This window comes from Sinohyriopsis cumingii, chromosome 15 (genome assembly GCF_028554795.1).
Source record: "Sinohyriopsis cumingii isolate HCF-2022 chromosome 15, ASM2855479v2, whole genome shotgun sequence".
Lineage (NCBI taxonomy): Eukaryota > Metazoa > Mollusca > Bivalvia > Unionida > Unionidae > Sinohyriopsis > Sinohyriopsis cumingii.
Window position 1 is genome coordinate 5,114,802 of NC_142975.1, and position 231,996 is coordinate 5,346,797.

Consider the following 231,996-nt stretch of genomic DNA (forward strand, 5'->3'; position numbering starts at 1 on the left):
AAGGAATATGTTTCTCTAGTACTGTTACACGATAATCTCTTATCGTAATAATGTAAAAAAAGTAATAAATTCAGTGACTATAATTGGAAAACATGAAACCATTGGTTACAACATCAAATATTTATATAAAAAATACCACATAGTCCAATTTGTGAGATGGGATATTACTTTTATAGGATATGTTTTTATACGAACTTGTTAATTTCAATTACAAATCATATCTGCAATTAAACTACGTGATTTTCAAGTTAGGTCACCATGGAAACATTAATAATAAAAACCTCAAATAATATATAACAAAAGAACATGCTAGTATTTATTGTACTCTGTTTGAGAAGAATATTGTTTGTTTTAGATTTACAATTATATATATATATCCATCCAGCATCATTTGCTATCAAGAATTATGCACATTTATGAATCTGTGTGTATTAGTAAAAGAAAGTGGAAAACCTAGATGAAGGATAAATGTTTTAAGTTTACAAACCTAGATGAAGGCTAGATGTGTTAAATTGAAAAACCTAGACGAAGGCTAAATGTGTTAAACTGAAAAACATTGACGAAGGCTAAACATGTTCAATTTGAAAACCTTGATGAAGGCCAAATGTATTAAATTTAAAAACCTAGATAAAGTCTAAATGAGTCCAATTTGGAAATCTTGATGAAGGCTAAATGTATTAAATTTGAAAACCCAGATGAAAGATAAATGTTTTAAATTTCAAAATCTTGATGAAGGCTAAATGTATTAAATATAAAGACCTTGATGAAGGCTAAATGAGTCCAATTTAAAAATCTTGATGAAGGCAAAATGTCTTAAATTTGAAAACCTAGATGAAGGCTAAATGAGTCCAATTTAAACACCTTGATGAGGGCTAAATGTTTTACTGAAAACCTAGACGAAGGCTAAATGTGTTAAATTGAAAAACATTGATGAAGGCTAAACATGTTCAATTTGAAAACCTCGATGAAGGCCAAATGTATTAAATTTAAAAACCTAGATGAAGGCTAAATGAGTCCAATTTGAAAACCTTGATGAAGGCTAAATGAGTCCAATTTGGAAATCCTGATGAAGGCTAAATGTATTAAATTTTAAAACCTAGATGAAGGCTAAATGTTTTAAATTTTAAAACCTTGATGAAGGTTAAATGTATTAAATATAAAAACCTTGATGAAGGCTAAATGAGTCCAATTTAAAAATCTTGATGAAGGCAAAATGTATTAAATTTGAAAACCTAGATGAAGGCTAAATGAGTTAAACTGAAAAACCTTGATGAAGGCTAAATGAGTCCAATTTCAAAATCTTGATGAAGGCTAAATATTGTAAATTTGAAAACCTAGATGAAGGCTAAATTTGTTAAATTTGAAAACCTAGATGAAGGCTAAATGTGTTAAATTGAAAAACCTTGATGAAGGCTAAATGTGTTAAATTTGAAAACCTAGATGAAGGCTAAATGAGTTAAATTTGAAAACCTAGATGAAGGCTAAATGAGTCCAATTTGAAAACCAAGATGAAAGATAAATGTTGTAAATTTGAAAACCTTGACGAAGGCTAAATGTATTAAATTTGAAAACCTAAATGAAGGCTAGATGTGTTAAATTTGAAAACCTAGATGAAGGCTAAATGTATTAAATATGAAAACCTAGATGAAGGTTAGATGTGTTAAATTGAAAAACCTTGATGAAGGCTAAATGTATTAAATTTGAAAACCTAGATGAAGGCTAAATGTGTTAAATTGAAAACCTAGATGAAGGATAAATGTATTAAATTTGAAAACCTAGATGAAGGCTAAATGCATTAAATTTAGAGACCTTGATGAAGGCTAAATGAGTCCAATTTAAAAACCTTGATGAAGGCTAAATGTATTAAATTTGAAAACCTAGATGAAGGCTAGATGTGTTAAATTTGAAAACCTAGATGAAGGCTAAATGTGTTAAATTGAAAAACCTTGATGAAGGCTAGATGTGTTAAATTTGAAAACCTAGATCAAGGCTAAATGTATTAAATATGAAAACCTAGATGAAGGCTAAATGTATTCAATTTCAAAACCTAGACGAAGGCTAAATGTGTTAAATTGAAAAACCTTGATGAAGGCTAAATGCATTACATTTGAAGACCTAGATGAAGGCTAAATGTGTGAAGTTGAAAAACCTAGATGAAGGCTAAATGTATTAAATTTGAAAACCTAGACGAGAGCTAAATATTGTAAATTTGAAAACCTAGATGAAGGCTAAATCTGTTAAATTTTAAAACCTTGATGAAGGCCAAATGTATTAAATTTAAAAACCTAGATAAAGTCTAAATGAGTCCAATTTGGAAATCTTGATGAAGGCTAATTGTATTAAATTTGAAAACCCAGATGAAAGCTAAATGTTTTAAATTTCAAAACCTTGATGAAGGCTAAATGTATTAAATATAAAGACCTTGATGAAGGCTAAATGAGTCCAATTTAAAAATCTTGATGAAGGCAAAATGTATTAAATTTGAAAACCTAGATGAAGGCTAAATGAGTTAAACTGAAAAACCTTGATGAAGGCTAAATGAGTCCAATTTCAAAACCTTGATGAAGTCTAAATATTGTAAATTTGAAAACCTAGATGAAGGCTAAATCTGTTAAATTTGAAAACCTAGATGACGGCTAAATGTGTTAAATTGAAAAACCTTGATGAAGGCTAAATGTGTTAAATTTGAAAACCTAGATGAAGGCTAAATGAGTTAAATTTGAAAACCTAGATGAAGGCTAAATGAGTCCAATTTGAAAACCAAGATGAAAGATAAATGTTGTAAATTTGAAAACCTTGACGAATGCTAAATGTATTAAATTTGAAAACCTAAATGAAGGCTAGATGTGTTAAATTTGAAATCCTAGATGAAGGCTAAATGAGTTAAATTTGAAAACCTAGATGAAGGCTAAATGAGTCCAATTTGAAAACCAAGATGAAAGATAAATGTTGTAAATTTGAAAATCTTGACGAAGGCTAAATGTATTAAATTTGAAAACCTAAATGAAGGCTAGATGTGTTAAATTTGAAAACCTAGATGAAGGCTAAATGTATTAAATATGAAAACCTAGATGAAGGCTAGATGTGTTAAATTGAAAAACCTTGATGAAGGCTAAATGTATTAAATTTGAAAACCTAGATGAAGGCTAAATGTGTTAAATTTGAAAACCTAGATGAAGGCTAAATGCATTAAATTTAGAGACCTTGATGAAGGCTAAATGAGTCCAATTTAAAAACCTTGATGAAGGCTAAATGTATTAAATTTGAAAACCTAGATGAAGGCTAGATGTGTTAAATTTGAAAACCTAGATGAAGGCTAAATGTGTTAAATTGAAAAACCTTGATGAAGGCTAGATGTGTTAAATTTGAAAACCTAGATCAAGGCTAAATGTATTAAATATGAAAACCTAGATGAAGGCTAAATGTATTCAATTTCAAAACCTAGATGAAGGCTAAATGTGTTAAATTGAAAAACCTTGATGAAGGCTAAATGCATTACATTTGAAGACCTAGATGAAGGCTAAATGTATGAAGTTGAAAAACCTAGATGAAGGCTAAATGTATTAAATTTGAAAACCTAGATGAGAGCTAAATATTGTAAATTTGAAAACCTAGATGAAGGCTAAATCTGTTAAATTTGAAAACCTAGATGAAGGCTAAATGTGTTAAATTGAAAAACCTTGATGAAGGCTAAATGTGTTAAATTTGAAAACCTAGATGAAGGCTAAATGAGTTAAATTTGAAAACCTAGATGAAGGCTAGATGTGTTAAATTCGAAAACCTTGATGAAGGCTAAATGTATTAAATTTGTAAACCTAAATGAAGGCTAGATGTGTTAATTTGAAATCCTAGATGAAGGCTAAATGAGTTAAATTTGAAAACCTAGATGAAGGCTAAATGAGTCCAATTTGAAAACCAAGATGAAAGATAAATGTTGTAAATTTGAAAACCTTGACGAAGGCTAAATGTATTAAATTTGAAAACCTAAATGAAGGCTAGACGTGTTAAATTTGAAAACCTAGATCAAGGCCGAATGTATTAAATATGAAAACCTAGATGAAGGCTAGATGTGTTAAATTGAAAAACCTTGATGAAGGCTAAATGTATTAAATTTGAAAACCTAGATGAAGGCTAAATGTGTTAAATTGAAAACCTAGATGAAGGATAAATGTATTAAATTTGAAAACCTAGATGAAGGCTAAATGTGTTAAATTGAAAACCTAGATGAAGGATAAATGTATTAAATTTGAGAACCTAGATGAAGGCTAAATGTATTAAATTTAGAGACCTTGATGAAGGTTAAATGAGTCCAATTTAAAAACCTTGATGAAGGCTAAATGTATTAAATTTGAAAACCTAGATGAAGGCTAGATGTGTTAAATTTGAAAACCTAGATGAAGGCTAAATGTATTAAATTTGAAAACCTAGATGAAGGCTAAATGTGTTAAATTGAAAAACCTTGATGAAGGCTAAATGTGTTAAATTGAAAAACCTTGATGAAGGCTAAATGTATTAAATTTGAAAACCTAAATGAAGGCTAGATGTGTTAAATTTGAAAACCTAGATCAAGGCTAAATGTATTAAATATGAAAACCTAGATCAAGGCTAAATGTTTAAAATTTGAAAACCTAGATGAAGGCTAGATGTGTTAAATTGAAAAACCTTGATGAAGGCTAAATGTGTCAAATTTGAAAACCTAGATGAAGGTTAAATGTGTGAAATTGAAAAACCTAGATGAAGGCTATATGTATTAAATTTGAAAACCTAGATGAAGGCTAAGTGTGTCAAATTTGAAAACCTAGATGAAGGCTAAATGTGTCAAATTTAAAAACCTTGATGAAGGCTAAATGTATTAAATTTAGAAACCTTGATGAAGGCTAAATGTGTCCAATTTAAAAACCTAGATGAAGGCTAAATGTGCTAAATTTGAAAACCTAGATGATGGCTAAATGTGTTAAATTGAAAAACCTTGATGAAGGCTAAATGAGTCCAATTTGAAAACGATGAAGGCTAAATGAGTCCAATTAAAAAACCTAGATGAACTCTAAATGTGTTAAATTTGGAAACCTAGATGAAGGCTAAATGTGTCAAATTTGAAAACCTAGATGAAGGCTAAATGTGTGAAATTGTAAAACCTAGATGAAGGCTAAATGTATTAAATTTGAAAACCTAGATGAAGGCTAAATGTGTCAAATTTGAAAACCTAGATGAAGGCTAAATGTGTCAAATTTAAAAACCTTGATGAAGGCTAAATGTATTAAATTTGAAAACCTAGATGAAGGCTAAATGTGTTAAATTGAGAAACCTTGATGAAGGCTAAATGAGTCCAATTTAAAAACCTAGATGAAGGCTAAATGTATTAGATTTGAAAACCTAGATAAAGGCTAAATGTGTCAAATTTGAAAACCTAGATGAAATCTAAATGTGTTAAATTGAGAAACCTTGATGAAAGCTTAATTTGTTAAATTTGGGAAAAAAGTGAATTAAGAGACTAAAATAAATACATTTGTAATAAATTTGTTCTCCCATGCAATGGCTTGAAGAAAAAAAATGAGTATTTATTATAATCGACAATTGGAATCTTGGCATATGAAAGAGGGTGCATTTATCTGGTGATTTTTTTGGTTGTGTGGGACACATTTTCCAATTCTTTTATTATCTTCTAATTGGTAGTATATTGTCTTCGTATAGAAATATTACTTAAATAAAATGAAAAATTAAACAACAGAAGAAATTCATAAAAATGATAAATAATAAGGTTCTAGAGTAATTTTAACTATTAATAATATTTAAGTAGCATTGATAAGATGTTTTAACATCACCCATTTCTCCTCACCAGTGCAATTTTCATTGGTTATATTCGTTTCTTGCTTGCTTTTTTTTGTATTTTTTTTTTTTTTTTTTGAGGGGTGTCATTTTTATTTTTGTTGGGGGGTGTTGTTTTATTATTTTCCTTTTCATTCGTTTTTGTTTCGTTTACGGTTCATGTTTTCTTATGTTTTGTTCTTCATAAGAAATTAGGCATCACCTTCACAAACCAGTCTGTATCCAAAATGGACATGGCCGACTACAAACGTCTGTTGACAGAATGTTTCCCTCAAATTGACGAAGAAATAGTACAGTATGTCAATGGTTGGTACTAGTTTTTGTTACATTTCTAAACACATAAAATCCTACAAAGGAAAAACAGTTTGAGCAATATCCAAAGAATGAATACATGAAAACCTGTAGAGCACCGGCAGGTTCTAGTTTTATTAGGCAAATGTGTCATGACGTTACTCGGTTATTGTCAGCATTATCAAAGTTTTGATATGATAGGTTTGGTCATGAACTTTATATAATCAACTATTAACATAACTACGATGTCATTAACATAGCTACGATGTCGTAGCCTCAACTTGATTTGGTGTGGTGGAGGCTACGAAATGATCCCATTTCGTGTAATGGAGCAAAAATAAAAATCGTCACCAAAGTCAGAAAAACAAATAGTGTAGAAACCTACTAGGTATAATCATTTTGTGAAAGAAGTTTGGCTTATTTTGAATTTATTAAGCCTTTACACGATAATGACAGATAACGCGATACTTTCACCGTGAACCCTTTTCTGTATAAGTCTTGCCAGACCATATTTGGATATTCTACCGTATGTTATTATCAATCAAGTGGCGAATAATGGCTTCTTGTTGGAATTGAAAAGTTGCAGATAAACTGTACTTGCTTTCAATGTGCAGAATTTCTCAGAGATCTCGGAAATGCTTAATTACGTGTATTTGGATGCCAATTTTTTTTTCTGGGACACAGAAAATCACAGAGGCGGGAGTCTTCCATATGCAGGTAATAGGTGTGCGCAAAATTCAAAGACTTGCCAGTCCTGCTTCAGCCGCTTGCTTTGTGGGAAAATGACCAATTAGTTGTGCTGAATGACAGAATTCAGTGACTGAAAGACCCCTTGATGTACACTGCTGTCAGGCATTTCTGCACACCTAAGGTTTTCGTTTCCAATATTGAAGAAAAACGCATACTGAATTTGAGCGATTGACAAAAATAAACTACAGCAGTGCTTTCCATCTGAAAAGATGCAATTGTCACCAGAATATTCTGTTCATAATAATATCAATTTTGGACACAGAGGATACCACCACCCTGTTTTCCTGACTCGCGATATGTCAGCCTATTCTGCGCATAGCTTTGAAAAGATGTAACGTTTATCCATCAGGCTACAGAAATGAAATACATTACTCTGGACGGTTTCTGTCAGCAGTTCAGTCGAGTAATTAAGTCAGGTTTATAGCTAGTTTTACAAAATTCAATGTAAACATGCCAATAAATGGCACGAGATATTAAGCAAACTAAACCGATCTTGTAAAAAAGTTAGTAAAGTTCAACATTTTATGAAAAATAAGCTATTATGTGGAAGAGAAACAACAATGAATAGGATATGTGTTTACAGTGTCTTGTTGTTGGGGGAAAAATTAGTAAAGAATTTAGAAACCTATTATATGCGGGTTAATTTGTTGAGAATTTATGTTTTGGCGGCAAGTAGACACGTTGGGTAGCAGACGATTTTGTATGTGTGGAACAACTTCTTGCAAAATTGGAAGCTTGGATTAAAATACAGTATTGTTTTAAGTACACATTTCCATCTTTTTTATAATGTATTTATTTGTATGATTCTAAAAGATGCGTAGTCAATAGATATTTCTGGGTTACAGTTTCAAGAAGGTGATGGAGTGGGTCTTCATGTTGCTATTTAGAAATCACATTTTTATTTTGCATTTCGAGTCTGAATGTGGGATATTTTTATACACTTTATGAATATCACTTTTCTTAATTAATGTACAATTGTTCTTTCTGGATACAAAATGGATTTTTGACCCAAAATAGCACGTGATCCAATGTTTACAGAAATGACGTATTGTTGAGCAGAATTACCTGATGCACAGAATTGGCCAATATGGCGGTACATACATGTTGCCATTATAAGAGACATCAAAAAGAACATGATGCAATAGCTGGGTGGCAACTTCAAAGGCTTTGACTGGCTGCCGGATGCGAAAATGTACTGATATTTACGGTGATTGAATTCAGAGTCAGACCGACCCAGAGATGTACATGTGGTCATTTATAAAAGTACATCAAATAAAAATCTTTAGCTTTCGTTATTTTGTTCATTTCTGAATGTATCGGAATAAGTAGTGCATTAGAATAAAGACATGTTGAGACTTAAACAAAATGCCATTTGTAAATTTGGATAAGTATTTTGGGATTAAACGGCAGACTTATGAAGATTGTAACAAGATTGAGAAGAGTGCTAAAGCTGCTAGAATTGATAGTTCGGATAGGACAGTAGCTAAGTGTATGAAAGTGAGTGATGCCTAGCTTAGTGTTTGGAAAAAGTACTTACTTGGATTGACAAAATTCACTATCACTCTGATGGATGAACAAGAGCTATTTAAGAGGTACACTGACTGACCATACTTCTTTAAAATGCCCCTCGCCTGTGCCCGGTTAGTTTTAATGTTGTAGCAAAATTTATTCATCAAGACATCAGTAGCTAGGCCTAGTTTTGATATCAATTACGTTGTCAAACAAACTCTTGCCCATTCACAAGCATATGTTTTGATAGCTGATTGACCATTAACCCTTTTCCGAGTAAGGTAGCAACTATTAATTTCCTGCATAATATCATTTGATGATAAAACATACAAACATGTGTTTTAAGATCAGAATCAGTGATCTGGATATATATTAACTGCCTCTTGTACACTATTTCATCATTAAATTATTTTGAAACTGTAAGTGAATTGACCTATCGCCAGTTGTCAATCATTCTGCTTGATTGACCAATCAGCGAGCGCTATTATACACACCTCCAGACACTGTTTACGTCTGCCATTTTCCTCCGACAAGCTGCTTCTGTCGATATCGACTCGGCTATTGTATATATTTACAAATTTCGCAATGGTTCGGAGAAGTCGCCCCACTTTGACTGGAGAAGTCACCCCAAGGATCATATATAGTAATTCTGAGATATAGCCACATGGTTAAGGCATTATTTGTTGTTGTTTTTCTTCAACTTAATAACTTATTAAATTTATAAAATTTGCAATTTTTCAACTTTTCCATTTGATCAACTCCGCTTCTGTACTTAACGAAAAATAAGTGTCCCTTTTGCTCTGCTCTTCAAATCATTAGATGCATTTTAATAATATTTGTAGCGATAGTGTTATAAATATTTTTTTATTACATTTACATCTAAAAATAAAACATGCGTATGAGATGCAGTATAAGTAAATTTAATCGTCGGGTGAAAATGATTTAAGCGATCAATCATTTTTTTCAGTTCTTCAGTTGAATGCTTCCAGATTAAAAATATGTCATCTAAAAATCATAATTCATATTATTAAATTGAAAATAATTATTTTCCAAGATAAGCTTTTATTATTTTACAAATATCTTCGCTAGATAGTGTGCTATTATTAGGATTGTTATCAAGAAAATATTTGCATGCTTCAATACCATCTGCATGCGGAATGTTGGTATATAGTAATGCTACATCTAATGATACCAGGATCTAAATTATCAGATATATGTGGAATAGACTTTGACCTTTTAATGAAAGTAGTAGTATCTTTAATGTATGAAGGAAGTGATTTCATTAAAGGTTGTAAAACACTATCAATAAATTTGGATAGGTTTTCAGAGTATGAATTACAACCTGATATAATGGGTCATCCTGGAAAATTTAAAGGTAAATTATGGTCAGGATTTTTAGGAGTTTTGGGTAATATTGTAGAATTGAGGTGTACGTATGTTAAAAGGGAAAGTATCAATTCCTCATATACAGAATTATTATTTTTGAGGTGTACGTATGTTAAGAGAGAAAGTATCAAATTCCACACATACGGAATTATTATTTTTAGCGATCTCATTAATGCATGTTGACATTTTTTATTTAATTTCTAATTGACGTTCAACTTCTTTAACATAATCATCTTGATTCACAATAATAATAGTGTTTGACTTATCATCCTTTTTAATCACTTTTCTTTTGTCATTCATTAGATTATATACAGACTTAATTTCATCCTTATAAATATTACTGTGATATTGCTTTAATTTAGTTAATATCTCTTTTGTGATCGCACACATATATATATATATATATATATATATATATATATATATATATATATATATATATATATATATATATATATATATATATATTGTATGTTATAAAAAGTTTGGGTGACAAGTTTAGGGATGACTTTTCCAACCAATTGGGGCGACTTCTCCAACCACTCTGGGGCGACTTCTCCAGATATGTGGGGGCGAGTTCTTCGCATACCGACGTAACATTGACAAGTGCAAGTGATGGATAAATGCTCTCGCTTTTTGTCTCTGTTTCAATGTTTCACGGTCTAAGCTGTTTTCCGACTTGACACGTATTTGTGAAAATACGGGGAAAAAACAGCAAATCAGATACTATTTAACCATTGCCTAAAATTACTACAAGGACGTAGACAAATAAATAAACCATAAATTTGCAATCCTGTCAATGGACTGTTGTAATGAAGCTATATTAAAGTGAGCGATTACATTACGGAAACCTCTTCATTTAAAAATAGATGCACTCACGTCTGTGTTGATTCTGTAGGAAAGAAGGGACTGCAACTTTTGATGGTGGGACTCCTATTTTTATCAAAATGGGAGTCCTGGAATCCTAGTTTTAAAATCCTAGCGATACCTCTGCAGATTGTATATTTTTGGCAAGGCACTTGACTATACTTGCATCAGTATATAACTTTCTTGTGTCACTGTAGTATAAAAATACAAAACTTACATTGCAGATGTATCATACAGATCAGCCATCAAATATAGCAACTATGTCAACAATAAAAAGACATTTAAACAATTGTATCTATTAAAGAGCCAATTCGGCTAATGTGGGGATGTGAGAAAGCTTGCCAATACTTAGCATCTCATGGGTCGGTGGTTCTTTCTGGGGTTTTCCCGGGTTCTTCCTCCACCATTAATACTTGCCGCCATGTATAGCCTATCATGTGCTGAAATATGGCATTAAACCCTACAGCAGCAGCAACAACAACAACTTTCCCAAGATGGTAAGCATGTAGCCTGTTTATATGATCATCTTATTTGTTGTTTGGATCTATTAGACTTTTTGTGTCGAGTGGCCTAGTGGTTTCAGTGTCTGCCTCGGTTGCGGGAAGTCGTGGATTTGATCCCTGGCTGAGTCATACCAAGGACTTACAAAAATGGTACTAACAGCTGCGTCACAGTGAGAGCACATGCTTTACATTTGATTTGTATAATCCTGGAGTAAAAATTTGAGTGAGGTATGCCATGCTTTCCATTTGAAAAGTTGTTTTTACATTATGATAAATATGCGTGATGATATTAACTAGTCATCGCAACAGTGGGGGCCCTCAATAGACTCCGCCTTTTTTCTTCACCATGGTGCACAAATTTGAATGTCATTTTTTTATCATTCTTTATTGCCATAACCACCAAATCATGTTATCCCATCTCACTGATGGAATGCAGCTTTAATATCACCATAATTCTATTTCAGGTGTTTTGGAAGATGACGGAGGTGACTTTGAGACCCCAGAGGATTTGTTTGAGGCTGTTGGGGCCTTATTAATCCAAGCAGATGAGTCTAAGACAGAAGAAGATGTGAAGGAGATCTGTGACCGACTTTTCTACCTCCATTTTAATGGGTCAGTCCTCATCATCATCTTGCCAATTATCCAGATTCTTTTGCTTTAAAATCTAGTTATCTTCCTTTCATTATGTTTTTAAAAGGGATTACATGATACAGTCTGTGTATGTTCATTATGTTCTGCAACTTGTTGAGTTCCATTCTTGAGACCACTCTCATAGCCTAAGTGGATAGAGCATCCGCCTCAGATGTGGGAGGTTGCAGGTTCGAAACCCGGCCAAGTCATGCCAGAGACTTATGATAATGGTACTAGCAGCTGCCTTGCTTGACAATCAGATTTAAGAGGTTAGTGTTAGGACTGGTTGGCCTGGTGTCAGGATAATGTGACTGGGTGGGATATGATGCTACATGTCTGTGGCATTATGCCTCAGTGCTATACATCATTATAAACTGCCACACTGAAGACATCTTAACGATATGACTTAAAAATTGTTAATTCTTTGTATTAAAAAAAAATCCAAATCACACACCATTCTTGAGATTTCACACTATAATTGGGCCAGGGATTCGGAAACTTTTCTAAGTTCAACTGGGCATTTTAACAAATTTAATATAGTTTTAGAAAATTCTGTTTGTATTATATATTCATTGAACAAAGAAAACTGTTTGAACACAACCGTATATCTTGTCAGGCAGTAATGTGAAACCATAAATTTATTCCTTTGATTTGCTGCAGGTATCCCTACAACAGTTTTGTACAGCAGCTAGTGACGTCTTTGAACTTGTCGCCATGCTATTGGGTCATGTTCTTCTAATATACTCTTAAAATGACAACATGTACATCTGGGGGTCTTTCATTTTTCCACTCATCAGGTGGTTGAAGCAGGACTAAATTTGTCCAGCAGTTGCGTGCATACAGAGGATTCCTGCATAAGTGATTTTCTGTGTTCCAGATTTTTAAAAGGTTGTGTCCAGATATGTGTGATTAAGCATTTCGGAAGCCTCTGCAAACTGGCATGACATAAACCTTGTCAGGAAAAGTTTCAGTATCAAATTCAATGAACACCAGTGTTCTCACAAAATATTGTGATTGCTACACTTCAGATACGAAAAGATAAAACAAAATCATATGAAATTGACTTGAGTCTTTATTTAGATGTAAATAAAAAGCTCACATAATGTAAGGTCCTGGGCTCAGTCGTTGTCTAATTGCTCTAATCATGTCCTTCTTACTCAGTGAGTCAACAGTGTTGATGTTTATGCTGATATTCTTCATAGGTATCACTTTATATGTTTTGCTGAAATCATTTTTAGTCAGGCTTTTCTTTTTATTTTAACTCTGCCAAGAGACGGTTGATTTTTAATCAATGACTCAGAAGCCAACACAACCACATTCGATCCCTTTATTACTTGAAATACTTCTAAAAACATTCCGCATTTCACATAAACTCTTCAGATTACAACAATAAAGTAAGTAATTATATATACACGCTAACTTCAGTCACATTACATGGCCACGCATCATTGCAACATTTGTTGGAACAGTTTTGGTATCCGCTAGACTGGTTCTGACTGATTTCTTGCACATAAATATCCAAACCTGTATTTTAGAATCATATGTATGTTAAAGCTTTGTGAGCATTAGTTATAGTAACCTAGGCAGTTTGTTCCCCATTGATAAATCACATGCTTTGCTTTAACACAAAATTTGCAGCTTTCAGTAGAAGAATGGTAAGTAGATGATCTTCATAAGGTAAGGGGCATACATTCATCAAGAACCATCTAGAAATTATATTTCAGCATTTCATCAGTTCATCAAAGTTAGATTTATTTTCAACAAACCTGACGGGCATGTCAAATAGAATTCAGGAGGGGCCCAATCTGAAATTAGAGGGGCCCCAGATGTTGGATTGTTGGATGTTTTGAGCACTGAATGCATAAGAAAGATCTGACAATCTGTCATATGTTTCCATGAATAATTTGTATACTCTGTACTGCTTTGGTAGGTATGGCATTATTATGTAAGGAACATTTCATTTCAGTCTCTTTGAAGTGACCACTGTTGTACATGGTTGCAAAAGAGCTCATGTTAGAGAGGCCCAAAATGGGATATAACTCTGATATACTTAGCTTCCAGTAATGTCAAAAATCAGTCAGCATGTTGCTTCATGATAAATGTACAGCAAATCTGTTTTCTACAGACTCTGGCTAAAGTGGTTTATTTTTTGAAAGGCAACAAAGATGTGCAGCAAAAACATGGATTTGTATGATCTAATGTTATGTTTTGATAAATTTACCTTATGTTTGTTTGTCTGGTCATTCAGTGTGTCATGTCAAGTTTGTTTTATTTTTAGCACATTATTGGCCATATTATGACAAGGAAAAGGTAACTAATGGACACACATGCAAGTACTTGGTAAACCTCTGGTGTTTCAAAATAGGGTTATCAGTGATTGTTTTCCAGAATCACATTGTGGAAAGTTTTGCTGGGTACCTAGCATAGTAAAGTTAAGGATGCTCTCCGTGTAGCCTATATCTGATACTGTCTTAGCAGCATCTACACATGCAAATGGGAGTCTATGAGTCACACAATACATTTCAACCAAATGGGGAAAAGAAATGTGACACACCAACCTTTGTCCCAAGCATCAGGGTGCATCATCAGATCATTGTTACTTCTAATCCAATAGATTTCAAAGGGTGCATCATCGGATCATTGTTATATCTAATCCAATAGATTTCAGAGGGTGCATCGTCGGATCATTGTTATATCTAATCCAGTAGATTTCAAAAATGCATGGAGTCTTGTTGTATCTAATCCAGTAGATTTCAAATATGCATGGAGTCTTGTTGTATCTAATCCAATAGAATTTGACATATGCATGGAGTCTATTGTATCTAATCCAATAGATTTCAAATATGCATGGAGTCTTGTTGAATCTAATCTAATAGATTTTAATATATGCATGGAATCTTGTTGTATCTAATCCACTAGATTTCAAATATGCATGGAGTCTTGTTGTATCTAATCCAATAGATTTCAAATATGCATGGAGTCTTGTTGTATCTAATCCAATAGATTTCAAATATGCATGGAGTCTTGTTGTATCTAATCCAGTAGATTTTAACATGCATGGAGTCTTCTTGTATCTAATCCACTAGATTTCAAATATGCATGGAGTCTTGTTGTATCTAATCTAATAGATTTTGACATATGCATGGAGTCTTGTTGTATGTAATCCACTAGATTTCAAATATGCATGGAGTCTTGTTGTATCTAATCCAGTAGATTTTAACATATGCATGGAGTCTTGTTGTATCTAATCCAATAGATTTCAAATATGCATGGAGTCTTGTATCTAATCCAATAAATTTCAAATATGCATGGAGTCTTGTTGTATCTAATCCAGTAGATTTCAAATATGCATGGAGTCTTGTTGTATCTAATCCAGTGATTTCAAATATGCATGGAGTCTTGTTGTATCTAATCCAATGATTTCAAATACGCATGGAGTCTTGTTGCAATGGCAAGAGCATTTACAGTTGGTAAGTGTTCAGGCTTGGATTTCAAATGACAGATGGACAACCAGGGCATCTTGAGCATGATTGCGAAAAATTTTAATTTGAGAATGCATTCCAAGTCGAGATCAATACACTTTAAGTTTGAAAGAGTGTTAATCTAGTAACCAGTAAAAGAGAGAGAAAAGTAAGTGACTTCTACACAAATCTATTTATTTCTGAACTAGACTTTTCACTATTTCAGCCAACATGCACTCTTAATTATTACCAACAATAAATTAAAATCTGAAAAATACATCTAACTTCATGTACTGGTGGTTACATTAGTTAGAAAATGGCATAGTAAATATTGGCAAATACTAGGAGCACTGGTTAATAGAAATTAAACAAGAATTCTAATCTCTAGGAGCACTGGTTAGAGAAATTTTAAAAAAATCCGATCTCAACTGTTGGTGCACAGTTTCAATCACTGTAAATTTGATGAGTACTAATATTGTGTAATGGACAGAAAAACAATACCAGAAGAACACTTATTTTCCAAGGCACTTTATTCAGTTTGTTGCAGTCAGCAGGATCAAATGATCACACAGACAAAAAGTAGTTAATAGCTTTCATATATGCATGCTTTTAGTATATAAAACAGTCATTTATAAAGAAAATAACTATAACAGTTGGCCCATATTCTCAAGTCATCAGCTCAGTATTGTCATTTGGCTGAAGCAGCATCAGGCTCTGATATTCAGCATCCATATCAACTGCACTAATTACCTCAACATCTAAGCAAAACAGCTTATTGCTGCAGAAGCTGGACAGAACAGCCTGTTGCTACAGAAGCTAGACAGAACAGCCTGTTGCTACAGAAGCTGGCCAGAACAGCCTGTTGCTACAGAAGCTAGACAGAATAGCCTGTTGCTACAGAAGCTAGACAGAATAGCCTGTCGCTACAGAAGCTGGCCAGAACAGCCTGTTGCTACAGAAGCTGGGCAGAACAGCCTGGTAGTTGAGGAATTAATAATATTATGCTGCTTGACCACAGATTTTTATTTTTGTTGACAGTCAGACATAGAAATGTGTTGATTTTTTTTTCTTCTTCACTTTTCAGAAATGTTGCATCCGATGCCCCTCACAAGATTCTGAATGCTCCAGTTCATCTTCGTACCATGGCTGAAAACAACTTGGAAAAAGTCAGTGACAACACAAGCATTTGGATAACCAAGAGAGAAAATACGTCAGTAGGTGATATTTGAATGAAGCAAACTTTAAAAAGGACAGTGTTAAATATTTTTAATAACTCGTTTTTGTCTTTAAAACAGACCACTCTGGTGACCTAGTGGTTAGAGCGTCCGCCTCGGATGCGGGAGGTCGTGGGTTTGATCCCCGGCCAAGTCATACCAGAGACATAAAAAATGGTATTAACAGCTGCCTCGCTTGGCGTTCAGCATTAAGAGGTTAGTGTTAGGACTGGTCGGCCTGGTGTCAGGATAATGTGACTGGGTGGGACATCATGCTACATGTCTGCGGCATGATGCCCCAGTGCTAGACATCACTATAAACTACCACATTGCAGACATCGTAGCGATATGACTGAAAAATTGTTAAAGCTACGTTAAAAATCAATATCACACATCACATCACATCTTTAAAACAGAGCAATTAGCATATTTTAAACAGAAGCCAAAGTAGTTGGCTAATTACAAGACTATCTGTCAAAACTAAAAAGCAAATTGTCCAGAAAACAAGATGCAATCAGACATAACCATATGGCAGTGGTCAGAATCAGAGTAGATCAGAACAACACCTGTTATATAAAATATAACCATACCGCAGTGGTCAGAATCAGAGTAGATCAGAACAACACCTATTATTTAAAATATAACCATATGGCAGTGGTCAGAATCAGAGTAGATCAGAACAACACCTATTATATAAAATATAACCATATCGCAGTGGTCAGAATCAGAGTAGATCAGAACAACACCTATTATTTAAAATATAACCATATGGCAGTGGTCAGAATAAGAGTAGATCAGAACAACACCTATTATTTAAAATATAACCATATCGCAGTGGTCAGAATCAGAGTAGATCAGAACAACACCTATTATATAAAATATAACCATATCGCAGTGGTCAGGATCATAGTACATCAGAACAACACCTATTATATAAAATGTAACCATATGGCAGTGGTCAGAATAGATCAGAACAACACCTGTTATATAAAATATAACCATATGGCAGTGGTCAGAATCAGAGTAGATCAGAACAACACCTATTATATAAAATATAACCATATCGCAGTGGTCAGAATCATAGTACATCAGAACAACACCTGTTATATAAAATGTAACCATATGGCAGTGGTCAGAATAGATCAGAACAACACCTATTATATAAAATATAACCATATGGCAGTGGTCAGAATCAGAGTAGATCAGAACAACACCTATTATATAAAATATAACCATATCGCAGTGGTCAGAATCATAGTACATCAGAACAACACCTGTTATATAAAATGTAACCATATGGCAGTGGTCAGAATAGATCAGAACAACACCTATTATATAAAATGTAACCATATGGCAGTGGTCAGAATCAGAGTAGATCAGAACAACACCTATTATATAAAAACTAGAAGTATATGGTTCCTGAAGCATTGTCCCAGATTTTAAAAAAATATGATCTGGTGATGCAAAGCAAAAGTTTGATTTGTTGTGCTGATTATATATATATATATATATATATATATATATATATATATATATATATATATATATATATATATATATACTAATGCACCCAGTTCACTGGTATTTTTAATATTAAAGCATCAATGCCAAAGGGTTGATGTCAGCAGATTTGTTGTAGGATTTTAATACCATTTTTCAGCACAAGATAGTCTATTACATAGTGGCTAGTTTAAGTAGTGAGGAAGAACCAAAAAAAATCCCAGAATGAACCACCGACCCATGAGAAGCAAAAAGGAAGCTTTCCCATATACTCCGTTGGCCAAGCCTGAGACTCAAACCCATTCCAACAGAGGTGGCAGATACAGTAAAAACTTATGAGCGACCACTGCAATTAGTGACCACTTGTCATTTCTGACCACAATCATAATGCATGGATAAATTGTTTTATATAAACGCTCTGTTGTGAGCGAGCACCTACTGAACACAACCAGCAACCATGATGGCAAAATATGCATTTTGACACTCACTGCTATGAATGACTACATGGTGATAACAGGGATAAACTCTACCAACCTTTCTTTAATCACTTATACATTCTCAAAATAAGAAATGAAACAGAGGCAGGCATCCGGTATCTAAAACTTTGTATGTGTTTCATATTTCCTGTTGTAAACCAGACTAAAGTTCCTGTAGAATATTCCAGCACTTTGCCTGGTTCTCAGCCTTATTGTAGCAGGACCATCGTAGCTACCTCCAGTATGTATGACCCAGTACCAAGCTCTTTGAATGACCATATCACGAGAAAAGAGACAGACATTATTGATCTTTGTGTACTCATTTGTAACAGTAATGTTTTTATGATTTTCATTCCATTTTATCATCAAACATGCATGAGTTTCTTTTGTTGGGCAGTATACTGTGTTGAGTAATTAATGCATCTCACTTGTCCCAGGGAAGAGTACTTGGTAGAACAAAATTCCTGAGCCCTGATATGCAGTAAATATTGTATATTACATTCAAGGATGACACATTTCCTCATTTAGACTGTGAATTTAATTTCCCTGGCAGAATTCCTAATTATTATATATTCCTGAGGTTACCTTGTTACTGTGTTTAATTGATTATAGTGTTTTATTTACGTAGTCTCTCAGAGAAAGTTAGCTCTATTATAACATTTTTATCACCTAACACACGAGTCGGGTAAAGAGCCACTGCTACAGTCATAATAATAATAATAATAAGGACTTTGTATAACGCCTAATCTTTAGAAGCTCTTAGCGCTTTACAACATTAGACAACACCTATAAGATATATAAAAAGACATATAATGATATTAAAAAACATTTAAAAAAAAACGTGCTGAGAATATTTAAGGTAGGAAACATTATTAGGTCTTTAAGTTTGTTCTTGCAGTTGAAATAAGTGAATTTTGAGAGTCCTCTTGAATGTGGTCACTGTTTCTTTGTGTCTAAGTTCAGTGGGCAATTCATTCCATGTTGCTGGGCCCTGGTATGCAAAAGAATGCTGTCCATATGACTTTGTTTTCATAGTGGGAATAATGAGTATATGATTGTCAGAAGAGGAGCGTAAGTATCTTGCTGGTGTTTACACATGGGTGAGGTCGGATAGGTATGTCGAACTAGATACCGACAGTGAAACGTAGCACAGAGAACAAATTTTGTGTTTGATTCTGGATCGAATGGATAGCCAGTATAGAGTACAGAGCAGCGGGGAGGTGTGCTCTGATCGTGGTACTCTACGTATGATCCAAGAAGCTGTGTTTTGAACTTTTTGAAGTTTCTGGAGCAGATATTGAGATGAATCATTGAGATGACATTCTTAAGAGAAGTTGCAATTTATTGAAAAAGATGTGAACTTTGTTATCTTGGATTAATAAAAAGCATACTACTATTGAAATTTTCTTTCTATACAGAGCAATAAAGGACTAGTATACATTTTCACATAAAAGTGACTTACTGGCTGGTACATGTACATGTATGTTGACACTTCTTGCAATACAGTGGTTGAGTTTATTAAGTTGTTCTTGCTGTACTACATCTCAGTACATAATGTGATCGGTACATGGTGTGGTCAGTACATGATGTGGTCGGTGGTTATGGACCCCACCCACCTTGCTATAATGATGGACAGCTATATTGTGATTTATCTGTACGTGTTCTCATTACTAACATATATTATTTAATGGTATGCACTGTCAATCATGGAAGAGTAAAATGTAGAAGACACTGACCTGCTTTGTGCATGTGGATTTTGTACTCACCAAGTTACATACATTGCATGTGGATTTTGTACTCACCAAGTTACATACATTGCAAGTGGATTTTGTACTCACCAAGTTACATACATTGCATGTGGATTTTGTACTCACCAAGTTACATACATTGCAAGTGGATTTTGTACTCACCAAGTTACATACATTGCATGTGGATTTTGTACTCACCAAGTTGCATATATTGCATGTGGATTTTGTACTCACCAAGTTACATACATTGCATGTGGATTTTGTACTCACCAAGTTACATACATTGCATGTGGATTTTGTACTCACCAGGTTACATACATTGCATGTGGATTTTGTACTCACCGAGTTACATACATTGCATGTGGATTTTGTACTCACCAGGTTACATACATTGCATGTGGATTTTGTACTCACCAAGTTACATACATTGCATGTGAATTTTGCACTCAGTAAGTTACATACATTGCATGTGGATTTTGTACTCACCAAGTTACATACATTGCATGTGGATTTTGCACTCACCAAGTTACATACAGTGCATGTGGATTTTGCACTCAGTAAGTTACATACAGTGCATGTGAATTTTGCACTCAGTAAGTTACATACATTGCATGTGGATTTTGTACTCAGTAAGTTACATACAGTGCATGTGAATTTTGCACTCACCAAGTTACATACATTGCATGTGGATTTTGCACTCAGTAAGTTACATACATTGCATGTGGATTTTGCACTCACCAAATTACATACAGTGCATGTGGATTTTGCACTCAGTAAGTTACATACAGTGCATGTGGATTTTGTACTAGCCGAGTTACATTGCATGTGGATTTGAACATTCAAACAAATCTTGACAGTTGCAGATGTACTGACAAGAGTGACACCATGCATGCATAAACATGTAACACACATTTTGACTTTCTCCACCATTTTCTCAGTAAAATTGTTGTGGTCAAATACCCTAGTATCTTTGTAAAAGAAATTGTTTCAAGAAGTCTGACTGATTGATTGTCAGACTGGTCAAAAGTAAATAATTTGTCTGAAAAAGAATTATGAAAATAAAGAAAGGCGATGTTAACAAAGGAATATTTGTATTTCTTATTCCAGCAAGTGAACCAAAAGAAGTTACAGAAAGCTGAAGCAAAGATTCAGAAGAAATTAGAAAAGAGGGCTGTCCAGGATTCTCAACCAAAGAAAATTGAAAATGGAAATGCGTAAGCTTTACTTTGAAAGTATTTCCCAAAGATATAGGATCGTATGTGAATTGTTCATTTTAAATAAAGTTTGTAAAATGAGTCTAGGATCTTACATGAGTTACTCAGTTCAAATGAAGTTTGCAAAACAAGTCAGATAATTTCTATTTTCTATCCTTTGCAAGTTGTGGTAATAAAATGACCAGACTAGAATAATTTATTCCAAAGAAATATATTAAAAAGTTTCAAAATAAATATTTGCCTCAGTTGTTTGCTACATAAGTGAACTTTGAATGCAGCTGTAATGTGAATTTTAAAAAATTAACAGTATTAATAAATTCATTCATTGTTGAAAATTGTGCCATCAATTAATATAGTGAGACTCTCTTTTATAACCTTGCATGTGTTCTCTTATAGATCTGTTTCTTTCTAAACCCCTATCAGAGTTAGATGGGGGTATCTTGATCACATTGAATGTCTGTTCATCCATTTGTCTGTAGACAAAATGTTTTCAGCATCATAGCAACAATTTATTTGGTCTTTTTTTCAACCCTCAATTGGTTTGCCTCTTGGTAGAGGCAGAAGCCTGTTGAATTGGTACTTATAGGTCAAATGTCAAGGTCACTGAATCTACAATCTAGATTGCATTAGGTCATTGGTTCATCCAGAGGCTGAGGTGAAAGTTAAAGTTTTCTGGATCTAATTTTCATTACACTTTATGGTTAGTCTTGACTTAGGTAGATGCTTTTGATTATTGAGCCCAGAGGGATAAGGTCAGGGTCACCAGAGCTAACATTTTCATTTTGGGTTCCAAATGATGAATCTACTTTCATACTTTCATAACATTTTCTGCAATATTTTTATTATCTGTACTTGTGAATGACCAGAAGAGATCATAGGATTGTCTATCAGCCATCCATCTCTTAGCACAAGTTTGTTATCACCACTTTGCCTGGACTACTTGGAGGATTGCCATGAAACTTTACGTGTACTTTTATTCCATTGTCTAGTTTGTCCTGAATGAAAATTGTGCTGATCTGATTTCTAATATGGCTGCCGCAAAGGTCACGTTAAAAATCTTATATGAATGTGTGGGTACTCACTTAATTTAAAGTTGCGGATATTTCCACATTTTTCAACAAGATTGATGAGTATACAGAAGTAATGTCAAGTAGTGATTAGGCCAGCACTTGAAGCAATTACCTTCTGTTAAGTACGGAAAACATTTTACATATTTCATTCTCAGTTGACAGAAAGAATTAGTTTTTTTATGGTATTGATATATTTTGAGTTCTTGGGCCAGACATTCACTTGCATTGTCCATTGTGTGATTCCTCTGCCTCATAACAAAACATTTATTTTGTTTTGTATTTATTACATTTCTATGATAGACTTTTCAGTTATTTTTACTTATACAGTGTCAATGCAGTTCAAATCAGACTGGAATTAATGCAATTTCAGTTCAATTCATCAAAGAATATTGGCGGTGCAGACATTGTATAATACAACTAAATATTTCCAGTCTGAGTGTTTGCTCTGGAAATATGGATCTATAATCTATATCAAACACCAAATCAACCATGTACAAGGAGAGTCTATAATCTATATCAAACACCAAATCAACCATGTACAGATTAAATGGGTATGTACACGGAGAGTCTATAATCTATATCAAACACCAAATCAACCATGTACAGATTAAATGGGTATGTACAAAGAGAGTCTATAATCTATATCAAACACCAAATCAAACATGTACAGATTAAATGGGTATGTATGAGGAGAGTCTATATTCTATATCAAACACCAAATCAACCATGTACAGATTAAATGGGTATGTATGAAGAGAGTCTATAATCTATATCAAACACCAAATCAACCATGTACAGATTAAATGGGTATGTACGAGGAGAGTCTATATTCTATATCAAACACCAAATCAACCATGTACAGATTAAATGGGTATGTATGAAGAGAGTCTATAATCTATATCAAACACCAAATCAACCATGTACAGATTAAATGGGTATGTACGAGGAGAGTCTATATTCTATATCAAACACCAAATCAACCATGTACAGATTAAATGGGTATGTATGAAGAGAGTCTATAATCTATATCAAACACCAAATCAACCATGTACAGATTAAATGGGTATGTACGAGGAGAGTCTATATTCTATATCAAACACCAAATCAACCATGTACAGATAGATTAAATAGGTATGTTCAAGGAGAGTCCATAATCTATATCAAACACCAAATCAACCATGTACAGATTAAATAGGTATGTACAAGGAGAGTCCATAATCTATATCAAACACCAAATCAGCCATGTACAGATTAAATGGGTATGTATGAAGAGAGTCTATAATCTATATCAAACACCAAATCAACCATGTACAGATTAAATAGGTATGTACAAGGAGAGTCTATAATCTATATCAAACACCAACTTAACCGTGTACAGATTAAATGGGTAAGTACAAGGAATCCATAGTGCATACCATATGCCCAATTTGCCTGTGTTATATTGGTACAAGCTTGAATCCTTGTAAAAGTATTAATAATGACTTTGACGATTACTTTGTATATTTTGCCAGGAACTTTGAACTGGCCACAGCCAGTCAGCAGATCAACAGGAGGGATGAGAAGTTGGATGCCTCGGGAACAAATAGGTCCTGTGATATCCATATTGAAGACTTTGACGTGGCTTTTGGGGAAAGGTAAGTTGGAGTCATATTCATTGAGATATTGTTTATAGGGACTGTTTATCTGAACCAAAAAGTGTGGGCACAGATATGCCCTACTAATCCAAAGTAATTTGTTCATTTTGGGGAGCATTCATTAAGGACATCCGCAACTGTTGGCACAATTTAATTACAACTGAATGGTCCGTCCTCATGCAGGAATTGTCAACTACATTGTTATAAACTTTCTGTTGAATTGGCATAGAAATGAATATTCCAAATTTTCAAGTAAGGAAGTCGGTTGGGAGTTATATATTTTTTCCATTTTTTTTATGACATTTTTGTATCTATGGTTTACATAGTTTTAACATGTTTACCTTTTTTGTGCTTAATGTTCATATTTATTTGGAGGGTTCATCTTCAATTTCATTAGAATTTCTTCATTTATGCATTTAATCATCACTCTATAGCAGTCATTGTGCTGATGTGCCATTAAGCTTTATCGCCTACATACACACACATCAGGTGTATCTGCATAATATAATATGCATGCTGTTTTGTGTGTGAAACAGAATTTGGATCCTTACATCCAGCTTTCTAATGCCACCAAATGCTGGCCATTTTGAATGCAAGCCTGAGTTACTGCTTGTCTTTGTAAAAATACATTAAGATTGTTAATCTGGCACTAACCTAATGCCACCTAATGCTGGCCATTTTGAATGCAGGCCCGATTTACTGCTGTCTTTACAAAAGTAGCAGGTACAAAAGTGTTCAGATTGAGAGGATTTACTGTATTCGGTTGCTGATATATATTGTTGGGTGTTTGCCCAAAATATTTTTATGCAGTCAAAATGATAAGGCAGAATGGCAGCCATGGTTCAGGAATTATTTTTTTCCTAATGACTTGTCCCTGGGATGAGTAAGTTGCAAAAGAAACCATCCGTCTTAATCATATAGCAAAGCCATATTGCAGGAACTGGGGGTTGGGTGGGGGTGGATGGTTATGGCATGTTACTCTTTCCTTGGGTGGTGGCATGAAAAATCACCTCCCACACTTCACCGATACCATATAAATAAAAGCATAAAAGAAACTTTTTACTGAAAGTGATTAGGTATTCTTTGGACATTTGGAAGTTTAACATATAATTTTACTTTAACTGCCTATATTACAGAGCCTACCTTTTATTTATAGATTGAAACAATTCAGAATTTCACAATAGATGGTGCTAACCTCCATTATTTTAAATAACATATCACAGTACACCTCTCCCTCAATAACTCGCGCACAACGGGGTCCACAAACATAGACCGCACTATAAGTGAGGCGCGAGTTACAGAGGGACCTCAAAAAATTGGGGGAAAAAATGCTTTGACATTGAGAAAAACGTGGGGGTGGCGTTAGGACACTGGGCTGTTTAATGACTGAATCCTCATTTTACAATCACATTGATAATAATTTTTAATAATGCACTTTTTCTAATGAAGTTGTTCGTTATTCTGTTTAAATAACATTTTTTTCCCTCAAAATATCCAACACCAACATACGAAAGATCGTCACAACTGGTTTGAACAACCATCACATGTACGTGAAAAATCTGTGTATTACGTCACTGCTTTTTGTTGTCTTGATGAGTCTGGTTCCCGTAGTGGTATTTAATAGTATCTTGCCAAATCGGTAGTCCACAATTTGGGAACTAGACTAACTGTTGATACACCACCAAACAAGATTCCTTTTTTGTAAAAAAAACCACGCAACATTTATTTCGTGACACGTCTGTGTCGAAACTCAATTTTTTATTGTTTAATTAGTACAATGTTAATGTTGTGATTTATTGGAAGTAATAATGAAATTTCTTATCATCCCTGAGGATATCTCTAAATGCCAGTTAAAGAATTCTCTGAAACTCGCTTTCCCACAATGGCCCATATCTGTGAAATCAAGCTCTTTATTTTATGAAGTATTCTTTTTGCTTTGCTGCCTTGTTATCTTTGATCAGTTATGAAAGGGTTGGTTAATTTAAGGTAGTTTCTGTTACATACACATTAACATTTATTACAGTGTTTGATTGATCAAATGAAGTGAGTTCACCCGATATACGAAGCTGCTAGATTTTAAGTTAGTCCGATTTTTGTGCCTTTTAACTTTTCTTTTATTCCACCTCTTTTTTTATTCAAAAGACGTAATTAATGTGATAATATAAAGGAAGCCGTCTTTTAATTCAGTGCAACAATACAAAAATACTCCTGCAAGTCAGCTATCAAAACACGGTCGGCACTTAATTAGGTTCTCAGAGAAACACTCGCTGACATAGCTGTTACGGTAGATTGATGCATTTTACGTTTAATTACAAGAGGACAAATTGCACTTATGACGATTGCACTTAAAAATATCTAAAAGATGGAACTAGAACACAAATTTCAATTGAATTTTTTAATATTTAATTTGTATTTATTTATTAAAGTACTGCCACCACTCACCGTAAGTGACATTTTCATTGATCAAAATTTCCTTACATATTGTTAATTGCAGTGTACTAGGAATGTCGTTCGGAAAGAAAATGTAAAAAATTGTATCAGTTATTTTTAAATTTGATATTTCATAGTGTTGATTAAAATTTCCAGGTCCTATCTACCATTTTCAACGATAAAACAAGCGATACATCAAAGTTTCCATTACCAATTTTGATCACAATTTTCTTTAAGTTCAACAAATAGGGATACATTTTCGGGGTATTTTCGGGTTTAAAAAATGGGATCCATGCCTGACACCGCGTTATAAGCGGGTTTGCGAGTTATCGAGGGAGTGGTGTATAAGGTTGTCTTTTTGCATCAGTGACATCACACATGTTTGGTGTGACAGAAATAAATCCACATTCAGCCATGGAATGAGGTTCTGTTAAGACCCAAAAAATGTCCTGTTGGCTCATTTGTTCAATGAATCGTACTATTCATGAGAAAATACAATATTTAGTCTATGGAGCCTATATAATATAGGTTATATATACATGGAATTTCATCTCTAATCTTTATTTCAGTGGCACAAATACTGATATTCACCCATAAATAAACCTAATAGCCCTAGCCCAGTTACAACGAAATACTGGAGCTGAGAATCTCCCATTCATGTAATGACTCAGTATTCAGATGAAGGGAAATAAAGTCAGTTTTGATAGTTTTGTTTTGTTTTACTAAATTGTCCACTTTACGTTTTCAGCAGCAGTTTTCTTTCTTTCTGACTTATTCTTGATGTGATCTATAACTGATCACTTTTATTAACTTGACTTTTTTATATCAATTCATTAAAAGGAATTTCTATTTTAGTATTGTGATCTGGATGATAAGGCATTATATTTTGATTTTCAATGATTTTAGAGTTCTTATTACTGGTGCTACTATTCACTTGGCATACGGCCGACGGTATGGACTTGTGGGAAGAAATGGAATGGGAAAGACAACTCTTCTCAAGATGATATCTAGGTAAATGCATACTTACGTAATTTTTGTACAGGGGAAAGGGTATAGAGTGAGTAGGTAGATGGGAGATAGCAAATATTTTGCATTTTTTTATATTGGATTTATGCATTTGTCTAAAGTTATTTCAGAGGAAGAGTACGAGTCTGTCTGTTACAAACAGGTACACATTTAATCTGTCTCAGCTACAATTTGTTTTTAGGTCAGTTTCTTGGATGCTATTACTCTGAAAGTCATATAAGTTGGTATATGGTTGTGTCATATGGAGTACTGCACATTACAGTGAAATTTATGTTTCACAGTCCAATGATTTATGTTGCATTCATCTCATCTGTTCGGTAAAGTTGTTGATATATGTATTGTGGCGAGGTCACAGGGCATAAAACCTACAGAAAATAAAGTATTAAGAACTGAACATGACTCGTTGTCTGTAAATTAGCAACTAGTCTCTTGCAAGTTTGAGTTTGTCCCAGGATTTGGGCAAGTGAATTTGTAAATCGCTGTCAATGGAGTAACATAACCTAGTATATAATTGCATTATGAGCCATCAATACAGACTTAGTCACATTGATCTATATTTCATGGTTCCATGATTTGTGCTTCTGTTGAGCTCAGTTTCTCTAAGTTAGGGTTTGCATTTAAGCCATTTTCTCTGACACTAGTCACATGAATTAGTAAATAGATGTGTAAAGTTGATTAGTGCACCTTTGAAAGAAAAATAGGTCACTGTCACATATAGATTATATGATCCATTGATTTTATTTATCTTTTGCTTTTAACTTGTTTTGTTTTATCACAAGCTGGTATGTGATGGTTCATTAGTAGTAAATGTGTTATCACTGAAAATTATGTCACTGTGACCTATATTTATATTTCACCGACTTGTTCCTACCTTTGCATTGAACTCAGTTTGTCTCAGGATTTTGATTTATTTTCCCAGACACTAGAGTCACATAAGTTGGTATTTAGATCTGTTGATCCATGGTTCAGAAATCTACAGAAATTTCAAACCTTATCAAGGAGTCACAATATCTTAGTGGATACAGCATGAGATTCTTAATCCAAGGATTGCAGATTCATTAACCCACCCAGGCCAGACAGGGTCGTCTACCTCAGTGTGTCTTTGTGAAGAGCATTTAGCTTCCATTTCCATGGCAATATATATTCAGTAATGTTTTGAAGGTGACTTGTACAGCAAACCAACGAAACCAAACCATGCCTGTAATACAAGAATGTGCAACTTCCTCCAGTGCTAATTAGACCATAGTGGTTGGATAAAACACCCTTACCATCTTTACATGTTGTAATTGGTGCATTTCCTCAAGGTTATAAAGTGCAGTCTGGAATCGTGGGAATGCTATACAAAGTAGGCTAAATCCTGAACTTGAAGTAATATGACCTGTTGGTTGGCACTTTGTACTCAGGAAACATTTGGTTGGCACTTTATACTCACTAACATGGCCTATTGGTTGCCACTTTATAATCTGTAACATGGCCTATTGGTTGGCACTTTATACACTGTAACATGACCTGTCGGTTGGCATTTCATACACTATAACATGGCCTGTTGGTTGGCATTTCATACACAGTAACATGGCCTATTGGTTGGTACTTTGTACTCAGTAATGGCCTATTGATTGGCGTTTTATACTCTGTAACATGGCCTATTGGTTGGCACTTTATATACTCAGTAACATGGTCTGTTGGTTGGCACTTCATACTCAGGATTACAGGATTAAAAGTTGCAGTCCAGTGTTGTTGTACAAATGAGTAAGGCTGTTGTACATCGTTCTTTTGCATACCAGGGCCCAGTAACGTGGAATGAATTGCCCACTGAACTTGGACTCAAAGACACAGTGATCACATTCAAGAGGGCTCTCAAAACTCACTTATTTCGACTGCAAGAACAAACTTAAAGACATAATAATGTTTCCTACCTTAAATATTCTCAGCATGTTTTTTTAATGTTTTCTAATTTCATGGTGTTTGTTTTTGTAATCATATCATTATATGTTTTTTTATCTTATATGTGTTGTCTAATGTTGTAAAACACTTAGAGCTTCTAAAGATTAGGCGCTATACAAAGTCCTCATTATTATTATTATTATTGTACCTTTTAGAAAACTGTTTACCCTTGCTTGCTTCAGTGGCACCAGTTATTGATGGGATCTGCCACCATGTGTTGGACTTGAGCCATACACATCTTCCATGCAAGTAGTGATAACCTTTCGCCACATCAACTAGCCTAGGCTCAGGAGGACATAAATTTGCACACAAGTCCATGAAAACTAATATTCATGCTTGATTTCTTGCTTTTTAGTTTTCAGCTAAAGATTCCATCCCACATCACCATCCTTCACGTGGAGCAGGAAGTAGCAGGAGATGATACAATAGCTTTGCAAAGTGTCCTGTCCTGTGATGAGAAACGGGAAAGTCTAATCCAGGAAGAAAAACTGCTAACACAGCAGTGTCAAATGTCAAGGTGAATCAAGATTTTGAAATGTTATTACTTTACATGACCATAGGCCGATTGAGTCTTTTATCTCTAACTCATCATTCATTTAGAATTGCTATTTACAATTTATTTTCAGAAATTGTTGAACAGTATATGACAAAAGTTTAAAGAAAGCATAGATAAAGCTTCTTCAGTTTTATTTAAATGGTGCCAATCTGTTTTCAGAATAGAATTAAAAAAATAGAACCAAGTTTGACAGACAGCATCCTGGCTTGAAGGTCTTTCAAACGGTGTAGATGAACCATTAAATATGGCTACCATCATTTTTTTAAAAAGAAAATATTTTAAAGATTTTTAAAAACTGCTTAACAGAAGTTAAATAAATTTGACAATTAGCTTATTGTCATGAAGATCTTGAAGTTTTGTTCTAATGTTGTAGCTCCTTCGTATAGTTTGACCACCATTTCTAAAAATCAAACATCCTTTAAACAACAGCTCACGGAAGTTGAGCAGATTTGATAGAAAGTATCCTGGCATTGATGGCTTCCAAATTTGAACACTGATACTGTCTGATTGATTACCTGCTAATAAAATAAAGTATGATCTCAATGTAGTGGAAATTATAACTGTTCTGTAATAATGGTGTACCAATTTATAATGCAGGGATCAGCAAAACCAATTGTTGACTCACCCTGACCAGTTAAATATTGACTTGGCAGAGTTAAACGATTTTGCCTGGGCCACATAGATCCCGAATTGCACCATGAGAATAAACATGAAGGAATGTGCTTTTTTTAACAAACACTTCATCATTGCTTAACATTTGGCATAATCTGCCTACTTGTCAGGCTGGAACACACTGCAAAGGAAATTTCATTATTTTACACAGGTAGCTGGTGTAAGCTTGATACTAATTTTTGGTAAAAATAATAGGAACGTTCAGTGTTGCTTTTAATGTGTAGCTCTTTGATTTGTTAATGGTGTTTGCTTTTACAGCAAAATGTTTCAATAATTTAGTCATCAGTTTGGAGAAAGATTCACTTTCATACGTCTTTATGAATCAGACCTCTGAGAAGTTAAGCGACATAGATTTTTCATCTTGTCAGACGGTGTTGCAGTTTGCATATCAACTTGAGTATACCATATTCTGACAGATAAATACCACAGTATCAGACATTTTGCAATTCCCAACAAGAGTGGTCTGAGGTGCTTGCTGTTACAAATCACTGACATCTTATTTGTATTTGTTAGGATTTGGGTCTTGTCTTGGCCAACATTGGTAAGCAGGTATGCTTGCTAGTAGCTTCCCATGGGTTGGTGTTTCTTGCCAGGTTTTTCCTGGTTCATCCTCCACCAAAGTGGCCACCATGTTTAGTCTATCATGAGCTGAAAAATGGTATTAAAACCACAAAACCAAACCTAACTCTAGTGGCAGTTACTTAAGGGTTATTTTTAAAAAAAATGTTACTTCCAGGCAAGTCTGGTTAATGAAAATGGAAAAGTAAGATCCAGAAATGTGTTTTCTAACTAATACTCTAGAAATATTGTAAACCCGTGTTCAAGTTTGTGAATAAGCTTTTCTTTTACAGTTCTTTTTGTTTTTGTTATATGCCCACCATAAGGCATATTGTTTTTATGTTATGTGTTATAAATTTGATTTTCTCCACAATATCATTAGTTGTTCACCATCTACAGTTCACAAATTTTGAGGATGTCTTGCACATAGGGTAAAAAAGAAGCCTATTCATTTTAGGACCATTGTCACTCAGACTGATGGAAGAAAAATGGTTTCTTTAAATGAATTTGTTATCTGTATTGATGACTGTTTAATGTGTCTTAAGACTGGTGTTTGTCTATTTGTACAGCCCTTTCCTTCTACCACCCCAGTCCCAAAATTAGATGTAATTTGTCAAAAGCTGCATGCAGCATATCAAGTATCAAGGTGTAAGAAATTTTTCAGTCATTTTGCATGGTTGAAATATTTTGGAGTTACCTTCCATGTCACTTTTTCTTCCTTAATTCCAGTGTTTCTCTAGGGGTGCAAAAATCCTGTCAGTATCAAAACTGGGGGTCAAATTAAAAATGTTGAGGTCTTGGATACACAAATGAGGGTAAAGGGAAACAGTTTTTTTTTTGAAAATGAGTCCCTGTGAATAATATAACTATTGAAAGTATCTCAAACTTTTCTTCTACAAAAAGATAAAGCTAATGAAAATTGCTCTTGATTATCAGTTTGGTGTATGTATTATTTATGAAGGTATTTCTTTGTCACCACTAATATTGGTGTGAAATGCTTGGATTGTATAAAGAGTTTCACTTCCATCACCACACCCATGTTGTTTTACCAAATATTTAATAAGGTATTTTTAACATTCCAGTCTTGGCAAGGGAGATAACCAGTTGTCTGCTCGGCTGTCTGAGATCTACCATGAGTTGGAAGCCATGGAAGCAGACAAGGCCCCTGCCAGAGCAGCTGTCATTCTAAATGGTCTTGGATTCACACAGGCAATGCAATGTCAACGTACCAAGTGAGTAGTCTTCATTTTGTCTGTTTATCTGGATGTGTGTCTCTTTCTCTCTCTCATCTTAAGTCAGGATGATTATGTTTCTGCTAGTATGTCATTTTCTTCACTCACATTTGTTAGCTGTCTATCACTCATTTTAACAGATCACACCAGAGATGCTTGGCTTTGAACAGTAACTTGGCAGTCTGTTTTCTTGTTTTGGGTATCCATGATAGCCCAGATTTTAGCATGTCAGACTTGTAATGCAAGGGTCAAGGGCTCAGTGCCACATCCAGGTCAGGCTAGGTCACTTGACTCAGTGAAGCCTACAGTACTAAGCTCTCATTTGCTTGTTTTGTCTCTCACTGAATTTCATATTGTATATACTTTGGTTGCCATCTTTATTATTCCCTTGTTTTCCAGTTCTCTGTCTTATTATGTGTCTCTGAATGTTGGTATGTCTTGATGTTATGATCTTAATCTCTTGTAAAGTCTCTCCACTCCTTATTGGTATCAAAAACTTTTTTTGGGTGAGCCATGCACAGCTACAGGTATCTGTCCCCTCACAATAAGACAATGCTTCAGGTATCTGTCCTCTGAATCAGTGTTGTAGGTATAATATAGGTTATGCAAACAGCTATATACGAGGTCAACCAATGTGTTTTCGTGAAGTGTGTCTGAGAGAGAAGGTGGGCTTCGGCATCTGCATAAACTCCAATCACTACAAAATATTCAGGAGGCTGCATTCATACATTCCAAAGGATAAATAAGTGTGCATTGCATTGAGAATACAGAAGATTTATCTGGATAATTTTCTGCGAGAGCTTACCCATTTCACTTGGAGTAAATTGCCTGGAAAGTGTGTGTTCAACCCCAATTGGTGTCAAAATAATAATACAAGACCTAGTATTTAATTTTCCATATACTTGAAAGTGAAATAATGGTGGTTTTTACCTCCAGTATAAAACATTCTTCAAATGTGCCTTTATCAAATAACAGGGCTGTACTCTGAATCTCAATCAAAATTCCATCCTGTTGATTTTTGTTTGTTTGTAAGTGTTGTGTCTGGCAAATGTTCAAATTGCAGAGGAACTTCTGATGTCCTGCAAGTTAGCTAGGTAAAGATACATACAGAATCTTGAGGATGAGCATTTGAAGGCCAAATCAGGTACACAGACAGCTAGAAGAAAACAGACCCTTGAAGCTCTGGAGGAGTTGAAGAAAAAGAAGCAAAGGATTGAGGACAGCATCCAGCAGCTCGAGAAGACATCAGACAAATTATATGAGAAGGCACAAGCTACCAGAAAATCTTCTTTGTTACACAAGCTTTGCATTGAAGAAAGAGAAACTGTCAAAAAGGAAATTGCTTACCATGTTAAAGAACTTAGTACTTAAAAAATTAGTGGTTGTAGTGTGGTCATGCATGCAAATTATATTTTTGAGCATAGAATTTAAAGAAAAGATTGTGACTATTCTACTTGGTCTACTTTTTATCCTTCCATTGTATTTTGTTCTTCATATGATATGTGAGTGTCATACAAGCAGACTCCGATCTCCAGTAGTTGTACTTGTACTTTAGTTGGAATTAAGAATTTAAAGAACTGTTGAACCTAGTGTATTTTATTTGCTATGTAATCTATTGGGATTTTTTCTTGTTCTTCATCTAAATATCTAAGTAACCAGAACTTTTAATGGGCATGATGGTTTCTTGTAACCTGAATGCTGTCTTGATTGATTGACAAAGGTAATGATATTTTGGCACACTATTTTGCTTGCAACCTGAACTTCATCTATACTGTTTGAGGAAGGAAGACATGGAATGATATTTTCCTTGTAACCTAATCTGTGTCTATTCTGATCAAAGAATATGATTATACAGTAGACCCCCTCTTGAACAACCCCCTGACCAATGGCCACCCGCTCCTTACGGCCAGAATCCGTTGGCACCGATGAGTTTGTGTTCAAAAGGCCACCCGGCTAACGCGACCAGCGGCCAGCTTATTAGTGCAATAATATAAAACTTACCCCTCACAAGCGGCCGCATTTTATTTTAATATGTATCCAGAACCAGTATTTTATTCATAACGTGTTGAGTAATCTGATTTCTGTTTCCCGATGTCAGGTTTTCGTTACTGAAAGAAGTGTTGACTAATGTACATGTACCACTAAGGTTAATATAATATCATTTACGCCTCATGAGAAGCCGCATTTATTCCATAAAGCCAAGAAAGATTCAAATTTTAATCCATACAAAAGGGTAAGTACATGTAATCCAATTAGACATACTGCTGTGTTATCATAAGATGTCCGGTTTAGTCACTTTGATAATTGTTAAGATTACAATTATTGAACAGTAGTAACAGCTGAGAAGTGGCAGTATCGATGTACATTCACGAGTCAGCAGGAAAATGGTTTGAAAGCCTTTATGGCTTCCCTTAGTAAGATGTTGAGCTTGTTCAGTTTGATAATTAGTGGCTAAGACTACTGACAATAATTGTCAAAATTTCGGCCGTGAGGTCAACTCTGCGTGATGTTAATGGTACATATCGAAGCAGTTTTGGCTTCTCTCACTTAGTGTAAAGAAATGTATAAAAACAATAGGGTACCAGACTGCGACTAACGAGTCACGTCACAAGATCACTTCCTTTAAAAACACAGCAATTTGTTTAGATGCATAAAAAATTGTTTTATGAGTATCGTAGTTGGCAACATGAATAACTTACTGCAAAAAGATCAACATGTCATCGAAGAAAAGAAAAATTCTCAGTTTATAAGAGAAAGTGAAAGTAATTCAACTGACCGAGAAAGGGGGGGGGGTCGAGGATCCTTGCAGAAAACTAATGTCGGAAAGACTCAGATAAACAATATCATGAAAGATAAGGAAACAATTCTGCAGAAGTGGGAAGGTGAAATGGATGGAGAAAGGAAGATTGTTTGAACCAGGAGATGTTTGTATCCTGATTTGACTGACAAGAAAAAGCAACAATTTTGTCAGTTGAATTGGGATATGACGACTTTACCGCAAGTAACAGATGGTTGCACAGATTTCAAGTGCGACACAATATTAAGTGCTCTGTCCTTAGTGGAGAATCAGCTGATGTTAATAATGAAGTTGTCGAAGATTGGAACAAAAGACTAAACGATATATGCAGGGGATATGACTGCAAGGATATTTTTAATTGTGACAAGACTGGTTTGTTTTTTTAGACTGTTACCAACAAAGTGACAGATGATGTGATCTGTAACATAATTATATTTTTAAAACTATACCAACGGCTGGCTATTCATATCATTCTTTTAAAATGATGAAACGGTTTGTTTTACATTTATTTCACAACATGCATGTGATATTTTAATGAAAATATTAAATGTTTTAGAATTAAATGTACTTGTGACTTTCCTCATATGTATTTACTATTCGCATTTGTCATCCCCCTCTAGAAAGGCCACCCTCATTATAAGGCCACTTCCCTGCTGTAATAGGGGTGGCCGTAGAAGAGGGGGACTACAGTATCTGGAATGATGTTTTCCGTGTACCCTAAACTCTGGGAATTCTGATTGAGGAAGGTGATAATACTTGGAATAAGTTTTGTACAAGGATGAGTAGCATATGGCCTGGATGCAATACCCAGGGGGATAAAAGGGTCAAAGGTCATGAATATTGTGGACACTTATCATAATCTGAACTCGCTTACAGCAATTCATCTAGAATAATCGTATTTAGTATAATATTCAGTAAAGTTGAAATTGAAGACTTCAGATTCTGGTTTCTGCGCAAAAGATTAGGGGCATGTGAGCACAAATAAAAGTGTGAATATTTGTGATGGCGTCTGTTTCTGGTTATACTTAATTACATAGAGATTCAGCTTTTCCAGAAAAGAAGGTAGACTATTTATACTTTAAATTTTTATTTCAGAGAATTCTCTGGAGGCTGGCGGATGAGGTTAGCTCTGGCAAGGGCCTTGTTTTCCAGGTATGATTTGTATAAGGCAATTAACACATCAATGATCATTTTGTTTATCAGTCAGGTTTGGTTTTATACTTAACATCTTCTGCAGTAAAACCTTGAAAATCGTAATGATGATACCATCAGTGTATCATGTTTCTCTGCCTACTCAGTCTTCAAAATTTCATACACTGTGAAGCATAGTTGTTGGTTACTTAAGACAGTATTGTTCTGCTTTCCATAACAATTTCTAAGCCAATAAAATTTCTTGACAAGCCTTCATGTTTCCCAATCAAGATGTCTCCATCATGATCCATTGCATGTGGTGTTGGGTTTTTTAAGCTTATCCAAACATGTCACATCTGTTACCTTCTTCTGCTAAATGTTTAAATCTGGCTTCTTGGAAAGACAATGATAAAAATTTTTCAAGCAGATTATAAGAACAGTGATGTTAAAAATGTATACAAAAAAGTTAAATCTGTTGTCAAGTTATTTACCTCTCCTTTGATATGACTGAACAAATTGTTCTTTGTTATGCTGTGAAGTCTTTATGGCTTGTCAGAGTAGGTAAGTAAGTAGGTGGTTTTGTAGGGTGTCAGCACAACGCTCCTATATATTGCCAGTTAAAAGTTCAGATGGCAACATTTAAATGATCAAAAGTTCAGATATAAAGATGAAAGAGTGCCAAAAGACCTTTTAATGGATCAAGTGCCAAGATCAATTTTGACTCGATTTATTTTCTGCATGATAATATTTACAATGACTACTGTTTTGGAATTGTTGATTATACTCTAGTTAATTTTATTCTAGTTGATTATGTTCTGGTTGATTTTACTCTAGTTAATTTTATTCTAGTTGATTATACTCTGATTATACTATATCTGACTATACCCAAGTTGATTATATTCTGGTTGATTATACTCTATGCTCTGGTTAATTTTACTCTAATTGATTATAGTATAGCTGAATATACTCTAGTTGATTATACTCTGGTTGATTCTACTCTGGTTGATTGTACCCGTTATTGATTATACTCTGGTTGAGTATGCCCCCTATTAATTAAGCTCTGATTATACCCACATTGATTATACTCTGGTTGATTATACCCCCTATTGGGGGCCCTGAGTGGCCGAGTGGTCTAATGCGCTCTCCGTTACGGATCACTGCCATCTCACCTCTGTCTGCGTAGGTTCGAGTCTCAGATTCGGCCAATGTGGATATATGAGAAAGCTTGCCAGTAGCTTCTCGAGGGTCAGTGGTTCTTTCCGGGGTTTTCCCGGGTTCGTCCTCCACCATTAATACTGGCCGCCATGTATAGCCTATCGTGTGCTGAAAAATGGCGTTAAACCCAACAACAACAACAACCCCCTATTGATTATAATCTCGTTGATTATACCCCCTATTGATTAAACTCTGGTTGATTATATCCCCTAATGACTTTTCTCTGGTTGATAATACTCTGTTTGATTATATTCTATATATACTTTAGTTGAATATACTCTGGTTAATTACACTCTCGTTGATTATACCCCCTATTGAGTATACTCTAATTGATTATACCCCCTGTTGATTATACCACCTATTGATTATAATATGGTTGATTATATTCTTTATACACTCCAGTTGAATATACTCAGTTGATTATACTCTGGTTGATTACACTCTGGTTGATTACACTCTAGTTGATTATTCCCCCTGTTGATTATACTCTGGTTGATTATACCACCTATTGATTATACTATGGTTGATTATATTCTATATATACTCTAGTGTAATATACTCAGTTGATTATACTCTGGTTGATTACACTCAAGTTGATTATACCCCCATAGATTATATTCTAGTTGATTATACCCCCTATTGATTATACTTTGGTTGATTATATTATATATATATATACTCATGTTGAATATACTTAGTTGATTATACTCTGATTTATTACACTCTAGCTTATTATACTCTAGTTTATTACACTCTAGTTTATTATACTCTAGTTGATCATATTTTTTGTTTACAGTCAGAGACAAAATGACGTAAAAATGAATATTTTGTTTTGTCTATATTTCAGGCCTGATTTATTGTTACTTGATGGTGAGTACATGAACTTTTTATATATTGTAAAATCACTCTTTTCATGGGTTTCCTTTTTTTTAATGGTTTTTGTCATTGGAGCAAATTAAAAATTCAATGACCTATCTCCATAAAACAACCTGGACCATCCTCCAAGATATGTCCATGGACAAAGAGTTTGACTTGGTTTGCATCAACACAACATGACCTCAACAAAAACTGTAAAATAGAAACTGTTGCCATGTTGTAGAAAACCTAACCTGTAAAGACAATAATGCTTACTTCCTAAATCAACAAATTTAAGTACCATAAAAAAATGCCTGGCTTTGCCTAACCAGAAAAGGTTATCAAAAGAAAAAGAAAAAAAATTCATAGTAATTTTTCACTTTTTCAAATTTTACTTTTTACATTTTACACATTTTGAAAGGTTTTATAATTCACATAATGATTCTATCTTTGGTTTAGTTCATTGAAGCTGAAAACAAATCATGGATACAGGTAACAATAAACTTGTTTCAGCACTAGAAGATTAGACCCGGTTAGAAGCTGACCTCAAAAGCCTAGAAAAACCTAAAATTTAATTTTCACCTTAGATGCCTAAAAACGGCCTTAAAAAACTGATGAACAGCTAATTCCTAACCCCACAAAAATCCTTTTCTGCATACAGTTTTTCATTGGGCTATCCTAGTGGTCAACAAAGCACTTGAATTTACTGATACTTGCTAAGTATATGTTTTTAAATGACTATTTATTTTCACTTTATCTTTATTTTTCATTTTAATTGGACATAAACTCAAAGCAAACTTTATCAGACTATTATAAATATTATACTCGTCATGGAGATAACCTTATGACTGCTTTATGTCTTGAACCTCCCAAAAATTAAAAACCCTGAAAAAGCCTATTTAAAAACCCTCAAATTTTAACATTTTACTTCTGGCTCTTTTAGATACAACAATGTCTTGTATTTTGCTTCTAAAGTAATTTACACATTCCTTTCTTTTATTTTTTATTTTCTTTCAAAATGAAATTTTGTTGTTTCAGTAGCTTTAGAAAGATGCCTGAATTACCCAGTAAAATGTTATGCATTAAATCAGCTGTCATTGATTCCAGACTGAAAACTGCATGTTTAAATTAGTGATGTACTTGTAAGCTTAAAGTTGTGCTGTTCTTTTTTTTTATGATATCACAGTATTGTCAAGATGTTTTATATTAGTACTGGAGAGTCATTCTCTAAGAGGCACTTTGAAGAAGTGTATGACCATGGTTATAGCTCATAGACATTGCCATTTCATGTAGGAGGGGATCTTTCTTTTTTCATTGTCCATTGCCTGGATGTTGTTGTTTATAAATGACCAACATGCGTTGATTGAAATGACTAATTCTGAGCACACGTCTGATTATAGTAAGCATGCTATACTCTTTTGTGCATGGGGCAGTGAATTGCAAATGGATATATATGAAGGAACTCTCAATTCTGTGTAGTATCACTCATCTGAATTTGTTTTGAATATCATCCTCATTGTGAATTCGACAAGAATATATCAGTGTATAATAACATCCTGATTATAAAGTAATCCATGTCACAGCCTATTGAGTTAGTGATTCCTTCTAGTCACTCACCATCTGATTTATTGTTTTCAGAACCCACAAACATGTTAGACATGAAGGCAATTATATGGCTGGAAAATTACTTACAGGTAAGTTTTGCTGCAGTTTTTTTTCTTTTCTTCATAACAGTAAAAGCATTGTATGTCCAGAAATTCGCTAACTGATGAAAAAGCTACCACCTTAGTTGACTTACAAACTTGGGTTCATAGACCATACATGGAACAGGGCATGAAATAAAAATACATGGAACAGGGCATGAAATAAAAATTTTGGGTTCGTAGACCATACATGGAACATGGCATGAAATAAAAATTTGGGTTCATAGACCATACATGGAACAGGGCATGAAATAAAAACTTGGGTTCATAGACCATACATGGAACAGGGCATGAAATAAAAACTTGGGTTCATAGACCATACATGGAACAGGTCATGAAATAAAAACTTGGGTTCATAGACCATACATGGAACAGGTCATGAAATAAAAATTTGGGTTCATGGACCATACATGGAACAGGGCATGAAATAAAAATTTGGGTTCATAGACCATACATGGAACAGGGCATGAAATAAAACTTGGGTTCATAGACCATACATGGAACAGGGCATGAAATAAAAATTTGAGTTCATAGACCATACATGGAACAGGGCATGAAATAAAAATTTGAGTTCATAGACCTCATGAACATGGTTTAGAGGCATAGGTTATTGAATTATTTTCCTTCTTATTCCTTAAACCCCACTAATAACAGAGGGCAATATTGTTTTCCTACTTCACTACCAAAGCTGTTTCACCATTATATCATAAATACTGTTCATCATAGAGTCCTTAAATTTGCATACTTTTTCATGGTTAAAAGCAGATAACAGCTTGGATTGTAAGGCCCTTTAAGCATTTTTCCGGATTTGTTTTCACATTTTTTTTCTTACCTTTGGAGGGATATGCAGAATGCATTTCATAACAGTTACAATGACTGCCTGTCCATCCAACCATGGTAAATTTTTTGTCAAAATTTTCTAGAAGGGTACTGTCTCCTGTTTTAATCTGTAGATAATCTTCAAACTTGACATCAGATGGGAAGGAATATTCATACAGGTGGATGGACAAGGAAGATGAAGGATAAGGTCACAAGGAGCAATTGTTTAATTTCTTTTGTTGATGATTAGTCATTTAAGCCTTAGATCAGGCTTCATATTTATTATTGCCTTGGATACATTTTCATTAAGCAAAGAAACTATGTTTTTTCCATGGGATATAAACATTGCTATGGGGTAAATGTCAAGGTCATAGATATCAGTTTCCATGATTGTTAGGGGCAGTAAAACTTGTCATTGATATAAGTATAGACATTAGACCTATAAGATTAACCATTGTACCTGGTGCTTACTTGGATATTACAGATTAAGGTGTAAATGGTCACTGTCACATAGTAAATCGTTTACTCTTTGTGAGTAAATAAATTGTTCAGAGCTGTATAAATCATAAATCATACAACCATGAAAAATCTTGAAATTGATCGGTTGCCTTGCAAGCTTCTTAAATTTTAACAAAATCTGATTTATTAACCTTGACAAGACCTTGAATTTAAAAAATCATGTTTGCCAAAAATACATTTATTTTAGTAAATGCAAAACAGTGAAACTTAATCAAATATATAACTTTTTGAATTAAGAATAATTTGTTATTTACATACTGTTCAAACATAATGAATAAATGGGATAAAATTGGGTGGATAAGAGGACACACATCACCAGTAATTAATGAAATAACATATGGAGAAAGGTCATTATATGTAAGACAGAATAGTCCTTTCAGGATGATCCCACAGTCCTTCACAAAGTCAGGCACTCCATGGCTCAAATCATCTTGCTTCTGTGGCCCCAGCGATCATTATTCATTGATATTCTTGATCTGCTGGTGGACCATTCCAAAACCTTACCTCAGAAGAGGGACCTTCTGTTGGACTCTCTCCTTCACAACAGCCCTCAGAGTCTACACCCTGATGCTTAGCTCCTCAAACAATCTCTGCAAAGAAATTTTTTAAAATCAATCACATCATTCAGTCAGAAGATTTACCTCTGAGTTATATGACACCAGATGGAATATCTTGTGTGATTGGTGTAGTAGAAAGCAGGTCAATCTTTGCTGTCCCTCTATGAGTGCAGTAGACGATTTCTTTCTCTTCCTTTTTGGAGAAACAATGCTCAGTTTCTACTATAAGGGACTGTCAAGCTGTATCTTAAAAGGGCCCTGCTTTAGGACAGATTCTTACTTGGCAGACCTGTCCAGATAATTCAAACTACAGAGACAAGTGTCTAGCTCTCCAGTGCCTAAATGAAATCTTTCTTGTGTCTTGTGGTCTCTAAATCACCCCACCCCCCAATTAATCTTTCGGTGAAACTTCCTTTAAGTATCTTACCAGACAGTCTTCTTGCTCACCTTAGCATCAGTTGGAATAATTAGTCAGTTTCTCTCCTTTGCCAACCAGGTTTTCTAGCTAAATACCAGCTTCCTTTGGTTACTCCATTCCCAATTGAGATCCCCAGTCTCAGCCATATCTGTGCTGGGGATTACCAAGATTTTTAAGCTCAGTTAGTTTTCTGTTTTTACTTAGCGGCTTCTAAGGCTGAGAAGAAAAGGTAGAAAATGTCCTTTCCTACCCTTTAAAGGTTCAGTTGATATTTCAGCTTCCACAATTCTGGAGTGCATTAATTATCAAGAGAGTTTACCAATCCCTTATAGATAGGGACCTGTCCTTTATGAAAATTAAAGCCTGCTAGGTTTATGCTATTACTACCTCATGGGCCTTTCCAACTCATTCATCCTTGGGAGAGAGCGCCATTTTGGTACTCTCACACTACACTCTCCTCCTTTTACCTTTGCTGAGAAAGTGGTCCATTGTGTCCATCTCTTAGCAGTCTCCTCTCCTTTGAGGGTGAGTGTTCCTTGTGTTTATTATTTGCTAGTTTTGGGATCATCACACCTCCCACATAACTGATAAATACAGCTGTGCATTAGCATCAGGTAAGATATTACTAGATTGGGGGGGGGGATAAAACTAATTTTAATGATGTAATACTTACCTGATGCCATTGACAGATTTACACCTCCCTCTCCACACTGTGTCCCACTTTGGGCTGATCCCTTAGAAAATAAAAGATGGTCCTTCATGATTGCCCAAATGTATGGGGCTTACACGCAGGGGCTTATTCAGTATTCTGGGGATTCTGGTATCATTGTCAGATTTTTCCCATATTAACAGAAAATAGGATGGTTAAAAAGTTAGAGGTCATAGTCATGAGGATTGTTCTGTCACGTGTTATGATGACTGCAGTGGAACATCACAGGTGACGTGATAAATGTTATGTCTTTTTCATATTGTGACCCTTATTAGAACAGTTACATGAAAACCACCTAAACAGATGATTAAGATTCATATTTATATTTGTAATTAGTGATATGATTGGAGTTTTGAGCCCATTGCAGCAATTTTTAAACTGTTTACACATTTTTTAACTCAGATTTTTCTACAAAAACGAATTTGGTGTGAATTTCATGACTTTTTCAGCGATTCACGGATTCACGCCGCAAGCCAAAAATTCACGAATTCTCCAATCCTCAATTATTTTAAATCTTTAATAAAATAACCGATTTCCTGTTAAGCGCTAGTTGTGATATTTGTAGTTGCCAAAACGGTCCAGTACTGCTGGTCGCGATATTAGTAGATCTACAGCCGATTAGTATAGTTGGCTCGGTAGCAAGCATTTTAACCTATTTTAATCTATATGTATAAGAGTAGTTTTACAAATGCTTTTGAGAGAAACTGGGGCCTAACCGGAAATTTGCTCCGCGCATGCGTCACCAACACTGGTTTGAGTTACGGTTCAGCATCGCATGTACGATTTTGAAAATGTCTTCACCACCAAGAAAAATATGTATTACTCAAAAAGTGAAGTTTAATTTGGAATATATCAAAAATTGGCCGTGCATTCCGCCATTAAACATTGATATTCATCATGCTTTTTGCACTCAGTGTGCCATCGCAGAGATGATGTGAGGAAGTATGTCGGTTGCAAAAAGCACGTAGAAGTTGGGAAAATTAAGAATTCGCAGATTTCAGCTCCGACAATATTTTAAACAGTTGGCGGAAGAAATGCAGGCTACCAATGCTGACGCATTATTTGTGAGTTTTCTTGTCGAACATAATCTACCTTTATCAGCTGGAGACCATGCTAAACATTTGTTCTGAAAATGTTGCCGGACTCAAAAATCACTTCCAAATTTTCCTGTGGAAGGACCAAAAGTGCTGCAGCTCCTGTGCATTCCTCACAGCAACAGTGCAAGCGAAAGTGTATTTTCTCTAGTGAGGAAAAATAAGACTTTAAGCCCTCCTTAGCAGCAGAAAATTTGTCAGTAATTTTAGTCCCCAAGATCAACCAGCCGGCAAGAAGTCTGAACTGTTTAGAAAACAAATTTACGATCAAGCAGTTGAGGAAGTTCAAGTCTGCCACAGTATCATGTCTTGATAAATAAATATTTCTGCATATATGTAGTGTTTTAGTTTTATATTGCGAACTTGATATAGTGTAGTATTGACGGTCAGAGTGGATGGAGTTATTGTCATGGTATTTTTCACAAATTATTGTCCAAATTCACGACTTTTTATCCCTGTTTTCACTAATTGTGAGCCTGAAAGGTTGGCAGTTATGGGTTGGTTATTCTTACCAGGGTTTTCCCTTGTTCTTCCGCCACCAGTTATACTGGATGCCATATATAGACTATCTTGCACTCAGAAATGGTGTTAATCCTAAAACAACAACGAAAACCTGGCCTTAATCAAATTTTCTTCTAGTTATGAAACTGCTACTTTCTCACAGTATTAAAATGATCTCTGAATGTCATTATATGGCTCCATCTAAATGGACATTTGTACCATCATTGGGTTTTCACTAAAATACTATATCACTATTTAGCTAGTTCTAATAATGGTAATCTGCTGATCTCCAGCATGGTACTATAGCCATCTTGAAAATATTCTTAGCACTGTATACATAGTAGCGTTGACAGAGAGTTTTCATTAAAACAATTCTTGCAATATTTAAATAATCTGAATAAAAATGGTCCATACAATTAAGGTTAAACTTGGAAAAATTAAAATATTTATTATGTAATTTAACTGTTAGATGTAAGCTAGGATGGTGACGCACCAATCAAAATGCATTTGAGGTACGATAGTAATCGTTTGAGGAAGGGCAGTAACTCTTCATTGGTTCCTCACAGTGGAAAACAATAATACATATAATAATAATAATAATGAGGACTCTGTATAGCGCCTAATCTTTAGAAGCTCTAAGCGCTTTGCAACATTAGACAACACCTATAAGATGATGAAACATATAATGATATGATTACAGAAACAAACACCATGAAATTAGAAAACATTTTAAAAAACATGAGAATATTTAAGGTAGGAAACATTATTAAGGCTTTAAGTTTGTTCTTGCAGTCGAAATAAGTGCATTTTGAGAGCCCTCATGTATGTCATCACTGTGTTTTTGTGTCTAAGTTCAGAGGGCAATTCATTCCACGTTGCTGGGCTTTGGTTTGCAAAAGAATGCTGTCCATATGACTTTGTTTTCATAGTGGGAATAATGAATATACGATTGTCAGAAGAGGAGCGTAAGTATCTTGCTGGTGTCTACACATGGGTGAGGTCGGATAGGTATGTTGGACTAGAGTCCAACAGTGAAACGTAGCACAGAAAACAAATTTTGTGTTTGATTCTGGATCGAATGGATAGCCAGTGTAGAGTACAGAGCAGCGGGGAGGTGTGCTCTGATCGTGGTACTCTAAGTATGATCCGAGCAGCTGTGTTTTGAACTTTTTGAAGTTTCTGGAGCAAATATTGAGATAAACCAGACAGAATTGAATTACAATAGTCCAGTCTTGAAAGTACTAATGAACACACAAGTGTTTTAGTGGCATCAGCTGAATGATATTTGCGAATTGAGCTGACGCGTTTCAGCTCAAGATATGCAGCCTTTCATATGTTCATGTGAGAGTAGTGTCCAGAGTAACACCTTGGTTTCGTACTGATTGTGTGAATTTAATGTTGGTGTTGCTGATATTTATTGTTTGAGGTAAAGGATGTGAATGAGAAAGTCTTTGTGTTGTGATCAGAATGGCCTCAGTTTTATCATCATTCATCTGCAGCTTGTTACATGTCATCCATTTCACATCAGAAATGCACCTCTCTATGCCTTGGATGGTAGCATTGACTTCAGTTGGGTGGCTAGATTTGTATATTTGGGTGTCATCAGCGTACAATTGGTGAGACACTGGATGATGATCTATGACACTTGAGAGTGACTGAGTGTACAGAATGAAGAGAACAGGTCAAAGAACATACCCCTGTGGAACACCACAACATAGATCAACTGGGCTGGAGTGTATTCCATTTGCAGATACAATTTGTGTCCTGTTGACCAAGTAGGACTTGAACCACTGTAAGGCTGTATCATGAATGCCAAATACATGCTGGAGACGGTGAAGTAATATATGATGGTCTGTTGTGTCAAATGCTGCACACAAATCAAGGAGGGTGAGGACTGTAATCTTTCCACTGTCCAACGCAGAGAGAATGCCATTAACTACTTTTAGAAGAGTAGTTTCAGTACTGTGGCAAGGGCGATATGCAGATTGTACATTGTTAATAAGACTGTTTGAATTTAGATGAGATACAAGCTGGGATAGAACAACCTTTTCTAAGATTTTTTATATGAATGGGAGATTAGAAACTGGGCGGTAGTTCTTTAAATCGTTATGGTCTAGTGTTGGTTTCTTCAACAGAAGTTTTACAATGGCAGTTTTGAAAAATGATGGGAATTCCCCAGATGAGAGAGAGGTATTAATAACATCAGTTAGTGAAGGCAATACTGGATCTAAGCACTCAAGCAGCAGTGATGTTGGAATTGGATCAAGTTCACATGACTTTGGTGCACTCTTCATCAGGATTGTACATGTGAAATCCATAGCAACAGGTTCAAATGATGTTAATGGTTGCCACTCAAATTCTGTATCCCAAGTGTATGGTGATGATGAGTCAGTTGAAATTGTGATGTCAAGGTTATACTTTGTCATGGAAGAAATTTGCAAACATGTCCAGAAGGTCGACTGGAGAGAAGGTAGTTGGAAGTGGTGTACATTTGTTCATTGACATTAGTTTGTCAATAATATCGAAGAGCTCTTTGCAGCTGGAACATGATCTTAGTAGTGTAGTGGGCTGATTTCACTGCATGGACTATATTTGTGACATTCTTTATAGTGGCTTCATAGATTTGCTTATGAATAGTGAGTCTGGTGGAAAGCCAGAGCCTCTCAGCTTTACGGCGGTCTCTTTTAGCAGTGCGAAGCTGGTCCCTAACACTGCTATACCATGGAGAACACTTTTGAATTGATACTCTGCACTTGGTAGCTGGGGCATGTTTGTCAAGCAATGAACACAGGCAGTTATCGAGTTGTTGTGCGGTAGGAGGTAAGCAAGTTGTTAGGTTAGCTTGGATGTCGTGTATTAGTTTGGTTCTATTTAACATACAGAGGTTTCTCTTAGTAGCAGATAAAGGTAGAGGTTAGGGACTCATACATCAATATAATGCAGAGGTGATCTAATGCAAGGTCATGGGATACCAGGGAGGACCGTAAAATGTTATCATCAGGTCTATGAAGAATGCAGTCTAAAATGTGACCATGTTTATGGGTGGGTTGGTTAACTAACTGATTGAGGTTGAAAACATTATTGGAATCTATGAGTTTTGATGTATTTGAGTTTCCGGGACAGTCAAAGTGAAAGTTGAAATCTCCAAGAATAATCAGGTTGCCACCTATCAATTTTTCATAGTCATATAACAGACATATATAGCAATATGAGTGATATGGATTTTTTTTACATTTGAAAACACATTCCCACACTATTGGAATATGAGTATTTCATAGTGGTATAAAGACCTAAACACACTGGAATGAATGTTTTACAGTGGAAAACACAATCCTACACATATAAAACAGACCTAAACACACTGGAATGAATGTTTCACAGTGGAAAACACAATCCTACACATATAAAACAGACCTAAACACACTGGAATGACTCTTTCACAGTGGAAAACACAATCGTACACATAGGGACCCCGAGTGGTTTAAAGCGCTCCCTGTTATGGATCACTGCCATCTCACCTCTGTCTGTGTAGGTTCAAGTCTCGGATTCAGCCAAGGTTGGTCCGTGAGAAAGCTTGCCAGTAGCTTCTCGAGGGTAGGAGGTTCTTTCCGGGCATTTCCCGGGTTCTTCCTCCACTTTTAATACTGGCCTCCATGTATAGCCTATTGTGTGCTGAAAAATGGAGTTAAACCCTACAACAACAATAACAATCCTACATATAAAACAGACCTAAACTCAGTGAAATTACTGTTTCACAGCAGAAAACAGTTCTATGCACGAGAAATAGTATTCTGCTGAACCCATATTTGTACCTTTTTATTATTCTCATAATTTCTAACTGATGAAGAAAAAAACGGAATAATACTTTGCAACAAAATTTTACACTAACAAAAACCAAGTTTGAATTTAAAAAATGTATTTTTGCTTAAATTTATAAATGGAAGTCATGTGAAAGTGAGGATCTAAAAGTATTCTACTTTTTTTCAGACTTGGCCCAGTACTTTATTGGTTGTATCTCACGACAGATCTTTCCTGGACTCAGTTTCTACAGATATTTTACATCTTCATTCAAGGATGATAGATAATTATCGGGGCAATTATGAAGTTTTCCACAAAACACGAGAGGATAGATTAAAGAACCAGCAGAAAGAATATGAAGCACAGAAGCAATATAGAGATCATATACAGGTTGATGACATTTCTTACAGTAACTCTAACTCATCTAATCTTCCATGACAGTGCCTGGAGAAAATGATATTTTCTTCTTGATTGTGATTGTGGTATTTTATACATAATGCTATTTTTAAACAGTGAAAAGGGATTCATGACCACACATCTTTTATAGAGGACCATAGTTTGCTGGGAGATGGAATACTATACTAGACTATTTATAATACATATATTTAGATTCTGAAGTATATCATGTAATTCACTTTGTTATTTTCATATTGGTGTTGAGTTCAGTACATGTGTATTCTGTATTATCTTTAATCAGTGTTCGTGCATATTTGTTCACTTTTAAAAATAATCTCTTTTTGTGTTGCTTACAAAAAGTCGTGCAGTATTATTATTCATGCCCATTTTGTTTTTTAATTTCAGATATTCATCGACAGGTTTAGATACAATGCAAACAGGGCATCACAAGTTCAAAGTAAACTTAAGTTATTAGAAAAATTGTAAGTACTTTACTCTACTATATTTGTCTGTTAATTATGCCAAGTCATTTACTGTCTATTCTCACTTATAAATCAGTCCCAGTTACAAATAACATAGACCTTGAGCTGCTATCACATGTGCACCAACAGATCAGTGCTTCTTTTGTTTTTTCTGCTGATTACTCCTGTCAGACTGCATAGACCCAGATGTGTTGGCACATTATGCAATGGAAGATCTGAGTCTTTGTAGTTGGATTTGATTTGTAAGTGAATATATGCTCTACTCTTCAATGTGTCACTTTAATTTTGTGTTCTGCTTAGAAAAATAATCACAGGCAGTTAAGTGTAATCAGCAAATGTGATGTGTACATAGATCAATGAAGTAATCTCTTATTGAAAGTCTTTAATTAAACATAGTTACTAATCATGTTCAGTATCATCTCTGTGATTTTACTAAATTCCTGAAATAACTCTTGATGATATTTTCATTAATTATCAAGGTATTACAACCCTTGCATTCTCCAAAATAAAAGAGGCTGTGGAGACAGTACCTGACCAATATTCCATTAATAATAGATTTGTTAACGGCATCAAGTTTGATACATCAGCATTATAACTTGATACTATTTTCTTGTTTTATAAGGCCGGAGTTGAAGGCTGTAGAAAAAGAGCCAGAAGTAATATTAAAGTAAGTATATTCAGTGTGCCGACTAAATAATTCTATACAGTAATATTTATAATAATCAGAATCAGAAAAAGAATTTAATAATAATTAATTGAAATATAAAGAATGGTGAACTTATCCATCTGACATGTATTTTAATCAGTTGGAGTGATTTTCTGTATTTTCTGTATTTTCCAATGAAAATGTCATTTTTGCATACTTAGAATAATTGCTCTTTGCACTAAATTCATGAATTTATCACATTCATCATGTTAACTTAAACATGCTATCTAATTTACTTATACTGGTGATCAGTGTGCAGTAAGGTCTGTTCCATTTAAACATATATGGTACTTTGGGAAGGCAGGTTTTTAAAAAATATATGATTGGGTACTTTAATTTCATAGAATTTCTTAAAAGGGTAATTAAAAAAATCTAAATTGCATCTATAGGTGAGTACCTCACATCAAAAGTGCCTTCCCTGGGTCCCACATATGTTCTACTGGAACAGGCCTAAGAGTAGATGTCTGAAATGGTCTATCATTTATCAAAGAAACATGTTGGGTTGTGATGGACTGACAGCTATCAAATAATAAAATAATTTATAAACATTTTGTAAAGAAAAACTCATAGTTTATAAGCAGTTATTGAAAATCGTAATTAAATGCTGGTCCTTGCAATTTTGTGATTAGTGATTGAATTTTTTAATTAATTCCACCACTAATATTAATATTAATTAATGTTAATATTTATTTACAAATTGTCATTTTACAAAGATCAATAGCTTCATAATTTTAAGAAAGACAAATAAATGTAGAAACTGTGCACTGATTTATCTTTGCTGTGTTTCTACCTTTTTACCCTGTACAAGGTTTAAAAACAATAGGGAAAGTGTGTTATATGTATTGTTTACTTCATTTAAAATTACTACATTACTTGGGTGAAATGATTTTTTGATTGAACTGACATAACATCATTTTGATGAAATGATAATTGTATTGCATTGTTGTGAGGGGGTCCCGAGTGGTCTAAAGCGCTCTCCATTATGGATCAGTGCCATCTCACCTCTGTCTGCGCTGGTTCGAGTCTTGGATTCAGCCAGTGTGTGAGAAAGCTTGCCAGTAGCTTCTCGTGGGTTAGTGGTTCTTTCTGGGGTTTTCCCGGGTTCTTCCTCCACCATTAATACTGGCCACCATGTATAGCCTATCGTGTGCTGAAAAATCGCGTTAAACTCCACCACAACAACAGCATTGTTGTGACATATTTTACATGTATGTAATGTATTTTTACAGCATCATGCTTTTGGAATAATATTTCCTCTGAAAAAGGTTATATTTGAAAGCTTAGCACTAAATCATGTAATTAAACAATTGTAGACTCTTTTCTCAGTACATATTAAGTTATTTGAATTAGTTAATTTACAATGTTGACCTTTGCTCTGTGTTTGTCAAGAGGAATTTTCCAAATTCAAAATTTTGCACAAAGTCATATATGGAAACAATTGTTGACTCTTTTGTTTAAGTTTTATGAACTCTTAAATTCACTATATTGACCTTCACTTTTCCTGATAAAACTTAATATTCACCTCAGAAAAGTTGTGTAATTATATTATGGTAATAAGTAGGTACAGATAAAGTTTTGTTTAAAACCATTAGGTTATTGCAGTGAAAATGAACATCTGCAATCCTTTCAGACTTTATGTCTTGTTCTAGATTTATGCTTGGCACTCAGCATTAAGAGGTTAGTGTTAGGACTGGTCGACCTGGTGCCAGGATAATGTGACTTGGTGGGACATCCTAATACATGTCTGCGCCATGATGCCCAATAGCTGGACATCAGTATAAACTGCCACACTGCAGACATCATAGCGATATGACTGAAAAATTGTTAAAGCTACATTAAAAATTTTAATCATGCATACATACTATTTTGATATTGACATTAGATTAGATCCATATGTGTTTAATACTTGCAGATTTCCAGAGTGTGATAAGTTATCTCCCCCTATATTGGAGTTAGATGAAGTGAGTTTTCAGTACACCCCAGAAAGGAAGATTTTCTCCAGTGTTTGTGTCAATGCTACCATGGAATCCAGAATATGTATTGTGAGTAGTCTTTCCCCTGTATATATAATACATTCTTTGAACAGCATACACTATGCAATATAACGTGTATACAGTAGGCATAACATGCACTCTGTGTGTATATATATATATATATATATATATATATATATATATAGAGCATGTACTCATTATATGACATACAATCTGTGAAGAGCATACACTATACATATCTGCATATATTATATATACAGTAGGCATAACATGCACACTGTATATAGCAGGCACTCTTTGTATATCATGCACTCCTTGTGTAACTTGCACTTTGTATAGCATGCACTCCTTGTGCAACTTGCACTTTGTATAGCATGCACTCTGATAATTAGCTTCTTTCTAAATTTCATCCATCAATAAGTAGACTCACGGTTGGGAGTGGACCACTTTATACAGGTTAAAAACAACAGAAACTGGCCAGTACAATTTGAATGGATTCCAACAATTGCTGCCTGATCAGGCACTTGTGGAGGCTATTCTACATGATGGCAGTGGGCAAAGAAGTTGTTCTTGAAGACAGATATTTTTGTGAAATTCCAGTATTTCATAACCTCTAGCCTCAGATGAAGTAATTGTTAGGTATGACCAGGCAGGTATCTGAGTTATGTGGTGGGTAATTAATTAGTACAGCGTGGTCACTCTAGAATGGTCCTTTTTTTTTCAGGCTGACCCATTCCTGATCTTTGAGTATTGATGTTACAGAGCTAGTCCACTGTTAGTCTTGTTTAACATACTGGGTTGCTTGATGTTGTTAATGTAATGCTTTGTCTGTGTTCCAATTATCCATGTATGGGTCTAATAAGAGTCTTGTTCCTTAGCTTGTGGAGGGCTGGATATCGTGCATTAAGAAAGCCATGACAGGATTAACTCATTGTTAGCATGCTTATGCAGGTCACTAGAGATGGTGACAGCGTGATACTTTATACTACTGCTATTGCCATTTGGATTCCACTCTGTGTCAAGGTCCTTCAGAATGGATAATTCTGTGCAAAAGTCAATCATCTGCAGAGGTACACTCCAGCAATTCATTGATGTATGCCAGGATTAGGAGGAAGGCTCAAATATGTGCATTAGGAGAAGGTCTTAATATCATCTAGAACAACTTTTTGTGTACAGCTGGAGACACAGTTCTCAGCCGAGTGATGTATTTTGTTCATTACACCATATTAAGGAAGCTTTATCAAGAGATTTTAAGGGCCCCAAATGGTCTAAAGCGCTCTCCGTTATGGATCACTGCCATCTCACCTCTGTCTGCGTGGGTTTGAGTCTCGGATTCAGCCAATGTGGGTATGTGAGAAATCCTGCCAGTAGCTTCTTGTGGGTCAGTGGTTCTTTCCGGAGGTTTTCCTGGGTTCTTCCCCCACCATTAATACTGGCCGCCATGTATAGCCTATCGTGTGCTGAAAAATGGCGTTAAACCCTACAACAACAACAATCAAGAGATGTTAAAGGCCTTAAAGACATCATTGATGTTTTATCCAGGCTAGGTCCTGTATACATAGGATGTGATGACCTTCTTTTCCAGAAACCATGCTGGCAATCTCTAAGTAAGTTGTGATATGATAGTGCTGTGCATAATGTGTCCCAGTTTCTTACATATGATGGAAGTCCCAGATATCAGCCAATAGTTTTCTGGTGTTGAACAAAGTAACAGATATATGCCAATAGTTTGCTGGTGTTGAACAAAGTCATGGATATCAGCCAATAGTTTTCTGGTGTTGAACAAAGTCAGGGATATCTGCCAATAGTTTGCTGGTGTTGAACAAAGTAACAGATATATGCCATTAGCTTGCTGGTGTTGAACAAAGTTAGGGATATCTGCTATTAGTTCACTGGTGTTGAACAAAGTCATGGATATATGCCATTAGTTTACTGGTGTTGAACAAAGTCATGGATATCTGCCAATAGTTTTCTGGTGTTGAACAAAGTCATGGATAATAGCCAATAGTTTGCTGGTGTTGAACAAAGTCATGGATATCTGCCAATAGTTTGCTGGTGTTGAACAAAGTCAGGGATATCTGCCAATAGTTTGCTGGTGTTGAACAAAGTCATGGATATCTGCCAATAGTTTGCAGGTGTTGAACAAAGTCATGGATATCTGCCAATAGTTTGCTGGTGTTTAACAAAGTCAGGGATATCTGCCAATAGTTTGCTGGTGTTGAATAAAGTCATGGATATCTGCCAATAGTTTGCTGGTGTTTAACAAAGTAACAGATATATGCCATTAGTTTGCTGGTGTTGAACAAAGTCATGGATATCTGCCAATAGTTTTCTGGTGTTGAACAAAGTCTTAGATATCAGCCAATAGTTTGCTGGTGTTGAACAAAGTCATGGATATCAGCCAATAGTTTGCTGGTGTTGAACAAAGTCATGGATATCAGCCAATAGTTTGCTGGTGTTGAACAAAGTCATGCATATCTGCCAATAGTTTGCTGGTGTTGAACAAAGTCATGGATATCTGCCAATAGTTTGCTGGTGTTTAACAAAGTAACAGATATATGCCATTAGTTTGCTGGTGTTGAACAAAGTCATGGATATCTGCCAATAGTTTTCTGGTGTTGAACAAAGTCTTGGATATCAGCCAATAGTTTGCTGGTGTTGAACAAAGTCTTGGATATCAGCCAATAGTTTGCTGGTGTTGAACAAAGTCATGGATATCAGCCAATAGTTTGCTGGTGTTGAACAAAGTCATGCATATCTGCCAATAGTTTGCTGGTGTTGAACAAAGTCATGGATATCTGCCAATAGTTTGCTGGTGTTGAACAAAGTCATGGATATCTGCCAATAGTTTGCTGGTGTTGAACAAAGTCATGGATACCTGCCAATAGTTTGCTGGTGTTGAACAAAGTCATGGATATCTGCCAATAGTTTGCTGGTGTTGAAGAAAGTCATGGATATCTGCCAATAGTTTGCTGGTGTTGAACAAAGTCAGGGATATCTGTCAATAGTTTTCTGGTGTTAAACAAAGTAACAGATATATGCCATTAGTTTGCTGATGTTGAAGAAAGTCATGGATATCTGCCAATAGTTTGCTGGTGTTGAACAAAGTCATGGATATCAGCCAATAGTTTGCTGGTGTTGAACAAAGTCAGGGATATCTGCCAATAGTTTGCTGGTGTTGAATAAAGTCATGGATATCTGCCAATAGTTTGCTGGTGTTTAACAAAGTAACAGATATATGCCATTAGTTTGCTGGTGTTGAACAAAGTCATGGATATCTGCCAATAGTTTTCTGGTGTTGAACAAAGTCTTGGATATCAGCCAATAGTTTGCTGGTGTTGAACAAAGTCATGCATATCTGCCAATAGTTTGCTGGTGTTGAACAAAGTCATGGATATCTGCCAATAGTTTGCTGGTTTTGAACAAAGTCATGGATACCTGCCAATAGTTTGATGGTGTTGAACAAAGTCATGGATATCTGCCAATAGTTTGCTGGTGTTAAACAAAGTAACAGATATATGCCATTAGTTTGCTGGTGTTGAAGAAAGTCATGGATATCTGCCAATAGTTTGCTGGTGTTGAACAAAGTCATGGATATCAGCCAATAGTTTGCTGGTGTTGAACAAAGTCGAATATCTGCCAATAGTTTGCTTGTGTTGAACAAAGTCATGGATATCTGCCAATAGTTTGCTGGTGTTGAACAAAGTCAGAGATATCTGCCAATAGTTTGCTGGTGTTGAATAAAGTCATGGATATCAGCCAATAGTTTGCTGGTGTTGAACAAAGTCATGGATATCTGCCAATAGTTTGCTGGTGTTGAACAAAGTCATGCATATCAGCCAATAGTTTGCTGGTGTTAAACAAAGTAACAGATATGTGCCATTAGTTTGCTGGTGTTGAACAAAGTCATGGATATCTGCCAATAGTTTGCTGGTGTTGAACAAAGTCAGAGATATCTGCCAATAGTTTGCTGGTGTTGAATAAAGTCATGGATATCAGCCAATAGTTTGCTGGTGTTGAACAAAGTCAGAGATATCTGCCAATAGTTTGCTGGTGTTGATCAAAGTCAGGGATATCTGCCAATAGTTTGCTGGTGTTGAACAAAGTCATGGATATCAACTGGTGTTGAACAGAATCATGGATATCTGCCAAGAGTTTGCTGGTGTTGAACAAAGTCAGGGATATCTGCCAATAGTTTGCAGGTGTTGAACAAAGTCATGGATATCAGCCAATAGTTTACTGGTGTTGAACAAAGTCATGCCTATCATCCAATAGTTTGCTGGTGTTGAACAAAGTCATGCATGTCAGCCAATAGTTTGCTGGTGTTGAACAAAGTCATGGATATCAGCCAGTAGTTTGCTGGTGTTGAACAAAGTCATGGATATCTGCCAGTAGTTTGCTGGTGTTGAACAAAGTCATGGATATCTGCCAATAGTTTGCTGGTGTTGAACAAAATCATGGATACCTGCTAATAGTTTGCTGGTGTTGAACAAAGTCATGGATATCTGCCAATAGTTTGCTGGTGTTGAACAAAGTCAGGGATATCTGCCAATAGTTTTCTGGTGTTAAACAAAGTAACAGATATATGCCATTAGTTTGCTGGTGTTGAACAAAGGTGGATATCTGCCAGTAGTTTGCTTGTGTTGAACAAAGTCATGGATATCTGCCAATAGTTTGCTGGTGTTGAACAAAGTCAGAGATATATGCCAATAGTTTGCTGGTGTTGAATAAAGTCCTGGATATCAGCCAATAGTTTGCTGGTGTTGAACAAAGTCATGGATATCTGCCAATAGTTTGCTGGTGTTGAACAAAGTCAGAGATATCTGCCAATAGTTTCCTGATGTTGAACAAAGTCAAAGATATCTGCCAATAGTTTGCTTGTGTTGAACAAAGTCATGGATATCAACCAATAGTTTTCTGGTGTTGAACAAAATCATGGATATCTGCCAATAGTTTGCTGGTGTTGAACAAAGTCATGGATATCTGCCAATAGTTTGCTGGTGTTGAACAAAGTCAGAGATATCTGCCAATAGTTTGCTGGTGTTGAACAAAGTCAGAGATATCTGCCAATAGTTGAACACTTTTCATTATGCCAATGTTTGAACAGTTTTCATTATTGAAGTATTTAGTAGCTGGGTGGTTTTCAAAAATTCAGAGATCTTGCTGTAACAGGATAACAATGTATTTTGTCAAAGACACATATCAGGAGTGCGAGTGAGTGAGATGTTTATTTTATGTAATTTTGGGCACTCTACACTTATAACCATACATCAGTTTTTCACACACACAACACACACACAGCTTAAACCAAATGATTTAAAAACCTAGTCTAGACATGCACACCAAGTTCATCAGCAGATATGACAAATGGTATTGTTCTTTGATTGGTACTGTCAATATATAGTTTATCCACCAATGGTGTTGGTACATGGATATGATCAGTTTATCAACAGATATGATTATTGTTCTTCAACAAGTATGATGTTGCCTTGGATTGTCATAAATAATGATACTTAAATTTTAATTGAAAATGCTAATAATTTATTAATCAACAGATCTGATGCTGTTGTCTGATGACATCTGGCAGGCAACAGTAAATATGCCCTGTCCACCACTCACACTGAAAGAACATTTAGTATTTTCCTTCTAGTCCGCTGAAGGATCCTTCAAAAACATCCATATTTTGTGGATCCAATGGTCCATCAGGAACCTCAATACCCCATGGATCCAATGGTCCAGAGCATTTGGCTCCTCACCCTGAGTTGAGCAGTATCCTCTGTTGAACCAACATGACCAAAGTTGGTATTAACTACACTATCTGGGTGAAACAACCCTTATGGAGTTCACCAACTTCCCAGAACAGCTAAAGTGCTGCAACACACTGTACATGAGGCACACCAAAATTGTGTTGAAGAATGAATGCAGAGATACATGTGTGTACATGAACCAACTCAGTTACACAGTAAACACATCTTTGAATGACTATGAGATTAATAAAGAATAACCAGATTTGGACATGAATCTCTCTTCAAAAACAATAATTACACTGGATTATGAAAGCTCAAAGACTTAACATTGTTCATTATGTAAAACATATAATTGAAATCAGTTTGTCACTTTGGCTACAGAATAAATTGATAAGGGCTGAGGCAAACAGGATCCTGTCTAATAGCAGGGAATTATGTAATATAAGTCTGACTTTATAGAAATTTGGAATAAATTCTGAAACATTTAATATATTAGACAATTTTCTCTCATAAAGTAGATTGCAAGAAAGATTTTTTTTTATACAATTTCAAATACTTCTACAGGGGAAGATTGCTTCTGTTAATGGAGATCTCCATCAAAATACTCTAAGGGCTGAAGGCAGCTTTTTAAAAACATATGCCATGGTACTTTGATTACACAGTTCATATTAAAATGAAAAGAAAATTATAAATTGCATCAATGGGTGAATACCCCACATTAAAAGTGCCTTCCTTGGGTCCCATGTATTTTTTACTGGAACAGCCCTAATGCATTCTGTTGATGCAAACAAAAATAGCATATAAGTACTGTACATAGGGTCCAACCTAGAGCCAGAGAACATGCGCTAAACTTCCCCCCCCCACTCTGTTTGCACCTTGTGCATGCTACAGCAAGTGAACGGAAATTGCTATGTTGAAATCACCATGGCAGAGATCTTGCGCTATGGGTAATGCTGAACTTGACAGTTTACTTTCATGTTCATGTACAATACAGAAGGTATTTTCATTCCATCAAACAAATGTCTATGGAGATTTGGAAGAGTCTGATAAATCTACATAATAATTCTATGGCAAGTTCTTTCATTAATCTACCAGGAAATTTGCCTGGGCCATTTGCTTTCTGTACTTTGATGTTGCCAAGCGGCTTCATGATTCCTTGTTCGGTGATGGTAGTATGAGGCATAGAGGATATATGACTAGTTCATGGTCTGGTAAGTGTGGTACATCTTTTTTCATGAACTCTAAGGCAAATTGCTGACTTAAGATGTTTGCTGTGTTGTGCTGTCACAAACAGTAAGACCATCATTGCTTCAAGAGAGCAACACCTGTGTGAACTTTCTTTCTCTCCTTGATGAAATTCTAAAAAAATTTGGATTTATAACATGCTTTCTATAATATGCAGTCTGTGTATAACATGCACTCTGTATAGCATGCATTTTGTGTATAAAAGCACTCTGTAACATGCTTTCTATAATGTGCAGTCTGTGTATAACATGCACTCAGTATAACATGCTCTCTATAACATGCAGTCTGTGTATAGCATGCACTCTTTACAACATGCACCCACTTTATATAACATGTACTATGCTTACAAAATGCACTCATTATATTGCATGCACTTGGCCATAAACAGCTTAGACAGCTGTTGTTCGCTATTCTCAATCCATCGTTTGTGGTGGATAAACTTTTGACAATTTAGCAGACTTGGAGACAGATCACGCAAATGCATTCCAACAAATTTACCATCCTAAATACTGTAATCATCAAGATCTGCAGTAACACAAATATATCCCATCAAACTTGTCACTTTAAATACTATAATATCACTAGATCTGCTATAACACAAATATATCCCATCAAACTTGACACTTTAAATACTATAATATCACTAGATCTGCAGTAACACGAATATATCCCATCAATCTTGACACTTTAAATACTATAATATCACTAGATCTGCTGTAACACGAATATATCCCATCAATCTTGACACTTTAAATACTATAATATCACTAGATCTGCAGTAACACGAATATATCCCATCAATCTTGACACTTTAAATACTATAATATCACTAGATCTGCTGTAACACAAATATATCCCATCAATCTTGACACTTTAAATACTATAATATCACTAGATCTGCAGTAACATGAATATATCCCATCAATCTTGACACTACTATAATATCACTAGATCTGCTGTAACACAAATATATCCCATCAAACTTGACACTTTAAATACTATAATATCACTAGATCTGCAGTAACACAAATATATCCCATCAATCTTGACATTTTAAATACTAAAATATCACTAGATCTGCAGTAACACAAATATATCCCATCAATCTTGACACTTAAATACTAAAATAAAACAAATATATCCATCCAGTGGCCATCTTGAAAATAACATTATTGTAGCTCCATCTAAATGAAGAGTTATATTTATACGGTATTTTTACCAGAAGATTTAGGATGTCTAAAAAATTATGCCAAAGTCATATCCAAAATGGCCCCCACATTGTTGATCTTCAGAATCGTATTATTGCTACTGATTGGTCACATGAAAATTACGCCAATCATCTTCTAATATGGCTGCTGCATTGACTATCTTTAAACATTTTAGGGACATTTGGCTTTCCTTGACCCACATTTCATGATTAAATGATTTTTGACAGTATCCTAGAAATATTGGTCCCATAGTCATTACATTGACAGTTATGATGTTTATTCCTTATAGGTGTGTTTCTGATAAGTTGTTGTAATGTTTAAAGAGAATCTTTGGATACTTTGCAAAGGGAGTTTTGTGTTGGGTAGGGTAAAAATCTGCGACATAATTATTTTTTGCAGGAGGCATGTATTTAATTCAGTAATGGTATGATTCCTTATACCATGATCATTCAGTTGTGTACATCTGAAATCTTTATAGGTCACCATTCAATAATTAGGTCATCATGACCTTTTCTCCTTTTTGAATGAATTTTTACAATTATATATCATGTCTGACCATATATCTGTCTGCCTGCTTACATGCCCTTGTGTATATGGTAGAAAATAGTTTGAGGAACATAAAATTTACTGTTGTTAAAATCAAGAATTTGCTTGTTGTGAGTGCTTATTTAAAAGAAAAGCTTATATTTCACAGTGTAGTCCTTATTAAATTTTTTTGCTACTATTCTTGCGCTTTGCGTTTTTGCAGTGTTTCATATTAAGTCATGTAAGACAGATGCACTGTAATGTCCTTTGACGGCTCTAGTGCAGTGTTTCATATTAAATTGTGTCAGACAGATGAGCTGTAATGTCCTTTGACAGCTCTAGTGCAGTGTTTCATATTAAGTTGTGTCAGACAGATGCGCTGTGATGTCTTTTGACAGCTCTAGTGCAGTGTTTCATATTAAGTTGTGTCAGACAGATGCGCTGTGATGTCCTTTGACAGCTCTAGTGCAGTGTTTCATATTAAGTTGTGTCAGACAGATGCGCTGTGATGTCCTTTGACAGCTCTAGTGCAGTGTTTCATATTAAGTTGTGTCAGACAGATGAGCTCTGATTTCCTTTGACAGCTCTTACTCCATGTCTTTGGTGATTAAGAAAAGCTTAAAATATTCTTATCCTTTTTAAAGGTTGGAGAAAATGGTGCAGGGAAGACAACATTGTTAAAGATTTTACTTGGAGATTTGCAGCCAGTGAAGGGAGTAAGACATGTCCATAGGAACCTGAAGATGGGTTACTTCAGCCAGCATCACGTGGATCAACTAGAAATGGACCTCACATCTGTTGAACTCATGGCCCAGAGATTCCCAGGTTTAATTTTGACTCATTTTAAAATTGAGAAATTGTGTAGTCAGCATTACAAACCTTACACTTATCCATTTCAGTATCTACTGTTTGCCTAAATAATTTAAACATCTTATTAACGAGTGACTGTTGCATGAAGATAAATGAATGTTGAATCTAGTTGTGATTCCTTTTTGCAAAATATGGGAGGACTATTATACAATCCACAGTAACTTTGTCGGCAACTGGATAAAAAATTCCATAGATTTTGAAATGATCACATATGTACGATTGTGTTTTATTGCATGATGAAAAATATAGAATGGTGTAGTGAAATGACTTAAATGCATTGGGATGTCTTGGTTGTTATCCGTTTAAAAAAAAAATGATTCAGGTCAGTTAGAAACTGAATTTGATTTGGGACAAGATCAAGTCCAAAATACAGTTATCCTATAGCGTATGAAAAAAACTATTAAATTTACTTCCCATTGCATACTTTTGTGATGTCATTTTTGAGGTTTTATTAGTTACATGTAAATATAATATTGATTGAAATAACGCAGTAGTCATGTGATAAATATCGCTTGAAATAAGCCTGTATGTAAACTATCGTATGTATGAAAGTACAGCCTGACTTAGATTTAGAATGAACTGCAACAAATTGTTCACATCATGGTGTCATATTCATGTAGTGATTGAATTAAAGACTGCCACATTAACCACATTACACAGCATAATGAAGAATTGATGTTATATTTTTAATTAGGTAAGAATTCTGAGTACTACCGCAACTGTTTGGGAGGTTTTGGTATCAGTGGGGAGCTGGGATTGCGACCTGTAAGCAGTCTGTCTGGAGGACAGAAGAGCAGGGTTGCCTTTGCTGTCATGTGCATGACAAAGTAAGTAATAAAAGTTGTACAAAGCAATATCTTGAATCATAGAGAAACTCATTTGTTTGTAACATCTGTGTAAACTTAAGTTTAGATACAATCACCATTTATATAACAGTTCTGTTATTTATTTTTGTATAGACAAGTAGCCCTGTTGGGGCTCATCTTTTCAGACAGAAGGTCACCTTGGTATACACAGAGGATTTAATTAAACCAACATGAAAGAAGACTTTCGACATACCATGAATCAATTCATGGGTATATTATTAATGGTTTGGTTTTAAAAATGCATTTTTGGGGTACAGTAGAACAATTCTGAAAGACCACTCCTTCTGTCCCATAATGATAGTCTCTCGGGACAGATCAAGTACAGTATAATCAGTAAAATATTTGCATGGAGAACCTGGTTTCTTAAGTCAGGTGGTATCTCATTGCAGTGGTCTCTCTTGATAGGTTTGCTTATTTAATTTAGTGGCTTTGTCATTCAAACAAAAAACAGAAAATGTGATGAAATATTGAATGACAGTGTTTATATCTGTGAAAGTTTATACTGTCATTCTCTTCCATAAATTTCAGAGCAGACCAATCAATCCATACTTCAGTTATTCCTTGCTAACATTTAAATGCAGACATATTAGTATATATGGATGCCCACATTTGCAAATATTTTTAGTTCCTTATTTTGATTCCTTTATTTCAGTCCAAACTTTTTCATTCTTGATGAACCCACTAACCATTTAGACATGGAGACAATAGAGGCATTAGGTCATGCACTGACAAAATTCCAGGTAAGAAGTCAAACTGTCTTTTTTCTATTTTTGTGCCCATGCCACGGGGCAGAATGCATTATGATGCATATCCAGTTCTTTTCCCTATTTTGTTTCTGCTCAGTCACTGGAGTTCTACACCGTTTACTGCTACCAAGTTTTGTACTTGGAGGTAAGGAAGATGCCTATCAAACTTAGGGTCCAGTAGGCAAGGTTACTGGGACTGAAAGAATAAAAATGGTTTCTGCACAACAATATTAATTCTAACTGACAGACCTGGAACAAACATTGTGTATTGCTTGTGCTTGGGGCAGGGAATGGGTCTTTTGATTTTAAAGTAAAAAATCACTTGATAAAGAATTTACTTAATTAGTATTTGTTGATTAAAGTGCTTCATCCATTAGGCATTAGTGACATTTTCACTGACTGAAATATCTTTGAATATTTTTATTTACATTGTATTAAGAATGAAGCTTGGAAAGACTTTAAAAAACATATGACTTCTTATTAAAACTGAGAATTTCAAAATATTTATTCAGATTTGCAGACCGTGTGTACCATTGTCAGTGATGAAACAAGTGATATATCAAGGTTTCACTTACCAATTTTAATCATGATTTTATTCACATTCACTAACTAGGGGTCAGTGTTTTTGTATTTTCTTGTGTAACTAAATGGGATGAACGATTAACTCCACATTACAAGCGGGTTCACAACTTATTAGGGCACGAGTTATTGATAGAGTGGTGTATGTGGCATTTGTTTGATCTGACTAGATCTCATTACATGGCATTTGTATTATGTGACTGTAGATCTCAGTGTGTGATAGCTGTATTATGTGACTAGATCTTGGTGTGTGATAGTTGTATTATGTGAATATAGATCTCAGTGTGTGATAGTTATATTATGTAACTGTAGATCTCATTGTGTGATAGCTGTATTATGTGACTAGATTTCATTACATTATATTTTTATTATGTGACTAAATCTCAGTGTGTGATAGTTGTATTATGTGACTGTAGATCTCATTGTGTGATACCTGTATTATGTGACTGTATATCTCATTACATGATATTAATATTATGTGACTGTAGATCTTGGTGTTTGATATTTGTATTATCTGACAAGATCTCAGTATGTGGTGTTTGTATTGTGTGATTGCAGATCTCAGTATGTGATATTTGTATTTTGTGACTAGATCTCAACATGTGATATTTGTATTTTGTGACTGCAGATCTCAGTTATGTCATATTTGCTGTTGTGTGATTGGTATTACTGTGTAAATGCAGTATGATTACACTTTGGGGATTTTCTCTCTTCACAGGGAGGAGTGATACTAGTTTCTCATGATGAACGGTTAATACGAATGATTTGCCGGGAATTGTGGGTAGTAAACGATGGAAAAGTCCAATCCCTTGAGGGCGGATTTGAAGAGTACAGGAGAATCATTGAAGAAGAACTTGAAGCACAAGGATGTTGATGATGTCTTTGACCCTAGTCATATCAATGTTAAATAGTTTTTACTATTGCCAAGACTCTGCCAAAATATAACACAATCATGTGATCTTTCAGTGTTAGATAACAGATGTCAGTAAATTTATTTTATATATCTATTGCATGCTTGGTACAGGTCCAAAATTCTCAGTTTTCTGTTCTCAGGTTACTGATCTTTTTAAACTGTTGTAGTCATGTCATTATTTATTAACAGTGATGGTGAACATTGCATATGAATAGTGATAGTGTAGGATGATGTAAATTTCTATCAGCAGGAAATATTACATATTAATAACCTGAATGTTTTATATGAATAATAATGTTCATTTCCATAGACAACTGACTTTGAACAGAGGTGTTCATCTCAATATTGTTTTATCAGTGAAGATATTCATTTCACCATTGTTTGAACAGTGATATGTTCATCTCAGTATTGTTTGAACAGTGGGTGTTCATCTCAAGTTTTTTTTTGTAACAGTATGGTTTTCATTTCAATAATGATCGAAGAATTAGGTACTTATCTCAACATTGTTTGAACAGTGAGGTTTTCATGTCAGCATTTTTTGAACAGTGAGAGGTGCTCATCTCAACATTGTTTGAAGATTGAGGTGGTATCTCCATACATAATGTATATCAGAGTGGCTGCTTTTCTGAAGTAAGCAAATATAAAGAACTGCCCCCCGCCCCCCCCACCCCCCGATTTGACAGAATTAGAGGGACTGGCTTTTTATGCCTTGAGACTTGTGAATATGATCTCAGACCTTCAAATGTTGGGTCAGTCACTGCTCCACATCAAATGTTGGGTCAGTCACTGCTCCACATCAAATGTTGGGTCAGTCACTGCTCCACATCAAATGTTGGGTCAGTCACTGCTCCACATCAAATGTTGGGTCAGTCACTGCTCCACATCAATACCACATTGAGCAATACTGTTATTCCTAAACATGAAAGAAGTCATTTTTAACAACTGCTTCTCCTGGATGATTCTTATAATAATTTCCTTAATTTAGAAGATCGCCATATTATGGGCAGGTTCTTTGACAAGGCAGGTGTTGTTATTCTTTCCAATTGTGTTGACAAAGGAAACATTGACTAAGTGTATTTTAGTCAAGTGTCCTGTACTTGGGGTTTGTGCAGGTGGTATATTGCTGTGTACAAAACTCGAAGCATCAACAGAGTAAGGTCAGGATTGTGCATACATTGCACAGAACAACAAAAAAAAACCCTGCTGTTTAAGCTCTATGACTTTATTGAAGATATAGATGCCTCCTCCCAGGCCCAAAATGAGGCTATATTTTGTCTAATTGGACAAATCCAGTTTCAGTGACTGCTAGTTAGTCATGATAACAGTTGGGTATTTTATTGTCAGTGAGTAATATATGTAACCTGCTAAGTGTCAAAATTAATGTTTACCAATTTGTTACAGTTTAACTTCTTAACAGGGGGCCCTGAGTGGTCTAAAGTGCTCACCGTTCCGGATCACTGCCATCTCACCTCTGTCTGCGTGGGTTCGAGTCTCAGGCTCGGCTAACATGGATAAGTGAGAAAGTTTACCAGTAGCTTCTTGTGGGTCGGTGGTTCATCCTGGGGTTTCCCAGGGTTTTTTCTCCACTAGTAATACTGGCCGCCATGTATTGCCTATCTTGTGCTGAAAAATGGCGTTAAACCCTACAATAACAACTTCTTAACATCCCCTTTATCATATATTGGGTGAATTAAGAATTTTATGAAGAGTTCTTTTCTTTTTAAAGCAAGTTTCAACCTGATGTTCGATACTGTCATTTTAGGCATTTTTCCTTTGCAATCATTGCAAATGGGCATTTCTTGGTAATGTCTTTGATAGACTGCACGTATTTACTCACATATGTAAATGTGATGGAAAAGAAATGTCGATTAAATTGTGGATTTAACCATATTTAACATGTCTATTCTATGAGAAGAAATGCTTTTCCAGCTTCATTGTCTTTGCTCTTGTATTTTCCTATGCCCACCATAAGGCAGATTCAGCAATGTTATGTTGTTTCTGTCCATCTGTTTGTTACCCAATTTTTGTTTTCTCACAATGACTAGAGTTCATCACCATCTGAAATTACCCCAAAACTATTACTGGATGAATACAATGCAGATTGCCTTCCCTGGAGAAGGTCAGATTTGACTAAAAAATATGTACAAATTATAGATTAAGCAACAAGAGTGTCTGAAACTAGTTTGCCACAAATTAATCATATTTATACAATCCACCTTGAAAATATATCAGAAGTAAACATTCCTGTACTAGTATTTGCATTTGTTTACCATTATCCAGTTTGTATAACAATAAATAAAGTATTGTGATTTCAGAAATGAAAATGAAAGTAACTTCTTAGAGAGCTAGATAGTGTACCTTTAAAAATAATTATAACTGTGATGTTAATAAATGTGTTGTTGCACCAGTTGAAATAAGAAGGTAAACTATGATAATAAATCTGACTGGCTAACACCTGAAGCAAATAAGGCAGACACCTGATAGACAAATGTCATCAAAAAAGAATGATTGGGAAAAAATATAAATTTCTGATGAACAGGAAACTCTACTCAAAACTGACATGTACAATACCAAATGATGTAGCAAGTACTTTCAGTAAATTTTTCACTCATTTAAGAACTAGAATTGGTGTTTCATATATAAGTCTTGCTAAATCTTGAAAAAACATGTAAATAATACATTGCCAGAAAAAAATGAGCTTCTTTGTGCGAAAAGTGACAGAGAAATATATGACCATCTATGTACACTCAGCACAGCCATATCAACAGGATGGAATTCATCCCAAAACCTATCAACTTCTGCAAACAAACTCAAATATTTGTCTTGTCACCTTGGGGATTATTATGAATGCTTTCTAGATTTCCTAACTGTAGCAAACCGCTGCCCTGTCTATAATAGTGATGCAAAAATAAACCCAGCAAATCATCTCAAAAATGTTATGTCTATGTTGCCAAGCAACTTTAAAGATTACCATTGGCGAATAGGTTTTTACATGAAGGTCAGTCTGGCATTTTGTTTCACATTCCTGTATTATTACTGTCAAATGTTTCTGAATAGCAGGACAATTATTCTTGGACTGTAAGCGCATTGATTTGGTAGATTACGAAATACTCAAGCCAAACTTGACGAGCTTCCCTGTTACACAGTAAGCAATATGGAACATAAATTCAGAGTATCTTTTACTATGGGTGTGCTACATAGTGCCATCATTTTATTATTTCTCACATTTATAGAGGATTTACCATTGTATGCAAGCCATGCTCTGTGAGAGTTGTTTGCAAATGATACTAATCTACACACTTTCAATCAGAATCTTAATCCAGATAAAACTGATTTTAACAATGCATCCTGTCAAAGACGATAATAATTAAAGTTTAAGTAAATGCAGACCTGCCAATCCTTACAATTCTTCCATTAAATGTCTTACTGAAATGACCCTAAAATATGTATTTGTGGAATAAAAGCACAAATTAGGGAAATACATTTGTTTGTCGTACTATCTGGATAATGGCTGTAATACCTGTGATTGATCAAGATCGGGTTTCATATTAGATTGAGTGGAGTTGTCCAGGGAATGACTTTTGTAATGCATCGCATTTGCATGTTCAAACTTCTGCTTATTTTCAAAGAATGGCATCCACATTTTCAGGACAAAGGGTCAATAAATCTCTTAGTATAGAAGAAGGAAATGGAAGATTCAGATTCTTGGTGATAAAACAGGAAAGGCAAAAATTACGTTTATGGGACATCTTTTGTGGATTTTTATTTCAGTGCAGGAAAGAATTGGCTAACATGAAATTTAAATATTTTTTTTATAAAGGATTATTAAAGTCAGCTTGAGAGATGGCAAGAAGCTCCATTGGTTTAGTTGTTGAAATTGTAATTGAGACAATTAAAGTCATCCCTGTGGCAGGGCAAACTGGTGACAGTCCGTTGTACAATATCCCTATTTAAAATTACAAAAGCCATGCTCAGAGATAGATTAGTTGGCAATAAAGCTAGGATAAACATTTGTGGCACAGCCTTTATTGATAGTGGCTCTTTGTGAGTACTATTGCTCTGGAATTTTACAACAAGTTACCAAAAAAACCAGATTTACAAAGTACTTCTGATTTGAATCTGTTGATGTATGGTGCTGATGGGAATCAGTTACCATATATTAGTTATACTGAAGCAGATGTTTCAGTTCCCTTCCACAATCAAGATTATCTTTGTCCCAGTCTTGGTTGTATCCCATAATAATTATAATAAATCTCATTGTGTGTAAAAAATGCTATTTGTTTCAAAGGACTGGCACTTGCTTTAAAAAAATGTATAGCCAAAACCATCTCCAACCCCAATAATTTACTGCCAGTGTTCAAAGCCTGTAGCCATTTTCATAATACAGTACTACCTGTTTATATTGACAACCTAGGGATTAAGGTAATATAGTGGGATAAGTGGTGGAGAGGCTGGCAGCTGGAGAAAAAGAAAAAAAATTTGCCTACAAGTTAAACTTGTAAGAGGTGACCTGTTGCATACAAGCCAACCATTACGCTTTTGGCTTGATCACTACACTTTTTTTCACTAAATTATGCCATACATGTAACTGTGTTTGGATTATGCATTTTTGGTATATCCCCTTCCCAAAAAAATTAATTATTTTTCTCATTTTTATTATCATCCCATTAATCCCACAGACCATATTCTAGAAGAGATGGCTTCTATGTAACTACAACATAAGAGTACGCTTGTCCAAAGACTTGCATGCACTTTCTTAACAGCATTATGTTCTATTTATAGCAGTTGCCCTATTTCCAAGAAACATGCTGGTTTCTACTTTCAAAAATTTTGACCTTGTATTCTGTTTATAGCAGCTGTATGGCTTAGTTAGGAGAGAACAGACTGGTTTTCTTATTTGTAATCTTTGCTTGCAGATTCTTTGTTTTAATTTGTATTTGGTACAGAACCAGTCAGTAGGTATTTGGCACCAAAAGTCAAGTCAGGTTTATTCTAATTGAAAGCACATGTTGGAGCAAAAGTGTTTTTAAAATAATTTCATAGATGAATTAGAAAAAGATGAAAAACCATTTCAAAGATGAATACATAAATTACTTAATACAATGTTCCATTCTAGGGCAGCTTCACACCTATTGCAGGCTGTGTGGAAAGGATTTTAATATTATTCATGGTGGTAAATTTTATATGGAACAACACTTGAAATTTAAAAAAAAAACTTGAATTTTATTTACTGAATTCTTATTATAACATGGACTACCCCTAGTGGTAGAAGACTAAGTTGACCCTTTGTTCAAATGGATATGTCGTGGTTACAAAATTAAAGAAAATATGCATGTGCAAGAACAAAATCATCTAATATTGTTCAATGTTTAGCTGAAGATACTTCACTTAAAATTGTAGACTCAATGCAGATGGGTTTCTATTTATGGCAGCTGTATGGCTTAGGAGAGAACAGACTGGTTTTAAAAGTTTTAATCTTTGCTCACAGATTCTTTGTTCTAATTCGTATCTAGTACAGAACCAGTCTGTAGGTATTTGGCGCAAAAAGTCGTCAGATTTATTAGGTGCATGTATTAGAGCAAAAATATTTTTTAAATAATTTCATAGATGGATTAGGAAAAGATGAAAAACCCATTTATAGATGAATACATGATTTCCACAATACAGCGTGTCATTCTAAGGCAGCTTCATGCCCCTTGCAGGCTGCATGGAAAGGATTTTAATATTGGTGATGGTGGTAAAACAAATAAACCTTGAATTAGCTCATTTTGCTAACTCCAATACTAAGGTAATTTCCTATTTACAGCAGAACTAAATTGTGAGTACAAATTTTATAAATGCAGAGGCATTATCTACCAAGTTCTTAATAGAACACGGACTACCCCTAGCGGTAGAAGACTACATTGGTCCTTTGTTCAAACGGATGTTTCCCAATTCCAAAGTTGCAGAAAATATGCATGTACAAGAACAAAATCCTCTAATATTGTTTGGTGTTTAGCAGAAGATACTTCACTTAAAATTGCAGAAGCCATGAAATTTGGGCCATTTAATATTGCAAAAGACAGGAGTAGTGATTATGATGAAAAGTTGTACTTGGTCTGTGTAAGAGACTTCAACAACGAAAAGGGCAAAGTCAGAGTGCTCTTCTTTCATTACCAGAATTAACAGTAGATTCCACTGGAGAAAACATTTTTGTTTTATTTGTTGATAATTCTTTGAATAAACATAAGTTGGCAGAACTGTATGGAGTTTTCAGCTGCATCAGTGATGACTGGAATTCATAAAGGAGTTGCATTCTATATTTTGAAAAATGTCTCCATCATTGTACATATCAGGTTGTATCTGTCATATGATGCACCATGCTGCAAGAAAGGCTGCTGATAAATTAGGAGAACTGAAGTATCAAATTGGCACTCTACCTGACAATGTATTTCATGCCGACAGAGTTAATTTTTTTTGTCTTATTTCCCAGCTAAAAGACCCAATAACTGTAAAATATAACTTTCCTCTTCTTTGTCAGGTTATGAAAGGAATATTGGTTCTTTACCATTCTAATGCTGACTGTGAGAGATTGTTCAGTATTGTTAACAAAAATAAAACTGAATTCAGATCCAGGCTCTGTAACCCAGTACTTAGTGCTCTACTGGTGTGCAAAACATTCATAGTCTCAGCTGGGAACCGCTCCAATGGTCTAGTAGTTAGAGAATCCACCTCGGATGCGGGAGGTAAGTGGGTACGATCCCTGGCTGAGTCATACTAAAGACATAAAAATGGTACTAACAGCTGCCTCGCTTGGTGCTCATCATTAAGAGGTTAGTGTTAGGACTGGTCAGCCTGGTGCTAGGATAATGTGACTGGGTGGGGCATCGTGCAACATGTCTGAGGCATGATGCCCCAGTGCTAGACATACTATAAACTGTCACACTGCAGACATTGTAGCGATATGGCGGAACTTTTTTAAAAGCTACGTTAAAAATCCAAATCTCACACACAGTCTCAGCTGGTACAAAGTGTTTTGAAATGCAATATGAGAGTCTGTTGCTTTCTAAAGCTCAAAGTGTTCGATATGAAAACTTGAAGCAGTAATTGATGTTAAAAGTCCAGAGGGATAAATAAATTATTTTGTACATACGCTCATTGAATTTTTATCATGTTATATGTGGATTACTCATTTTCTGCTCGGATTACTCTTTTTGTCCACTTGGATTACACTTTTTCCTCACCAGGATGTATGCTGTTGTCAGTGAGAGGACTTAAACTAAAATAAACAATGGACATTTTTGTTAAATGAAGCAAATCTAGTCTTAAGTACACTTGTATATTGACAACTTACGTCGATAATCCATTAAATACTGTACATGTATGAGAAAAATCCATGAATTCAAGTCTAGATCACATGCTAAAAAAGTCCTATAGCAGTCATATCCCATTAGAAAATACAAATAACACATAAAAAATGGTTGTCCGCACTGGATCTATATTACATTGTCAACAAACACATAACAATTGACTATGGTATTCATTTTCAACAATAGTATGTTGTATAGCTGTTGTTTACATGTCCTTAAATTAGCCTAGACTTGGTCAGCTTGCAACAACTTTCATCTTGCCAAAGCTACCAAGGTGACAAAGCTATTAAGAGGAAATGAAAACATGAACAAATTAAAAAGTTTAACAGCGATCTTTGCAAGATGCCCCACCTTCAGTTAACTTGATGGTCATCTATAGTTTAAAAAGATTGGAATTTAATTTGCCTGTTGGTTACAATCATAAGCAGAAACTTTTACTCTGCAAAATAAATGTGTTCCAATCACTCTGGAAAATGCAACAATCCATTAGATTCCATTGCTTTTGGGCCCCAAGTGGCTGAATGGTCTTTATTACAGATCTATGCCATCTCACCTGTCTGCATGGATTCGAGCCTCTGATTCAGCCAATGTGGGTATGTGAGAGTAGTTGGAGAAGTCGCCCCAAAACTTGTCACCCAGATAATGTTTTTATAACAGAATTAAATCATCTTTTACGTGATTCATATTTAGATTTTTATATATACACGATCACAAAAGAGATATTAACTGGTAATCATAAAAAGCAATATCATAGTAATATTTATAAGGATGAAATTAGGTCATTATATAACCTAATGAATGACGACAGTATAGTGATTAAAAAGGATGTTAAGTCAAACACTATTATTATTATGAATCAAGATGATTATGTTAAAGTTGAATGTCAATTAAATGTTGAAAAATACTACAAGCATATCGAAGATCTGTCAATATAAATTCAATAAAAAATTTCAACATGCATTAATGAGATCGCTAAAAATAATAATTCCGTATATGAGGAATTTGATACTTTCCCTCTTAACATACGTACACCTCAATTCTACATGTTACCTCAAACTCATAAAAATCTGAACATAATTTACCTTTAAATTTTCCAGGAAGACCCATTATATCCGGTTGTAATTCATATACTGAAAACCTGTCCAAATTTATTAATAGCATTTTACAACCTTTAATGAAATAACTTCCTTCAGATATTAAAGATGCAACTACTTTCATTAAAAAGTTGAAGTCTGTTCCACAGCTATCTGATAATTTCAATCCTGGTATCATTAGATGTAACATCACTATATACCAACATATACCAACATGCAGATGGTATTGAAGCTTCTAAATATTTTCTTGATAACAATCCTAATAATAGCACACTATTTAGTGAAGATATTTGTAAATTAAAAAGACTTATCTTGGAAAATAATTATTTTCAATTTAATAATACGAATTACATATAAATAATGGGTACGTCAATGTGTATTAATTGATTCTGCACTGAACAAAGCCTGTAACCTTACTCAACATGAGGCTTTAAACACAGCAGAAAGTAAAATAGAGAGATAAGTAATTCCTTTCACAATACAATCTAATCCTTCATGATTTGGGGTATTAGGTTGGAACCCTTTCATATATAAAACTGCAGACATCACATCTTGCTTACACCCTCTCTATTTTTACAAATAAAATGCATCTAATGATTTGAAGAGCAAGCAAAAGGGACAGATAACACTTATTTTTCGTTAAGTTCAGAAGTGGAGTTGATCAAATGGAAAAGTTGAAAAATTGCAAATTTTATAGATTTAATAAGTTATTAAGTTGAATTAGTATATATGATCCTTGGGGCGACTTTTCCAGGCGAAGAGGGTTGACTTTGCCGACTACCATAGAGCGACTTCTCCTGACACCTGGTTTGAATTCTCCCAGGGCGAGTTCTCCACTATTCCCAAAAAATGTAAAAGCCTCTATTGATTGTTGGTTTAGTGTGAGACAAAATGGCTAAGCAGATATGCTAACATTCTTGTGTTTTTACAGGAAGATTTTAGGGGACAGACTTCTGGTGTGGTTTAGTCCAGAGTCTCTAGAAGAGAGACAGAATAGAGATTAATGGAGAAGTCGATTGTGAATCGAAGGCTAGTTGGAGAGCAGTCAAGGAGGAGGAGGAAAAGGAGGGGTTAGGAGGGAAGTCAGAAGGAGAAAAGAAATTGGCGGGATAGGAGAGATACAGATGAGTAGAAAACAAGGACAGGTGGAAAAGCAATCTTACACTATAAATCAAAGGATGCAATAGGCTATCACTTGGTCGAGAGGAAGGAGAGTGATTGGGAAATTATTATAATTTGAATATTGAATTGTATTAAATTGTTATTCTTTTGAATTTCACCTTTTGTGTTCTCAATAATTTAACTGTCAGCATTGCTGACTGGGGGCTCAGAGCCTTACCTCTCTCTATCACTAATTTCACTCCCTACAAAATTAAGCCCGGGGTGGGACAGCTATGTAATTTAAATAATACATTGGGTGCACCCCTCCCCATCCCTACCAAACGTCAGAGTTATTGCAGCATTTTCTTTTCCCATTCTTTTTGGTATTGGACACAGAGCAATCAGTTCTTCAAAGATAATCAGCTTTCTTTTAAATATTTTTTTTCTGTACATTTTCAAACAAAAACGGTATTGGCTGTTGTTTGGCCAATTGTACCTGTTCCTGTTCCCGCTCCTGCCTTAAGAGGTTGGTCAATTTTAGCGAGTCCGGTAGCATGATTGTTTGAGTGTATTACAGTATACATTACTAAGGCCATATGTCAGCATAAGTGGATAATGATATAACAATGCACTGATGTTTTGTCAATATGAACAAAGTATTTATCTAGTGCAGTTTGTATCCAAGTTTGTGGCTTCCTTTCATGGTGCCTTTGAATTTCACAACTCCAAACCAATATTGTGTATACAAGCTTTAACAGCCAAAAACATCACAAAAAATCGCTAGATTGTATATTTTATCTCCAATAAGGCAAAAACAATCACAATTTGTAACAGTGAAGTACCACAAGCATGGATTGTTGCTTTTGACATATAGGTTCATTTTAGTACCCATCCACAAAGTATTTTCTTCTTTTTCTTCAGATTTCCACGTCCAATCATTTTATATAAGCTTATATGTAAAGTTTATTCTCAATTGGACAACCTTGCTTTTTTATCACCCTTAATGACCTTGTGACCTCAAAACACTTTTTGTGTCTAAAATGATTCCACCCACAAAGCTGCTTGGGAATATGGCAAATATGTTGTCACTATCACAAGCCTTCTCTGCCTTATGTCCTTCAGTAGTCCTTGAAAATAAGATGATGCACTGTTGTGCAATGGCCCATAAAATGTATGTTCCAAGAACTTGTAGAACAGCTGAATGGTGCATCCAGCATTGACAAAGGTTCATTGTAGAAGGGGTAAGCTCAACAATAGTGATAGGTAAGCTTTAATAACTGTCATTATTTTTACACACCACCTAGCCCAAAAGAATCAACTCCATATTTACGTAATACCTTTATTTTGTTTGCTGAATAACTTCTGTTTCTGTGCAAGTTCTTTGATCAAATTTAAAGGTTACATAAAAAGCTTTGAATTTTTGGGTCTAATGATCGGGGTCATGGCAAGTCTAATAAGAAATTAATGGTTTCTACACAGCAATTTAAGTTAAGGACTGCATACTTTGTGTGTGTGTGTGTGATAGGATTTTTAACGTATCTTTAAAAAAAATCAGTCATATCGCTACAATGTCTGCATTGTGGCAGTTTATAGTGATGTCTAGCACTGGGGCATCATGACACAGACATTTAGCATGATGTCCCACCGAGTCACATTATCCTGACACCAGGCCGACCAGTCCTAACACAAACCTTTTAATGCTGAGCATCTAGCGAGGCAGCTGTTAGTAACATTTTTGTAAGTCTTTAGTATGACTTGGCTGGGGATCGAATTGATGACCTCCCGCTTCCGAGGCAGACGCTCTAACCACTAGACCACCATAGCGGTTGACTGCATACTTTGATTAAAAGTCCAGGCCATTACAACCCATTGGTCAATCCAGTGAAGGATTATAGTAATGAATGCAACTGCAGTGGGATTTCACAGGTTTCATTTCCATTTTGAAACAGTTAATCAGAGTTTTAAATCAATATTTATTCAGGCCAATTCACATTTTTGGAATATCTGCCCTTTTATGTACCATGGGTATGGTAAGACACTGTAACTTCCTTGAACATGGACTTGTAATACCTGCATTAGTTTTAAGACGTAAAAATGGTACTAACAGCTTCCTTGCTTGGTGCTCAGCATTAAACAGTGTTAGGACTGGTCAGCCTGGTGTCAGGATAATGTAACTGGGTGGGAATGGTCAGCCTGGCGTCAGGATAATGCAACTGGGTGGGACTTGTGAGCATGGTGTCAGGATAATGTAACTGGGTGGGAATGGTCAGCCTGGTGTCAGGATAATGTAACTGGGTGGGAATGGTCAGCCTGGTGTCAGGATAATGTAACTGGGTGGGACATCGTGCTATATGCTAGTGCTAGACCTCACTATAAACTGCCACACTGCAGTCATCATAGCAATATAACTGAAAAAAGTTTAGAGCTAAAAAAATTTTTTTAAATCACACACACACACACACACACACTGCTTTAGGTGTAAATCGAATTAATTGCACATTTTTCTTTTCTACAAATCTTCACATCAACTAAACCACTGCTGTCATGTCAGCATATGCCAGAGATCACAACTCTATGCTAAAATTGTTTGAAGATTAAATAACCAACAGAGCTATTCCAACTTGAAGCTAAATTAATTGTAACTAAATGTGTTTTCATTCTCAGTTATTATTGGGGATTGGATCAAAGTAACGCAAAACTAATGAATTACCAGATTTTATTCCATTTACACACTATAAATATGTATGATATAAATATATACAATGAATATTCATGTTCCAAACACTAAAACAATGTCTTAGTTTAGTCTCTACTTCTATGGTTTTTAATAGGCTACTATTCAACATTCCAATCCAACATACACTGAAAAAATTCCATTTTATGTGAACACAACATTCATACATATAACAGTCATACATGACACACCTATGATCAAACAAAGGCACAAAGCTCAAACAGTAACACACTTTTCAAACAAAAGCACAAGGCTAAAATAGTAACACAATATTCAAACAAAAGTATATCAATTTTGAGAATAGCGCATGGTACAATATCACGTTCCATTTAATACTTGAATTGCTTTTGACTGTTACTCAAACATACACTGCATTGTAAAAACATAGTGTCAGTTTGATTCTTTTCTTGCAGAAATACTTTAAACTAATTTACTGACACCAATATGCACATTAGAAAAGACTGCAGCATTTGATTGAAGTTGTTGTTGTGGGTTTAATGCCATTTTTCAGCACATGATCAGTTATACATGGTGGCTTTGTTATCTGGTGGAGGAAGATCCATGGAAGACTATGGGAAAAACCACCAACCCCCATGAAGTTACTGGCAAGCTTTCTCAAATACTCACATTGGCTGAGCCTGAGACTCAAACTCGTGCAGACAGAGGTGAAACGTCAGTTATCTGTAAAGGAGAAGGTCTTAGACCACTTGGCCACCTGATACCCCCTTAGCATTTGGTGCTGAAATAAAATTACTTACAATGATGTAATTGTGTACTGGTTGTGGTAGTAACTAAGCATTCTGAAAAGTTTAATAGCAGCGGTGTTTTTGGAGGGTGATGCCCTCAACAGGAAAATACATGTACATGATCACCACATGCTTCTTGTCTGAGAATTTTTTTCTAAACTTTGGCTCATAAAACTTGTAATCTAAGGTTTGCAGGTTAGCTGCCTTTGTCTGCCTTTGAGAAAGGTCCTTGGCTCCCATTTCCTAAACAGGACATAGACAGTCGTGTGTTAAAAGGCCATTAAACCCCCCAAAACAACAGATTTATAGTTGCAATTTTCTCTCAGAGGTAGCTAATGTGTTAAAATAGACTTAATCTTAAATTCTTTCCTGAATGGAAGAAAATGTACAAAATGTCATTTTAAATTAAGAGACTCGGAAAAACCTGTACATTGTATAGCATGCTTCATGTCATAAGTTTGATATGCGATGAACTGAACACCTATACAAAACACTCCACATATTAACACAGAGTAAATGTCTATAAAATACATGCTACTATGGCTATGTAAGTAAGACCTGACTAAACTCGTCACATTTAAAATGAGATGCATCGGGATACTACAAAGTCTATCAGAATTAGGCTACTCTAGCAAACAACAATTTAACTCTTGGAAAAGTGATTTCCCTTTAAAGCAGTAACAGGTTATTTCTGTAACAATGGCTCATTTCCATCAATAAAAAATAGGTGACTACATGTACTTTACAAAAATAATTTGAATTCCTAGAAAGTATTTGGACCTTTTTCCAAATGAGAAACCCAAACAATATATTGCATGAGATCATTAACTGAAGTTAGACAATTACAATTTTAAAAAGACTTGTAAATACAAGTTTCATATGTGAAGATTGCATGAAAATAATAAACAATATATCCATCTTTCTTTGAAAAGTTAATTGTAGTTATTTTTACTGAAATTTAGATATTTTTTAAAAAACTGAAAACGAATCATTTAATTTGATATATTTAAGTGCAAAACCAAGGCTATTTTACTCTAATCAAAGTAACTCTTATACTAATAATCTATAACATGTAAAACTAGTCCAATTAACCAAACTTTCATTTTAATCCAGACAAACCTTGGCTATTGAGCTACCTCAAATATATGTTAAAATGAAAACCCAAATGGTGTTGTGCAAACTCCCAAAACCACCACCAACCCTCATCAATGACTATTACTGCCATACCTTATTTATGGCTTAGAACCTTAGAGATCACCTGAAACAGGTATAATTAATCAGATCAAAGTAAGGTGTCTGAAAACAGACTGGTCAGATGATAATAACCACTAGATCTTACATTTTCTATATACACATCTGATTATTTTGCATGCATGATAAAAAAAAGAAATTTATCTAAATAGCTATTTGAAAATACTGTCACATAAAAAGCGACAAACACCAACAATTACATACTGCTCAAAGCACTTTAAAAACCAGAAAATAAAATGCACCATGACAGACATTTTCCATCTTTTTTTGATAAATTATTACTTTTCCCTTAAAATGTTTAATGTATATCAAGATGTCAAAAGTGTTTCTGAATACTGTACTCTAACTCAGTGAAATTCAAATTCCATCAACAGGTTATACTTGTATAATAAATATAGTGCCATGACAACAACTGCATTTTACAAATGATGCATGATGTAAGAAATTATAAGAAATTATTATCACTAACAAGGTGCCCTTAAACTTGTTTAGACAAGTTTGCTTACAGCGAGAATAAAAAATGACAGACAAATTGTAGGCTTTTCTGATAGTGTAGAAGGTTTTAAATAAAACCAATCAAAACTTGTTTGAATCTTTGATCAGACAAGTTTCAATCTATGTAAAAATTTAACTGTACTGACAATAATTGACAAGCACCAAATACGATTGTACGCTGTGTTCTTTGTGTATAAAGTTTCTCAATATCGAAGTTAAAAACTTTAAAATCAACACTTTCCATAATTATTAAGTTACTGTTACACGTATCAACAAAAACAGAAAAATAACAACATGAGGTAAACATTGCAATAACATTTCTTATATAAGCCTGTTAGACTAGACAATCAGTACGCTCTCTAAAACATGTCGCTTTCTCTGACTTGTTAGACTGGATCATCAATAGTCTCTGTAAAGCATGTCACTTTCTCTGACTTGTTGTTTGACCAAATGTAATCTATCTGAAGTATACTTATATCACACAGATCATATATGTGCAGTTTACTAGGAAGATGTATTGGATACAATATGAAATACTTATATAAACTGGCACAGTAACAGTAATTGTTGTTGTTGTTGTTGTTGTGGGGTTTTAACGCCATTTTGCAGCACATGATAGGCTATACATGGCGGCCAGTATTAATGGTGGAGGAAGAACCAGAGAAAACCCCGGAAAGAACCACCGACCCACGAGAAGCTGCTGGCAAGCTTTCTCACATACCCACATTGGCTGAATCTTAGACTCGAACCGCCGCAGACAGAGGTGAGATGGCAGTGATCCGTAACGAAGAGCGCTTTAGACCACTCGGCCACTCGGGGCCCCAGTAACAGTAATAAATTACCTAAACATTTTGAATGGTACTATATATCCGTAGTGTGATCAAAGAATAATGCGTTACTTACTCTTGACATTTTTTATATTTGATTCTTTCTGGCCTTGATATATTTTCCATCTCCTAAAATAAAGGTACTTGTATTCTGAAACTGCCCCTTCTTATCCTTATAATAATTTCATTTCCTTAATGACTGAGAGGGAGACAAAGCAAAGGAATCATAGTCATTAAGTGAAATTTGTGTCACATGTGACTGTTTAATGCCCCAAAATGCTATCCATGACTCAAAACTTTACATAGTTTTTCTAAAAATGTGCTGATCAAGATATCAATATTTATGACCTTTAAATTTGTCTAAAACATCACTATTAATGAGTAATCAAAGATCACTGAAATTTTCTGGTTAACACACAACATTGTTTCATTTAATATAAATGACTCAGAATGAAGTTCTGGGAACCATAAAGAATGCTATTAAAAAGTTTGATTATTTGGTTTTTACCGAAAAATATAATAATTTTTAGAAAATATCTATTAAAATTTTGGGCATGAATACTGTGACATGTACTTTAAATGCAAACAAAATGAGACAATAAAGATATGCACTGACTGTGCCGTCATGCTGTATTACCCTGACAGCAAAATGACATGTAGGTATTAGTGCATCAGATAAAAAGCTAATCCATTCATTCTAAAAATCACAATATTCTTCACTAACGTTGGTTGTCTAAAAACCAAAACCTTTAACACATTTGTTTAAAAACCAAGGTGAAAGTAATAGTTCAACTCCGATAGATGTGATAAATGTTAACAAAGATACAGTCTAAATGCATTAACATAAAATGACTCCCATTAAAAATTCAGAATTTAAACAAAGCATGTCTATTAACAGACTTCACAGTACTTAAAGTTTCATAAGTTTTATATTTGCTAAATTCGGTATTCATCAAACTTTCCGGTTGTCCATGGGTTGTAATTCAGTTTCATCAGGCTGCCATTTTTTCTTGTGGCGAAAGCCAATAGAACTTGCAATCTCATCAAAACTACGATTTTTCGTCTCTGGCAGGAAGAAGAAGATGAAGAGAATGGAAGCAACCAGGATGACAATGAAAATCAGATAAGTGTATGCTCCAATTCCTTTCTGTAAAAAGAAAGAAAAATTACTTGAAATTTTAAAATTATGTCAGGCTAAATTTCAAGGATTTTCACAGCTTATGTACTGTAACATTTATTTGATGGTGTATCCATAATTTTACTTATCATGGCTTACACATACATGCTAACCCCTGTCAAGGAAAAATTGTAATCCAAATGTATAAAAAGAGGAAACCAAGCAGATAAAGAGTAATCGACACATAACATGATAAAAATTCAGTGAGCATATGTACAAATCTATTTATTTACCCCTCTGGTCTTTTAACATCAATTACTGCTTAAAGTTTTCATTGTAGCACTTTTAGCATTACAAAGCAACATTTTCATGTGTTGCATTTCAAAACATTTTGTAAAAGCTGACACTATGAATGTTTTGCACACCAGTAGAGCACTAAATGCTGGGTTACTGAGCCTGGATCTGAATTCAGTTTTATTTTTGTTAACAATACTGATCAATCTCTCACAGTCAGCATTAGAATGGTCAAGAACCAATATTCCTTTCATAACCTGACAAAAAAGAGGAAATCTAAAAGTTCCACTTATTTTAGCTAGGAAATAAGGTGCCATTTTTCAACTCTGTCCTTATGAAGTACATTGTCAGGTAGAATGCTAACTTGATACTTCAAGAATTCTCCTTCTAATTTAACGGCAGCCTTTCCTGCAGCATAGTGTATTAAATGACGTGGACAACCGGTTAGGTATACTGATGCAGACAATTTTCAAAACAGACAATGCAACTTCTCTATGAATTCCAGTCATAACTTGTGCATTATCAGTTGAAAACTCCATACACTTCTAACAACTAATATCAAGTTTATTCAAAGCATTATCAAGCAAATCTGACTTTGCCTTTTCGTTGTCAAAGTCTCTTACACAGAGTATGACGTTTAGTCATCACTACTACTTTCTGTTGCACTTACTAAATGACCCGATCTGCATTGAGTGTGCAATTTTAAGTGAAGTATCTTCAGCTAAACACTAAACAATAGTAGATGATTTTGTTCTTGCACATGCATATTTTCTGCAATTTTGTAACCAGGACACATCCATTTGAACAAAGGGCCAACTCAGTCTTCTACCGCTAGGGATAGTCCATGTTATAATAAGAATTCAGTATATAAAATTCAAGTCTTTTTTAAATTTCAAGTGTTGTTCCATATAAAATTTACCACCATGAATAATATTAAAATTCTTTCCACACAGCCTGCAATAGGTGTGAAGCTGCCCTAGAATGGAACATTGTATTAAGTAATTTATGTATTTATCTTTGAAATGGTTTTTCATCTTTTTCTAATTCATCTATCAAATTGTTTTAAAAACACTTTTGCTCCAACACGTGCATCAACTAGAATAAACCTGACTTGGCTTTTGGTGCCAAATACCTACTGACTAGTTCTGTACCAAATACAAATTTAAAAAAAGAATCTGCAAGCAAAGATTACAAATTAGAAAACCAGTCTTGTTCTCTCCTAACTAAGCCATACAGCTGCTATAAATAGAATCCAAGGTCAAAATTTTTGAAAGTAGAAACCAACATGTTTCTTGGAAATAGGACTGCTGCTATAAATAGAACATAATACTGTTGGGAAAGTGCATGCAAGCCTACATACAAGCATACTCTAATGTTGTAGTTAAGCAAAAGCCATTCTTTCTAAAATAGAGTCTGTGTGATTAATGGAATGTAAATAAAAATGGGAAAACAAATTATTGATTTTTTTCAAGGGCGATATACTGAAACCACATAATCCATATACATTTACACGCAAGGTGTAATTTACTGAAAAAAGCATACTGATTACGCCAAAAGCGTAATGGTTGGCATCTATGCTTATGGTGAACATATTTAAAATAGTTTGCATGACATTTCTCCCAAAAATCTGGACTTTGTAATTATGATGGAAGTTAGTGCTGAAAGATTGTAGAATGGACAGCATAATAGGCAGGAGCCAACACATTCATCAATGAACCATCAAAATGAGATAAAAACGAACAATTCAACTCATTGTTTTAAAAGATGAATTAAAATAAAATGGTCAATTTTATGTTATAGGATTTGCAACAAACTTACAGTGCAAGAATTTCACAAAATCCCCAAACAGACTGACCTGAATAAACCTGAAAGTCAGCACAAGAATAAAGTTGCAGACCCAGTTGAAGGCAAGGGAGAAGCTCATGGCAGCAGCACGAGGTTCCTGTCGGAAAATCTCAGACACCACGATGAAAGGAATTGGACCTGCCATGAAAATTGAAAATTGTTTAAACATAAACATTTTTCATATTCATACAAAGGGGAGCAAGGTAACTGTTTATTATGTAACACGCATTATCACCATCATCAACATTATTATTATTATTATCATTATTATTATTATTATTATTTAGAATGGCTAAAAAGTAGTAAGCACGGGTAAATAAGCACAGGTAAATAAGGACAGCAAAATATGTGGTTTCTGTATCCATGGCAGGAATTTACTCAAACAAGAGCTAATTTAAATGCCATCTATTCACCTTGTTTGGACATAACCTAAATATTCCTCTAGTTTACAAGTATAGAGACATAGGTGAACTCACCAAGTCCAAGAGCAAATCCGATTATGTAAGAAAGCATGGCAATTATGCAGACGATGGCAAAAGCACTGTGACTGTCCTGCAAGAAAAGTAAAGCATGTATTCATATATGACCATTTATTTCTATTGTTGTCATTATTTCAATCACTGTCATTATATCTGTCATCATCATAATTTCTATCATTGCAAATAATCATAGCGGAATCTGAATCCTATGTTCCCTAAAAATCATGACCCTGTGCACACACCTAGGCGAACATTTTTTTTCAGAAAAAAAAACTAAAAATATGTTCATAAATTTTGATTGGTGTCCCCATAGCCTCTGTTGGCAGTAGCAATGGCCTAAGTTAAAAAGGTAATAAAAACTTTAAGATCCCAATGAATATCTGTTTTAAAACAATGTATCTAGCAAAGAAAATAAACTTGGTGTGTGATAGTAGGCTGACTTGCAAAGTAAAGTATTTAACGACCATTAGTGTAGTATATTTTCTAGGTTAATTTCACCCCCACAACAAGATTTTATTTATTTTTGAGAACTCCTTGAAGGGGCTGTTACTCTAATCGAAGAAAAGAATTTCCAGGAATTCAAGATAAGACCATTTCTTCATTAAACAGTCCAGTGTTGAAACCATCTCTGATATTCTTCAGCAATAACAAGATGTTCACATTAGCACTTGTGATACCAATATTGGCTGTCAGCTTGAAGCCATTTTCATTTAGGGCAAAATGGACATCAATAATGATCATCCATTCAGGGGAATACTGACAACCACTTTTTTAAAACAGATGTCATGGAAGCCACATAGTTATAATACTGTCATTGAGATTCATGGAATGGTTTTTGGAGCCCAACTCCAGAAAATCAAAGTGTGAATAATATGTGGAAGGCTGGACAGACTAATGGACCAAAAAATATATTGAAAATTAAAAATTCCTAATAGCAAAATGTATTTCAAGATAACTAGTCTGATAGATGTATAAAGTTTCACCAAGATATCTCAAATGATTCTGAAGTTTTGCTATCAGAATAAAGTGTGAATGATGGATGGATGCACTGATCTATGAATGAAAATATTAAAAATATCGAAATTTGAAAAACTTCCACAGGTACATGTACATCATCAGTCTAATAAGTGCATAATATATCAGATATCTACAAAGAGTTACAGAGCTTGGCCCCAGAAATGAAAGAATGGATGGACAAACAGACAAAGACATTAACAATATTTAAACTGAAGAACTGTGAATAGCAAAGGGCACACCTGTACCATTAGTCTAATTGGTATATTAGGGTTAATAGAGGTACAGTGAAACCCCACAATTGTATGCTTGATTATAACTTGAATCAAATATAACATATGCATGGAATGGCTTCAGAAATTTTATAATAATTTCACCAATTTAGTGAAGTAATACACAGTTTTAGTACTATATTAGACTAAAGTTTGATACAAGATTTTATCAAGATGTGTTCTTGTAGAACCACAGTCTTGTCACAGTGCCATTCTTTATATCAATAAAGATGATTTCATTTCAGTTTTTTCAATAGTCAATCACTGTACACTGATCTTAGCTTATTTATGAAAGACATCAGCAATTTAGAAAGCTGATAGGTATAAATCTTATTATTACTGACCCATGAACAATAAAGCCATTAAGTTTACATTATGAACACAAATATTGCTCAAACAACAGCTGGCAGATGTTTGCTCATTCATCAGGCATACACAACCAAGCATCAAACAATGTGGTGGTTTCTACAAGATTCTCAAATAAATTTATAAATCAATTAATTTATGTAACTGCTAATCTTCCAAATCAATCTCACAGCAAAAGGTTGTTATAATTATGTGGCAATGATTTATAAAAACACCAAAAAAATGAAAACCATCGGACCCAAGTGACTTAGTGGTATTGTGAATCATAAAACAATTAGTTTACCATTAGTGGTATGATCAATCATAAAACAATTTGTTTACCACTGAACTATGTTATCCATTCCCTATAAACTGGAGATGCAAGTTTTGAATGATTTCATTTTTAAATTCTACAATTATTAATCATTTTACCACCTAGGTATCAATATTATAATTGAACAGATGTCCCAAAACTTATGACTCAAAAACAAACATATGTCCTAGGACACACAGTGCACAAAAAATTACTTGAAAAGTTAAATGGTTGTGTCCCAACATGTTCAGTAAATATGGTAGCAGGAACATGGTCTGTTGTATTCAATGATGGCTTGTAGTACATAGCACAATGATGGATTGTGGTACATAGCACAATGATGACTTGTGGTACATAGCACAATGATGGTCTGTGATACATAGAATGACAATGGCTTGTGCACATCAACCATTGTGCTAATGTAGGGTTTCCCTGTATTTTAAATGGTTTTGGAGTTATGTCCAGAAAAAAAATGTAATAGATGGGTGACTGATCAACTGACAAAAACAAAAAGTATTGAAGCTGAAGAATTGAGAATAGCAAAAGTCAAATCTACACCATAGTCTAATATATATATATATATATATATATATATATATATATATATATATATATATATATATATATATACTAAATTTCATAAAGATATCATAAACAGTTATGGAGTTCTGCCCCATAAACCAATTGTGTTCACAGTGAATGGATGGATGGAGAAACAAATGGTCAAAAGACTCTGAAAATATTTCAACTGAAAAATTAAGAATAGCAAAAGGCACATCTGGACCAATATGTGTATCAAGCTCATACAGATATCTTAAATGGTTTTGGAGTTATGTTCAGGGAACAGAAATGTGATGCATGGATAAACTGACTAATTGAACTCATTTCTGTCTCCATCGTAATTTCAGGGATAACAAGGTGAATAGACAAGATTCAATTAAAATTATTACTGAGAAGGAAAACATTTTATACTGAAGCTACATAAGGATTCTACAGAATACATCTTACATACAAATTATATGTATAATCTTTCAAAACAGAATCGATACCTTTGATCACATGACATTCTAACAAGTTATGTATTTTAAAGTGGCTATTACAGGCAAGACAATAAGGTCCATGTGTAAAGGAAATATGTGTACTTACTGCCATGCCAGTATTGTTCAGGAGGTTCAGAAAAATTGTGAGGACAACAAATGATCCCACCATCAAACCCATTGGCCCCAACAAAAGAGCTCTTCTGCCAGCTTTCTCCATCAGAGGAATCTATAAGTGAAGAGTAACATATATATTCATATTTCTGTCTACAGAAAATGACATCATATCTTTGCTTTTTGTAAAACTCTAAATATATGCAGTGTAATATGGTACATGCTCAATCCATCTAATGTTGGCACAGTTTTCTCTTTATGTGTTTATAAGAAAACATTTGGCCATACATAACAATTTTGCCAAGAGACAATTTGTAAATAATGCTATTAGCATCGCATTACTGTATTAAAATGAAAACATCTATTTGTCTCAGAAACACTCTATGCCAACTACATTGCATTTCACACACTGGCAATTTTATTAGGGCCCTCACATTGAGATACAGGGACCCTGTAGTAATCACACTTTCTGTCCATCCATCTGTTCATTCACACTTCTTGCAACAATCTCAGCCAAGCGACCCTTACAAATAACTGAATGACATTAAAATTTTTATGGAATTACAGTCCTTTTATGTTTTTCCATTATTGTAACCAGCATCATTCAGGAACCATTTAATATGTAATTTAAATTAGATGCAATTCAACATGGAAGCTATCTCATAAAACTAGATGCATCTATTATGGGTTTTGTTTTCTCAATTCCATTTTGAATATAGTTATGGCCCTTAGCAATTAACTTTGTATCCTTACATGGGGTGTTGCTTGTAGCAAGCACAGCTCAAGAACCAGTGAACATATTCTGATGCAATTTGATATCAATATCGTCTGAAAAATTTGCAAGTGTCTTTTGGGGGCTTCAGTCTCCCTTAAAAGGGTTATGTCCCCTGATTGCCCCTCCTCCTGATATTGGATTCTGCAAGATGACATCAAATATTTTTGGATTTCAACAAAACTTGGCATATGGCTTCAGATTGATAAAACTTTGAATGAATTCAATTTCCGGCAATCCACAGTATCATTTACAGGCATTATCTCCCTGATTGCCTGGCATCCGACTATGAGTTCCACATCAAAGCTTTATTAAACTTTGTTGGACTGCAACCAAATTAGGCATGCAACTTCATATTGAAGATGTTTTGAATTAATCTTTTTTCATCATTTAACCATATCATTTAGGTGAGTTAAGGCCCTGACTGACCTTCCTCCTTTCTTTTGTTTCAACAGCACAACTTTTGTTTAATTTTTTTTAAAATTTCAACCAAATCTGGCATGCAGCATTATACTTATAAGACAGTTTGATTTCCAGCATTTCACACCCTTTCCTGGAGTTATGACCCCTGATTTCCCAACCTCCTAGCATTGCCTTTCACAGCATAACTTTACTAAGGAACAATGCATTTCAACCAGTTATCATGTACCATTATCATCAAACCTTGAACGAGTTGTATTTCCAGCATTCCAGACCAGTTATGGTCCCATGAATACCCATCATCAACAAACTTTGATTTTCCAATGTAAATTCTCCTGCTTAAGGGCCACTTCCACTTTTTCACCTGTCACTAACAGTTATAGTCAAAGATTTCTTCACATACGTGCCCAAAGTTATAAATATATCACAAACAAAAACCCCACATTTTAAGGATTCAGTCCATTTCTTTTTCTTCTGCTTTCACAGAAAATATAAAGAAATTAAAGAACTTAAGACATGTCTCCAATAAGTTTTAATACTTCTGTTGAGTTAAGCTACTCACAGCTACAATTGTGGCAATGACATTGATGGCACCTTGTCCGACAATGACGTATGGGATGGCACTGTCTTCAATTTTTGCCTGCTGAAAGATGAATGTAGAGTAGGACATGACCTGTAAAATAAAATTATTGATGAGAACATTTGATTCATAAAAATATAAAACTGACAATAAATGTGAACAGTTTCTTTTCATGTTTATTCACATACTTTAATCATATTAGAAGTTCTAATATGGATCATTTACATCCTACTGTCTTTATATGATGGTCTGGTGAAATGGACATTATTTTCTTTTTAAATTGTTTAATTAACGAGACTAAGCATTATCAGTGTCACGATTTTGTGTCAGAAGTTAACTGATTCTTGGCTCTGAGACAGCATGTATTGAATTATGGTAGCCCAGTGGGTTACAACTGGTACATGATGGGCCACCTTGTGTTGAATTACATTAAAAAAGTGCACTACAACTGACACATATCATGGCTTGTTTTACAAACGAAAACTTCGTTTTACAAAAGTTGATAATTATCAATGAACAGCTTTAAGGAAAAATGGCATCATATTGGGGTAATTACATTGAGCTTTTCAATCCATTGTGATACCTGGTTCTTTTCAATCTGAATTTCAATTAAACAGACTTTAATTTAATGCAATTAAATCAACTCACAGCATTGATTCCTGACCACTGCTGGGCCACCTGCATCAGGCACGCAACTATGATTGGAAGTTTTAGCTCCGGCGTTGTCAACAGCTCCTTCAGAGTAAACTGCTTGATGCTACTGGCTTTTTTGGCCTCTGTTCTCATTTCTTCTATTTCCTCCTCCACATCAATACGGCCACGAAGACGTCTCAAGGCTAGAGAAACATGTTTTGACACAGTTACAACTCCACTACCAAAAGTCAAAGAAAAATGATTTCCTGAGGCAAAAACATTTGCTGATTTGAAGCAAAGTTGATAAAATAAATACTTTCATAATAAGAGACTCTTGATGGGACTAATGCTCTGTTGGAAAAGAATTCCAGAAATAAAGATAAGACCATTTCTTCTTTTCTAACTCTTAGTGTTCAAACCATCTCTAGTATCCTTGAGTGAAAAGATTTTCAAAATGAGCTGCTGAAGATGCTATATTTGGATACAAGATCTGCACCATTCTCATGTAGGACAAACTAGATATCATTAGAAGACTTATGGTGAAAACCCCTTGCCAACATGACATGGTGAAAACCCGATGCCAATATGACATGTTGAAAACCCCATGCCAAAATAACCATCCATTCAAGAGGAGTGGCAATACTACATCATGGCAGCCATACTTAGCACAAAACATTGGCACCATTTGCATTTAGGACCAACTATATATAACAAACATTTTCTTTGAAAACCCAATTTCATTATGACCATCGTGGGGCCCCGAGTGGCTGAGTGGTCTAAAGCGCTCTCCGTTACGGATCACTGCCATCTCACCTCTGTCTGCGTGGGTTCTAGTCTAGGATTCGGCCAATGTGGATATGTGAGAAAGCTTGCCAGTAGCTTCTCGTGGGTCGGTGGTTCTTCCCGGGGTTTTCCCGGGTTCTTCCTCCACCATTAATACTGGCCGCCATACATAGCCTATCATGTGCTGAAAAATGGCGCTAAACCCAACAACAACAACAACAACATTATGACCATCAATTGTAAAAGAATAAAACGAGCAAGATCAGCACCACGTTCATCCAGGACCAAGTCGACATCATAAGAAGTCTTTTTAGTGAAGAGTCACTTTGATATGACCCTCAGTTCAGGAGGAATAGCAATAACATAAGTCTGAAGATGGTAGCTGGCCATACAGTATGTCCAAGCTGCACTATTTTCATTTAGGACAAACCAGACACCACAAGTCTTCTGGTGAAAACTCATGTCTATATGACTTTCCATTCAGAAGCAGTAGCAATCAGATTTTCAACATGGCAGCCATGTATACAGCATGTCCGATAGCATAATTTTCATTTAAGACCAACAGGAAACCACAAAAAGTCCATCAGTGAAAGTTGATATGAGCTTCCAATCATAGAGAGTAGTAATACAAAAAATTACAAGATGGCCTCTCTGGTGACCATACTAGATATCTGAAAGGCACCATTTTCATGTATGACAAACCAGACATAAAAAATCATGAGGGTATGACCTTCCAAGCGCCATTTTCATTTTGGACCAACCAGACATTGGGGTGAAGCGGTTTCATGGCAATCCATCAATCTTGTGTTAATGGATGCATGGACAATGGACAACAGGGCAGGCCATCCGGTAAATCTTCTGGTCTATGACCAGTACAGCTAAAAATAGTTGTAATTTCTGGTTGACTTAACAGACAGCTAAAAATAGTTGTAATTTCTGGTCAACTTAACACGCAATACACATTCAGTAGTAATCAAACCTATTGCTTTTACCATGGTGATTGCTGCCACTGTTTCAGAAGCCATACTGGATATCTGAATAACATTGTTTTAATTTAGGGCCAATTACACCTTAGAATAAATGTGTGTTACATGTGTAAAGTTTCATGGTGATGCTACAGGAGTGATGAGTAACGTGTGCTAATGGCATATGATGGGCGTGTGCTTATGACATATGATGGACGTGTGCTAATGGCATATGATGGACAATGTGTGCTAATGGCATATGATGGGCGTGTGCTTATGACATGATGGACGTGTGCTAATGGCATATGATGGACAACATGTGCTAATGGCATATGATGGGTGTATGCTTATGACATATGATGGACAATGTGTGCTAATGGCATATGATGGACAGCATGTGCTAATGGCATATGATGGGCATGTGCTTATGACATGATGGACGTGTGCTAAAGTCATATGATGGACATGTGCTAATGGCATATGACAGACGTGTGCTAATGGCATATGATGGATGTGGGCTAATGGCATATGATGGACAATGTGTGCTGATGGCATATGATGGACGTGTGTTAAAGGCATATGATGGACGTGTGATAATGGCATAAGATGGACAATGTGTGCTAATGGCATGTGATGGACGTGTGTTAATGGCATATGATGGACAACGTATGCTAATGGCATATGATGGACAATGTGTGCTAATGGCATATAATTGATAATGTGTGATAATGGCATATGATGGACAATGTGTGCTAATGGCATGTGACAGACATGTGCTAATGGCATATGATGGACAACGTGTGCTAATGGCACATGATGGACAAGCTCTTCTGGTCTATGACCAGCACAGCTAAAACTTATGATAATTTCTTATAGGCAGTAATACAGCGTATTACTTTCCTCAGTGATTCCAGCTTGGAAAAAAAATTGTGTGCTTGCATGGGGATATTTTTTTTATCACAGTATGAAAATTATAAAACTATTGCAAGGTTTTGTTTTGCTCATTACATTATTTTATTGAGCTGTAAAATTTAGACACAAGTTTCTAATGAAAAAAATGATTTCTTTAAATCTCTGGAAGAGAATACAAGCAATGTATAATTTCCTTTTTAAATCTTATATCAATATCAAATAGAGGGCTTGAGTTCTTGCATGTAGTAACATATGTGGAGCCATCGAAGCCATTAATCTCACCTTTTGTTGCCCCATCTTCGTCATTTTTCTTGATTAGCAGGTACCTGGGGCTCTCTGGACAGAAGGGGAAGACCACGAGACACACAAATGCAGGAATGGCGTTGAAGGCAAAGAGGAAGGGCCACATATTCTTAGACCCTATAAAAACAAATATTTTACCATATAATAAGTGTATTCATGAATTAGTGCACTTTAACAATTAAAAAAAGTAACCATATTTCTAAATGTACCAAGGCATAGGGTCAGATCTATTATCACACAGTGTCAGCAGTTCACATTAGAGTGAAAAGCTACACAATCATCTACCTGAGCATCAAACAATGGGTCACTATTGTCAACTGTTTGAAATACTGGTCCCTCACTAAAACACCCCTCAGTATACCACTGACCCTCATAATGCTGGCAAAATTATGGATACTATTAAATTTTATAAACTTGATTTTATTATTGTGACCAATCTGATTCAAATCAAGAACATCTCCATCATCATGGAGACAAATTGACCCTGATTTTGATCAGAATCTGATTACTAGAGGATTACTTCACCTAAGTGTTTGGATAATGAGAGTCATTAATAACATGATTTCAAAGTATCAAATACGTTTTATGTGCTTGCAGTTACTATTATGACACACCCTTGTTAGAACAGCCCTCATTGTAATGCTTCCACACATGCTGTTATAAGACAGCTTACTACATACTGGTATAACATGCATAACTGCATATTGGTATAATCCAGATCACTGCATACCGGTATAACCCAGATCACTGCATACTAATATAACAGATTAATGCATACTGGTATAACAAAGATCACTGCATACCAGTATAACACAGATCACTATTATGGTTCCTATAAACTGTACTACAACATGATAGTACCATACATTGATACAGATATATAAACAACATGTTAGTCTAAAGAAAAAATGACATCAATTTGAGGGCATGACATTCAACTTTGGCAACATTTTCGATGATAATTTAATATGTAAATTGTATCTCCCACACAGATAAATTTGTACATGTTGCTGTCATAACAATCAGCAATGTAATTGTTACATGTACTTTTTATTTTGTCATAAATATAAATAACAGACACATCTGAATTATGATTTGAAAATCTTTGAAATAAACATTACCAATCTATTTGTGTTAATATTTTGGCCCTAAAACTAAAAGCCCAAAGCAAAACAGACGTCAACATGGATTACTCGGGTACATTAGACTATACAATGTAAAAATAAACAGATCTCTCAGGCAGATCAGAGTGTATAAAGAACAAATATAAACATCACTGGCAGATCTGAGTCTACAATGTAGAAATAAACACAGATGCTTAACTGGATCTACAATGCCTGAAATTTTTACAAGTTCTACAGGTAAGGCATAACGTTACTTTTGTTACCTGAGAAACCAGGGAGACCCAGGATCATGGACCATAGGATTCCAATGGTGATAAACAGCTGATGGAATGTCCCTACAGCTCCACGGATTTTCTTTGGGGAGATCTCTGCTAGATAAAGTGAGGCCAAGCTGATGTTTATACCTGCAAGGTAAGAGAAAAAGTTACTGGCAAGATCTAAAATAGTATGTACACAAGTCAGTGTCTAACGTGAAATTTTTTATGTACTATGGTAGTTATATTGCTTGGATTTGTTACTGTCATGAAATTATACTGTTATGATTTGTTATTAATTGTCATCACAGTTATGTTGCTAATTTATGTTACTGCCATCACAGTTACATTGCACAGTTACATTTCCTCGACATGTTACTGTTTTATATTTTCTCCACAAAGATCTGGAACAAAATACGATTCCAATACGGTAAAAGTATGACCAGCATAGTTAAGAAATGTAAAATCTGGATAAACCATTTTAGAGAATGTATGGAAATCTTTAATGACAATTTTGTATGCTAAAGATAAGTTGTACCAAAACGATTTGGGTAAAGAAGTTGCTTGTCTAGATTTTTAAAACTATACAAATTCAGTTTTAAAAAATTATAACTGTATCATTTAATCTTTTAAAGATTTAATAGCAATTCAATGTGGCTGCTATTAGAGCTAGTCGAAGGTCCAACAGAAATTCCCCATGGCTGCTATCAGAGTTAGTCAAAGATCCAATAGAATTTACTGCCACTTCTTAATTGGTCAAAAACCCAATAGCAATTCACTACCAGTGCTATCACAGTTAGTCAAAGATCCAATAACAATTCACTGTGGCTGCTATCAGAGTTAGCCAAATATCCAACAGCAATTTCCTGCCACTGCATAGTTGGTCAAAAACCCAATAGCAATTCACTACCACTGCTATCATAGTTAGTCAAAGATCCAATATCAATTCACTGTGGCTCCTATTCGATTTAGTCAAAGATCCAATAGCAATTCACTGTCAATGCTTAATTGCTCAAAGATCCAGTAGCAATTCACTGCTGATGCTACCATAGTTGGTCAAAGATCCAATAGCAATTCACTGTGGCTGCTATCAGAATTAGTCAAAGATCCAATAGCAATTTAGTGTGGCTGCTACTGGAGTTAATCAAAGATCAAATAATAGCAATTCACTACCACTGCTTACTTCTTCAAAGATCCAACAGCAATTCACTGCTCATGCCATAACAGTTGGTGGCCAATAGAATGATTATGCTGCTATAGCATTTGTTTAAAGATCTAACAACAATTTAATGCCCCTGCTACAGTAATTGGTGGGTATTGGCAATTCACTGACCCTGCCACAGTAGTTGGTGGGTAATGGCAATTCAATGACCCTGCTACAGCAGCTGGTGGCTGCTAGTTATTCACTGCATTGTGCTACAGTCAATTAACCACCCCTGAGCTGTTAATAGCTAATATTAATTAAATGCCCCATCTACAACAGTTGGAGTCTAATAGTTATTCACTGCCCCTGTTACTACAGTAGGTGGCTGATAGCTTTTCACTGGCCCTGCTACAGCACTTGGTGGCTGATAGCAATTCACTGCCCCTACTACAGCAGTTGGTGGCTGATAGTTATTCACTGCCCCTTCTACAGCAGTTGGTGGCTGATAGCTATTCACTGCCTCTGCTAAAGTAGCTGGTGGCTGATTGCTATTCACTGCCCCTACTACAGAAGTTGGTGGAAATGGGTTACCATAAGGTTTATCTCTGAAAAACCATATTTATTAGATAACCAATGGAGGATACAAACATTTGTACATCTAGGTTTCAAGTGAATCCATCATATAGTATAAACAGTTGTACATAAAAGGTACTGTCAAGGAAGAACAAAATTAAAAAGCTATTTTTAAAAAAAATGGGAAAACATGATTTTTACACTCTGCTCCCAAATCATTAAGTATGCATACATACCACAGTGAAGTCCAACAAATGCTCTTGACACGATGAGACATTCTGGAGATCTGACAGCTTTTGGGATCGCACCAAAGACGGCAGCAAGAATCATAATGAAGGTGATGATAATCATACCACGCTTTCTAAAAAAAGTATAAATAAAAATTGAAAATAATTAGCACATGCTTATCTAACCCAAGATGATTCAGCTGAATTCAAGCAAAATCTGCCAATTCAAATTACATGTAAGTTACTATTCTTAAGAGATAAAAAATATCAACACACAGATGGCTCCTACATAATTAAATGACATTAAATTTATCATTAAAACTGTAAAGTTAAATCAAGGCTTAGATATACTATAAAACAGATTGTTTTCCAAAATCCTAGAGTGTCATAATTCAACTTAGTTTGGTGTAATACTTCTTGGTTAGTTTAATGAAATTTATATATTCTCAAAACCATTTAAATATGTTACTAAATACTAAATTTGAAACCCTGCAAAGGTATGAAATATTTCATTATTCTGAATTACAAACCTTCCACAGAAATCAGCAATTTTTCCAGAGACAAATGCACCAAACATTCCAAACAAGACAAAGATGGCAACTGTGATGGACCACATCAGATCCAGGAAATTGTCATCCACACTGCCCCCTTTTTCTACGAATGATTCTGAGCCATTGCGAGCTTTTGTTGAATCAACATCATAACCTGTATTATTTTGGCCTGGACTACCAATGACAATAGTAATTGTGGTTGTAGATACATTACTGGATGACAAGAGAATGGGAGTATTATCTAATTTAATTCCACTTCTTTCTGCATAAACCTCACCGTAAAAATCTTGGATAATCTGTGAAGGTGAACAAAGTAAAGTTAGAACAGTTGGTAATGCATCATCCACCTTAGTTATCACTCTAAAATGACAATATCTTTCTTTGATGAAAAGTGTGAACTATACAGTTACTATAATAAAGACATCATTAAATAATTACTTTATTAGTATAAGTACTTGGTTTACATTACTACATGAGCGTGAGAAAGAAAACAAACTGGTTTTGGTTATTCAGCAATTCACATGTATGTACCTGTCAGTATATCTATCAATCTACTGTATAGCCTATACTGCAGCCAATTAATTACCCTCTGAACTGTTCAAACATTACCTAACCAACCATTACCCAACCAACCTTTCAATAAACTATACCTAATCAACTGTTACCTAACCAACCCTTCAATAAACTATACCCAATTTACCATTACCCAACCAACCCTTCAATAAACTATATTTAATCAACCTTTATCTAGCCAACCCTTCAATAAGCTATATCTAATCAACGATTACCAGCCAACCATCAATAAAATATACCAAATCAACCATTACATAGCCAACCCTTCAATAAACTATGCCTAATCAACCATTACCCAGCCAACCCATCAAAAAGCTATACCTAATCAACCATTACCCAACCAACCCATCAATAAACTATACCAAATCAACCATTACATAGCCAACCTTTCAATAAACTATGCCTAATCAACCATTACCCAGCCAACCCATCAATAAGCTATACCTAATCAACCATTACCCAACCAAGCCTTCAATAAACTATACCTAATTTACCATTACCAAACCAACCCTTAAATAAACTATACCTAATCAACCATTACCCAACCAACCCTTCAATAAAATATACCTATTCAACTGTTACACAACCAACCCTTCAATCCACTATACCTAATCAACCATTACCCAAGCAACTCTTCTATTATACGATATCTAACCACTCATTATCTAAGCAACCCTTCTGTCACATTATACCAAACCACTCATTATCTAACCAACCCTTCTTTCACATTATACCTAACCACTCATCACCCAGCTGACTCTCTTAAACTATACCAAACCACTCATTACCCAACCAACCCTTCTATCATTCAATATTTAACCAAAGGCTGATAACCAACCCTTTTCTCACACTACAATCAACCACCCATTCTCCACTCACATTTTTACTACTGATCAGCCACACATGCTCCTACCACACAATATTTTACCACTGATTAGCCACCTATGCTTTAACCACACCAAATAACTACTGATTGCCCACCCGTACTTCTCTCACACTACACTTAACAGACTACTCACAAATGCTTCTATCGCACTACACTTAACTGATTTCCCACCAATGCTCATTTCACACCACACTTAACCACTGATTGGTCACCCATGGATTTATCACATTAAACTTAACCACTGGAGTGATCACTCATGCATCTATCACATTACACTTAACCATTGATTGGTCATCCATGCTTCTATCATACTATACTTAACCACTGATTAGTCATGCAAATACTAGTACTTGCCTTACCAAGTATAACCACTGGAACCCTTTCATCAACTAAACAGCCCTCATTGCTAGGCACAACTTTGCATTAATATGAAGGAAAACAGACAAGCATTATAAAGGAGCCATAAAAACGAAGAGATTATCCGATCATCATACCATTGTTATTACCAAAACGAGTTTTACATCCCTGATATCTTAGGATAATGACCTTAAAACTGTGCTATATTTTATATATCACCTACCTTAGCAGGGGAGTTAACTACGCCTATATTATATCCGTACAGGAAGGAATTTCCGAAGACGGCGACAACGACGCTAAATACCAGCCAGATGGTCCACCCAGCTTCTTTTTCACCAGTCTGAAAGGATTTGTGGTATGCTTATTAGGAGCAGAAAATAAAAAGGGAAAGATAAAACATGATATTCAAAACTGATTCTAACCATGTGTAACTAATGTGGAGGTTCTTTCATATTGAAAATAGTTTTAAAGAATGTGTAATCCAGTCAGTGACAAAGGTTACCGACTTGATGGTGTGGCTTTGACCTGCTACATTTGACCCACATGTGTCACTTGATATACCCCGTAACTTCTTTTTACGTTCTCTGCCAAGTTTAGAACAATTTTCAACAAACTTGAAAGAAGACATCTTGATATAGTAAATAATTAAATTTGCGTTGCTTGAGGGTTTTGTAACACGACCTATTGAGTAAGCAGTGTCTTCTAATTATTACTGCATTTTACACAATACTAGATCCATGTTTGTAACAGAAATAAGCCCCAACCACCACCACCACCACTGCTGAAAAAATAGTCCAAGTCTAATTAGTTCAAACATTTACAAAAATTTCAAAAACTGCTAAAGGAGCGTGAAAAGATGTGACCCTTGACGTTCTACTGACCGAACAAAATGTCAATAAATCCAAGATGTCACCGCTGACTACTGAAACCATCTCTGATATTCTTGAGTAATAACAATATTTTCAAACTGACCACTATGGCGGCGATAGTAAATGTAAGATCAGCAGCTTTTTCATTTAAGATCAACTCGACACCATTAGAATTTTTTGTTGCAAAACTCCGTGTCATAATGAACTTCCATTCAGAAAAGGTAGCGTTATCAAGATTTTTAACATGGCTGTCATGCGAGCCATCTTGACTTAAGAGCTGGACAGTTTTAATATAAGGACAACAAAATATCATAAGAAGTCTTTATGGTCAAAACCTCATGTCGATAATGTCATCCATTCAGAAGGGGCAACCTTCGCAACGACAACCAGATTTTCATTATGGGCGTCATAGGATCAAAACTGGGAATAAAATCACCATTTTCTTCTGGAACCAACAAGACATTAATTATAAGAAATCTTCTGGTGGAAATCTCATATCTATATGACATTTGTTAAAGAGATGTAGTAATAACAAGATTTTCATAATGGCTATCAGTTACGCCAATCACTGATTCAACTACTACAAAATGTTCACGCGTAGTTAAAATGTACGTCAATGTAATTCGGTTACGCCTTTGTTCATTTGACTTAATGAACTTAATGTGTATACTGCATGGTAAAAGTCATTACACCCTATTACGTTTAAGATTCAAAAGCCTCTTCAACACCTACGCAAGACCTTACACTAGCTTACGATATTTACACCAACTGCCCTTGAGTGGCTGTTGTTGTGGGCATAACAACAATTTTCAGCAAAAATGATAGGCAATACATGACGACCCCACACAAAGCTACTGGCAAACTTTCTCATATTCCCATGCTGGCCTAGTCCGAGACTCGAACCCATCGGACAGAGGTGAAATGACGGTGATCTCTGAAGGCAATCGCCTTAGACCACTCGGCCATCCGGGGCCCCACGAGTGGCTGCAAAGTATTTACTAAAGTAAAGTGTAGTCAACTCTATAGTGCTTGCTGTTAAATTCCAATACGTGTATGAATAATAGCGAAAATAATCTGTCTGTCTGTCTGTCTGTCTTTCTCTCTCTCGTTGATACTCCCTGCAAGAACAACACTAACGTCATCTAAGGTAATATTGGGGCGATTCCACAGTTCAATTAATGTTCCTAGTTTGTTTTGCAAATTCATTATAATGCTTTTTTAAAAACACCAACAATAAAAAATAAAACAACAAAAACCTTACAAAAACACATGCAAGAATCCTCCAGAGCAATAAATAAAATTCAAAAATAGCGGAAAGTTCTATCCCCGTTTCCTACCTGAGGATGCGTGATAATATGCAGTGATATACGCCTTTCGACCATGCGAACTCCCCCCCCCCCCATGGAAGGAAGACAGTTGCTGAAAGCATTCGTGTATAACAGACACAACCGTAAGGTGACCCAGTTATTAACACTCATCTAGTAAAAACGGTCACTCCTGATTCCGATGTCAGAAATTAGGGCATACTGAAATTAATATAGACAGGTACTCTACAAATATACACCAGAAAGCGCGGAAACACACAAAAAACGAGTTTAGAAATTAGGATCACATATCAAATTTATGCTTGAAAAGATAAAACAGATAACGTCATGTACAAACATCTGTTAGGGCTTGATAATTAGAGGGTAACAGGCTGATTCGGACCGGGCTTATTCGGTCCAAATTACAGGCTGATTCGGACCAGATTTCTGGCTGATTCGGACCAGATTATTGGCTGATTCGGACCATGTGAAATATCAATAAGTTTCGTCTGAGATTTCAATGTGACCTTATATTTGTTTAAGACACGATATTTCTCATTATTTCCCAGGTACGTTGAGTAGTTCAAATATGCATTTAAGGAAACGATCATTAAATTGAATGCAGATTGTTGGGGACAAAAATCGCTAAAACAGTGTCCATGCAGTAACATTTATTCATACATATTGATCTGAGTTTACAGTATTTGTGTCCACACATCCAGGTCTGGGTAGGTTTATGCCTTTGCTAGATTTATGTACAATTTATTTGTACTGTCTATTTGCTATATACTAATAGTACTACATAAAACTTATGACTTAAAGGAGAAAGTGTGGTGCTGTACAATTTTTGATATTGTTCGATAAAATATCACACGTCAATATCATACGTTTATATTCTTCTAATTCTGTGGACCTCGTAAGACGAATTATATTTTAATAATATTTGTTTAAGCAACGTCTGTTAATGTTTCTCTGAATTCATAATCTATCTGTAAAGTGTCGAATTTTGAATAAGTATTGAACCTTAAAGTTGAATGCATTGAGCATTAAAACTGTATCACATTTATGCCAGAAAAGACTTTGTGAAGGGTAACTTCGACCTTTCTTCTTCCCCCCCCCCCCCCCCATCAGTGTTAAACTTGAAAGGCCAGCATCTACGACTCATTGAGACTTGACTGGGGCATCGCAACGCTGTCCTGAGAAAGTAAACATTTGAACCCATGTCAAGTAGTCATTTTGACTGTCTTACGTAAATTTAAAAGCCGAATATCAACTTTTTATATTCTCTTAGTATGTCTGTAAAATCAGCAATAAATACTAAACTAAATAATGTATGTGTTACACGGTTTTTCTTATAATAGTTCACATGGTCCGAATCAGCCCGTCATATGGTCCGAATCAGCCCGTAATTTGGGCCGAATAAGCCCGTCATTTGGGCCGAATCAGCCAGCATTCAATTAGAGATGGTCGCAGAGTTAGAAGAAATCAATAGAATTACAGACCTCGTCCCGTACATGGCCATTCTGTTGTGGTTTAGAACTGATGTATCCATTCACACCATTAGCTTTCACAGTAGGTTTATAAACCAAGCCATTTTCAAATACGTCTTCATTATGTTCCATTTTAAAATTAAGTTGATGTATTGAGTCTCCGATACGTTTTCTATCAGGCTGTATCGTTTGTGTTTGTAAACACCGATCCTATCCCATTGTATATATAGACTGATCAAAATGGATGTGGGCGGTACACAACTGGGCTTAAAAGAGGGGGAAATGAACTCTCAAATGTTTACTCCCTGAGAAATATATTATGAAATTTTGGATCTAAATTACATAGCTTTTTGTTCTAATAATTAAGCCAGCCAATCCCGTTGAAGCAATACTCCATACACATGGCAATAACGTCAAAAAACACATTTTATTTTAATACCTAAAGCCATTTAAAAGTTAGTGAGCAGAAAACACATATGTGACAGACGTGACTGTACTAGGACGGACGGATCGGTAAAACTATCATGCAAAGTACATGTCTTCTCTACAATGAAGGTAAGTGGGGTGGCCGTTGTCCCGAAGATTTGCGGGGTCCGACATTGTTGAAATGCTTACCATTACAACGAAGTGGAGAGAGAAAATTTCCGGACTACAGTTTTTAAATATCCAACGATTACAAACTATCATTTTATTCGTCTGCAACAGGATAATATGAAGGGAGAAAAGAGGTTACAAATGGTATCGAAGAGGCCCGCCAAGGGGGATAAGGTATATAGCTTTTGATTCCTTTCCTTGGCTATACACTGAATAACTTACTAGTATCACCTTCAATACCAGCCAACACAGCGCTGCTTCCTTATATTTGTATCACTTATTTTATCTTCATTTTACTAAACAAATATTTAATGTGTTTCAAAAGGTGTACTGTGTGACTTTTCTCCACTTGGAATCCATTCACAGATTTAAGATTGCATCATCTAGTGAATGTCGCTATAGGTAGTTAACAGTGATTTGGAGTAACAGTGCGCTAAAGGTGTGTCAAGCGGGTGTGTTATTATTGACCAATCAGATCACAGAAAAGTATAAGGCAAATATAATTACTCGACACTTTCAACGCTCTGAATAGTAACCCTAATACGAAACAAGAAGCACTATCAGGTTGTCAGATATACAGGACATCTAAAATTTTCCTTCTCACTGTTTCAGAGCGGTCCCAAAAATACATTTTATACAAAACTCAAATGATCATTCAAAAGAATATCTTTATGACTAAAAAGTGAATTAATAATCTCTCTCTCTCTCTCTCTCTCTCTCTCTCCGGATATAACTTGTGTCCAATACATCAAACAAATATCTACAACAAAAGCAAGTCGACAATCACATCTGACATTTTTAAAATAAACAAGTTGTCCAAAATACTGGACAAAAAATGTCTTGGAACGGAACGCACAGAACAGTCAAAACTGCTTCTTATATGTGAGCATGCGCAATTTTTAGTTACAACAACAATGGCGGCTCCGGTTAAAAAAGGTATCATTTCGATATTAGGGAGCAGAATAGAATTTTTTTAAAGTTTTGTTTAGACAATTTTTTTAATGAAACAGTCCTGATTTATTAAGTTGTAAATCTGTTTTGATGGACACAAATTTGTCTTAATAGAACAACCTGGTTTATGGAATTGTGTATCTGTTCTGTTGACAAAATTGTCCTTAGTCATACACGGCCGTTTTTTGGGCACTATAACAAAAACATCATGTGCCATGTCTTACATTGTAGGACTGTATTGCATCAGTGCTTAACAATTTCCCATACTTAACTATAAACATCCGTTTGGCATAATTGGATATTTTGGAACTTTTGTTTTTTTAAAAAAAAAACAATTATGTCAGTCTATTTTGCAGTATAAAATCTAGCCCTATATAAAATCATGTGGCACATTTTTATTTGGTATGTAAATATTTAAATTCAGATTATCTTAATTATTTGCAGAAGAGAATCAGAGCATCAGACTTGTTGAAAAAATGTCATGTCGGTGAGGAAAAGTATGACTTCAGCAAAATTGTTGATCTAAAGGGAGGCATTGGTAGAGATGCAACAAAGAAGGGTAGACCACCAGGTATTACATCAGGCATGCCATCAAAGACTGCAGTGAAACCTGTTGCATTGACACTACCAGATGCAGTACCATCTGAAACCGAGGTAAGGTACTATTTTTTTTGTGTGTTCAGTTTTAAGGGCAGAAAGCATATTGCTTGTTTGCATATTAGATTGTAATCTTGCATGGTGAGGTTAACTTTATTGCAGGTCTCTGTTTTCAAACCTTCTTGTTCATATTTTAAGCCAACAATATTTAGTCCAAAACGTAAATGAATCTTTTACTGCCCAACGTGTTAGGATTGTAAAAATATATTTAACTCATAACGGTTTAAATCCATTTGAGTAATGTCTGCTGTACATTTTCTTCTTTAAAAAACTTAAATACACATATAAAAGTGTTCTGTTCCCTTATGCATTTGCACTGTGTGCAAGAGCCATGTGAGCAATAAATTATTTTGCAGAATCTCATCAAAATGTAAACGTTTACTGTTATATCAATAGATGACGTGTATTACCCAATTTTTTCTTTATTTTATTTCCTGCTGTCTCACTTTCTATGTTGAATGTCTATTGCAGACATTAGTGGAGGATTCAATTACTGAGAGATTACTTACCTCAGAAGAATAATCTTTTTAAGGAGTCTTCTCATGATTGACAAGACCTACCAAACATTTATGTTGCAGGATTTTGACAAAGATAGGATGGCCCTTAAGGTAAATTTTTCTTTAAATTTTTAATCTTTCTAGATTTATGTAGCCTAGCACTCCATACTCCAAGTTCCTGCCTCCAGAGCCTTACATTAGGGTAATAGTTATCGTATGATGGACATCTTGCTAAAAGAATGAATAATTGGAAATGAGTTTTGCTAGTAGAAGATAGTCACTTTAAACTAGTGATACTTTGTCAATTATACATATATTCAAAACATTATAAAATAATGTATGTATGTTTAGTCACATATTGTATCTTTTGTATATTATTGTTCTATATTTATGTGAACATTGTTCACTAACAAAATATTGTTTATGTACAGGCATCATATCTGCATGATATAGCAAAATTACCTTGTTTACATCTGGCATACACAATGTGCATGCCACTAGACCATTTTCTCAGGACCCTAATATGTGTTATAATAAATAATTTAATGCCACGTCCTCCTTGTAGAGCTTTACCAACCGCTCACTGCTTTGATCATGGTATCAAAGTCAAGACACATGACAATAAGAAATTGTGATCATGATTTGTTACAATATGATTTTTGTTTGTTATTCTGTTCATTATAATGTGTATTCATTTATATAAGTTTATACTGTTATCAAAGATCTTCTGTCTGGGTTTTTTTTCACAGACAGGGAAGTTTCTTTTTGCAACAAGAAGGGGGATGTCTTTCAATGAAGACATGCATTGAATCTATAAATGCACCTGCGATGTAACTAGATCCGAGTTGATAGAATGCTGTGGAGATAGGATGCATGTACCATACATTGGTAAAAAAAATAAAAATGATTTATCTGCAATGTCAATCAAGTCATCCACTTTAAAGATGCATATTCCAGTTCTGAAAGTTCTGTCACAAGAAAGTGAGATATAGCAATAACTTTGACCAATTACATGGTCCCTTTTGTTTTTTTTGTTTTTTTGTTTCCTGTTTCTGTCTAACCTATTTATTGAGTTATGCATGCAGTTTCATAGAATTTCACTAAAATAATAATTCACAATTGGAAACAGTGTTACACATCAAAGTCAAGTTCACTGTGTCACTAGGAATTGTAGCTTTACAATCAGAATAATACTGGGCTATGTAACTTTTGTTCAGCTTTGGAGAAACCTTGTATAAATCAATTCTAAGTGAATAACTGATGTCATTGTTTGTGACTTGGAACAATGATGTACCACTACAGTTTGGTTATGTAAGTGGTGTTTCTGCATTTGTTCTTTCTTAATAGTACAAGTTTTATCCCATGTACGATGACTCGTACTTGACATGGAAAGTTTTATTTGTCCAACACTATTTGTTGTTTCTGAATTATAAATATTCAATCTATTATTATAATTACCTATTTATGTGATTACAGACAGGTTTTTTTTAATATTATTATTATTGCCCACTTCATTGATCACGGTTAAATTGTTTCATCCCTTATTAATTATTCAACAGCTCAGTGGCTTTGATTGTTGTAACAAATTATGTCCACTTGTTAATGTAATGACACATTTTTTATTTCAGATTTTATGAGGAGAATGCCTGGATGCATCCACATTAGCACATTGACAACCATTTTAGACCCCTTTGATGCATTAATCCAGATTTTTCCGACTCTTTCAACAGGTATATAAATAATATTCCAAGTGCCAATCAGTATTGCAAATTACTGTGAAACCTAAGTTGTAAGGGTCAAAAGAGAATGATATTATAAATAAGTAATGTCATGACCATAATTGTCAGTCCATCCTTAATCTATGTTCATTTCAGTATTGCACATGTATTTGAATTTCATCTTAGACATTAGCATTAATATCTGACTGATATAATAACTTCTGGTAATCTGATTTCTGTAAGAAAGTGAAACTTTAAATTGTTTTCTGTCAGTGGTGATACACATATACAACATTAACATTACATCAACGAAACTCACGACAATTACAAATTCAAATATGAATAATAAGTAAATAGCCAAAATTTAAAGCTGACAAAATTGACATTTATATGATAATTACCAACTGTATGAATCTGTGATAATTGGTCCATTTTCCAGCCTAATGTCATTGTTTTACTTACATATTCAATAAATGTTGTAATATATGTTAAGCCATTATCTAGACTATTTGCTATATTTACTTTTGAATTTTCGTTTACAAATTCTTCACTGTAGTATTTTCAGTTTTATGAATATTACATTTCCGGATAAAATTTCTGTTTGTCACCATGCCCAATTATTACATCATGGACTGTCTGGTAATATGTAGAAAAATATGAAAATGCTTGCATTGCTCACAGTATGTATTTGCTTTTAAGTCACTTCACATTTTTCAGATGATAATGAGTGTGATACATATGCAGATGTAAGTTAAAATTTTGTTATGTCATAAATGACCTGCCCAGCCCCATCCCAACCCCACTTTAAAGTGTAGGTTTACATTCAAATCTAATACCTAAATTTCCCTCATCATAAAAAGGTGTGCATCATTTAAAATTGTTGGCTATAATTGTGTTTCTTTTAGTAAGATTTGAAAAGATATATCTTTGAAAAGTACATGACAGGAAATTACGTTTTGAACAATAAACTCATCTATGCAATATAAAGTTAATATCAGTAGATAATGCAAAAGACATGTCACAATAAAATATGGGGAATTGGCTTTGTTGATCTTCAGGGCTTTAAGACAACAATTTTTCTTTTTTTAAAACTGAATAATTAGCTTGTTACTCAGAATTGGTGGAATGGTTTTTATCTGTTTTGATGAAAAAAGCTTTCTTATACATACAAATTAAATTCTTATGACTTTGAGCAAGAAAATGAATCGTGTGACATGTGCAACAGTTCAAATTTTCAGAGAAAGTTTGTAATATTATATGAAATGTAAGTATAGGTATATGGAAAGATAACAGGACTGGTACACTTCATTAAGAGTAGAAATTTGAGAATAAGTTATCATTACCTACTGATACAGTCCTTAAGCCTGTTATATTATCCAGTACCACTGTAAATAATACCTGAACATTTTACATATCTCTAATGACTCCTGTATTTATTGAAATGTAACAGAGTTATGTGATATTTAATTTTTATTCTTCTCCAAAACATGCATGGAATGTGAGAAAACGTTCCATTTGAATGGCCTGGAGCAGTGTGTGCTAAATATGGGTAGATACATCATATGTCATGAAGTCCTTAGAAGATTCGTGTATTACTTCTTAACTGGAAAGTAAGCATATCGATTCGTCTGAGTATTAATTTAAAATATTCACTTTATTGGGGGTTTTATCCCTTGTAATTAGGTTTTTCTTTTTCAGCCATAGCAGCATTGTTAATAAGGTCATGTTACTGTATTAAAGTTTATGAAAGCCCTCTTAATCATTTCCTTTATTGAACTGCAGGTGTATGCTTAAGATATTATCATTGTTATTAACTACCTCTTTTCTTGGTCGTGTTTGATATAATCTTCAATCGTTGGCATATACATAGAATTAAAGGTACAGATCATGCATTGTGCCAATAATTGTATCGATTCCGTGTTCATTTCTGAAGCAGATGAATATGAAAAAATATTTTTGAAGCATCCAGTTTAAATATCATTCTTGGGGGAACAACTGGCCTTTTACTTGAAATTGTCTCAATATTCTGTGGTAATATTTGCAATTATTATAAAACTGCAGTACTGCTCCGGTAGCCTAGTCGATAGAGCGGCTGCCTCGGATGCGGGAGGTCGTGGTATCGATCCCTGGCAGAGTCATACCAAAGACATACAAAAATGGTACTAACAGCTGCCTCGCTTGGCTCAGCATTAAGAGGTTAGTGTTAGGACTGGTCAGTCTGGTGTCAGGATAATGTGACTGGGTGGGACCTCATGCAACATGTCAGCAGCATGATGCCCCAATGCTAGACATCACTATAAACTGCCACAATGCAGACATCATAGCGATATGACTGAAAAATTGTTAAAGCTACGTTACAAATCCAAATCACACACTCACACAAATACATTTAAATTTGTACAATATTATATTTGTAACACTTGGATTCATCTGAGCTAGCCAAGGTTCCTATATGATAGCCCTATCTACACCTTCGCATATCGCGCAAATATTTCAGTGCTGCAGGTCTGTAAAATTCATTTTATGTGGCAGCAAACCACTGTATCCAATCAAAAATAAGTTGTTAAAATGTGTACACTGTTCCTACATGACCGAGACAAGGAGAGAACACAACTTGCATAAGCAATTTTCCAGTGCTGGTCCGTGTTTGGACAAATGCCTTTCACTCAAATACACCTGGAACTTTGGCTAGCAAAGATGCACTTGGATTATATTTTCAGAAGATTAATTTGATTTTCTGAATTGGCAAAACATGTTTCTATCTTTGAAGATGACACCACTCTTTCCAGAATTCAGAAAGAAATACCAGTATTTTTCAACCTTCTTTCAAATTTGAAGGAGAAATTTCCATTTGTCACTCTAAACAACATCCTTCCCTATTTTTAAAAAAAAAACCGTTTTTGATCCGTTCGTTAAAAAAGCGTGCCCATCACAATTACCAAATGAAGGAGATATTGATGACCTGTCGTTTTTTCCTCAGCTTCCACAGATTAGAAAGAGAGGAACATTTGTTGCAGATAAGAAAGGGTCAAGACTGAAGGACATTTGCTCCAAATTTGCCAAGGGACATCCACATCTGCTGCCAGGAGTGTTTACACTGTTTTGCCCACGTTGTAAGCATAAGTAAGATATTGTCAGAAAAACAAACTGAATCATGTAACAGAGTATATTTTACCCAAAGATTGTCTTAATGGCATTACATTAGCTGCACACTGGTATCACCAAACTCCAGTTTGATGAGTTCTTATTTGCTCAAAAGGCTACCAAGTTTATCTATCACTGTTTCAATCTGGAATTTACTTAATTTAAGGATTTGTTTGTCTCTATATTTACAACATGTGGTCCGAGTTACGAGTTGAAGGCATATCCACAGTATTGTAAATTAAATTCCCAAGTGGTCGAACAGTCCAACTCAAGATTGCAGAGATTAAAGGGCTCCCTGTCTTACATGACACAAAATAATTTCATGAAACATTGTAAATTTTACTTATGGGGCCAAAATCAAGAGATGCTTTCTAAAAACAGATGATGCAGCACATGACCCTAAAGATGGCAGTTATTGCTGGCATCAAGCAAGACAGTTATTCCATGAAAAATTACCCAGAGAACCCAGGCTATGATCTCTGATTACCATGAAATTTTGTCCATGTGTACATCTATGTAAATGATGGCAGCATGCAAATTTTCAGTACAAAATTTCCAGTTACTTATAAAGTTCTAGCCAGTTGAAATGGCATGGGGTAGCATAGTGTTTTTACTTGCAAAATTATCAGCTTACAATGAAGGGTTTTCAGTGCGTTTAACTTCTCACATTATCTCAATATTTACAGCACTACGTGTTTGTGGTCTTGGGAGTTTGAGACATAGCTCAGACTTTAAACATCTCAGATATTTATAGAGATATACACCCCTTAAATTTGGCCTTTTGTTCGTTAAAGATTTTTGTCTTCCGATTTTAAGTTAGCTTCTGCCTGGTTGTCCATCACAAACACCAGATATGAAGCTTACACCTACATGGGTTGTACCAAATTGATCTCATCTGATCATGTTTATTGTTAAGCTGTACCTGGGGTTCAAACACGAGACAAATCACAATGCAAACTGTGTATCCTCTTTACAAATGTGGTTTGACCATGTAGGCAATGACCTAGCATAATGAATTTTTATATGATCGGAATCCATAGCTGTATTTGTACCACTGTTCCAGGCTGGAGCCAATGGATTTGTTTATCATTACTGAAATTTCCACAGGGAACCAATCAGTACAAATAAAAAATTAATCTAAAATACCTTCAGAGATGACTTCACAGTGAAGTTCTTGTTATAAGTTCACCAGAATTTCTTTGAGAGTCTGGATTGTAAACAAACCAACTTGCAGTGGAACACAGATTTCACTTCTGGATCATTACCAAGGCCTTATTACTCACTGTACACTGTTGACAAAATATACACACACAAACACACAGACAAAATACACACAGACAAAATACACACAAGACAAAATACACACAGACAAACACACACAGACAACCATTCCCTAAGCTATATTCTGAAGAAATACCTTTAAATCCATGCCAAGAATGACTAAATTTACCTCTTGTAACACCAACAAAATGAGAAAAAAATGCTCCAAAAATAGACTAGGGCTACATTCATGGGCACTAAACTGGAAGTACTGATTGTGACCTGATTCCTAACAGGGTTAGAAAATTTTACCGGAATGGAAAAAACTTTCATCTGTAATAAAATGTGTCTGAAATAATGCTGCAAAGCTTAAGGAATTTGATCCATGAATATAACAGAGGTTTTTATTTTACACCATTGTAACAGAAACACAAGGAAGTGGAAAATGGCCAACTGTCAAAAATGCATTAAAAGTTTAAAAGTGATTTTATTAATCAAGATAAACACTTGAAATAAACTGTAATTAGTTTTGAGTAATAGCACATATTTGGAAATTGCTAGAAATTAAATTTGTTAAACTTTACTAGCAAATTCATTTTTAAAAACTGATAAACATTTTTGTATAGCAGCTTTAATTCAAATTAAATTTTCGTGAAAATTTAAAACCTGAAGTTGAAAAATTTTGTTCTTTGGCAACATGTCTTCATTCCTTTATCATGAACATGAATGGTTTTCCTTATCGGGTGTGAAGTAATTAAACTTGGGCCTGTCAATAATAGGCAACACCTGAAATCTCGTATCATCGAAATAAACAAGTTAAGGGTACTAACCAAGGAAGTGATGTCATTTCCACTGATGAAGGGGAGGAGCTCTCAGATGTTAAGCTTCCAATAGTATTGAAGAGTTGGTGGAGTTCTTTGAAAACCAAGGTATCATGCCTCTTCCTAGTTATACAAGTGAGAGAAATGATACTTGTACTTTACATGCAGTTATTGTAACTGAAACCATGAAAGTTGACAATAAGAGGAAGAAGACTTTATTTTAAACCTGGAAATATTCCATATAAAGGGGTCACATATCTGACCGATAATACTCTACCAAATTCCAGTGCTGCATCAGTGACCAGAAGAATAGCAGGGACAAAGCTGACAAATCAGTTGTGGTACCAGACTCTTTGGTCTGGGTCTTCTAGAATTCTATGGCCATCATCCACAACAAAACTGGACCTGAAATAGACGGAAATGAATCAGTATAATGGGGCACATATGATCTGTAGGGGGAAAAAAATATTGAAAAGATGAACAAAATCATTCATCGGCATGACAATCAAGACAACATATGTGAGAGACCTGAGTTCCAAATTGTTGATGAAAGAAAAGGGAAACTTGCTTGGAAGCATATAATGATGTTTAAAAACTGAAACTTTAAGTCAGCAGAGTATAAGTTGTACAAGAAGGTAAAAACAATAAGCCTGTGCCAAATCCTGCTGCTTCAAATATGATGCTTCAAGCTGGACTACAAGATACACCAGTGGGCAACACCAGAGCTAGATATTTCCTTGTGGCCATTGACATTCCACCACATAGGAGAACATCTATGCAAAGGCCCTCCAACATTGTAGGCAAAGCTACTGTAGAGTTAAATACAAACTTTTTATGGCAGACAAGCTGAAACTAGTCAGACAAGTTAATGTCATGCGTGGTGTGCAGGATCCTACACAAATGAAGGTTGTTTTTGATGCAAGATACAATGCCATTAGCCTTGGATGTGAAAAGACACCTGGTCAAGGTTTATCTCAAACTGTTGGAATTGCCTGTGAAACGGTTACAGAGAAAAGGCTCAAATAGCAAATTCTTAGCCAAGATATTTAAGTACTCTGCAGTTTGATCTTCAAATGAATGATGGAAGACAATTATGGTGGTGATGTTAGAAATATTAAATGTCAGCTCCCCCAAGTACTGGATGCCACTCTGCGCTGTTATTCTGGGGACTGCAAGAAATGTCAGCATTATTCAAAAGTCTGTGGGGAGGAAGTTTTAACAGTTGATCGATACGATCAGCATACCTGGGCCCTCATCAAGTGATTCATCCGAACATGATAGAAAATAATAAGAATATCCAACTAGAAGTCCCGAAAATGGAATGTGTTGTTGTAGAACGATTGCAACTGAACACAATGACACAGAAATGTGAGGCTGTGAACAGATCAATCAGTGTTAAATTACCTAAAAATGTCAACTATTAAAGAAAGTTTGAGGCAGGAGTGCATTCAACCAGACATAGACTTAATAACAGACTGGGAAAATCATTGAAAACCAAAGTAAATTATTTGCGAGGTATACTTTCACCATGGACTCTGAGATCAATGGATAAAGACTGTACTTTCCATGAGTTGTATGAAAAGCATCCACAAACCAGGCAACATATTCTGACAAGATGAGTATATATGATACAGGTTCATCTGCGGTACAAAACTCAGCAAGGCAAAAGGAAATCTGACTACTGCAAAGTACTGCTGGATTCCAAGGGTGATGACTCCTGTACGTGTGTTTATCAGAAGCCAGTGGACACTGCAGACAGAAATGAAGATCTTAGTTCATGTGCAAAATGACAGTGCTCAAAGACATCATGAAGAACATGATACAGAATTAAAAACTGTGGTCGGGAAATCCGTAGGTAACACAATGCATGTTATGTGCACTTTTGTTATTTACTACCACCTGAGACCTATGGAGAGGTCGAAACAGCTTTCTCAGGATATAAAGACAAAGGTAAAGAAATTAAAAAGCAAAATAGATCTATAAAAAAGAATCTAAAATGAAATGATTTACTGACTGAAAGAATAAAGGAATGTATTTAAGACAGAGCTATCATGCTAGCATGTTCTAATACATAAAGAACACCCTCTTTCTTCTAACCTTCTTATTCAACACAATCATCCATGCTTGCATGCATGTCATCAGTCAATAATCTCCATTTAATCCATGTAAGCAGTAAGTCAGACATGATTTGATATGGATGTGGGTGGATGTACAGGACATATCATGATACAGGTAATACCTGTAATATTCCATGTCACAATTTCAACTTTATCATGCAGTCTGGAAAGTCAACATGCCCAGTAACCTTTGCAGCACTGCCTATTGCTGTTGATGGAATGAGGTTTTATATCAACATTCACACCTAAACTATTGTGGTAGAAATGGGATGCATCAAGCTCGTTTGGAGTGTTTAGAATTCTCAGCTTAACTTTTAATGCCAGTCTCTGGACACGCTTTTTCTTCGATATGTTTGTCTCACGGTCCCTATATTACAACAGGCCTTATAACCTAGACTATTATATATAGAGAGAGAGAGACAGACAGACAGAGTCAAAAGCTCATGAAACAAAGAAAGTGACCACCTAAGGCAGTCTAAAACCATTATTTGTTCAGAAAACTCCTGACATACCTCAGTGGAAGGCAAAGACCTTTAAATACAAGACATTTATATATTTGCTGGGATGAAATTTGAATCGCTGTTGTTAGCCGGTGACAAAAAACATATGTGATCGTTACTACAGGTTTGACTGTGTGTGTGTGTGTTTGTGTGTGTATATATATATATATATATATATATATTATAACAACAAATATCTAAACATATGAACCAACATAGATCGGACATAAATTTTTTTATTGATCAATCATTATGATCTCATGTTGCCATTTTAACAAGAGTTCCCTTACTTTGCAAGATTTCTCCTTTCAACCTATTATAACTGATTCTGAGATGGAACATCCACTAAAGAAAACCTATTGGATTCACCGTATTAAGATGGTATATCCAATAGGTCTAAAGTTCAAAACACTATACGACATTCATTAATCAAACTATTTTTTTTTTAATTTTATGTCCCATTTATAATTAGTTAAGAATATTTTTATATTATTCTAATTTACAGAATAATTTAACTAGCGAAAGTATCAACCAATATCATAAAAATAAGTTTTCTTTAAAAATGAACAGGCATATTAAAATTCTCTTTATATTGTAAGCGACCTCTAATTCCTGTCTGCTAGGGAGGGTTAATTGAAGAAGTTCCACTCAACAGTAAAGTCAACCAAAAATGTTTAATGAAAGTAACATAGCTAAGAAACTGGAAAACGGTTACCAGTACACAATATTCATTTGGAATAAGACAAATATACTCCTGAAACACTCGTTGCATGCACTCTTGTATCGTAACAATTTGATACTGACATTACTTTCTGATGTCTTGTTCCAGGATCTTTTCAATAAAATGTCTCAGCACATAATAGTCCGTTTCAATGTTAAATAAATTAAATAATAATTGGAAATCATAGAGTGACCCTAACAGTCGAGAGTTTAAGATTTGCTTTGTATTTTTTTAACCCAGGTTACCAATGTCGTGGGAGATAACTGCACGATAATTCTGAAGATTAATTTACTTACTCAACATTTCTACGTAATTTTCCAGAATGCTTGTCTCTGCATATTGTTAAAAACACGGACGTTTAAATATTCCAGGTATAGCTTATTTTGCTAGCTTTTTACCTAATTAATGTCCACATAATTCAGAGTATTATTATTACTTTGTCAGTCCTATACTATTATTATTATTATTTAGCAATTTATATATGTCATTACCTAAAAGGAGTATTGGACTTCACAGATGTTATTATCGTTTTGAAGTTTACCGCGCTCTGCAGTTATATGATAAGTACCGTCTTCCACTCCAATATATACCCTTCGGTTTTATACCACGTGACGGTACTGAACCAATCAGAATTGGCAGACCGAATCCGCCAACGAATCAGATGTGGCAAACTGGCAAACCTCAGTCTATCCCAAATCTTGCGATATCGATCACATATGAATAAGGTTCAATATATTCCAACATATAAAATGTTCTCATATCTTATATCTTATTCTGTACAAAACTCTGAGACAAAAACTCTGTATCATAATATATCTATATAGTTTTCAGTAGTAAAACAACAGTTCTCGAATGGATAAACTGCGGCAAACCAATGACAGGGTATAATGATACTAAAAGAATTGCGGTTGCTGGGGAGGTTGCTACTATGCACAACACAAATTACATTGCTCAATAAATCTAACAGATTTTTATATAAAGTCGGTATATTTAAGATATTACTTTCGGCAATAAGTTCACTGTGACTTCATCTAAGTGTAAATGTATGTGAATCACATACCTGTAATATCTAACCATCGAGGTCATGGGTCACAAACGAACAAAGATGGCGTCAATAAGAACTTGACTCGATCGTTGAAAAGTTCGTTTACCGCGAAACTCGAACAACCTGAAACTTCATATTTACTACACGTGTCGTGACGTTCACATCAAGCAGCCACATGATGGAGAAACACATCTGGTGTTAAATGAGGTAACACAAGCATGTAATTTGTGCAAGAAACGGTGCTGAATGTAAAATGTCAAACCTTGACAAGCGAAGTGTAATATAATGATCAACATGGTAATAGCTAAAACGTATTGACAGAGATTTCCAACCTACATAATAAATATGGGATTACCTAATTGGTAATTCAGTATAGTCTGACTCCATGGACTGCAGGAAGTCTGAGAACATGCCTATGAAGTGGCGCATTATCGAAAATAGGGAGCAGTTATACGTAAAAATTAATGTAACCACAAAGCAACTAATTTGCCACAACTACATGCTCCTGCACTGCCCAAGGTCCAATGAGCTAAACATGCAACACTAATATCTTAAAAGAAACATCTCTAATAACATATGGAGAATTCACATACAGTAGTAAAATCCACCCCAACCCCATTATGGTGCAGAACTGGTTAATCCAGAGTCTATTACAATATTATGATTAATTATTTATAAAATATTTATTTTCTGATAAGTGTTATGCGTACCATAATTTTTATTATATAATTTGAATTCTGATGAGATATTGAACATTCGTCAAGATATATTTGTAAAATTGTGCATTATACATAATAAAAATATTAATAAAAGTGTTTATCTCTATTTATTCAAAGGAATATGGTTGTAACAGTATCCAAATATAGTGAATAACTGTCATTTAAATGTACTTTACTAAAATTCTAAAATAATTACACTCACTACTGAAATGTTTGGTGTTGAACGCCTACATAACCAGTATAATTTCTACTGTAACTGAAAATAGAATAATGAAATGGTAGTGACTGTGCAAAGAAATAAATACCCTTTTCACCAGCAGATCCCACTGTCTCCTCAATCGCTTCTTCTTTCTTCTTTAATTTCCTGCAAAAGGTGTGATGCATTAAAAATGTGTGTGAAATTCACTGTGCAGTAGTCTAACAATGTAAGACTTATCACATGTTATTTTTGGTTTGGTAACACCAAAACAAAATTATATGATGCGTCTTACGTTTTAGAACTGTGCAGCAACTTTAAATGGGTTAACAAGTAACATTTTTACACTGGCAAAGAAGCCTAATACATAAGCAAGAATTGCAGATTTGGGTTCAGTACTTTGAAAACGTCTACAGTTGAAAATAATCTTGAGCTTTTCATCTGAAGGCTCCACTTAAAATAACATGACCACTAACATCCGAATAGATCCCTGGGGACTCTTCCCCACTTATGTGTTCTTGCAAAAACTGTAACGCAATGTCTAGCAATGGAAACACATTTTAAACTCTAAATAATGAACTATGCAACAATGTAAACATATGTCTAGAATTTAATTAAAGAACTATAAACATTTGTACCCTCCTAGAAGCTGCCATTGTTGCTGTAACTAAAAATTGCACATGCTCAGATATAAGAAGCAGTTTTGCCGTCATTGTTCTGTGCGTTCCGTTCCAAGATATTTTTTTGTCCTATAATATACCTCCTGTTTGAGTGTATTACAGTATACATTACTAAGGCTGCATGTCAGCATAAGTGGATTATGATATAACAATGCACTGAAAAGATGTTTTGTCAATATGAACAAAGTATTTATCTATGTAATAGTATATAAATTCAAGTGCAGTTTGTATCCAAGTTTGTGGCTTCCTTTCATGGTGCCTTTGAATTTTGCAACTCCAAACCAAGATTGTGAATACAAGCTTTAACAGCCAAAAACATCACACCCGATGCTCCATTGGTACATATAGGTTCGTTTTAGTACCCATCCACAAAATAAAGGTACTAATATTAGTAAAAATACTACATTATGTATTAATCTCAGGGTCTGTCCTGGAGTGGCATCTGTTAAATTACCAAGTCAGGATCCCAGTCTGTATTTGTAACTAATCAATTAGTGTTGCTAAGATCCCTTCCAAATCAGTCACATGTTAAGATAAGATCCCTTCCAAATCAGTCATATGTTAAGATCCCTTCCAAATAAGTCGCATGTTAGGATCCCTTCCAAATCAGTCATATTTTAAGATCCCTTCCAAATCAATCTATGTTAGCATCCCTTCCAAATCAGCCTATGTTAGGATCCCTTCCAAATCAGTCTATGTTAAGATCCCTTCCAAATCAGTCTGTTAGGATCCCTTCCGAATCAGTCTGTGTTAGGATCCCTTCCAAATCAGTCTTTGTTAAGATCCCTTCCAAATCAGTCTCTATTAAGATCCCTTCCAAAACAGTCTGTTAGGATCCCTTCCAAATCAGTCTATGTTAGGATCCCTTTCAAGTAAGTCGCATGTTAAGATCCCTTCCAGATCAGTATATGTTAGGATCCCTTCTGAATCAGTCTATGTTAGGATCCCTTCAATATCAGTCTATGTTAGGATCCCTTCCAAATCAGTCTCTATTAAGATCCCTTCCAAATCAGTCTCTATTAAGATCCCTTCCAAATCAGTCTGTTAGGATCCCTTCCAAATCAGTCTATGTTAGGATCCCTTCCAAATCAGTCTATGTTAGGAGCCCTTTCAAATAAGTTGCATGTTAAGATCCGTTCCAGATGAGTCTATGTTAGGATCCCTTCCAAATCAGTCGCATGTTAGGATCCCTTCCAAAAAAGTCGCATGTTAAGATCCTTTCCAAATCAGTCTCTGTTAAGATCCCTGGTACTTCTGAACAAAACAAAACTGGAACATTGGTACAATGCAAAGTTGTCTGAAGTTCAAGTGTGATTTTTTTTAAGGGAAATTCAGGAAGCAATAAGCTATCAGCAAATCAAGCAAGGTCCAGCAAAAGTAAATCTCAGAACTCCTGGCTGACAGAATTTTACTTTGTTCAGCACAGTAACCATGAGGATTCAATGGCTTTTAATTCTTTGCAACTAATGCAAACAACATATTGACATGCATCATTCCTACGTGTACATCCGTCAAAATAGGAGCACCACCTGTATGTAACATCTTCAATATGCCGAATTTAACATTCAAATTGCTTCTCTTCAGTATTGGTAAAGTACTATTATGGTACCTATGCTTTTCAGGATGATTTTAGCCATAAAATAGATTGATTGAAAGACAGTAATCACCACATGCTGATGTTTGCACAGTTGATTTTTGTTGATAAGTGTTAACACCTGTTATGGACAGAGGCAATATTACCTGCAAAGCCCCAATTAAACTTGGAAATATTATGCCCCCTTCTCGCAATGAAATGGTCAGTCCCAAATATTCATTTTTTCTAGAAAAACTAGCATATCTCAAATTATCAGACTGCATCAGATCAAGTCTGAAAATGCTTACATTATGGTCAAGAGCAACTTGGCTCTTATCAGGATTTGCTTAGAGAAGTTTGAACACCTGTACAATCCAGTCTTAGTGCAGTGATGCAAATTAATGACACTTGCATTACATTCAGACTACCTATAGAACTATTGAGAATAGCAAAGACTGCCTTTAATTACACCTATATTATGCCATCAAATGTATTATACAAACAGAAACTTCTTGTATGTTTTTATTTAATGTAAGTGTTGTTGTGATTATTTGAGTGTTTGCACAGATTTGTATAGTGATGATATTTGGCAATGCTTAGTCTGCCTACTTTATTCAGATTTCCATGTCCAATCATTTTATATAAGCTTATATGTAAAGTTAGCTTATTCTCCATTGAACAACCTTGCTTTTTCATCACCCTTAATGACCACACCTTGGGACCTCAAAACACACCTTTTTTTGTCTAAATGATTCCCTCCTCCCCAAAGCTGCTTGGGAATATACCAGGTATGTTGTCACTATCAGAAGCCTTCTCTGCCTTATGTCCTTCATTGTTCAAGGTATGTTCTAAGAACTTGTAGAACAGCTGAATGATGCATCCAGCATTGACAAAGGTTCATTGTAGAAGGGGTAAGCTCAACAATAGCGACAGGTAAGCTTTAATAACTGTCATTATTTTTACACCCCACCCAGCCCCAAAGAATCAACTCCATATTTACGTAATATTTTTAGTTCTAAATGATGTACGAAGTTAAAATATTGTTTTGTTTGCTGAATAACTTTTGTTTCTATGCAAGTTCCTTGATCAAATTTAAAGATTATATGAAAAGCTTTGAATGCTGGGGTCTAACGATCGGGGTCATGGTAAGTTAAGGACTGTATACTTTGTGTGTGTGTGATTAGGATTTTTAATGTAGCTTTAACAATTAATGGTTTCTACACAGCAATTTAAGTTAAGGACTGCATACTTTGTGTGTGTGTGATTAGGATTTTTAACGTAGCTTTAAAAAAAAATCAGTCATATTGCTACAATGTCTGCAGTGTTGCAGTTTATAGTGATGTCTAGCACTGGGGCATCATGCCGCAGACATGTAGCATAATGTCCCACCAGTCACATTATCCTGACACCAGGCCGACCAGTCCTAACACAAACCTTTTAATGCTGAGCATCTAGCGAGGCAGCTGTTAGTAACATTTTTGTAAGTCTTTAGTATGACTTGGCTGGGGATCGAATTGATGACCTCCCACTTCCGAGGCAGACGCTCTAACCACTAGACCACCATAGCAGTTGACTGCATACTTTGATTAAAAGTCCAGGCCATTACGACCCATTGGTCAGTCCAGTGAAGGATTATGAATGCAATTGCTGTGGGATTTCACAGGTTTTTTCATTTCCATTTTAAAACAGTTAATCAGATTTTTTAAAATCATTTTTGGAATATCTGCCCTTTTATGTACCATGGGTATAGTAAGACACTGTAACTTCCTTGAACACGGACTTGTAATACCTGCATTAGATTTAAGACATAAAAATGGTACTAGCAGCTTCCTTGCTTGGTGCTCAGCATTAAACAGTGTTAGGACTGGTCAGCCTGGTGTCAGGATAATGTAACTGGGTGGGACTGGTCAGCCTGGTGTCAGGATAATGTAACTGGGTGGGACATTGTGCTCTATGCTAGTTCTAGACCTCACTATAAACTGCCACACTGCAGTCATCATAGCAATATAACTGAAAAAAGTTTAGAGCTAAATTTTTTTTTAAAATCACACACACACACACACTGCTTTAGGTGTAAATCGAATTCATTGCACATTTTTCTTTTCTACAAATCTTCACATCAACTAAACCACTGCTGTCATGTCAGAGATCACAACTCTATACTAAAAATTGTTTGAAGATTAAATAACCAACAGAGCTATTCCAACTTGAAGCTAAATTAATTGTAACTAAATGTGTTTTCATTCTCAGTTATTATTGGGAATTGGATCAAAGTAACGCAAAACTAATGAATTACCAGATTTTATTCCATTTACACACTATAAATATGTATGATATAAATATATACAATGAATATGCATGTTCCAAACACTAAAACAATGTCTTAGTTTAGTCTCTACTTCTATGGTTTTTAATAGGCTACTATTCAACATTCCAATCCAACATACACTGAAAAAATTCCATTTTATGTGAACACAACATTCATACATATAACAGTCATACATGACACACCTATGATCAAACAAAGGCACAAAGCTCAAACAGTAACACACTTTTCAAACAAAAGCACAAGGCTAAAATAGTAACAATATTCAAACAAAAGTATATCAATTTTGAGAAGAGCGCATGGTACAATATCAAGTAACATTTAATACTTGAATTGCTTTTGACTGTTACTCAAACATACACTGCATTGTAAAAACATAGTGTCAGTTTGATTCTTTTCTTGCAGAAATACTTTAAACTAATTTACTGACACCGATATGCACATTAGAAAAGACTGCAGCATTTGATTGAAGTTGTTGTTGTGGGTTTAATGCCATTTTTCAGCACATGATCAGTTATACATGGTGGCTTTGTTATCTGGTGGAGGAAGATCCATGGAAGACTATGAGAAAAACCACCAACCCCCATGAATTTACTGGCAAGCTTTCTCAAATACCCACATTGGCTGAGCCTGAGACTCGAACACGTGCAGACAGAGGTGAAACGTCAGTTATCTGTAAAGGAGAAGGTCTTAGACCACTTGGCCACCTGATACCCCCTTAGCATTTGGTGCTGAAATAAAATTACTTACAATGATGTAATTGTGTACTGGTTGTGGTAGTAACTAAGCATTCTGAAAAGTTTAATAGCAGCGGTGTTTTTGGAGGGTGATGCCCTCAACAGGAAAATACATGTACATGATCACCACATGCTTCTTGTCTGAGAATTTTTTTCTAAACTTTGGCTCATAAAACTTGTAATCTAAGGTTTGCAGGTTAGCTGCCTTTGTCTGCCTTTGAGAAAGGTCCTTGGCTCCCATTTCCTAAACAGGACATAGACAGTCGTGTGTTAAAAGGCCATTAAACCCCTCAAAACAACAGATTTATAGTTGCAATTTTCTCTCAGAGGTAGCTGATGTGTTAAAATAGACTTAATCTTAAATTCTTTCCTGGATGGAAGAAAATGTACAAAATGTCATTTTAAATTAAGAGACTCGGAAAAACCTGTGCATTGTATAGCATGCTTCATGTCATAAGTTTGATATGCGATGAACTGAACACCTATACAAAACACTCCACATATTAACACAGAGTAAATGTCTATAAAATACATGCTACTATGGCTATGTAAGTAAGACCTGACTAAACTCGTCACATTTAAAATGAGATGCATCAGGATACTACAAAGTCTTTCAGAATTAGGCTACTCTAGCAAACAACAATTTAACTCTTGGAAAAGTGATTTCCCTTTAAAGCAGTAACAGGTTATTTCTGTAACAATGGCTCATTTCCATCAATAAAAAAATAGGTGACTACATGTACTTTACAAAAATAATTTGAATTCCTAGAAAGTATTTGGACCTTTTTCCAAATGAGAAACCCAAACAATATATTGCATGAGATCATTAACTGAAGTTAGACAATTACAATTTTAAAAAGACTTGTAAATACAAGTTTCATATGTGAAGATTGCATGAAAATAATAAACAATATAACCATCTTTCTTTGAAAAGTTAATTGTAGTTATTTTTACTGAAATTTAGATATTTTTTAAAAAACTGAAAATGAATCATTTAATTTGATATATTTAAGTGCAAAACCAAGGCTATTTTACTCTAATCAAAGTAACTCTTATACTAATAATCTATAACATGTAAAACTAGTCCAATTAACCAAACTTTCATTTCAATCCAGACAAACCTTGGCTATTGAGCTACCTCAAATATATGTTAAAATGAAAACCCAAATGGTGTTGTGCAAACTCCCAAAACCACCACCAACCCTCATCAATGACTATTACTGCCATACCTTATTTATGGCTTAGAACCTTAGAGATCACCTGAAACAGGTATAATTAATCAGATCAAAGTAAGGTGTCTGAAAACAGACTGTCAGATGATAATAACCACTAGATCTTACATTCTCTATATACACATCTGATTATTTTGCATGCATGATAAAGAACAAGAAATTTATCTAAATAGCTATTTGAAAATACTGTCACATAAAAAGCGACAAACACCAACAATTACATACTGCTCAAAGCACTTTAAAAACCAGAAAATAAAATGCACCATGACAGACATTTTCCATCTTTTTTTGATAAATTATTACTTTTCCCTTAAAATGTTTAATGTATATCAAGATGTCAAAAGTGTTTCTGAATACTGTACTCTAACTCAGTGAAATTCAAATTCCATCAACAGGTTATACTTGTATAATAAATATAGTGCCATGACAACAACTGCATTTTACAAATGATGCATGATGTAAGAAATTATAAGAAATTATTATCACTAACAAGGTGCCCTTAAACTTGTTTAGACAAGTTTGCTTACAGCGAGAATAAAAAATGACAGACAAATTGTAGGCTTTTCTGATAGTGTAGAAGGTTTTAAATAAAACCAATCAAAACTTGTTTGAATCTTTGATCAGACAAGTTTCAATCTATGTAAAAATTTAACTGTACTGACAATAATTGACAAGCACCAAATACGATTGTACGCTGTGATCTTTGTGTATAAAGTTTCTCAATATCGAAGTTAAAAACTTTAAAATCAACACTTTCCATAATTATTAAGTTACTGTTACACGCATCAACAAAAACAGAAAAATAACAACATGAGGTAAACATTGCAATAACATTTCTTATATAAGCCTGTTAGACTAGACAATCAGTACGCTCTCTAAAACATGTCGCTTTCTCTGACTTGTTAGACTGGATCATCAATAGTCTCTGTAAAGCATGTCACTTTCTCACACTTGTTGTTTGACCAAATGTAATCTATCTGAAGTATACTTATATCACACAGATCATATATGTGCAGTTTACTAGGAAGATGTATTGGATACCATATGAAATACTTATATAAACTGGCACAGTAACAGTAATTGTTGTTGTTGTTGTTGTTGTGGGGTTTTAACGCCATTTTGCAGCACATGATAGGCTATACATGGTGGCCAGTATTAATGGTGGAGGAAGAACCAGAGAAAACCCCGGAAAGAACCACCGACCCACGAGAAGCTGCTGGCAAGCTTTCTCACATACCCACATTGGCTGAATCTTAGACTCGAACCGCCGCAGACAGAGGTGAGATGGCAGTGATCCGTAACGAAGAGCGCTTTAGACCACTCGGCCACTCGGGGCCCCAGTAACAGTAATAAATTACCTAAACATTTTGAATGGTACTATATATCCGTAGTGTGATCAAAGAATAATGCGTTACTTACTCTTGACATTTTTTATATTTGATTCTTTCTGGCCTTGATATATTTTCCATCTCCTAAAATAAAGGTACTTGTATTCTGAAACTGCCCCTTCTTATCCTTATAATAATTTCATTTCCTTAATGACTGAGAGGGAGACAAAGCAAAGGAATCATAGTCATTAAGTGAAATTTGTGTCACATGTGACTGTTTAATGCCCCAAAATGCTATCCATGACTCAAAACTTTACATAGTTTTTCAATAAATGTGCTGATATCAATATTTATGACCTTTAAATTTGTCTAAAACATCACTATTAATGAGTAATCAATGATCACTGAAATTTTCTGGTTAACACACAACATTGTTTCATTTAATATAAATGACTCAGAATGAAGTTCTGGGAACCATAAAGAATGCTATTAAAAAGTTTGATTATTTGGTTTTTACCGAAAAATATAATAATTTTTAGAAAATATCTATTAAAATTTTGGGCATGAATACTGTGACATGTACTTTAAATGCAAACAAAATGAGACAATAAAGATATGCACTGACTGTGCCGTCATGCTGTATTACCCCGACAGCAAAATGACATGTAGGTATTAGTGCATCAGATAAAAAGCTAATCCATTCATCCTAAAAATCACAATATTCTTCACTAACGTTGGTTGTCTAAAAACCAAAACCTTTAACACATTTTTTTAAAAACCAAGGTGAAAGTAATAGTTCAACTCCGATTGATGTGATAAATGTTAACAAAGATACAGTCTAAATGCATTAACATAAAATGACTCCCATTAAAAATTCAGAATTTAAACAAAGCATGTCTATTAACAGACCTCACAGTACTTAAAGTTTCATAAGTTTTATATTTGCTAAATTCGGTATTCATCAAACTTTCCGGTTGTCCATGGGTTGTAATTCAGTTTCATCAGGCTGCCATTTTTTCTTGTGGCGAAAGCCAATAGAACTTGCAATCTCATCAAAACTACGATTTTTCGTCTCTGGCAGGAAGAAGAAGATGAAGAGAATGGAAGCAACCAGGATGACAATGAAAATCAGATAAGTGTATGCTCCAATTCCTTTCTGTAAAAAGAAAGAAAAATTACTTGAAATTTTAAAATTATGTCAGGCTAAATTTCAAGGATTTTCACAGCTTATGTACTGTAACATTTATTTGATGGTGTATCCATAATTTTACTTATCATGGCTTACACATACATGCTAACCCCTGTCAAGGAAAAATTGTAATCCAAATGTATAAAAAGAGTAAACCAAGCAGATAAAGAGTAATCGACACATAACATGATAAAAATTCAGTGAGCATATGTACAAATCTATTTATTTACCCCTCTGGTCTTTTAACATCAATTACTGCTTAAAGTTTTCATTGTAGCACTTTTAGCATTACAAAGCAACATTTTCATGTGTTGCATTTCAAAACACTTTGTAAAAGCTGACACTATGAATGTTTTGCACACCAGTAGAGCACTAAATGCTAGGTTACTGAGCCTGGATCTGAATTCAGTTTTATTTTTGTTAACAATACTGATCAATCTCTCACAGTCAGCATTAGAATGGTCAAGAACCAATATTCCTTTCATAACCTGACAAAAAAGAGGAAATCTAAAAGTTCCACTTATTTTAGCTAGGAAATAAGGTGCCATTTTTCAACTCTGTCCTTATGAAGTACATTGTCAGGTAGAATGCTAACTTGATACTTCAAGAATTCTCCTTCTAATTTAATGGCAGCCTTTCCTGCAGCATAGTGTATTAAATGACGTGGACAACCGGTTAGGTATACTGATGCAGACAATTTTCAAAACAGAGAATGCAACTTTTCTATGAATTCCAGTCATAACTCGTGCATTATCAGTTGAAAACTCCATACACTTCTAACAACTAATATCAAGTTTATTCAAAGCATTATCAAGCAAATCTGACTTTGCCTTTTCGTTGTCAAAGTCTCTTACACAGAGTATGACGTTTAGTCATCACTACTACTGTCTGTTGCACTTACTAAATGACCCGATCTGCATTGAGTGTGCAATTTTAAGTGAAGTATCTTCAGCTAAACACTAAACAATATTAGATGATTTTGTTCTTGCACATGCATATTTTCTGCAATTTTGTAACCAGGACACATCCATTTGAACAAAGGGCCAACTCAGTTTTCTACCGCTAGGGATAGTCCATGTTATAATAAGAATTCAGTAAATAAAATTCAAGTCTTTTTTAAATTTCAAGTGTTGTTCCATATAAAATTTACCACCATGAATAATATTAAAATCCTTTCCACACAGCCTGCAATAGGTGTGAAGCTGCCCTAGAATGGAACATTGTATTAAGTAATTTATGTATTTATCTTTGAAATGGTTTTTCATCTTTTTCTAATTCATCTATGAAATTGTTTTAAAAACACTTTTGCTCCAACACGTGCATCAACTAGAATAAACCTGACTTGGCTTTTGGTGCCAAATACCTACTGACTAGTTCTGTACCAAATACAAATTTAAAAAAAGAATCTGCAAGCAAAGATTACAAATTAGAAAACCAGTCTTGTTCTCTCCTAACTAAGCCATACAGCTGCTATAAATAGAATCCAAGGTCAAAATTTTTGAAAGTAGAAACCAACATGTTTCTTGGAAATAGGACTGCTGCTATAAATAGAACATAATACTGTTGGGAAAGTGCATGCAACCCTACATACAAGCATACTCTAATGTTGTAGCTAAGCAAAAGCCATTCTTTCTAAAACAGAGTCTGTGTGATTAATGGAATGTAAATAAAAATGGGAAAACAAATTATTGATTTTTTTCAAGGGCGATATACTGAAACCACATAATCAATATACATTTACACGCAAGGTGTAATTTAGTGAAAAAAGCATACTGATTACGCCAAAAGCATAATGGTTGGCATGTATGCTTATGGTGAACATATTTAAAATAGTTTGCATGACATTTCTCCCAAAAATCTGGACTTTGTAATTATGATGGAAGTTAGTGCTGAAAGATTGTAGAATGGACAGCATAATAGGCAGGAGCCAACACATTCACCAATGAACCATCAAAATGAGATAAAAACAAACAATTCAACTCATTGTTTTAAAAGATGAATTAAAATAAAATGGTCAATTTTATGTTTTTTTTTTTTTTTTTTTTTTGTTTTTTTTTTTTATTAACCCCGTAATAGGTTGACCACTGGGTCGGGGAACCATCCCAGGATCACCTTACAATTAAACATTTCTGGTTATCAGATAATCTAGGGATAATAAATATAATCTACAGAGAAAGTAAAAAAGAAAAACACACACACACACACGCATATACACATGCATATGGCCAAAATCTAGGTGACATGGCTTTTGTGATATTACAGTATTTTGTTCCTGTTTACCCTCAGCCAACACATTTATCAATCAACCATCAAAATGAGATAAAAACAAACAATTCAACTCATTGTTTTAAAAGATGAACTAAAATAAAATGGTCAATTTTATGTTATAGGATTTGCAACAAACTTACAGTGCAAGAATTTCACAAAATCCCCAAACAGACTGACCTGAATAAACCTGAAAGTCAGCACAAGAATAAAGTTGCAGACCCAGTTGAAGGCAAGGGAGAAGCTCATGGCAGCAGCACGAGGTTCTTGTCGGAAAATCTCAGATACCACGATGAAAGGAATTGGACCTGCCATGAAAATTGAAAATTGTTTAAACATAAACATTTTTCATATTCATACAAAGGGGAGCAAGGTAACTGTTTATTATGTAACATGCATTATCACCATCATGAACATTATTATTATTATTATTATTATTATTATTATTATTTAGAATGGTTAAAAAGTAGTAAACACAGGTAAATAAGGACTAGTAAATAAGGACAGCAAAATATGTGGTTTCTGTATCCATGGCAGGAATTTACTCAAACAAGAGCTAATTTAAATGCCATCTATTTGCCTTGTTTAGACATAACCTAAATATTCCTCTAGCTTACAAGTATAGAGACATAGGTGAACTCACCAAGTCCAAGAGCAAATCCGATTATGTAAGAAAGCATGGCAATTATGCAGACGATGGCAAAAGCACTGTGACTGTCCTGCAAGAAAAGTAAAGCATGTATTCATATCTGACCATTTATTTCTATTATTGTCATTATTTCAATCACTGTCATTATATCTGTCATCATCATAATTTCTATCATTGCAAATAATCATAGCGGAATCTGAATCCTATGTTCCCTAAAAATCATGACCCTGTGCACACACCTAGGCGAACATTTTTTTTCAGAAAAAAAACTAAAAATATGTTCATAAATTTTGATTGGTGTCCCCAAAGCCTCTGTTGGCAGTAGCAATGGCCTAAGTTAAAAAAGGTAATAAAAACTTTAAGATCCCAATGAATATCTGTTTTAAAACAGTGTATCTAGCAAAGAAAATAAACTTGGTGTGTGATAGTAGGCTGACTTGCAAAGTAAAGCATTTAACGACCATTAGTGTAGTATATTTTCTAGGTTAATTTCACCCCCACAACAAGATTTTATTTATTTTTGAGAACTCCTTGAAGGGGCTGTTACTCTAATCGAAGAAAAGAATTTCCAGGAATTCAAGATAAGACCATTTCTTCATTAAACAGTCCAGTGTTGAAACCATCTCTGATATTCTTCAGCAATAACAAGATGTTCACATTAGCACTTGTGATACCAGTATTGGCTGTCAGCTTGAAGCCATTTTCATTTAGGGCAAAATGGACATCAATAATGATCATCCATTCAGGGGAATACTGACAACCACTTTTTTAAAACAGATGTCGTGGAAGCCACATAGTTATAATACTGTCATTGAGATTCATGGAATGGTTTTTGGAGCCCAACTCCAGAAAATCAAAGTGTGAATAATATGTGGAAGGCTGGACAGACTAATGGACCAAAAAATATATTGAAAATTAAAAATTCCTAATAGCAAAATGTACTTCAAGATAACTAGTCTGATAGATGTATAAAGTTTCACCAAGATATCTCAAATGATTCTGAAGTTTTGCTATCAGAATAAAGTGTGAATGATGGATGGATGCACTGATCTATGAATGAAAATATTAAAAATATCGAAATTTGAAAAACTTCCACAGGTACATGTACATCATCAGTCTAATAAGTGCATAATATATCAGATATCTACAAAGAGTTACAGAGCTTGGCCCCAGAAATGAAAGAATGGATGGACAAACAGACAAAGACATTAACAATATTTAAACTGAAGAACTGTGAATAGCAAAGGGCACACCTGTACCATTAGTCTAATTGGTATATTAGGGTTCATAGAGGTACAGTGAAACCCCACAATTGTATGCTTCGTTATAACTTGAATCAAATATAACATATGCATGGAATGGCTTCAGAAATTTTATAATAATTTCACCAATTTAGTGAAGTAATACACAGTTTTAGTACTATATTAGACTAAAGTTTGATACAAGATTTTATCAAGATGTGTTCTTGTAGAACCACAGTCTTGTCACAGTGCCATTCTTTATATCAATAAAGATGATTTCATTTCAGTTTTTTCAATAGTCAATCACTGTACACTGATCTTAGCTTATTTATGAAAGACATCAGCAATTTAGAAAGCTGATAGGTATAAATCTTATTATTATTGACCCATGAACAATAAAGCCATTAAGTTTACATTATGAACACAAATATTGCTCAAACAACAGCTGGCAGATGTTTGCTCATTCATCAGGCATACACAACCAAGCATCAAACAATGTGGTGGTTTCTACAAGATTCTCAAATAAATTTATAAATCAATTAATTTATGTAACTGCTAATCTTCCAAATCAATCTCACAGCAAAAGGTTGTTATAATTATGTGGCAATGATTTATAAAAACACCAAAAAAATGAAAACCATCGGACCCAAGTGGCTTAGTGGTATTGTCAATCATAAAGCAATTAGTTTACCACTAATGGTATGATAAATCATAAAACAATTTGTTTACCACTAATGGTATGATAAATCATAAAACAATTTGTTTACCATTAATGGTATGATCAATCATAAAACAATTTGTTTACCATTAATGGTATGATCAATCATAAAACAATTTGTTTACCATTAATGGTATGATCAATCATAAAACAATTTGTTTACCATTAATGGTATGATCAAACATAAAACAATTTGTTTACCACTGAACTATGTTATCCATTCCCTATAAACTAGAGATGCAAGTTTTGAATGATTTCATTTTTAAATCCTACAATTATTAATCATTTTACCACCTAGGTATCAATATTATAATTGAACAGATGTCCCAAAACTTATGACTCAAAAACAAACATATGTCCTAGGACACACAGTGCACAAAAAATTACTTTAAAATTTAAATGGTTGTGTCCCAACATGTTCAGTAAATATGGTAGCAGGAACATGGTCTGTTGTATTCAATGATGGCTTGTAGTACATAGCACAATGATGGATTGTGGTACATAGCACAATGATGACTTGTGGTACATAGCACAATGATGGTCTGTGATACATAGAATGACAATGGCTTGTGCACATCAACCACTGTGCTAATGTAGGGTTTCCCTGTATTTTAAATGGTTTTGGAGTTATGTCCAGAAAAAAAATGTAATAGATGGGTGACTGATCAACTGACAAAAACAAAAAGTATTGAAGCTGAAGAATTGAGAATAGCAAAAGTCAAATCTACACCATAGTCTAATATATATATATATATATATATATATATATATATATATATATATATATATATATACACACTAAATTTCATAAAGATATCATAAACAGTTATGGAGTTCTGCCCCATAAACCAATTGTGTTCACAGTGAATGGATGGATGGAGAAACAAATGGTCAAAAGACTCTGAAAATATTTCAACTGAAAAATTAGGAATAACAAAAGGCACATCTAGACCAATATGTGTATCAAGCTCATACAGATATCTTAAATGGTTTTGGAGTTATGTTCAGGGAACAGAAATGTGATGCATGGATAAACTGACTAATGGAACTCGTTTCTGTCTCCATCGTAATTTCAGGGATAACAAGGTGAATAGACAAGATTCAATTAAAATTATTACTGAGAAGGAAAACATTTTATACTGAAGCTACATAAGGATTCTACAGAATACATCTTACATACAAATTATATGTATAATCTTTCAAAACAGAATCGATACCTTTGATCACACGACATTCTAACAAGTTATGTATTTTAAAGTGGCTATTACAGGCAAGACAATAAGGTCCATGTGTAAAGGAAATATGTGTACTTACTGCCATGCCAGTATTGTTCAGGAGGTTCAGAAAAATTGTGAGGACAACAAATGATCCCACCATCAAACCCATTGGCCCCAACAAAAGAGCTCTTCTGCCAGCTTTCTCCATCAGAGGAATCTATAAGTGAAGAGAAACATATATATTCATATTTCTGTCTACAGAAAATGACATTATATCTTTGCTTTTTGTAAAACTCTAAATATATGCAGTGTAATATGGTACATGCTCAATCCATCTAATGTTGGCACAGTTTTCTCTTTATGTGTTTATAAGAAAACATTTGGCCATACATAACAATTTTGCCAAGAGACAATTTGTAAATAATGCTATTAGCATCGCATTACTGTATTAAAATGAAAACATCTATTTGTCTCAGAAACACTCTATGCCAACTACATTGCATTTCACACACTGGCAATTTTATTAGGGCCCTCACATTGAGATACAGGGACCCTGTAGTAATCACACTTTCTGTCCATCCATCTGTTCATTCACACTTCTTGCAACAATCTCAGCCAAGCGACCCTTACAAATAACTGAATGACATTAAAATTTTTATGGAATTACAGTCCTTTTATGTTTTTCCATTATTGTAACCAGCATCATTCAGGAACCATTTAATATGTAATTTAAATTAGATGCAATTCAACATGGAAGCTATCTCATAAAACTAGATGCATCTATTATGGGTTTTGTTTTCTCAATTCCATTTTGAATATAGTTATGGCCCTTAGCAATTAACTTTGTATCCTTACATGGGGTGTTGCTTGTAGCAAGCACAGCTCAAGAACCAGTGAACATATTCTGATGCAATTTCATATCAATATCGTCTGAAAAATTTGCAAGTGTCTTTTGGGGGCTTCAGTCTCCCTTAAAAGGGTTATGTCCCCTGATTGCCCCTCCTCCTGATATTGGATTCTGCAAGATGACATCAAAGATTTTTGAATTTCAACAAAACTTGGTATATGGCTTCAGATTGATACAACTTTGAATGAATTCAATTTCCGGCAATCCACAGTATCATTTACAGGCATTATCTCCCTGATTGCCTGGCATCCGACTATGAGTTCCACATCAAAGCTTTATTAAACTTTGTTGGACTGCAACCAAATTAGGCATGCAACTTCATATTGAAGATGTTTTGAATTAATCCTTTTTCATCATTTAACCATATCATTTAGGTGAGTTAAGGCCCCTGACTGACCTTCCTCCTTTCTTTTGTTTCAACAGCACAACTTTTGTTTAATTTTTTTTAAAATTTCAACCAAATCTGGCATGCAGCATTATACTTATAAGACAGTTTGATTTCCAGCATTTCACACCCTTTCCTGGAGTTATGACCCCTGATTTCCCAACCTCCTAGCATTTCACAGCATAACTTTACTAAGGAACAATGCATTTCAACCAGTGATCATGTACCATTATCATCAAACCTTGAACGAGTTGTATTTCCAGCATTCCAGACCAGTTATGGTCCCATGAATACCCATCATCAACAAACTTTGATTTTCCAATGTAAATTCTCCTGCTTAAGGGCCATTTCCACTTTTTCACCTGTCACTAACAGTTATAGTCAAAGATTTCTTCACATACGTGCCCAAAGTTATAAATATATCACAAACAAAAACCCCACATTTTAAGGATTCAGTCCATTTCTTTTTCTTCTGCTTTCACAGAAAATATAAAGAAATTAAAGAACTTAAGACATGTCTCCAATAAGTTTTAATACTTCTGTTGAGTTAAGCTACTCACAGCTACAATTGTGGCAATGACATTGATGGCACCTTGTCCGACAATGACGTATGGGATGGCACTGTCTTCAATTTTTGCCTGCTGAAAGATGAATGTCGAGTAGGACATGACCTGTAAAATAAAATTATTGATGAGAACATTTGATTCATAAAAATATAAAACTGACAATAAATGTGAACAGTTTCTTTTCATGTTTATTCACATACTTTAATCATATTAGAAGTTCTAATATGGATCATTTACATCCTACTGTCTTTATATGATGGTCTGGTGAAATGGACATTATTTTCTTTTTAAATTGTTTAATTAACGAGACTAAGCATTACCAGTGTCACGATTTTGTGTCATAAGTTAACTGATTCTTGGCTCTGAGACAGCATGTATTGAATTATGGTAGCCCAGTGGGTTACAACTGGTACATGATGGGCCACCTTGTGTTGAATTACATTAGAAAAGTGCACTACAACTGACACATATCATGGCTTGTTTTACAAACGAAAACTTCGTTTTACAAAAGTTGATAATTATCAATGAACAGCTTTAAGGAAAAATGGCATCATATTGGGGTAATTACATTGAGCTTTTCAATCCATTGTGATACCTGGTTCTTTTCAATCTGAATTTCAATTAAACAGACTTTAATTTTATGCCAATTAAATCAACTCACAGCATTGATTCCTGACCACTGCTGGGCCACCTGCATCAGGCACGCAACTATGATTGGAAGTTTTAGCTCCGGTGTTGTCAACAGCTCCTTCAGAGTAAACTGCTTGATGCTACTGGCTTTTTTGGCCTCTGTTCTCATTTCTTCTATTTCCTCCTCCACATCAATACGGCCACGAAGACGTCTCAAGGCTAGAGAAACATGTTTTGACACAGTTACAACTCCACTACCAAAAGTCAAAGAAAAATGATTTCCTGAGGCAAAAACATTTGCTGATTTGAAGCAAAGTTGATAAAATAAATACTTTCATAATAAGAGACTCTTGATGGGACTAATGCTCTGTTTGAAAAGAATTCCAGAAATAAAGATAAGACCATTTCTTCTTTTCTAACTCTTAGTGTTCAAACCATCTCTGGTATCCTTGAGTGAAAAGATTTTCAAAATGAGCTGCTGAAGATGCTATATTTGGATACAAGATCTGCACCATTCTCATGTAGGACAAACTAGATATCATTAGAAGACTTATGGTGAAAACCCCTTGCCAATATGACATGGTGAAAACCCGATGCCAATATGACATGTTGAAAACCCCATGCCAAAATAACCATCCATTCAAGAGGAGTGGCAATACTACATCATGGCAGCCATACTTAGCACAAAACATTGGCACCATTTGCATTTAGGACCAACTATATATAACAAACATTTTCTTTGAAAACCCAATTTCATTATGACCATCGTGGGGCCCCGAGTGGCTGAGTGGTCTAAAGCGCTCTCCGTTACGGATCACTGCCATCTCACCTCTGTCTGCGTGGGTTCTAGTCTAGGATTCGGCCAATGTGGATATGTGAGAAAGCTTGCCAGTAGCTTCTCGTGGGTCGGTGGTTCTTCCCGGGGTTTTCCAGGGTTCTTCCTCCACCATTAATACTGGCCGCCATACATAGCCTATCATGTGCTGAAAAATGGCGCTAAACCCAACAACAACAACAACAACATTATGACCATCAATTGTAAAAGAATAAAATGAGCAAGATCAGCACCACGTTCATCCAGGACCAAGTGGACATCATAAGAAGTCTTTTTAGTGAAGAGTCACTTTGATATGACCCTCAGTTCAGGAGGAATAGCGATAACATAAGTCTGAAGATGGTAGCTGGCCATACAGTATGTCCAAGCTGCACTATTTTCATTTAGGACAAACCAGACACCACAAGTCTTCTGGTGAAAACTCATGTCTATATGACTTTCCATTCAGAAGCAGTAGCAATCAGATTTTCAAGATGGCAGCCATGTATACAGCATGTCCGATAGCATAATTTTCATTTAAGACCAACAGGAAACCACAAAAAGTCCATCAGTGAAAGTTGATATGAGCTTCCAATCATAGAGAGTAGTAATACAAAAAATTACAAGATGGCCTCTCTGGTGACCATACTAGATATCTGAAAGGCACCATTTTCATGTATGACAAACTAGACATAAAAAATCATGAGGGTATGACCTTCCAAGCGCCATTTTCATTTTGGACCAACCAGACATTGGGGTGAAGCGGTTTCATGGCAATCCATCAATCTTGTGTTAATGGATGCATGGACAATGGACAACAGGGCAGGCCATCCGGTAAATCTTCTGGTCTATGACCAGTACAGCTAAAAATAGTTGTAATTTCTGGTTGACTTAACAGACAGCTAAAAATAGTTGTAATTTCTGGTCAACTTAACACGCAATACACATTCAGTAGTAATCAAACCTATTGCTTTTACCATGGTGATTGCTGCCACTGTTTCAGAAGCCATACTGGATATCTGAATAACATTGTTTTAATTTAGGGCCAATTACACCTTAGAATAAATGTGTGTTACATGTGTAAAGTTTCATGGTGATGCTACAGGAGTGATGAGTAACGTGTGCTAATGGCATATGATGGGCGTGTGCTTATGACATATGATGGACGTGTGCTAATGGCATATGATGGACAATGTGTGCTAATGGCATATGATGGGCGTGTGCTTATGACATGATGGACGTGTGCTAATGGCATATGATGGACAATGTGTGCTAATGGCATATGATGGGCGTGTGCTTATGACATGATGGACGTGTGCTAATGGCATATGATGGACAACATGTGCTAATGGCATATGATGGGTGTGTGCTTATGACATATGATGGACAACATGTGCTAATGGCATATGATGGGCATGTGCTTATGACATGATGGACGTGTGCTAAAGGCATATGATGGGCATGTGCTAATGGCATATGACAGATGTGTGCTAATGGCATATGATGGACGTGGGCTAATGGCATATGATGGACAATGTGTGCTGATGGCATATGATGGACGTGTGCTAAAGGCATATGATGGATGTGTGATAATGGCATAAGATGGACAATGAGTGCTAATGGCATGTGATGGACGTGTGCTAATGGCATATGATGGACAACGTGTGCTAATGGCATATGATAGACAATGTGTGTTAATGGCATATAATTGATAATGTGTGATAATGGCATATGATGGACAATGTGTGCTAATGGCACATGCTGGACAAGCTCTTCTGGTCTACGACCAGCACAGCTAAAACTTATGATAATTTCTTATAGGCAGTAATACAGCGTATTACTTTCCTCAGTGATTCCAGCTTGGAAAAAAAATTGTGTGCTTGCATGGGGATATTTTTTTATCACAGTATGAAAATTATAAAACTATTGCAAGGTTTTGTTTTGCTCATTACATTATTTTATTGAGCTGTAAAATTTAGACATAAGTCTCTAATGAAAAAAATGATTTCTTTAAATCTCTGGAAGAGAATAGAAGCAATGTATAATTTACTTTTTTAAATCTTATATCAATATCAAATAGAGGGCTTGAGTTCTTGCATATAGTAACATATGTGGAGCCATTGAAACCATTAATCTCACCTTTTGTTGCCCCATCTTCATCATTTTTCTTGATTAGCAGGTACCTGGGGCTCTCTGGACAGAAGGGGAAGACCACGAGACACACAAATGCAGGAATGGCATTGAAGGCAAAGAGGAAGGGCCACATATTCTTAGACCCTATAAAAACAAATATTTTACCATATAATAAGTGTATTCATGAATTAGTGCACTTTAACAATTAAAAAAAGTAACCATATTTCTAAATGTACCAAGGCATAGGGTCAGATCTATTATCACACAGTGTCAGCAGTTCACATTAGAGTGAAAAGCTACACAATCATCTACCTGAGCATCAAACAATGGGTCACTATTGTCAACTGTTTGAAATACTGGTCCCTCACTACAACACCCCTCAGTATACCACTGACCTTCATAATGCTGGCAAAATTATGGATACTATTAAATTTTATAAACTTGATTTTATTATTGTTAACAATCTGATTCAAATCAAGAACATCTCCATCATCATGGAGACAAGTTGACCCTGATTTTGATCAGAATCTGATTACTAGTGGATTACTTCACCTAAGTGTTTGGATAATGACAGTCATTAATATCATGATTTCAAAGTATCAAATACATTTTATGTGCTTGTATTTACTATTATGACACACCCTTGTTAGAACAGCCCTCACTGTAATTCTTCCACACATGCTGTTATAAGACAGATTACTACATACTGGTATAACATGCATAACTGCATATTGGTATAACAAAGATCACTGCATACTAATATAACAGATTAATACATACCTGTATAACCCAGATCACTGCATACCAATATAACAGATTAATGCATACTGGTATAACACAGATCACTGCATACCAGTATAACACAGATCACTATTATGGTTCTTATGAACAGTACTACAACATGATAGTACCATACCTTGATACAGACATATAAACAACATGTTAGTCTAAAGAAAAAATGACATCAATTTGAGGGCATGACATTCAACTTTGGCAACATTTTCGATGATGATTTAATATGTAAATTGTATCTCCCACACAGATAAATTTGTACATGTTGCTGTCATAACAATCAGCAATGTAATTGTTACATGTACTTTTTATTTTGTCATAAATATAAATAACAGACACATCTGAATTATGATTTGAAAATCTTTGAAATAAACATTACCAATCTATTTGTGTTAAATATTTTTTGGCCCTAAATCTAAATGCCACACTAGAATATTATTTGTCATCAAGCCCAAAGCACAACAGAAGTCAACATGGATTACTCGGGTACATTTGACTATACAATGTAAAAATAAACAGATCTCTCAGGCAGATCAGAGTGTATAAAGAATAAATATAAACATCACTGGCAAATCTGGGTCTACAATGTAGAAATAAACACAGATGCTTAACTGGATCTGCAATGCCTGACATTTTTTACAAGCTCTACAGGTAAGGCATAACGTTACTTTTGTTACCTGAGAAACCAGGGAGACCTAGGATCATGGACCAAAGGATTCCAATGGTGATAAACAGCTGATGGAATGTCCCTACAGCTCCACGGATTTTCTTTGGGGAAATCTCTGCCAGATAAAGTGAGGCCAAGCTGATGTTTATACCTGCAAGGTAAGAGAAAACTCGACAAAGTTATTGGCAAGATCTAAAACAGTATGTACACAAGTCAGTGTCTAACATGAAATGTTTTATGTACTATGGTAGTTATATTGCTTGGATTTGTTACTGTCATTAAATTATACTGTTATGATTTGCTATTAATTGTCATCACCGTTATGTTGCTAGTATATGTTACTGCCATCATAGTTACATTGCACAGTTATATTGCAGAGTTACATTGCATTGATATGTTACTGTTTTATATTTTCTCCACTTTCACAAAGATCTGGAACAAAATACAATTCCAATACAGTAAAAGTATGACCAGCATAGTTAAGAAATGTAAAATCGGGATAAACCATTTCAGAAAATGTATGTAAATCTTTAATGACAATTTTGTATGCTAAAGGTAAGTTGTACCAAAACGATTTGGGTAAAGAAGTTGCTTGTCAAGATTTTTAAAACTATACCAATTTTCAGTTTTAAAAAAATATAACTATCATTTATCTGAATCTTTTAAAGGTCCAACAGAAATTCCCCATGGCTGCTATCAGAGTTAGTCAAAGATCCAATAGAATTTACTGCCACTTCTTAATTGGTCAAAAACCCAATAGCAATTCACTACCACTGCTATCACAGTTAGTCAAAGATCCAATAACAATTCACTGTGGCTGCTATCAGAGTTAGCCAAATATCCAACAGCAATTTCCTGCCATTACTTGGTTGGTCAAAAACCCAATAGCAATTCACTACCACTGCTATCAGAGTTAGTCAAAGATCCAATATCAATTCACTGTGGCTGCTATTGGATTTAGTCAGAGATCCAATAGCAATTCACTGTCAATGCTTAATTGCTCAAAGATCCAGTAGCAATTCACTGCTGATGCTACCATAGATGGTCAAAGATCCAATAGCAATTCACTACCACTGCTTACTTGTTCAAAGATCTAACAGCAATTCACTGCTGATGCCATAACAGTTGGTGGCCAACAGAACGATTATGCTTCTATAACAGTTGTTTAATGATCTAACAACAATTGAATACTCCTGCTACAGTAATTGGTGGGTAATGGCAATTCACTGACCCTGCCACAGTAGTTGGTGGGTAATGGCAATTCACTGACCCTGCTACAGCAGCTGGTGGCTGATAGCTATTCAATGCCTCGTGCTACAGTCAATTAACTACCACCGAGCTGTTAATAGCTAATATTAATTCAATGCCGCATCTACAACAGTTGGAGTCTAATGGTTATTCACAGCCCCTGCTACTACAGTAGGTGGCTGATAGCTTTTCACTGGCCCTGCTACAGCACTTGGTGGCTGATAGCAATTCACTGCCCCTACTACAGCAGTTGGTGGCTGATAGTTATTCACTGCCCCTTCTACAGCAGTTGGTGGCTGATAGCTATTCACTGCCTCTGCTAAAGTAGGTAGTGGCTGATTGCTATTCACTGCCCCTGCTACAGAAGTTGGTGGAAAAGGGTTACCATAAGATTTATCTCTGAAAAACCATATTTATTAGATAACAACCAATGGAGGATGCAAATATTTATACATATAGGTTTCAAATGAATCCATCATCGAGTATAAACAGTTGTACATAAAGGGTACCGTCAAGGAAGAACAAAATGAAAAAGCTATTTTTAAAAAAAAATGGAAAAACATGATTTTTACACTCTGCTCCCAAATCATTAAGTTTGCATACATACCACAGTGAAGTCCAACAAATGCTCTCGACACGATGAGACATTCCGGAGATCTGACAGCTTTGGGGATCGCACCAAAGACGGCAGCAAGAAACATAATGAAGGTGATGATAATCATACCACGCTTTCTAAGAAAAGTATAAATAAAAATTGAAAATAATTAGCACATACTTATCTAACCCAAGATGGTTTAGCTGAATTCAGGCAAAATCTGCCAATTCAAATTACATGTATGTATCTTGTTAAGTGACTATTCTTAAGAGATAAAAAATATCAACACATAGATGACTCCTACTCAATTAAATGGCATTACAATTATTATTAAAACTGTAAAGTTAAATCAAGGCTCAGATATACTATAAAACAGATTATTTTCCAAAATCCTAGAGTGTCATAATTCAACTTAGTTTGGGGTAATACTTCTTGGTTAGTTTAATGAAATTTATATACTCTCAAAACCATTTAAATATGTTACTAAATACTAAATTTGAAACCCTGCAAAGGTGTGAAATATTTCATGATTCTGAATTACAAACCTTCCAAAGAAATCAGCAATTTTTCCAGAGGCAAATGCACCAACCATTCCAAACAAGACAAAGATGGCAACTGTGATGGACCACATCAGATCCAGGAAATTGTCATCCACACTGCCCCCTTTTTCTACGGATGGTTTTGAGCCATTGTGAGCTTTTGCTGAATCAACATCATAACCTGTATTATTTTGGCCTGGACTACCAATGACAATAGTAATTGTGGTTGTAGATACATTACTGGATGACGAGAGGATGGGAGTATTATCTGGTTTAATTCCATTTCTTTCTGCATAAACCTCACCGTAGAAATCTTGGATAATCTGTGAAGGTGAACAAAGTAAAGTTAGAACAGTTGGTAATGCAGCATCTTAGTTATCACTCTAAAATGACATTATCTTCCTTTGATGAAAAGTGTGAACTATGCAGTTAGTATAATAAAGACATCATAAGATAATGACATTATTAGTGTACGTACTTGGTTTGCATTACTATATGAGTGTGAGAATGAAAACAAACTGGTTTTGGTTATTCAGCAATTCACATGTATGTACCTATCAGTATATCTATCAATCTACTGTATAGCCTTTGCTCCAGCGAATTAATTACTCTCTGAACTATTCAAACAATACCTAACCAACCATTACCCAACCAACCTTTCAATAAACTATATCTAATCAACTATTATCCAACCAACCCTTCATTAAACTATACCTAATCAACTGTTGCCCAAGCCAACCCTTCAATAAACTATATCTAATCAACCATTACCCAGCCAACCATTCAATAAGCTATATCTAATCAACCATTACCCAGCCAAATCTTCAATAAACTATATCTAATCAACCATTACCCAACCAACCCATCAATAAATTATACCTAATCAACTGTTACACAACCAACCCTTCAATAAATCATACCTAATCAACTGTTACACAACCAACCCTTCAATAAATTATACCTAATCAACTGTTACACAACCAACCCTTCAATAAACTAAACCTAATCAACCATTACACAGTCAACCATTCAATAAACTATACCTAATCAACCATTACCCAGTCAACCTTTCAATAAACTATATCTAATTTACTATTACCCAACCAACCCTTAATAAAGTACACCTAATCAACTGTTACACAACCAATCCTTCAATAAACTGTACCTAATCAACCATTACCCCCAAAACCCTTAATAAACTATACCTAATTTACCATTACCAAACCAACCCTTCAATTAGCTATACCTAATCAACCATTATCCAACCAACCCTTCTACAAACTATACCTAATCAAATGTTACCCAGACAACCCTTCAATAAACTAACTATACCTAATTTACCATTACCCAATCAACCCTTCAATACACTATATCTAATCAACCATTACCCAGCCACCCCTTCAAGAGACTATATCTGATCAACCATTACCCAGCCAAACCTTCAATTTACTATACCTAATCAACCAATACCCATACAACCCTTAAATAAACTATACCTAATTTACCATTACCCAACCAACCCTTCAATAAGCTATACCTAATCAACCTTTACCCAGCCACCCCTTCAATAAACTATATCTAATCAACTATTACCTGGCCAACCCATCAATAAACTATACATTATCACCCAATACCTATCCAACCCTTAAATAAACTATACCTAATTTACCATTACCCAACCAACCCTTAAATAAACTATATCTAATCAACCACTACCCAGCCAACCCTTCAATAAACTATACCTAATCAACCATTACCCAGCCAACCCTTCAATAAACTATAAATAATCAACCATTACCCAACCAAACCTTCAATCAACTATACCTAATCCACCATTACCCAACCAACTATTCTATTATACTATACCTAACCACTCATTATCTAACCAACACTTCTTTCACATTATATATAACCACTCATCACCCAGCTGACTCTCTTATACCATACCTAACCACTCATTACCCAACCAACCCTTCTATTATTCAATATTTAACCAAAGGCTGATAACCAACCCTTCGCTCACACTACAATTTACCACCCATTCTCCACTCACATTTTTACTACTAATCAGCCACACATGGTCTTACCACATGATATTTTACCACTGATTAGCCACCTATGCTTTTACCACACCAAACAACTACTTATTGCCCACCTGTACTTCTCTCATATTACACTTAACATATTACCCACAAATGCTTGTATCATACTACACTTAACTGATTACCAACACATGCTAATTTCACACCACACTTAATTATGCATTGGTCACCCATGCATTTATCACATTAAACTTAATCACTGGATTGATCATCCATGCATTTATCACATTACACTTAACCATTGATTGGTCATCCATGCTTCTATCATACTATACTTAACCACTGATTAGTCATGCAAATACTAGTACTTGCCTTACCAAGTATAACCATTGGAGCCCTTTCATCAACTAAACAGCCCTCATTGCGAGGTACAACTTTGTATTAATATGAAGGAAAACAGACAAGCATTATAAACGAGCCATAAAAACGAAGAGATTATCTGATCATATATACCATTGTTATTACCAAAATGAGTTTCACATCCCTGATATCTTAGGATAATGACCTTAAAACTGTGCTATATTTTATATATCACCTACCTTAGCAGGGGAGTTAACTACGCCGATATTATATCCGTACAGGAATGAATTTCCGAAGACGGCGACAACGACGCTAAATACCAGCCAGAAGGTCCACCCAGCTTCGTTTTCACCAGTCTGAAAAGATTTGCGGTATGCTTATTAGGAGCAAAAAATAATTTTAAGAAAGGAACGATTAAACATGATATTCCAAACTGATTATAACCATGTGTATCTAATGGGGAGATTCTTCCATGTTGAAAGTATTTTTAAAGAATGTGTAATCCAGTCAGTGCCAGAGGTTACCGACTTGATGGTGTGGCTTTGACCCTCATGTGTCACTTGATATACCCCGTAACTTCTTTCTACGTTCTCTGCCAAGTTTAGAACAATTTTCAACAAATTGGAATGAAGACATTTTTAAATAGTTGCCTGAGGGTTTTGTTATTGTTGTTGTTGGGTTTAACGCCATTTTTCAGTACACGATAGGTTATACATGGCGGCCAGTATTAATGGTGGAGGAAGAACCCGGGATGGAGGAAGAACCCGGGAAAACCCCGGAAAGAACCACCGACCCACGAGAAGCTACTGGCAAGCTTTCTCACATACCCAATTTAGCCGAATCGGAGACTCGAATCCAAGCAGAGGTGAGATGGCAGTGATCCGTAACAGAGAGTATTTTAGACCACTCGCCCACTCGGGGCCCCGAGGGTTTTGTAACACGACCTATTGAGTAAGCAGTGTCTTCTAATTACTACTGCATTTTACACAACACTAGATCATCTTTGCAACAGAAATAAGCCACAACCACCACCACCACCACTGCTGAACAAATCGTCTAATTAGTTCAAACATTTACACAAATTTCAAACACTGCTAAAGGAACGTGAAAATACGTGACCCTTCACGTTCTACTGGCCGAACAAAATGTCGATAAATCCAAGACGTCACCGCTGAGTACTGAAACCATCTCTGATATTCTTGAGTAATAACAATATTTTCAAATTGACCACTATGGTGGCAATAGTAAATGTCAGATCAGCAGCTTTTTCATTTAAGATCAACTTGACACCATTAGAATTTTTTGTTGCAAAACTCCGTGTCATAATGAGCTTCCATTCAGAAAAGGTAGCAATATTTTTTCATTTTTTTAATGTTTTACTAATTTCGTGTTGTTTGTTTTTGTAATTATATTATTATGTTTCTTATCTTATAGGTGTTTTCTAATGTTGTCAACCGCTTTGAGCTTCTAAAGATTAGGCGCTATACAAAGTCCTCATTATTATTATTATTATCAAGATTTTTAACATGCCATCTTGACTTAATAATTGAACAGTTTTAATATAAGGCCAAGAAAATATCATAAGAAGTCTTTATGGTCAAAGCCTCATGTCGATAATGTCATCCATTCAGACGGGGTTGCGACAACAAGATTTTCATTATGGCCGTCATAGGGGCCAAACTGGAAATAAAATCAGCACCATTTTCATCTGGAACCAACAAGACATTAATTATAAGAAATATTCTGGTGGAAATCTCATGTCGATATGACTTTTGTTAAAGAGAAGTAGTAATAACAAGATTTTCATAATGGCTATCAGTTACGTCAATCACTGATTCAACTACTACAAAATGTTCACGCGTAGTTAAAATGTACGTCAATGTCGTTCGGTTACGCCTTTGTTCATTTGACTTAATGAACTTAATTTGTATACTGCATGGTAAAAGCCATTACACCCTATTACGTTTAAGATTCAAAAGCCTCTTCAACACCTACGCAACACCTTACACTAGCTTACGATATTTACACCAACTGATCTCGAGTGGCTGTTGTTGTGGGCATAACACCAATCTTCAGCAAAAATGATAGGCAATACATGACGGCCCCACGCGAAGCTACTGACAAACTTTCTCACATACCCATGCTGGCCGAGCCAGAGACTCGAACAGAGGTGGCATGTCGGTGATCTCTGAAGGCAATCGCCTTAGACCACTCGCCCATCCGGGTTCCCACGAGTGCCTTTACTAAAAGTGTAGTCAACTCCATAGTGCAAGCTGTTAAATTCCAATTATTGAATGAATAATAGCGAAAATACTCTCTCTCTCTCTCTCGCTGAGAGCATTCGTGTATAACAGACACAACTGAAAGGTGACCCAGTTATTAACACTCATCTAGTACAAACGGTCACACCGGATTCCGTTGTCAGAAATTAGGGCATGCTGAAATTAATATAGACAAGTACTTTACAAACATACACCAGAAAGCGCAGAAAGTGCTATCCCCGGTTCGTACATGAAGATGCGCAGAAATATAATGCGTACACAAAAAAAAAACAACAAAAAAAAAACAGTTCGAATCTCGGTAAAGCACGCGTAATTCAATAAGATAACAAAAGACTTATTTAAAACAAAATGACTGCTCCGGTGGCCTAGTGGTTAGAGCGTCCACCTCGGATGCGGAAGGTCGTGGGGCCGAGTAATGCCAAAGACTTACAGCTACCTGGCTTGGCGATCAGCATTAAGAAGTTAGTGTTAGGACTGGTCGGTCTGGTGTCAGGATAATGTGACTGGGTGGGACATATGCTATATGTCTGGGGCATGATGCCCCAGTGCTAGACATCACTATAAACTGTCACACTGCAGACATCGTAGTGATATCATATGACTGAAAAATTGTTAAAGCTACGTTAAAAATCCAAATCACACACACATACACACAAAAAACTAAATGATGGCCCTTTCATAGGTCCATAACGCTGTCAAATGGGAGGCAACTAAATGGAAATCTTTTTAAGGCAGCGACAATCAAAGGACAAAATACTACAAACTGAACTGCAACAAAATGGGTCGAATTGTTTTCTTTCTGATCTATAGTCCATTTCATGCAGACTTCGGTGAACTTCGTAATTTGCTCGGAATTTTATCACGTGGCGGGTGGTCAGCTGACTGTAATAAGTGGTGGGCAAAATATGACTAACGCTTCAGCGTCAGCATCAACTTATGTAACTACTTCAACATCGTTTATCGAGTTGAAAAATGCATATACAACAGCGATGCTGCCGCAGATATTGACGAAATTTAATATTGGAACCATCCTGTTTTATTGTCTGGAAACCAGGGCGGATTTCAAACCCATACGAGAGAGTAGCTTTGAGCTGTTTACATCTGGACATGTAAGGAAGGAAACAGTGTCGAAGTAAACAAATTTAATCCTGGCAATCAAAGAGCAAGTTGTTTAAACTATTTATGTGCATCCGAAACGTCACTTTAATAAAATGAGTTTCATATGAGTTTATCCGATTTATTTTTGAAAGTCTGTGGATAATTTACATATAAATTTCCATCATTTAGTTAATTTTATTTTTGAAATATTTCTAAACGACAATGGACGCCATTTTATTATGTACATGTACCCACCAGCGTTTGATTGGCTGGAGTATAAAGTAACTCGGGAGGTTATTCGGATAATTACCGATTAACTCGATTAAATTCAGTATGAAATGGGCTATGGCTTCTTTGCAGAAACCAGATATCTTCTTTTCTTAAAAAACATAAGCTCTGAAAATTATCTAAAGATATTTTAAAAAATTATTTGAAGGATCACATATCAAATTTATGCTTGATAAGATAAAACAGAGAAAACATCATGTACAAAGATGCTAAGGCTTGATAATTAGAGATGTTCGCAGAGTTACAAGAAATCAATAGAATTACAGACCTTGTCCTGTACATAGCCATTCTGTTGTGGTTTAGAACTGATGTCTCCATTCACACCATTAGCTTTCACAGTAGGTTTATAAACCAAGCCATTTTCAAATACGTCTTCGTTATGTTCCATTTTAAAATTAAGTAGATGTATTGAGTCTCCGATACGTTTTCTATCAAGCTGAATCGTTTGTGTTTGCAAACACCACTCCTATCCCATTGCATATATAGACTGATCAATAAGGATGTGGGCGGTACACAACTGGGCTTAAAAGAGGGAAAATTAACTCTCAAATGTTTACTCCCTGAGAAATATATTGTGAAATTTTGGATCTAAATTACATTACTTTTTTTCTAATAATTAAGCCAGCCAATCCCGTTGAAGCAAAAAAACGTGGTTAGTAGTTTCATAGCTGCCATCTTTGTTGCTATCAGATACTCCATACACATGGCAATACTCGAAAAAATGAAAATAAATAAACTTTTTTTTTACATTTAAAAAAAAGAAATAAAAGCAAAACAATATTATTCAAAACATGATTTACAAAGTCAACTTTTTATTTTTAAGAATTTAACTATTTTATCGATATATGACTTAAATACCTTACTGCTCTTCTAAGCCAAAATTGAATATTGATACTTTTTAAAATTTAAATTAACCTCCTTTATTACAAAATGTTGGAAAATAAAAACTTGTCATTCTACTAATCTGATATCACATATATGGAAAATGATGTGATTTTAATGGATTTTTTCAAAATTACTTTTCAATAGAATGAATTCTACAAAATATTTATCAAAATCCCCATTGGACACTACAAGGTTGCTGTTATGACGTACATTTTGTGGAGACAAAAGAGGCTGCAGTTCAATAGATGTTCTGTGTTCTATCGACGTGCCGGACAACACAGTATTACTATTGCAAAATGACACGTCAAGGTCAATATTGTATATGCAATACACAAATACGCCCGACTGCTCATGCGCTTGATATCTAATCAAAGGAACGGGAATCAGAATCGTCAGATGGCATTCTCCAGAAATATATTCCAATGGTGTACACTATAAATGTTACGAAAGGAACGTAAGAATGTTTCAATTTATTTTTTATCTTCATCAATATGTGACAGCACATCGACACCATTCCTCCAAAACTGGAAGGCGTTTATCGCGAGATTATTTATGTAAAAATGGTCAAATTATGTTAAGCTTTTCGTTGGGTTTTTCAGCTTTTATATTACTTTTTCAGACCAGAACAAATTCCGAAAAAAATTTATTTTACCAAAAATATTTTAGAAAGCTCCGGGTTCACCCATTTCTGACGATGCATTGAAGCAAGCCAGAAAGTGAATATTCTTAGAATTCGGTACATTCAATAATCTTTCGACACATATGATGCTTGAAGCAAGCCATAAACTGAATATTCTTAGAATTCGGTACATTCAATAATCTTTCAACAGATATGATGCTTGAAGGAATATGGACAAGAAGTATATCAGATTTTATTGTAGTGTGCAGCCAGTTCTTTCGCTCATTATGTAATCTGATCACGTGACAGGTCATCTGTATCAAAACCTGGGTTGTAAGGGAGATATTTATTATTTTCTTAAAATCAAAACCAGCATGTATGATAGTATGTCAATGCATGCAAAAAGCTGCATACACTCTTTAATTAGAGTTACGTGCAAAAATCAAACTCCTTCAAAGTAGATTAAAATACAGAGTTACGTGCAAAAAGTTGGTTCAAATCCAACAATCAACTGGGAAGGAAAGATTGCGGAATCGAAAATCTAGGAGGTACGGGCAATCAAGGACCATAACTCAGCTAAAATATGATAAATTCGATCTGCTTCTGGGTGGCTATCAACAAATCAGCATACCAAAATCCAACAACACAGAAAGGTAATAATAATAATAATAACACCAACAAAAACAACGGATGAACCTTGCAATAAAAAAATAAATTTAAAAAAAAATCACACGTGATCAACAGCTCTGGCTTGGACTAACTCTTAACAAAAATCGAAAACTTAACGGATATAAAAAATACGTTTTACCATTAGAAGATACGAATTTTCACAAACTAGAACATGGCAGGTGTGTCCTAAACAGCCAATGAAAATTACACACCAACTATGACATGGGTAATGTCAAGCATGAAGTGGAATTTTAATTTAACAAGATCCTTAAAACTTAACTGGTACTATGTTGAAGTGGCCATACAATCTTGGTAAGAGTTCAAGGTAAATATCTTCCTGGAAAAATTCTTTTTATGAACCAGGATCTAAAATCAAATGATCAGGATATACTGAATCACCTTTACCAGATGTCGGTAATTACCTTCAAAAATCACCTTTACCAGATGTCGGTAATTACTTTCAAAAATCTCCTGAAATATAACCTGACAGAAATATCCTACTAGGGCTACCTAGTCCAAATCGCATTTCCAGCCGTAGATCCACGTAAACAACATATATTTGAAAGAAATTTACTTCAGCTATAATATTTGATCTCTCTCTCTCTCTCTCTCTCTCTCTCTCTCTCTCTCATACACATGCACACACACCGATACGCATTCGCACACACACACACACATAAAAGTACTTCAAATGCTTCCCATCTCTATATGAATACTAGTCTACTCTGAACTTTTGTTTAATACTTACAAATTCAACTAACTACATAGGAATTTCATTTAGGATTAGTAACTTTTAAAAGACTCAACACGAACTTTAAACCCTTGTTCGACAACACTGTCCCGGTACATAACCAGATTTAACTATGGATAAGAAGGATCCAGGGAGAGGGGTGGGTGTTGAGGAGAGACCATGATTAACTATAGATGCCAAACACTGGATCGCTTTGCTTCTAAAAAGAGTTTGCCGCAGAAAGGTATAGACTGCAGCAGCGCACACGGTGTTATATTCTTTCCTAAGTCAAGTTCACGATGAAGATTGGGTGGGGAATGACTTTGCAATATGTACGTTTACAGTTTACATTTGATTCTGCAAAAAGGAAGTAGGTCAAATCAAAACTATGTATTCCTTACCTGACGACACAACTTATCTACAGTGACCAATAAAAATATCTTAATTCCATGACCACTCAAAAGATCACAATTCAGTGACCACTCAAACTATCATAATTCAATGACCGCGCAAACTACAATATAGTGACCACTCAACTATCATAACTCAGTGACCGCTCAAACTATCACAATTCAGTGACCACTCAAAATATCACAATTCAGCTTTCTGAATGTACCATCAAATAATATCGTGGACTTTTTAAATGAATGAGGAATCCAACAAATTCTATGTTTAAGGAATGTTTATTTTTTACCTGTAGTTTTATTTCGTATACCTGTAAACGAAGCTTCAAAACTTGACCGTCTATAACCTATTTTATACATATTACCATCTTACCTTTAGGGAACCGCAGTAGTGTGGGACTAGTAAATAATAGTAAACGTAATTAATATTAGACTTCCCAGTTCTAGTTCCTTTCTGTTTTATATGCAGCGCCAATTAACTGGATGTTGTCAAATTAATCTGGAAACTGTGTTTCATGTTGTTCGGCCATTTTATGTCCTTTTCTAAGTAAATTAACATGTCTGATATTACTAATTACGCAAGTAAGAGATTTGTTTTACTGTTATGACATTAAGAGAAAGATATATTCATGTAATTACTTTTTCAGAAATCTTTTTAATAAAGCATACACGTCTTTGATAAACGTAATTCGTATAAGAGACAATCTTCGATGCATTTCAGTTCTTAAAGTGAAACTATCAAATTTTTCAGGAATGAAAAATGTTGTTGTTATTGTTGTTGTTGTTGTTGTAGGGTTTAATGCTCTTTTCAGCTCACGATAGGCAATACATGGCGGCCAGCAATAATGGTGGAGGAAGAACCCGGGAAAATCCCCAGAAAGAACCACCGACCAACGAGAAGCTACTGGCAAGCTTTCTCACATACCCACATTGGCTGAATCCGAGACTCGAACAAACGCAGACAGAGGTGAGATGGCAGTGATCCGTAACGGAGAGCGCTTTAGACCACTCGGCCACCGGAATGAAAAATACTTCTCTTTATAAAAAAGATCTTTAAAAACATAAGATTTGTTTCTTTTTATTTTATTTTCTTTTCTTATATTTCTGAATCTTTCGTTTTATCTATATCCCTTTCATTTTCTTTCTCTCCCCCATCTTCTAAAACGATCAAAATGTAACATTTTTAAATGCAAGAAAAGTATTAGTGCCAAGCATTTCGTGCATCGACAGAACTTGAAAGAAACCAGATACATGTAAAAATTTACAAAGGTCTTGTAGGAATTCTCTTTGAAATTCCAAACATGTGTAAACCTGTCTGTAGATCAAGGATATATATATATAATTCGTTCTACTGGCCTATATTCAATACGAACTGAGTGACATGCATGTATTTACACTTCAATAGCTGAATATTGCATCATCCAGCTTTTTTTTTTCTTTCTTTTTTTTATTCTAACGTGCGTCAGTCAGATGTGTATCTGGAGGTGTGTCTCACGGACCAATCAGATCTGGTAAAGCTGACAAGCCCACTTATCCAGAGACAATACAGTGTAACCATATATTTCAACATGCCACGCTTTAAAATGGAAAAATGGGGTAATTTAATAATTTCACAATGAGTACATCCAATTGACACCTTTCATTTTCTTTCTGTCTTCCAAAATTCACCTTGTTATAACAATGGTTTGAGGAAGCATACTTAATCCGTGAAATCCGTTTCTGTCCTAATGGTTTGAGGAAGCAAACTTAATCTGTGAAATCCGGCCACTTAGCTCATCATGTGCCGAAAAATGAATTATTCAAATGAAAGTGACATTTTTGTATATGATAAACTGTCCACGTGATCTCCATATAATGCTAAGGAAAGGTTCTAGAAAAGCCCATTTCATACCAAATTTAACCGAGTTGCTCCGTAATTATCCGAATAACCTCCCGAGTTACTTTATACTCCAGCCAATCAAACGCTGGTGGGTACATGTACTGAACAAAATGGCGTCCATTGTTGTTTAGAAATATTTCAGAAATAAAATTAATTAAATGATTGAAATTTATATGTAAAGTATCCACATTGATAAACTAATATGAAACGCATTTTATTATAGCGACGTTTCGGATGAACAGAAATAGTTTGAACAACTTGCTCTTTGACTGTCAGGATTAAATGTGCTTACTTCGACACCGTTTCCTTACTTACATGTACATGTCCAGATGTAAACAGCTCAAAGCTACTCTCTCGTATGGGTTTGAAATCCGCCCTGGTTTCCAGACAATAAAACAGGATGGTTCCAATATTAAATTTCGTCAATATCTGCGGTAGCATCGCTGTTGAATATGCATTTTCAACTCGATAAACGATGTTGAAGTAGTTACAGAAGTTGATCCTGAAGCGTTAGCCATAGTTTACCCACCACCTATTACGGTCAGCTGACCACCCGCCACGTGATCAAAATTCCGAGCAAATTACGAAGTTCACCGACGTCTGCATGAAATGGGCTAAAGTCCTAACTCCATAACATTCTAACTTTTCAGTATCAAAGGTCAGAGGACAAAAACCATACCCAAGTCACTTCGATATAAAGATTTGGTTTAAATGTTGTAAATCCTCCAGAAAGTATTGAACGCAATTTGTACGATACACATCAGGTTCAAAGACAGCAATAACTCCTACAATTTCAAGAAAAAGTGAACATCGAACGTAAAAACAAATTTGATTTTAAATATTTCCTCGGAAACGTAACCCAAAGGCAGAGTTTTAAGTCCAACAGGGAGCACCAACTCTGCTGGAAAACGTCAAAAACACCAAATTTTATTGTAATACCTAAAGCCATTTAAAAGTTAGCAGAAAACACATGTGGCAGACGTGATTGTACTGGGACAGACGGATTGTTAAAACTATAATATAAAGTACATGTCACTACAATGGACGTAACTGAGGTGGCCCATGGCTCGAAGATTTGCGGGGTATGACATTGTTGAAATGCTTACGATTACAACGAAGTGGAAAAAAAAATTTCGGACTACAGGTTTTAAATGTCCAACTGTCCCCTTAAGCGTAGAACTAGTCACATCAACAACGCTACTGATGTTTACGTGATCCTTATTTGGCCAGCTAGAACTTACGATTACAAACTATCATTCTATTCGTCTGCAACAGGATAATATGAATGGGGAAAAGAGGTTACAAATGGTATCGAAGAGGCCCGCCAAGGGGGATAAGGTGTAGCTTTTCATTCTTTTCCTTGGCTATACACAATCTGACTGAATAACTTACTAGTATTACCTTCAATACCAACCAACATAGCGCTGCTTCCTTATATTTGTAACTTATTTTCTTCTTCATTTTACTAAACAGATATTTAATGTGTTTCAATAGGTGTACTGCGTGACTTTTCTTGACTTGGAATCCATTTAGAGATTTAAGATTGCATCACCCAGTGATTGTCGCTATAGGAATTTAACAGTGTTTTGGAATACCAGGTGCGTAAAGGGTGTGTCAAGGGTGTGTGTTATTATTGACCAATCAGATCACAGTAAAGCTATACGGCATATATAATTGCTTGACACGTGTGCAAGGAAACAATTAATCAAAAGTTAATCAGATATGTAAATGTGCTCTTTTGAAGGATTCCCTTCATTTAACGTCAATTTGCACGTAGTCTGCCCCCGTACAAACAAAAACTAGATTGCAACACTTTCAACGCTCTGAATAGTAACCCTAATATGAAAAAAGAAGCAAGTTGTCATATATACAGGACATCTAAAATTTTCCTTCTCACTGTTTCAGACAGGTCCCAAAATCACATTTTTTAACAAAACTCAAATGATCATGCAAATGAATATCTCTACAACTAAAAAGTGAATTAATAATCTCTCTCTCTCTCTCTCTCTCTCTCTCTCTCTCCGGAAATAACTTTTGTCCAATACAACAAATACATACAACAGCAAGTCGACAATCACATCTGACATATAAAAAAAACAAGTTGGCCAGAATATATAAATTGCAGTTAGTTATGAAATAAATCGTAATTTTTTTATTTATTTTTTTTTTTGTCGCTAGGATATGGAAGGCTATTTGAAATTTGTACTTACCAGCTAACTTTAAAATAAAATATGGCTTCATGGTTCATTTATTTTTAAAAATCATATTTGTTGTATATTATTCATGAGTTCGAAGATGACCATTATGCAGATTTTAACCTTACGGAAGATTCAGATCTGGACTCGTACATATATATGTAAGTAAAGAGAAGGTAAGGGATGTGATATTGTATAATAATAATAATAATACCTTTAGAGAATTAAATCCTTCTCTACGCAAATGCATTTGAGGAGAAATTCACTTAGGCAACAAAACTATATTTGTCCCCCTTTGTCGGAAGCTTTCCTAACTAAATCAGATAAAATTCTTGTTAAATATGACTACAAATCAGACCGATACGCCAGTGGTCTAAGGCGCTTGCCCTGACAGATCAATGACATCTCACCTCTGTCCAAGTGGGTTTGAGTCTCTGCCTCGACCAACGTGCGTATATGAGAAAGTTTGTCAGTAGCTTCCCGTAGGTCGGTGTTCTTCTCCGGATTTTCCCGGATTCTTCTTCAACTATATACTGACCGCCATGTATATAGCCTCTAATGTGCTTAAAACTGGTTAAACCCATAACAACAAAGACAATACAAGGGGTGTCTAACTGGCGACCCGCGGGACGCCTGCAGTCCATTCACATGCTGCGCCCAGCGGCTATGTAGACAGTCCATTTGGAAAATATGTATTTTAATTAATTCTGATTCTATTTTTCTGTATCGTTTTCTGATCATGTTTATCTGATTCTATTTTTCTGTATCGTTTTCTGATCATGTTTATCTATCTACCACAATATGTCACTATCTTATTAAACAAAATTATTAGAATCATGCAATAAAAATGTGTCATGAAATAATTGTTGGATTTTAGTATTTAATTATTAAACTGATCGTACCCGTGCGGCCCGCGACCTTAAGCGTTTTGTTTCAGCTCCCATCAAAAAGCTGTTGGACCCTCCCCCCCCCCCCCGCGTTATACCATTGAATATCTTTGCATCTGAATTCAGATAATTTTGTCATAAAGACGTAATTCTGGGAGTTTAATAATGGTTTATTAGCAGAAACGAAATATTATTTTTTTTAGCAAAAAGTCGAGTGACAATTCAATATTACAAAGAGACGATGCGCTTAAATAATATATCTAACGCAAACTTGCATCGTAATATCAATGGGTTTTTATTTTTATTTTTTTATTTTTTGGATTTAGTGTTTGCTGATGGAAAAAGTGACAGGAATGAAAACAAACAAAACCTGGAAAAAGATCATGTTCAAGATTTTTTCCCCAGAAAATAATTATAAATATTTCGAGATCAAATTCAAAATGGGTAAAAGAAAAAAATATATATATAAAAAAAGAAACATTCTGGGCGCAACCATTTTCATCGATGGCCTACAAGACTTCATAAGCAGTCTTCCTGTGAAAACCCATGCCGATATGAATTTCCGATAATAATGCGTCGATTACAAAATATTTTCAGGACAGCTCCTGTGGCCTAGTGGTTAGAGCGTCCGACTCGGAAGCGGGAGGTCGTGGGTTCGAACCCCAGCCGAGTCATACCAAAGACTAACAAAAATGGTACTAACAGTCGCCTCGCTCGGCGCTCTGCATTAAGAGGTTAGTGTTAGGATTGGTCGGCATGGTGTCAGGATAAGGTGACTGGGCGAAACGTCATGCTCCATGTCTGCGGCATGATGCCCCATTGCTAGACATCACTATAAACTGCCACCCTGCAGACATCGTAGCGATATGTCTGAAAAATTGTGGAAGCTGCGTTAAAAATCATAATCACACACAACACACAAAATATTTTCAAGATGGCTGTTGTGTCATCCATATTGGATGCATGAGCAGCACCATTTCATTCAGGACAAACTATATCTTTGGATGAGAAATCGTGTAAAGTGTCATGGCAATCTTGAAAGTAGTTTAGAACGAGGATAAATAACAAATTCGTGCTAACGGATGGATGACGGATAATAGCTCAGCTCTTGTGTCGTCTATGACCAGTACAACTAAAACTATTTGACACAAAATATGGTCAAATATAGACAAACAGGAAAATAATCCCGTTACCTAAACAGCTTTCCTTTCTCCAAAATAGGGAAATAAAATGACTTTTCTTCCGTAATTTTTAAACAATGACGCTTGTACACGATGCATTGTGTGCACACATCACAATTGTCTGGCTTAAATTAAAAGCACGTATCAAAATTGAATGGTCCTATCATAACATAAATTAATTCTAGGTAGGTACGTACGTATTAGATTGTTCAAATTTTGGGAGACAACTAAATTTAATATTTCTATAAAATAAACAAGAAAACTCCTACAGGTATGAAAAGGATGGATAGTCACAACTATACTAGTTATATTTTAGTTTAGTGTTAGAAATTCGTTGATCGTTGGTTAAAACATGTTGCATTTATCATTACGTCATAATCCTCGAAAATGACCATCTTCTATGTCCATATATGCCTCTCAAAGTTGCATCATATTATCCTGATGCGCCCGTGCCATCACCTCGTATAACCCTCACGCTACGTCATATTACCCTGGTATGCCGGTGCCATCACATCGTATAACCCTTACGCTACGTCATATTACCCTGGTGCGCCCGTGCCTTACTGTAACCAAGCAATCATTTTCTACGCCTTTACTCCTCCAGACGTTAAGAAAAGAGAATAAAGACTTCGTAATATTTTATCAGTTCTTTCTTGCAAGTATTGACGATATGAATCATAGAAACGTTATTTCAAATAATGGTATTTTAATAAATCTATGGTATGCGCCATTTATATTTACGTCTCCATTTTGAGATTTGTTAAGAGTTGATTAGTTGTTTTATTATGGTAAGTCGGTATTGGGGAAATATTTCTCAGCCCGAGTAATTAGCCATTTTCTAGGGGCAAACGTCACTGACTACACTATTGATGAGGTTTCATGAAGATATGGTTTAGTTTCGCAGCTGCGTTCAGATCAAAGCCGAACAAGTGGGCATGGAGCCAGGCAGTTCCTATTTAAATCTAAAGGTGTTCATTGATTATCTCCATTTGAAATATCTGTGATAGGGATCGATATTTCGTACAATGGAATAAGTGAGAATGGACTGTTCCATTATCTAAGAGTTGGGGGTGGGGGTGGTTGGCGTGATGGTAATTATGGTGCAAAATCACCTGAAATTTGGCCCCAAATCGACTGACCCTGGGATTGAGTAGGAAAATAGTTCCCTGTACTTGGTGCTTGAGATGTGATTTGCATTTAATGGTACTGAAGTACTGACGTTGCTCTACGGAAATCCTCAAAAGGAGAAGTCACACAGTTATGGGGTTGCCATGCGGTTGTGAAATAAATGTAAAGTTCGGATATTTTGTGGTCTCTGACTAAATAGAGGAAAATTATTTATAGTCTTGGCGCGTTATTAGAACATCTAACTGACAACGATTGTTGTAGATAAGTCATTGGAAATAAGGGAAAAACAAGGGACTACAAGCCGAACCCACACTTGTGTTTGATTCGCTCGATAAAGAGACCCCTTTTCGTAAACAGTACATCAACTTAATCGGCAATGACGCCACACACGGCAACAAAACCGTGGTAAGAGAGGTAATGCAGTAATTTTGGAATATGCTACTCTACTAATCATTCGAGCTAAATTTAGGCAATACAATGGGAATAAATTGTAACGGGAAATTTTTTATATTTACTTTTCAGTATGACCTTTAAATAACTTCGCCACAATGAACATAACTTATTGTATAATATATGCTATTACAATTTAAATATATAACTGGTGGGAAAATTCACTTGTATTCAATACTGCGCATATTAAACTAATGAGAATTTCCTGAAAACAAGAAATGTGAGATTTTTCAAGGCTTAGTAACAAGTGAAGAAGGTTAAAGAAGTTTTTCTTTATTTATTTTTTCAAGCCATGCATAGTGAATGCCTCTTCTGATCGCAAACTTGATATAAAAAAGAACTGTAAACATTTTTAACGGACACCAAACGGTTTTATCACAATAATAATAACAACAACAATAATAATAATAATAATAATAAAAAACTATCTTTATGGAGGATAACACATTTGGTCATGGCTGACCTATCTGCCATGTGGTCCTCAGTTTTTGTAATGGCTATGTTATATATATATAATATAATATAATATAATATAATATAATATAATATAATATAATATAATATAATATAATATAATATAAAAAAAGAAAAAAGGGAAAATAAGACACAAAATAAAAATAGAAGACCATGCACATAACCAGGTATCGTCGCACACTCATTCGTACATATTTAACATGAATGACTGTTTGACTATACTGGGAAACATACAAATATGAACAATATTCCATACACAGGTACATACATTATATATATATATATATATATATATATATATATATATATATATATATATATATATATATATATATATATATATATATATATATATCGAATAAGATCTGGATATATCAATTATGGATATGATAATAAAGTTTTCTATTCAGAGCTTTTAATATGTCATTGCAGTTGGTCCAGAAAGAATTTCTTTAATGATATTTTAAAAAAAGCAAGGGAAGTTGAATTACGTATCCTCATTGGCAAGGAATTCCATACAGTAGGTGCTGATACAGTAAATGAGCTTTTGTAATGATTGGTTTTCGACCAAGGAATCTGGAGATCGTTGTTAGTCGTGGATCGGAGATTACGCTCAGTATTCTATGATCTTAGTTCAGTTATGTTAGAGATATAATCTGGAGAAAGACCGTTTAAAGACTTGTATGTCATGATTCCTTTAAAATAAAAAATACGTTTTTGTATAGGTAGCCATTTCAGACGTGAAAACAAAACATTTGAGGGGGTCATAACAGGAAGTTTCAGTATTGTTCGTGCTGCCCTTTTCTGGAGTCTATCAATTCTGGACAGATTATCATTTGATGTGTTTCCCCATATGGTACAGCCGTAATCTATCAGTGGTAGTATATAACCCGAAAAATAAATTTCAAGTGATTGTGGAGGTAGAAATTTTGAAAGCAATTTTAATAGTTATTCTTTTGACTACCATTGCACATAAGTGATCGATATGCGCATTCCAGCTGAGGTGTTGATCAATGTTGATACTAAAAAGTTTTTGATTTTTGACAATAGATACGTCTAAGCCATTTTGAGTCAGAAGTAAATCCATGTTAGCAGATAGACGCTGCTTTGTTCCAATAGTCATACATTTCGTTTTAGAGATATTAATATGCATTTTGTTTTGATGACACCAAACTGATATATTATTGAGGTCGATTTGAAGTTTATTTTAATGGAGTCTAGAGATTTATCAGATAAATTTAATGTCGAATCGTCAGCGAAAAGATCTGTGTTAGCGTGCGCTGGATACAAGGCTAAGTCATTGATAAATAGTAGAAAAAGAAGAGGCCCTAATATAGATCCTTGAGGAACACCACTTAAGATATGACTTGGTTCGGATATATGTTTACCCGTGCAAACAATCTGGTGTCTGTTTGTGAGATACGACATGAACCAGGCAACTGAATTTGGAGAAAACTTGAAGGTTGAAAGTTGTTCAATGAGCACCGAATGGTCAACCTAATCGAATGTTTTTTTGTTTTTTTCAATCAATGAAGATTGCGCCAGTAAGTTCGCCTGATTCTACTGCTAATAGCCATTGGTCTATAAGGTTTGTCACTGCAGTTTGACATGAATGACTCTTTCGAAAACCTGACTGTGATCTATGGAGGAGTTGGTACTTGTCAAGATATCTGAAAATATGCCTGCTGACATGTTTTCAATAATTTTTGAAAGTACGGATATAACAGATATGGGTCGATAGTTGGATGGGTCATTCTTTTCATTTCCCTTATCAAATGCGAATACTTTTGCTAACTTCAATGATTCCGGGAATTTACAGGAAGTGACACTGCAGTTAATTATTTCTTTCAACAACTCTTGAGATTGATAAAGCCGACATTTTCAGAGTTTTGGGGTGAATTCCATTTAGACCTGCTGATTTGTCTGTGTCATGTTTATTTAGAAAATCAAAAGTGTCATGTATTGTTATTAAGTGAATGTTGAAACTAACATGATCGGGTACCCTTTCATTCACGAATTTAGTAAGTTTGTCTAAATTAGGCTCTGTATTATTAGACCTGTCAAGCGTTTGGGAGATATTAGTATTAAAAAAATGGTTCAACTGGTTTGCAATATCGAGCTCATCAGTATAATTAGTGCCATCAACTATAATTTCACATGGAGGTAGAGGTGCAGGTTTCGTTGAAGTTAGATTTCGTAAGTGATTCCAGATGGATCTGTTATCGGAGTTTGATGTGATGGCTTCTTTGAAAAAGGAGCGTTTGTGTTTTACAATGATTGATTTGACTTTGTTCTGCCACAAACGGTAGTTTGTAAAGTCTTTATATGTATGGTAGTAGTTTCGTTTGCGTTGTGCCTCTGCGATTTCATTAGTATACCATTCTGGTTGTTTTGATCGTTTAATTCTTTTGATGCGGGGGGGGGGGGGGTATTTAGGATAGTAAGAAAACAGTGATTCCAGCCTTCTAGAACCAACAAACATATTTACATGTATTATGTCAATTAAATTTATTCATTAAAACAAGGGCACTAACTCTGTCATATACTATTGCATTTCATATATAACGTGAGTTTTAAAAAATCCACTTTTTTCATTGTGACACAGAATTAGGCAAAAAATTAACTTGGTTTTGCCTTAGAACTATTTGACTATTTTTCGTGGTACAGGTGTACAACGTTATCTAGGGTTAATAAGTGTTTTTCCAGGTAAGCGACCATATTAACATGTACCTCGCCGGAAATTACTTGCGACAAGGGACTTTAATAACATGATATGCACGGATATTTTACCCTGACTATTGCTCACTCTCATATGGATTTAAGTAAGATCAATTTCTAAACCGACACTGGTCGTTTTCTAACACGTCAAGGAGCGTACGCTCTCCACTGTTCTCTAGCCATACGGGTAAGTGTTAAATTTATATTTCATTTGATATGCGAAGCTTATTCGGTTTGTAATGTCTTATCGCGTAATAATGCATTTATTACAACGCAGATTTGAACTTTGAATTACAAGTCACTATTAGAGGTTAATGTATTAGCATATATCGACAGATTTTACAGAAACTATTATTATCACCAGTTTGGTTTTATTGTAGCTGACTGTCTATAGTCTGACTAGAGATGTCTAGAGCTATCTGAAGCTGTTTAGAATTGTCTGGAGTTTCCAGAGTATTTAAGGCTGCGTGCTGTCGATTCGTAAGTATGCATGTATGTACGTATATCGTGAGCCACGGACGCAAACGTAGCTAATTCAAAAAGGGGCTGTATGCTGTATGTACGGGTGTATATGTATGACTGTATATGTGGTGGATCCATGAAGGGTGCGAGCGGCCGATAAGAGTCTGGGTCAACCCAAGGAATCGTGCGACTGTACAAGGGGTCTAGAAGCATACGTTTGGTTCAATTGTTGCTCCAATTGGGTGCATTTTTATGTTCATAAGATTATTTTGAATCTTGTGTTCCAAGAGATTATGTGAATCTATACTAGGATGAACTGGATGTAATAAAAACATGAGTAAGAGCATCGTTTACAATAATGTACCTCAAAAATAGGTTCGTTGGTAAGTAGATGTTTTTACGTGGGAACCGATACATTCATCAGATACCACAGATGTAATTCAGCGGTCAGAATCATTTATACTGCTGACATTTACACTCTAGGCGAGCACGTGTTTTTAATGATAGAGTTGCTCTTCGCAAATGTTATGTACTGAATATGCAATTTTGCGACCTGGAACCAGATGTAATTAGCACCGAAAACCGGGCACTGCTGACATGGCTCAAAAGGAGGGAGAGAAGAGGATGAGTGGGCAGAGGGAGAAGAATGCAGGATGCAATGAATACTATGTGTTGTATGCTATTTGTGACGTGCGAGAAAGAAACAATTTAAAAAATTCATCTTTCGCATTATCAGTTATCAAAAATAAAGAAATGCCAAACTATAAATATGATCACACAATATGTAGTCAGTTTCCACTGACTCTAACCAACCTGTTTTTATATCTGGACATTTGTCCCTACACCCAAACATAAATGTCCAAATGTCAAAAATGGGAATGTAAGTGTTAAAGAAAACAAGGAGTTCAAATATTTCATGATTCCATACTACTTTCACAGAATAAGGCAAAAATTAGCTTGGTTTCGCCTTAGAACGATTTGATTATTTTCGTCGTACATGCGTACGTTTTAACTAGGGTGAATTGTTTTTTCCAGTTAAGTGACAGAGATACCATGCATCTTGTCGTAAATTGCTTGGGGCGAGTGGCACAAAAGGCACGGTATGCACGGGTATTTTACCCTTGCTGAATACCTGTAGATTTAAGGCAAGAGTCTGTTCTAATCGACACATTGGTGTTTTGGGATCTTGTAAAGGTGTATGCTCTCCATTTCATTCTACAGCCATAGGAGTAAGTGTTACATTTTATTTTATTTGCAAACATGTGAAGCATATTCAGTTTTAATGACGTAGCATGAAATGTTGCCTTTATTACTACGTTAATCTGAAACGTTATGAACTTAATGAACCGTTACACGTTGCTAATTAGAGTTTTATTTAGTAGCACGTGTTTATATTTATAAATGTGAATTCCGTACATATTAATACAAGTTTGGTTTTATTTCAGCTGTGTGAGAGTGTACGAGGCTGTATGTATGTCGGTATGTGAATTGAGGCATGTGCGACCGTCAAGGCCATACAAGGGCGGAAGTGTTGAAGTGGGGGGGGGGCAATACAAGTGTGGGCTAACCCAAGAATTCGAGAGATAAGTTGAGATTTGACAATAGACATGGTCAACCAGGTCTATTTCTCGTTAACAAGGTTTACAAGTATTTAAACGAGTTCCACTTTATGAATCGTACGTGCTGTACAAATTAATATACGAGTTTTATGTTAAAATTGTTTATTACAATTGATCATGTTTGTTTCAATGGATTATGTTATGAGTAGAGATGGAACATATGTTGTGTTTCAACTGAGTACAATTTGATTTGTACCTATTTTGAGTTGCACCTATTTGCATGAGATTATATGAAATTATATTAATCTTATCTTTATTACGAGATTATAAGAATCACATCTTGGTTTTACTGCACGTGTCTACAATTTTTTTTAACGTATGAATCGCATTTGTTAACCCATTTTTGAATTCTATAATTATTTTTGTCATAAGATTTTATAAAGTAACAAATTCATTCACATATAACTGAAGTAATTGAACGAGTAGTATGTTTAGAGCTTGAAAGAATCCCTGTATATGTTGTAGAGAATATACATATATTTAAACTTCCATCTTTCATCAATGTGCTTGTGTTATTTAATCCATGCATCCGTTCAGGTTAAATCCCTGTTCAACTGTGTCAGAACTGGGATGCTTTGGATTGAATAAACTAAAGTGTTCAAACCATAGGCAGGTTGGAAATCATGGACTTTTTGACAAGTAAATTTAGTAGGTGCGGGATTCTCTACATGCACACATTTAATTTTGTTTCATTGATAATTCAGATTGTTAATTGTAGTTTGATAGCCTCTAAACAAACTTTACTTATCACCAAACGATCATGACTTCGCTAAAGGTGGCAGGGTCCAGTTTCGTAAATTGGCCCCTGGCAAATTTCTTAACTTAAGGCTATGGTGTGACTTTTTCAGCTATTTACTTTTTATAGATATGGATTTGTGAACCAGGTGTTTCGGGCTTGTGTTGTTCTTGAAACTGATGTCAGGCATGTACACCTTCCATAGTTACTCTGCAGTATGTTGATAGTGAAATACCAGTAGTCGGCGAGGAAGAAGAGCTAGCCTCCCATAGCAGTAGACACGCGAGTTCAAGGCAAGCAGTGATGTGATGTGATGTGATGTGATTTGGATTTTTAACGAAGCTTTAACAATTTTTCAGTCATATCGCTACGATGTCTGCAATGTGGCAGTTTATAGTGATGTCTAGCACTGGGGCATCATGCCGCAGACATGTAGCATGATGTCCCACCCAGTCACATTATAATGACACCGGGCCGACCAGTCCTAACACTAACCTCTTAATGCTGAATGCCAAGTGAGGCAGCTGTTAGTACCGTTTTTGTAAGTCTTTGGTATGACTCGGCCGGGGATCGAACCCACGACCTCCCGCATCCGATGCGGACGCTCTAACCACTAGGCAAGGCAAGCAGAGTATCTAAAAAACGGCTTGGATGACAACTATTCTGAATTGCATCAAGCTATTTAGTAGACAATGTTTTTCAAAAGAAAGAGCTTGCGTTTGCACTGTGAGCACCACATGCTGTCATAAATGTCCTTTGGATGTAAAAAAATGCATGTATAAAATAGGGGTTGGGGTGCATAAACTTCTATTGCTATGAACTACCACTGACTTTTCTGGTCAAGTGAATACTATTCTTATCCTTTGTTTTAATATAGGTATAAAAAAATATGAACCTTTTTGACCTCGCTTGTGTATTTTATTTTCATTTTTTACACTAGGTCGCCGATTGCGGTATTAAATTTTTACATAAAAACTGTCCCCTGCCCCCAAAAGGAACTAGCTGAATTGTAGTCCTACAACGAAAGAAACATCACCAGATATATTTGTTCCGGGGGGGGGGGAGTGATGGGTCTTGCCGCCTAACTAACGGCGCTGCGTAGCGTGTTTTGATGTAGACTAAAAATACCAATCATCTCGTGAACTTTAGGTATTATTAGAACCAAATTACCCAAAATGTAGCAAACCCATGACTATTTACAAGAGTAACGCACATGATGATCCCAAGAAATGATCGATCTATATGCGTGCTTCAACACCGTCTCCGTGTTTTGATAAGCATGTTGCCAAGCAACTTGAAAAATACCAGTGCATCATGTTCTTACATGAAGAATAAAGTTTCATATTCCAGTGTTAATGCGTTAACAAATATTCCTGATAACGTTGCAGGACTGTTTATTTGTCAAGGCTGCATTTAGTTAAGAATCAGAAAATGTGTAATGTTGTCTTTTATTTATTCTTTAAGTCTGTCTGTCTGATCTTTGGCTTGCGTACGTATACAGACGAGTAATCCATGAATATTAGATAACTCTAAATTTCTAAACACTTTCACTAGTTTTCTTGACGATCTCATTGAAAGCTTATAGCTAAATGTGTAACTCCCTAAACAAATGGATCATTACAATGTTATTAATAGAATGTTTTTCTCACGCCCACTCCCACTCTGCATTTTATACAAAAATGAATTCTTACCAACAGTATCACTTTACAAAAGTCTCTGTAAAAAATGGCAAGACATGTCACTGTTACATTTTTATCTCCTCAGAGAACATTCATTTACACAGGAAGTTACCTACTGAGAGAACCTTCATTTTTCTTTCACTATATAGCTCTTTGTAAAAGCTTGATTACCAATACTGAAATGGCACGAATGCCTCAATTTTATTCCATTTACAGAAAAGTGAATTCTTTGTTAGAGATGGAATATATAATTCGACCATAAATTCTAACAGGACCAGTTTTCTTCATGGTATTTTAATATCAAGGTGTCCATTGGCATCCCTTCTACATAAGCAAACAACTCAATTCTTTACTTTGCGATTGTATAAGGAATCCGTCATTTGATTTGGTTGGGGATACGCTTTCGTTTCTGTCTATTTGTTTCATATTATATCGTTATGTTTCCCAATGGAGGTAACCCAGTGAGAGGAATATAGCCTGTGAAATTTTAAAATTCAAACGCAATAAAAAAAAGTCCCTAATACAGTTTTGCACTTACATCATTGTTACACTTTTATCCTATTGACCAGTGAAACAGTATTATAAAATGTGTACCGTATACTTAAAGTGTTTGTATCCATGTATAACACTGGGTGTGTATTCAGGAAAACTGGTAACACGCCATATTCTTATATTATGCGCCTATTGCCTAAATGCACTTGCACATTCCCTCTGCCCTTTACTCCAGTGTAAAGATAAACTGCCGCTACCTGAAGATGCAAGTTATGAATTGCTTATTGAAGGATAAGGAAGATGATAATGAACATAAAATTACACTATAGGACTCTCTCTCTCTCTCTCTCTCTCTCTCTCTCTCTCTATCTATATATATATATATATATATATATATATATATATATATATATACACACACACACACACACATATATATATATATATATATATATATATATATATATATATATATATATATATATATATATATATATATATATATATATTCACTTGTCTGCTTCGCCATGGAATGGTTATTCAAAGTATGGATCAAACTTTATTTTTCAGGAACGTTCCAGCTGATGCGGAAAGTAAATTTGGAGTCTTTGAATCAAATCTGATGAATTTATTTAGATGTTGTACCAAGTGCTGTTCAAATACAGTTGGTGAAATTATGTCAATGGATCTTTGGTAAAATAAAACAAGAACTGCTTTTATGTGCGCCACTGGTTTAGTCGGCCTTTTGTTGGACGTATACAAGCTGGAAATTTGCAAACATCAGCAGGTACAATTCCAAGCAAATCCTTGCGCATGTACAAATTCATGAATGTGCATTGCATAAACATGTCAACATTTATCAACCATCTGATCAAAAATTCTACTTGTATCCTGCTATTGGAGTTTTTTTTGGCACCATTTTCAAAGAACCCAATGTGCAAGAGATCACTGAACAGCAGATACATGTTATACTGGGAGATGGTAGAGCTGACACTTCTGGACACTGTGCCAAATATGGCAGCTAGAGTGTGGCTAGACTTAGAAGAGGGCATGGTGAAATGAGCACTTTCCTGTGGAACGTTCGAAACAGCCGCGTACACATTCATGTACGGCCTGGACTATACATCCCGGTTTGTTTGTTGTTGTTGTAGGGTGGCGGCCAGTATTAATCGTGGAGGAAGAACCCGGGAAATCCTCGGAAAGAACCACCGACCCTCGAGAAGCTACTGGCAAGCTTTCTCACATACCCACATTGGCCGAATCAGAGACTGGAACCCACGCAGACAGAAGTGAGATGGCAGTGATCCGTAACGGAGAGCGCTTTAGACCGATCGGCCACTCGGGGCCCCGCCCCGTTTGTTTGTATCCCTCTACCAATTTCAATAACGAAAACGTATGGGATAAAAGTGCACATAACTAAGTCAACTGACTCATTATTTATAACTTTAGCCTGACTGTGACCAGAATGGGACTAAAAATGTCATCCCCTGCACCTTTCGTGCTTAACAGACTTTACATACGAACACGGCGCCATATATTGCTTACACATGGGCTAGTTTATTTCCATCAGATATCATAATGAATTATCCTATTCGGTAACTGCCGGATAATTCCGTAAATTACCATAACGCTGAGAGTTTGGAATTATATCCCTTTGCACACATGAACACAGAAATTAAACCGCTTGTTAAATCCACGCGAAAGGCAAATTTGTTATCATTCTTTTCCTTTGCTTGATTCGACATTGTAAATATTGGAAGAAGATATGTAGATACATTTGTAGTCATGTACACACCCCTTCGCTGAAAATGGACTAGTCCAGGAACAGGAAATGAATTCTCAGCACGTCCGTCTGTTACGCTCAAGACTTCCGTTAAGCACGAAATGCGCAGACGATGACGGTGTTAGGGCCACTCCAGTCTGGTTAGAAATTATAAATCAATAAATGAATTGACCCAAGTTCCTTGCACTTTTTATAACCATGAAGGTTTCCATTACTGAAATCGGTAGGAGGGTACAAACGGGTTAGTCAGACTTTACTGCTTCAACTACCCCAACTGACTGACACAGCGAAGTGAACTATGATACCACCCAGGAATTTCTGGCGGCGGTCGAAATTTTGAAAAATTGTCATGTTCGTGACTAATGTTCTATGGACTAGAAGGACTGTTTGCTCTATGAAAAAATGTATTTATTAAATATTATACTTATAAACTTGTTCAGTACTGATTTAACTCGTACCTGGGATTATTTGTTTACGCACAAAAAATATGCGACGTCTGATGCAGAATGAAATGCCGAAATTATGTATTCTTCTTTCTCTTTTCACCATAAACTCACACAAAAAAACACTAAACAGAATTTCAAATGGGTAATGCTTTAATACTTTACTGAATTTGTACACCATTATCCATTTTGAGTTCCTGTATTTAACTCCAAACAGTTGTAACACACAATTCCTTGTCAACTGACACTTTCTAACATGCAATTCCTTGTAAAATGACCTACTTTTATGTTGCCCTTGAGTGATTTTACGTCTTCTGGTGTAGTGTAGACTACCACATGCCATCAAGGAAGACAGTTACAAGTGACGGGGGTGTTTGTTTGGTTTTTCTTAGTCTATTTCAGAAGAATTTTTTTTAAATTTAAAATCCAGTCAGGTAATATATGCTTACATAACATTTTTAAGGACTTTCGATAAAGGAGTCGCGCTAACTCAACTGTTGGCTTTCTTGACTCGCATCCGAAAGAGTGCGGGTTCCAATCCTACCATCGGATCAGCATGAGTCAACTATGATGGTGTTTCTATGGGTTGGACCCGTTACTCCAGGTAATAAACCTATTATGTTGCCGTGTTCGAATCCAGAGCCAGCTATGGCGGTGTTTCTCTGGGTAGGACCCTTTACTCCAGCTACTAAATAACCTATTTTGTTGCTGTGCCGTTTAAAAGTAGAAGGAAAGAAAAAGAAAAGAAAGTTCCAGTGATGTAATTAATGATATTACTGATTAGTCTAATGAGTGTATGGTTATTTCGTGAAAAGTACATTTTTTCATAACACTGCATTATATGGTTTTAAACATATTATAAATATATATAACTGCCTACACCGACTGGAGCATTTCTTGCTTTGACTGACATGCGTAATGATGTTTTTTTTATGCCATATTAAGTGATGGAGGTATATCGTGATGCACATGTCAGTCCCATTCAACATTTTGTTAATCAAGAATTCCCCGAATCAAATCCAGTGGGGATTTTTCTTGACTATGGCTTGTGTATGACGAACTCCTAGGGTTAAATCGGGATCTTTTCTATACATGTCCTGTGTATGACTGGTATATTTGCCGCTGCATCACAAATTTAACTTCCACAGCAATTGTTTTACAGACTATATGGTTGTAAGATTGCAAACAAAAAACAAAACAAAAAAAAAACAAAACAAGATTTAAGTTTAACTTTGAAACTAATTTTTCCTTCGAAGTTTTCATTGATTTTCGAGTCTGACGCTGCAGCTTCAGAGGTTTTAGTTTTAATTTCACCTTAATAATGCGGCCTTTATTGTCCTTTAAAGGCATTTTTGGTAAAGAATGAGACATCATGTATATATTTATACAAAACTATTGTTGTTGAATATAAAATACGCGGCGGTACCTATATGACGTCACGCACAGAGTGGGGAGGGGTGTTCGAATTGTGTAGGTGTGAAAATTATGACGTCATAAAAACCTCACCAGCGTCATCTACCAAAGAAAAAGTAAACTAAAACTGAGGCACAACGCCTGTAAATGACGTCATGGAAAATCCAACTCCTTCAAGGCTGGTTCAGTAATATCGAACTGTATGAGAAATGTAATCGAAACTCAGCCGTGTTTGTAAAAAAATAAAAATCGTGCTGTGAAAACCACTGACAGCAAGATGGGCAAATTGAACGTTGCATCTGTAAATGTCAAAGAACGCTGAAAATCCATCTCATTCAATGCTTCCCCAACAAAGAGCCAATTCCATTAATTCCTGTGCAAGTTCAGCCGAAGTCTTAAGGCTTGACCTGTGTTGGATGCATGCATGCATTTATCTCCTCTTGTACTTTAATTATATGCATGGTTGGAGGGGGTTGTGAACTTAAAGTTATAACCAGGGGCAAATTCCGTGCCCGGTGGCTTTATTGTCGGTCTTAGATATGCATCTGATATAGTCTATGCGATCTTTCGAAACCCATATTTTCACGTCACGGCTTCCCAAGGTCAAGACCGATGGGCGATATCAAGACTGAAAATATGTTGCACACCTACAAACCATCCTCAGTCGTATCACAAGTCTATCTTTAACAGAGTTGGGGAGGTGGGGGAGGGGGGTACATAAATAATACAATGCTAACAGACGGATTGAAGAACTGACAGAAATACATACTTGTCGTCCGGTTAAAATATAAGACAGCGTAATGAAAATTGGGTTGGGATGACACAAGGTACCGCGCTTACAGCCTTAATGACTTGTAAACTGACACGGTGACCCAATTCCATACATTATTCTCAAGTTCGAAGAGCAACGATAAGAATAGACTTTATTTTTCCCGGTGACTGGGGCTATTTATTCTAAGCTAACTCAGGCAAATTGATAAGATCTCAAAGCTATGGTCTTACCTAGGAAACATTACCTAGGGCAGTGGCTTACCGGCAGCAGCGGCGTTCCCCCCAACGTCGCCCCAGTCAATTAAATTTGATTGAATCTCGGGCAAAGTTTTCAACACACACTACAAACTAGTTCATTGGGTCAGTGAAATTTTGACCTGGTTTCAGAACTATTACGACTCGGGTTTCCGCCTTCACACCTGTTTGCAGCTGGTTAAACAGATTTTCTTGTAACCCTCCCCCGCCACACACACACATTTGTAATATTTGAAGCTTATGTTGGGGTGTAGGGTCATACATGTACCTATAGAGAAGTTGGAATTCGCATACACCATGCGGTGTCAGCATGGTGGAGCTGGCCGGGCAAACTTGAACGAACTTTCATCGAGATATACCTGCATGAAATCGATAGGAATGCGATTTATTTTCTCAGAAATTGCTAGTATATCCTTCGTTACTCTTTAATTCGCTGACAAGATGTAACGACAGCAATGACGAAATTTGACCCGGAACTCAGCATCTGCATTACTAATCACATGACTACACAACTCTCGTAACCTACATGTCAATGACATCAGAGGTCCAATAGTAAAGCGATCTCAACAATAGTCAGATGTTTTACATAAAATTCAAAAATATTAAATTAAAAAAATAGCAAGTTTTAAAATAAATGTAATTAACACTTAATTCGCAACATATTTATTATGAGAATAGCCACCAGAAACCTGTCTGTATCACAGCATGGTGAAGAAAACCAGATTCATATATTCAAATATTGAGAACACGTCTGCGATGTGTTTGTTTGAATCGCGTGACTGCAAAGTCTCGGCTGAAGAAACCAACACGAGACCATAACGATTTAAAGAACTACCGCCCAGTTTCTAATCTCCCATTCATATAAAAAATCTTAGAAAAAGTTGTTCTATCCCAGCTTTTATCTCATCTAAGTGCAAAGTCTTTTTTTTTTTCTTTTTTTTTTTAGCAATGTACAATCTGCATATCGCCCTTGCCACAATACTGAAACTAACCTTTCTAAAAAGTAGTTAATGACATTCTCTCTGCGTTAGATAGCGGAAAGATTACAGTCCTTACCCTCCTTGATTTGTCTGCAGCATTTGACACAACAAACCATGATATATTAATTCACCATCTCCAGCATGTATTTGGCATTTATGATACAGCCTTACTGTGGTTCATGTCCTACTTGGTCAACAGGACACAAATTGTATCTGCAAATAGAATACACTCCAGCCCAGTTGACCTATGTTGTGTTCCACAGGGGTCGGTTATTTGACCTGTTCTCTTCTTTCTGTACACTTAGTCGCTCTCAAGTGTCATAGATCATCACCCAGTGTCTCATCAATTGTACGCCGATGACACCCAAATATACAAATCTAGCCACCCAACTGAAGTTGATGCTACCATCCAAAGTGTAGAGAGGTGCATTTCTGATGTGAAATCACTAATGACATGTAACAAGCTGCAGATGACGGATGATAAAACTGAGGCCATTCTGATCACAACAAAAAGATTTTCTCATTCACATCCTTTACCTCAAACAATAATTATCAGCAACACCAACATTAAATCCACACAATCAGTGCGCAACCTAGATGTTACTCTGGACAGCACTTTCACACTGCACCAACATGTCATGAACATATGCAAGGTTGCATATCTTGAGCTGAGACGCATCAGCTCAATTCGCAAATATCTTTCAGTTGATGCCACTAAAACACTTGAGTGTTCATTAGTACTTTCAAGACTGGATTATTGTAACCCAATTCTGTCTGGTTCATCTCAATATCTGCTCCAGAAACTTCAACAACTTCAAAACACAGCTGCTAGGATCATACGTAGAGTACCACGATCAGAGCACACCTTCCCGCTGCTCTGTGCCCTACACTGGCTATCCATTCGATCCAGAATCAAACACAATGTTCTCTGTGCTACGTTTCACTGTCGGACTCTAGTCCAACATACCTATCCGACTTCATCCATGTGTACAAACCAGCAGGATACTTATGCTCCTCTTCTGACAATCGTATATTCATACCCACTATGGAAACAAAGTCATATGGACAGCGCTCTTTTGCATACCAAGGCTCAGCAACGTGGAATGAATTGCCCGCTGAATTTAGACACAGACAGTGATCACATTCAAGAGTGCTCTCTAAACTCACTTATTTTGACTGCAAGAACAAACTTAAAGACCTAATGTTTCATACCTTAAATAGTCTCAGTATGTTTTTATGTTTTCTAATTTCAAAGTGTTTGTTTTTGTAATCATCAGTTTTTTCTTTCTTCTTATAGGTGTTGTCTAATGTTGTAAAGCGCTTAGAGCTTCTAAAAGATTAGGCGCTATACAAAGACCTCATTATTATTAATTTTATGATTATTATTATTATCCAAAAACAACGCCCTGGATGAAATGCTACCTTTTCATTAGCCAACTGAAAATAAGTTGTAAATAAATACAAGACGTCATTTTCTTTTAACCAATGAGAAGACAGTGTTCCATTCAGCGCTTTGTTCTTGTATATTAAGCGGGCGCGATCAGGTACATGTCGAGTAGTACCGTGGGAAAATAAATTGGCATTCCTTAAAGGTATGATCATTTAGTAAAAACTTTTGATAGGGATATACAGTCGAATGCCTGAGCTAAACATCGGTACAAAATGTAATACCCTGCGCAAATTGTGAATAGAAAAAACAGTGTTTATTCTTAAATGGATGGCGCGAGTAAGGAAAGAACTGTAGTTATTATATAGTATTATATAAGCAACGATACGAACCCTCGTGACCCCTCACCATCATTTAAAAAACCAAATGGATCAAAGACAGAAAAAGAAGAGAACTTACTCATTTCATGCAATTATAATTATAATTTCTGGCTCGACTGTCACCAAATGGTCTCGAAAATTATCACCATCTTCAAGTTTCAAACCAAACGAAGTTTGTAGTCATTTTCCAGTTGCTGGAAGAGTCTATTTTACGTGAAGGGGTGGATGCATAGCTTATATAAAACGTTAACACTGTCGTCCAGGGCTGTGCAGAAGCCGAGATATCTCAGCAATTTGCTCGGGGTCCCGCCACCAGGTCAAACGCGGAAAATTCTTCCGGCCGAAGGCTTGCGTTATTTTTTATTTTTTTTTAAAAAGAGAACCAGTTATAACATGCACTACAGCACGAAGTAACTAATGACAATGTTAGACAGGGGAAAAAAAGGAAGTGGGATGACGGATTGGATCATCCTGCTATATAGTTTATACCGGTAATGCGACTCACTTGACTGACGTGAGTTTTATGACTTCGTCAGTTGGTCACTTTATATTGGTCTGAAACGTCAGTCGTCAGGCATATATTTTGCATGAAAAGGATATGCGAGCGGTGATCTGCCGATGTCTTCCAAATTGAAAATAATTAACGTGTACCGTATTTAAAAACGGAAATATTGAAATACAGCTGAGAAATGAGTGCTTTTGGTTGAAGATTCAGCAGTACTACAGTAGTACTCAGCAAGTACTGCATTTCAGTACGTTACTTTTCAAGTTGGAAGGATACCCCTGAAGTCGTCAAAGCATTCCATAATATGTGGAAGAAATTGAAATGAAACGCACATATCCATCAGGTGCGTCAAAGCTAAAAATCAGCAAAGCAAAATCAAAAGCAGCTCTGCAAAAAGGGAAGCAAACCTTATTTGATGTTGGAATTACGACGACTCCTAAGACCTCAGATGCCCCTTCTAGTAGTTCATCAACTCAGAAAGATGATCTGACATCCAATCTTTTGTTGCAGCAGATACAGAGAGTTTAGAAGCTGATACCACTGGTCATGACTTAGGTAGTTCAGCAAACAGCCAAAGCGCAGGTCCATATGTTACTGGTAACAGTGCTGACAGTGACAGTACAAGTGCACCAGCCATTTTTGACGACAGTCAAATCACTGAAATTGGTGAGTGTTAATACTTCTGCAAGGCCAACTGGCGCAGTTTTGTTGCAGCCATTTAACATTGGGGAATTTGAAACTGAAAACATTCTTACCCACTCAGCTGGAAAATTGTGTCAAGGCTGGTCACATTTCCTTCCCACTGGAGCTGCCAAAAGATATTGGAAATCACATATTTCCAATGTCTGTTTTGAAAGGTAAAATGCCAAATGGGGAACCATTTTCGCGAGATTGGCTTGTATTTAGCCGAGCAAAGATGGCACTATTTTGTCGATTATTTTCACCTGAAAGTCAGGTTCAACGCTTGACTTCGTCACCTGCAATGACGTAAGGATGGGAACCTGGAAACGAATGGAAGACTCTTATCAATCGTATTCCTGAGCATGAGCATTCAAAAGCCCATAAACAGTGCTACATCCAGTGGCGTGAATTAGAAGTTCGAGTGAAGAATGATCGGTCAATTGAATATTTTCTGGATTGCCAAATCATCACCGAAGCAGCTACATGGAGAAAAAGTCTAGAACGAATCTTGGATGCGGTTCTGTTTCTTGGTGAACGTGGATTGGCTTTTCGCGTTAAGTCCGACATTATATGAGATCCTCATAATGAAAATTTCTTAGGATTGCTAGAACTGTTTTCGCATTATGATTCAATTCTCAAGGAACATGTGATGAAAGTTAAACGGTCACGTGAAAAGGGTCAAAGGCTTCAATCGCACTCTCTCAAATCGTTCTCAAAATGAATTGAACTTTGTGCTGCTGAAGCTCGGAGGCGAACCGTAGAAGAGTGTGAATCTGCAAAGTATTTTTCAATTATGGTTGATGCCATCCCTGATGTTAGTCATACTGAACAAACTACTTTTGTCATACGATACGTACATGAAGAACTTGGAAAATTTTCCAACGAAGAGCGGTTTTTGATCTTTGCAGATTGTGCAAAAAAGACTGGATCTGATATTGCAAGATTAGTCCTGGAAACTTTGAAAATTCGCTTTGGGGACTGCCGTGGCCAAGGCTATAACAATGGGCGAACATGTCAGGAAAGTACAAATGTGTTCAAGCAAATTTCCCAAAGAACCCACTTTCTATATTCCCACCATGTAGCTGCCATTCACTGAATTTGTGTGGACTGAATGCTGCCTCAAGCTGCACAGATGCTGAGACCTTCTTTGTCTCTGCATGGGCAATCTGGGACGCGATGGACTGAGAGACTTGATAGCATTCGCCTCTTCTCTAATCACTTGTGTGGAATCATTGCCTCTTTGGAAGAAGTTCAGAGCTTGAATCTGACTACAAAAACACGAACTGATGTGAAATGTGCCATAAAATATATTAACTCCTTCAAATGTTTTCTCATGGCAGGCATTTGGATGAAAGTCCTCACACTGATTGATCGCTGCAACCAGGCCGTTCAGGCAAGAAAGGCAACTACTGATGTTGAGGTAGATGTTAAGGTAGAAATATTGAGGCATTGATAAGTCACCTCAGATCTGTTCGGGATGACTGGCCAACAATTTTGAACGAAACAAAAACAGTGGCAGTGTCTGCAAAATTAATTTCGAATCCATCGGAAAGTGAAGCGTAAACATTTTGCTGGAGAACAATGTGTTTGAGCCCACCCATCGTCGATATTCGGCTACGCACATTTATCGACCATTGTAGCCTGTTTAGAAATTTAATTACTTTTCACGAGTACGCATAAACAAACATACGCATTGACCTCACCATGTAACAATGTTCTATACATCAATGAAAGTGCCAGTTTAATCCATCAATAAGAACGGTGCGTGGAAGAGAAACTTTGACTGGCTCATTCAAACAATGTGAAAGAAAATTTATACTCGCGCTCGGCAGCGATTTGTTAAACAGGTGTATGCATGTTCATGAAGACGGTGAGACCTCTGCAGTGGCGGCCATGGGTAGCAAAGAAGCGTAGCTGATTATTATCGCCTGTGGCTTCAATCCATGGATCCCAGAGTCAACGGCATTATGGGATCCTACTGCTACTTGCTTTAGAGCCTATGAGTAGCGCCATATGTTCCAACATTCACGAACACATGTCGTGCTCATATTGCTGTCCATATCAAAATAAAAAATTTCAGATTTAAGTTATTATTACGTGGATTTTCTTAAAAAAGAAAATGAAGTAATTATATTCTACAATTAAGTTCAAATATATTTTAATTTTTTTTGGTACATTTCAAAGTAAAAATTAAAAAAATTAATGGTGAATTTCTGGGCAAAGTTTGTGCACAATTTTTGTAACCTATGTTGAATTCATTTGTCTTCCATCTCTTTCCTTCTCAACTTTATTTTGCATATTAATGTCAAAAATTGGATACCACAAATAATAGTAATAATAATTACCATCATCATTATCAGTATAACATGTGGCTAATTTAAAATGTAATCCCTCATCGAAATCAAGCGGCTCTTATGTCTACACACTTGTAGATCTTTGCAAGTATAGGTAGGAAGCAATGGTACGTAAACATCTATAACAGTTCAAAAGCAAGAAATCAAATATTTGAAATTATGGTACTGATTACAGCAAAAAGTCAACTAAAGTCTGTACAACTGCGATAAATTAAAGAAGCATTAGCGACTTAATTAGCAATAGAATTAGAGGTGCACAAAAGGTGAGAACCGGTCTTTACTGTGACGCCATCGAAGCGGAAAAAAAAAGCAATGAACTGGATGAAGATTTGAAAAAGTACTTGGTTTTCTAGCTTGTGTTCAAGTTTCGAAGTTCGTTATTGATCATAAATGTTTACACCTTTTAAGCCAAATACCAGGCAAGGATATAAATTAAGAACAAGTAGAGCTTGAAAAAGGAACAAGGTGAATTCCACGTCATTTCAGCCATACTTCTATCTTTTTTGTTTTCTCTCACTCTGATGAAACCAGAAAAGCTACTTAAATATTTTTAATTGATTTCCATCAAGCCTTTTCACCATGTACATCAAAGGATCATAACAGAGGCGATAGTTCATTGGCAGACACTGTACCAAATATTGCGTTTCACGCGATCATTCCTAATGGTGAAATATTTTAAACTGCCCGATATAATAACATCTGTCACATGCACTACAAAAATGTAGGAAAATAAAGATCGATGGGAAAAGAAAATTCGACCTAGCAAACAAACGATACACACTGGTCGAATCTGACGTCTGCCCTGTTAACCGATCACAGAACTTTCCTTTATTTTATTCCGTCGTAAATTTGAAATGAAAAACTGAACGAAATTTCTACAAATAGATATTTCCATACGTGTACTTAGAAAATGTAACGAAGAAGCGTACTGAAAACAATTCCTCACTTAACGCGCGCGCGCGTGTGTGTGTGTGTGTGTGTGTGTGTGTGAATGCATGGGGTTGGAGGAAACCAAAACATACAGAAACATGACTCGACAGAAAATAACCAAAGATGATGAGACCGATATTTGCCAACTGAAATCAAATGAACTCACGTTTATAAATGAATGCAAATTTGGAACTCTGGGCTAAAAACGAATCAAATGAAAATTATGTTAATGATTTCTTCCCGGCATCGTTTCTGTATTGTACAATTTAAAAGCTTGGCATAGCCAGTTCAGCAAGAAACGTAGGTTACAACAAAAGCAATTTAATTTATTTGGATGTTAACATGAGCAATAAACGTGAATGCACACATGAAGTTGTATGAAATGGTATACACAAAACAGGAATCCGAGGTACGGTTAATGAAAAGTGTCTGGGTACGTTGCCAAAGCTATTATGATTGCTGTATGTAATTGTGGGAATTGTGCAGATGCTTGTAATGCACAGGTGTCAACGTGACATACAGCCATTTTAAACTGATGTATTTGATTGACACGGATTTAAATCCATGGCAGGAGGTAAGAATACAGAACACTAATGCGTCTGATGGGGATAAGATTGATTCCTAATGCGTCTGATGGGGATATGATTGATTCCTAATGAGGTCCATCCGATAACGGTGATAGGCGAATTGGTCATGACATGAATTGGGTTCAGGTATAGAATAATGCCAATGGTTGAAATGTTGCAAAAACAGCGCATGAACTTGCAGAAAATATTGTCATAAGTCGGAATTTTGCATAGATCGGTTTATTAAGGGAAGCTCAAAATATGTAGAATTTTGTTAATCTTAGAAGGGTTTATGTTAATTATGATGGTTAAATAAAATGAAATTCCTGATTGACAATGTTAACAATAGGAGTTTGTTTCCAATCAATGTCTTGTTTCTCATAATTTTTTATGATGTAATAGAGTAAGTTTTCTGTGGGAAGCACAAATTCTTAAATCCGAGGAAAGTGGAGTATTTTTCTCGTTAATAAAGGCCAAAAAAACTTGTAATGGAAGTCTTGAGAGACGATTTTGTAAAATGAAAAATAAAGCAAGGTATATAAAATAACTAAAAGAAATACGATCCACAGTGGTTATTGGCCGGTAAAAGGCGATAGATGCGTCATTGTAAGCAGAAAAATACAATGGAGCCAGACGGATAAAATGACCCCAACCTGAAACATGTGTTGAATCAGGAGCAACATATCAGCTTATGCAGACATGCTGGACAGCTAAGTTGTAAATGGAACAGCTAAAGAGAGAGACACAGAAAGAAAAAAAGAAAAGGATTATAACATTACCGTTCACTTAGTGTGATAACATTGAATGACCCCCACGATCCCATTACGCAACAAATTTGCTTTATCCGTTGCAGATCAAAACTGCTTTACTCGTTGTAAAGCACAATGACAATGTGTTCTCCACTATTTCATCCCATCGGCGACAGCCCGAAATATATTTCTTAAAGCAGAAATTAATGTGAAAGCATTACGACGTCTACTGATTGGTTATTCGTGCCTCAGACTTTACATTTGAACGTGATCGATCAATCTGAACATCGCACACCCATTTCCACGAGGTCGAGAATAACTTTCCAAAGGAATGCACATCAATCTAATGGGCTTGGTGTCTTGGCTCAGGATAAGTGCACTACATATTTTACGACAGAAAGGAAAGACTAATGTTTGTCTCGTTCTGCCGCCATTTATATCCACGTGAACAAATGCAGTAGATCGAAAAATAAAACTTTAATTTAAACTTCTTATTTCAAAATACGATATATCTGTTGACATTATAATCTCTCATTCTTTAAAATAGCAGAAAGATCAAAATGATGATAGGACATTAAAAATAATTTCGAGTCCTGTAGATGGAAAATGTGCTGTGTCGTCACATTTTTCCATCCGTTTTCACCTGCACGTATTTCCTGTTCCGTTCGTTGACTGATTTTTTCGAAATCATGATGTTATATTATTTTCTTTATGTCTATTGATCTTACTGTGTACATTTGTGAAATATCGAATAAAGATAATTCTAAGTCGGCAGAATTTTTTTCCATTCCCTCTGCCTTAAATTCATGATTTGATAACAAAATAAATATCGAAGAAAAAATCTGATCTGACTAATTAGTGGTCTAGCCTTGAAAATCTGCTGATGCTCAAGCTTATGATCAGAGACGATCAGTGCCGAATCGTCTTGGCCAATTTTTGTACATATGGAGCTCTTATGTTTTGTCACCCTACTCGACCTTGTCGAAAGAAGAACTAAAAACGACACATATATTCTGCAAAGTAAGGAAAATGCAGTTTTTCAAAGAATAATTACATAAATTATTGCAAAAGAAACGAAAGCATAACGCAGTCCAAACCAAGATAACAAGAATGGTTCCTTTTCTTTACAAGCACTGACAATGAGAAACAAAAAATAAGATTGGTTGCTATCCCCATAAATGATCGCGACAAAAAGAGTAGCACTGTCTATTCCAAGGGCAATCTGTTATCTTTACGTACAAACTGCATAAAAAAAATGATACAACTTACTTGCGGTATGCAATATATTTTCTATACTCGGCTTTTATAGTACACAAAAAACACAGGTTATGGTTTTCTTAATGTTTTTCTTTATCCCTTGATAAATGTATCCGTCACCGTGATATGGTTCCGTTCTAAAGAACGAGACGGGTGGTTCCATTCCAAGGTACGAAACAGATGCAGACTAATCATTTCAGGAGCAATTTTTTGTTATGGATTTGACTGAATACTGCATGCGCTATTGGTTACGAGACCGTCGTACTGAAAATCCAGGAGACAATGATAATTGAGATCGAAATTTTACGGATCTATTCAACGCTACTTTAATTAAAACAAGAACATCACATAAACATCAAATCATACGACCTCTGACACAAAAGTGTCGACAAATGCGCATCTTTGCCATTGAGCGCAAAATGATTAGACAGCGAAAAAATAAAACTGTAGAGGCCTTGACTTAATTCCAGTACTTCCTCTACGAGCTCCGGGATGTAAAGAAGGCAGAAAGCACCCTCCGTATGCCTTAAGCGAAGACAAATGGAAACAGAATCTCTATTGGCGCAGTGATTAGCGTGCCGAACACGCATCTGAACGGTGCATGTTTGAATCCTGCCATCGGATCAGCTACCTTTGCGTATACTTTACAAATGCACTTTATCCCAAATGTCAAGTCACTAAATAACCTACTTGTAGTTAATGTATTTGCCACACAACACCAAATCTAGCCATTATTGCCAAACAACAGCAAACCTAGCCGTTATTGTTATTTGCCAATGAACCTTTGCGAAGTTGACGATTGATTAAAACAACACTGATTCCGTCAATAAAAGCCATGCACCTTAGGGTATACTAAAATAATGTAGAGAGCACTTTAAATGTTAAGGGAAATAACTCTAAAGGGGAGAGCACTTTAAATGTTAAGGGAAATAACACTACAGGGCTACTTGCTCGTGTTCAGCCCTCAGATTCGTAATTTGATTTTTAAAGAACTTTCCATGTTTTTCAGCCCTTGTTATCCTGATTATTGTATTTACTTATTGTTATTTTTTTGGGGGGGGGGATAAAAAAAAAAGACGTTGTGCATTTTGCATATTCTAAAATAACGTGTAATTCCCGTAATATTAGTGCATGATTGTTGGGTGTCATAGTATACAGTTCGGCCTTACTTCAGATGTGCATCTCTCGAAAACTACTAGCTCTGTTTAGGTCTGGTCTTTTCTTTACATACACATATATGAATTTACTGCACGTTCTGAAGTTAGCACTGTCTACTGTGGCCAATTTCATTTTCCTAATTTTAATAAAGTTAGTGCAATCTTAATTATCTCAAGTTCATGTCATGCGCACATAGGATCAGCCTTTTCAACGAGCTGTCTGCTTACCGCGTTGTTTCCCTAATACCACATACAAAGACATTTCAGTCACAGTACATGAAAGTAGCGCGGAGGTATATCAATATTCTCTCCAATGTGTTTGTTGCAAACGCACAAAAATTCACCTTAAACTAGTCGAGATTTCAAAAGTACCAGATGACTCCAAGATTGCTTGCTTTGAAGAGGGGTGAATTTCTAACAAAACGTGAATCCGCATCTGAAAATTGGCGTTTGTTAAGTAGAATCCAGTTTCTGTTGGCGTGAATCAGCTTTGTGTATGCACTGAATGTGTATATGTATCCATTATGATCTGTCCATGATTTGAAAACGAAACAATGTACTCTCATCGAATGTTCTGAAAGCAAACGACATTCGTATGAACCGAAATCATGATAAAGCCACAGAACGTAACCATGAAAGCGTTGCTTTTCATTTTCAATTTTGGAAAAAAACTATCGAGAACCTTCCACGCTGAATGGCAGTCCATAGCTCTGAATAATTATCAAAAGGAAGAACAGACACGCGAACACTTCTTAACATGAAAAGAAAAAGACAAAATAAGGCAATAAGGGATTCGCCATTATATTTTGAGGAATGGGTTACGATTTTCTTTGTTTTTTTGGTTTGGTGTTCGGTTGTTTTTTTTTTTTGGTTTTTTTAATCATAAGACACATTTTGCTTTGAAATATAATGGACATAAGAGCTTCTTTTTTTCTACCATATCAGAACAAGAATACTAATGGGAACCGGAAAGTTTTATTTACTCCGTCACCCTCTTAAATGATCAGTTCCAAAGACAATGCTTTGACCCAAAGGTACCAAAACTAATGTCTCTATTCTATTTTTTTTGAGATAGTTTTTAACACACATGAACAGAATTAGGCAAACGTTGGCATATACATGTTTTAATAAAGGCATAGCAAAGAATTTATGTAGATAAGTTGATCTGCCATAGCAAAAATTGAGATTCCCCACCAAGTCATCTGGACTCTCTTGGTGCATTCCTATACACGAATTGGGGTACAGGTGTAAAATTGGATATAGGGTCATCCATTAATGGCAATATAATTAACCGTGGTCATTTTTTTTAAAGTATATTAAAAGGAATTGGGGATTCAAAGCAAATTCGATTGATTCTTTTTACTGAGAGACAAAGGACAATATCATTTTGGGATGTGGCTCATTTTACTTGCTTTTTGCCCCCCACCCACCCCCCACCCGCCGATAAGTGCATTATAACGATAAGAGACAAAGGTGTAACAGTATAAGACTCAAATAGCGAAACCCATAGCGACCATCGCTGTTATCAGCTTGGGCAAACAAAAACCGCGGTAAAATAGGCAAGCATCCATGACTAATTCGAACACAACGCTAATCTGAACCTGAGAAGCAATTAATTTTGGTCTGTTATAAGCCTCGAAGAATTATGGAGCCCGATGACCAGTGAATGAAACATGCAAATGGGTGTTCAAACAACTATGCCTAAGAAAATCTCCCAGTAACAGAACTGTCCATAAAATAATACAGAAAAAGGTATTGCAAAAACGAAAAACAAAAACCGTTCCGGAAAATTAGGGCAGTAGACATCTACTCCATACAAATAGGAACATGTTAAGAAAAGAATCAATTACTTAAAGATAATCTAAATTAAAATATACGTAAGATATCTATACAGTTAAGACTTATAAGGGTAGAAACTTTTTTAAAACAACATATCTTCAGTACTGATCTGTTCTAGACTGACCATCGTGACGTGTCCTTGGGCATGACATTTGACTACAGCTGCATCGGCAATAAAGAACCTATCGGTGTTGCTGTGCTGGAAAATTCCAAATCAGATTCTGATGACCACATAATGCTTCTGCAGTTACTGTGAACTCTAATGTCTCACTGGATAGTTTCGTATTTGGACACCTCCCTAAATTTTAAGGTAGAAGGCATGAACCTAATTATCATAAGCCTTGCATTTATAAATTCACACAGAAGCTAAATATGTAATGTGGTTTTGATTTACTCTGAGTAAGGCTTGAAACTGAGTTGGGTTGTTTGGTGACTGCCTGTCAGAGTCAGACTAGCACTGGAGATCAAATGCGTAACTTGGGCTACAAATGAACAGCCGACTTGGCTTACGTATTCACGTATGTCTGCTACAGAGGTAAATATCTCTATAAAAAATGAGATGGTTGAGGGGTGGTTAAAAGTATGCTACTTTGTTATAGTACTATTGAACTTTATTAATGCATAAGGCGCATACATATACTGACATATACTGATTCTTTTAGCTGCCTTGTCACAGGAAAATATAGCTCTTTGCTGTCAAAAACGAATGTAAAAATGAGGGGTTGGTGGCAGTGTTGGTTCAGTATAAAAGCCACCATTTGTATAAAGAACTAATCTGACTGTCACAGTCAAAATCTCATATGCATGCTTTCTACAAAAAGCATTAGTTTGCTTTTATTTGTAACTTCAGTATAAAATTATTCTCATTTTTCTGCAATATGTCATTGTCGGATGAAATTTCACCAGATAAACTGTCCAGTGAAACCTAAATTTTACTTGAGAAAACATCACTTCCATATCTGTGATAATTTTGTTAATGTTTACAGCTGAATAGTCTATAGCGCTCACCGTTCCGGATCACTGCCATCTCACCTCTGTGGGCGCGGGTTAGAGTCTCAGGATCGACTACGGTGGGTACGTGAGAAAGCTTGCCAGTAGCTTGTCGTGGGTCGGTGGTTCTTCCCGGGGTTTGCCATGTTTCTTCCTCAACCAGTTATACTGGAAGCCATGTATAGCCTATCTTGTGCTGAAAAATAGCGTTAAACCCAACAACAACAACTTTTCGCTGGTGGTTAACACAAAAATCAAAACGAAGGCTCCACTTTTTGAGCTTGATTTTGAAACTACAAATAGTTTAAACGCAATTTAAAATTTAGAGTGTTAAGATCTCATTGCACGTTTTCGTGATAACTGCAAATTTTCATTATAATAGCAAGTTCTTTTTCATGGAAAAGATACATTTTTCATGAAGGTATAGCCCACCCATGCGAAACGCATGTTGTTGCAACACATAATCTATATTTAATTGTAATTAATCTATATTTACCTGCCTAATCAAATTAACTATTCTTAGTGGCGCGCCCGCTGGTTCACGTGTAAATTAAGAATTTTAATAAATGAACACAAATGTATGTCAAGTACCCAGTGACAACAAAGATTGGGAGACGGCAGGGAGGGATATTAGACCCATACAGATTCTTGCCTAATGCTTGCGTAACCGAGCTTTATCCCTTTATCTAACAGGCTAGTCCCTTCAACCCCTTGTGGAGCTTAATAGCACGAGAAGGGTATTATACAATCCTCATAGAGACGGTTTCTATTTCCTTTCATCTCGCGATAGCCATGCTTTCTTCACGTCAATTATAAAGGCTTCATCAAGAAACTATACATGTATAAATTTGTCTTTGTATGCCCAGTTGTAGATATCATATTATGATTCCAGCAGTTACACTCTTAATAAACTCTTATGACCCGGGCGATAAATTCTTTAGTTCAATGAAAAACCCCGGGCAACACCCAATAATTTCAACTGGACATATGCGCTGGTTAACAGTTTGGAAGATGTGAAGCAACGTGATAATTACCTAATACCTAAAAATAGCCAACATGGACAATGAGTTGACCACTACAAACAATCGGTGAACGAAGACAATGCTCCCAGAGCTAAATTATTCAGTCTGGCAGAATGTGACTGTTATGCAAATGAAAGGGTGGTTACAACGTCATCTGGGGGGGGGGGGGGGGGAGAAGCACTAGGAGGCCGAGTAGTATAATATGCTCGCAATTACGGATCACTGATATCTCACCTCTGTCCGCATGTCTTCGAGTCTCATGCACAGTCAATGCTCGTATGTGAGAAAGATTGCCAGCGGTAGCTTCCCGTGGGTCGGTGTTCTTCCCGTTGCTTTTACCAGGTAATCCTCTGCAAGATATGCTGACCGCCATAACATATCATGCATACAACAATGGCGTTACCATCCCCCCTTCCCCATAAAACGTTGGTCGATGTATATACAATAATTCTTTGTTTCACTAGCTTAGGCTACTGCCCGATAATATATACAAAAAGATGAATATATTTGATAGCAATACACTCATTTCAATGTAACTGTCTGACATTACGGGAAGTATCTAATCTTTCTAAAAGATGGTAAATAAACTGGACTGGACATCAAGATTTATCAATTTTTTGAAGATGGACGGGTTAACCAACGTTTATGCTAACATTCTCAAATATCTTGGCAAACTATGACTATTATCATCATCAACTTAATAGTAAATTATTTTATCAACAAAAGTTTTTTTAATTTAAAAACACAATAAAAAAGATGACTTTCACGTCTTCCGCCTGTATACTAACTTTTTAGCTCGAACATTTAAATATCGAAATGTCCAAAGGAATGCAAAAAAGATAATTTGTCCACAGTTAGTGTTATCATTTTAATTATACCCATATGCATTTTTTAATACAGATTTTCTCTTCTAAATAATTATTAAGTCTGCCATTAAAATATAATTCATTTAGAATTCGACTTCATCAGTTTTATAATTAACTGGAATACACATTAAAACGGCTGAACAAACAGAGGTAGCTGCATATAAGTTAAAGAGTTTAAGAGGTGACCAAGTATAAAATGAATAAAAAGCTGAAAGAACAGACAAATGATAGTGAATGAAAGAAAAGAGATACAAATAAGAGAAATACGAAATACATGGAGTTTGACATGAATGAAAATAAAGAAAAGGATAATAAATTAACATAACATTTCACAAAAGTAATACTAACACTAATAATAACAATAACATTGCAGCAGGACTTCAAAAGACACGATAATCATGTATCAATTGTATCAGCAGGACTTCAAAAGACACGATAATCATGTATCAATTGTATCAGCAGGTGCAATAAAGTGAAGAAAATTAGATTCACGTAGTGTAGTCAATCTGATTTTAATCAGATTCGTAGTGTAGTGTGGCTAATTGAAAACGAATGTTTACATCGGCAGCTAGCTAATTATTCACTAGCACTATATTGCAGCGGTCCCTTTTCACTTGCTTATAGTCAAATACGTGTTTTTGAAAGGAGAGAAAATCAATGGTTGTGGAAAAGATATGAATATATTAAAGGTTCATAAAGTTGAGCAACTTTTATATGAGAATGAATAAATTATAAAAACTAAATCCGTTATAATCTCCACAGGTCGGACCTTTTCTCAAATTCATTTTTTTTCTAGAAGTTTACTCAAGATTACCTGTTGCGTTTAAAGAATAAATAAATAAATAATGAGATAATGATGTAGTTACTTGTGGCAGGGATAAAATCATAATTAACTATTAGAATAATTTCAGTTGTCTCCATTTATCGACAGTTTTGTATGCCCTCATTTTTGGGGGGCACAACCGTCCGTCACGTCACTAGTTGTTTTTTTTTCGCGCTCAATAACTTGAGAAGAACTATGTGGACTGGAACTCACACTGGAAACTTGCATTATGACGACAAAAGGAAAATATTAATTTTACAAATTTTTCTAACACAATTTAAAGGAGCTATAGGCCATTTTAGCACAACTATAGGTTTAAACATTTTCATTATGGTTTATGATGTACACTATTTTGCCATGTTTGTCTGTAACTTAGTTTTTTCCGTTTCTATCCATTATTATTTTTTCGAAATCGGGAGATGCGGTGGCACGGTGATTAGCGTGCTGGATTCACGACCGAAAGGATGCGGGCTCAAATCCTACCATCGGATACAACCTAATTTAGTGGTGACCGTTGTGTCCTTGGGAGATGCACTTTGCTTGATTTGCTCCGCACTAAATAGCCTACATGTGTTACTGTGCCGTAAAGCACAAAACTGAACCCTTCGTAAATACGTTTGATAGAAAAATTGCTTTGACTTCAGTGGCTCTTTCCGTGTTCTTCCACTCCCTAAATGTACTGACCGCTATGAAAATCATATCAAGAGCAGAAAAATGGCATTAAACCCATAACCAACCAACTTTCTTTCGCCAAAGTCTGTAATATGGACAGTCAAAAACAGCTCGGATATAGTTTGTTAGCTGCATAATTGTGATTTACTTGTTTTAGCCAACTACAGCTTGTTACTAGAATCACACGGGTCTGACGTTTTATCAATAAAGTACGACGAAATCTCTAACAACATGAAATCACCTTATAGGTACTATAAGTGAACGCAAGGAGTACAAGAGTGACCAGAATCGCAAGAAGACTGAAAAACTACACATATCCATTCAAAAGACAGTAACGTACAAATATTACAGTCCCAAACCCTTTCTAGCAGAATCCATCAACTACTTACGTCTGGTCGTCCGAGAGTTATGCGTAGGTACGTTACTGTCTACTGTGCCAGAACTATGGATCCATTTATTTAGTTCTCTCTCTCTCTCTCTCTCTCTCTCTCTCTCTCTCTCGTTAGCTTAAGTATATATATATATATATATATATATATATATATATATATATATATATATATATATATAAATGTACTGATATTAAATGATTGCCATTAATGCATCGGTAAGGTAAAATATTCACAAATGTGATAGCAACGTCGCCCGCACACTACTGTAGACCCTCAATACGAAACGGTACAGTTTATCCTTGACTAAATGTCATAGTACACAATGAAGGCCATTCAAGGTCAAAACTTGTTTTGCCGTTAAAATCGTGGAGATCAGTTGCATCAAAATTACGTTATATCTATATTTTACTCCTGACAACTCCACTGACCCGAATTGTGTTCCGAATAAAAAAGGTGTGAGCCCGAAAAGGAGAGCCGATTGGTTGTAGCGTGTCATAGCAAGAAGTACACATTCAATTACAATGCCATGCCCCGCACCCACATGGTGTTAGGACGCCGCCAAAAACATACAATTACTCGATAGTGTCGGATACTTTCAACGTAACTGACCTATTAAATTACACATCACGTAATAATGTATCACAATGTGGGTTCAATTATAGACAATAATGCGAGTATGTGTACAGCATTTACTAAATGTTTACGTGTGTACATGCAAGTTACGTGTTTTGCTCATTACCATGAAAAAGGATTAAAATAAAAAATAATACATGATGATCTCGAAATATCCTAATAAATCGTACTCACCTCTCCCATTTTCTAATATATCTCTCACCAGGCGGTTCTTTACGTTTGGGTATTGATGCACACAGTGCTTGGCTGGAATATATCGCTACTACTTTAGTAGTGAGTTTATAGTGAGAGGCGGGGTAACCGTAGTCACGTGGATGAGGCAATCTAGGGGTAGACTACGTTCGAATCTGGAAAAGAATACTATATTTTGAAGTACAACAGATAACGCAATAGTAATGGCATGTAACAAAGTTGTAACTGGGATTAGTGTGCATGAATTGTGTGAAGAGAATGAATCTGGTTATGTTATTGCAGAGCATCTTTTGTTCCATGCTTTGTTTTGAAGTGTACATTGGAATTAACAATTTTGTATATAAAACGATTGCGCTGTTCGGCAAAGGACAGAAATGTTTTATTGGCAGCACATACAAGAAAGTTTCACAATCACGCAAAGAAGAGTATGATAGAAAGAAAAGTAAAAGGAAACATGTGATCACAGAAGGGGCGGGTAGCTGATGTCTATGTTGCTTTGCAAGTGTAACATATTTGATAAGAAACACAGCGACGAAATAAAGCATGCTGAATAATCTTAATATATGTTCAGTGTACATATACATACATAATAATAGGCAACATATTCATGTCCATTAAGTATTAAAATATAAGTAAAGTGTAAGGCTTGTTTGTTCTGACATTCGATTTCACAGCTTTGGCATATTTCAGTACTAACTGGGTTAAGGAAGATAAAACGTCATATAGATCATCAACAAAATGTAACAGACCCGTATGTTCTCACTTTTCTTTCATTAATCAAAATACTTGTATAATACATGTAACAGTAATATCAAATAAACGCGCATGCGCGTGTGTGTATGTGTGTGTGTGGTTTGGATTTTTAACGTAGCTTAAATAGTTTTTAAGTCATATCGCTACGAGTTCTGCATTGTAGCAGTTCATCGTGATCTCTAGCACTGGGGCATCATGCCGCAGACATGTAGCATGATGTCCTAGTCAGTTACATTATCACGAAACCAGGTCGACCAACCCTAACACTAACCTCTTAATGCTGAGCCCCAAGTGAGGCAGCTGATCGTACCATTTTTATAAATCTTTGGTATGACTACTAGGCGGGGGTTCGAACCCGCTCCCGCATCCCAGGCGGACGCTCTAACCACTTAGGCCACATAATCGGTGTCCAACGAACGTCAGATGCATTACGATACTAACTATGTGGTATCAAATGTTCTTTATTTGATAACTTGCAAAAATAAGTATGTTGGAGAAATCATTCAGCAAGTTTCTAAACGCATGAACAAGCTTAGATTTGACATAAATAACTTTATTGAACCATCATTGCGATTTCACTTCTCCACACACTTTAATGACGGTTTCTAGGATTTACAAGAATTTTCATTTAATTGATATTGTTAATTCAGATATGTAACGTCTGTTAAAAAGAAACATATTGGACCCAAAGTCTGGACATTATCTATCCAACAGGTTTAAATTCTAAGATTAAATATGAACTCGATTCGTCAATGTATTGTATCTGGTCACTTATTTGTCAACGGTGTGTTTCAGAAATAAATTCTAAATAACTGCTTTGGTTGGGATGAACTCGCTTTAAAGTGTTTGTTCGGTTTTCTTTGGGAGGGGTTATAAGTGTTCTTTTTTATAAAGTGATATTCATTTGATAATATGTAGTTACAAATAAAATCACCGCATTTCCCTGCTATGACAATTGTGCAAGTTAAAAATGTATGATCCTTTATATGCTCGTTATTATGAAATATTTATTTATCAAAATAATGTATAAAAGTCATATTTTAGTCATGTTTCTAATTTTTAAATCGAAAATTCTAAAATTTGACAGTCTTAAAAACTTGTTTAAAGCAGTTCTAGAAAGGGTCATAATTCAACCCATGGGAAGCTACTGGCAAGCTTTCTCACATACCCACGTTAGCCGAACGGAGACTCGAAACCACGCGAACAGAACTGAGATGGCATTTATCTGTAAAGGAGAACAATTTTGACCACTCGGCTACTCGGGGCTTATTAGCCTCAGGTAAACAAAAATACGAAATTATCCCCTGTTACCGTAACGAAAAATCCCTTTTTCGCATTTAAAAAAAGTATTCTTTTCATCAAAACGACGGTTTCTTCGCTAAAGTAATTAGATAGTACCTTAAACTTCTATAAATAAAATAGTGACGTAAAGAGACGAATTTAAACTTTGCCTGCCATCACACTGTTCATTCGAAACACATTGGTTATATCTGCATGACACAAATATGCATCTGCTCTATGTAGTCTCAGTAATTTACTAAAGAAACACATTTTTACCCTGAAACTTCTCCGCTCTCCCCCCCCCCCCCCCAAAAAAAACAACACAATTTATTAAGGCTGTCTCGGCTTTTCTGCAGTTGTAATTATGAATGAATAAATAGTTCGAGACTCAAACTTTCGGGGACAGAAGTGAGATATTATTGAGTTGTCAAGGCGAGCGCTAACACTCGGCCCCATAGCCTCAACTTAAGAAATTTGATAGGGACAGGAACTTTCCCCAGCTACCTTAACGAAAAGTCACTTTTTTCGATAAAAAGCATACTTTCCATCAAAATCATGTTTTCTTCACAAGATTAGCTAGCTAATACTTTGAATTATATAAATAAAAACGTGACTTTACACTCTGCCCATCATACAAGCAATGCGATGTTTTTCTTAGTATGGCGTGGCTACAGCATTGACATGTGCTCTCTGCTTTATGAACCTGACTTTCTCTATGTTGCGACAATGACAGGTTTCTGGTCGTTGTGTTCCGACTAAATATGTTAATAATTTTTTAAATATTTGTTATTCTACAACCAGGTCGTGACATTCTTTTAATATTTTCTATATTTTTCCTACAACAACATTGGAAACTAGATATGGCCCGCACTAGGACGGGAGTGATAACAGAAAGTTTCAAGATAAAATTCTAACAAAGTAACAAACATTTTTGTTTAACAATTGGTATGAGCGAGTTAAAAAGAAAGTTTGAACACAACAATAAAAAAAAGTTTAAAAGAAATCTGGATAACGCCACGACATCTTGTTTGGCATGCATGACACACAGAAACATAAATGTAGGTGTTTTTACATAAGGTGGGTTTATTGTTGATCTCTTGACTATTCGACTTCTCATACCATGGACTGGAAGGTTGCGAGATATGGGTAGTCATTTGACTAGCAATTTAATCGGCGAGTACCAGGTTAAATTTCATCAATGACGTGGGTTTGTCCTGTCTCTCAGTGGATTAAATATATAAATATCACGCTCGAAAGGACTATATGGAATAAGGGCCATTTTCTGCCCCCTCTCTAAATGTCCTTATATTATGTATAAAGTACATATGAGGTTGTTAACAGTTATTTCTGACATCAGTTTTGTGTTCATGTGTCCGTTGCCATGGTTACAGGGTGTCAAAACACTATCAGAAAATACATGAAAAGCAGTCATCTTTTCCATTTACTTCTCATCGATACTGCTTTTCCATGAGCTATTCACTCAGTTTCAAATTTGCAATATGCATTTTTATTATTTTAGAGGTTATAAAGCTGTATATAAAGTTTAGTTTCTAAAACTATTCCAAAATGGTCCATTGTAGACAAAAATAGAATATCGAACTTATACATCAACTGAAAACTTTCTGAAATACGTTGACAAAAAGGTACTTAATCATACAATACAAAAACTGTTCCTCAGTAAACTGTTCCTCAATAAAATATTGTTTAATATTATTGAATGCTGTTTAATATTATTGAATTATTTAAATTATTGTTTGATATTATTGAAACGTTTATATTGATTTCATACAGTTATGGCTTGATGTTATGTCGTTTAAGCTTGCTAGGCCAGCTAGTAAGCGCTAACCTATGCCGCCACCGGGCCAAGGCCATTGAGAGCGATCACGGGCCCTGGGATAAGAAACACCCGGGTCTTTCCTAGTTCTTGTTCAAGCAAACATTTTCTTTAATAAATTATATGGAATTAGGTCACAATTAATACTTCCAGTTCAGTAAATGTTTATTTAATTTGCCATTAAAATTTAATTTATCAATATTTGTAACTTTCAAACATATTTTCAGAAGGTATAATGGTTCGAGCGTCCGCCTCGGATGCGGAAGGTCATGGGTTCGATCCCCATCCGAGTCATACCAAAGACTTACAAAAATGGTACTAACAGCTTCCTCGCTTGGCGCTCAGCATGAAGAGGTTAGTGTTAGGACTGGTTGGCCTGGTGTCAGGAAAATGTGGCTGGGTGGGACATCATACAACATGTCTGCGGCATGATGCCCTAGTGCTAACATCATTATAAACTGCCACACTGCAGACATCGTAGCGATATGACTGAAACATTGTTAAAGCTACGTTAAAAATCCAATTCACACACATACACACACACGCTCTCTCTCTCTCTCTCTCTCTCTCTCTCTCTCTCTCTCTCTCTCACACACACAGGGCCAACAAGAGGGGGGCAACCGTGGATAGATCACCGAGGTTTGGGACCGTTAGGGGGCCCGGGGCGAACAACACTTTAAATTTTATTAAAGAAAAGTTTTGTTTGAACAAGAACTAGGAGAGACCCGGGTCTTTCTTACCCCAGGGCACGTGATTGCTCTCTAGGGCCCTGCACACACACACACACACACACACGGTATGTACTACATTCACTATTATCTTTTAAATTATGACTAGTAACTTTTAATAGACCAGTGGGCCATTCTAGAACATTAGTACTCTATTTTCGAGTAAATTTAATAATGTCACAATGACCAATTGCTAATAACATTTTATTATCACTCACCTATTTCTCGGGGCCACGGATGGCCCAGTGATATAAGGCGCTTGTCCTTAGAGGCAAGATAATTGTATGTATTGATTTTATCAGCAGAATATATGTTATGGCGATTCTAGATAAATGTGAAGTAATTAGTTATGTTCACTGCCGACCCACAATCTAATGGAATAATGTTGCAATCAAGCCCGTTGGTGCATATCGGCGTCCGTGGAGTTGGGGGAGGGTAGGATGCGGTTGCCCCATCCCCTAGATTCTTACATAATCCATTCTGCAGTATATATTCGTATATTTCTATTGTATGTTTAACGTTTGTCCATGGTGGTAAGTTTTAAGCAACATGTTTACAAAGCTAGCTTTTGTCTGTGATTGTAATTGTAAACAACATGTTTACGGTGCAAGATGTCAAGGTCAGCCATGTTTACAATTAAAATGGGGTTTTCCCTTGGACGTTCTATTACGTTGTAGGTCAAGTGAACTGTGGATAAATAGGGATTTGATGAAAAAAAGTAATTCATTCCTGTTTTAAGATTAGTCTGTGAAATCCATTTCTCAGATATTCAGTTGTGACTCGATTGGACTTATTTATTTAAATTATTCATTGGAATTACTAAGTGCTCATTGACTTTGGATAGACACTATTTTGGAATTATTGTTTGCTCATTTAAAGACATTCAGGATTACATCGTTGTGGCACATCAGGACATCCAAAATTTTTGGACTTGTGATAAAACATTTCGGATTTAATTCACAGTCTCTTAAATTTTCACTTTGTAACTTGGAGAAATAGCTTGCTTCTTGACATTTATATAAGTTATACATGTTTGAGCTTCTAACCCCACCACCACCACCATCAACCGATTTTTTTTTAGTCACATGCAATTGTACCATCGACGCAGCTGTCCTTCCAGGGAGCGCCCTCGTGACTGAACCGTGAGACAACCACTGCTTACGCGTAATTTTCAGAAGTTTTACATTTCCCGCAACACGATTTCCATCTTAGCCCTCTCAACAGTTGTATCTTCCATGGTCACTGAATATAGCTTGGCCGTTTTCTTGAGACCGCTTCAGGCGGCTGAGAGAATTTCCGAACAGATCGTTTTCGCTTGTACAGACCTAAAGAAATTATGTTACCAGTATCGCTCGCATCAATATTTTCTATCGATATTGCCCCGACGATAAATCCGTTTGCGTGCCTATGATAGTTGCCGCAGTCGCGATTCCCGACAAACCAAGGTCAAAAGTGTCGAGGTGGCGCGTCCACAAATTGCATCCACGACTACACGCGTTCGTATTTTGTAAGGACGGCGGTTATCGTAACGGTTTCATTTTGCAAATGTTGTTCCGCTTTGGTTATTTTTTTTTTCTTCTTCTCACGTTGGTAACTTTGAGAGTCTCTAACATGTCCTTCTCTTCTAAGTTTAGTGAATGTTGGTTAGATATAATTGAAAGGAATATAGCCAGCGTGGATTTGTCCGTGAATTTCACTTCATCGTTGTAGAAACAAACCATGTGCGTTTTTAATTCGTATGAGACGTTGTTATCAAATTGCGCGCAAATGCATTAATTCCAAGTTGTCCTCGAGTTGGTATTGGCACATCAAGGTGGTCCCAACGATTGATTTCTACCTGGATCTCGCATAGATTATATCTGAATGTGTATGAAGGTCTAGTAACTACCTTTACAGTCAGTAAATTCCGCAATATCGTCACCTCGTAGCTGATTTATAATTCATCACGTACGAATCTTAACCATAGCCACCAAAGATGGTTATGTATCATTCCGGATATACGTTATTTCCTTTTAACGGAATTTCAGCTCAGGCGTTAATGATGTTAATACTGCCTATAAAAAGACCCAAAAAATTTCGTACTGAGTGCCCGGTTTGTAATTGGTGTAAACAAACCAAAATGCCCCTAATTATTTATCAATATCACCATTTTACTCCAAAGGCCTTTTGTTCTGGTTAAAGTAAAGAAAAATATGATCCGAACCGGCACGCCTTGAAGATGTGAGGATGATGTCTATCAAAACCGTTTTTAAAGTAAAAAAAACTGTTGATCATTTTCTAAGGTTAAGAAGTTAGATTTTTTTCTCTACTTTACTGGTCAATATTCCTACAATACGTTCCATGAAGTTACTACACTTGGTGGTACTTATGTGGCTGATCACACCTCTACTGTGACGAGTACATTCTCAGCTGAAAGTTGCATGCGCTGTTTGCGACTCCGCTGCTCGCCCCAGTGATCTAACAGTGATAGCAAACTTTTTCATTAGTGGAGCTGAAAATCCTTCGCAAATTCAGCAATGCATTGCCGAGGAAAACTCGGGTATATAATGGGTAAAAGCCATGTAGGCCAACGAAGAAAATTGTACTTCCATTCTAACCTCGAGCGACCTAATAAACATTTCAGCCGAATTCATGCCATGGTAAAATATTGTCGGCCCAGTTACTCCATCGCATTTGACAACATTGTTGCAAAACCCGTATGGAACTTGTCCAGCAATTTGTATCGGTTTTGACTGAACCCGCAAGGGCGGAGTCAGGAAGCAAATATTCCACAGGAACGTTGAGATATTCATATTCCACACAGATGACGTATGGAACTTTCATAGTTTGATTAATCACGGGCTCTGGTATTATCGAACACTGCGGCTTCTCGCTGATTCCCTCACATTAAAAGCCAAGATTGTCAAGCAACGGTTGCGTGCTAAATACACGCATACAACGTCGACAAGAAAACTTATTTCCAGCATAATTTATGTGCTGGTAAAACAGTTGTTGAAGGTCTTTTTATTGCAGAGCAGTGCCGCTCCTCTTGACGATCTAGCAACAACAGATCAACGTTAAATTGCCTGCATGAATCTTTGCAGTGTATGTGGAGGTGGGGGCGAGGGCGTCGAATTGGCTGAAAGTCAATGTTCCAAATGATCATATTAACGGTTCTGCCATGGTTCAGTCGTATGGAGAATTCTATGTTACAAAACTTGAGTTCACCCCTGTATTTTCCAGGACGATCTGTATTGTCGCGTGCAGGGAGCACTTCGTACAAGATCGCCTATTCTTAGCATTGAGTGTGGTTGTTTTTAATGTTTGCCATTGTTCGCCGTGGAATGCATGCTGGCGTTGGAATATAACTGGATCTGCGGAAATGTTTCAAATAAGAAACCTTAATATGAACTTCCGCTCTTATGGAAGGAGTCCATCCTGAACCTCCACGGATGTAATCATAGATCTACTGAATTGTTGCAAACCCTTTATGGATTTTGTGCTTGCTGGCCCCAGTGTCTTTTCGGTTCAAGATCAGAAAAGGCACCCCTGTTAAAGTACCCGTGCGAGATTTTGACACCGTCGTTGGTTCCTTTGTCCTTTGAAGCACGCTGCATATTTAAGTCCGCAACGAGAACAATGTTTACCTCGAACCTAACGTGAGTGACAAAGCCACCGAATACTGCAACCTTGATATGAATCGGGGACTTTGGTTCGTTGATGAGCATACACAACAACCTCAACGGCAATATTACCCGCGATACGATGATGGTCGGAATCTCGTTCAGGGGAAGTCCTAAGAGTGCATGTATGTTTGCTTCTCTTGCACCTCTTGGTATCCTTATTTTACTGTCCAGCGCGAATTGTTTGACTTGATTCACGGAGGGCATAGTCCTATAATAACAGCATCATCTAATTGCTTGTTTGGCAATCAGTTTTTGTAGTCTCATTGTTACCTTGCCATGTAAAGAATTCATAATCGTTCCGATCCTATATATTATTTCATCGACTTGTGTGTCTTTTCCCTCGACGACATCGTTGGGTTTTTCTCCCAGCAACATCGATAGCATTCACCCTTCACCCTCCCTATTTTGCTAATGTGAAATCAAATCCATTTTAAAACGGCTATCAGTCACCTACTTTTTATAGTGCAATGACTGTTTCAAGTGTAATTGGTTGTTTCTGACGATTATAGTTTACACGTCTGGATGTATGAATCGTGCATATGGCATACATGGTCTCACACATGTGTATCAGTCATCAAAAGTGATATCTGGCATGGCAATTTCTATGTCTCATATTATGAAATTAACACGCCCACCAACAGTAATTTGAGTCGGTTTTACATGGGCGATTCACTCTTGTGGACCATATTCTGAAATATTTTTGACAGTCTTTGAGAACAATAGGCACACAGAACAAAAATGTTTTAGTCTAATCCGTCCCCCACCACAAGTGTCAGTCTTTATTAAGATGCTGTTCAGGGAATTCCATTGCTAATCAATACTGTAGTTTAGCTCTCACAGATCTATTTCTCATTACCAAACTTTAATGAAGTTTAAAACTGCAAATCATAGGTTTCATGTTGAACGGGCTAATGTTTCCTATAGCAAAATATATTGTACACTCGGTCAGTCTCAAGAAATAGGGGATGAATATTACGATCTTCCATCATGCTATTATCTTCATTATGAAAGACTAGAATGTGTGTGTGTGTGTGTGTGTGTGAGAGAGAGAGAGAGAGAGAGAGAGAGTTGGATTTTTAACGTAGCTTTAATACTTTTTCAGTCATATCGATACGATGTCTGTAGTGTGACTGTTTATAGTGCTGTATAGCACTAGGGCATCATGCAGCAGACACGTAACATAATGTCCCACCATGTCATATTATCCTGACACCAGGCCGACCAGTCCTAACACTAACGTCTTAATGCTGAATGCCAAGTGAGGCAGCTGTTAGTACCATTTTTGTAAGTCTTTGGTATGAGACAAGGAGGAAGTAATCAAATCATCCTTGAAGTTGTATGTATGTTTGTGCTTTGTGTTTAAAATGGATGATGTTGACAGTCTTTTGTTCAAAAGAAAATTCTATTTTCCATAGGTTTGGGATTCAAAGCTAAAGTATACAACTTGTTTAATTGTAAAGCAAGGCAATTATATTTGTTGCTTTTAACAACAGATAATCTATTTGTGACGTCTTGGTTTCCAAGTACTCACCAACTTACTATGAGCTTTAGACGATTACACACCGTACTATGCGATTTAGAATGATAGTTTTGTGTACCACCATGCATTTCACGGGAGGCTATCGACCCTGAGTATATTGGTCTTTTATTGTTTGCACTCTGAAAACAAGCCGGTTTGTACGCCACCATGAAAAGAGCCGTTAACGACTCTTAAATTGGCCAGATCACATATATAGGTTTTGGTGAGTGTAGCGTGGCGTAGTTTGCTGTGTAATTGTATCATCTCTTATCTTTGATTTGGTTACGTCTTTGATGTAGACGACCCTATTATCTCGTCAGATCAATGCGTTATACGCATCTTTAAAACTTACCTTTAGAATAAAAGTGTTGGGTTTTTTCTTACATGAAGAATACGAAAGCGTAAAAGGTAAATATTATAGAATACTGATTTACTTAACGATTACAAATTAAATCCGAGTTCAAATGTTGTTTATGAAAAGTTTTAAAACCTCTGTATGAGATTAATGACAAATGTGATCCTGATTCGTGTTGACTGGTGTAAAACAAAATACGCTGAATAGTGAATGTTGACAGATGTGATCCTGATTCGTGTTGATTGGTGTTAAAAATACACTGAATAGTGAATGTTGACAAATGTGATCCTGATTCGTGTTGATTGGTGTTAAAAATACACTGAATAGTGAATGTTGACAAATGTGATCCTGATTAGTGTTGATTGGTGTTAAAGAACACACTGAATAGTGAATGTTGACAAATGTGATCCTGTTTCGTGTTGATTGGTGTTAAAAAATACACTGAATAATGGATGTTGACAAATGTGATCCTGATTCGTGTTGATTGGAATTAAATATTACACTGAATAATGAATGTTCTCTTTTCATAAAAAGGGTAAATCATATAAGAGCTGTGATGCTGGCAAAGATGATGAAACAAAGAATATCCAAGGATTATCGAAGCACGCTAAGAAACAAAACTAATAATGAATTTTAAACAAAATCTAAATTATTATATAAAAAAAATAAAAACCGGCGAATCAAGGATATATACGACAATGGTCAGCTTACAGTCTAGTTTGTTTTGCTAGAAGCCTGATGTAATTATGATAAACAAACGGAAAAAAACCCCGAACAAAACAAGCAAAACAAAACCGGAAGGATTTGAAGCACTGAGATTAAAAAATTCAAAAGTGTATTAGAATGAAAGATTGTGCAAATCTTTAGATATCTCACATCAATTTATTGACCTTTATGCGAGGCAATCTGCCAATAACAAGCCTTATGACAATAATAACACTTCATACTTCATTATAGGCTCGTAAACACTAAACAAAAAACTATTGTAATGACAGCACCAACAATTCTACTATCATTCAATGTAAAATCAAATAAAATATCTGTCTAAAATATTTTGTTTCAGCTCGCATGTTGTCCTTGTGTGTGATCATACTGCTGTGAAATGGCAACAAGTCTTGACTATATAAAAATATATTTCAGACGCACGCTTTACGATTCAGCCTGTAATATCAACAACTGTTAAACCACTGGCAAACGTTTTCTTATTGAACATATATGTCACGTAGCCTAGACAACCCAAATCACAGAAAGATAGAAACTAAAAAAAGAGGGAAAGAATCAACTTACGAAGCAGTCTCTGTGAAGTATTGTAGATAAAATGGATGGTCGCCAGACGAGGACAACACTTAAAATACTTTGAAAATTTGGCCGAAGGCCAGTTTCTTTGAAATAATGATTTGTAACTTTTAATAGATCATGATATCGAACTTATGTTGGTCATTCAAGAATATTAGTATTTTCGGTTCTTGTTTAAAGCATATTTAATAACCGTGTCACACTGACGATGTACTGACAGAATATATATAGGTACCACGTATATATAATGCATCTGAACGCTTCGGAAAACTAAATATAACGCATTGTTTTTTTCTTCTGCATATGTACTTCAAAGATATCATTGTTTTAAAAACTTACAATAAAATGTTTGCATTAGCAGGCCAATGTATGCTGGTATATGCGTGTACAGCCAAAATAAAACACAGTTGTTATGTGTGGAGTCTGGATATATTTTTGTTTTCACTTTGCCAGTCCTCGCTAGGCACTCAGCATTGAGAGGTTAGTGTTAGGACTGGTCGCCTGGGTGTCATGATATTGTGACTGGGTGGGACATCATGCTACATCTCTCTCTCTCTCTCTCTCTCTCTCTCTCACACACACACACACACCCTTTGCAAGTTACGGATATTGTTTTGCATGGTGTCCACACTCAAGGCATACATCAGGATCATAAAGAGACCTATCTATATAAAATCGAGATATTGGGAGAATTTACAAGTAGATATCAATTTTAATTAGATTAATCTCGAGAATTGATTACTCGATCTCGAGACAACGCGTTTTAATCATAATATCCCTATAATTTATGTAAATGTGCTCTCCGTTATGCGCAAGTTCTCCACTTAGCAAAATATAAACCCCCATCTGTCTTATTAAAATCTACCTGGCATAACGTGAATACTATTTGCTTTCTCGAGACAGGAACGCGAAATCTCGAGTTCGAATACGCGATCTCGAATGAACCAATCAGAAACAGTCGTTGAGTCACATGCTCACCTATTTAAGACAACATAATGAATGTTATCATGTTAAGACCCTGTTGACTTACCATGTAGTTCGATTGCGGGAAGTGACAATTTCTGTTTCGAGTAATGGAGAACTTGATTGCGCATAATGTATATTTCAATTTTGCGCAGCACATGTATGACATAATTGAATAATACTATATAATTAAAAATTAATTATCTCTCTCGAGTTCTAGTAATCAAGCATCGATATCGCAGGAAGTTTTGTCACGTTATGGGCCTAATGGCTTGCCATACACGCTGCATATGCTTCATGCTGCATGTCTGTGCACAACCCTGGACAAAACACTCATACATTGACGTTATTTTATGCCGGCACTTGCAGGAAACTTGTTTTGTCCGTGGCTGTTCAAAATAAGTTTATTAAAACATGCAATTAGCTACCTCTACCCACATGAAGAAACTGTCCATCTACAAGACAAACTTTGGACAAGATATCATTAAAAAGCGTGATTTTTACCACATTATTAATAATTAAATCAATCATATTTATCTCCCACATGTATTGATGGTTTCAACGATACTGTAAGTTTGTAGTTTCTACAGTTGTTTTTTTTCTTTCTTGCCAAATTACTGATTATTGCATCATAAATCGTATTTGGATTGGCAAGTGCTATACAGCGGTATAAATAGTGCTTATTAAGTTCATAGTGTGTTGCTTATTGCGTTTCTTTTAAAAATGTCATAAAATGGGTTACATAATATTTCACAGGGACAAAGGAATGGTTTAAAGCAACTCAAGCGTTTTATTTTCTGAACAATAATCTCTTACTAATTTTGATTAATGTTTTTCTTTTGTTTGCTTTTAAAACGAGTCTTTTTATACACTTCGTTTAAGTCTACTAGGTTAGTATAGTCGGTGCTGCGTGCCAATAAAAGAAATATGTGATTGACCTATATGGACTTTTTAACAGAATTAAATATCTTCTTTGCATACAAAAAGGGTTGGACTGTGCCACGGGCAGTCCTATGGTCGAAATGTATGGTGCAGTGACCAAGAATGGCACATAAACCTTAAGGTGTTATGACGTTTCATTTACTTGTATATTTGTATAATACTCGTTGTGACATATACGTGATTTTGAGATGACATTCAAAAGACCCAACATAATGACGGACATCTCTAGATAAGAACGATGTATGTCAGAACAAGAATATATGTTATTAGGCCGATATCAAACAGCAGACAGAGAGAGAGAGAGAGAGAGAGAGATATGCGATACTTTGATAAACAAACATAATGAAGGGGCTCATTATATATTTTCTTTACGATATAAAATTAAAGATATTTAAAGTTTCGCCATGTTTATTTAGTATTTGTAATTTAACTCCAGCATATAATTGCACAATAATTACATTTTTGTGATCATAAACTTCTATAGGAAGAAGATATTAACATTAATATGTCTTTAATACCAGCATATTTTAATAAGTGATATTATTTTATATCAGATTTGAGCATGCAGGTTATACATGTATATTATCAGTAGATTGTGACCACTGTGTCCCCTTTCTATATTTTAAACGGATGTAGGGGAGTTTAAATACACGTTTATCAAGATTATCAAACGTTCTTGTTTTCCAGTGTGATAGGTTGGTATGTTGGTGCACGTGCTAGGCAGGCGCAATTTATCACTTTGACAAAAATACTTAGTAACGGTCGCCCGTGTTAACTGTGTGTAATTCGTTGTGGAAGATAAGAGGTCTCCCATCGAAGAAACTGGTGTGTGTGTGTGTGTGTGATTTAAATTTTTAACGTAGCTTTAACAATTTTTCAGTCATATCGCTACGATTTCTGCAGTATGACAGTTTATAGTGATGTCTAGCACTGGGGCAAAACCGAACCTTGTCCGAAAAATAGACATGATCTGCCCTATTTCTTTCAAATCTTGTTTTCTTTTTTCTTTTTTTTATATCTGAAGGCGGCGACAATCGAACGTAATATACATGCTGACAGTGTTGACAATGGTATGACTCTAATGATACATTGCATATTTAATCCATACTGTCTCGATTTCCATTAACGCGCAGTTCAATGCTCCACATGTGTTACAGTCATCAGTTAATATCGACGAATTGTATCGATTTTGCCGGAATCGTCATAGCAACACAAGTTTCTAATGATGTACGTTACTCATATGTCTGTAACGAAATTTTCTTTGCAAAATTTCTTTGCTTCACCGTATTGGAGGATTTCAAGCAATCTGCATATCTTAGCATTTAGGTTAAATGTATAGGTTTAATTCTATGTTGTAATAACATGTATAGGTTGTGATAACATGTATAGGTTGTGATATCATGTATAGGTTGTGATAACATGTATAGGTTATGATAACATGTTTAGCTTGTGATAACATGTATAGCTTGTGATAACATGTAGAGCTTGATAACATGTATAGGTTATGATAACTGTTTAGCTTGTGATAACATGTATAGGTTGTGATAACATGTATAGCTTGTGATAACATGTATAGGTTATGATAACATGTATAGGTTATGATAACACGGTTTGTTAAGGACATCTAGGACCGGAGTCCTAGCTGATTACTCGGTTCGTTAAGGACATCTAGGACATCCGATTTTGCGGTTTCCTTAGTTTTTGATAGGTGCTTCGTAAGTTAATTTTTTATTAACATTTTTTATAAAATTGAATGATATGCTATGGGTTTTTATGTGGGGGCTTCTAAATTTATTCTGCTAGTTACTGGGTCTTTTGGTTTTGTGGGGATAGTAATTATATTGTGTTCCAGAGTCCTGCTGAGTCTATGAATTTATTTATATTTTTATATACTGATTGTTTTTGTTTTTATTAGAGTCCATAAGTAACTCTTGGTATGTGTGTGGTGACGCGAAGGTGACAAAACCGATCATTGTGGAAACCCTGAAGTCATTGGTACCCCAGATAACTTCTCACATACCAGCACAACTTTCTGCAACCTATTATTTAGAAAGCATGAATCCATTCAAGTGGTGTTTCTGATTCAGTGAAAGCGGATCGTATCAATCAATGAGTTATGGTTTACTTTGTCAAAGGCTTTACCGAAATAAAACATCAGCATGTCTGTTTATTTACCTTTTGCATCTGTCGATGGAAAGTACTCAGCCAACCAAGAAAGTTCACTAGATTCTTTTTTGCGAAATCTTGCTGGAAACCAAATATTATTAATTTATTGCATTGTCATTTAAGTGCTTTGCAAGATATGACTCTGGGGCCCCGAGTGGCCGAGTGGTCTAAAGCGCTCTCCGTTAAGGATCACTGCCATCTCACCCCTGTCAGTGTCGGTTAGAGTCTCGGATTCAGACACTGTGGGTATGTGAGAAAGCTTGCCAGTAGCTTCTCGTAGGTCGGTGGTTCTTTCTGTGGTTTTCCCGGGTTCTTCCTCCACCATTAATACTGGCCGCCATGTATAGCCTATAGTGTGCTGAAAAATGGCGTTAAACCCCACCACCACAACAACAAAAACATATGACGTTAGTATGTGTTCCTTGACTTTACAGAAAATAAAAATACAGGTAAGGGAAATCGCGTGATAGTTTGAACACGAGAAAAGCTAACCTTTTCCCCAAAAAGAAAAGGGTGCATTTACTCTGGACAATTTGTTTGCCAATTGTTCTGTTAAAAACGAACATTTAAGAATCACATGTATAATATTTGGGTCTTCACTTAACTAACCGCTCCGGTGGCCTAATGGTTAGAGTATCCGCCTCGGATGCGGAAGGTCGTAGGTCCCCGGCCGAGTCATACCAAAGAAGAATGGTACTAACAGATACCTTGTCGGCTTGGTGTCAGGATAATGCGACTGAGTGGGACATCATGCTACATGTCTGCGGCATGATGCCCCAGTGCTTTACATCACTATAAACTGCCACATTGCAGACATTGTAGCGATATGACTGACAAATTGTTAAAGCTGCGTTACAAATCCGACTCACACACACACACACACACACACACACACACATGCACACACATGCACACACACACACACACACACACGTCACTTAATTGTATTAGACTTAATGCAACTTTCAATAATTTTTCAAAACTTTGGACAATACAATATCTTGATACATGAATTTGGATATGATACGATGGGTACTGATAAAATGGTCAGGTATAAAAAATTATTTTATCCAGTTTATTAGCTATTTCGTGTTGCACGTTTTGCTATAATTTAAACTGAAATGTACATTTTATATGTTAGCTCTGTCAGTATTCTCTGTCATTAACCTACAGTTATTTTCGAAACCGGAAAATGTGCCATGTGACTACTGTCTTCAGTTTTTAAAATAGGCAAACAACTTCATAGCATGTACGTGTTTGCTCTTTTACTGCGAGAATGGTCCACGTTTTCAACTTCTAACCAGATGAAAAACAAATAATGACATCCATGATTTTACCTCATCAACTGAATTCAACGTTTAATTAATCTCTCTCGAAGGTTTAGTCAGTCTACGTTTCTGCGTGGGCAAGAAGTTGACTCCGGGATTAGTAGAAAGTATTTTCTCGTTAAAATTGTCCAAAGGGAGAGTGTTTGGAAGTTGAGGGTCACGGAATTTAAAGGAAGAAAGAAATTCGGCTAGAAAAGAGTTAGTCTCGTGAAGCAGCAGGGAAGTCGTACAGACCAGGTGGCTCAGATAAATTTAAGCCTCCCACACAAACTTTCTCCGTAGAAGCCTCAGAAAGCAGAAATAACGCCTCCTACGCAAATTAATCCGCAAAATTTCAACCCAAAGTGCATTTTCAGACATAAAAAAAAGGCAGCTTTTTTGGGGGGGGGGTATTGTAAAATTTGTTTGTGATTGCAAATTCGGACTGCGGATTTTAATTTTATTTCACAATAAAACAATATAGTTGAAAATAAGATGAGTCGAAAAGTTAGCACAGTTGGAGAACCTCAATCTGCTAGATTAGCGCGAGAGCAATTAGCGGCATTAAAGAAGTTTATTCCGACGAAGCGATTATTTAAGAAAAATGTTCGTGGTTACGAAGATATGCAACATGGAATTTCAGAAACTTCGGCAAAATGGTTGAAGCCAGTGACCGGAACAATTGAACAGGTTGTATATGGCGACGAAAAAGATCCAGATGCCAGAAAACGTGGAATATTTCCTATGTTGAAAGGTATTGAGGATCAATCACAAACATTACCCGAGCGATTAGCAATAGCAGCAGCGGCGCAACAACTTGCAATTGATGATGGAGGACAACCTGGAGGAAAAAAACCTGGAGGAAAACCTTTAATGATAAAAGGAAAGTTTAATATTGAGAATTTAAGAGAAAATTTTACCGAGGAGGGATGGGATATGATATCGCGACCTCTCTCGGCATTGTATACTATAGAACAAATTGGTGATTTTGCGGAAAATTATTTTAGCGATCGAAATGAATATTTGACTCCAATAGGAAAAAAAAGATATGGAACTCGTGATAATTGGTACAGCATGGTATATAAAGTTTATACGGGAAAAACACATGTGAGTGTAGTAACGGATCCGCGTTACAGAAGATTTTTAGAAGCGGCAAGAGAGACACAAAGATTTAATAAGCAAGTAGCGGACGAAAGAAAACAAGAGGAGAAAGAAAGAAAACAACAGGAAAAAGAAGAAAGAAAACAACTGGAAAAAGAAAGAAAACAACAAGAAAGAAAAGAAAAAACTAAAACACGAGGAAGAAAAGCAGCACCACAGGAAGATATTCAACCACAGGAGCCAATATTTCAACCAGAGGAATTAGGAGCTAGACCAAAGGAAGATATTCCACCACAGAAAAAAGAAAGAAAATCGAAAAAGAAAAAAGATCAAAGTGATGAACCGATAATTGTACCCGAATATAAATCATCACCGGCTATTAGTTCGTTTACAATTGATCCTAGTGTATCAGCGGATAATTATTTGAATCCAATAAGATTTTATTTACTTGGCAACTATGATTCAGTAGTTCAAATGGCTGCGGATGATTCTACGGAAAATAAAAGATTCTTTTTGCGAAAAGAATTTGATGCTGATAAAATTAAAACTGTTGATTGGTATGCGATAATGTATTTTGGTAGTTTAGGAAAACCAGTAAGATATTCCGATGAAGGTTTTGAGAAATTTATATCGGATGTTGGTAATTACAGAATAGAGTTATCAAAGGGAAAAGCAATAGCAAGAGCAAGAGCAAAAGAATTTTTAGCAACATCTAAAAAGGATATTCCTGCATCAGCATACTCCTACCTCGATCCATTACCTACAGATGTTTCTACTTTATTACAACCTCTTCCTCCTCGTCCCACTCCTCTTTCATTACCTACAGGTAAGGAAAGTTCGCCACCTGAGAGAAGTGGTACTCCTGAAAAGGCTCAACTGGGTAATCTTCTTACTATAAGGGAAAAATATCCTAAACAAGATAGTCCTACAAGGGATTTGCCACCGAAGTCATCGTCGTCAGGGACATCTTCAACACCGTCAGACGATTTATTCTACGTAACGCCATTACAATCTCCAGAAACAAAAAAAACAGGAAGTGGATATTCAGTTTGTCCCGATAGTGTTGTCAACGATGTATCTCGCCTCGAAGTATTAATCGGAGGAAAGCGAGCCGGAAATAACTCCCGTGAGATAGTCAACGAAGCATCAGATATTTGTCAGCGATTATTCCGTGGTGGTATCATCGATTCTCACATTTATAAAGAGTTTGTCGATGAACTCATCGATTAAATCAACACAATTGAAATAATATGATTATTCATAAACATCAACGCAGACCTAATCAGGTTCGCATAGTAAACTCTCGATTGCCAGTATACAAATATATTCACGGTAATGGATTCGGCGATATCATTGGAAGTCTTGTCACGCGAGTAATACCTAAAATTGGACCAATGGTAAAACAACTAGGATTGAAAGCGATAGGAAAGATAGGTGAGACTGCTGTTTCTGGTATCGGTAATTTGGCCAGTAAAGGCTTCAACGCTATCAAAAATAAAATATTAAGTTTAGTACGTAAAAAGCAACCTGTTAAATTACCCATTACCAGAGAAATGCCACCCGAAGTTAGTAAGGTCATAAATGATGCGGCAAATAAAAAAATAAATGATCTAGCACAGGAAGCTGCTATAACAAATCTAGTGCAGGAAGTTGCTAATATAAATCCAGCACAGAATGTTGCTAATACAAATTTAGCAAATACAAGTTTTGTTTCAGGTAGTGGTCTTCGTTTTAGACGATATTATTAATAATAAATGTTCGCACAAGTGTCAAATGAAGTATTTGATATGGACGAGCCAGTAGGTAGGGACACATCAGTGCGAGATTTTCAGTATTTCTCGTACGATGTAGTTGAGCCAGATTCAAGAAATCGGAAGGAAATTCAAGTCCACGATACAACAAGATATTTTCTTCCATCTGAGGCGTATATCGAATTTGTTGGAAAAATTGTAAAGGCAGCTGATGGTACCAACTACGATGCGGATTTTGGTGTTGGTTTTGTCAATAATGGTATCATGGCATTATTCAAGAATGCCACTTACATGATTGATGGAAGAGAGATTGAATCAATTACGAACAACGTTGATATAGCAACGACTATCATAGGTCTAGCGAGATACTCGGATGATTTTACCAGATCAGCCGGTCCTAGTATGATGTTTGCCAAGGATAATTCCAACTACCCTGAACATTTACCATTTGATATCGGTAGACCGGTAACCGTTGCTGGCGCCGCCGCTGATATTCGTTCAGCGATGATTGCCCCCAATGGCAATTACAATCTTGGATTTGCCATAAGAAAAAATATGTTGAAGGGAGTTGAACGAAAATTCTCCTGTGCAATTCCATTATCTCATATTTTTGGATTTTGCAGACATTTCAGAAAAGTTATTTACGGAGCGAAGCATACAATATCTTTCGTTCGAGATGCCAATGATGACAGAGCCATTTGGCGAGATCCTGGTGATCCTGGTAAAGTTGTCCTTGAAAAAATTACCTTGTGGATGCCAGCAATAGTTCCATCGATGATCATAGAAGAAAAATTATTATCATTTATGAATCAAGGAGGAAAATCCATCATGTCTTGGTTGACAACAATGACTGACTCCAACGAAAATGTTAATTTGGACGGAATTTTTACCTGGCGAATTGCTTCACAGCAAGGCTCTTCCGCACCTAGACATATCTTTGTTGCTCTGCAAAGCATGATCAGAGACGATCAATTACATAGTAACATGATATTCGATCGATTAGAGGCAACAAATGTATCGTTGAGAATAAATGGCCAACAGGAGCCATCCGAGGAAATAGCCATCGATTTTGAGAACAATTCGACGGCACGCGCGTATCATCGATTATTAAGTTTTATGGGACGTGATCAAAATATTGATACCGGATTGCAAATATCACAGTTAGATTTTAATACTCTCTATCCCATCTATTACTTTTCCCTGGAACATCTCGATTTAGTAAAGCAGTCGGTTGTCGATATTCATTTTAAAGCCAGAATTAACACAGGAGGACCGGCAAGAGCAATCGCGGTTATTCTCAGTGATAGAACAATGATCCTAGAAGGTATTAGTGGAAGAATGAGAGTCATCGACGCACCCGTAGAGAACATGTGATAAATTCTAAATTTAGATTAAGTGATTATTAATATGCCATACGATCACGTCAGCGTAACTCTGACCCCCGGTCAGGTGAAAAAACTTCATGCAGCAACAACAGCACGACGAGGTTTAAGTTTAACCTTAAAAAGTAATCAACTTCACGGTGGACCTAACAAACTATCGTTAACTAAAAATCAACACGGACATTTCACCAGAGCCAGATCAGCAAATACTGGTATTCGCTTGAATCTCTCGATAGGTGCAATCAGAGATATGATCAAAGTAGGTGGTATTTTTCCATTGGCTGCGCTTATACCCGCGTTAATAGCAGGCGCAAAGGCAGTAGGATTAGGTGCACTTGGTGGGATAGGTTCCGCAATAGCAGGAAAAGTTGTTGGAAGAGGATATCGCAAAAAAAAGGGAGGATTTCTCTTCCCCTCTCTTCTCGCAAAATTATTGCAGCCGCAACAAGGATCAGGCCTTTACCTAAGACGACCCCCGTACGGATCTGGTCTAAGTCGAGCCTACCAGCCTCAAATTTAGATTTAATCAGTGAAGCAAAAAAAAAGAAAATAAAATTTTTCAGAGGCGTATTTATGCGAGATCAACTACCAGATAAACCAAATCTCACCGAGACAGGAATAATAAACCTCGATAAAAATTCCGGCCCTGGCACTCACTGGGTTGCTTACGCGATTAATCCTCGCGAAGTTATTTACTTCGACTCATACGGATTAGCACCGCCAAATGAATTTATCAAATATGTGTCAAAACTAAAACTTCCGGTTTGGTATTCAACACTTCCAACACAAACATTAGCGGATCCACCAATATGCGGCCGGGAGACAATTAACGTCCTTGATGCAATTTCAAAATCATCCAATTCTTATCGCAAAATTTTATTTGAATATACCGTAGATAAATATCATGGTTGACATTTACGGTAGATCTCTCTTCAGAAAAGAAAAAAAGGGAGCAGTCGACATCGACACATCAAAGTTTGCAACCAAGAGCGACATTAACAATCTTTTATCGTTATCAGAAGTTGATCCTGGCGAAGTTGCTGTATTTCAAAATACCGAAGGGCGATTACAAACTAGTAACGTTAAAATAACTGACATAATCAAGCGAGACGAATACCGCGATCACATTAGTCAATTTACTCGCCAATCGGAGATGGTATTAAAATCTGTTGCTGATATCGCCGATATTATAGCAAAGTTACCCCTGAAGGCTGATAAAACATTACACGACGAACTTCAAGATAGAATGACAAAAAGACTTAACAAACTAAATAACGATCTTAAAAAACTTGACGATATTTTAGCTAAATTTAGCAAAAAATTTGACGAGAATATAAAAACATCCAGTGATACTTCCTCCGCCGCAAACGAACTAGCAAATAAGAAAGCCGATCAAGCATCACATGACGATCTTAGCGAGAAAATAAAAAAAATCAACGAGGAAATTACTAATATTCTTGCCGAAATTAACGAAGTAAATATCTCGATGAGTCAGAAAATCGATAAAACATCAATCGACGATCTCAACAAAAAAATAAAAAAAATCAACGAGGAAATTACTAATATTCTTGCCGAAATTAACGAAGTAAATATCTCGATGGGTCAGAAACCATCGATCGACGATCTCAACAAAAAAATCAACGAGGAAATTATTAAACTCGGTAATGTTGTTGTTCCTGAATTTACCAAGGGGATTAACGTGATGCAAGGACAAATAAAATCCATCAACGATGAAATTAACGTGGTACGTGAATTAGCGCGTCAAAAAGTCGATACATCAACGTACGACGAAAAAATTCGAGATTTAAACACGAAACTTCTTGCTGCAACAGCAAAGATTGATCAATCCTCCGATAAAACTGATCACGCCACTGACGTAAAGCAATTAGGTAGGGAAATTATCGAAATAACCACAAAAATTAACAATATCAACAAAAAAATATCATCGTTGGATATCCCAATATTGAAGAAATTACATATACCAAATAAATTGATAGATATAATTACACAATTCGATCCAACATTTGTGTTAATCATAAATGATTCTATCTGGACACCCGATAACGATTCTTTTGAATTTACCGCGCCAATTGCTGGCATATATCGAGCACATATTATCTCCGATATAAAATTTAAGGTACAACCGAATCAGAATAATAAAATTTATGAATTCTGCCCTGGATTTTTTATTATTATTTCGTTAAGTGAATATAGCAAAACAACATTCACGCTAGAACCGCCAGACAGATCAATATTCACGCCAAGAACCGACATGGGAATTGTGCATTATTCTATAATGTTTGAATATTTATCCGAACATACGCCATATTATCTGCAATTGTTATCGTAAGATACTAATAAATGACAGCATCTGATTACCGCTACAATCAGGCGCGATCATGGCAGGATTCGTTGCGAAAACAACTTGACGATTATCAAACAAAAATAAATAAATACCAGCGCAAATTAGTTATCATTGACGTTGCAGTGTACGCGGTATCTGCTGTGATCGCCGGTGCAGGAATAATTCTATCCGCGGTAACAATGATAGCGCCAATTGCAGCAACAATAATAATCTCGTCAACAACAGCAATCGCGGGTGTTTTAAATATTATCGCAAAAAAGATATCCTCGTGCGCAAATGAAAAGTTATCTTTGTACAAAAACAAACTAACTAAGGTAAGTGACGCGTACTCGAAATTATCATTGTTACTTTCTGAGAGCCTCAACGATGGTATTATATCCGATCTAGAATTTTCTGCAATGATTAGTATTTACTCGGAGATTGAACAAATGAATATTAATAATGTCCGAGTTAGCCCAGATCGTGACAAACACGACACCGCCGACAACAACGTTAATATCGCTAAGTTCAACGAAACCCGAGTTTAGTATTAATTTCTCAACACCAATTAGCGTTAACGAGATTGCGTTAACACAATTGCGCGTCTACAATAGCTGGCCTAATGTTAGATCGAAATCATTCGGTAATTTGATGCCAAATAATTCACTTGTTTTTGCAAATAAAAATAAACCCGATGGAACACCCGATTGGATCGTCGTTGGTATACCAACCGGTAGTTACGAAATTGATCAGCTGAATAATGAGTTTACCACTAGAATATCAAATTTAACCGGCGATGCTACTCCGGGAATAAAGATATCTTCACATGATCCAACACTATCGTCAATGATAGAAGTGAAATCACCGTACGTGGTAGATATTTACCAATCATCGATCAGGAATATATTAGGTTGGCCCGAGGTCGCACCTCTGATAAAACCAAAGAAATCGGATGTTATTATTCCAGGTTGGTATGATGAAACCCTTCCAGAACTACCGGAACCAAAAAAGGAAGATTTTACAACCGACGAAGGATGGTATGGAGATATCAAACACAAACCTCTGATCCACAGCGCCATCAATCTCATGAATAACCACAAAATTAACCTGGTAATATTCGCTTTCACTTTTATTAACGAAAGAATTCTCTCGTGGCTGCCTCTTCCTAAAATCCCCCCAGATGTGAAAATCTTCGACGCTACCCACATTAACAGGATAATAGCCCCCATAGACGGTATCTTGGTAAGAAGAACTCTAGACGAGTTTATTCAAGAACACGAATTACAATTAAATTTATTGCGAGGATCATTTCATGAATGCATCCTAAATAAATCTGGTTCATGTAGCGAAATTATAAAACACGTGAAAATTTTAAATCAACTTGCAAATGATATTGAATATTATCATGATATGTTTATTCGGGCGATAGTCGACGATATATCAATTGCCGAGTATGTTCTTCCTATTAGCAAATTCGAGTTGATCAAGAACTCGGGTGAGAAACAAAAATTCATGAGAGTATTTGAATTAACCGAGGAAACACTGCCAAAATTTAAATTTCCTAATTCTGATTTTGATGCGATGAGAAAATCCGTCACTGATACCATCGATGATTTATTTCCGAAATTATATGCCGCATGGACCAAAAAAATACATTCAGAATTGATTCTTAAACACAATAACGATCCTGACAAAGGTGGACGACATATATCGCCGGGTATCGTTAATATAACGGAAGTTATCGCGATTTATCTTCACGCGGATGTTGTCGAGGGTAGCTACAACGTGGATTCGTCAGAGTCAAATCAAGCCCATCAGGGTTTTATATTGTATTCGTTTTCACCTAGCGCATCTCCCGGTTATTTGATAATCAAGGAACCAATGAATCCGTTTTACCTGCGATGTCATAATCGATTATTGACAAGAATAAATTTCAAACTAACGGATCAGAAAGGAAATTTACTTGATATACGAGGAGAAACTGTAAGTATCAATCTTTTGGTGAAATCGTGAGAATCTCTGATTCCCGATTTTTAAATCGCAAGTGAGATTTTCCAAATTTGTCTCCGTGGGAAAAAATGGGCGAAAAAAATAAATAAAACCCAGGAGAATTTTCAAAAAATTAATCTTTTTTTTTTGTTTTGCGGAGATATTCAATTATTCTTCGTCACTCTCCGAATCAAATATTATTGGTACATAGGAGAATTTGATCCATGAATCAGCATCATAAGAAAATGTTGCGTTATATTTTCCTTCTGCCACAAATTGTACTGATCGTGGTTCAATAAAGAAATGTTTTGCTGCTGCACTCATCGATGTAAACGCGATTTCCTCACCTGTTGCCTGATTCACTGATTTAACAGTCCTCGAATAATTAGGAAATCCACGGTTATTACCAAATCTTGAATTTTCACTCTGGGTTACCGCGCGCAGATTGGAAAGTTTATTGTTAAGTTTATTACCGTCAATGTGGTCGATAACAAGTCCTCTCTCTATTGGTCCTTTGTAGCATTCGAACACAAATCTATGATTCGAATAACATTCTGTTCTTTCATTTCTTTTATGGACTGTAAATTTGAGATATCCCGAATTACAAATACTACCAACACGTTTCTTTGTTTTGATGTTTCTGACATTACCATCCTCAGATGCTTCGTAACCTTCGATGATGGGATGCGATTTATACTCGCATGTGATTTTCATTGTGGGAATCGCTGATTTCATTTCCATATATGATATTCTCTTTGTTTAAATCGAAATTTGCTTTGAAACGATTAATATAATCTTCTTCGCATTTTATTACTGACGAAGATCTTTTTTCATAATATCTCCGTAACTCACGATATTTTTTTCCTCCACAAGAGAAACATAATCTTGTTTTTCCTCGAATACCAACTTGGCAAACTAAACATCGTTGTGGTCCTTTGTTGCCTCGTCGAATTTCGTATATGTGAGCACCACAATATTCACCTCTGCAGGATTTGTTACATGATTTTGTTGATCCAACTGTTATCCACGCGCATTGCTTCATTATATTTAGATATTTGTCTAAAATATAATAATGGATTTATTTGATCTTGATGAGGCAGAATATATCATTCCTGAAGTTGATAGTGCGAAGAAGGAATTTTTTGATGATGGAGCGATTCATGTTTGGTCGACATGGAAAACTAATTTCGTTGATGCTACGATGAATTTGGAGCGAGCGAAAAAGATAATCGAACATATAAAAAATTCACACAAAGAAGAGAGATTTATTTTCGGAATAAAATTTATCGCACAAATGCCCGATGACATTTGGATTATTCGTGATAAACGAGATCCAGTACGTGGCGGTAAGAAAAATGTTGTTCTTGATAAGAATTCGAAACCAGGATTGCTGCTGGGGATTGATGGTCCTTATTATGCTAGGGCGTATCCTTCTAGTGCTGTTGTTTATGGAATTTATCGGCTGAATAATAATCCTGATGTGAAAAATCTACCTGCGATGAGGGAATCTCCGATGATAAATTGTGTAGCTGAGCGAGTTATCGAGCACATGAAAAACGCACGACGAGGATCTGGTCTGACTCAATTGAGATTGGATAAAATTAATTCATGGGCAAAGACAGTTACTGATGGCGCATCAATCGATGATGTTGCTGCGTTAAGTAAGAAACTTAAATTTCCTATTACGGTTAAAACACTATCGGGTGAAATATTATATTCATCGCCGTATAATTCTCGAGGAACACCAATCGAAATTGTTGATCATAATTCACATGCGTGGAGTCAGTCGGTAATGATATTCCCGCGAGATCGTGTTGTTAAGTTTTATCCCGTGGAATCCAAAGATAGTTCCGATGCAATGTTTAGGTTTATCAAACTATTAGCCAAGTCCGATCCAATATCGATTTGGTTATTTTCTAGCGAAGAAAGATACGATCAATTTATCTTACCACGCGGAGATATTTACCGAGATGAAATATTACATGAATCGATGAAAAATATCGCGGAGAAGTATTCGTCAAATCCAGATCGATTACTGACAAATTGCTTTACTGTTCCGTCTGTTGCTGCTCACGCTGCTAGAGAAAGAAATTCGTGGAAACCTACAAGAAATGAATTTCTTAATGATATTCAACTTAGCTGTATCGAATACGGCCATGGAGGATTATGGAATACCAAATATTATTTCGAGGATATGATTTCCGTTGATATGAGCGCTTGCTATCCTGGAAGTTTCCTTGGGTATGGCGATTGTGCAGATTACTTTGCTAAATTTGGCCATCCTACCAACGAGATGACGAGAGTTGCAATTAACGGACCGTTACCTGATTTTGTCATGACCGGATTCGCTCATGTTACTTCATTCGAACTTGCTGAAAATTTGCATAAAATTTGTTATATTTGGTTTGGTCGGCATTTATCTCAGCGAAGATGGGTCCCTACGGTATTGTTGAGATATATGCTGGATTCGTCGATGTTAATATCATTGACGGTAAGTGAAGCGATTATATCGTATAGAAAGCAGACCGAGGTGTGGTTGCCGACAGATTGTGAAAACGCGAAAGATATTGGAAGAAAAATAATTGGTAAATTTACTCAAGGAGGATCAGTTGATCATAAACATCGCCACGCTAGGTTATTTATCAATGATGCCGAGATGGATTTTATTATTGCCGATACAGTATCGCGTGGAATATTTTGCAACAGAGAAAATATTATTATTGATGGAACGAAGTTAGGTACAGTGATCACTTATCTCGATGGAGAATCCGCGCAGTATACTCATTTAAGATCATCAATGCTCGCTTATGTGAGTATTAATTTGCTGTCGATGATAAATAAATTTGCCGATATCGCGGTAAGGGTTGCAACGGATTCATTTTATATCAATAAGAAATTTCAATGTAGATTGGAAAATTTAATCACCGATGGTTCCTGGGGAACTTGGAGAATAAAAAACGAGGATATTCTAGATTATTGTGAGGACGCGGATGTGGAAGATTGTGATAAATTTCATAAAGATAAATGTGATGAAGTATCAACAGCAGTATCTGCGTTTGATCCAATTTCACGAAACAAATTCGTTTACCTAAATGGTCCTGGTGGTAGTGGTAAAACAACACGAGCAATAAACTTATTTTCAAACTCTGATATGATCGTGTTGACTCCAACTCACAGACTAGCGAGAGAAATAAAACAACGTGGCGTTAATTCTTGTACGTATCATAGTTATTTCAAGTACAGCGGTGGATTGTGGGATTCAGCTCGAATGGGAAATAAATATATCAACAAGATTATAATATTTGATGAAATTTGCACGGTAAATTTAGTTGTGTTAAAATTATTCCTGGGTTGGCTAGAAGAAAAAAATACCGCTGTAATAATGTGCGGCGATCATGGACAACCTGATCCTATTGATGGTGAATCTCCTCACAGATGGCTTAGAAATTTTGTAGATTATTATGAGGAGATTGATGCTGATTATAGATCTAATGATAATTTATTGACTGAGTTTAAAAAAATGATTCGATTGCAACCTAATAAATTTCAATGTGATGTGATGAGAAAAATAATTGACGAAACTTCGATGGATAATTTTCTAACTTTGTGGCGTCCTGATCATTTGATCGTTGCTAGCAGAAAAATTATTCGTGATAATATTCAAGAAATACTATTTAAGCTTCACTGTGAGAAATTTCCAACGTTGCAGGTGCCGTTGTGTTATAGGCCAACTGATACTAGGAAACAAAATATCAATGTTATTTTGCCATGTGGAGAAGAAAAAATATTAGTTTTGAATGATATTATTTTCGTTGATATTAATCTTGTCAATGATGCAATAAACGCAGAAAGATCACCGTGGAAACTTGGATATGCAGCAACGATTCACTCGTCACAAGGATTAACAGTAGATGGTCAAGTTTGGATCGTCGATGATAGAATTTCCTGGTCAAATTTAGTTTATCTAGCAGTTTCTCGAGTAAGAAAATTATCTCAGTTAGGTAGGATTAAATTTCACATTAACGAAGATGGCGGTAATTGAGTATCCTTTGGTATTATTTGTAATTCTTCTTTGGTAAATCCGCGTTGTGGAGCTAGTGAATCTAGAAAATAAATTGCTGGCCTTCCCGATGATCTTGTTACAGCTGATATTTTATGTGTCGTAACACTCCAGTTTGGATCAGTTGCTCTTTTTCTGCCACCCTCGGCTTCTCCTTCCTTATACAAATACCTTACAATAACGCTACCTAACACAGGTGGAATAGTAGAATCTCGCTTTAGTGGTATATTTGTCTTTGTAATTGCAATTGCGGGTTTCATTGATATTGTTCGTGTTACTTCGTTATTTAGTGCGTTAATCACGTGAGGTAATCTTGTTACCCAATCGTGAGATCGTTTATCTTGGATAAATTCTCTCGCGTACTGATATCCGAATAATCGTTCTGCAAGAGTTTTATTGAATCTCTCAACGATAGCTTGATTGTGATGAACACCTACAATACCGCGACGGATTTTAACATTATTCTTTTTCATCAGTGAAGTAACCGCGCCAAGGAATTCTCGACCTGGATCAACCTGGAGAAGATTCGGCCATGTTAATGGAGATCGTGAATAAATTTCGCTAAACGCCTTAGCAATATCTGTTGCTGTTTTATTCGATAACGGTTCCGCTTCCTTGTATCTGCTAGCAATATCAACAACCGTCAACACGTATTTATATGTGACTCCGTCGACGGTATCGTAAGGAAGAAACATAAGATCAGCCTGATGGACTTCATTAGGGACGCTGACAGAGAAACTCGCATATGATATTTTCTTAGGCGGAGGAAGATAAATTTGCCAGACTGCTTGCCTCGATAGCCACGATTCAGCGACAGATTGCTTTACTTTTGCTGCCTTAGCAAGTTTGGCTATTGCTGATTTTCCTCGCCAAAATCCTCGCGGAGAATAATATATTTGCTCCATTATAAATTACCAGCACCTAGTACTAATTTACCTTTCATTGCTCCTTTTATCAACCAAGTTGCCAATTTATCTTTGAAATTTTTATCAGGAATAGCATCTATTGCGTGAATTAATTTAATATCAGCGAGATGTCTTTGTTGTAAATCTCCGCTGCGATATGCAAGATCGTGATAGTAGCATGCGTTATCGATAGCGTTTACTGGATCCTCGCCAGGATTTGGTTGATTATTATCGTTAAGTCTTATATCTAGCCTTGTACCAGGTCCGCAGTAATTATATCCTGGTAAATGTTTCTCTCCGGGATATTTCGCCCAAGGAGCTCCAGGCAGATTTGTTAAGGAGGTTGCGATGTCTCCTCCGGTTCTACTTTTTTTTTTACAAATCTAAACTTAATTGTCTTACAAACTTCACATTCTCCCTTGATTGCATTTCTGTTGTTGCGTGTAACGACTTCGATTGGATTTATCGTAGCAGTTCGAGTGCGACACTTAACACAATATGAATCCATAATATTCTAATAACATGAATGTAATTGATTTTTCAGCCACGAAAAAACGCGAGCAAGTAAAGCACACCGAGGCATTACCAAATTCGATTAGAATGATAATTATTGGACCATCTGGTTCTGGAAAAACGCAATTGTTGCTAAATTTGATAATGAGATGGTTAAAATGGGATAAATTATACTTGGTTGCGCCATCCGTTGATGATCAGCGATGTTATAAAGTACTAAAGGAATTTAGCGATAAAACTGAGGATGGCACAATAGAATTTATAACGGATATTAATGAAACTCCATCAGTGGAAAGTTTAGACGGCGATACTAATAATCTTGTCGTTTTCGATGATGTGATGCTGGATAAGCAAACTAACCCAGCTAGGATATTCTCGCGTGGCCGACATAAGAACACCGATGTGATTTACGTGACGCAGCGATATACGCAAATTCCAAAGGTGATTAGAGATAATTGTAATATTTTATCAGTTTTCAATGGCGTTGATACTCACACGCTGAGGAATATCCATCAAACTTGGTGCAACGGTGATATGGACATAAATAAGTTTAAAAATTTTTTCAGTCACGCTCAGGCAACACCACATGGTTTTGTCACGATTAATCTTCATGATCCACGTAGTAGGTATCGAGTTGGTCTTGATCAAATTTACTCATAAAATTGCAGTCGGAATTTACAATAACAAACAAATTTTACAATACCCCCCCAAAAAAATGCTGTTTTTTTTTATGCCTGAAAATGCACTTTGGGTTGAAATTTTGCGGATTAATTTGCGTAGGAGGCTTTATTTTTGCTTTCTGAGGCTTCTACGGAGAAAGTTTGTGTGGGAGGCTTAAATTTATCTGAGCCACCTGGTCTGTACGACTTCCCTGCTGCTCTCGTGAAGTCATAATGTATTGTCTCAGTCTAATATAATTCGTTCAATGACATAAGTTTGTAATTATTTGCTTGGAGAAGGATGTTCGAATTTACTTGTTTCTATGTAATAGGAATCATGTATTTTATGAATTTCATACATTACGTCTGATACGTAATTTGATAATTGTGTGAACTTTTCTGTCTTAAATGATATAAATCGTGTTGATATTAATGTCTCTGGAAATGTGTCAGCAGTTAATGTAGTTAAGACAAGTTGTGAATTCTTTTAACCTAGTAAGCATGCGCCTGCCGACCGATATTTAGTTCCATTAGTAATTTATTTATCGAAGCGTCGAATGGTTTATTAGGAGATCTTGTGATATCATAGATCAATTAGGAATGAAGAGTAGCCGGTAGGGAGAGAGATGGTTTTCTTGTAATAGGGTTGTGTGTATTAGCTGTCAGGCTACTAACTTACCAATATTAGCCTTAGTTCTGTTGAATTACGATAAAACAATATCTGACGTAACAACAGTAGGGATATTGTTCGACCCCAGAAGAGAAAAATCTGGTAGTTTTATTTCTAAGAGAAAGTATTTCAATCAAATCTGTTATTCCACCCGTTAACTTAATATTTTTATTTTTTTTTATTTACTCGAACTGGGCAATAACATCATGGTCGATCATTTTCTTGAAAATTGTAACCAAACACACAGCCACGTAACATTATTATTAGTATTATTATCATTATTATAAATCTAAAGTAACTTACATGATAAAAGAATCTGTGAAATTTTAAGTCAGGTGAATGAGAAACCAAACGAACGAAATGTTTTGGCATGCTAGAAACATGAGTATATCCGTTATAGTCCTTTTATTAATGTGATAGATGAGGGAATCAGCCGGTATTTGACATTCATTCTCCATATACCAGAAGAAAATGCAGCTTTTATTGTCGACACCATATCCTAAATAAAGTTTATATTCTCCTTAATTTCCTCTCATGCCAATTTCACGACCGTTTTACTTGTTAACTTTAAACTTGTTCTAGGGTGACTGGCAACGGAGCCTAATTCCATCGTTTTCTTATTTTTTGCGGGGGCGGGGTACTGGGTTTAGGGGTGGGAGGGGTCTTAAGTTTGAGTGTTTTGTTTTAATAAGCAAATTATACAAATTGAGATTCCTTAATTTATTAGACTGTATGATGGAGGTCAGAGTGGGGATGGCAACAAACTATTCCGTCTGGTAAAAATAGTTAATACAATATCTCGTAAGTGACAACTCTATACCTCATTATTATTCAGCTTCTTTGCAGAGGGTGGATATTTTTTTTATCTGCTAATAGAAAACTACATGAAGTGTGAAATAGGCTTGTCAACAGGTGCAGACAGACGTACACGCAGACACCTTGTTAAAATAATACCGCGTTTGAGTTATTATCGGTACAGTAAATACTGGTAGTCTTCAATTACCAAGTATGATGCCGTCATTATCAGTGTGCAAGGTGAAATAACTCTAAGGAGAGACGAAGGCTGCTCTTGTGGTGTAAGCTCCCCTGTGTCTCTGGCAAGGCAGTACCTTGTGCAGAACAAATGTTGCGACACTGCATTATCTATCTGGCATACATACTAATACTAGAATCCGTCCCCAGTGACGAAACGTGCAAGGTACGCGTCTGCTCAATTAAAGTCAGTGGTTTCCATGTGTTCTACGCGCTATCCGCCTCAAATGTCATATATCAACTCCACCTGCACTCTTCAGACATCTTAACAGTCCAGAAGCTGTTGTATAATGGATGCTGTCTTACTAGTCTTCACCTCAGTTAAAAAGACAGGCAATAATGTATATTAAAATACATTTTTAAGAGACAATTGTTTTTTCGAATAAGGAAAAGGCGACTGCACCTGGTTTTTTTTTCTGTTTGCATAAAATACATCATCATAGTTCTTACTTCGATGGCTCGTCATCTCAAACCCCCTCATTGTTATATTAAAATTAACCTCCATCACACTAACCCCACCAGGGCCGTCTTAACAACATTGTAGGCTCTGGGCAAAGTAATGCGCTGGGGCCCCCCTACCGGCCCTACCCACTCACAGGAATTCCGCTAGATGTCATTTTTTTTTAAAATTGGGAAACGTACTTCCCACTACACTTTTAAAGAAAATTAAATTGCCAAAAGATCTTTTAATATTCATTAACAATATGGGCAGCATGATGCCCCTAGAAGCGTGACGCCCTGGGCAACTGCCCAGTGTGCCCATGCCTTAAGACGGCACTGAAACCCACCCCAACTGTGATAGTGAGGACATTATCCAAAAATATGTTGTATTTACATTCATTCTATGTTTTCATCATACGACTGAATATGTCTTTAGTCAAAATCATTTGAAAATGTCACTGTAATTTCAATTTAACCTATACTTCCATTACCTCTAAAGGAACCCAGAGGAAGACCAAAATAATATCCTTCTTGCAGATGGTTACATCGTACTCAACCGAAACACCAAATGTAGTGAATGTCTATACTCAGTCAACCACTGAAAAATTAGATTAACGGAGGACAAAAGGCGTGGGCATAAAAGTTTAAAATGCAATAATGACAGCAGCAGTAGAAGTTATTTTGGTGTTTTACGACAGAGAAATACAGTTCCATTCTGTAGTGCCATGGCAAATGGAAAAGTACCGTGCCCAACACTACACCATGCTAGTCGACCCGGACTGATCCGTTCTTATGATTCGAGCCCTCGTCCTTTCGACATCCTAACCACTGCACCGCCGTAGCTTATGTCTGCAGTAGTAGTTTTTCACGATGTATGGGGACGGGGTTAGGACACTGACCATACCTCGTGCTAGAGAGATAAGATCAACGGCCCAGTCCCGTCTGATCCGGTGAGAAGAGATAGGACGACGAACTTCACAGTCAGGAATCCTCGCTCTCCACTGAGGCAGAGGAGACAACATAATCCTGTCTTGCCCTTGAGAGCAAGTCTTACGTCAAGGCGGTCCTTTATCTCCCATCACACTCGCATTCTCGGTAGAATGTTCTAATTAGCCGTGAGAGGACATGGTAATATTTATGGAATAGTTATTATGATACTGAATTTTATTTTGCTGATGACACGCATGATTTCCTTCAACCGTCAGTCATGGTTTTCAATGTCACGTCAACTCACTTGGGAAACAAATCGATTCATTGGATAGACTAGAAATCTGTTTTGAATAAGATTGTCTCTGATGAAATAAATCAAAGTCTTGTTACAGAAAATACAACAATCAAATTGTCCTCAAATATGATATCGGTTTTAGGAATTAAAATTCCCATCCTGCACATGGAAGACCCAGTTAAAGCTAACAAGAAGATTACGAAACAAACATTGTTATGAACGTTTAAAATGTAAAACTTGCAGACATGAAAATATGAATCAAAATAGGTATTTTTTTAGCAGCATTGCTATGCGGAAAAGAAATTTTGTGTTGCGTAATAACAGTAACATAGAAACCAAATGAAGAAAATTCTAGATCACCCACTTCCATAGAATTTGTCTGGAAAATTATGCATACATTGTAAAGTGCGGATACAAGTTTGTACGGATTTTGTCAAATTGAAGAACGGTCTTCTGATAACATGCTTTGGTGCCGTATTCAAGTAGCTGTTTTCAGAAGAAAGAAAAATTAAACGTGAAAGGAGTTAAACTGGATCTATCAAGTATTTTAACTCGTATTAGAGTGTGCCCTTTTCCCAATCTATGAGTATACTTCTGAGCCATGTAACTTCAGGCAAAGTAAATATTTGTCCATATTCAAAGGATAACTTTGATTCCTTTCTGCGGTTTTGGAATATCGAACAGGTAGAAACACATGACGCTTAAGGATGATAGCATTCAATCTACGTGGAGCATATGGGGTTACCTTCTCTTCTTCAAATGTGAGTTTTAATATGAATGGGGTTAATCCGTATGTCTTATTATATTTCTTTTCCTGCTTCCGTTTTGGTGGGTGGGTGGTGGAAATGTTCTGTATACTTTGTATGGAACAATAAAGCAAAGTGAAAGATACAAGAACAACAACAAGAACAACAACAATAATAATAATAATAATAATAATAATAATAATAATAAGTGTGGTGTTTCTCTGAGACCTTTTTCTGCAATATTGGTCTAGTAGTACTAATATGGTCATCAGCTTAGCGTAGAAACGTTGCCGAACCGTAGATGAAATAGGTCACTTGATTTAAGCATCAACAGAGCTTGTGAAATAAACTTACATCATTTAACTTTAACTAAAAGTCAGAGAAGCTTGAGAAATGGGTCGCAGTAACCTACTTTGTGATGAGAATGTAATACTCGCCGAGATGCATCTCCTTACCAATTTTCATGATGCCAGTTATACCAGTATTTATGTACTGTGCAAAACAAAACAAAACAAAATAGAACCAAACGCAAAAACTGAATCAACTTTAGCCTTTGTTTCCAAAACGAATGCTCCGGTGGTTTAAGCGGTTAGACCGTCTGCCTCTGATACGGGATTTCGCGGGTTGGAACCCCGTACGAATAACACCAAAGACTTGTCAAAATGGTTCGAGCAGCTGCCTCGCTTGGCGTTCATCATTATGAGATTAGTTTTTAGGACTCATCGGCTTGGTGTCAGGATAATGTGAGTGGTTGGGACATGATGTTACATGTCTGTGGCATGATGCCCCAGTGCTAGACATCACTATAAACTGTCATATTGCATACATCCTAGCGATCAGTGCCGGTTTAAGCTAGTGCGGGGCCTGTAGCATATGGTATAAAGGTACCCTAAATAATAATAAAAAACACACAAATATTAAAACATTTGCTATGCATCTAGATAATATAACAAATATGCCTGACATTTCAGTAATATTATTATTTACATGTAGGTAATTGATAGCTTGAAAGCATTTAGCGCGGGGCCCTTGAAAGTCCGGGACCCTTAGGATATGCTGCTTTTGCTACTAGGATAATTCGGCACTGCTAGCGATATGATTAAAATTGTTAAAGCTACATTAAAAATAAAACACTCTCCCAAAACACGTGTTCCAGTGTTCCCTATTTGGCTTGGTTGGTTTTTGTTGAGTTTGACTCATGTTTCAGTACATGATACGCCATATTTGGCAGAATCCGGGAAGAAACACACACCCACACGAAGCAACTGGCAAGCTTCTTACGTATTCCTGCCGGTCAAGCCGAGATTCAAACTCACGCGGGCAGAAGAGATGTGCAATCTGTAAAAGCGAGCGCCTTAGACCACTCTAGCACCATGACACCCTCCCCCACTCCCTGTTTGGTACACCTTGATTATGCTTTACATGTACTACGGAAGTATCCCCTTAAAATGACACGCGTTTTGGTTTGGTCTTTAACAGCACATCAGCACTTGCTAGGTTATATAGTGCCACGGGGTTTTTGGAATAAACTGCCTTGCCCCAAGTTATGCTAAAGTTGCTAGTACGGTCTTGTCTTGCTATGACTCGAACCTGCAGTCTTCTCATCTCGAGTCCGGCGTGGTGACTAATGAGTCTCCGCGGCCCCTTCTGCGCGTGCTGAGTGCATTTGTGTTTTGGAAAAATAGTTCAAATTATTCAACAGGATTATGAAAAGAGGATTTTATAAAATTTAAAACATGGTGAGAATATTCATGGCCGTCATCAACGTGACACGCTGAAATTAGATCATCGCTCTATTAGTTATACATATATTTTGTTGAATGTGTTTGAAAAAGAAAAGAGAGTGAGAGAGAAATGAGACCAGTACAGATCTTTTAAAGTATATATATATATATATATATATATATATATATATATATATATATATATATATATATATATATATATATATAACGCGATGGCAGCATGGCTCCCATTTTTTGTTTAAGGTGACCTTTCTTTTTAACATCCTAAAAACATGCTCTTGGAATAGCCGATTATTCGTATCCCTAGCAGATTTTTAATCCCAGCACTGCGTTTAATATTGCCTTAGCTTCCGAAACTTTCTAAAACATATTGCAGTGTTATTTTTGTTAACGAACAAAAAAACTTTAAAAAAAAACTATCAAGTTCAGACAAGTTTCAAGATTTTTTAATACCATCGGCACTGTTTAATGTTTGGAGGAAGTAACATGTAGCTAGTATGACATTTTCCGAGAATTTGTTAACGCGATCCCGCTTATATCACGATGTTATTCTTTGGACCCCGAGCATCGCTTTATAACGGGTTTTACCTGTATTAAGCGGTTAGTGCTACGACTGGTCAGCCTGGTATCAGGATAATGTGGCTGGGTGGGACATGATGCTACGTGTCTGTGACATGATGCCCCAGTGCTAGACATCACTATAAAATGCCACACAAAAGAAATCGCTGATTTACTGATAAATTGTTAAAGCTACGTTAAAAATCCAAAATCACACACACACACACACACACACACACACACACGAGAACTCCCAGTTAGACCCATATGTCTATCAAGTACTGACTTCCGCCCAGTAATGTTTGTATAGTAATTTGTATTCATTGGTTATTATAATGGTTAACAACCAACACATTAAACAAAGCTTACTCGGCAGTTTTGATATCGTACTTTTTCTCGGGGTTGTACTGATACTGGCATAAGTACACTGCGTGTAACCAGGTTATCTAATGTACTGATCAAGCCGACATCGTAAGACAGACAAAATCAATGTCAAAAACTGCAATGTTACGAGCGATCTGAATTTCGAACGTCCTGCAAAATATGAAAACCATCCTAGAATTGTATACACAAAGGGTAAGTTATTTGGTCCTGGGATGTAACTGAATGGCGGGTGGGAGGGGTACTCTTGATGACCTCATTCTTTGATTGACCTTGCAATATAAGTTCATCTAGGGCAAAATTACAAAATCCTCATATATTAACGAGTTGGTATGTACTTTGTTTGACTGACTATATGCTGTACTTTGGTTGACTGACTATATGCTGTACTTTGTTTGACTGCCTATATGCTGTATTTTGTTTGACTGACTATATGCTGTACTTTGTTTGACTGACTATATGCTGTACTTTGTTTGACTGACTATATGCTGTACTTCGATTGGCTGACACCGTAGAACCTGATACTGTAGTTTGCTAATTGAATCATCTTAAAAGCGAGTACATACGGTTAGGTGGTTTAATGGCATTCATATCCATAGAAATTAAAACTGATGGGTGCTGTGAAATTTGTCATACGATCCCAATCGCAATCGCTTAGCGATATAAGACCCACATAGACTCTTCGTCACGTATCAGTATGGCTATAAATGCTGAAATAGCCACAATAACGCACAATATATATATATATATATATATATATATATATATATATATATATATATATATATATATATATATATATATATATATTGTGCGCCACGTATAGTCATTTCTTGAACCCAACAACAACGTCTCTCCCGTCGTTTGACCTTCTAGCTTTACTTGTATAAAGTCTACTTATCGGTAGACATCTGACCTACTCGGTGAGAAGGGCAGAGGTCAAGATGATTTCGCAACAATCGTTCATAACCTTGGCAGAACTGACGCAGACTGTATCAGAATAACAACAAATTTCACCAGAAATATCGTCAATTCAGACGTTGGGTGGTATTTATGTAGCTTACCACTGTACATCTCTCTGGGTTCGGCGGTTATAGAGTTAGAAAAATGCGGTAACATAGTCATTAATTCTTAAAATAGCGGGGTTGGGAGGCGGGTGGTGGTGTGGGGAGGATATTTATTTAGACAGGAGTCATCCTTTTTACATTTTTGTATTAAGTTCCTGCATTTGACGTGCTCCTGGGCTCAGGTGTTTGATGGGTTGCTATTGTTGTAGGGTTTAACGCCATTTTTCAGCACAAGATAGGCTGCACATGGCGGCCAGTATTAATGGTGGAGGAAGAACTCTGGAAAACCCCGGAAAGAACCACCGACCCACGAGAAGCTACTGGCAGGCTTACTCACATACCCACATTAGCCGAATCTGAGACTCGAACCCACGCAGACAGAGGTGAGATGGCAGTGATCCGTAACGGTGAGCGCTATAGACCACTCGGCCACTCGGGGCCCCATTTTGTAGGTACTTGTTCAGTTACTGCTGATGTCAATGGGTCTGCTTTGGGTGGTCTTTTAGCTGCTGGAGACATGCACAGGTTCTCGACGCGAGCTTGATGTTGAGAAAAATAAAAACAATAATCTAAAGGAATAAATCATACAGAGTGACAAAAATACCTTAGATTACCCCCATGACCCGTTCTGACATAGGACCCTCTCTATCATAATATATAAGAGAGAAGGTACGGAACTTCCAAATACTTCGTTCCACCCATGACCCTCGATTTCCTTCTGCCATTTCCATTTTTTAAGGTACACGACATACTATATGGCTTGTTTTACTCCTGATATATTTTTCTATCCATCAAGCCATCATTTACTTTTCTGCGTTGTACCAAACTGAAGTTACGGGCTCCGAAACGTGCGATTTTTTACTTTGAGACAAGTCCAAGCGCATGTGATAATAAGTATAACCTTTAGAGCCAATCGTATTTCGGCGTTGACGTGTGTGCCGCACAGTTTACCTATTTTGAAAATAGAGTCGCATGTATACAATGTATGTGCAGTGAAGAAGACAATGTCTAAGTCTTGCATAGAACAGGATTCCTAAAGTTAAATCGAGTTAATGGTAAGCAAAACTTACTTTTGCATATACCACTGTTCTGTAATTCAAGAAGGGATGCACCAAAGAGTTGAAAACATGGTACATGTAGCGGTTTTCTCATGAGCACGCACTTGTCCAAAACGAAAAAATCACTAAAATCGCACGTTTCGGAGCCCGTAACTTCAGTTTAGTACAACGCAGAAAAGTCAATGATGGCTTGATGGATAGAAAAATACCTCGGAGTAAAACGAGCCATATAGTATGTTCGTGTGCCTTAAAAAACGGAAATAGCAGAAGGAAATCGAAGGTAATGGGTGGAACGAAGTATTTGGAAGTTCCGTACCTTTTCTGTTATATATTATGATAAAGAGGGTCCTATGTCAGAACGGGTCATGTTGGTAATTTTAGGTACTTTTGTCACTCTGTATGATTATTTCCATTAGTTTTTTTTTCTTTTCTTCTTCTCAACATCAAGCTCGCGTCGAGCACCTGTGGAGACATGGAGTATATGTGAGGGTTGGTTTTGCGTAGTATTTATTATTGAGTTCCATATTCATTAGACATTAATGTTATAATATATGACACTTACTCATGTACTGTCAGTAACAATTTTAGCTGACGCGGGGCTGGTTTGGATGGTTGTTTTATTCAGTTACTGTCGCATACATATATATTAACGTAATCGAGTTAAGAGAGTACATGCATATGTTACTTACTGCCGGAGTCATATTTAGTATATAAGGGGTTTGCATGGCGAGAATATAGAATAAATGCCCGTGCTTTGATTAACGATCAGTGCTATGCCATCCGATCTGTTGGAAATGTAAGATCACGAATCTGGCCATTTGGACGATTTGGTGCGATAGCAAACGAGATTCCTATTCCGTTAACGGTTTAGTTAAGGGCTAATACACATTTTCATCGAGTTATAGCTTTCAAGTTACATGTACTTTTTAACGGAATAAAGCTAGTAATTTTATCATCTCCTCTTTCCAAATTTGTTTCTCAACAAAACTATGGACAACTCAAGAAAGAATTATGGGATTCAGAATGTTAAGTCATAGACCGAGTTTTTTTTCTCCCTCCGTTCATATACACTGACTGCTAGTCTGGTTCCCCGTTTAGTATGCTCCCTGCGTTGCACTAACTGACAGCTAGACGGACACATACCAGTGATAAAGTTCTACTTTTAAATACTGATACTCGTTTTTATAATAAAACTGAACACCTACCTCGTATTTTAACTGAAATATTAGTATGAGTTATTATCAAAGTACTCTCTCCAGGAAAAAAAATATTAAAAGCGATTCCAAGATACATATGTAATTCAATGTACTTACTGGAGCCGATAGGGAAATTGATGAAAGGCAGCGAGATAAGCATATAAAAAATAATAGATGAACAAATATTACCTTCGAATGTTGTATCGGCAAGTGTAGTAATCCAACTAAGATGCAAATTTTTCACGCGCACACGCAGTTTTATCAAGCAACAGTTTCTTGGGGTCAAGCAGCCACGTGGCAATCACGTTTGGGACGTGTATTTCTAAAATCGTTGTATCACCAAGACTGAACAACGTGTATCTAAAATGAAAATCCATGTGATGTTATCCTGTTACAGTATGTCACTCGAAGTACGTTCTCATCTCTTAGGTTTGCTTCGACCTCGGTCAAAGAGAATGAGAATATTTTTAAAAAAAATTCATGACTATTTGGTACGGTTATGTGGAGTTCAAAGACATTGTCATAAAATGATACTATACATGTAGGTTTATATCTGGTGCAGGAAGAACCAGTGAAGAACCACAGACTCTCGGGAAACTACTGCCAAGTTTTCTGTGCAGTTCTATGTGACTCCCTGTT

General features: G+C 35.7%; 3 protein-coding genes and 2 long non-coding RNA genes across 9 annotated transcripts; 3 read left to right on the plus strand and 2 right to left on the minus strand.

The window, feature by feature from the left end:
* The first annotated feature begins 6,038 nt into the window (after positions 1–6,038).
* On the plus strand, positions 6,039–66,822 carry LOC149781201 (ATP-binding cassette sub-family F member 3-like). The gene is made up of 19 exons (XM_089935263.1): positions 6,039–6,132; positions 11,597–11,744; positions 16,308–16,437; positions 21,269–21,375; positions 23,957–24,079; positions 27,416–27,520; positions 29,835–29,996; positions 32,348–32,497; positions 36,390–36,446; positions 38,488–38,510; positions 40,134–40,189; positions 48,803–49,003; positions 49,415–49,491; positions 50,114–50,158; positions 52,110–52,239; positions 61,561–61,741; positions 62,481–62,613; positions 63,305–63,392; positions 64,696–66,822. The coding sequence occupies exons 1-19, from the start codon at positions 6,054–6,056 to the stop codon at positions 64,849–64,851; spliced, it is 2,151 nt and encodes a 716-aa protein (XP_089791389.1). The 5' UTR covers positions 6,039–6,053; the 3' UTR covers positions 64,852–66,822.
* A 10,314-nt stretch (positions 66,823–77,136) lies between these two features.
* On the minus strand, positions 77,137–102,242 carry LOC149781202 (solute carrier family 2, facilitated glucose transporter member 1-like). 3 transcript variants are annotated; one of them, XM_089935266.1, is made up of 12 exons: positions 102,050–102,242; positions 98,598–98,714; positions 96,538–96,854; positions 96,017–96,141; positions 94,073–94,213; positions 92,665–92,802; positions 89,738–89,925; positions 89,072–89,182; positions 87,313–87,432; positions 84,220–84,295; positions 83,754–83,881; positions 77,137–81,634 (listed from the first exon to the last, which is right to left on the minus strand). In XM_089935266.1, exons 1-12 carry the CDS (start codon positions 102,167–102,169, stop codon positions 81,440–81,442), a joined length of 1,776 nt encoding a protein of 591 aa, XP_089791392.1. In that variant the 5' UTR covers positions 102,170–102,242; the 3' UTR covers positions 77,137–81,439. The 3 variants fall into 3 exon arrangements, with proteins under 3 accessions (XP_089791392.1, XP_089791394.1, XP_089791393.1); XM_089935268.1 differs by lacking the exon at positions 102,050–102,242 and adding an exon at positions 99,680–99,783; XM_089935267.1 differs by lacking the exon at positions 102,050–102,242 and adding an exon at positions 99,256–99,321.
* A 1,792-nt stretch (positions 102,243–104,034) lies between these two features.
* On the plus strand, positions 104,035–111,675 carry LOC149781203 (uncharacterized). 2 transcript variants are annotated; one of them, XR_016414652.1, is made up of 6 exons: positions 104,035–104,236; positions 104,711–104,847; positions 105,486–105,624; positions 106,365–106,466; positions 107,172–107,200; positions 109,435–111,675. It is a non-coding gene; the product is annotated as an uncharacterized LOC149781203 (long non-coding RNA). The 2 variants fall into 2 exon arrangements; XR_016414653.1 differs by lacking the exons at positions 104,035–104,236; positions 104,711–104,847 and having other exon boundaries at positions 105,048–105,624.
* A 9,843-nt stretch (positions 111,676–121,518) lies between these two features.
* LOC149781204 (solute carrier family 2, facilitated glucose transporter member 1-like) lies at positions 121,519–231,698 on the minus strand. Of its 2 annotated transcripts, XM_089935265.1 has the most exons (13): positions 231,547–231,698; positions 189,708–189,880; positions 144,050–144,166; positions 141,415–141,731; positions 140,882–141,006; positions 139,037–139,177; positions 137,574–137,711; positions 134,652–134,839; positions 133,985–134,095; positions 132,230–132,349; positions 128,951–129,026; positions 128,488–128,615; positions 121,519–126,009 (listed from the first exon to the last, which is right to left on the minus strand). In XM_089935265.1, the coding sequence occupies exons 2-13, from the start codon at positions 189,714–189,716 to the stop codon at positions 125,815–125,817; spliced, it is 1,665 nt and encodes a 554-aa protein (XP_089791391.1). In that variant the 5' UTR covers positions 189,717–189,880; positions 231,547–231,698; the 3' UTR covers positions 121,519–125,814. The 2 variants fall into 2 exon arrangements, with proteins under 2 accessions (XP_089791391.1, XP_089791390.1); XM_089935264.1 differs by lacking the exons at positions 189,708–189,880; positions 231,547–231,698 and adding an exon at positions 147,747–147,950.
* LOC149781205 (uncharacterized) lies at positions 148,448–151,850 on the plus strand. Its single transcript, XR_016414651.1, has 2 exons — positions 148,448–149,635; positions 151,598–151,850. It is a non-coding gene; the product is annotated as an uncharacterized LOC149781205 (long non-coding RNA).
* Positions 231,699–231,996: the final 298 nt, after the last annotated feature.

Bases quoted from the DNA above. Each gene is read 5' to 3' on its own strand.
- LOC149781201 (XM_089935263.1), top strand. From the start codon at position 6,054: ATGGACATGGCCGACTACAAACGTCTGTTGACAGAATGTTTCCCTCAA. The intron at 49,004-49,414 runs GTTGATGACATT...TTTTAATTTCAG, and splicing joins AATATAGAGATCATATACAG to ATATTCATCGACAGGTTTAG. The intron at 62,614-63,304 runs GTAAGTAATAAA...CCTTTATTTCAG, and splicing joins GCTGTCATGTGCATGACAAA to TCCAAACTTTTTCATTCTTG.
- LOC149781204 (XM_089935264.1), bottom strand. From the start codon at position 147,866: ATGGAACATAACGAAGACGTATTTGAAAATGGCTTGGTTTATAAACCT. The intron at 141,732-144,049 runs GTAGGTGATATA...TCACCTTCACAG, and splicing joins TAGTTAACTCCCCTGCTAAG to ATTATCCAAGATTTCTACGG. The intron at 132,350-133,984 runs GTGAGTAGCTTA...CTTCACTTATAG, and splicing joins TCATTGCCACAATTGTAGCT to ATTCCTCTGATGGAGAAAGC.
- LOC149781202 (XM_089935266.1), bottom strand. From the start codon at position 102,169: ATGGAACATAATGAAGACGTATTTGAAAATGGCTTGGTTTATAAACCT. The intron at 96,142-96,537 runs GTTTGTAATTCA...TACTTTTTTTAG, and splicing joins ATTGCTGATTTCTGTGGAAG to AAAGCGTGGTATGATTATCA. The intron at 92,803-94,072 runs GTAACAAAAGTA...TTGTTTTTATAG, and splicing joins GGGTCTCCCTGGTTTCTCAG to GGTCTAAGAATATGTGGCCC.